Below are 262,412 nucleotides of genomic sequence, written 5' to 3' on the forward strand. Positions count from 1 at the left end.
CCGGCTAATAGTGTGTGGCTATGGGCTGTGTCCTTATTCACCTGGCAGTCAAAGGCTATAATAATAATAACCTTATGCTCCTGTACAGTTTAAAGGGGGACCTGCTCACATGTCCTCATCTGCATATTCAAAGTCATTCTAAGAAAAGTGGGGGGAAAATTATAAAACAAATATAAGGCAACAGGAAGTTTGAGGGGCTCACCGCCACTCTGATTGTGTGATAAAACAAGGTCAGCCAAACCACTCATTCAAGCCTTTGCATTGTCTTTACATCATTGTTAAGTCTAATTGTTGAATGTTGTCATTGTGGTTCTTAAATTTGTAAAGTCTTAGTTCAATCTATAGGATCAAGACATTCCTTTGTCTCTGACCATCTCTCCAGCCACTCTGTGCTGGGAGAGGTTTTATCACAGACACATCCCTTGTGAAGATTCTGTTTGATGTTTGGTAAGCTTCCTGCCCTTTGGATGTCTGTGAAGGTTCTCAGTCATCCAGGTCATCGTAGTCAAAGGAGCTTGCAAAGAAAAGCGTCTGGACTTCTTTAAGTTGCTTGAAGACGTTTCACCTCTCATCCGAGAAGCTTCTTCAGTTCTAAGGGTCAAATGGTGGAGAGTCCCAGATATAAACCTAGTGGGAGTGACCCCCCACAGAGGGACAAAAGGACCCCCTGATGATCCTCTAATCGCCTGAGCCAAGGTGTGAAACTGGGTGTGGGTCCCAATCAGCCAGAGTTTCGGGTGAGCTCATTGTGGATTGGGCTCAAAGATGGTCGCTCGTCGTTGAACAGAGGCGGTGGTTTACGACACCAACTGTCTGCCATCTATAATCCAGTTTTGAGTTCCCTCCCCAGACGCCTTAACGCCCACTCACATCTTGGGCCATCTGACTTCAGGAATTCGCATGATAAGGTGGGGCCAGGTTTCACAATGAGCTCACCCGAAACTATGGCTGATAAGATAAGATAAGATAAGATAAGATAAGATAACCTTTATTAGTCCCACACGTGGGAAATTTGTTTTGTCACAGCAGGAAGTGGACAGTGCAAAAGTTATGAGGCAAAAATTAGAATACAATAAGAATAAATACAGTACACAGCTGTACAGAATAGAATAAAATAATATACTATATACAGTAGAATAAAATAGAATAAAAATATACAATAAGATAAAAATAGAATACGAATGCTATATACAACTGAGTAAAAATACAACGATGCCAGAAAAGATTATTGCACTTAGTGTTATTGCACATGTGTGGATGTGTGTGTTTGTTCAGTTAAAGTCTTTGTTGTGGAGTCTGACAGCAGTGGGGAGGAAAGACCTGCGAAATCTCTCCGTCCCACACCGTGGGTGCCGCAGTCTCCCACTGAAGGAGCTGCTCAGTGCTTGGGTGGAGTGATTGGGACCCACACCCAGTTTCACACCTTGGCTCAGGAGATTAGAGGATCATCAGGGGGTCCTTTTGTCCCTCTGTGGAGGGATACTCCCACTAGGTTTAAATCTGGGACTCTCCACCATTTGACCTTAGAACTGAAGAAGCTTCTCGGATGAGAGGTGAAACGTCTTCAAGCAACTTAAAGAAGTCCAGACGCTTTTTTTGCAAGCTCCTTTGACCGCCCTTTCGATGGCTTCATTGTTTTGTGCATGGTGAAACATATATTGGGTGTGGGGGAGATTACCATTTTATGACTAAGGATGTTGTTAGAAACAGTTGGAAGTCACGCACACAGAGAGACACACATTCTCACACACTCACTCAAACACACACACACACACACACATTCTTGCACATGCATACACGTGCACACACACATACACACACATAGTGCCTTGCCTTTGTCACCAAGGGGGGTTTTACGGAGGGAGGTGCTTTTGCTGTGATGTGTACTGTAACAGTTTGTCAATAAAAAGGCTACGAGGACAGCTGCTCTTTGAAGGATTTGGGTTTGGAGTCAGGTGAGGAGCGTGAGCTCCAAGAGCTGGTTCTGACCCAAACTTCCCTCGTTAGCGAGTTAAAAAGCCGGTTGAAGATGTTCTGTCTTGTTTTCCGCTCTTCCTGAGGAATAAGTCTCTAAACTAGCGGGGCATGTGGAAACACAGACCCAACAATCATACATAGTCATAATGTTTCCACTATTAAACCTCTAATGTTGTTTCATAACTGTCACCAATAGTCCTTAATCATCACTTTCTGAGCCTTGCAGTGTGCAGGTTACAGTGATGGTCTGTGCGAGAATCATCAGGCAACGCATACAAGCATCTGCACACGAAATGTATTTTAAAAATATGTTTTTTATTACTAAGCAGTTTTTTGTACAGTAACATAATAACATTTCTGAGATGCATGGGGTTTGAGCAACAAAGGTATTCTAGGTCAAATTTGACACATACCGTATTTTTAATCAAATTTAAAGACATGAAGTGTAAAAATGTTATTCTTTTCCTTTTTTTGAGACCACAGTGATCTCGACCCCTAACCAAGAAACCACATCAAAGGATGGCCAGCCAGATGCCCACCCTGTGTCTGGTTGTCGGGGTTTATTCATGTTCACATAGCAGTATCATAATAAAATCCACCTCAAAATAAAAAAAAATTTCATCTTTAATTTATCTCTCTATTTGTTTAGCAGCAATTTATTTGCAATATGTAAAATGTCTATTTAACTTGTGTCTTCTTTCCTGCCCTTTTTGTGCAACACCTTTTTCCCATTACTCATTAATCTCTTTAGTCTGTCTTGTTATAGTTGCACTCCAGCATGCCTGTGATTCTCATGTTTGCAGTTATTATTCTGTGTATGGATATTTTACCTGATTTTTTACCTTACTTTTTTGTCAGGTCTTTGCTCTAATATTATCACCTGCTAATGTCTTGACCTGTGTCTTGGGTTAAAGATTTGGATTTTATTCTTTCTTGGTGTTTTATGTCCTGCATTTGGATTCTTTCTCTGTGGTTCATTATGCAAAGATGGTGGTTTTGATTCAAATAAACCCTTTGACAGTATTAACGTCTTAGAGGCTTCTTCTCCATTATCGGGGTCACTGGGGTGATGTGACCTGCTCCCCTGCTCTATATAATTTGATTTCCTGAAAGGAAGCAGCAGAAGAGCATAAAAGCCAACTTCACCTGCTGGTTTAGGAAATTTTCAAGTCAATGCATTTAAGTAAGATGGCTTGCTGAAGTTCAAACTGAGCATCGGAAAGTTCACTTTAAAAACTTTGAAAGTGGCCTGGTTGTTGGTGTCAGGCAGGTCTGAGTGTTTCAGACACTGCTGATCTGCTTTTTCCCACACAACCGTCTCTGTGGTTTACTGAGAATTCTCAGGAAAAATAAAATATTCAGTGAGCAGCAGTTTTGTGGGAGAATATGCTTTAATTGATCCCGAAGGTCAGAACAAAATGGTCAAACTGCTTCAACTAATAGGAAAGCAACAGTTACTCAAAGGACCACTTGTTACATCGTAGCCAATGTATGTAGAAGAGCATCTCTCGGTGCACCATATGTCAAAATAGATGAGTGAAAATTTGTTACCTGGTCTGATGAGTCTCAGTCTCTGCTGTGACAGTCAGATGGTAGGGTCAGAATTTGGTGTAAGCAGCATGAAAGCATGGCTCCATCCTGCCTGATATCAATGGTTCAGGCTGCTGCTGGGGTAACAGTGTGGGGAATATTTTCTTGGCACACTTTGGGCCCCACTTTGGCTACTAACTGCCCATCTTTTAAACACCACAGCCTCCCTGAACATGGGATGTGGTGGAACAAATGAGTCATGGATCAGCTGTACATCATGGATGTGCAGCTGATCAACTGTGTGATGCTCTGTTGTCAACACGGACCAAATTGTCTGAGAAACGTTTATTGCAGTTTCCTAAATATATGACAGGAAAAATCACAGAAACTCTGAGAGCAAAAGTTGGTCCGAGTAGCATATAACTAATGAATATTAGAAATATCCTGTCTCAGAGTGACGCTGAAAAACTACTTCATGCATTTATTACTTCTAGGCTGGACGACTGTAATTCTTTATTATCAGGAAGTCCTAAAAACTCCCTGAAAAGCCTTCAGTTAATCCAAAATGCTGCAGCAAGAGTCCTGACAGGGGCTAGAAAGAGAGAGCAGATTTCTCCTGTATTGGCTTCCCTTCACTCCCTGAGCCTGGGTCTGCTGTAGGTTTCTTCCTGTTAAAAGGGAATTTTTCCTTCCCACTGTTACACCTTGAGGAAACTCTTGTTGTGATTTGGTATTCTAACTAAAATGTAACTGATTTTTATCCATATTTTGTATATAGAACACCTTCTATTCATTTCCAGATTGATATTCCTAAAATCTGCTAGAGGACTTTGATTGAATCACGGTACAAAATGTCGTTTAGGAAGCATGAGCTTTTATTTCACAGAGACTACTTGTACACACACCTCGTTATCTGAAACCCTCTTCTTAAAAATGGTAAACACAGTCCCTTTATGTAGACTTTCAATATATATATGACAAATAAACCTTGTCTTACGTTACAAGTGTTATAAGCCGTTAACTGATTGAACTTTTTTAATTACGTAAGTGTAAAATTTTCTTCATCTTATAAGCGACCTAGATTGGGGTGGTGGGTGTTATTGTTGCCCAGCTGCTTGCAGTAAATTGTGTTTGAAGATTGAACCGATAATGCTGTGTGTTGCACTGCAGGTCTGCAGCCTGTGTTGATGCTATCAGTGAAGATTGAACTCTAGCCATCGCTGGGGGGTGGTCACACACACACACACAGACAACGGATGACTTAAGATAAGTACACGTTAACACAGAAACAAGCGCAAGAGCTAAAACCTCACAGATGTTATCACAACGACAGATCAGCTTGTGGTTTAACTACGTTCCGATAAATGCAGACTGGTGCAGGTCGTCTTTGTTCGTTTCAGATTAAATCCCCCTACATGCTTTCTAATGTGCTTACGAATGTCAGTGTACCCCAGAATTACACATGAGTCATGGCATACATGCCAGTAAAATGAGCTAATATAAATTTCCTAAAGGTGACTGCGAGGCCTGTGGCACACACCAGCAGTCACTGTTGGGTTCGTGATCTTTGTATCTTTCTTCAGCTGTTTTTAGTCCGTGGATTCAACGTAAAGATTTTACTTGGTGTCAAAACAAAAAAAATCCTCACAGGTGTAAAAATTACAGTTTCAGAAGCTGAAATGTACCGAAATAACTTCGAGTGCAATGTTTACAGTCGTGCCTAAAAAAATGGAGTAAACCTGATGAGGTTAGTAGATTTATATACTGTATATTGTATGGCATTATTAGACTAATACAGAAGCATTAATTGATTGATTCAACTGAATTTTGCTCCTTCAGGTGGAGCACGTTTTGATCATTTTGTATACAATTAAGGGATTTAGTCAGGTTGTGAGCAAAAATTTGGTCCCCGGTTGAATCAGCACATGCAACCATCTTTTCATAGAAGTTGCTCTCGCGTCTGCTGGTGAAACTACTCAAACCTGCTGAAACGTGGGCTTGTTTTAAAAATACACCAAGGCAGAAGTGGTGCTGCACCAACCTGTTTTAAAAGGTAATTCAGTTCTAGATTTTGCTGTTTCTCTGGTTATTATCTCTGAATATCTTTTACCATTTTTACAGATTCAAAGAGTTGTTCAAATGAAAACAAGAGACTGAGAAACACTGGATGACAGTTTTTTTAAGATCTGTATTTAATGAGATTATAAAGATCTTTTTACAGCTTTGAGCTTGAGGCAGCAGAGTAAAAAGCACTTTTGTATTATTATTTCTTTACAGTTCTTGCCCTGCACAAAACATACCTAACACACATCTGATCAGTCACATAAACGTCTAACAGGCTTTTCAGAGAACTTGCATAAATTTTTTTGTTTATTTTTAAGCCAGTTTTATGAAAATACAAATACAAAGCGAAGCCATAAGGCCTTAAAAAAGCAGTCAATTATTAACTAAAGCTGATAGCTGACGATCTTGGTGGCGGCTAGCTGCTGCCTTCAGTGTTGTGGAGCCGATACATGTCCTGAGCCCACTGGAAGCTCTGAGTGTAGCAGATCTTTTTTCCTCTGACAGTGTGGACTCTGCAAAACATGCACACAAAAATCGTTTTATTCACACTGCTTTGATTGAGTTCTTGCAGACGGCCTGTCTAAACTTCACATATCCCTTTTTATACTTTATTCATGACCAGTCCTGTTTGAAAATATCAAACTTACATGTACGCCTTCTTGGGACAGGAGCTGTGCGTCTGGGTGATGAAGGACACCAACTTCACCGGTATTGCATTTATTTTAAAGTTGAAGCAGCAGGTTCCAGGAGCTGTGCTGAACTTTACGCCTTTCGCTGAGAGCAAGGTAAAAGACTAAAGTCAGTATCAACATGTCAGCTGTAAATTTTCAAACAAATGCAAGGAGTCATAAAGATTAAACACTCACGGATGGCATCACAGCAGCAGGCTGCAAGCAGCAGCAGTCCCAGAGAGAAGCAGAGAGTCTTCATGATGCTGAGAGGAGGGATGAGGAGGATCTTCTTCGTCGTGTTTTATCTGATGTTGACCAGCCGTGCATCCAATATAAATCCTATGCCTTTTCTATCTCTGTGATGTCAACCTTTCCGCCCCAAACTCAGAAATCCCCGACACGAAAGCACACTCAAACCACCGCTCGTGCAACTGCGGAAGAAAGTTAGAGTAAGGGGACATTTGACAGATTAGAATCAGCGGAAGTGGGGGAGAGTGTAATCAGTGTTTATATCTGTACAGGTTACCTCTAGTTTTCAGGTTCTTTAACGGGGTTTTAGTAGACAAAGGAAACTGATCACAATCATGCCTGACATTTTGTGTGTGGTTTTCACAAAATTAGTTGTGTTTCCCCAAGCACATGGGGAATAGACTGACTCACAACCCAAATGAGTACCCATCACTAGGCCCGGCTGGAGGTCAAAAAACTCCTGCTGCTTCTACCACAAAGCTTAAAATTTGAGATGTTTTATGCTTACCATAATTAGTCAGCATGTACTGATCTCACTGAACCTGATAAAAACTTACTTAACTGTAGTTGTACCAAATTTAGAGCTACACAAGTGAAAGTGGGGCAACTGACTGTTCCACTGAAATTCTGAGGAAAAAGAAAGAAAGAAAATTATTTGATTGCCGGCTAAATTTGTAGGTTTGCTCACTTGAAATGAAAAGTCTCTGATTTTTATGATAGTTTCATCTTAATGGAGAGAGACAATTAACTGAAAATAAAAAAAACACACACATCACAAAAAAGTTCTAAACTGGTTTGCATGACACTGAGAGAAATGTGAGTATTTGATCCTTTACAGCCCAGCCACAATTCTGACTCCCACAGACTGGCTCTGTGCACACGTGGGAGAGGTCATGAGGTCAAGAGGTCTATATTAATGAATTTACTGGCTAATAGTGAGTGGCTATGGGCTGTGTCCTTATTCACCTCTGTACAGTTTAAAGGGGATAGTTATGTAAAAAATCCCTTCATGGACAGATTTTGTGAATTTTGTTACCAAGCTTTAAACTTTATAATTTCTGCTGTAAAGGTGGTTATTTCTATTTGCAAGTCTTTGGAGGCTGAATCATAGAAACAAGCTTATGTTATTACTCAGGGCAGTGCAGTCTGAATGAAGCATTGGCTTCATTTCCAGCTCCGGTGATTGTGCTGCTAGATACTGTTAACATTGCTGACATAGGGAGGGAAATATACGTTAAGGTTATGTACACAGAGCCTATAATATCGGCTAGAAATTAACTGCAGAACAAGAAACAGTAAATGAGGCTTCAGAGGTCAAATCTCTGTGTCATGGGAGCTGAATTTATTGTAATTGTGGATTAGACTGTCTCGGTCCTACAGGCAGAAATATTTGGTTTGGATTTCTACTTCAGTGATGTTGCCACAGAGAACTGGAAAAAACAACACTCGAGAGTTTTCTAAGAAACTGTGCTGTTTTTACTGTGCAGTTCCACCACATTTTCACTTTGTACTCTGTAGGCAGAGAGCTTTGAAGGTTTCATAACATGACTATTTTCAGATATAGAACCTCTTTTCTGTTGGGTAAACTAGCCCTCAAACCATTCTATCTCCTTGTGTAAAAAGTCAAAGTTCAGGGTTTCTTAGCTAAAAAATTTCATCCAAGCGCTTACAAACAAAGAATAGCAGCTAAAGTTTCTGCCTCCTCCAGGGTGAACTACGTTACAAGCACAACGTGACTCAGTTCTCCTCTCTATGCAAATGTTTCGTGGTGCAGACTGAAGTGATGGAGATTTCATGATGTTCCCAAGATCTTATCAGTGCTGCTTTTAGATGTGTACAAAACCCAGGTTACAGATGCACCCGTAACCTATTTAGATGCATTTCATGCACCTACTTTCAACCGTGCCAGTTTGCAAACCTCAATTTAAGAAACACGTGTTGCCATTAAACACATGCATGTGACACAAAAAACGTACTGTGAAAAAGAAAATGTATAGTGTTTTAATGACGTGTAGACAAAATACATACGCATCAACAGTTTGAAACCACTGTGTTCTATTTTCTTGTCCAGATATACAGCTAGCTGACGAACTTTGTTTGTTTTTTAAGATAAAAGAGTGACTTAAATGTCATTGCTTTCTGGTGCATCACTTGTACTTATTATAGAAAGGGCAAAGGATTCTTAGAGGGAACCCCACAACAGAAAAGCAGAGGATGGATGAGTAAAATTCATCCAGTGCAGTGACAGAAGAGACTTACAAAAATGCACCTGAGGGTGTTCCCTGTTATGAAAGGTGTTTTTTTGTATGTATGTATTATTCCTTTGAATGACAATGACTCCTCTGATTCCCTTATCAAATCTCATTGGCTCCGCTTTGATAGTCACCACCATCTCTTAGCAGCATATGAACCACATTACATTCATGCAACCTTTTGTGCAGATCAGAGAAGTTTCCCGCATTCAGATAATGCCTTTGTAAACGTCCTAATATGTCACATTGTGCACATTCACCTTCAACTGCTTTTATTGACACATTTTCATAACCAGCATACTTATAAATTCCAAAACAAAGGCCACAGCATGAAAACACCTTTACATTCACTGTCTGATGGAGTCGTTCAGCTTTGTGAAATGAAATTTTAATGAAGAATAAAGCAAAATAATACAAGGTGATACAAATGCTTATATAAATGGCATAGTGAAAGTAACTGATAAACCTGGATATATTGAAGCCAAACACACCTCAAAGCTTTGGAGAGCTGCTTAAAGAAAGCCTAAGAGTGCTAACTAAGATAAACTTTGCTCATCAAATGAGGCTCTTTGAGACACAGTCACATCAACCTGGCTCAACATGGCTTAAGGGGAGGTAGGCGGTGTGGAATACTATATGGCCAAACGTATGGGGTCACCTACACATTACACCTACAGGCCATGAAAACCCACAATTTTAATTCCAGAAGAGGAACTCTGGAGTTTCTTAGTCACCAAAACATTGGAGACTTTTTCAGCACTCTGTCTTTGCACTCACTAACCCTGCCATCTAACTTTATGTCGTCTGGCACTTCATGTGGTTCTTCAATGCTCCCATCTTACAGTAAGAGCACCTTCAGATGATTATGGGATATTAATGAGGGAAGACACTTTATCAACTGAGTTTTACATACTGGATTAACATAATTCCCAAATTATGAAGTTGATATTGTGATAATGTAAAAAAAAAAATTTGAAATCAGCATAAAATAAATGTTCTCTATATTCTGCAGCTGTAATTAAGCAGGTAAAGAATAAAGGGGTTAAAATTCCAGCAACAGTTTACAAAGTAACTTTAAATTGACACATTCCACAAAGTCACATTCCAATCTGCATATTTATTTATTTATTTAGGACAGTGCATGTTAATGAACATAAATGTAAAAAAAAATTACATGAATGTAAACATACCAGATTATAGCCAAGGGCTAATTTCCATCTGTTGTCCTTAAGCATAAAAATTGAAAAATATTGAAACCGGAACTTCACGGTCTCAAGATATCTGATAGAACAAGCCCAAACAATCAACTGTCTGTGTCTGTATGTTATTCATATTCCAATGTGTGATATGGCTCCTGCACTGTGTCCTGATAGAAAAAGCTACATTTCCTTTTCCCTCCCTCCAGGACGCCTACTGCACCCACCTCACCCAAAAAGCCCTCTGCATTACAGGTGACTCCACTCATACGTCCAACAACTTTTTCAGTTTGCTGCCATCGGGAAGGAGACTGAAGAGCCTCCGGGCTAGAACCAGCAGACTGAGAGACAGCTTCATACATCAGGCTGTCAGGATGCTGAATTGTCTCCCTGCTCTGTCCCTCTCAACTCTCATGAACTCCAGACCTGCATTCACCTCTTCCCCCTGAACCCCCCAGACATAAGAAACTCTGAACCTTCACCATCGCCCTTCACTGATTCCCTCACCACACTTGCACACAAATTCTTACCCACAAACACCCGGACTGTGTTGAACACTGTTGTTTATATAAGATTGTATTGATCTTTTTATCTTCCTGTTGTTTTAGTGTAACTCTGAGGGCCGTGGCTTGTGTATGATCTGTACATGTGGTTTTTGACAATAAAGCTGACTTTGACTTCTTCAGTACTTTAGTCTTGCTAGCTGAACAGAACTGGAGTGAGCAACAACAAAAAAGAGTAGTGCTTTTTTATGTTAAAAAAAAACGTTTTCAAAAAGTGGCAGGTAATTTCATATTTAACGTTTCAAAAAGCTCAACAAGTGACATTTTACATTTTACAGGTAATGAGCTAAAGTAGTGCATGATTCTAGTACATGATTAGAGAGTGTTGCATAACTTGAATAATTTTTCATTTTCATAGTTTGGGGTCTTTAATTCTTGGTGAATGTATTTGAGTTCAAAGTTCTGCTGAGGTTTCACTCTAAGTGAAGGGTCAACTTGTTTGTTTACTTTATAATCTGTTATATTGGTCTTCCTGTTAATCGTCATATTCAAGGCTCACCTTCAGGTAAAGTTGGCTTCCTGCATTTGGATCCTCATCCTTACTCTCCATCCGCCCTGAAAATTAACTGCTTAGGAATATTTCTGGTCAGAAGTAATTAGACAAACTAACTGTAAATATTAAGCTTCCCTTTAATCCTTTGAGGAAAATGTCTACCTGGACTCTAGAACCCATGCACATCAACAAATGCTGCGTTTCCTCCGTTCAGGTGCTCAGCTAGGCCATTACTGCAGCCACCTCCAGTTTCTACCTTAACCTCTCCTGAGTGTCCTTGTTAGACTTTCTATCACAAAGAAGATTTAAATTGAAAAATAAAACCTTTGATAGAATGAAAATGAAAAATAAAATACCTCAGTAGAGCTTCAAATTCATGATATTTTGCTTCTGAGCCCATTTCTGCTCCTCCTGACCTCACTGACTTCACACTCAAATTCAGTTCCCTGGGTTTATGCTGCAGACATCGGGGACAAGGAAGTGATATTTATAACACTGCAGTGCATTCATCATGGAGGAAAAGACACAGAAATTCAATTTAAATAAATGTAAGTAGCTTAAAAGGGTTATTTATTTTTTAAAACAAAGTCTGTGTACAGTCATATAAATTACTGGGTTATTTGTTTATAACCACGTACTGTATCAGATTAGTTTTTACAATAACAAATATCTAATTCCTTCATTATAATATGCTCGTGTATATTTCTCACTGTGTAAGAGATGGTCTGACTGGACCTACATGGAAAGGTCAACATTTGTCCGTCTGTGGTTTGGTTTTTCATTCCACAATCAGTTTCGAGGTGGGAGGAAATGAATGTAACTCACTGTTTGCGGTTGGAAACGTGCGCTGTGAGTGCACAGGAACTGTCTACAAAGTGTAAGTGTGGAAAAACATACATTTGAAGCATTGTCAGCAGAATCATTTCACACGTCACTGGTTTGCTGTCGGCTCTTGGAGCAAGTTACTTTACAAGGGAAAAAAAGAGCTTTTCACTATAGAGAAAAGCTTGAACTGACTATCACCAAAATAACTTCACCCAAGTACAACAATTCCCTTTTAAATCCAGTCATACTGAACTGCTGAGGAGAAATAATTTAGAAACTTCAACTAATTTGCATTATTATCAACTTTATAAGCTACATCTTCACCATTTGCTGATTCAACATATGGGTTAAAGTGGAATTTGGTAGTTAGAGTAGCAGAAATCCCAAGTTCTGGTGTAGCAGGGCAGGGTGGACCTAAGGCTCCGTTAGAAATAGGTCCCATGATTTCTATGGTCTGCTGCTCCGAGGGGTGCTGCGTTTTATGGATTTGAACCATCAGGGTGGAGTTTAGCAAACAGCATCTGACTTTGAAGCTCGCTTACTTTGCACACAAATATGATTCTACACGATTTCTCCTTTGCAAGTTATACTTTTACTGCCATCGTTTCAATTCAGAGTTCTTTGTCTCTGCCCATTTTAAATTTCACTACTGTCGTGCTGAGGTGAGATGTAACAAAGTACAAATACTCTGTTACTGTGCTTGAGTTCAATTTTCAGGTATCAGTACTTTACTAGAGCATTTATTTTTCTGGCAACTTCTCCCTACATATATAAACAAAGATCTGGACTTTCTCCTCCTTACATTTTTAAAACAGGCTTCTTGCTTTTGGTTTAACACATTTAAGGGGAGTTATTGTTTCATGTTGCTGCAGGCCTTCAAATATCAGAAGATTTGGGCCTAAACAGTTTCATGTCAAAGGCAATCATGTTCCTGTATTAATCACCATGGTCAGGAGATAACATGCACTGGTGTTTTTCGTATTTCTGGCATCACCAGAACCAGTGCAGTTGCCCATAAGTGACGGATGCGGTACTAACTTTACGCAGAGGTGGAAAAAGATACGAAAGACAGAACAGGAAAGGAGGAGGAGAGGCTACACTTAAAGGTAAGGACTGCTCAGTAGTATCTGATCAACTGAAATTTTACATATATGTCCTCATGTTTTTATATTTTCATGTTTTATTTGGTCTTTACATGTGACATTTTTGTATGTTGTGAATCATGCTGAAAAACAAACTGGGGTATGCTAACTTTGTGTTATTTAAAGGTTGCACAAATATACTTTAGTGCAGGATAAACAGGTTGGTTTGCTGTGCTGTCATGGGTTTACACTACACTACACTACACTACTGTGTGACTGGTGCACGGCAGCTGTGATGCTCATGGTCAGGTTACATCAAGTGTAGCACAGTTTCATTAGCTGATGATGCTGAGATTCATTCCATTCATTCCACCTTCATACCAGCTTTATACTGTGTCTAGTATGAAGTTTTCTGAAAGTTACAAAGATGCTCGCCAAGCCTTACCTTTGAAAGCAATCTGCGACACCTACTGGTCATTTTTGTAACTACTCGTTGCATGTATGTCATAGAGCTTTATAATATTTAACAACAGAGTTGGCTGTCTGCAGGACATCAAACAGAGAAATCACATAATAATTAAACGCTGTTCATATATATAGGTGTAGCTTAGATATTTTAAATGGAACCTCAACAATATCAATCAGACAACATACTAGAGACGAGCTCTGAGATCATATTAAGCTAAATATATACGACAGTTGTGTAACAGCAAAGATGTGGTACACTTCATAACTTCCAGGAAGGGAAAGCTTATTACAACCTTATTTACCAAAGTCAGCAACCGTCCGCGCGTTTACTCTGTTTTTACCGTAATATAAACACCTAATTTCCACAAAAGCCGTTTTTACATCAACTAGTAGGAAAACAAATATGTAGATAATCATCGGTGGGTATTTAACTAAAAGAGTTCATCTACTATTTCTGGAGAATGGACGCAGTATCAGATTTTAACGCCCCACAGGAGCCGCACGGCAAAGATCAGATCGGGGCTCTTTATGAATATTTACGGTACTGCAATCGCTCGTTCCTCTGACGTCAGAAGACCCGCTGAAATTCAAAGTTAGAAGAAGAGAGCAAACAACGAGAGGACTGTTTCGTGGTTTCTGTTAGTTAAGGTTGTCCCGTGTAACACCTGTACTTTCTTACGGATATCTTCTCAGGTAAAAAAAAAAAAAAAGGGGGGGAGCCATTTAGAAACAAAACATATAGAGACAAACTCGAGCTACCGGTCTAAGTTTCTGTTGATTAAGTTAACTAATTGGAAGCTAAACTAGCATTAACTTTAGATAGGTTAGCTTGAAAAGAGCTAGCCAAGCTGGCCCAGGGTGTGGATGCGTTCAGCGTGCTAATCTAGTATGTTTTAGCGTGACAGGTTGTTCGGAGACGAGAAGAAAAACTTGGCGTAGATAACTAAGTTGTCGCTGTGTTAAGTAAATGCTTCAGTTTTCGCTGAAGAGCGATGCCAATCAGCCAGCAGTGTTTTTGTTTTTAAAAACGAGCCAAGCTGAAACGGGGCGTTTTCACGTTTAGTTTTAGCTGCGGTAATCTGTGTCATTTAATAATAGAACATTTTTAATTTTGCAAATTTATTTAACTTTGTTGTAGGCAGATAAATGTCACTGAGTTTACTGACCTGATTTTCGAAGCAGGCCTGGTCGGGAGTGAAGCTTGATGGCCATAGACAGGATAAAACTTGGTTATATGGCGGCTATTTGGAAAATCGGTAAAGGCATTAGTCACTGTTGAAATTACAAAGCTAGATTCAATCTGGCATGCAGTTATTTCTTTGGATTTTGATCAGTTTTTTTTTCTGATGTGGCTTGTTTCTATTGAGAAAGTAACTATTGCTAGCTGATACCGCTTTACTCTTTAGTAAATCTGTTCATGGTCTTCGAGTTTTATCTTCAAATCAGTGAAACTGACCTCTTAAAAATACTTATTCAGTGCTTAATGTTTTTGAAGCTCGATATGGAAGCAGGTGAGGAAAATGGCAACAATATGGGCTTGAAGAGACAGAGAGCACCGCTGTCGGATTCAGAGGACAATAACTGCTCAGCACCAGGTTTGTTTGTGGCTTAAACCAATGTCAAGGTTCCTTCTTCTTTATATTTACAAAATATACATATATTTACAAGAAGGAGTCCCTTATGCCTGTCGCCTATGTCTTACTGTGTCAGAGACCAATGACAGTCAGAAGAGGCGCCGTCTGGAAGCGGCCGGTCAGGAGAACCACTGCCCTGAAGCATCTTCCTCTGGACGCCGAGCAGAGCTTGAAACCAAACCCGACACACCAATAGTTCCCTCAGTCCGGTCACGAGTTCAACAGCTCACCCAGAGAAGAGATGGTAAATGACTGTTTTCTGCATACAAGTTCATGCATGCTGAATATGTGACAAAATACTTGACTGATCTGTACAGTACAGTTGTGACAAAACCTTCACAAAGGTGGAATTTATTGCACTACTGGCTTTGTTTGGGTAGCTAACAAACTTCTCTGTTTTTTGGCAGCATTTCAGGTAATGCTTCAGATAGCAGATCAAAAGTCAACTAGATTATTTACAAGCAAGATAAGACCTGCTGTCAAGATGTTGAGTAATTTCTGTTGAGCCCGAGTGACTGTGTGGGAGTTGGATCATTCCTGTAGTTTGTAACAAAGTGTGTTGTATTTTAGGAGGAGCTCCTCCTGCACAGCGGTGCCTCTCGGATCCAGGCGGGGACAGCAAGGGCCACAAAGAGCCTCTCCTTGGTGAGATTACATATGAGCACACCTTCAAAAACCTCTCTATCAACATCACCTGTTATTAACTAACTACAAACAATTTCAGTCTTAAAGACTGAAGCCTAAATAGATTGCTTACTGTAATGACTCCATTAATTAGAGTGTATTACAGAGGGACACAGACTGAAGTTCAGTCCTGACATTGGCCTTACTGCCCGTCCCTGAGTTTGCAACACCCAGCTGCTAAGTTCTAATCTAAAATAACACAACATGTGCAGTGACTGTATGTCAGTAGTGAACATGACAGGTGTTTCTTTTTATGATACATCTGGCTAACATGAGTTATGGAATGATTTAACTCAGAGTTAAATAATTTGTTTTTGAGCAGTAGCTGATTTCCAATCATCTGCTGTCATTTCCATTCACAAATATTTTCTTTTGTTCTTTTGTTACTTTATATTTAAAGCATTACTGTTATTTGCATTATATCTATGCAGTGTTATGGGAGGATGTGCATGACAAGTGTCTATTTCTCATGCACTATTTCTATTAATTTAGCTCATTGGTTCAATTTGATAACCAACAAAAGCTTAAGGCCATCATTCCACCTTGTTAGAGTTATTTAAGGTAATTGGTCTTTAGTACCCCACCTTTGACTTAAACACTGTCTGAAATATTTTCCAGGTGAGGCAGAGTTCAATCAGCGGATGGAGCGATTCAAAATGGCCTCTTTCCAGAGTAGCCCCACCAACACCCCAAGCCCCGCCAACCAATACCCCCGGACACGCTCCAGCTTTGTATCAGTCATCCAACAAAAACTCCAGGGCTCAACTACACCCAGCTCAAAGCAGGTTTCTCGCATCCGCCAGGTTGGTTTAACAGCTTTAATCACTGAAATGCACATTCAACACTCCCATGTGCTGGTTCTTAAAGGGGGAAATTTGTCATTTCTGTTTGTTTATTTATTATTTAAATCTAATACTAAAAAAAACATAGAAAGAAATAATTTTTTTGTAATATTGAAATACTGGATAATTGATTATGCTTGTGATAAATGTCTAAAATCTGATATATTTTCACTGGTCAGGAGCGGGAGCATGAACTGAGTCAGGTGCCGTTTCAGCCCATCGCTGAGAACGCCTGGCTGAAACGGAGCAGCTCAGATTCCGCTTTAGCAGAGGTGAGTTTTCAGACCCTGACGTTCCACCTACAGAGCTCCGATAATAAACTGTCATAGTTTATTATCTGTTATTTTAAAATCGATGGGTAAATTAAAGCTTCGTGCTTGAATTGCCATCAAGTATAGCAGTGTGGATTAGTATCACAGCTGTGAAACAGTAAATAGTAATTGATGCACACAGTCAGTGTCAACAAGAATTCGGCACGTCCTGCTTTGACTAAAACTTTGTTCGGGTTTTAACTCGTTTTTGTGGATTATAGCTTTTGTAAACTGTACTTTTCATTTTTCACTGTTGGTTTTCATAGATTTTTTTTAACATGACAGTTTATATAAACAGGAGAGGACTCCTTGTGGCCCTTCAGGTCCCTCCTCCAGTGTTCCTAGATCAAAAAGGAGAGTGCAGTGGCCTCCCACATGCCTCTGGGATGTGAGTCAGTAGTGTAAAACCCTGCGTTGTCTAGTCACCTGGTATTATGGGCCACATAGACTTGGGCAGAGATCAGTTGATTAAATATGTCTTGAAGCACTGCTGGAGACAGAATTTCATTCCTTACTCTGCACCTTCTTTTCTCTTCTATGGTTTTGGGGATGTTGGCTTGTCACTGCGGTAACAAAGGTCATGTTTGGTGTGCAGTGGTGGATTCATGCACTTCTTGTACATTTGAAGATTGTACAGACTTGCACTGTTCAGCATTATTGCACCCTGTCAATATTTTCTTGGTTCACTTTGTTTAGGGGCTGTTTTTTCTTCCTGTGAATTTTATATTTCATGATTTTTAATTTTTAGAATTCTTTTACAATTTTACTGTCCCTTAATTAAATTAATTTGTTTTTATCTGAACTTTTATTTCCTTTTGTATGTAGTCATCAACATAGTATCATTATAGTCAATAAAACTCCTTCTTATTCTTTAATCCTGTTGTTCTTGATCTTCTGGCAGGATCAAGGTGTCGCTGATGTGAAAGACGGTAGTTTCACTGAACCTCCGACGACAAATGCAGACAGCGCATCTCTTAATATGACAGGTAAGGCTTTGGGTGTCATTTAGATTTAAAATTGAAGCATATATTTTTCTATAATGTGAAACAAAAACAATTCTAATTAGTATTGGACTTCATATGCAACATCTGTATTGGGGCAAACGCATTCGAACAGCACTTATGTACCAGGGATGTAATCTCAGGCCACTTGCCATTTGTTCAATTTGTTTTCGTCTGACCTCATTTTTAAGGAGAAAAGTTTTACATTTCAGAATATTTTGTAAACTCTTGTGTCTGTTATGTAACCAATAATTAGGAATAATGCGACTAATAGAGCACGTTTGATTACATCTTGCAAATTTAATTAATAAAAAAATTTAATTGCAAGTTCATTTCGCATCTAAAATGGTATTTCTTTTCAGTATCAGTACAGATTTTGTGCTCTTTATATAAATGACTCAGTATGTTCAGTAACTGCTCTGAAGGTTTAACAAGTATAAAGCTATAAAAGGTGTGTAGTGATGAGATGCGAGACTCCTGTTTCTCAACAGGTGAGATGACATCCGGTCACTCTGAAGCTCCTGCAGCTTATTCAGAGACTGGAATGCAGAAACGGTGTGTTCTCAGTGAAGAACCCAGACAGACGCAAGAGGCTCTGTCTGCTAATGAAGAAGAGCAGCCAGGTCCCCAACAACCAGAGGGCCAAACTGTGTTAAAGCTTTCTTTTAGCGAGGATCACAGTTTCTTCAAAGCCCCCTCTGGTGAGGATCAGAACATGTCTGACTTAACTGCATCTAATGAGCAAAGCTTCTCTGAATTAACTCTTCCACATGAGTCAAACGTTAAGGAAACATCACAGGAGTCCACAGTAAGTGAACAGGGTAGCTCTGACATGCTGGCCTTTGAAGACGATGAAAAGATGGATAGTTCGTGCTGTAGTGACGGGGAGATTGAACCATCGACAGATGAGGAGTTAAGGATGTGGCGATATCCTCAAAGCACAGTGTGTATGGAGGAAGAATCCGCCATAGATGAAGTACACGAAGCATGTGTGAAGGACGTGCAAGGGGAATCATCCCAAATGAACAAAGAGAAAACAGATGAAAATGAACCCACTGACATCCAGGATGATGGTCCACGTTCTGATGTCTCTACTAAGACCGCTGGCTGTTCTGAAATACAAAAAGATGACAAATCCAAACCAGAAAGCTGTTTAGAAAACTCAATGAGAGGGAAGTGTACTTTAGACCGAGACAAAGAGAGCATGGAGTCATGTAAAGAAGGTAGTCAGGGTCTACTTACAGCAGATAATGATGTTCTTACAATAAAACAAGAGCAGAAAGAAATGGAACTATGCAGTCACGATGATGATGCAGCTGAACAGTCAAAGGAAACCCAGACAGTCTGTATAAAAGAAGAGTCAGACAGCACATGCTCAGATGGAGGCAAACGAGCATTGCCTACTTCTTTTGAAAATGAACAAAATGAGCATGCGGGACTAGAGGGAAATCTAGAAGATGAGGCACAACCTGTGGTAAAGCCCAAGGGCGCATTAACAGAGGCTGATGGAGCTCAGACCTCAGCAGAGATCCAGCCATCTGATCACCTGGAGGTGGGGCAGGAATCTGTCGATGAAAGGGTGAATCTTGACGTTAGTCTGACAGAAGACACTCACAAGCGAGGAGAGAGCTCAAAGAAGGTTTCCTTTATTCTGGAGCCCGAGTTCATCAACAGCTCAGGGGTGTCTGACAACAATACCTCTACAGAAACCGCCCTGTCAGGTGAGGGCAGTGTGAGCACCTGAGGACACTTTAGGAGAGGTGGAAACTCACGGGTGAAAGAGTCTGTTGGACATGAGGTGCATGTTTTGAAAGATTATGGTATTGGTCCATGGTGCACAAATACACGGGTGGTTTTTGTCTAGATTGAACAATTACAATTATTTCATCAGAGCTGTGCTGAGAAGAACGTACGAAATGATTTGTTTGATGTCTAAAACACAGATTTGCTATTTGCACAGAAGCATTTGAAGTGTCAGAAAATGATTCAAAGTGATTTCATACATTTGTGATATTTTTCAGATACTGAAGTGAGCTTTCGTGAGGAGACCAACACTGGTGAAATTATCGATCAGATGTTCGAGGAGGTGCTCGAATATGCTGAAAGGATGGAAGGCCCTGAGGATCACGACAGTGGTATTGGGGCTTGCTCCGTCGAAAATGATAAGATGGAGACGGAGAAGGAAAAAAGTGAAGAAGAGGGAGAGGCCAAAGAGGAGAAGAGTGATGAGAGTGATAAGGTTGATGGCATCAGGGATGAGCTGCTCAACTTTCCTCCCACTGGCATCCTCTCTCCTCTCAGCAAGTCTGTAGAGGCTGTGGTCACCCCACTGGTAAGATTTATTCCAGTCTATAGAAGCTACACTCAGAAGCTGAAAGAGTTGGTGTCCTCCACTAGCAGACAGCATTAACGAGTGCCCTGTAAACAACACAACTTATGACATGTGTGCTAATGTTCCTACAACAGCGACTGGCCGCAAGCCAGGAGCCCATCCCTCCTTTGCTCCTGACGCCAGAGGAAACTAGCGCCCATCCTGCTGAATCTGCTCCCCTGTACAGGTAATCACAGCAGTTACATGGTCATACACAAATACAGGTTATAATAAATCCCAGCTGTTATCTTTTCACAGTCAAACTGTTGCCAAACGTAAAGAGTAATAGTAATACATCCATCCATCCATCCATTCGCTTCCGCTTATCCTTTTCAGGGTCGCGGGGGGCGCTGGAGCCTATCCCAGCTGTCATAGGGCGAAAGGCGGGGTACACCCTGGACAGGTCGCCAGTCTGTCGCAGGGCTAACACACAGGGACAGACAACCATTCACACTCACATTCACACCTAGTGACAATTTGTATTATCCAATTAACCTATCCCCACAAACTGCATGTCTTTGGACGGTGGGAGGAAGCCGGAGTACCCGGAGAGAACCCACGCAAACACGGGGAGAACATGCAAACTCCACACAGAAAGACCCCGGCCTGATGTTGGAATTGAACTCAGGACCTTCTTGCTGTGCGGCAACAGTGCTAACCACCGTGCCACCGTGCTGCACAAATGTAATAGTAATACATTTGTGTTCAAATTGTTTAAAAACCCAAATGTTCAGAGCTTTGAGATACTCCAAAAGATGCTTACAGAGTTGGCTCATAAAATATAAAGTGAGCTCTGAAGCTGTAAAGCAGGGGTGTCTAACTCCAGGCCTCGAGGGCCGGTGTCCTGCAGGTTTTAGATATCACCCTGGGTCAACACACCTGAATCACATGATTAAGGAAGTAATTTAGCCATTTAAATCAGCTGTGTTGGATCAAGGACACATCTAAAACCTGCAGGACACCGGCCCCCGAGGCCTGGAGTTTGACACCTGGGGTCCGTTCTTCGTACCTGGCTAAGTAAGTTAGCTGGATTTGATTGTTGACGATTTCGTGTGATCTTGGATCGTTCGGTTCCCCGAAGCTCATCCGGGACTTGCTGTCATAGCAACAAAGCGTAAACCTGCTCGGGAGCAGGCTCACTTTATGTAAACAAGATTAGATCGCGGCCACTCAGGTATGTCCGCTTCATTTATACGAAAGCAACAGCGATATTTTACCACTGTTTTACCATAAATAAATAACATCAATGTAACTAAAGTTAATGCAGCACTTGATCCTTTTATTGATTCCATACAGATACATACAGGTCATTTCCTAAAAAAAAAGGGAAATATACTATTAATCATTCTATTTCATGTATTTGATTATTTCAGATGTAATTCACAGTTCGGAGTAGTAATAGTAAATTACTTCATGTAAGCAAGATGACCACGGCTATAAAAGCGAAGGTGGATTTGGGAAGTCTGTCGCAGCCATGTCCTGTCCGTATACGCGAGCAGCCCATTGCGGAAGGTGCAAGATTGATAAGGAGAGTCCTCAGAATTCAGCATATATTGCGGGACAGACAGGATCCTTTAGCTCAGCGCGACAGTGTGCTCATTGAGAGATATCGATTTTCCCGTGAGGGTATTATTCACTTAACCAACTTGTTGACGAGGGGGTGCAGGACCACCACCTGTCTTTTTTTGCTCTGCCCTTTTCTTGGTTGCTGTTATAAACAAACAGATTATTTCAGGGTCTCTTTTCAAGAGACTAAAAGCAATATAAGTGATAAATATTACCATTCTGTAGAATTTTCTTATATTTCACTTTTACTTGTTCCCATGTTCTAGTGGGTCCTGTTGTGGCTCTAATGTGAAAGAGGATATAATGTAATATAATATAATAAATTTACCCTACCGCCTACTGGTGTTGGCCAGAGGGGCCGATGGCGCGATATGGCAGCCTGGCTTCTGTCAGTCTGCCCCAGGGCAGCTGTGGCTACAACCGTAGCTGCCTCCACCAGTGTGTGAATGTGAGAGTGACTGAATAGTGGCATTGTAAAGCGCTTTGGGTGCCTTGAAAAGCGCTATATAAATCCAATCCATTATTATTATTATTAAATTACTTACAAGTTTAATTTTTCAGCAACTTTCTGCCAGCCCTCTCTCCTTGCTTTTGCAGCCTTTGCAGTGTTCCCTTGCGTTTTAATTAAACTCTGAAACTCCTGAAATCCCTCAATCAAGAGTTCTTGCTCTGCTGCCGAAAAATACTGAGCGCGCTCCTTCGACATTTTCGCCGACCAATCAAAGGGTTGCCGATCAATGTTTCTACTATCGATGCGTAGCCCCTGTTAAGCCACCCAGTGATCTCACATTACTTCATCCAGCTATACTAATCGTCAACAACAGGTGTGTTCGGAGAACCGGAATAGCGAGTTCAAAGTTAGCGCGATGATTTGATCTTGGATGTAGTAAGCGAGGTACGAAGAACGGACCCCTGTGCTGTAAAGGATAGAAGTTTTTGTTTGTTTGTTTTTTTGGTACAGCCTTGGCAGTAGTCACTAATCTCCATACATTTACACCACTCTCTAGTTCCTCATAAAATGGGATAATTCCTCCAAGTTATTAAAACAGAAAAAAACTATCTGATCCAAATTCAGGATCATGAACATTTTATCAGTTTACAGCAGTTACACTGCAATAATGTCATTATCAGATCTCACAGTGGGCTCATTTGCACAGTCTGAGGTCTGTTAGTAAAAACGACTGAGTCAGTCTGCACCAACACATGAGATTGTGCTCTTCAGCAGTCTGGTGGGGTTGTTGGTGCCTAATGTGTAACGAATCAAATCTACATGTTGTGCATGTTCAGAAAGCTCCATGATGCTTTACCCACACTGTTCTGTGAACTCTTGAACTGTGCCAGCACTCACACATTGTTTCTCAAACATTGTTATCCTTATGTTAATGTTTGTTTGTTCTCTGGTTGTCAGCATCGATGCCTACCGCACACAAAGGCAGAGTAAGCTTCCCATCGTTCAGAGCGTCACTCCGGGGGTTCAGAGACGGGCTGAAGAGACACCCAAGCCTCAACCGCCTGTCAACATCAAGGAGAAAATAACGGTGTGTAGTTTGCTTTGACTAGTTTAGAAAAACACTGATATTACGGAAGGCTAAGCTCAATATTGTCCAACAACTTACCTGTCCTGAAGTTTACACAGGGAGTAACAGAAATTTGAAGTCTTTCTCCATTTCAACAAATGGAGCAGGACTAAATCAGTAGAGCAATGAATTTAAAAAGCTGAAATTATGTTTAACTCGACATTCATCTGGTCTAAATTTCAAGCATGTGGAATGTTTTAATGGAGACTTTTATGCAGAGGAACTTAATACTTTCGAACGTGATCGCCCCTCATAACACTCTTATGTTATTTGTATCTGGAACTGTAGTGCAACAAAATGTTTCTTAAAGAGTGAGAACCCCAAAAACTGTGGAACCTTTTGAATATATTACATGTATCAGTGATGCTCTGGGTTTGGTCGATTGTGTCCAGGCTCTTAATGAAGAAGCTGGGAAACTGCAGACTGTGATTAACCAGACGCTGCAGGCCCTGAACTGCTGTACGGATGAGGAGCACGGGCGAGGCTCACTGGAGGAGGCCGAAGCCGAGAAACTGCTGCTGGTCTCGTGTATGTAGACTGCAAGATTTTAAACCACCGCATCTTTGTTCAGCATAGAGTCAGGAATGCTTCTTCACATAAGCCACTTTCATTCCTGTCATCTAAGCTTCTTCTCTGCAGCCGTTATTGGTCATTCATTGGTCTTTAAGATTAGGAACCAGTCAAAACTGACAGTGTGATATCCACAACTGTCAATTCTTTGCTGATATGTTATAATATTTATCTATTTTGTCTTCCTTGCATTTATGATATATTTTCTGTTTCAGGTGAGAAGCGCTCTGCCCTGCTGGCTGAGGTGGCCAGACTGAAGGAGGAGAGGAGCTCAGAATCTGGAGAGGCAGCAGTGGAGGACAGTGAATCTATTTCCCAGCAGCCCTGCAGAGGCACTGTCAGCATCACAAACATCCAGCTGCCGCTCAAGGTGGAATATGTCTGCTCCTCACACAACCGTGCAGGTACCGCAGCTGAGAAGATTTCTGCCTTTGTTTGGTTTTTAATGGCTTCACTCTTAACATTCACGATGTTGTTTTTGTTTGTCATTTAGGTCGACCAAGTCACTACTTTTTTGTTCTTATCCGCTACGGACCCTGCAACATCGTCGCCACCCCTCTGGCCACAGCTGCAGATGCTCAGAACGGAGACACCATCTCCTTCCCCACATCTGTCACTATGTAAGCTGCATTTCATCAACTACTCTTAAACTGGAACAAATGTTTGTGGCCTTTGACCTTATGTGACGTTTCATGTTGCGGCTCTGAAACAGCATTTTGATTTCTCATTTTGTGACTCTGGTAATTGATATGCAAAGTATCCTAATGCATTGCATTGCTTCGTCTTAATGTTTCAGGAAGGATATTCGCTCATCCTTTGAAATTGATGTGGAAGTCTACAGCCTGGTCAGTCACAATCTATAGAGCTTCATTTTCTATGACTATTTACATTATACACGTTTTAAATCATTATAAACCTTTCATGTGCGTTAACTGTGAACTGGTGATGTTGCAGCCAGATGTGCTAATGTAATACACACATCTGTAGTGTATCTAATGGATTAGCTGAAGAGACTTGGTTGGATTGTTTGCTGCAGCATTGCAGGCATGTCTCTGTGGTATCTGATGGAAGGCTGTTGTAAGCTGGCGTGCTGTTAGTTGGCGATCCTGTAGGGAGAGGGGCCGTCCTGGAGTCCTCCCACCTAAATACAGAAGCCACTGTTTTTTCTTTATGTGACAGCTCATGAGATTTACTTCAGTTATAAGTTCTGAAGCCAGGGGAGACTAACTAATGCCTATCAGTAATCGGAGTGTAGTTGAACAGCTGTGGTCGTTCAGCATTAGCAGCAGGATTGTATAAGGCTCTGGTTAGGCTGCCCTTTGCTTGGGTGTGTGCTGGTTTTAAAGGCAGTTTAAGGTGTGCTGCATTAGGCCTAGTGATTTGTTTTTTAATGACCTTCTTACTGCTCAATATACCAAATGTGTAAAATATGTATTATTATTATTTTTGTGTTTGTGTTGATTTTAAATGTGGAGTGTTGTTGTCTAAAACTGAAATTACTTTATATTTTTATTATGTTGTTTTTCTGCCATCTAGTCCCAAACCTCAGCCAGTAACTGCACCATGGAGCGGGCCTCCACCAAGCCACGGGTAAGCTGGTCATTTCTGAGCTCACTGCATGTTTATATATACAATGTTTAAATTCATTAATGTTGCCTTCTCATGTGCAGGTCACTCCAAGAAAGCTTCTGAACACTCTCACGGTGAGGTTTCAGTTTTATTTTTCATCAAATCGTGGTTATACTTTGAGTTTTACTCTTATTTATTCATTTGTCTTATTTTCCAGCAGAGATCCAGCGTCAGTTCAACATGTAAGTTGTTTTATTTTGGTCACTAATTTATTTTATTTTGTCAGTGCATAAAGAGCAGCATGGTTACAGGTCTTCAAATGTCTTAAATGCATATTTATAACCAAAGGCCTTAAAATGTTTTATATTGGCTTCAGTTGGAGTATAGTTTCCATTTTCTTTAGTATTTCTTTAGCTGGATCCTAAATTTTATTTTCATGAAGTTCACTGTTAAGTCTTAGACTGAACTTGATTTTTAGCTGTAAGTGCATGCTTATTGGGGTGTATTATTATCTATGTTATTGTAGGGTCTTTATCTTACAATATAAAGTGCCTTATGTTTTGTTGTGATTTGGCGCAATATCAATAAACTTGACTTGAAGCATAAACACCCCGATGAGGCTTCAGTTCGTCCTGTTTCACTCTTTGAACAAACTGGCACAAAGATGGTTATAATGGTGGTTGGTGATATACTTCCAGCTCTAAGTGTTGCACATTAGTCATGTTTTTGCTTTTGCTCCTTCAGCTGCTGCTCCTCCTCTCATCACCCGTCGCTCCAGTAACTTTTGTCTGGTCGGCTCTCATAAGATCACGTTGGCCTCACTGGGACACAGCAAATTCCCCCTGGATAAGGTAAGATTGTGTCTGTTGCTGGGGTGAACACTGAGGAGGACTGTTGGTGAAAGCCTGTTCAACATTTTTACAAATATTTTATTATTCAGCAACTCTGGAACCTAGTGGAAATGTGAGTTTTGGTAAAGAGAAATAGGACTTGGCGATGGAAACTTGTCTTTGAAAGTTTGAGAAGTAAAAAATAAGATGAATACAAATGGAAGCTTCTTTTGTCTGTGTAGTTGTGTAAATGTGAATTTGCTGATTGAGTGATGCAGCTGAATAAAAGCACTGTCTTTGGGATTTGCCGCTGCCTGAGAGGAAGAAGCACAGTGCTGCAAACACTACCCCGCATGCTTTCCCCCTTTTGATTTGTTATTACTCCACACATGCACGGGCCCACTGGTGATGTAACGTGTCTGTGTCCCTCCCCCTCTTTTCTTGCTTCTTTCACTCAGATGAAACTGGATGGCAAAGTCAGGAGGCTGCTGGGAGATGAATTTCAGGAAAAGGTTTCACTTTTTCACAATTCTGTCACCCCTCCACCTCTCTGAAAACGCACCTATTTCATAATTCATAAAAACCTTCGAGGGTTATTTGTAAATAACTTTGCTGTCACTTTAGATAAGAAAGAACTTGAACGAATCTCAGAAATTAAAGGCTATCCATTATGTTGCCATTTTGAATGTGAAACTTGTTCTTAAGGACATAAAGTGATCTCAACTCGCTGATACATATTACTGCATGTGTAGTCAGTGTACATGTTCTTACATTTCTCTCCTATATTCTTGATTCCTGCAGATTGAAATTATCTTTACTCCGTGGAAAACGGCAGCATTCGCTGTCGAAGTGACCACTGCCGGTCATCTGTTAGATTATGTGTAGAAAAGCATGTTGGGATGTATTTGAAATGCTGTTTTCTGTTACCACCATTTAAAATCCTGCCAGTCTGACACTGTGTGCCCCTCCCTGTCCTTTTCTGGCTTTAGGTGCCCTTTCTTTCCCCTCTAGAGGGCAACATCTACCTGCAGCTGGAGAGCAAGAGCCACTCTGACGTCCAGCACCAAGGCTTCCTGGTCAGGAATTTTATATATTTTTATATTAAAGAAAAACCTGAGTATGTCACAGAGAGATTTATCTTAGCAGGATATTTTCTTGGGTGTTTTACTTTATTCTTCCATTCTCACTCACACTCCGTCTGCCGCTCTGTAGCAGATGCAGCTGGTTCAGTGTCACGATGCTGAGCTCACAGAGGCTGCAGACCAGAACAAAAACTCCTGTTTCCAGCTGGCAGCTATGATTCATGTTAGCATAGGTGGAGACTTCCTGAAACTGTGCTTAAGCGCTTTGTCTGAAAATGAAAAAATTCTCTCATGCCATTTAACAACTAGTTTCTAAGCCAGCCACGCAGATGAATCACGAGTGTGATCTGGAAGCTTGAAGCCTTCGTTGCGTGAGCATCAGATAATTTGGACCAGTGAGTCAAATCAAAGACAAAGTGCCAGGCACACATTAATGTTCCAGATATCAAAGGGGAAAAATTTTGAAATTGAAGTCATGTCTCAGTTTCTTAAAGTCACATTGCAGGGAGTGCAGATATCCTGCCTCAGCTAAATTTTATACTCATCAAATCATTTTCCTCTAAATTTAAACGCCTGTTTTCACTGCATTGTTGCTGTGTTTGTGTTCCCAGACGATGTTCGAGTTGATCAGTGGGTATGGGGTCTGGCATCGCTGCTTTTTTGTCCTGGAGGAATGCAACCTGTACTACTGGAACTATCCAAATGACAGAGAAACAAAGGTATGAACGAGCAGGTTTATTACATAGATGTGAAATATGGAAGTTCCAGCCCATAAAAATCAAAAAGCATATCTGATTTAAATTTTGCCATCTCTTCAGTGTCATCTTCTTGTGCATGTCTGAGTAGCGTCTGGGGGTGGGTGCTATTTTTAGGTTTCGCAGTGGAAGTTTATGACTGTGCTACTGCGATGCCTGCTTGCTGCAGTGTCAAAACTTTTAAACGGACTTTTCTGTTTTCAGCTCTAGCTCCAATCAGCAGTGGTTAGCACCCTGACATTTTAAATCTAAGAAACTGTTACATTAATAAAACGTGAATAATTAGTTTTAGGGACTGCTGTTTGTGGCTCTAACTAGCAAGGTAAGCAACTTAAATGTAAAAGTTGACCACCTGCACAGGCACTCATGAGAAGGCGACTCTGAAGGGCGTACCCTGTAACTGGCCAAGTTTAATTGTTGCCATCAGTGACCTTAAATCGGTCTTTTGTGTTCAACTTCTAAGGAGGCAGAAGGCAGCATCTCTCTCTCCAGCTCACAGAGTCAGTGCGTCAGGCCTGTCAAGAGGGAGTTGTGTGCTCGACCTTTCACCTTTGAGCTGGTAAGCAGCGTATCGCAGCAGGAGCAAGACCTCAGCCAGGATGCCGCAGCCAAGTAAGTAGGAATTTAACGACCCCGACTCCCTGAAAATGAGGTCTTTGCTTGCACAAACAGACAGAAACATTAGAGCGAAGTGTTTAATGTGTTGTTGTCAGCCTACTTTCAGTGTGAATCACAGCTGCAAACGGACTTTTTCACTTTTATCCAGCAGGAAAAGCTCAGGTTTAACTGTCAGGACCTCTGTTCTGTGCATGATGGCTCGTTTTGCTTGCTTGTTGGAAAAATTAAGAGAATTAAGGCTTTGCTCACAAAATTGAGCTCATCTACTTTTCTCACTGATTAATTTTGTTTGACTGGTTTACACATTTAAGCCAGTCTATTCCACATTTGTTTACAGTGAGCATGACGCATGACGTTGCTCTTCTGGCTGCACCCAGCTAGTGATGTCACAGTGGGTGTTGTGTTTTTGACAGCTGATGGGAAACACCTTTCGGTGACACCACTCACTGGGTGGAGGCTGGACACTAATAGCTGCACACAAACTGACGAAGGCCTTTCCTGTTTCAGGTGTTGGTTTTCGGCAGACACCAAGCAGGAGAGGTTGGACTGGATGGAGAAGCTCAACCAGGCTCTTTTGGACTTTCACACGTGGAATCGAACCCAAACAGAGAGTCAGCAGGCAAACACGTCCAGCAGTGGGAACCTGAGGGAGAGTATACTGTAACACATCACTAAGACACCTGCTGGGATGTGCTTCAGGGTTTACTCTTCATCTCAGAGTGTTTGCCTCGCTGACATGTGTCTCGTTGATTTATCTTTGGGAGATTTTTTTTTTTTCCTTGTATGTGTTTCTTTTTAACCTGAATCCAAACACTTTTGTTTGGTTCCCAAGTCACAGCTGTCTGAGTATTTACATTTTTTATATATATATATCTATGTTTTTGTGGCAATCAGCTGCTTCAGCCTCTGCTGGTAATAATAAAGGGCACTTTCAGTATCTGAGATGACTCTTGCCTTATACCCTCATATATGTTTCTGCTATAATTTGCATTTATTTGGATTCAGATTGTATTTTTTGTATCATTTAAATGGGAAGGCTAAAATTTATATAGAGACACTAATAAATATATACAGGTATAAATCTTTAACTGTAGTAATCTGGGATTTCGTGTTTGAAATGGACAGAAACACTAATAATTAAAACTGTAGAATTAATTTTGGCTGGTGTTGAATGGGAGTAAGTAATGTAAAATCTATTCTCGGCAGGCGTTCAGACCTCTCTACTGACAGATAATCATCTTGGGATTTTTCCAAAGAATTTGTGGAATTCTATGGAATATCTACAGGAGATGAAGTCTGTATATAATTAGTTTTAATATGATGTCGTGCTGAAAACCAGGGATGCACCAACATATATCATAATCAATCAAATACTGGTAAATCTGTAAGCATCTCTATTGGTCTTGTTCAAATATATCAGCCAATCTGCCTTTTAGTAAGAGCAGTAGCTGTTGTTTACCCTCCATATATCCATATGTTTGGATACAGTATGCATGCATTTCTCCTCCTGGCACACAAGAGGGAATAAATTAAATGAATCTAAATGATAAAATGTGTATAAATACCCTGAATGTCATCAGTTATCAGCCATGAAACTGCTAGTCAGTGCATCTGTTTTATTTCTAAAAGTGTCAGTCTTCTGCATTACAAGTGCAGATAAATAAAATCATATTTTACGTGTATTTCAGCTGGGGAGGCCCCTGACACGCTGTTGCAATGAATGCTGTCTGCCTGATGTTCTGCTATTGTCCATCTCTGTCACTTTATTCTAAATGTTGATGATGTGAACTCTCATTCTATGCACTTAATGGAAGCCAAACGGTAAAATAAATGAAGTATAACTGCTACAAAAGTGTTCTGACTGATGGGTTTAAATGATACAGACTGGGATTTTTAAACAAATGACCAATTATTAACAATAAACACCATTTTTCCTACTAATGCAAAAAATATTTGAAAGCCTGTGCACAGATCCCCAAAGGTTTTACTACAATTACTCGCCTGCTCATGTATTCATATAAAAGTAGCCGTTTCAGCCGTAAACCTGCTATACATGGGGCACTTAAGAGAATCTGGCAGGAAGGCTGCTCAGGTCAGGAATGTCATACAGGAAGTAGTCTAGAATTAGACTTCCTGTTCGTCCCACTGCTCCTCTGGGTGGAGGCGCCGCTGGGTGTTACGGTGCTCAAGGTGATGACAACAACAAGGGGCAGCGGGTCACGTGATTGAGCTTTCAGGACGGCCGTACGGCTGTGTCGGCAGCCTCATCCTCTGGGTGCAGGGCGGCGATGCATTATGCCTGCCAGAGCTTTGCTAGATTGTGGGGCAGGAATGTAGAACTGGTCTATTAGATCAGTACAGATGGAAGCCAGTTCATTATTCATTACAGCTATGTAAACATGCTCGAACGAAACCATTTCTGCTCGTTAAATTTGAAGTCTTACTAGAGAAATGTGAGTGCGTCAGAGGTTTGTTTTGCTTTTGTAGCCACAGTTTACACTTTGACCTTAAACACATCATAAAATATGCTCTTGAAGAAAGGACACCTATAAGGACAAACTCCCAGAATGTGTGTGATTGTGCCTGTTTAGCAGAGCCGGGTTTTAAACAATGTGTGTTGCAACTTTCTTGAGAACCACTCATCCAAACATGAATCAATTGAAGTAATTTCAGGCAGGAAGGTGTGATAGAAAATTTCTGTAAAGGCAAAGATGAATAAAATGAAATGAAAACATGCCCAGCTCTCTTTGTGGGCACCATCCCTTCAAAGGCCTGTTTGAGGGTTCAAGTCTGGGTTTTAGGATTAAAGTTAGAATTAGGTTTAGGTTAAACTTACAGGTAAAAGGCTCAGGAATTATTCAGTGTCAAGCAGTCAACAGTTACTGTAGAAGAAAACAGTAACAGAGCCTGATTTACCCAAAATCTAAGAATTGGTGTCCCGGACACCTCAAAGTGCTCCACTGCAACAAGCCTACTAAGTTTAAAGTTGATTGGACAAATGAAACACAGTGCAATATACTCTTATTTTTATCTGTCCCCTCACTACATTTTTGGACTTTTACCCATCTTTTAAACTCCCACACCGTCTCAGCTGGTTTTACTGGCTGTGGACCTGAGGTGATGTGAGGCAGCACTCCTCAGCAAATGCTGTTAGACTCATTATGCTGCTGAAAATTTAATGACGCTTAAACCAGATGGTGTGCTGTGCTGTATCCATGCTGGTTGCGCATCATATACACTGTTGACTATAACTATAACTGAAGCATGTTCAAGGCAGCAATGTATTGCTTTGCAACCACGAGATGGTGACATATTTTCCTCCAGCAGACCGGAAAGCCTGAGGTGTAAAGGTCTCAGTAGTAATATCTGATTTCATCCTGCAGGGCCGCTGTGAGTTCATATAAGACTCTGCAGCAGAAGGAGCGACCAAGCATACAGCGACACAGACGGAGGAAGAAACACTTGACTGCACTGAGCCCTGCTGTCAGTGTGACAGGAGCAGGGAACGTCAGGTCAGCGGCCCTGTTGTCCTTATCAGTGTCGTCCCACCCTGACAGGAATACATTCTGCACAACATCCTGGTGCGTCATCCTCAGCTCTGTTCCTTACATGGCTCTGGAGGAAACGGTGCCTGTGTGGTAAAGATACAAGAGCTGATGGTGCCCAGAGTTGTCTGGGTAGTGTGCTTAAAGTAAGAGACAAAATGAAGCTTATAATGATACCTGTAATTTATCACATAAACTTCAGTTATTTTTTTAAAGCACCTTCCAGCTTATTGATATGGTTCATCCTAATTTCTCACCAACACAATAATATAAGCTGCCCGTGGGTCCACAAACAAACCCAAAATGAACTTCCTTTAGTAGTTACTTGAGGCTGGTTCCAAAAGTGAATCAGTCTCATGTTAAAATCCTAAACTTGCCCAATATAGGTAGGTCTATGGTCTGTGAATAACTTAATACTGGGTGAATTTAATAATGGTATTAAAGGTATGTGGATGTACACAAGGAGCTGTGAGCTGCATGTTGTCCTTAGCACTTAGCTACTTAGCACTATTAGCAAGTGGCTATGTGTTGCACTTTCTTTTGGTGCAGCGTGCTAAATTATAAACAGGCTGGTTCTTATATAGTGCTTTCCTACAATTTTGCACTTTTATATGACATCTTATTCACATAAGCATTGTTTTATCTATGCCTAATAAGATTCACACTCCAGCGAGCGCATCGGAGAACAACCTGGAGTCCAGCATCTTCCTCAAGGATGCTTTGGCATGCAGACTGGCAGCCAGGGTTTAAACCGCCACCTTGCCAGTTAGTAGGTGACCTGCTCTACCTTCTCAGCTACTAATACCCCGAACTAGCTAGCATTAGCCAATATTTACTACTCCACCTTCTCATGCAACTATGGTCTGTTCTGGCTCCAAAGAAGTCAATATGCTGGCAGCCAAAACACTAATGTTAAAGCTTCAAAGTTCCAAAGTAGTGGACAATATTGCAGGGACTACTGCTATCTTTTATATACAGTCTAGTAGCTAATGCAAAGATCTATGCTAACAAAACTTGTGAAAAATAATATGAAACCTACGCAGGTAGTGTTTCTAGAGATCATGCAACAATGGGATGGTGTTTTTAAAGACAAACTCTCTTTTAAAGATCTGGAAGAGTTATTAGTTTGTGAAGGTTCATTTTGCATTTTTCTGATCTCAGTCTGTCGACACCAGATATCACAAGTGAGCTGATTCTGACTGAAGCATTTATTTTAAAAAAAAGTCTTTTTGGCTTGAAATGGAACCAGCTTTTACTAAATGAAGCTGATGTTTAATAAATAAGACTTTAAAGTAAGTAAAGTGGCCTTTTGTTTTCCTCATTGAGCTCTTTTTGCAATCAGAGTTTTGCCTTCTGCTGGGCATCAGAAGTAATCCATTTAAATTTCTTCCTCACTGACTTCAAGTTTCAGGCCTGGTAGCCTTTTCCATCTTCTATATACAGCTATATTCACAATACAGCTGATTTACATATATATCTCCCCTTTTTTGTCAGCCAGCTGCATAAGGAAGCATTAAAAAGTGATTTTAGTTGTAGCTCATAAACACTGCACACCAGCTATCACTCATCTCACATCTCACCAGAGATTCAAAAGAAATCCAGTCAGTTTTCTGGGTATGTGCGATTTCAGCGAACCATCAAAGAGAAAGTTACACCCACACTGCTCCGGACCCTCGATGGGCTGAGGTGGGTCAATGGAATATTTTCAAAAGCTGAGCGAACACTGAAATACCGACCCAGTGGTGACAGATTTGCACACTCTGGAGGCCATTTGTGGAAAACTTTTATTTCGAGTAAGGAAAAAGATGCTCTAAAAGGGAAGCTACTGCTTTTTTGTCTTATTGTCTTTTCTTCATCCGTGTGAACCAAAAGCTCAGACTTCAGCTTGTTCTACTTTTGACTCTGTGTGATGTCATAGAGAATAGATATATCTAATGCGATCGTTAGACCTCATTAAACTTCAGGAAAGCTACTCTAGTAGATTCAAAACATTTCTCAAGTCCACAAAGAAATGTGGCTAAAAAAAACTTCACCTGGTGCAATCCACGTCTGATTCTTTGTTTGGAGATGCAGCTCTCACACATTAAACAGGCCACATCAGTCATTCTCAGCCTTTCTCAAAGTCCGTTTCAGTTTGGTTTGTTATTCGATCTGCAGAGCACCCGTGCCGAAATGCTAAACTCGCTTGAGGAAATCAGTAATGCAGCACCAAAAGATGATGGGAGACTGTGTTTGTGCTGGCTCCGGCCACGGGGCCACTTGGCACGCTCCTCGCTGTGTTGTGAAGAGGTCCGGGAAGCTTGGAGGCGTAAACAGGGCGGCGGGGTCAGAGGACTCAACTGGTCCGCAAATAAACAAACTGTCCTCGGGGGCAGTAGCCGGTACTGGTGAGACAGCTGCAGAGGATCAGAGAGGGTCAATGACACGTGCTGTTTTTGTTGAGTGGAAATTTTCAACACATTTTGTTCCACAACAGTTTATCCAGAACTTGACTAAATCATCTGAGACACCTACAAAGTGCCTTCCAATACAACACTACTCATCAAGGACTCCATTACTTGTTGGCTCTGTTCTTTTCCACTGGGTTGTAAGATAATGACTTGTGCATTATACATTGTTTCTTCTGTTAAGTGGTTTCCCTTTGAGTCGAGGAGACTCTCAGACTCCTGGGGGGGGGGTCCTCTGGAACACCAGGTCCATTCGCTGTGCCCCCCCACCCCCACCCCATGTGCCACCATCTGGATTGTTTTCCTGCTCTCCTCCCCTCGTCATCTTTCCCTTGTGATGCTTTCGCGTCACATGGGACATTTTTAAGATGCCATAACAAACAATCGTTTCAGTGTTGTGACTGAAGTGTACCATGGGATACAGTGTTATTTGATAACACATGGGTTAAGCAGCGATGTGTTTATAGGTGCGACATATCACCAACAGCTGGGTGAAGCAAAAACTCTAAGTACTGAAGTTTCAGTTAAATTTGTGCATTTATTCTTGATCTTGTTGTCTTTTTTTGTAGCTCTTATCCATTTCACGCAGTACCTCTTGGTGCCTGTTAAATCTAGAATTTAAAATCCTTAATTAACACAACTCTTGAATGATTAAGCCCCATCATATCCTAAAGACCTCATAGTTTGATAGTTTCAGACTGTCCACTTCTTTGAGGTTCAAAAAGTAGAATGGGTGGCAGAGACTTTGGGTATCAGTTGCTCCCAGTTGGGTTGAGGAAACAGACAGCCTCTGTAGTTTTAAGATGACATATCAAACTTTTCTTTCTGCCAAAGTTTTTGGTTATCGCTGGTACTTGTGCTGTGATCCACTTGTTAACTGATGATCTAATGATATGTTTCCAGGTCCAAATGATGGATGTGGCCATGGTTGAGTATATCCTCCTCTTAATTTAGTTCACTGAATTTTATTTATACAGCACCAAACCACAACAACAGTCGCCTCAAGGTGTGACTCGATGTTTCATGCTTTGCTCTCTTTTTATTAGGATAGTTCATGTGATTTGGTAGTGATGGCAGCAGCATGGTGGTGCAGTGGTTAGTGCTTTTGCCGCCCAGAAAGAAGGTCCTTGATTCAAATCCATTATCTACCTGGGTTCTCTCCAGGTAATCCAGCTTTCTCCAACACTCCAAAGACATGCATGTTTGGCAAATTAATGATTCAGAATAACAGAGAGGAAATATCTGAAGCCCTCTCCTTTGTTCTTTGTCATGTAACGACATGATCAACAGTCCAGCTGATGTTTTGTTGTGAGCCACCGTGTTTCACCAAATGTTTTGAAATATTTTAAATTGTGCAAACATGGATTTGCCTCTATCATACTGCTCGCCATGAACTGCAGTCAGTTTAACTCATTAGATAAACTTCATAAGTCCTCCCAGTGTGCTTTGTGGGATCATACCACTCGACATAAGACATCCTCCACCTTCTTTTCACTCCACATGTGTTTATATGTTGTTATTACTACCACTTTTACCATTATGTCTCCTGTATTGTCTCCTCACCCTGAACTCCCTGAGTCGAGTTCTGTTCGACGTCACTTCCTTTTAAAGGGGAGTTTTTCCTCCCCACTATTGGCAAGTGCTGCTCACGGGGAATCTTCTAATTACTGGGGTTCTCTCTAACATCATGGGGTCTTTACCTTTAAAAAAGTAAAAAAGGTATGACGGACTGTTGTAAAAATGAAATTCAATTCCTCTAGTTGAAAGAAAACGCTAATAATCAACTATTTATTTGCAATTGTTTTGTTGGCTATAAAACTAGAAACAATCACCTCTAACAGCATTTACCATCTTCTGCACAGGCTCCTGAAAGCAGCACATCACCCTATACCCTCCCTTTCTCCCCCTCCCTCCCCTCTCTTTCCACCCTCAGGCATTATTCTCTTCCTTTAACTCCCCCTCCTTTCCTGCCGGCCTCTCAGCAGAGGATGTGTCTGGAGAGAGAGTGTATGTGTGTGAGAGAGAGGAAAAGAGGAAAGCCTTCAGTAGAATGGATATGTGCCTTCTCTCCTCCACCCTTTCTTCTCCTTCTCCTTCTTCTTCTGCTTCCTCCTCTCCTCTTCCTCATCAGTGTCTTCCTTCACTGTCTTCCATCAGATCTGCGCCCTGGGCACCTTCAGCACCGGCCCTCAGGGGAAAAGGAGACTCGTCGGGTGGATGGGCGGCTAAAAACTGAACTCCAATGTCAGCTGGGGATCAGAAGAATGGTGGTGACAAACCAGAAGGTAATGGGACACACACACACACACACACACACACACACACACACACACACACACACACACACACACACACACTGCTTGACTGTGGCCAACACCCACTTCTTCTAAAGCCTCTTAACAGCTAGAACCAAAACAAAGCTGTGCGTGAGGCTGCACTCTTACTTCTCTGTGAGAGAAATGAATGAACACACCAGAGGAGTTTGCCTCACACTGATGGATTGATTTGTAGTGACTGATGAAATATTGAAGAAGCCAGTGCTTGTGAGATACAGGATTCTCCCTGTGTCCAGTGTTTCTGCTGGGGGGCGAGAAAACTACAGACTCTCCAACTGTGTTTGGGTATAAAAGTTTAATTTTCTCATGACGCAATTTCAAACCTGTGAATGTTCAAATATCCATTTCACGAGGGCTTTAAAGATCTTGTATAACTGAAAGCTCCACTGCAGCTGCTGAAGTGACCGTGTGCTGTTGTGTTTAATGTCAGAAATCTCAGATATGCTGAGAACAATGACCCACAAATGTAGATGTATGCAGCCACCCGCTACATGAAGTCTACATTTTGGAGCTCTAAGTTAGCTCGGTTAGCAAGCTCCTGGCATAAACTGAATGAGTGCACAGACACAGATACCTGCTATTTAGTTATGTTATGCTAAGTAATATAAAAAACTGCAAAAAACACAAAATGCTAGATTGAACTAAAGCAAAAGCTTCTTGGACACACTGTGGGTCATATTCCTTGTCACATAATTCCATTAAAATGGTCCAAACAGCACAAACCTGGTTGAGAGTTCCAGCTCAGGAAATTAGAAGAGGTGAGGCCAACCTAACAGTATCCAGTCTGTTATTAAGGGGAAAGTGCCTCTTCAGATAGAGGATTGGAGTCGATGTGGATTGAAAACACTGTAGCTTCTGCATCAGCATGTTTTTGTTGTTTGTACCTTCTTGGTTTTCTTATCACACATATATGATAAGAAACAGCATCTTTAGTTGCAGCCATCTGAAAATGTCAGCTAAATTGATCTCACTCCTTTCCACTTATATTTGACTTTTAGACCAACTACTGAACATTAAGTAGCAGCTTTAAACTCATCAGGATCTTCTCATATAAAATCAGCAGTAAATCATTTTCTGCAATCTTTGCAAAATCGTTATGAATCAGGTCTGTCTAATCGCCGTCGGCAGTTAACGATCATATTGTCCATTGTGCTGCAGATCTGTAACCTTTCAACCTCCAGAGTGCCAGAAAGCCAGGCGACCCAGCGCAGCACATTGCTGTCTGCTGAGTCACTAACCAGTACATTATTCCATTAAGACCAATTATGTTGTGTAATTCCAATTGAGGCAGTCATGTGATTAACTGTGTTCTAGCTGACTCACAGATGAGATATGATATCCTGCTTACCTGACAGGCACAACACAAAGAGTCTGGGCTATAAAATAGTCCCTCCATTGGGACAGGGAGAATTGTTTGACTGCGCAGCACTTCCCATTCCCGAATTGTTGGGTAACTCGGGATATGCTGGAAGCTATGTACATTTTTAGGCATTGTCTCTTTTTACTATATACAAGGAAGACAAGAATCCTGATTCTTGTCACTTCACTGAAGTCTTGGAATCACCTGATCTTTCACCCAAGAGACAGGGGGTCATGTGTATGATGCCATTTTTAGACTCGATAGAAGAGATATATTTCACAGAGGATGATAAATGTGGCAGGAGGGAAAAAGGAAGACCTCAGACAAGCTTTGTGGAATTAGTGAAGGAGGACATGTAGAGGAGGATGTCAGGGACATTGTGAGATGCAGGCAGATGATCTGCTGTGGCCCGCTCAGTGTTGTATTTATGTCTTGATGCATGCTCAATCATCCAGTAAGGAAATCCGCCCCCCAAAAAAGTTGATTCTGTTTATCTGGACGTAGCGTTTTGTGGGAGAAAAGTTTTGTAACTCATCTAAGTGACTTCTTCAGTCTCAGCTGACTGCAGGTTTCCCCAATCTTTTAACAGTACATTTGCATAATGACTGAAACCAGTGCTACTAACGAACAGTGGGCTGTGAGGTCAGTTCCTTGATCATTAATATGCAAATTGTCATGACCAGTGATCAAAGCTCATTGATCAATGGCCATGAGTACCATTCACAGAGAGTTGGGGAATGGCTGCAATCACAGCATGTAAGATGGTGAAAGATGTATCCTTAGGCCCCCTCCTCGATTCAGAGATGGTCTTTCCCTTTTCACATAAATGGCCTCCTTGACTCTGCGCTCAAACCAGCGTTCCTCCCTGTCCAGGATGTGTACATCCTCATCCTTGAAAGAGTGTCCACTGGCCTGTAGGTGTAAACAGACTGCAGAGTCCTGGCCTGACGAGGTGGCTCTTCTGTGTTGTGCCATCCGCTTCGCCAGAGATTGTTTGGGTTCCTCAATGTACAAATCCTGGCAATCCTCCTGGCACTTAACAGCGCACACTATGTTACTCTGTTTGTGTCGAGGGATTCGATCCTTGGGGTGGACCAATGGTCTTTGATCAGTGGTCATGGCAATTTGCCTATTAATGAAGAAACTGACCTCACAGCCCATTGTTCCTTCAGTGGTGCTGGTTTCAGTCATTGTGCAAATGTACTCGTTATAAAGTTTGGGAAACCTGCAGAGAGCTGAGACTGAAGAAGTCATTTGGATGAGTGACGAAACGTTTCTCCTACTGAAAACGCTACGTCCAGATGAACAGAGTCAACCTTTTGGGGGATGTTTTATCTATAATTTCTGAGGGTTGATATGAAGGTTTATCTGCAAAGTGTATTGACGATAACTATATTCTAGGAAAGTGTAAATAGGGGTTAGGTTTCTCTGTGTTGGTACTCAGTTTGTTAAATTGTATCTATTATTTATATTATTTCCTCTGTCTTCATTACATTTTGATTAATAAGGCTTTAAAGTCAAAGCTGTGTTAATGGTATAATAAGCGAAAGTTCACCAGCTCTCCAAAATAAAAATCTCATAAGAAGTCTGTATTTTTCCTCACTGAATGTAATGTTCTGTGGTGGGTAGCTCAATACTGAACATTCAGAGAAAATTATGGGAGAATATTTGGGGGCAGCTTTGGGAGCCGTAACAAAATCAGAGTGTACTTTTCTTGTGCTGGTAAATGAGAAAGCGATTAAAAAAAACATTAAGTGAGGCAATCCATAATCGCTCTTGACAGGCTGCTTCCCAGCTGGGAACAAATCTCATCACTGCACATTTCTGCACGAGCATTTCTCTGAAGCAGAGCTGCTGTGACAGAAATAATGACGCTGCCGAGGGAGTGAAACTTCTCTTCTAGCACATAATCGAGCCAATTCAAGCTCCTCTGTCATGGGAAAGGTTGTGACCAGCTTTCAAAACTTCCTTCAAATGATTTTAAACTGTGACATTTAGAATCACTCGTTCACTTGGAGCCCAGTTTGTCTAAATATGATCAAATACTGTTCCCTGTAGTAACGCAGCTAATCTCATGATGGTAATAGCCCTGAACTATAGTCACACCCAGTGAGTATAAGGCGTTTAACATGTTGTCTCTGCATTTCCGCTTGCACTTTAAAGTTTTCTTGCATGTTTTGTGTGTTTATTCCTCTGTAAGAAACACACAAACAAACACACAGTTCTTTTGCTGTAAAGAACCGCGGGATACCAGAAGTATCTTGAGTGTTGCAGGGGAAAGTGTTTTTAAGTCAAACAGAAACCTTTGACGGTACACAGCTGCCTCTGTTGGTCTGATCAATATTAAAATGAGGACGTGAGCTCTGGTTTTCTGGGGGACAAAATATACTGTTTGATCCACTGTTTGATCCACTGCAAGCACAAGAAAGTTATCAGAGGTAAAAAATAAATAAATAAATAAAATAAATGTTAAAATATGTCAGATTCCTTTTCCCTCAATCGATGAAGTTAAATGTTTATACAAGTTGAATATTTTAACTTTATGCTGTATTATTTGATTCTCAGCTGTTATATGGAATCAAGCATTTTCGTTTTGTTACTGAGTTTATTGGACTCTTTAGATGATGGGTCCACTGGATTGCTTTGCCAGGTGTGAAAACTGCAGTGAAGTCACTGAGTAAGTCGTTACTCACATGAATTAAATGTCTCACTCTCCCTTTTGTTGTGGTGCTAGCGTTACTGCGTAGGAGTGAAGTTGCCTTAAATGTTAAATATTGTTTTAATCAAACATTTTGTTTGAATCAAGAAGAAATAAAGTACATATTTTTTTGCCTTTCCACTGTGATCTCTATATTGTAGATGATTCAATATGGAAAACCTGAGGGAGTGATGTTTTTCACTTGAGTTTACGGTTGTACGGCTTGTGGCTCATGGACAGTTTCTGAATATGTTTTTTTACACTTAAAGGAAGGGAAGTATTTATGTACAAAGAAGAGCACCAGGTAGCATTATTTTTTCATATAGGTACTGTCCTTGAGCTAATTAATAAACTGTGTTAAAATATTACTATCAAACGGACTTATTACAATTTTTAAGGAAGGTGTAAAGAAAGGGAGGACAAGAGAGGTCCTTTTCGATCAGATGGAGAGCAGCTTTCACTTGGTCCCCCTTGTTGCTTCCCCCCTTGCTCTGCTGTGTGTCCGCTCCCCTTGACTGTGCTGACCTCCCATCTTTAATACCATGTGACCGAGCAGACTTTTATCATTTCCTTGATTTGGAAGGTGTGGGTAGGAAGCGGTGGCATGCGGTGAGTTTTGCAGTAAGGCGAACAGAGACTTGAGTAGTATCTGTCATGGTTAACTCTCAATATTAAAATATGAATGTTGTGTCATGATCCTGGTTTTTTGACCCTGCCCGTTGGCTTTTGGAATTTTTTTAGTTGCGGACTTTTTAATCCTTTATTTAATGCCCCTCTTTGTATCCCTCTTTGTACACTCTTGACCTTTGACTTTAGTGTGGTGTATGGGTAGCAGTTAGTATTTTACTTAGAGATCAGATTATACAGGGTTTTCCTTTGTTTTTTCTTAGCGTTCCCATTAGTGACTAGTTTGTATATTAGTGTCATTGTTTGGATGTTTGTTACTTCCTGTTTTATTTTGCTAGTCTCTTATCTCATGTGCATTTTGTTTAGTTTTATTTCCCCTTGTCTCATTAGATTCTGTTTTCCAACTCCATCATGTCATGTGGAGTGTTGGCAAACCAGCTGGTTAAATTAAATACTGTCAGACATTCTCATAGATACTTATTTAAAAGCACTGTTGACACTGCACCTAGTCAACTTGCCTATTTTATGGTCAGAGCTGCCTTCCCCTCTCTACCGTCGTCACAGCTTTTCTTGCTAATGTAAGAAGTTATTAACAACTTTTTTACTCTACATGACTCATGCTGGCCAAGGTGGTTAGCAAGACCAAACTCATCACTGATGCTAAATCACTAAAGCTCATTTAGTTGCTATTGCTAGCTGTGTTTCCAAATGTAGTGCATGTCATAGCTGATCTCAGAGCAGTGAAGGCTGAGCCAGATTGTTTCACACACTCCCGTCCCGTCAGCGAAAAACCAGAGTTTATCCACCAGAAAAAAAGCTGCTGTCTTCCACTTGCCCAGCTCCTGCATTGTTAATGGGAGATGAGCACAAAATTAGCACAAATAGATGAGAAGCTTTAAGATCAAAGTGAAAGGAAAAATCACTGTTTTTCAATTTGCATCTATTTTTAGATTTGATGAGGAAAGCACTGCTTGCCTTGCTTGCCCTGACAGGATAACAGTGGTAGGAAGTAATATTTATTCAAAAATAAAAGTTTGCAAAAGAAAAACAATAATTGTAAATACTTAAAAAACACAGAATTAAATGTTAAAATTACTTGCACTGTATGCATAGATTTATTGCCGTTGTATCAATCAAGCATTACCGAGTGAAAGTCATGTCAATGCAGCAACACACCCGACGTGTTGTTTCTTAGCTTTGTTATTCCAACATAGAGGTAAAAAATAAAACAGAATCTCAGTGGCTGAACTGAGATGGAAATAAAATGGAACAAATGTAGAACATCTTATTATAATAAAACATACATAATAGTTTAACTAACATCCATAATTTACTACTGCAAAGCTAGAACTTCTCTGACATGTCTAATGCAGTATAAGTTGGCGCGTGCAGATTAAAACAGATCAACATAATATAATAAACGGTGAACTTAAACCTTTGTTTGTGTTTTCTTGTCCTCTTAGAGAAATGTGCAACGACAACTCAGAACAAAATTATTCCCTGTGATGAAACATTTCTGATAGTGGTCATTTCCAGGATTATAATGCCCCCCACTGATAGGACATAAGGGCTCAATGCTTTGATGAGGATGAAAATGATATGAGAAAATGAAAATGAGATTCACTAAACACCTAAGGGAGATTTTGGAACATCAAAATACCAAATGAGGGGATATGTTTTGGAAGAGTGGTGTTCCTTCCCTCCTGTGGAGTCCTGAGACTTTGAGCTTTGAAGCTGTTCTAGTGACACAGGATGGCTCAGCAGCTTACTAACACGGCTCAGAGTCTTTTATATATAAAAATAAAATGTAATTTTTATTCTTTACATTTTACCCAAACATGAACTTAGAACTTAGTATTTTTAATATATCTTGTGCTAGAAGCAAGTAGTGGATAAAACACGCCTCTTTGCGGTGTGTGTGACACTGACTGTATATAAAAGATGTTTGTAGCTTTGAGGGCTGAAGTTAATTAAACCTGCATTCTATCTAATGGCCAACAGGGGGTGTTTCAAACACAACAGACTGGAACAGAACAGAAAGGCCAGGAGGAATCAACCTGCTGCTCACTTCCTCTATGACTTCAGTAAAAGAGTTTATCGTCTCAGTCACAAGTTTCAACACTGTGATGTTCATGGTGTAAATTACAGCTTGAAAAGACAATAAAACAGAGTATGCTTAAGGGCAGGCCTGCCTCTTTATGGGCGAGTTGCTTCACTATATCTCCCTGCCTGATATTTTCTTCTCTTTGTCTCTCAGACATGGTGCCACAGCCTGAGGTGTGGCCTGAGGTGGAGAGGGCAGAGTGTTTGGCCCGCGGCGCTGCCCTGAAGTGGGCGTCGGGTGTTTTCTGTCGGCCTGAACATCTGGAGCGACTCAGTCAATACAGGAAGAGAGAAAGTCAGAGGACAGCGTCCGTTCACACCAGACTGAAGGTGACAACACAGTCCACAAGTACGCATCAATGCACAATAATGGAGCAGTAGTTTAAAGCAGTTTAAATTATCCCAATAAGGCACATAAAAGAAACCTAATCTACTCTTCCTTATTTTCTGTTGCATACAGTGCTGCAAAAAATATTTGCCCCCTTCTTGATTTCTTTCTTTTTTTCTTATTCGTCACACTTAAATGTTTCAGGTCATCAAATAAGTTGTAATTATAGTTATAACCCAGTTCAACAGAAAATGTGTTTTTAAAGTAATGATTTTATTTACTGAGGTGAAAAAAGCTATCCAAAGCTACCTGCCCCTCTTCTTAAATCATGAATTAACTTTGATTTTTTATCTTGGAAAGCTGAGTTCAAGTTCCGTTGCCACACCCTGGACTGATTACCACCAGACCTGCCGACTCAAGAAATCACTTGAGATTTCAATGAACAGCACATCATTCTGCAATCTAAAGAGACAAGTGAGAAACAAAGTCACTGATGTCTATTAGTCTGGAAAAGAAAGATATTTCTAAGACTTTGGGACTCCACTGAATCATTATCAACACCACTTGGAACAGTGGTGTTGATAATTACCCTAAAAGTTCGTCGATGACTCATCCACGAGGTCACAAAAGAACCCAGAACAACATCAAAGACCTGCAGGCCTCACTTGTCTCGGTAGAGGTCAGAGTTCATGATTCTTCAGTAAGAGACGAGGAAAAAAATGGCATCCATAGAAAAGTTCCAAGGAGAAAACCACTGCTGACCAAAAATCACGAAAACCTTCAGGAGGGTTTTTAGTCCCGTTACATCCAATCACAAGAAAGATGGCATGTAGGGAGGTGGAAGGACAGAGGAAAAGTTTTGCTGTTTTTCCGTTTTTGTAAATAGACCTAACATTAACACTGCAATCCCTTTCTTTCCAGTCCATGGTCCAGTCGTACCTGGAGGGAGTGGGCTGGGGTCTGGAGCAGCTCCGCGAGGCCCGGACTGAGCTGAGGGAAGTGTCACGTGATTTGAAGAAAGCTGGACTGGAGTCTGATCAAAACACAGAGGGGGGAAGATCTCTGGAGAGACTGAGAGAGGTGTCTGCAAACCACAGTCAGCTCCTCACTGCCGTTAGCAACCTGCCACGACTTTACTCCGGTGAGAAGCAGCTGTGTGGATGAAAGTAGGATCCCATGACGAAAGTGACTAACGTAGATGTCCCTGTCATCACGCTTTGCATACATACATGCATACATTTGCCTTAATCCTGTTATATGATGAGCAGATTATTATAACTGGTTTTAATTTGACATGAAAGGACTTTAAATCTAGAGATGACATCATTTTACACAGTTTTATGCTGGAACAGGATTTCAGGAAAACTATTTGAAAGCTGACACTAACACCATAAAACATTTACATTGATGCATTTTGGCAAATTTACTGTGACTTTGTTTGTTTCTGTGTGTTTTTGATTTGAAAACATATAAAAAAGGTGTCCCACTGCTCTAATGTGTATTTTAAGGATACTGAGTTTTCCATGCTGACGCCTTAAAAGCTTTAAAAGTGTGTGAATATGACATTTACGCTATTGCTGGTTGGAAAATCCCCTTATTTTTCTGCCTGATATTCAGAGGTATGTCTGCGTGCCTAAAAGAGGTGTTCTGATTGGCTGCCCTTTGCAGCCATGTTTAAATGGCAGGTGGGTGGGGCTTCTGATGTCACCGTCAGCTATGATGACCGTATTACGGGATATCCACTCATAATGACTTCATACAGAAACTATAGCGCAGTGTAAACCTTTTCAGGTTTAATAATTCTTTTGGTAATTCTTATAGTTCCATGTAAACCACCTCCACATACTCTCTATTGCCCAGTGCGTAGCATGGTGATGGAGACAGAGCGCCTGGTGGAGTCCCGGCGGCTGTTGGAGGCCCATGCCAAGCTGATGGATCTGGAGTACTTGCAGGATGATATTCTATGGCAGCTCAACAAGGCCGCAGGAGGTGCACTCAGCACTGAAGACCAGGAAGTGGTGGCCAAATATTTCTCTGGAGTCCGGCACCTGGTCGATGCACTGGGTGAGGAACTCATTAAGATATGGGAAAATCTGTTCAAGCTCAACCATCATTTTTTGTTAAAGTTCCTCTCCTAGCAGCCTAACAACACATCACTGTTAATCAGATTTACATGTTTCTGTAAAAAAAAAAAAAGACCATTCATTCATATAAGTTGCTTAAAGTTGTTGAGACATGGTTTTAAATAACTGACCTTCAGGCATTTGCAGCTGTAGCAACCAGTTTTGTTCTGGAAAGAAACCTTTAAAAAATCTTTATTGATAAAAGAAAACAAATGATAACATTCAGCGATATTTAGTATGCACCCAGGATATGCAATAAGCTTTACAGTTGACTTTTCTAAAGCAAGAATACATCAAAGAAGCGTGTAGAAAAAGCAGTGTCATGGAAAGAGTGCCATTGGGTATTAGCAGCTTTAATAAAATCTTTAATCCCAGCTTCTGTGGTCCTGATGATGAAAGCACAAAGTCTGCTGGTTGAAACCTGATATCTTCATACTCCACATTCATCCTGGCGCTGCAGGGAAGGAGCTGTGGGCGGTGGTGAGCAGTGCTCTGGCTCTGGCCCGACAAAACCCCACGCCGTTTGTATCCGCTGTGAGGATTGTGGAGCGGGAGGAGGCGCTGGACCAAACTCTGCTGGAGGAGAGGGGAGGCGGCGGAGGCAACAGCAGGCCCCTACCCCCTGGACGACCTCGCTGCTGGAGAGCGTGCTTCTTCAAGGTCAGCGGCACCTGATACAAACACTGTTACCAAGTTTCTGCTTTTGAATATACAAATGTATGTCTCAGTTCACTCATACTCCCAGGTACTAGAGGAGGCGGTGGCGGCGCGGTTTCGCAGTGTTTCCTATCTGCACACACGTGGTCCGGGTCTGGCAGGTCACCTCTCTGCACTGCAGCACGGCATCATGGCCGACCTGGCCACCGTACGCCACCTGCTGGAGCACTGCGTCCCGCAACAATACAAGCTGACTGGAGCCTACTTGAGGGCCAGCCACCGCTGTTTACATGCCCACCTGACACAGGTCGGTGAAATGAACAATGCCACCTCATCATGAATACTACAGATCTGTCTTCTTCTGTCCAGGTCAGTGTTTTTTTAAACACCGACCACCATCACTGTCTACATGTAAGTGATATTTGTGGCCTAGGTTAGCAGCTGGGACCTGGAGAGCGGTGAAATCTTCGCTGTGCTCAACTGGGTGCTGCACATCTACAACAGGTGAGGCTCGTGATCAGAATCTGTATTTTATCCTTTCTCTGTTACCATAAAGTTTTTTAGAGTTTTTCAGGATATTTCTAAGCAGCAGTTTGGAAGATTTTAATCTTGAGCTAATCACAAGATTGGAAGAAAGAAGAAACAAGAGATACAAAACTTTTCTTTCAAATCTCTGTTTTGTTATTACTGTGAAGTTATGGACTTTTATTAGCATGAAACGCCACCCTTTGGCTGAACTCTGCAAACCCACGTTCAGCCATTAATGTCACAAGAAGCCGCGAGTTCATTAATACTTCATTACAATGACTATTAAAGCCACTAAAATCTGAACGTGGCAGTCTTGTTTTGGCAGCCCGGACATGATGGGTCATCCTGAGCTGGTGACGGAGATGGAGAGAGAAGAGCTGAGGCCTCTAATCTCCACAGAGGGACTCGAGCAGCTGCAGAGCAAATACGTGCAGAGTGTTCGGGTGAGCACTGGATACAGTCTGCATATACAGAAGACAGATGTTTTATATATTGAAACTGTCTGTGTTGTTGCATTAAGTACACATAGTCTGTGTGTGTGTGTGTGTGTGTGTGTGTGTGTGTGTGTGTGTGTGTGTGTGTGTGTGTGTGTGTGTCATTGCTGCTGTAGAAGAGTGTATCTGAATGGATGCACAAAGCTCTGCAGGTGGAGCTGCAGGACTGGCAGAGGGACCAGGAGCCAGATACAGACCATGAGGGCTTCTACCAAACAAGCCTGCCCACAATCATCACACAGGTAACCAGTGCTATAAAAACATCAGATAAATACAATCACAGATCCATGACGTGGAGCAAATTTTACACATTTGAAAGTTTCTTTAATAAACCTTTAAATGAGCATCTCACAATCCTCGCATGCAGCATGACTGTGGATTCTGTCCTGGTTTTGGAGCTGGATAATGTAATCACGTGATAATGTAATCACAATGATGATCTTCATCCCTGTCCACACCCTGCAGATTCTGTATGTAATGAAATTATGTGCTTCTTGGAAATGCACTGGCAGAAACAAAGATCTCACATTCTCTGCTATTAAACTTAGTTCAAGTTCCCCACTGAATGTAGAGTTGGTGTGGACTTCTCGGAGTGTTTTATATAACTATGCTGTGTATTTTGTGTGGATTTGTGTGTCACGGTGGTAGATGCTGGAGGAGAACGCCCGGGTGGCTCTGATGATCGGCGAGTCCCTGCGAGATCAGACTATACAGATGGGACTGTATGAGATGGAGAACCTCCTGAACAGGTGTGTGCGCATGGACGTTGTGTGTCTGTGCTCCTGAACATACTGCACCCAGCTTTTGCTTAGTATTTGCTCTTTAGACCAGGTTACACTGTTTGTAGACTTCAAGTCAGATCAAGTTTTATCATTTCCTTATTGCTGCTTTGTACACTCACCAGTCATTTCAGTAGATGCTCCTGTTTAACTGCTTATTAACAAACAATCACGAAAACAACTCAGTGGATTTAGACATACAAACATGGTCAAGGCGACCTGCTAAGGTTCAAACTGCTCTGAGACTTTCAGTCACATCAAACATCAAACATCCATCTCTAGGGTTTAAAGAAAATGGTCCAAAAAGAGAAAATGTCCCAGTTTCTCTAGAAGAGAATGCCTCAAAGTCAAAGCAGAATAGCCAGTGTGGTAGAAGGTTCAGGTTAATGACTCCACTTAACAGAGGTGAGGCCTAGCAAGCATGGATCAGCTCATGCCACCTCTGTCAGGATACCTTTCAGTCAGCATGGATATGCCCCTAAATCCAGTATCCAGCTGGATTCATTAGTCTGTTGGGGTTGACTCTTTTTTTGGAGCATGCCTCTAGTGGGAAGTTAGAAGAACTACAGTTTATGCTCTCCCTGCTGCATTTTTCAGCTCCGGAGGTTTCCTTTTGCAATAATTTTGTGAATCATTACATCTACTTTAACCTCCAGGTTTCGTGAAGCTCTGGTGGAATTCGGAAAGGAGCATCGCAGGGATCTGAGCAACAGCAAAAATAAGTTCTACCTCCACTATCTGCTGGCCTCCATCAGCAACTGCATCATCCTCAAGTAAGTTTGTAGTGGAAGATCAGTGCAGGTGTGGAAGTAAGTAGTCACCACACACAGGAGCTTCTGATTGATAAATGCTCCAGGACGTGCACACTCTCAGTGCTCTCATGTTGAATCGATCCATCATTTGATGGTGTGGGGTCACTTATTATTTCTTAATATCACTTTGAAAAAACTTAAATAGAAATGGAAGAATTCCACTGGGAAGTTCTGAAGCAAAGACATCCCAGTGCCTCTACATGCAGTAGTGGTTCCTTTGCATATTTTTAGACTTTGGACATAATCCCGATGCACAGGTTGAGTCCTGATCTTTATTATGAGTTTAGCTATAAGTCACACAACAGTTAGCCATTAATAATTAACTGTCGTAATGTAATTTTCTGCACACTGGCTTGGCTCTAAAGCCATGACAAAAGAGGAAGATACAGGGTGAAGGCCACTAAATACTAATTTATCTTGGTATCAAATTAAAAATAGACAAAGAAAAACCTAACTGTGAGGTGAGAATCATCAGTAATGATGACGTGTGTATCTGGACATGTTGAGTGGCACAAAGCAAAGATCTGTGTGAAAGAAAAGCCGCTGATGGTCTGAGGAAGGGTGGAGTTTAATTGAGGAAACACTCCAGTTGAGCTGATGTTCTGCTCCACCCATCGGCATGGAAACGTTATAAGCAAGCAAGCAGACCATCACAACATGAGGGTGTATGTCATGTGAGACACAGTGAATAGCTGCGCCTGTGAAACGGTATTTGCTCTAAATGTGATTAATTTCAGGAGCCTCGAAGCACCGCCTTTCAGTTTTCCAGAGATGAAGATCATGGCACGGAATCTGAGTGTCCTAAAAACAGCTTGTTTAGTGCCGTATGAGACAGCTGTAGTGACCTGCCAGATCGGTGCAGTGAACAGTTAGATCGATTTGAGGAGCAAAGATGTGTGTGGTCTCAGAGAGGATTAATCGTTGTTCACTGTCGGTGCAGGAAGTCCACGGAGAGCCTGCAGCAGCAGCAGTCGTCCCAGTCGGCAGGCCAGTTCACTCGCACTCCTCCTAACCCTCTGGCAGCTCTGGACCGGGCGGTGCGGCGGGCGTGCCGGCTTGTCATGGATCAGCTCTTGCTGGATTTGAAGCCTTTCCTCCCAGGCCTGCTCACCCGACCCTGGCTGGCTCAGGGAGACCCGACCCCCAAACTTTGCCGCGTCCTGGAGCGTCACCTGGAGCTGTACTTGCGCGTTCGGCCTCCCTGCCGGCAGGTATCAGATTCAGAGAGCGGTTTAGAAATGTACTGTGTGTGTCGAGGGTAAAGGTGGTCTAAAGGTACAGAACCTAATAACCGAAGAAAGTGTAAATAACCTCCAAAGACAGGAATAAGTCTCATAGTGCATATTTATTTTATACATTCTGTGTGTACAGCGTCTGCAGGAAGAGGCCCAGTGGCTGATGGTGGTGGAGTACGTCAGGGCTCTGATGCAGAAGAGGCTGGTGTGTCGTAGTGGCGAGGAGAGGAGGCAGCTCGCTCAGCAGATGCTTCAGGACGACCAGCTGTTCAGAGAAATCTTCCACAGCCTGGTGGGTATAAAGTACTATTACACAATATTATTACACATGATTCAGAAAACTGTACCAGGTTATGTAACACTGAACAATATCAGTATGTTAAGGTTGAGACTTTGTAGAAATATGAGTACTACATTACTCATACTACAATAAAATGTATTTTATTTAGGCCCGTGCTGGTCAATATTCAATTAATTTAACAGATTAACAAAATACACATGACATGTAACATTATAAAATGAACAAGGACATAAAAATGAAATGAAATGGAACAAAATCAAGTGATAGTTTGAAATAAAAATGAAATAATTAAAATAAGATTAACATAAAAAAAGAGACCAAATCAAAGGATGTAAAAGTAGAAAAGTAATCATGTGAATCATGAAATTACAAATGCATAATTAGATAAACATTGACGTGCAATTTAACTAATTTTTGAACATTTAAACAATATATGATGAATTTTTTTTTTTAATTGAATAATCTAAAGTATAATAAAACTAAAATATGACATAACATAAAGAAATTGAGAAAAAAAATGGAAAAATGTAGAAATAAAAATATATAAATGAAATGAACAAAGTTAAAAAAAAGATGAAACGTGGGATTATAGCTTTATGAAATAAACACATTTTTAAAGCTATATTGTGAAATAGAAACGTAATATGAATTACTGCATGACAAAATTAAATACTTCTAATACTTTTATTGTTAACTACAAATTAATTAATAAATTCATTGGTAGAACAATTATTTTTAAAGAAGTGGTCAAATAAGTTTCTTTGATAATAACACGCTGAGTAGAAAAATCATACATAAGTATTTTATTTACTGATTTATTTATTTAACATTGAGCACTTTGGGGTATTCGTATACATATAGTTTGCCGTTGTACTGCATGAGAATCGTGTTTTCGTCTGCTGCGATGTCTTAACTGAATAATTTCCACAGAATATTCATACCTGTCTGTGCGCGATCACTCAAAGCCACACGTGCATCGATCTGTCTCAGCAGGAAGGTGAAGGGTCAGCACCTGAAGTGAACCCTTTGGCCTTACTCCCTGTCCTGGCCGAATTCATCCGCCTCAAAGACCCCAACATGCTCACACTGGAGGTGTCTGGACTTGCAGCCAAATATCCTGACATCAGGTAATCAGCACCTCCTCCACCCTAACTGCTGCTCATTCTGTAAGCTTGATGTGTAAAACAAATACTGCCAGTGTTGTTCAGAAGAAAGTTGTATTGTAGACGTCATACGTCAGCTTTCAGAAACACCGTCTTTAATAAAGCTGCCACAGCCCTGATTGTCTTTGGTTGTTCAGTGAGTGAAGAAACAACAAACAACAGAACAAATTCTTCCAAAGTGAGCAGACAAAACGGGATGTTTCAAGAAGTCTTTGGGTTGTTTCTGAGGTTTAATTCATCTCATAATCAGTCAGTCAGCACGTTTCAAAGGAGAAAAGCCTTTTTTATGATTGCACGCACCACAGGAGTAGGAAAATAACTTACCTGAACAAAGCTGCAAAACGAAAAACCCAGACTGAACAGAGCCATAACACGAACTCGCTGCCTGCTGACCAATCAGGCCTCTAGAAATTAGCATCACCGTTGGTGGAAGATCTCTCAGACCTCTGTGAGATGACAGCAGGAGGGTTTAAAGTTCTTTAAGCACATCTAAAGTCTTTAATCTTTTTTATTGTTTCTCACCACACAGGTTTGCACACGGACAAAGCCTGACATTTAGTTTTTATACTTAGTCTATACTCACTTTCAGGCTGTGAGACATGAGGCATGATATTAAACAAGGCATAAAGTGTGACATTTATGGAAAAAAGAGTATAATAAGGTGATGTGAATTAAATAAAAATTTGATTTTAGATAAAATGAAATGGTCTGAATTAAAGTAACGCTGTCAGGTGAAAAGGTGAGAAAAATCAATGCGAAATAAATAAACTCATATATAAAACAGAATGATCAAAAGCATAAACATTGTAGAAGGAAAAGCTAAAATCAAGTGACATTGTGAAAGAAAAGGTATCATCAAAGCGATGCCATACGATTTAAAATGATCTGGCTGTAACTCAGGAAGTAGAGCAGGTCATCTGCTAATCGCAAGGTTTGCGGGTCGATCCTTGCCCAAGCCAAATATCCTTGAGCAGGATACTTACCCCAAGCATCCATCGGCGCATGAATGTGTGTGAATGTTACATAGAAAGCACTTACATAGACCTAAGAGCTTGTGTGAATGAGGTGAGTTGTGTAAGGTGCTTTGAGTGCTGTGTAAGAACCAGTCCATTTCCTTTGGTGAATAATGTAGAAAAAGATTTTGTGTTTGTTCTCTCAGTGAGGAGCACGTGTCCGTGCTGCTGGAAATCCGAGGCGACGTCTCTCGGGACATCAAAGGGGCTGTACTGGATTTGCTGGAGCAGAGCGCTCCCCCTCTTCCCGTCGGATACCGACCCATCTTCACTGACATCCTGGTGCCTCCCTCCACCATGGCCTTCTGCCTGCCAACTGCCAAGTGTGCATAGCTGCAGGGGTTTCGTGTAAAAAGCAGGGAGCTCCTAAATAAACACTTAGAAACAGTGCTGAGCAGAGTCTCCAGCTCTCCTTATTTATTCAAGATCTCGGTGATGCACATGAATTTATTTCTCCTCCAGCTTACCAGGGGTTTGAGGTGGCGACTTGCTGGTCCAGGTCTAATATCAGCTGCGAGGCAGGGGTTGTTTTGTTTGCCTTAAGTCTTCTATACTTCCAGAAGTCACTGTCAGAGTTTTCTGCAGTTTATACAACAGAGTTAACAGGACGTGGATGATTTTTAAAGTCCGGTAACAGGACTATTGTGCACTTCATACACTCTCTGTAGCCCCATTTGGATGGAATTTATTTCTCTTTGGCAGGTTGGGTGATTTTATTATCAGTCCTCACCATATATGACTTATTTTTCTCTGGGGATTATATTATGATCAAAGTGAAAAAGTATTCAGCTTCAGGTAAGTAACCTGTTCTCTGAACTCTGTTTTCCACTTTCTCAAACTGTCACATTAACAGCGACCAGACGCCCTGTAGTTCTGTTATTTCTAAGCAAATGATAGAAGATAAATAAATGTGTTCATCTATTAACATTTATTTGTTTTTTATATTTTTCCTACCTGAATGTTCGTGTCCATTACAATGAGAGCGAATTACTAAAGGTAAAGAAATACAAACAGAGAAACTGAGCGACTGGGTAAAGCAAGAAGAAATCCTGAGATTAAAGTCATACAATTCTGAGAAACACACATGTATGATTTGTGGGGGGAAAATAATATCAACACAAGAAAGAAAAGGAAAACAGAATTTTTATGATGGGAAAAACATCAAATTTAACAATTTCCAAGTAAAATGTAGGTAAAATTTATATCTTTCAATTTGTTTAAATATCTTTAAAAGGAAATGTTAGAACACAAGCAACAGCTTTCCAGTCATTAAGAGAAACAACAAACTACGTTTCAAAAGGAGTTTAAATACTGTGATTTTCCCTTAACCTTCAATAGTCTCGATACGCTGTCATATTTTCACAGACTTTAAAAAGCTGTTGATGTTATTCGTGTCCAAATGGGACTTTTGGTTCAGGTTTAAAGTGACAAACAGCACAAACAGGCCTGCACGCTGCCTTCGTTCTTCTTCATTACCCACCATGTTACTGGTTAAACGTTATTTCTGCTTCCTGTCACTTTAAAGAGTCAGCGCTGAGCATTGCTTTGACCTGCATGAGTAAAATCTCACATCAGCATAAACGTTTCTATGTGAAACAAACAATCTGCCTGGATAAACTGCACCAAAGTTTTTTGATCATTTCTTTGTGAGAAAACATTTTTAAGACTCAAATTGCTGCATATTAGATATCTTTATATAAACTAAAAACTTCCTACTGAAAAAAAGACACTTTTAAACTTTTTTTGTGGAGATTTTCTTCTGATTTGAGGGAAGACAGAGGTTATGGGACAGATTTATGATATTGGTGGGCTTCAAACATAAAAATGCTTTGAGTTGAATTTAAATTAAATTGGCTGTGCAGCATGCGTATACACATTAATGCAGCGTGGGTGTTTGGCAGAGTTTGCTCCCCGCTGAGTCAAAGTTACTATGGTAAAATAGATAAAAGGTGTAGTAGAAATTCAGATAAAGCATAACTCTTATGTAATGTATATTGAAAACCAAAGCTTTCAAAATGAAAGAAAAAGACATGAAATAAAGAAATGATCATATAGAAAGTGGCATTATGAAAGAAAAGTGACAAAAAAATAAAAGATGAGAATGAAATTAAACTGAAAATAAGAAATATTAAATACGTGGTTGGATTATTAATAAAAATGAGACACTGATGAATCATTAAATATATAAGTGACATAAAATATAAAAATATGACATGAAACAATGGCATTATGCATTGAAATGTTAAAATTAAGGTGACATAAAAATGGATGATAAATTAGGAAAGTGCATACATTAAAAAAAAGAACAAATGAAAGTGTGCATAAGTTATAGTTTATTATTTAAAGATGAACGTGGTTTCTCTTTGAGATTTCCCAGCTGTGAACATCCCACCAGAGCAGCTGCTCTGTAATCACTCTGAAACTGTGTTTTCATTTTAAGCTTGCTGTTTGTACCAAATGTTGTTTATCTCATTTTTTTAGAAAGTATTTATTGTATTTATGTAACAAAGTCAACTGTTGTCTTTTGTTTGGTGTTTTGTTATTGGTTTTACATTTCTGGTTCAAAGCCTCTAAAGAGCATAAAGTCTGTTCCATAAGTGTTTTAATAAAGTCTTTATCAAGTAAACTTTGTATTTCTATTATTAAAAGCATAAGGCACATATTAAGTATGAAATCACTATCAATCAGCAGATGCAGTGTTATTTATTTATTATGTTCTTTACTTGGCATAAAGTATTTATTTATATCTTGAACTACTGCACTGTAAATGTGTTTGACTTTTATATATTTTGCTAGAGTGTCCTTTATCTTTCTTGCCTCTTAATTCTTCTTTACGGTGTGTGAGAGAAACAGCATTTCATTTTTGCTGGATGTCCTGTACACGCAGCAAACTGACAGTAAAAATCTTTGGATCTCGAGAGAATGATGAAACGTTATTTTGATAATGAAAGCAAGATTTAGGTGTGAATTTTAATTTTATTCATTCAGGTTTTTTTTATTTGCAAAGGCTGTTTCTAGTAACTAATATAGTCACTTTTGAAATCATTTATATTTTTATTTTATGAATTATTATACTGTTTCTTCTTAATATTTTTTTAGCTGTTTAAATTCCTGCTGTCTACTATTTACAGTCTGTTTGGAGCACCCACACTTTCGTTGTACACGTACAATGACAATAAAGGGCTATTCTTTTCTATTCTTTTCTATTCTGTTTTTTTCTTCTCATGTTTTTCTAATATTTTTATTGTCATTTTTATTTTCGTAATTTAGCTTTTCACAAGGCCGATTATCTTTTATAAATGTATTTAATAACCAACTCCTAAATTACAACTTCAATAACGACACAAATACCAAAAAAGAAAATATCAACGACGCAAAGCGTCACGTGACTCCGCCTACGTGACGTCACGTGGCAAGATGGCGGCTTCCTTTGGAGAAACGCTGCTGCTGTGATCGTGTTTACTTGCCTACTTGTAGAGAATATTCAGGTGAAACCAGCCGTCATTCAACCGCAGAGGGGTCCGAGTGTCGTGGCGGAGATGAAGACCTTCTGCGGGAGAGCCAACCCGACCACCGGGGCTTTAGACTGGGTGGAGGAGAGCGAGGAGTACGACTACCACCAGGAGATAGCCAGGTATGCTCAGGGCGTCCAGTGACCACAGATGTGGTTTACAGATGTCTTGCGTACCCTGAAAACAAAGATCCTTAGAAACACTGAAGATATTCGCCACTCTGTGATCCTGTATGGAAGTTCAGTAATGCCGGCAAAAGAAATTGTAACGTTTGTCATGAAAATTCTCAACTTAAACGTGTAAAAATGCACAATAAAGATAAGAATATGAGATATAAAAGCACAGATAATGATATGGAAACAAACTACAGATACAGTCTCACTCTACACTGCTGCTGATCAATAAAAGGTTTTGAAAAATCAACGTTAACTGAAGTGAAAAATATCATGGAAAAAATGGCCTAAAAAATGAGAATTGTAAAATAAAATTTAAAAAAAATTATATGTTTGTCTTTCTAAATCCAAATGTAAACAGAACATGAACATATTTTTTAAATTGTACATTCATTTTCTTATTTATCTTTTTCTTAACTTTCCTCTGTTTTAATTAAGCTCCTTTGACTGACTTTGTTATGGCACATGTTCTTTGTTGGTTATGTTTTCAAAAATGATGATTTTATACGTTTAAACTGCATTAGTGACTAATTTTTATCTTTTTCTTCTTTAATCAGTTTTTTAAAATTTACAATGATCCTTCATCGGTTTATCTTTCAGGTCCTCCTATGCAGACATGCTGCACGATCACGACAGGGTAAGACCTGGAGAAAAAGTCCCTCAGAACTCTCAGAAGTGCTTTTATTATTACTAATAATAAACCCAAATAGATGGATAACACATATAACAAGTGTCGTGTTTGACAGAAGAAATAAAAGAACAACACCGCTAACATGTCTTCCACTGCAGAATAAGAAATACTATGAGGGCATCCGGGCTGCTGTAGCCAGAGTGAAGGCTCGCAGCGAGAGGGTCATCGTGCTGGACATCGGCACCGGAACTGGCCTCCTGTCGATGATGGCCATCACGGCCGGGGCTGACTTCTGTTACGCCGTGGAGGTGAACATCACTGATCGCTCTCCTTCAGCATGGATTCATTTCCCCCTTGTGGTGTTTTAATATCAGTTAATAACTTTGTGATGCTTCCCTGCAGGTTTTTAAGCCGATGGCCGAGGCGGCGCAGTGCATCGTGGAGAAGAACGGCTTCTCCGACAAAATCAAGATTATTAACAAACACTCCACAGACGTCACTGTGGGACCAGGTCAGACACGGCAGTACTGCATCAGGCTGTGTGTTAATGAATCTCAACTTCACAGCTCACCCTAAATCAATTAAATCTTCTGTCCATATATTAACTTACTAACATCACTCTTTTCTCCCAAACTGTAACGATTCACTCCAAGCACAAAACCAAACAAGCAGAGGACATTTAAAAAAACAGCATTCATTACTTACACAGCAGTGCATCTGTTTTCATAACCAGAACCCTGTTTTCCAGATGGAGACATGCAGGTGAAGGCCAACGTCCTGATCACAGAGCTGTTCGATACTGAGCTGATCGGTGAAGGAGCTCTGCCCAGCTACGAGCACGCCCACCAAAACCTGATGCAGGTGTGTGCTGTCACACTTTTCCTGCATTCGTCAGCAGCTTCCTCACAGCTGAAGGTTTGGACTGTTTCCGGTAGTTTTACTTTCCTTTTGCTGCCCCGCAGGAGCGCTGCGAGGCCGTCCCTCACCGGGCCACCGTCTACGCCCAGCTGGTAGAGTCGGAGCTTCTGTGGAGCTGGGCTCAGCTGCAGCCAGTTGAGGTGGAGGGGGCCAGGCTGGTCCCTCCGCCCGCAGTGGGCCGGTGTGCTGGAGCTCACGCGGTGTGTGACATCCAGCTGAGCCAGGTGTCTCCTGCCAGCTTCACCCCGCTGGGTCCCGTCTGCACCATGTTCACGTAAGAAAGGAGACACTTGCTCGTATGCATCTGCAGTTATTCACATCCCTCTCTGACTGTCATCCTTTCCTTTCAGCGTGGATTTTAGCAAACCTGTAAGCAGCGCCTTCCAGGCCCACTCCTCCCAGTTTGTGGCTCAGTCAAGCGGCCGGGCTCAGGCGGTTTTGTCCTGGTGGGACCTGGACATGGACCCCACTGGGTCCATAGTGTGCACCTTGGCACCCAGCTGGACTTACCAAGAGCCAAAGATGGCCCCGGTGAGTTACTGCTCTGCTTGTGTTTAAGCAGCCAGTAGCATCAGACTACAGCAAGCTCTTTAACAGCTCAGGCAGCAGTGCCACAAATATTCTTAAATATCAGAGGGAACAACACTTCAGTGCACTCACTTTATATTCAGTGAAGATGCCAGCAAAAATCTGTGACATGATTCTTTGTGGTGTGTGCAGCATGGAGAAACAGTAGGAAAATGTGCCTGGCAGTCTTCATCTTTGCATGGATTTTGTACATAATAATGAAACTGCAGTAAAATCCACAACTGACAGGATAAAGAAGCCAGAACTGATATTTTTTAAAGCTAAAATATATGAAGGTATTTTCTTAGCTTTGCATAAACAGCTGAGGTTTGACTCACTGCGTTTAGTATGAGATAAGATAAACCTTCATTAGTCCCACACGTGGGACATTTTTTTTGGTCACGGCAAAAAGTAAGTCGATAAATCATCGGTCACTGTCGTGTCTTTCAGTGGCGCGACCACTGGATGCAGAGCGTGTACTTCCTGCCTGTGGAGAGCCAGGTGACAGAAGGAGAGGAGCTGAGCCTGATGGTCTGCCACGATGACTACAGTCTGTGGTACAGCCTGCAGCCTCGCAGGTACAGTTTGCTCAGACGCATGTATACGCTTTGAACAATTTATTTAAGAGACTTCTTGAATCTGTCTGCAGCTCAACAAGAAGACATCAGTGCGATTGTTCTCACTGAATATGAGTGAAAAGATTCATGTGAAAAGCTGCACCCTATGATTCAGCGGATGGTAGAACCACGTTTAACAGCAATAACTTGAATTATCAGACATTACTCACAAACATGTCCTCCTGGTTGGGAATTGTCACAAACTGGTCTGAATGTCGATCGTTTCAGCCAGCGGGGCTCACAGACTGAGGCTCCTCCCTCTCGGCCATGTTGCACCTGCCAGGCTCACCTGGTTTGGACTCGGCCGCGTTTCGGCGAACTTAACGACAGACGGCGTACGGAGAGCTACGTCAGCGCTCTGCGCAGCGTAAGTGGAGGCATCGAGGCCGCCTGTGTAAATTCATATATTCTCAAATACGACTGCGGTTTAACGAGCTGGGTGAACTTCAGGTGCTGAGAGAGGACAGCGTGTGTCTCAGCGTCAGTGACGGGAGTCTGCTTCCTCTGTTCGCTCACATGCTCGGAGCCAAGAAGGTACGCCGCTTTCACCTCACAGATACTGTCGCTCCGTGACATCATCAGCGTCACGCCTGTTTTCACTTCCCTGTGTTTCCTTTTCTACTCAGGTGTTCGGTTTGGAGAACTCCCAAATGTCTAAACAGGTTATTGATGAGGTAATCATTCAGATCATTCTCAGCGGTGATGCTTTGAAATGTTTCAGGCACTGTATGATTTTTATTCTTGTTTCATTTTGGTAAAAAGATGATAAAATGGTTTCATATAACCAAAACTGTGTCTTATCCTGCTTGTTACGTCCTGTATATCAACATGAAAGCATCTTTCTCTGCAGGTTTTGGAAGCCAACTCCATGAAAGGACGTGTTGAGCTGCTGGAGATCAGGCCGGAGCAGCTGACCAGTAATGATGTAGGAGGAGAACAGGTACCGTCGTCTTCCCGATGCAACCAGGAAGCATCTGAATGCAACACATTTAGACTCCTTTAGAAGGATGTACCTCAAAGCAGGATTAAAGGGTTGACAAGTTTAAAGTCTTGTGTTTTCTGTGTTGACCTGGCTAAATCACTGTGGTAACACATAACCTGGTCCAGTCCAGTCAAACTGGGAGCATCTATTAATCTGTTATGACAGAGAGGATTTTACGTCAGGAGTCCCACCCACATGAGTGCTAAGGAAACTGAAATGTGTGAGGTGATGTTGGCCTCTCCTGTGCAGATCTCCGTCCTGATGGGTGAACCGTACTTCAGCACCAGCCTCCTGCCGTGGCACTCCCTGTTCTTCTGGTACTGTCGCACCGCCCTGGCAGGTCTTCTGCGACCCGACGCCAGCATCCTGCCCCGCTCTGCCTCCCTTCACATGGTGGCTGTGGAGTTCCAGGTGAGGCTGTTATGATTGTTGTTATCATCTGTATACAGGGCGATCAAACGTTCCCAGAATGGGACCCATAAACCAAAAAATCTTCTCTTTGTGGAAATCAGCTTACACTTGTTTCTGCGATGATCCTTCAGACTTTACACTTTAACCAATCAAATAAATACTTAATCAATCTATCAGATGTTGGCTGCTTATGTGAATTCAGGTCATATTCAGTGGTTAATACTTATTAGTTTTAAGCATGAAGACTGTTCACAGATGAAGGCGCTGTTAAATGTTTCATCCAAATGGCAACAAACAAGTTGCTATTTTGTTTGTTTGTTTTTGTTTTGTTCACACCAGTGAGTGAAGGTGTTAAATACTCTGATCATTTTCTGCATCTCCATCTTTCAGTTCTACATGCTGTGAGATTCCTCTCACGTGGAGGGGAATGACTGTGATTTGAGATTCAGTTATTTTAGACGTATATCCAATTATTTAACCAAAAAAATAAACGCGTTGTTTCTGTCTTTGTCCGCCTGGTAGGATTTGTGGAGGATAAGAGCGCCGTGTGGAACCTGCGAGGGCTTCGATGTCACGCCCATGGATGAAATGGTCCAGGTAAAATGAGATGATTTCACTGGATGTTAAATGAGGTTTTGAATGAGTTATTTCTATTTTAATGGCAACACTGTAACATTTGGATCAGTAAAAAGCATTATCTTAAAAACTCATTAGAGATGATCTGTAGTCGTTTTTATTGAACTTTACCGTCAGGGTGCTCTGTGCTACTTCTATTTTGTGAGTTCTATTAGCTTTTGGGATTGAAGGTGTCAGGAATAAGACAAATACTCAAACAGAGACACCTCTAAATACTAGTTTGACCCTGAGAGAGGACTTTCATGTGCACAAGCTTGCTGAATCATTTCAAACTGCTGAACTTCAGCCTTCAAAAACTGAACAGAACAAACTGAACAGAACAAACTGAACAGAAAACATAATGAAAGCAAAGCAGTTAGTGACTAATGAGTGATTTGGGAGATTTCAATGCAGAATCAACAGTACAGTAAAATATTGTGTCATCTGCATATAAATGTAAATACCAATTTGTGACGATGAAATAATGTAATAAAAATATATTACAAAAAGAAGTGGATCTACAAATGAGCCGTGTGAAACACCTTTAATTAATTTTTGGTATAAATTCGAAGCTCATTGACTCCTGCTGATCACAACTGTAACTATCTGTGTCCAAATAAATCCTTATGTCCCCTCAGCGCTCTCTGGATTTCCGCGAGTCCCGTGAGGCGGAGCCACACCCCCTGTGGGAGTATCCTTGTCGGGCTCTCACCCAGTCCACCGCCACCATGACCTTTGACTTCACACAGTGCCTCCCTCAGCAGCCAATCAGCAGCCAGGGCTTGCTGTCTTTCATTAGGTACAGTTACTTTAATCAGTGCCAGAACTAATTTGAGACATACATGTCAGTCTAATATGTCAGTTTTCTATCATTGTGGCTGTTGTGTTATTTGTCTTTTGTTTTCTGTAGTTTGTTTTGTCTCTTCTCTTTCTCCTGAGTCCCAAATGGTTGAAGCAGCAACTCCCTGAGCCTGGTTCTTCCTGTCAAAAGGGAGTTTTTCCTTCCCACCATCCAAATACTTGCTCGCGGGGGACGTCTGATTTTCGGGGTTTTCTCTCACCCCGTAGAGCTCCTTTTATTGTTGTGTTTTGATGCTGTTAAAATACTACTGTGAGGTTTGACGTTCATCTTCTGCTTCATAGAGTTGAGTCAGTAGCATATTTTCTATGTTAAACATGCTTTTCAGGGAAGGTCGTTGCCATGGTGTTGCATTGTGGATGGAGTACCACCTGACAGATGACATCACTGTCAGCGCAGGTCTCAACGGACCAATCAATGAGCAGGTATCTGCCTCAGTTTAGAGCTTCATTTCGTTACTAAATGACTCTCTTTAGGCAAGGCAAGTTTATTTGTATAGCACAATTCAACAACAAGGTGATTCAAAGTGCTTTACAGAGACATTAGAAACAAGAACAAATAAAAAGCACGATTTAAAATTGATTAAAACAAGCAAACAAACTGACTCTGGGAACTGATAAAAAACCAGATCCAGATGACCTGAGGGATCTGGAAGGTTCATACTGGGTCAGGAGGTCATTGATGTATTTTGGTCCTAAACCATTCAGAGCTTTATAGACCAGCATCAGAACTTTAAAGTCTATCCTCTGACGGACAGGCAGCCAGTGTAAAGACCTCAGAGCTGGACTGATGTGGTCCACTTTTTGGTCTTAGTGAGGACTCGAGCAGCAGAGTTCTGAATGAGCTAACACTTAATTGCTAACACAGTGTTGAAAGAGCCGCCACCACAGGGTGAGAGGAGAGGTACACCCTGGACAGGCTGCAGGACTAACACAGAGAGACAAACAACCATTTACACTCACGTTCATACTTATGGTTAATTTAGAATCACCACTAACTGCATGTCTTTGGGCTGTGGGAGGAACCACAGGGAGAACCTCTTATCCAGGCATTCGCCAGCACTACCAACAGATGTGTAGTTGTTATACAATTTTAGTCTTCTTTTGTAGTTGCAGCAGTTTAGAAGGAGACCGGGTGGCTGCACCCTCTTAACCCTCATCGGCTGCTTGTCAGTACTCCTGGTTGTTTCTAATGTCAACAGATTTTACCTGCTATTATTTGGTAGGGCTGTTTTGTTTCAATGAGAAGAACAGTGATTATGAGTGCATATACAATACTGTAAATGAAAAACAATTAAAGCAAAATAAGTTTAAAGAATCACTAAAGATTACTAAAAGTGGTCCTCGGTGGAGCGTTTCACTGGGAGTGTGAAGTTTGGGGACACAGTGGACTTGTTGGGTTTTACAGCAGATGTTTCTCCTGCAGGGCGACTGCGAGTGGAGTCGACACAGGAAGCAGGGAGTGTACTTCTTCGGGTCGCCGTGGGAGATCTCAGGTGACGGCAGGGCCGCGGTGTCCTACAGCTTCACCTTTGAACCCAGTTTAGGAGACATTAGGATGGACTTCAGTGTCACATCTCAGTGACGTCGAGCAATCACCGACTGAACAGCTCACTTTTTGCCAAACCTGACATTTAACATGTTTTGTTCTGACTGAATCTCCATGATTAACCATAATTCAGAGTGTGGAACATGAGAAGCTTAGTGAGGATGTCACCAGTTCTATTTTTTACTTTCTGAGATGATACAGCTGCGGGATATTTTGTATCAGCTGGACATTAAAAGTCTGTTTGAAGTCGTTTTTTTAATTCTCATTACAATAAAGGTTTGTACACAAAAACTTAGAAGAGATGTAGCAGCTGTCAGTCAGCAGGTTACAGTCTAGTAAAGCCAAATGTTGTCTTGAGAGACTATTTATTTGATATTCAGGAAATTGTTTATAAAGTTGTTTTTTTAAATTGGCGTCAAGAGTTTTTGTGAAAGAAGTCATATTCTAAAACGAGTGTTTAAAGCTGCTGTTAAAGCAAGGGATTACATTTAGATCCTGGGCCACCTGCAGTCACAATACCAATAACCATTTCTTAAGTATTTAGTCACATGCAGTGAAATAAATGGGATATGTTTAAACATTGTAAGGCTGGTTTTAGTTTATTGCAATGAAACAAAGAGAGGCAACAACACTTCTTTGCCTTCCACATACATACAGACCCTTCATTTGAACGGTTTAAATGCGGTTTGGTTTCGATGTCAGCGTTCGTAAATCTTAAACAGCAATACGTTTCCACTCGGTTCTTCAGCTGTTAGCGATCAGGTGTAAATGGAAGTTAAATTCAAGGAATAAAGAAAGCATGTCAGCTTTTCAGAATGACCTAGAAAGCCTTCAGGTGAAGGCGCTCTCACTATAGACTTTGTAGTCAATGATGAATCATTTCTATTGAAGCTGCAATGATGGAAACTGCAATCCAGCTGACAGATTGAAAAAAACATTTCTGTATGGTGTAATTGCACTGATCATCTTGAGAGTTTACTTTATGTTTTAAATCTCATCACAGCAGGACTCAAACATTCTCAGTGCATATTTACTCCCGTGTGGATTATACACAAAATGGATCAGCGAGGTGCCTCACTGATTCTCGGGGTTTAATCAGAGGGAATCGTGTCTACAGGGTTGGAAAAGAGAGGAATGTCACGTGTTGAGGTTTGAGCAGTGCGCGTTGCTGAAGTTGTGTTTCAAGCATCCGTCAGTGTTTTGTTGTCCAGAACAATTTTCTCTCCCGGCTTGAACGCCGGCATCCCCGCGTACGGGCAGCTGGCACATCGGAAAGCATCGCCAAGGTAACACTGCCACAAACAGAACAAAGATAATTATTATTTCTTTATTAGAACCAGAGGAGGGATGAGGAACCAATGCAGGCTTTTGAAAGTATACACTCACACTTCCACAGGCTGATTTTGGCAGGTCAGTCTTCTGTTTTCCTTTACTCTCCTGCTCCAGTTCTTCAGCTAGCCCACACGTGCTACACAAAGATACAGTACAGCATCACGTCACATGATGTCCTTCATGCTCATGCAAAAGTTTCAGATCGCCGCAAACTTCAGATTGCTCATAACACTGGATCTGTATGCTGTCAGTGAGAGCAGACGTCCTTAATGCGGACATCTCAAACATAAATTTTATAAGTCATGAAGCTGAAAATGAGCATGAGCCCAAAGGTTGTGCATGGGTAAATCGTGTAATATCTGGTTAAAAGTGCACTGACATTTCTGAAAGCTCGGATCTTGGTCTTAAATCTCTCCAAAATATGTGAGATTTAAACAAAACCTCACCAGTTCTTGCAGGCTTTCTTCTTCTTGTCGGCTCCTTCTCCACAGGCCGGAGCTTTAAGAGAAGCTGGATCAGGTTTTTTCAAGTCATCTTCATCCAGCAGAGCATCCGAGTCCAGATCCTACACAGAACATAAACACGACGGACAAGAAAAACATCAGTGTGTCATTTATGTGTTGCATTACTCCAGGTTTGAGAAACTGCAGAAAAATCAGCAATTCCCCACAAACTACATCGTGCTGAAATACATATATTTTTCTTTAAAAGAGGATTTCAGCCTGCCTAATAAACGGTCACGTGTGCGTGGTTCAGCGCTTCAGTCGGTGTACAAACTCACCACATCATCGTCGTTCATGTCGTTGGCTGACAGCGTCCACATTTTCACCGTGTTGGGATCCAGAGCAGGTTTCTCTGCTGAAATCACACATTTTAACCAACATTAGCTTCACAGCACAGACAGTCTGAGGAGCTCACAGACTCACTCGTCACTTATAATGATGCAAATGCAGCATTGTTAAAAAAAAAAAATTAAAATTAAATGTTACTGTAGTGAGGACGACAGACAGCCCGAATAGGAAATGAAGTTTCGTCCTCCAAGTGGAAATTACATTATTCATAAAAAGAAAAAAGAAAAAATAAAAAAGAAGCGATCGCAGACAAACTGGATTATTGTGTCTGTATAAAGAGTCGAGAAAGTCACTCGTCTTCTGTTGATAGTCTTTAAAACGTGAAAACGTTTGGGTTTTTTTTTCCAAATTGGTCAGCAGATTCCTAACTTGATTGTTCTTGACTTCATAGTGGTACTTCTTGTTTCTTCAGTTGGATTTTCTTTCATTTTAAACTGAGCAGAACTCAGTTTATTAACATAAAGTATTCCTAATGCCCAGACAGTAACTTCTCCTTTGTTAGAGCCATAAACAAAGCCATAAATCTGTAATCTGTAAAATTACAGATTTATGTCCCTATCATCATCAACTCAAACCTCTCTACAAACTAAAGGGAATCTGGCATCTGTAGCCTATTATATTAGATCATAGTTGACAGAGACGGTGAGCTGTGGATTCAGAGACAACAGGAGAAAGAACAAAGCGTACTTATGAAGCCTACCTGGCTTGGCTGTCTTTTTCCCAAACGACAGTTTGATCTGGCTCGATGACCCCACCTCAAAGTCGGGTTTGGAGGCAGATACGCGGACTCGAGACAGGGAGTCTCCTTGGTAACCAGAGGCTGCCCTGAGGGAGCTCAGCGCTTCAGGACTGAGCTCTGCTTTGCTGATCTGAATGACGAGACAGCAAACTGATATAAGCATGGCACAAAATCAGGGGCTGGATCCAGCCTTGTGAATACGCCCAGCTGGGAGCATTTTTTTTTTCCCCACCCGTGACGTGAAGACCCACAGAAATAACGTGTAGCAGCTAAATTCGCTGCTTAACTGATGGACCCACAGTGAACTGAGGATTCCTCCATGTTCATACTAACACTCTGGGATGTGCAGCACACTCAGAGCAGCAGTTATACTGTGCCCTCCCTTATTAGTCAGCACTGGTTAAGGTAGGATGTGGCGTCATGTCGGTGTAGCACTTTCCCTGTCCCTATTACACCTGTCCCTATTACACCTGTCCCTATTACACCTGTCCCTATTACACCTGTCCCTATTACACCTGTCCCTATTACACCTGTCCCTATTACACCGTTATTGGGCTGGGAAGAAAGTGGCAGTGTAGCGTTTTGCCCAAAGTTCACGTTTTTTTAATCTCAGCAAATTTAAAAAAATTAAATAAAACTAAAAAGGTATGCAGGTTTTAGGGAAAACCCTTGTGACATGTGCAGAGGAGGGATGGTGGATATATTGGACAAAGGATGTTGAATATGGACATGACAGAGGAGGATGGCAGGGATAGGATGCGATGGAGGCAGATGATGCTCCGTGTGAATGAGGAAGCAAAAATGACCATCAGGTCAAACTATTAACAATAATTAGACCTCCTCAGTAAGGGGATTCTCAGAAGCCAGCAACTGAAAGACCCATACCAACTTCTTTCTTCCAATCATGTTCCTCACTGTTCAAGCAGCTGGAGACTCAAAATCTGTTTACAGAGACAATCTTCCAGGAATTTAAACCCAAAACTAACTTCACAACATGTCAACCGGTGCCTCAAGTGCTCCGATCAGCTGGTCTAAGTGGAATAATGTCCTGAATATGCATGTTGCTGGAGTACACAGTTGCAGATGTTGGGGAAAACATCCCTCTACTCCACAGTGTGAACTAGGGCTGTGCGATATGACCAAAATCTCATATCCCGATATAAGACATCTATCATCCCGATAACGATATAAATCACAACATTTAAAATTTTCTGTAAATTCCATGAATCTCGGGCAGCTCGACTTGCATGAAGTGTTTTCAGCTGGGCGTTGTGTACCTGGAGTTATGACTTTTAGCCAATGCATGAAACTATACATTTTTAGACATAAGTTGTAACGGCCGCCGTTTTCTTTGTGAATATTTATTACACGGCGTGCTGCGGGGAAAAGCCTGTTCTAACGTTTGACTCTAAGGTTTATTTTTTAGCACCTGACGGCTCTTTTTTTGCTTCTCATCCGTAAATACTGCATACTCTTTCACAGGATTTTGTTTATTTTGAAAAGCCTCAACAGGATCTTGAGCTTTATTGTGAAAGGTTAATATGCAAAACAAACAAGCAGACGGCGGAGCCACGCCATTGTTTTACCATCGTGGTTGCTAACAGCAACGCGTAAAAACAGTCGCTTGTCCATCCGTAGTGTGGTCATATTAAATATAAAAGAAAGAGAAATTTAACAAATTAATATAACCACTACAGTGACCATCAAACGATGAAAAAAATATTGCCGTAAACATTTTATTTTGCCACACTGCAAAACAAACGATAGCGTAAAATGAAACGACAGACGTTTTTATATCGTCACCCGATATATATCGTTATATCGAACAGCCCTAGTGTGAACTACTCACCTCTGTTACTGACATAAAGCCGGACAGCTTCAGAGCCGACACCAGCTTCTCAGCTGTCCTCACACTTTGTCCTTCTGATTCTGTAACACAGATATACTCAGCACATTAAAACACATCGACACCGAGGATAAATACACCTAAACTGCTGTCGATAATGCGTTTCCACTGTAACAGTGCACACTTAGGCCACTCTTGTATCACGTGTCAAACAACAGTGTCCTTCACTCTCATTCAAAGTCACGTCAGTCATGCTGCTGAAGTGAGATAAACTTGATACCTGACACTTTGCATTGCCAGTGGTTACTATTTCACCTGTCATCCTTACCAGTCACCTGCCGGGACCGAGTAGCAGGCTCCAGAGAGCGGTCAGAGTAATGGTTTGTTGTTAATGTTGATCAATGGTCATGAGAATTTGCATAATTAAGATTAAGGAACTGACCTCCCAGCCCATTGTTCCTTCAGTGGGCTGGTTTCAGTCATTATGCAAATGTACTGTTTATAAGATTGGGGAAACCTGCAGTCAGCTGAGAGTGAAGAAGTCACTTGGATGAGTGATGAAACATTTCTCCCACAAAACGCTACGTCCAGATGAACAGAATCAACTTTTGGAGAGGTTAGAGTAATGCTGGAGCTCCTTAAAATGCCCCAGTTCCAGGGGCACAGGAACCTTTTCACAGCTCTTATGACTGCAGGAATTAGGTACTAGAAGATTTCTTGGAACCCTGTTTTTTGGGGTCTCTTAGCTCCTACTTCAGGAGGTGTTTAACCTTTTAATAACTGAACAGTGAAATCCATGAAAGTAAAAAAACAAAAAAAACAATGACAAAATGAATAACAGTGAAGTCCCAGTGTTATTAGGATTAAATGTAACAGGTCAAAAGGATTCCATGCTGGCTCAACAAAGGGCAGCGAAGGAATTCAGAGCAAAAATCTAGAAGCTCAAACAGGTTTACACACTAGATCACAGGGTCAAGAACACTCTGATCCAGACTCTCATGAGACTCTGTAACATCTCACCATCCCTCAGGAGGAGCTGCTAAGTGGGACATCTGGAGTATCTTTTTTATCTTCCAGCAGCAAATGGATGAATGGACTACTGTCTCTTACCTGTAACTGGTTCATCAAGGACCAGCTGCCCTCCAGGTTTGAGCACTCTGGCTATCTCTGCTAGAGTCTCTGAAGTGTGGATGGAGGAGCTGTCAGCCAGAAGGCAAGAGAGCACCCAGTTGAAGGTGGAGGCCGCGTGAGAGGCTGAGGAGAGGACAGGAGGAGACAATTAATGTGAAATACGCTATGTTCTGAACTGCAAACTAAAGTATTTCACAATGGAGCAGGGGTTCAAAGTGAGACGTAGGAGGTGGGTTAACCATAAGACCCAGTGTGCAGGTGCACTGGAAGAAAATGGATATTCTTTGTGAATTCGAGTTTCCTTTGTCTTAAAGTTCTATCGATTCAGAAATATTCATTTGCAAGTTTCATCAATAACCTCTTACAGGCAGATCTGTGTTCACCAGGTACATGAAGTGCATTTTAAATTCCCGCCACCTCAGAAAGCACCTCTCTTTAACAGCTGTTCTCCCGAGTAGTTAAGTAGCAGTTACGATAAGTACTGTAATTGTGACTATTTTTAGACATTTGCACACATGAACTCATGACAGAGATGCAGGGGAATTTAACGCGTGTTGATTGTGGTGATGATGACAGTCTACAGCTGCTGTTTCAGCAGTTTTCCTTAAGAGGTTAAGTCAGAGCATGTGTTAAAAAGAAATTATCAGGTGAACTTACACAGCAGCAGCCTGTCCATGTTCTCCACCGCCACTCTACCATCCGGACCGACGACCGCTCCCAGCGCCTCTGCGTACTGCTTCAGGGCCGTAGGTGTTGAAGGCTGAGCCCACACCAGCACCACTTTGTCTCCTGCTCTGATGCCAAGGTCTGCCATGATTCCCTGGAGGAAGTGAACTCAAGTTTTTATACCTGAAAGTGCAGCATCAAAGTTTGTGTGTTTAAAGGTGTAGGTAATGACTACTGAAGCATTCCATCCTTTTGCTGCTGTGGCCTCCACCATGACAACATAAATCCCACATGTACTTGCACAAAAACAAAAAAGTAAATTTTGTTGTTCTGGGAAAATCAACAGCAAGTGAACTCTTTCTTCCTGCTATCGTGTAGACTCTCTGACTCTGTAAACAGCAGCCGGGTCAAAGCTAAGCTGTTCATTAGAAACAAGCAGCAGTGGAAAAAATAATGAAAAGAAACTGCAGTTTTGGTGACTGTGGAGGTTGTAAAATTTCAACCCAAGGTCTGTAACTTGATGAATCAGCCAGGCTGCAAGAAAGGCCAAACTGGCATGTCTGTAACATTAAGACACAACAGATTCATCCAGTGCTCAACTCCACTCCCACTTACAGAGTCTTGATTCTGTATTCTGCAGAAGCCTCTTTGGCAGCTGTTAAAGCTTCAAGTCTTTTGGAACATGGCTCCACTGGATTACAGTGGGGGGAAAAAGTATTTAGTCAGCCACCGATTGTGCAAGTTCCCCCCCAAAATGATGACAGAGGTCAGTAATTTGCACCAGAGGTACACTTCAACTGTGAGAGACAGAATGTGAAGAAAAAAATCCATGAATCCACATGGTAGGATTTGTAAAGAATTTATTCGTAAATCAGGGTGGCAAATAAGTATTTGGTCAATAACAAAAATACAACTCAATACTTTGTAACATAACCTTTGTTGGCAATAACAGAGGTCAAACGTTTACTATAGGTCTTTACCAGGTTTGCACACACAGTAGCTGGTATTTTGGCCCATTCCTCCATGCAGATCTTCTCGAGAGCAGTGATGTTTTGGGGCTGTTGCCGAGCAACACGGACTTTCAACTCCCGCCACAGATTTTCTATGGGGTTGAGGTCTGGAGACTGGCTAGGCCACTCCAGGACTTTCAAATGCTTCTTACGGAGCCACTCCTTTGTTGCCCGGGCGGTGTGTTTTGGATCATTGTCATGTTGGAAGACCCAGCCTCGTTTCATCTTCAAAGTTCTCACTGATGGAAGGAGGTTTTGGCTCAAAATCTCACGATACATGGCCCCATTCATTCTGTCCTTAACACGGATCAGTCGTCCTGTCCCCTTGGCAGAAAAACAGCCCCATAGCATGATGTTTCCAGCCCCATGCTTCACAGTTGGTATGGTGTTCTTGGGATGCAACTCTGTATTCTTCGTCCTCCAAACACGACGAGTTGAGTTTATACCAAAAAGTTCTACTTTGGTTTCATCTGACCACATGACATTCTCCCAATCCTCTGCTGTATCATCCATGTGCTCTCTGGCAAACTTCAGACGGGCCTGGACATGCACTGGCTTCAGCAGCGGAACACGTCTGGCACTGCGGGATTTGATTCCCTGCCGTTGTAGTGTGTTACTGACAGTGTTGGGACTAACGCGTTATTAAGTAACGCGTTACAGTAACTACGTTATTATTGTGGTAACGAGCACGGTAACTAGTTATTATGCCAAAATCAGGAACGCGTTAGCCGTTACTGGGATTTAGATAGGGTCGTTACTCGTTACTTCGTGTGGTGGCTATCGCGGAGCTTCCACAGATTCAGTAACATTAGCAAGTGGTGGAGGCCAGCAGGTGGATGAAGGAAAAGGGACGCAGAAGGAAAAGAGACCCGAGGCGGCCGCCGGTCCAAGTGTGAACTGAACTTCAGGTAAGAAGTTATGACCTGCAGTCTCTCTGGGTCAGATATAAACCAAGTTTAGGTAGAGTTTATTTTCGTTATTCTGACTTTTTCCTTACTGCGTGCTAGCTAGCATGACGGAGTTTCTATACAGCTGGGTGGGTGCTATGTTACTGATGTTGAACTTTATTTTGTTCATAAGTTATTAGAGTTGCCAACCGTCCCGTCTGGTATTCAGAGAAAATATTACGCGTTTCTTATTGAGGTGAAAAGGAACAGTTTGTCCCGTAATTCAGCTACAATGAAAAAGGCACAAAGCTGGAATTATTCTGTGTCTTTGCTGCACAGCTGCCTCTTCTTCTTACATTCTCCCCCCTCCCTCTCCTGTTTCTACTTCAATCATGAAAACTGATCAATGATCAGCTGATCGGCTCTCTTGTTTGTTTATCCCACTTTGCGCCGAAAGAGGAAACCAGCGGATGTCGCACTAAACAACAGCAGCACGTTTAAGCTTGATCAGCTGTTGTTAGAATTTATTTAATATTAATTTCTAGTATCAGCTGATGTTTGCTGGAGCCACAGCTGTAAAGCTGCTGGTCATGATATCGGTTTGTATATCTGGTGAGAGGGAAACATGAAGATGAAACCAGGAGATGTCCTTACTGGATCATCAGAGCTGTGATGGAGAAACAGGTTTACCTTTTAGGTGACATGAATGAGTTGAAGGGAAGTTATGAACTGTTTCTGAGAGACAAATAACACCAGGATCCTTTTTTTAGGTACAGTGGGGCAAAAAAGTATTTAGTCAGCCACCGATTGTGCAAGTTCCCCCCCAAAATGATGACAGAGGTCAGTAATTTGCACCAGAGGTACACGTCAACTGTGAGAGACAGAATGTGAAGAAAAAAATCCATGAATTCACATGGTAGGATTTGTAAAGAATTTATTCGTAAATCAGGGTGGAAAATAAGTATTTGGTCAATAACAAAAATACAACTCAATACTTTGTAACATAACCTTTGTTGGCAATAACAGAGGTCAAACGTTTACTATAGGTCTTTACCAGGTTTGCACACACAGTAGCTGGTATTTTGGCCCATTCCTCCATGCAGATCTTCTCGAGAGCAGTGATGTTTTGGGGCTGTTGCCGAGCAACACGGACTTTCAACTCCCGCCACAGATTTTCTATGGGGTTGAGGTCTGGAGACTGGCTAGGCCACTCCAGGACTTTCAAATGCTTCTTACGGAGCCACTCCTTTGTTGCCCGGGCGGTGTGTTTTGGATCATTGTCATGTTGGAAGACCCAGCCTCGTTTCATCTTCAAAGTTCTCACTGATGGAAGGAGGTTTTGGCTCAAAATCTCACGATACATGGCCCCATTCATTCTGTCCTTAACACGGATCAGTCGTCCTGTCCCCTTGGCAGAAAAACAGCCCCATAGCATGATGTTTCCACCCCCATGCTTCACAGTAGGTATGGTGTTCTTGGGATGCAACTCAGTATTCTTCTTCCTCCAAACACGACGAGTTGAGTTTATACCAAAAAGTTCTACTTTGGTTTCATCTGACCACATGACATTCTCCCAATCCTCTGCTGTATCATCCATGTGCTCTCTGGCAAACTTCAGACGGGCCTGGACATGCACTGGCTTCAGCAGCGGAACACGTCTGGCACTGCGGGATTTGATTCCCTGCCGTTGTAGTGTGTTACTGATGGTGACCTTTGTTACTTTGGTCCCAGCTCTCTGCAGGTCATTCACCAGGTCCCCCCGTGTGGTTCTGGGATCTTTGCTCACCGTTCTCATGATCATTTTGACCCCACGGGATGAGATCTTGCGTGGAGCCCCAGATCGAGGGAGATTATCAGTGGTCTTGTATGTCTTCCATTTTCTGATGATTGCTCCCACAGTTGATTTTTTCACACCAAGCTGCTTGCCTATTGTAGATTCACTCTTCCCAGTCTGGTGCAGGTCTACAATACTTTTCCTGGTGTCCTTCGAGAGCACTTTGGTCTTGGCCATGGCGGAGTTTGGAGTCTGACTGTTTGAGGCTGTGGACAGGTGTCTTTTATACAGATGATGAGTTCAAACAGGTGCCATTCATACAGGTAACGAGTGGGGGACAGAAAAGCGTCTTACAGAAGACGTTACAGGTCTGTGAGAGCCAGAGATTTTCCATGTTTGAGGTGACCAAATACTTATTTGCCACCCTGATTTACGGATAAATTCTTTACAAATCCTACCATGTGAATTCATGGATTTTTTTTTCACATTCTGTCTCTCACAGTTGAAGTGTACCTCTGGTGCAAATTACTGACCTCTGTCATCATTTTAAGTGGGGGAACTTGCACAATCGGTGGCTGACTAAATACTTTTTTGCCCCACTGTAGCTGACAGCTGGTAACTGTGCAGGTGCGGATCTAGCAAAGTTTTGCCAGGGGGCCAGGTAGGGCATTAACAGGGAGAGGGGGGCACAAAGAAATACTTTTCTTTCTTATTCTCATTTAAAATGTCTAGCTTTTAAAAAATAATTATCTGAATCTTACAACAAACGATTGATAGATTGATGCATATATACCATCAGAACAGTGTACATCACTGTCACAACAGTGTTTATTTTCATTCAAAGGCTTTATGATTTTTCCTATAATGGTGGGCCGGTCTCTAGTCAAAATGCCCGGGCCAATTTTCTGTCCCAGTCCAGCCCTGTATGCAGCTCATCTGCAGTCTGGTGTTGCCTACATCTTCCTATTCAGAAGGCAGAATTTCCGAGTTCTGAGTACAATCAAAGCACCACAACTGCAGTTTTTGTGTTGGATGTAAAAGGCGCACATGACGCCGTGACGTAGGCTAGAATCATGGCAGTAGTCAATGACGGTCCAGGCGTGGGACTTGTTTTGTGGAAATATGCACATTATCTTTTCCTTTCTATTGGTAGGTGGCACAGTGCACTTGTGGCAAGTAAGCAAGCTAGAAGACTGGCAAAGTTATGGAAGCAACACATTAACAAGAGAATTCTGAGTAAAACCAAAGTTACTTTCCCTAGTAACTAGTTACTTTGAAAGTAACGAGTAACTTGAAGTAACTGAGTTACTTTTGAGAGAACTAACTAGTAATGTAACTAAGTTACTATTTTAAAGTAACTTACCCAACACTGGTTACTGATGGTGACCTTTGTTACTTTGGTCCCAGCTCTCTGCAGGTCATTCACCAGGTCCCCCCGTGTGGTTCTGGGATCTTTGCTCACCGTTCTCATGATCATTTTGACCCCACGGGATGAGATCTTGCGTGGAGCCCCAGATCGAGGGAGATTATCAGTGGTCTTGTATGTCTTCCATTTTCTGATGATTGCTCCCACAGTTGATTTTTTCACACCAAGCTGCTTGCATATTGTAGATTCACTCTTCCCAGTCTGGTGCAGGTCTACAATACTTTTCCTGGTGTCCTTCGAGAGCTCTTTGGTCTTGGCCATGGCGGAGTTTGAAGTCTGACTGTTTGAGGCTGTGGACAGGTGTCTTTTATACAGATGATGAGTTCAAACAGGTGCCATTCATACAGGTAACGAGTGGGGGACAGAAAAGCGTCTTACAGAAGACATTACAGGTCTGTGAGAGCCAGAGATTTTCCATGTTTGAGGTGACCAAATACTTATTTGCCACCCTGATTTACGGATAAATTCTTTACAAATCCTACCATGTGAATTCATGGATTTTTTTTTCACATTCTGTCTCTCACAGTTGAAGTGTACCTCTGGTGCAAATTACTGACCTCTGTCATCATTTTAAGTGGGGGAACTTGCACAATCGGTGGCTGACTAAATACTTTTTTGCCCCACTGTATGTGGAAATAGTTTTAAACTGCCATCTCTGTCTTTCCACATGTTCTGTGAGCTTTAAAGGTGTATTTACCAAAAGCACAGGTACCTCATATTGTGTTCAAGCACTCATACATGACACACCATCCTCTCAGACATGTAATTACTCAGCGGTAGATGATGTTGAGGAAGCTTTAGGGGATCTGTCCTGGGCCGCATACCTGCACTGTGAAACATGTCTGAAATTTTTTGTATTGACTGTAACGTTTATTTTATTCATATCCTACAAAACATTTGAAGAACAGAAGCTGACCCAAAGTGCTTCAAAGATGGGCACAATATCATTCGAGATTTCCTAAAAACACAGTATCAATATACATGAAAGGCATGTTTTCTCACATTAACTAATTATTAGTTAAAGTAAAAATCACAGTAAAAATCAAATCAAAGGGGTATTTATACAAGTGTGAATCTTAATGTAAAGCTATTCTAATATAAACGTGGAAGTGCAAATGAGTGTAATAAAAAGCCTTTAAGATCCAATCAGAGCCAAATTACAAAATGTTATTCTAATGTTATCGTACAAAGGTCTAGAAGGTTCCCTGTCGCTCTGTAAGTGACAGTGAAGAGATGTGTTTAAAGTCTGCAAAACAGAAAAAACCGCTTACGTGACATACCAATAATTAGAGGTTTGTTCTTGACTCCGGTGTTTCAGGAGCTCCGAGGAGCAAACAACGTGACGCAGCACCGGCAGAGGCTCGTAATCAGCTCCTAACGACGGCGTGAACACCAAGCAGCTCCCGCTACACGGCTACCCGCAGTATCAAAGGCTTAACGTTTGTCTACTGCTCTCCTAAAAGGCCTCTGGTGGCAGAATTAACTAAAGAAACAAAACGTAAACCGAGCCTACACGAAGACTTGCCTGCTGTCCTGATGGCAGTTAAACTCAGCTACAGTTACGTCAGAACGTGTTTCCGGTTCCTATTTTCAAAGTAAAGTATTTGAGCCTGGCCCACAGGCTGTGTGAAGGTTCTTCATACATTATGTATACTTGACTTAATATAAATTAATTTAGACGCAATAGGTTTATGCTTACCTAATACAGGATGATCCAAAATATATTTTTCAAACCTTTTCATGGAAAAGTTTTTAACTATTAAATTTATTAAAATTACTTCTTTTTTTTGCACAATTCGATGGTCTTAGTTTTATTGTAATTTACAGGCGTGATTGAGTTTAAATGTATAAACACTGAAAAAGAGTGTTCGCGTTTGGGAAATTAAATGCTCTATATGTAAATTTTAGCTACAAGTTTATGATTACTGGGACACAGACGTGAAAAACGCACACACACAAACATACACACCTAATTCAGGCGTTTTATTTTGAAATGCTCTGACTGGATTTCCGCTGTGGGAGCGAGTCGCGCGGTGGTGACGCCGCTGTGAGCAGCTGATATGGCGGCGTTGCTAAGAGGTCTGCGGGCTGGAAGGGCACTCCGTGGCCTGAGCAGCGGTAAGAAGGGGTCACCGCTGGTTTTGTGATTATACCGGAGAGCCGGGGACACGTTTTCCAGAACGCTGTCTGTGTCTGCGTTATCAGCGCCTTTAGAACGAGCGTTTTATTAGCGTTAGCTGATCGCGCCAAAGGTGATCATGAAGGACGATATCAGCAACAGGGAACTGAGTGTAGCTCCAAAAACGGGGCTATTAGGAGGTTTGTAGTGTCCGGGTTGGCTCTGCCGGGCAGACCTCACAGGTGACTGCAGGGTAAACACGTAAACAGGTTCCTACACCGGGAGGGGGCGTGCTGTCTGCAGTTATACAAGCTGTCTGAGCGTTTCTAATGAAACCCCTAATTATAGCTCCCTTTTCCTCTTATCATTGCAAGTTCTGTGAAACACACATGTGCAGTCTCCTATTGAAGTGTATCTACGGTAAAGCTTCAGTATTTGTTGATTAGAGTTTGCAAAAAATGTACCAAACCGCACATTTTCCACTGAAATACACACTTAAACTATGAAAGCTATCAATCGTTTGATACCTAAACAGCCTAATTTATACTGAGTTAGTATAACAAATCAATTTTAAAATCCTCCCGTTGGAATACTGGGGTATTTTTTATAATTTGCCCACATTTTATTGGAATAATTTGATAGAAAATATATAGAATATATATATATATAATAGTTAATGAATAAACGAATAAAGCTAAGTCCATATGTCCTACACTGACAGGTCACTTTATTAGGTGCTAGCACTGTGCTAGACGCCCTTTCTCCTTCAGAGGTGCTTTAATTCTTCATGGCTCAGATTCAGCAAGGTGCTGGAAACTTTCCTCTGAGATTTTGGTCCATGTTGACATGAATGCATCACCCCGAGACTATAGATTTATCAGCTACACATATATGAATGTGTTCTACAACATCCCAAAGGACTGGTGACTGGAGGCCATTTGAGTACAGTGAACTCTTTTTATGTTCAAGAAACCAGTTTGAGATGATGTGACGTGTTCAACCTGCTGGAAGCAGCCATCGGAAGATGGTCATATGGAGATGGTCAGCAACAATACTCAGATAGGCTGTGGTGTTTGAATGGTGTTCAGCTGGTTTCAAGAAGCGTGCCAGGGAAATTCTCCCACCTTATTAAACCACCACCAGCCTGAACTGTTGAGACGAGGATCGACAGTCATCAGACCAGGCAACATTTTTCCAGTGTTGTGCGTTCAGAGATCTTCTTCTGCTTTTCACTGGATATTTTCTCTTTTCAGACCGTTCTCTGTAAACTAGAGATGGTTGTGTGGGGAAATTCCCAGCAGGTCATCAGTTTCTGAAATATTCTCTCACAACAACCATGGCGCTTTCAAAGTCATTTTTCCTCCCATTCTGATGCTCAGTGTAAACTTCAGCAGGTCATCTTGACCATGTCTATATGCCAGTATACACTGAATAGCTGACACATGATTGGCTGATTAGATATTTGCCTTAACAAGCAGCTGATGTAGTGACCAATGAGTGTAGTATAATAAGTATTTAGTGCAGCATTCTCACCAATATTTCTCTTAAGTGTAACAGATGGGGAAATAAAGTACTTCATACCATGTGATAAATTGTACAGGTTTCACTGAGCTTGAGTTTAATGTAAATGTGAGACTTTGTACTGTGGTTTGTCACATTTAATCCTTTTTCTAAAAGTTTGGTAAAAGTGTGAACAACAACAGCACACACTGGGAGGAAAGTGACAGGCGATAGAGATTCGATACAGCACGATTATTACGAGAAATAAACAAGTACACCGTATTAAAAATGAATCTGTGGAAGTAAATCCATATATTTGTATGCTCCAGTGGTGGCTGCACCAACAGCAACAAACCCTCAGTGCGGCAGTCTGAGACGAGGCTTCCGCTGTGCAGGGCTGAGGCTTCAGGATGAGTCCAAATCTGACAAGCCTCCCTCCTCAACCTCCTCATCCACCACCTACCATGAGCACTACCAGGCTCGCTCTGCTGAACAGGACACGGCGGCTTCTGCTTCCGATCCGGCAGCCGACCAGTCTACCGATCCAAACACCAGGTCAGTAATCGTTACATTAGTCACTTCTGTCATTCAACAGGGATTTTACAAGATGCTTTCTGATGTGGGAGAGCTACACTTGGTCTCACATTGCCGTTTGTCTTTGTGAAGTTACCAGGATCAGAGCGGGGAGCAAGATGAGGAGTATGAAACAGAGGAGCAGCTTCAGGCTCGAATCCTGACTGCCGCTCTGGAGTTTGTTCCTCTGCACGGCTGGTCGATGGAAGCTATCGCAGCTGGTGCTGAGGTGAGAGAGTAGTTCAAAGACTTTATCGTGTAGCCCTGTGTTCGTATGTAAGCTGCACCGTTAACGCTGTGGTTGTTGTGTCTGTACCAGAGTCTGGGTTTGTCTTCTGCTTCCACCGGTATGTTCGAGAAAGGATCCGGAGACCTGGTCCTACATTTCATCGCTCAGTGCAATGCGCAGCTGACGGAGATCCTGGCTGAACAGCACAATCAGGTCCAGCTGGGCCAGGCTGAGTATGTATACACAGCAGCTCACTTTGCAGTTCAGCTACACTATATTGTCACAAGTATTTGCTCTCTGCTTTCACAAACGTATGCACTTGATCATGACATTATCTAAAACCTTTTGGTGTGTTGAAGCATTAAGAGTTCCTTTCACTGGAACTAAGAGGCCGAGCCCAATTCCTGAAAAACATTCCCACACTATAATCCCTCCTACACCAAACTTTACACTTTGCCGGTTGCCAGGACAGCGGTACTTGTCAGTCTGCACTGTGCTAACCCAGACTCATCCATCCGATTGCTAGACATGTAATTCATCTCTCCAGAGAACACGTTTGAACTGCTCGAGAGTCCAGTGCCATTGTGCTTTACACTACTGCATCTGATGCTTTGCATTGTGCTTGGTGATCTAACGCTTGGATGCAGCTGCACGGCCATGGAAACATATTCAGTAATGCTCTCTGTGCACTGTTCTTGAGCTAATCTAAAGGCCACATGAAGTTTGGAGGTTTGCATTGACTGACAGCAGCCTACAGGCCTCTAGGGACTTGATTTTATTTATCTGTGGCCATGGAGGTGACTGGAACACCTGAATTCAATGATTTGGATGGATGAGTGAGTAGTTTAGGGAAAACTGTGCAGATTCAGCTTGAGCTCAGGTTTAATTCAGGTCGATTATTCACCTACGCTTTAGGCTGGAAAATAAAACACTCAGCGGGACAGGTAATATGAAAAAATGTGAGAGATGTAAAGACAGATTTCTCTTGCAGACCAAAGAAGACTGCAGATTTTATAAGAGACGCTGTAGAGACCAGACTGCGCATGTACATCCCCTACATCGAAACATGGCCACAGGTACAGCATGGAACACTGAGAATATGAGCTTCTGAGTGTGCTCACAGGTCAGGAAGCTTTACTTGATATTGTCTTCTCAGGCAATGAGCCTACTGCTGCTTCCCCACAACATCCCCGACAGCCTGAAGCACCTCTCCACGCTGATGGACGACATCTGGTACTACGCCGGAGACCGATCCACAGACGTGAGTGGATCCTGTCACCCTTCTTCTTCTTCTTCTTCTCCTCCTCATAGCTTCCTGTCCCCCTTTCATCACCACCCTCAAAATATCCGACCTGCCACCTCCCAGGTTACTGCCCCTATCGACACCTCACTTTGTCCTTGCTGGTACACTGAAAATACTTGTTTCTTATTAGCTGGCAGGTGCCACTTGAGCATTTATATAAAAACAGCGAATGATCGCTCCAGTCAGCAGATTATATCACAGATACTGTTTAACTAACAAAGAGAAAAAGAGGGCTAACGACCTTCTCATGAGTGATCGTTTTCCATTTTTTTATTGATACATTTGTAGTAATTGGTAATATTTGATTTGTTTCAGTAAAGGTGTAACCTCGGAAAACTATTGACACCTGCAGCCGTAACACAAACTCCAGTCGTGCTTAAATTTGCAGGCAATGCATGCTCTCACACTGTGTGCAAGGACAAAATCACCACTATCACATATGTATTGTCTAAGCTGTAGCTAACTAACCAGCCCCATGTTGGCTCTTGTTGTATTTACATTTAAGTTTGCATGTTGCGATAAATCGGTGCAATCATTTTCCTGGCAAAATCTAAAGAAATGAGTGGCAGTTCAAGGCTTTTGCACAGCACTGTTTTCTGGTGCAGTCTCCTGTGTGCTCTTCTTTAAAGCTGACCTTTTAGATTAGATTAGATAGAACTTTATTAATCCCTCGGGTGGGTTCCTCTGGGAAATTCGATTTCCAAAAAAGCACAGCACAGAAGTTACAGAGTTACAGAATATTATTTATATATATATATATATATATATATATATATATATATATATATATATATATATATATATATATATATATATATATATATATATACACACACACACACACACATATATATAAATACAGAGACAATATAAATAAAATATACGAAGGGGATAAATAGAATAAATAGGAATAAAAATAAAAATACAAGTGAATTGCACATTTCAAGTATTGAGTCTATTGCACCGTTGACTATTTACAAAAGTATTGCACAAAAGGTATTGCACAGTGAGGTGAAGAGGCACTACAGCTTAGTTGTTTTATGTGCCACTGCATCCGTTTTACTTACTTTACTTTTGAGTTTACCTTGAAATAAATGTGGACTAGGAGTAAAACTGCAGGACTCATTTCTGTTGTAGATGAATTGGTACACAAAGCGTGCGGCGCTGACGGGCATCTACAACACCACAGAGCTGGTGATGATTCAGGATTCCTCTCCAGACTACCAGGACACCTGGGCCTTCCTCGATAACCGCATCCAAGATGTAGTCAACATGGCCACCACAGCCAAACAGGTAGAGAGTGAAACATTGTTAAAGACTCACTCCTGACTTCTTTTGAATGTTTTTGCAGAAGCACATCTTTAATCGCTTTGCAGCATCACCCAGCAACGATAATAACAAATAAATGACCTGAGATTTAGCGTTTTAAGAGAAATCATGTAAAAATGATTCTTTATGTGACACCTGAACCTGTTCTTCAGCCATGTGTAAGCTGTATGTTCCACTTTGATGTGTAGGTGCAGTCAACAGGTGAAGCAGTGGTGCAGGGACTCATGGGAGCTGCTGTTACAGTGAGTCTTTTGTGTTATATTCACCATTTAAATTCACTCTTCTCATAACTTCTGCCACAGGATTAGCGGAGATACTTAAGTCTTCACCCTCTTCTTTGATCTGTGCTCTTAACTCTCACGTTCTTGAAGGAAACTGTGTTCATTAATGTCTGCACGCCTCTTTTTCACAGCTGAAGAACCTCACAGGATTGAACCAGAGAAGATGAAGCACCGATCCCGACCGTCCACATGATGAGCAGAACTCTGAAATATTGGACTATGGCTGTTAATAAACAATAGAAGGAGCAAATTTGTTTCTGATCACCTGCAGAAACTCTCACCCGCTGATCCTTTCACTCTCCTGCTCAGATCATTTTTTCCTTTGTACAGAAGGACACAGATCTGCAATTTAGTTGTTGAATCAAGTGAAAGTTCAATAAAATAGTAATTGTATATTTAACTTTTTTTTTTTTTTGGTTTGTCTTCAGTTGTGAAATCAGTTTCCCACTAAAGAACTACGTTTCAGGTCAAAGTCACTATATTTTACTAGAGCGAAAACCCTGTGCCACCAGAATGATTTGAAATGTTCTGCAGTTAAAGTTTTGTATATAGAGACTTTAAAGTGTCTGATTTGGGACGTTTGCATTAATTGTAATTGGTCTAACTGTATTACAATGAAAAAGCAATTTTGAAACGTCAATACATTGTCTGTTAATGTCTTGGTTTGCCCACCAATCTAAACGCTTGAAATATTTGTTTTAGATTAATGTGAGACAATAAAGTTCTTGCCTGAAAAGGAATATGCAGATAATGTTTGCAAGCAAGTCAAACTTGAGAGTTTGTGCTTTTGTTTTGAAAAGGGAGCTACCGTCGTCTGTAACCCGGTGGTTAAAAGAAGACCCGCCTTCGAGCCTCTTTTGACCCAATCACTGTACGCGTTTACATCTCGAGGCCAATCAGCGCCTCGTAAATATTTCCGTGGAGGTCTTCAAGCAGAAGCAGCGGTAGTGTGAAGTGTGTTGATAGTGAAACGTCTAGTTTAGCTTCATTTAGCTTCAGTAATGCCGTATGCTAACCAGCCAACGGTAAAGATCACAGAGCTGACAGATGAAAATGTCAAGTTTGTCATCGAAAACACGGATTTGGCGTAAGTACGAGTATATTTTCCCTTGTGCAGTGTGTGAGGAGGACGAGGGCGGCCATTATTCTCAGCACCAAAACACACGCCGAGTAACAGTGTAAAGCTGCTTTCGTTTAACTCGTATAACTAATATTTAATATACAATATAATTATTATTTAAGTGTATGTTAAGCTAGCTGAATGTGGAAGTAAACGCAGGTGCTTCACATTAGTTAGGTCATGTTTTTAAATGGGTCTTTAGTCTACTGTGAATGAATTACCATTTAGGACAAAGTTTCATATACAAATAACCAATAAGTAAATACATAGGCTGTAAAAATAAAGAAATATAAGTAGAAGTCAAATGGGCTAGTTTACTGCACAGTAACATTTATTCCATTAGTTTTTTATATTTTCCAGCGTTGATTAAAATGTACATTTTTCTCTAATCTTTTTTTTTTTTAAATAAGGAAATGAAAATTCCTAAAGATTAAAGTATTTTCCTGCCTTTCCTTTGTTAGATTACCAGGTTTAACTGGCAGTCTAACAACACACCAATTAAAGCTGAGGAAACTTCATTGGACACTATCTTAAAATTTAGTTTTCTTTGTCTTGCAATTCTGTAAAATGTGTTTTGTCTGATAATTAAAAGAAACATTTCATTGATTAGGCAATCAATCATAAAAAAAATCAGCTGTTTCTCGCTAGAAGAATATTTCCTTTCTTTAATTAGTCTCCTGATTATTTTCTCACTTCAGTGACTGTTTGGCCACAGCAGATCAGCTTTCCCTCTCTAACTTTGTCTCCATATTACTCAGTCTTCAATGTCCCTCATAATTCAAATCTAGCTATCCATCAATTCTAAGCTTGTCCATTATAGTCATTCCAGATAAAAATCTTAACGCCTCTGTGACATCACAACGTGAAAATGTGGAGTGCAATTTTTTTTAATGTCTGAACAGTCCAAAATCTGAAAATACAGAGTTTGCTGATGTTATGACTAAGGAATGCCTCTTTGATTAAAAACAAAAAACAAAACTTTGATCAGTAATCAGCATCAGTAATAGTTTGGTATTTTGCTAGTTGACTTATTAATCATCGTTCATCGTTCGTCACTGGAAGCCCTTTTAAATGTTTGTATAATTCAGCCCTCTCAGTTGCAGATTTCAGGTGATCTTGGACTATTAGAATTCGTTCTATGAAGCACACATAAAAACCTGAAAGCACAGTCTGGAGTTTAAGGGGGACTTTAACGGTGTGTTATTCATCTGAAACCATTTTTTTTCTTCTTCTCTTTTTCAGGGTTGCAAACTCCCTCCGCCGTGTCTTTATGTCGGAGGTTCCTACAATAGGTACAGTAGCTTTGTGTGTGTCGTTGCTTAACATCGCCAAGTTCTGGTGGGGTCCTCTGTACAGTTATATAAGTAAGCAGTCAAGTCTCAGCTGCTGTTATGATATGGAGAGCAAAACAAAACGGATATTGTGTTGGATAAAGTTGTGTAGCTTCACCAGAACTCTGGGGAAAGCGTTCAGTATCAAACCCACCTCTGCAAGCCTAAATGACTGACTTGCACTGCACTGCTTCATTTCCAGCCATCGACTGGATCCAGATCGACGCCAATTCGTCTGTACTGCACGATGAGTTTATCGCCCACAGAGTGGGTATGTATGAGAGCGTGTGTAATACCTGTGGTAGTGCGAGAGATCAAAGAAGGCTGCTGTAAAAACCTGAGTGTTTCCTGTATCTTCAGGGCTCATACCACTCACCAGCGACGACATCGTGGACAAAATGCAGTATTCCAGGGTAAGCAGACATTTGTAGCACAGCCAACCACAGTTTCAATTTATCCTTGTTTCTCCAACGTATTTTTAAAAGCTTATCTGTGTTGCCACGCTTGCTGTTCAGGGGACACCTCTCTCTTGTTTCCTGCAAAAACTCCTCCTGCCAGATTAGAGTGCCATTCCTGCTCGTGAGACTCAGAGATGCTGTTCCTAATTTTCAGACATTTGTGGTTTCTACACACGATTTGTCAGCTGCCTGTGACAACATAAACAGACTCAGACTGGTCATTAACCTGATGGTTCCCTGGTGTGAACGATACATGATATCAGATTGTGAACAAAGCCAAGAGCTTCCTAACTTTTGAATGCGGGCGCCGGCTTTAACACCACAACGTCAAATTCTCCTGCAGGACTGCACCTGTGAGGATTTCTGTCAGGAGTGCTCTGTGGAGCTCACCCTGGATGTTCGATGTAACGAGGACCAGACGCGTCACGTGACCTCGCGTGACCTGTTGTCTAACAACCCCCGAGTCATCCCGGTGAGGCTTTTCTCCTTTTTCTAGGATCGTTAGTTGACTGGAAGCAGAGGTGAAGTTGACTGTGGTGCATTGTGGTTTTCTAGGTGACTTCCAGGAGTCGAGACAACGATCCCAACGACTACGTCGAGCAAGATGGTAAAGCTGTATTCACGAGTACATACCGACTGCTGAGGTCTCTGCCTGGTGTCTGTTTTCACATCACTTCATAAATGTTTCTTGTGCTCTGATACCACGCAGACATTTTGCTGGTGAAGCTCCGTAAAGGTCAGGAACTTCGGCTCAGAGCTTACGCTAAGAAAGGTTTTGGGAAGGAACACGCCAAGTGGAACCCAACAGCGGGGGTCTCCTTCGAGTATGACCCCGACAATGCACTGAGACACACAGTTTATCCACGACCCGAGGAGTGGTAGGTTTTCCTCCCAGTTTGGCTCATCTAAAAACTACATTGTTAACGAATAATTATCATAAAAATACTGACACCCAATGCACTGATTCCCAGGCCGAAGAGCGAGTACTCAGAGATCGAAGAGGACGAGTTTCAGGCCCCTTACGACCCCAACGGGAAACCGGAACGGTTAGCAAAGAGCTTCATGATGTTTTCTCATCTTTATTATTCTGCCCACTGGGATTTGCATTACCTGACCTTAGCCAGAAGGATCTAGGTCTGTTTTGATCCCTGAAACCAAACAAGTTTCCTGAATTATTTGAATCGAACATTCACACTAGTGTTTCCCACTGCATGAAAATGTCCTGAGGCAAGCCTATGAGGAGTGTTGCATATTTCCACCCTAAATATTCACAAAGACATCAATACACAGGCTTTTGGAGATGGCCAGAATCTACTGTCAATAAAGAAGCATGAGATGGCTGTGATCGCTTACCTTCTCTTATTTTTGCTTGGTCTACCAAAACGAGCTTGAAATGAACTCCAGACACAAGCAAAGATTAGCACGTTCAGTACCGTGCATGTGTTTTAGGCTCTGAATGCAATCCAGGAAGTTTCAGACTAAATTCTGAAGTTGAATGACTTTGACTTTTATAAGGAAACTTTGCTCGGCTCACATTTCTCCCTGCACAGGTTCTATTACAACGTGGAGTCATGCGGCTCCCTGCGGCCAGAGACCATTGTCATGTCAGCGCTGGCTGTCCTGAAGAAGAAGCTGAGTGACCTCCAAACCCAGCTGAGCCACGAGATCCAGAACGACGTACTGATCATCAACTAAAGGACCTTCCTCCACACCAGCTTGATCTTCACATCCAGAAATGGCTTTGCTGTGTCCTCCCTGCAGGCTGGCAGGATCACTGAGATCTGATCCATTAAAATGTGGGTTGTGTTTTCTGGTCATAATAAATAAATTGAGTCTCAGTCACTAGAAATGTAAAATTCAATGAGTTTGCGAGATCATTGCTTAATTTGGAGTTTGAGCCAAATGCATATTGATCTTTTTTGCTGTCAGTGTAACACTTTAAACTGTTATTTTTCCTTAAATGTTCCTTTTTTTTAAAATAAATATTTTCTAAAGGAAATTATCTTTTTTCATGAAGTGTCCTTATTTCAGTTTTTCTGGGCTTGTGATAACTAACCTGCATCTGCAGCCTGTGAATAAATATGTGGTTTTAATACCAGATTTAGCTGTTTTTAAAATGATATATTTAATCAAGGTTAAATGTAATTAATTAGGTCTAAAGAGTCGGAATATATAAGTGAAGGCGTACAGTTCTTTGGGTGCTGAGTGGATGAAGGGAAAAACGTATAACTTTTTTCATATAAATTGCATCAATTATTTCCTCAGTAATGATCGAAATGAGCAGTTTCAGTATTAACAGTTACACATTTAGTTATCTGACTTAAAACATAGTAATGTTTGGTTGGCAGGAGTTTTCTTCAAGTCATTTGGGAGAAAACTCATTTGGGAACCCTGCTTTCTATTTCCCCGCTTTTTATTTTACACCTTTAAACTTAAATCAGTTGAAGGCTTTATTCCCAGACAACTCTTTGATTTTTATGCACAAAGTTAATCGTTTGTTTACAATCCCTTTATGGTACAAAAGAAATGAATGTTTTAAAGCGTAACAATTTCTGTAAACATTGTTTTATGTAAAATGTTTATCTTATGAATCTATTAATACTTTAAATCTGCTGTTGTGACATTTACTGTGTGCAAAATATGAATTGGATACTGGAGGAACAATAAATGACATATGTATATAAACCACGGGCTTCCGTATAAGGCACCAAAATGACAATTAATCAATCAGACTACAGGCCTTTATTTTGGCATCTCAGAAATTAAAGTCTTTTTTACTTTAAGTGGGCTTTTATTTTGAATGTTTCACAATAAAAGGATCTCGTGGCTTCACACCGAATAGCACCTCCTCAGTCCTCAGAGGGCTCAGAGGTCAGAGAAGCTCTGTGTCGGGCAGTCAGCTGACAGGCGGCGGATGCTCTGAGATGTGGACCTGGTTAGAAGGATGCTGCACGCGGAGGATGACGCGGTAGGACGTTTTTCTTTCGCTTCAGAAGGTCACACCGAGCTTCTTTAGGAAATGCGGAAATTAAAAGTTTGACTTGTTAGCACCCGGTGTTACAGTGGTTGTAAAACGAGTTGGTTAGACTGACTAATGTATTTCGGGCAGCTATTTCATTCGGCGTACATTTTATCGACAAGCAGCAACACAAAAATGTAACCTCTTGGCTTTTAAGCATAAGATGCCTGCGACAACGGGTCGTTTGAGGTAGAAAGGACATCTAAAGTCTAATTTCTCATGAACTAAATGGCTTAATAATAATTTGTATGCTTGCCGAATTTTCACAAATTGAACTTAAAGCTCGGGTAAAGGCTAAAACTTTATCTTACTTAATGTTCACCCGCGTATACAAGCGATAAAACACCAAAGTGGTAATCCACTACAGCGATTTGGTTGGAATTATTTTCTAAGATGCAGTTTGCATTTAAATGATCTGATGATGCGCTCGTATTTTCTGCACAACCTACAGCCTCATTGTCTCAACATGGCAAAGATTAGAAAGACAATAAATCATTGCAGAAAATCTTAACAAGTACAGTAAACAACTGTGCAAAATTCTGGAGTCAATCTTGTGTCAGAATTCAAAAACCTACAGGATGGGTAGGTGTTAAGGGACATCCTGTCTCAATGAAGGGAAACAGGAAATCTGAAATTTTTGTATATAGAAGAGTTCAAAATAGAAGCCCGACAGTGAGTGTGTACAGCCATCTGTAAAGCACGTGGAGGCTCTGTCGTGGTTTGAGCTCCATTTCAGCCAGTCGTGTTGGAGAAAACTGATGGAAATGCAGAAATGTACAATTACATTAAAATCCACCATGGAATACCATCTGGAAAACATCTGATTGGGAAAGGTTTTTATTTTTTAGCATGACAGTGATCCCAAACACACTGCAAATGCAGGAAAGCATAACTGGATATAAAAAGCACCCACTGGAACAATATCAGCTGACCTCCTCAGAGCCCAGTTTTAGGATAGAATAGAACAGAAACTTTGATATTATTTAAGCAGTGTACGTAAATAGGAATTTGCGGAGTTTGGTCTACACTTTATTTCTTGCATGAAATTCAGATAAAAATATGACACTATGTAATATTTATGTTTATTCTTTGATCATCTTAATATTTCAAATCAAATATCTAATAAGAGAATGTTATTTGTGAGAGTTAAATAAATCTGTTTTCTGACTCTTAAAGTGGACTCAAACATCTGTAACCTCCACCTCGGTGGACTGATCCTTGGAGTTAAAGATGGCTTCGATGAGGAAGAGGTTCTCCTCCTCCTCAGTCGAAGAAGACGGTATAAGCCTCTGTGATAGCACTTCCTTTTCTACATTTGATCTAACCAGTGAAGAAGAACACCCCTACGCATCTTTGCTCTGGTAAGCTCTCTGCTGCTTTCCTCGTGTCTCCATGTGGCAGATGTATGACCTCACCAGCAGATGAAATGTTCACATATTTTACTCAAATAATAAAAAGCACAAATAAAAAATTATGAATGCATTGATTTATATACGTGTAAGGCATCATATAATAAAAACTCACAGAACCCATCAGACCTGGCTGTCATTGTGCAGAAATAACTGTTCAGGAGGATAGCGTGAAGCGTAGATGAGGAATAATACTTGACATCTTGGTGAACAAGTAACGACACATGTTACAGCAGGCGCGGCCATCTAATTCTGAAGCTCTAATCTCACACACAGCTTCAAAAACCCTCTCCTACGTCTTAAAAGCTTCAAAAGAAGGTGATCGGTTGAACCATCTGTCTTCTTGGTCCAAAATGTGAACACTGGCATCCTTGAATCCTTGAACTTTGGTGGTGGATAACAACTACACCGACCTCTCTGACATTGTGTTTTCGTACCGTGTGGTCTTTGTGGCCCATTGTAGAGCCAAAACACCCTGTTTCATAACTACACAGAGATCATCCCGTTAAATACTTATTCAGCACCATCATTACAAAATTAACAGTTAATGAATAGTAAACCATCTTCAGACTCTTGAGTGTCACTTTTAATTTAAAATCCTCTGAATTTGGGCTAAAATATATTAAACACACAATCAGATGTAGACATGTTTAGTTTCTTTATATCCCAGGGCCTCGTATAACCAACAAAAAACCATCAGCTGAGTGGTTTTCCATTTGTTTACCACTGGAGGAGACCTGGAATGTTTTTGCGATGCAGTCATATTAGAGCTGACAGGATAATATTTACAGGAAAAAACAAAAAAAAATAAGCCTGATGAAGATGAAAATGTGTTTTTGTGCAGCTGCCACAGCATCCAAGACTCTCTGCTGAGCTCTAACAGCAGCTTTACCGGATACAGAGGCATCCTCAACTGGATCATCATCCTGCTGGTTAGTTTCTCAGCCCTGCCTTATCATTTGTGGAAATACATTTAAGATTTTGTTGAGTTATAAAAACGCTGTCATTCTGATTTTTAAGGTCCTGACTCATGCTCACCTGTTCTTGGAGAATTTCATACAGTGAGTATAAATGGCTTCTGTCCTTTTTTTGGTTTGAATTTTCAGATTTGGTGGACTTCACATCCATCTATAAAACAGACCCTTCACCTACAAACACACTTGCTTTTTTGTAAACCATTAAAGTTTCATGTTTAGTAAACCTCCCATGCTTTACTCCAGTGTAAAATCCATATGCTGGGACTCTGCGGGCACATTTAGTGGAAGAAAAGCACGAGCACTGCGCTTCACAACAGCACAACACACTCTGAATCCAGAAGACTTTTGGATGATAATTTGTGAGGAGAAACGCCACACTGAATGTGTCACATGAACATATTAAAACCTCTTGGTCTAAAAACCAAGAATTTCTATTCATTACAGTATTTTTTCCAGTTTAAATACATCCCTGCTCTCTGTTTACTGTTTACTAAAGCTTACTTTTTTCCTCTTCATAACAGACATGGATTTTTGATAGATGTCAAAAAGGTTTTGGGACATCTGATTGAGGACAACTGCAACTGGCCGTCAGTCATCCTCATTCTGGGTGAGAACCATTGGTATCCGTAGGACTGTGGCAGAGAAACAACACATCATGAATGATACAGGATTACTTTAGAGTAGAGAGAATAGGTGTCTCCAGCAGCACACTTGTTGTTGTGAATGAATAAATTTCTTATTTTCCCAGCTGCCAACACGTTTGCTCTGATAGCTTTGCTTCTGGAGAGGTCCCAGGAAAAGGTGAGAGCTTATTATTTTCTCTTTTAGATGTGAAAGGATGTATCTTTCCAGAGAGGGACTTTTTGACACAGAAAAAATAACAAATCTTTGTTTGTCAGGCAATGCTGTCTCTCTCCAACGCACATCGTTTACACCTTACTAATCTGGGGCTGCTGGTTCTATTTCCTCCTGCTGTCATCGTACACGAGCCTGCAATGTCAACAGGTAACTTCAAACCTGCATCATATTTACTGTAATCCAGACCGATAGATTTGAGTTCCCTTATAAAATACAGTCATTGGCCACTTCATTAAGTATACCAGGAAACAGATTCAGGTCAGATTTTGATCCATGTTGACATTCAGTTTAATCCAATTCAGTTTTATTTATATAGCACAAAATCAAAACAGTTGCCTCAAAGCACTTTATAAGCCACACAAAAATACAAATAAAACAGAGAAAACCCCAACAATCATTTGACCACTCTATGACCAAGTGCTTTGGCAACAGTGGGAAGGAAAACCTCCCTTTATTAGGAAGGAGACCTGTGGCAGAACCAAACCTGCCGTGACCGGTTTGGGTGAGGGGAGGGGATGACGTGACAGCATCGCACTGGTACTGCAGATTTGTTGGACTCCAGGACTTCCATGTGTATGTGTCTCATTGTCTGAAAAGCACGTTTATGCTTTGTCCACCAGGTGGAGCATTTTTCTCTCTCTTGTTCTTCACTATTCTGGGGATGAAGCTTTATTCCTACCAGGAAACAAATCGTTGGTATCGTCTGGCTCATTTAGGTATCTGTGCAACTCTAAACTTTTCATTGACCCCATCTCAGAAGAACAGCAGCTGCTGCAGCTTTTTGCTTCTGTTTTATTTTTAGAGAAAGATCAGAATGGACCTGCATCACAGAAACACCACAATGAGCATCTGACATTCAGAGGTAACAGCTGCTTCATTTCTTTATAGTGACTCAAAGTGATGTTTCAGCATTTTTAACTCTGTCTTTATTTTCTCAGAGCTCTATTATTTCCTCCTCGCCCCCACTCTCTGCTTCCAGAGGGGCTTCCCCTGCTGTCCTAACGTCCGCATTAATAAGCTGCTTCACAGACTGATAGAAATGGTGAGCTGAACACTGGTGTCATTATTTTTACACAGTATTGTTCTATGAGAGAGGAGAATAGAAAAAGTAAAAAGGATTAATAGCGCTGATATGGATGACTCAGTTTTCTCTTTACAAGTCTAGACTTGAGCGCTCCGTGGCGTTCTTCATCCTCTGTTGGCATGGTAACAAAACGAGCGCTAACAAACCTTTTTCTTGGATAGCTTCAGGCCCTTTAATCAGATTATCTTTGAACCTTTAACCAGAAGTATTGTATTTGTAATACTTTGACACTGCACAGGGGATTTTCTGTCCCCGCTAATGTCAGTGTGACTGCTCCTGATATAAATCCTTGTTGTTTCGTTATTTCTTTTTCATTTGATTGTATTGTAGTCTCTGCTGCTCCTTGTTCCTGTCTCCTCTGTCTTTTCTCCTGTTAAATTCTCTATTGTTGGAGAGAATTTGAAACGTAAGGACTTAGCTACTACATTTTAAAGTCCCGACATCTAAGATTTGTTTTGTATGCCACATTAAATCACATGTGTTGAATATTTGTCTTTTTTTTTAATGTATTTTTTTTTTTCAACAAAATGTAAAATTATTGTGCACACACTACATGGGATAATTAAACATAATTTTCTGTTTTTAGGTGGTGGTTGTCCAGATCATGGTTGGCATTGTGCAGCAGGTACAGCAGATCGCTGAAGTCCTTTTTTTTAGTATTAGTATTTATTTATTTATTGTCATTGTCAAGAACAATGAAATTGCGTTTGGGGCTTCCATACAACCCAAAAAAAAAGAAGAAAATAATAAATACCCCTTAAAACCCAAGTGTACATATTTAACCCAGTGTGACTCCAATGCAATAAGACAATCCTTAGCAATAATGTTCGTAGAAATTCAGACAAAGACCTGAGAAACATGACAAAATACAACAATGCAACCCATTCAATATTATTGTACTGTGAGATATGATATCAGATATGATAGTTATCTATTTAAGAAAGAGGAGGGGGGGGGGGGGGGGGCAGGAGGGGGAAGAGAATAAAGATATGATGCACCAATGCAGACCAGTTCATTGCTATTAAGAAGTTGGATATGGTTATTGTCCGTGAGAGGGGGGCAGAGAGTTCAGGAGCCTCACAGCCTGTGGATACAGGCTGTTGGCCAGTCTGGATGTTCTGGCCTGTATAGACCTGTACCTTCTCCCTGAGGGCAGCAGATGGAAAAGGTGGCGCGCAGGGTGATGTTGGTCCCGCAGGATACTGTGCACCCTCCTCAGACAGCGAGTGGGGAAGATATTACTGATCTCTGGCAGACTTGTTCCAATAATTCTGCCAGCTTCTTTCACCACCCGCTGGAGTGCTTGCTGATCGGCCTTGGTGCAGCTGGGGAACCACACTAGAAATCCATACGTCAGAACGCTGCTGATGGCACAGTTGTAGAAGTTCAACATCAGAGATCTGGGAATGTGTGCGCTCCGCAGTCTCCTCAGGTAGTAGAGGCGCTGTTGGGCCTTCCGTACAACTGAGGTGATATGGTTGCCCCAGGACAGGTCCTCGGTCACAGTTACCCCCAAGAATTTAAAACTGCTCACCCTCTCCACCGCCTCACTGCCAATGAAGAGAGGCAGATGGTTGTTATGGCCCCTCTTCCGGAAATCTACAATGATCTCCTTGGTCTTTTTGGTGTTTAAGACCAAGTTATTGTCGTGGCACCATGACTCTAGTTGTTGCACCTCTGTCCTATAGTTTGTCTCATCATTGTTGGATATAAGTCCGAGCACTGTAGTGTCATCTGCAAACTTAACAATGAGATTGGACGCGCAGGAGGAAATACAGTCATGAGTGAAGAGAGTGTATAGCAGAGGGCTCAGAACACACCCCTGAGGGGCACCGGTGTTGACCACAAGGGTGGAAGAGGTGTTCTTACCCACTCTGACACTCTGTCTACGGTTAGTGAGGAAGTCCACAATCCAGTTGCACAGAGAGGAGTTAAGTCCCAGTTGGTGGAGTTTGGGACGGAGTTTGTATGGCCGGATGGTATTAAAAGCCGAGCTGTAGTCTACAAAGAGGAGCCGTGCATAGGCTTTCTTTGTTATACAGTAGCTTAGTATCACTGCATTTATGTGCAGACCTTTCAGGGAGTCTGGCACTGCACGGCTGTGAGAGCATGTTTCACTCTGGAGGTTGATTTGGGGGGTATGTGTGAATTAGGAGCAGCACTGATGATGACAGATGCTATTGAATGTACTCTGCTGATACATGTTTTGTTATGTGTCCTAAAATGTGTCCTCATACTTTAATATAACACCAAGAAGTTATTTCCTGGCTATAACCTCTCAACACGTACATAAAAATGCACACATGAAGAGCATTGATCACTGTAGCATTTACAGTCCACTCGTTGGACCCACGAGCCTTTGTGCACAGGGCGTCAAGCAGGCACTGGGCTATGACCTCGGGAGTTTAGAAAACTGCGTCATGACTCTTTATCGTGTTCCTCAACCCGTTCCTCATTGGTGTGGTTGGACATGCTGTGCCATTATTGCAGCATTATTTGAATCAAAGTGACTTCAGTGCATTTGATTCACCTCTCAGTGATTTTAATGTCCTGTCTATAAATGGGTAAAATCTTCAGCTGGTATTTCATGGAGTAGGGAGTCATGGAAATCGATGACTATTATCTTCAAGAACCAAGTTGAATTTCATGATTCTAGAATCCTTTGTTTCATTCTAGTGGATTGAACCCATCTTCCAGAGATCAGAAATCTCATTCTCTGTAAGTGAAACATGATCTTCTGAAGTGTGCTCATTAAAACAAGGGCAGCTCCCACCCTTGCTGAATCCACCCTTCTTTCTATTTGTATACTTTTATCCAGAGCATGGCCATCACTACGAGGGTGGAGCACCTCGTGGGGCTGGTGGTTAGTGATTTCTTTTGTCCTTGGTCCATGATACTTAGAGATAAGAGTTTGTATGTGTGGCATATTGGCATTGCTAACACATACTTTCTTGTCAGGCACCGACCCACTTCCTGTGGCTCCTCTTCTTCTTTTTGACTCATGCATACCTGAACTTCTGTGCAGAACTGCTGCGCTTTGGTGATCGCCATTTTTATGGAGACTGGTGGTCAGTTGTACAGAACATTTACTGTAATTTGTGTTAATTTTGCATCTCAGAATTAATGCAGTTTATATTTTATCTACAGGAACGCTACAACTTTGATTGCTTTCTGGAAGAACTGGAATATTCCCTTTCAGAGGTGGTGTCACAGGTATTATCAACATTTTTTGGTCTGTGTGCTTGAATGTTTGACATGGGTTGTTTTTTTTGCTTACATGTTTTTCTTTTTATGCATAAAAAGACACATTTACACTCGTCTGGTGGAGAGGAATGTTTCCCCATCACATGCCGAGTTGCTGGTTTTCCTGATGTCTGCTGCGCTTTGTGAGGTACAGTCCACTCTTCTGGCATCTTTGGAAAGGAACTATCAATGCTTCCTTATCTCCTTTGGCACAGGATACATTGCACCCTTGCTTATGGCAGTATCTGATTCTTACCTTACTGGTCTACAGTATCATATTTAAGGTGCTAGAGGACCATCGTTGCAACTATAGAGTGTAAGACTTGAATGTCAGGGCCTTGGCTTTATTGAATTTAGTCCCACAAATCTAGCATTTAATAAACGGGGAATCCAGCATAAGTTACAGCAATCTAATAACGTTCAGACTAAGTTTGTGCAGAACTGGCCAGAGACACTGTAAAGGTGAATCAACATCCAAGGGCCAACCCTGCTGGTCATTAACCAGAATGCAGGTTTAAGGAACTTCTGCATTTCTTCCCATTTCAGACCCAGAAGTTACCTCTGAACGATCTCATATACTCCAAGATTGCAGGTGACCTTTCAAGGACCAAACATTGATCTTTAGCCCCAGAAACTTTGGTTTGTGTCCCATGTGAAGCTAAAAGTAAATGTGGAACTATTTTAGACTCTCTGAACTCGTGTTTTCAGATTTAAAAATATCTGTTTTCACACTTTGGTTAAGTTTTCGCTGTAAAACTATTTCTGGCCTTTAGGATTCTTATGAACTGACTTTACATCAGTGACAGACGCTGAAAGACTTTTTTTAAACGGGTGACATTTCTTAAGATTAATATCAATGTTATTTTATTCTCATTCAGATTGTGCAATATTACTTAACAGTATGTTATTGAATGTTTGTTTCATTCCCCCATCATACGCTGCTACTCTCTTTTTATTCATTGCACAATACTATGTCACTTTTTTTATAAGCACCTGCACTGATTGTTATGTTATTTATTTTACTGGAATAGTTATATCGTCACTTTGTTTGAATTGTATGATATTATATTTGCATTATGCTATTGTATACTACTGTAAATTACTGTATCCTACCATTCTTATTGTATATTATTATATATCTTTATTCCTCTGTTCCTCTGTCTGGTAATTAAGTGAGATTTATGACCTTGTTTATAACCTACAAGCTGCATGAAACAGAGCAGTCAGTGTGAGATGAGTCTTTGTAGTCCATCAGTGGGACATTGTAGTTTCACCACAGCTGACCCACGTCAGTGACATCCACCGTCGCTTTATTAGGTAGTTTGGTTTCTGGAGTTGAGTCAGACTTCACATTTTTTCTTGACTTCGTGATTTTTTTCTCCCACTGGGGAAAAGGAAAAGAGATTAGAGATTAGGATTGAATTGCAGCCCACTTCTATACAATAAAATTAAGCTGGTACCTCTGGATAAACACCAGTACTAATGAGCCGTGATGGTTCTCTTCTCTCTCCTACACAGTATATGATTGCTCTGCCACTGCATAGCTGCCGTCTGTGGATCTTTCTCATGATGGTGTTTGAGGTGAGATTATTGCACTGGTGGCAGCTGCTGCTGTATGGGGATCCAACTTTATCATTCATGGATGAATTTTATGCTCTTTTATTTAACAGTGTTAACAAATGCAAAAAGGCTTTAAATGGAGACATAGATTACACACTGAAATCTTAGTCCTAATAATTAAACCTGATCCACTTTATTGTTTTTGGCCTTCCACACCTAACACAATGCACTGTGTTATTATAATCGGGGCGTGCCTTGAGCTGACACTATGTCTTCTTCTTGCAGCTCTTGGTCGCAGTATTCCTCCGAAACTATTTCCAGGGAAACTATGGCAACGGTTTAGTGTGGCTGTTCCTGCTGCTGGGCCCTCCTCTAGCTGTGGCCACTTACTTTCACGACCACTACGTCAGCCTCCGCGTTAACCGTCAGCATTGCCCGTCACAGTCACCACCAACATCAGAGCGGAGAGTTTTCCTGCAGCTTCACTGACTGAGTGAAGGCAGTCTAGCAGATATTCCTACACTTTTGCATTTATGACTGGGCTGAGAATTCATCTGTGAGGCAAAGCTGCACATGCCTGATGTTTCACTTCAGCAATACATATTATTCTGTGTACACCAAACCTGAGTTATGCTACTATGCATATACATCATGCTGATATTATTGGAATAAATGACTGTTTAAGGTTTCTTTATTTAAATTTGTACATTCGTGCTTTCTGAATGTGGACAGCAAAGTGAGGTGGTGACTCAGCTGCAATTAATTTGTAAAGCTCTTCCTGATGTGACCATTCCTGCTGTAATCAAAGTTGCTGCTAGGACGCCGCCACGTCAACGTGTGATTAAGAGGCCTTCATTTATATAAGTTCACCGAATCACAAGAACCGCAGACTGCCTCTTCTTATGTGAGTGTGCACAGAATCTGAAGCAGAAAGCGAAGTTCAACAGAAAGTTGTTACTTGTTATCTCCGACTGAGGTTTTAGGTTTTGTCGAGGCAGCTAACACAAAGAAAGACTGGCGCTGTTGAATTTTGTTTGTAGTATACCCCTCTGATCGTTACTTGTTCAGGCTATTGTTTTCAAATAAAGCCATCTGAGTTACTTAGCCTCATCTCCTCTCCTTGTCGTAGATCCTAGATGCATATTCCAACATTCCCATCAGGTTCCTCTTCTCTGGAGGTTCTTTTGTGGATTAACATTTGCCATCTGATAGGAATACAGCCTGTTCAACACTAAAATCACCTGCTCACTTGCTGCCTGCTGCTGGAGGACACAGTTACAAATTCCCACTTGCGCAGATACGTACTGCTCCCGTTAGCTGGTTCTCAAGACCTTTCAAATGCACTTACCATCTGTCATGAATGCAAGTGAAAGCAGGTGGACTCAAAGTGCAAACTTAAACAGTACAGGTTTAAACAGTTTGTTAATCAATCAGGATATTTACAGTCGAAGGAGGAGAGTGGGAGTTGGGGTAATGTACAGAAAATAAAATTTTCAAACTTATAACTTTTCATGCACTTTCAAGATATTGTTTTCAATTTTGGGAGACGGTAGATGCCAAAAACAGCTGAAGCTGATTTAATTTTGTAAAAAACTGGGTCATGGTCAAGGTCCCACCAAATGTAGAAAGTACTAAAAGCTTTATATTACCCACAATTTGTTAAGAATCGTCTTCAAACTTCATAACAACATACTAGGCCGTGGGGGACATGAGTGCAAAGGTTGGCTAAGCATTTGACCTCGAACAAACTTCATACTTTTGCAGTAGGATCAGAGTTTTGTGTCTCCTCAAACCAGGGATCATTCAGAGCTTAGATAAAGATGTAAACTACATAGAGAAACACAGATTTAATAAAAAGTAGGGGCATGCTTTCCTCATTCCATATTTTAATATTTTTTCATGGTTTGCAAGAAAGCAAGAGGCCGTATATATATATATATATATATATATATATATATATATATGGTGATTTAAGGTAATTGTGTGGGCTGTTTATTATTGTTTACGACCCACAATCCTTTGTGCAATGAGACCGCTAGGTCACGTGATACTGTCACTGAGGCGGAAATGAAAGTTCACTAGCGACAGCGGCGGAGCACAGCTGAAAAAGGTACGTCCAGGATCACACATAAGCCTCAACTGTTATCGTGTCAATACGTGTACCATGGCATGAGGAGAGCCGTGAGGCTGTGGGTGAGGCTTTACTTGCTGTCAGGTGATTAGAACGGGTTTTATCCGCATGTCCTTTTATAAAATCCCACCAAGAAGCTCGCTGGCTAGCTATTAGCTTCTTTTAGGTAAGCTAGCTGAAGTTCGTTGAGTCAAAGCGGAAGTGTGTTGGCTTTTCTTTCGAAATAAATGCGACTAGAGCTTGACTGAAATATTCAGATTCTTAAAGATCAATGTATAAATTGTGAGTCTCTAATACATTTGTGTTTTTCAATAGAAGAAGCTCACCTTCGACAGTTTCTACTTGCTGATAAAAGGATTAATTTGCTGTTTTATTGTCTCCGCACTCTCAACGCAAACAAACCCAAACAAAACAAAACAGGAGATTTTATTTTGCAAACGTGACCAGAAGCGTTAGCGTTTTGGTCTGCTCTCGTTGACGGTGATGCATACAAACCTTGATCACCTTCCGCGTTTGTATTATGTGCGCAGCAGCCAAAGGTATTTTATACGGCAGCGATAAAATAGTTTGTCAGGATCATTTAAACCTCTCTTGGTTCTTGAGAAGTTCAGACAGCTCACAGCGGCCAAGAAACGCTGCGCAGCATCCAGCTTCTTTCACAAGGTTGACGGAGGATGCTGTGCGCTTTTTGTTTTGGTAGCTCTCGTCTGTTTATCTGCAGCCTTGAGACAGACCTCAGGTGGATATTCTGGCAATCCAACACCCGGTTAGTCACTCTGACTCGGACCAGGTCACCTCTGGCTGGGTTTTGTCTTGGTTTCGGTTGCAGTGCCTGCAGCATGTCACCTTCAAAACGAGGGTCCCCTTCGCAGAGCAGTGTTAGAATCGGGGTTTTATTTTTAATTTTAATTCCTTGATGCATATAGTACAGATCAGTATAAGCACACCTTCAGAGCAGAGTCCAGCCTTAATCTGCATTGTATTTGCGGTGCTTTAAATTCAGCAGGGTGCTCTGACTTTGCTCAAGGTGATGTTGATGGGGTTTGATGAAAGTCATAGCTTTTACTTAATATTACAGGGAGAACAACTTCACGCCTTTAATGTAAATTCATTAGGACAGGCTACTCAGTACACCTTTAATCAGCTTTATATACCTTGTACTCCAGTGTTGTGATAAGTAGTTAGTGTCTTACAGATCACACAGAGTGTACAAAATAGTTCAGACAAGCTCCAACTTGGGGTAGGTAATCTCGCCTATAAATAATATAGTGATTCACCCTTTAATTTCCTGAGTGTTGTTAAAGCCCTTGCAATCTGCATGTACATGAAAACAATCCGGTTTAGTTACAATAGTGGAACAAGGTTTGTAATCACACCAGGGTAAGTGAACATTATTACAGCATCCATGAATTGTGCAAACATGTGCCTGTATAAGCTGTTCATTCATGATAATGATATGAGAGGACTCCTTACTGGGTCTGTGGATCTTCCCTCCTGATGTCTGAGTTCATATATATATTTAAATACAGCTGAATTCCCAGTGAATGCGCTCTGATTTAGTGTTTCTGGCAGTGTGATCAGAGTGGAGAACAAGTATGCACACTCAACCAGCAAGAGTCTAGATGTCTCACTCTATATTATTTTTGCATGAGTGGCCCTTTTGTATAGTTTTAAAGTGTCTTGTGGCTTCTGCCAGAATATAGTGTCCTACTGATTTCTGTTTGTGGCATAGAGGGGAATCTGAGTGTGTACATGTGCTTACAAAAAGCAGTTTCCCTAATCCCTAAACAGAGTGATAAAATGGGCTGCCTCAATTGAGATTCACCTCCACTATCTTGGACTGGAGCTGGAGACGGCAGGCCCTGTTTGCTCTGTAGGCTTGGTGAGCTGTAGGGTGTAGCTTGTGGTTAAAGTGGCCCTTCAGCAGAACTACCTTTGCCAGGTGGAGTTCAGGAGAGAGCAGCAGACCTGTAGCGAGAGATCCTTTTTGTGGGAACAGCTGAATGGCAGTGAAGTCTGAGCCAGTTAGTGGGGGAAGCGTTATACTAGAAAATGCTGAAACAAGTCGGTGTGTATGCTTGGGTGGTCATTAACATATCTGAGCTGACTGCTGAGTTAAGTATGTGTAACGTCTGTTTTTAAGTGTTTTAATGTGACCATAAAAATAATATAATAATAAAATAACTAAAGCAATAAATAAGCTTTTTGCTGTGTTAAGAGAAGGTGGATATTTGGCTGTGGAAATCATTGAGTCCTGCTTTTGACTTGAATCTAACGCCACAGTTTTTAAAGTAAACATCGGTCGGGCTCATTGGCCTTAATGTTTGCACAGCTGCTTTGAAACAAACTCCATTTGGATGTTTTCTTCCAGATGTTTTGGCATAAATTGTCATGTCTTGAGGAAAAACACCCGTTACTATCACCACCTGGTACCTGTTGCTGTGGGTGGGGTAGCGCCACCTGTGTTCTGCTGCTTCTTTATCCTGTTCATCCCGTGTCTCACTCTGCTGCCGGTGAATGTAGTGATACGACCTCTCCAGTCATTTAAAAGACTCAGAATTCCCTTCTGCTTGTGGGAGTTTTGTAACTGTGCAGTTATAAGTGATGCGTGATTGCATGTCATGATGTTTTGCCCCGTTGAATTAGGTTATCCCAGCTAGCTTTCTCTCTAATGCTGCGAAATGTGCTTAGACAACGTCACTTATCACTCCCCTGGAGTGAGTGTTTAAGGACTGGAGGTGCAGTGTGGTGGGAGTTTTATGCTTTTCTGTCTGAAGGAGGGGTTATGTTCTGCTGGTGACGTTAAAATAATATGAGACAACTTGCGTTGCTTTCAAGATTGTCGTTCAAGACACTGCACATAAATCAAGCTATGTCATCCACCTCTTGCTCCAGATTTACCATCTAATGCAGTAAAATTCTGCCTCCACTAGGGCTGCCACAAACGATTATTTTGATAGTCGACTAGTCACCGATTATTTATGCGATTAGTCGACTAATCAGATCATCATCCACTGGACGTAAAACTACAGCTTATTGCACCAGCAGCATCTGCTCTTATATAACTATCATTAGCTTACAGCTTTAAGCTTTTAAGATGCTAACTAAAAATAAAGACAAGATGATAGTTTATTAAATTTTAATGAAATTTGCAGATTGTTTCGGTGAAGTTTAATAAACTCCTTGCTATCTAAAATATAACAGGACACCGGAGTATATTCTCCAGCGTCTCACACTTCTGATAATCAGCTGTCTGCTTGACGTTTATTCAGCTGTGTAAAAACTATAACTTTAATCTCAGACAAACTGATTTACTCAGGAACAAATAAAATACAAAAAAAAAAAAAGCCAAACAACAACATTTTTAATTTATCTAAGTGACTTATATATATATTTAACCTGAGTAGCGAAAGACGGTGGTGGGTTTGAAAACAATTTGCCGGAGTCCGGTGTTCTCACCGCGCTAGTGACCTAGCCCCCGGCTAGCTATCGAGCTAGTGGGTAACAGACGTCTCCGAAAACGTCGGAGCGCTTTTGAAAATATGTGGTGTCCTGATAAACTGATCCGATATTTGAGGTTTACACAGCTACATTCTCGCCTGAAAATATGTTAAACGTTTATTTTGTGACCCAGAAAGAATAATAAGAGTAATATTAAAACTAACTAGCTGCCACCATTGTTGGAAACTAAGCTGGGCCGTGCTATGAATTCTGGGACACAGCTGCTTCTTCTTCTTCTTCTTCGGGGTTTAACGGCAGCTGGCATCCTTGTACATGCAGTGCTGCCATCTTCTGTTTCAGTCCGTTATTACACTCTTAAATCCTGCTACTTATTCCTGCGTCTTTTGGGATCTTACAAAGCTTCAACCGACGCGTCGACTATTAAATCAGTCGTCGACGATTTTGATAGTTGACGTAATCGTGACTAGTCGACAAATCGTGCCAGCCCTAGCCTCCACCACAATATTTTTTGCATAGAAGAGCTATATCACCCAACACACACCTGATTGGAAGGCAGTGACAGTATACTGTAATATTTTGTGTGTTTGTGATTGTGTTACAGAGCTGTGATGTCATGGCAGCTGCCAGCGTGAGCAGACCTGGCAGTGCCCAGACCACTGAGAAGTCTCAGTTGACCTTGAAAGGTAATTTTTTTTTCTACTTTATTGCTCACACAGACAAAATGTTGATACCGCAAACAGAAGTGTGGTACAGGTACTTCTGTTTTTTTTTAATCTCTTTATCTGGCTATCCCTTCTCCAAGCATAAGACAATATGTTATTACCCATAAACATATTTCATAATGTGACTATGTCCTTTCTGTTTGAAGTAGTGCTGCTTTGGTTGTGAAACCATGAATGATGAGCTGCGACCAGCTTTGGAGGGGCCAGTTTAGTGACGCGGGGCTGTACTTGTTGTTGTGCAAACAAATATTTGGTTTTTTTTTAGCTTGCTGACTTGAGAAAAGCAGCGTTGGTCGCTACCTGACATAAACGTTGACTTATAAAGCGAGATAAAGGAGGATTTTCATTCTTAATGTAATGCAATATTATCTTCTTGCCAGGATTCAGTACAGAGATGAAGATCCAACTGCAAGATGGCAAAGTTAGGTCCAAAAAATCCCCAACTTCATGTCAGTCCAGGGTTCAGCACAATGTAAACACAAAAGGCAAAAATTTAAACAGAGAAACACTCAAACAAACCACAAAGAGGAAAAACTTTACCTGGAAAACCGGAGATGTGCCCAGAGGTGTTAACTGCCAGAAGTACAAAGGTGACCTGGCAAGAAAGAAAGGGAAACTGGGGGTTTTACCTGTAGGTGTGTAGGTGTGTAATTCGCTGTTGGAGAAGAGGCGGAAATAGAAATAACTAAAGGTGAAGACAAACAGCTGTTAGAAAATAAAACAGGAAATGAGGGGAACAATCCAGACACCCTCAGGTTTCTCTCCTTTTTAGTTTGTTTGACTGTTTGATAAAATGTAAAGACCAGGATCCGCAAAGTTTAAAGTTCACTTAGCTCACACCTTGGTTCGTTGGATGAATTTACCTTGCACTGCAGCATTTTCCCTCCGTGGTTTAAATAAATAATTTCAATCCATCCAGGCAGTTATGCAGTCTAACACCTCTCAGCTCATCAGCTGAACACCTACATCGCAGCTGGCGCATGCATCAATGTAAATGCCACATCTACTGATGGATTTTCATTTTCACAAATCCGATTTGCAATTGAAAATATCACATATTTAAAATCCTGATCTGTACTTGCGATAATCAAGGAAAATATAGATACGGTGCACTTTAACCTGCAGAATGACAGTGATCTCCCACAGATGGTGATGTTTTGTTAGTTTTATGCATTAACCCAGGAGAAACAGAGCCAAATGATGACCTGACACTAGCTTGGAGAATAGAGGAAGCCTTTTGCTTATAGATCATGTTCACTTGAGTGAATTTTATTAATTAATGGAGGAGTCAGGAAACAAAAAAGATTCACTATAGATGGCTGTGATAGACTTTTTATGTTCTTATCTCTAACGACTGAGGCAGCAGGAGGGCTCGCAGCTTCAGCAGAGCTGCAGGGGTTTTAATGCGACATTTAATGCGACTTTCAAATTGCACATAAAAGATTTTGATTTGAGGTTTTGGTGGTTTTTCACTGGAGGTTAAGGTGACCAGATGAGTGTGCTACCTACAACACAACCTTGTTTACGGCTCCAGACTTTCTGTTTCAGGCTCAGTGCTGAGAGATTTCATTGGTCATGTGTCCAGCATAAGTTACCATAGTAACTGTGTCAATGCAGAGATTTTTTTTCTAAAACAGTTTTTTTCTGTGTTAATTTTCAAAAGGTTTAGTTCATGTGTTTGAGACGTCATTCAATGTCGTTCCAAAAATCGATTTAGTTGAGAACAGTGTCGTACAGTGAGTCTAATCCAAGCCTGAGAGTCCTGCTTGGTTTAATCATCCAACACTTGAAATGGTCAAAAGGATGAAAACATCACAGTAACAGTATTTCTTACCTTTTAATATGAGTTTGCATCATAGACCTGATATAAGGATATATGACCTGAGCGTTTTGAAGTCTGCATGTTTAGGTTAGTTTGTTTTAGAGTCCGTCGTTTGGTGTTCAGGCATGCATTCATAAACTGTGTAATGCACAAACACAAGTGCCTGTTTGTGCCTGTTAATAAATATTGAACAAAAGACTGTGTCTCCACCACTGAGAAAAAGAAAACCCATCCGTAACTCGAACTTTCGAGTTAGCTTTGCTAATGAGAGCTGTTGTTTTGTCGTTACCTGTAAACAGATGGTACAAATGCAAACTTAGGTAGTGACAGCATCAGTATGAACAAACTGGCGCCAGGTGTGTGAGCTTTGAATGGCTTCAGTGATAACTGCATGGATATGGAGTCACTGTGTTCATGTTGAACTGCTGGATAGCCGACACCTTCTGCCTTCTCCTTCTGGATAATAAAGAAATGACGTACCTCTGTAGAGCTTCCTGATTGGCAGATCTGAATCAAAATTTCAAGTCAGGCATAGCTTAGCATTTTTGTTTCTTTTTTTTACTGATTGAAACTAGCGTCCATGCATCAGATAACTCCACCTCTATAAATCTTTCTTTGTACTATGCTGTAATATTTTAACATGAAGCTATAAGGTGATTGACTCACTTTTTGTTTTTGCATGAATCACTTGAGTCTGCCGGGAATAAAATGAATTTTCTTGCCCCTTATCTTTAAAGAGACGAAAAAAAGTTCATCAGAACTTTTTTCCTTAATTATGTCTTTGAACTGCACCAGAGTCATAACCATAGGTTTGATCATATGAACACTGACTCACCTTTTTATTTACCGATCTGCTCTCAAAGGCTGTCTACCACTCCTCCACCTCTCCCACCTCCTCCCACATCCTCCCACACTGTTGAAACTTACTTCAGTTCTTCCATTTCTGGCACACCTCCCACCTCCCCGTGTCACTTCCTCCCTGTTTCTAGAGAACTTCACATGAGTCATGTTCTATTATGCCAGATGTTCAGAAGATCTGAGGTCATCAACATGTTGCTGCCAGTGTGGATCTGCTAAGGTCTCACTGCAAAGGAAAAAGTACAGATGGAAACCCCTCTGTCTGTCTGTCTGTCTGTCTGTCTTTTTTTTTTTTTTTTTTTTTTTTTAAAATCTTAATCTGTCACATTTATTCTTTCAGTCGGTAGTCCTGATCAGAGGCCCTCTGCGACACGCTGCTAGTCAGCATGTTCTTCAGTTTGCAATCTTGTGATTTTGTGATTCAGTGTGAAGAAATCAGCTCCTCTGAGGACTGATACATGCGATAACAAGAGTCTCAGCAGGCCTGCAAGAATTCCAAGCCTCTGAGCTCGCCAATGTCCGGATGTACACTTTTACCCCACTCCAAATGAAAAAAAAAAAAAGAGAGAACAAAAAAGCTTGAAATCAGTGGATGCAAAAAGTTTCTTTACTTTCAAATATTCATTCTACCTTAAATGGAGCATAAGTAAACAGTGCAATGTTTTTTGTTTGTATTTTTTTTTTTTTAACATGAAGGCTTTATTGTGGTCAGTCAATTCTTTTTTCCCCCAAAATTAAATAAATTAAATACGTTTTATTAAATAAATAAAAATTAAATAAATGAAGGTGGTTTCCTTTCTTCCACTAGAGGGCAAAGTTTGTATTTGTCTGATACACTCCGTGTACTTCAAATCCATCCTGAACAGGCCGTGGCACACAGCGTGTAACAAAATACTCACAACAGCCAGTATACATGCAGGAGTACACACAGTCCAAGGAGTTTCTGTTAGGGTGTTGCAGTACGCTGTAACATTTGTCCAATTTACTGAACCACTTATTTAACTTTTAACTCCAGCACCACTGAGAACCGTTCCAGGTGACCTAAAATGAACGGTAGTGTACACCGCGCTGCTTCACATTATTACATAATAAATAGAAAACAATCTCATAAAAATCAGGATCCAGAATCCTATATGTACACATCGCCTCTTGGCAGCCATCTTAACACTCCTACAAAGACTTATTTGGCCAGTTATTTTGGAAGCATTGCTGCATTAGCTTTAGTTACCATGGTCACCTGGATGAAGAAACTGCATATATACAATCACCAGTCAGTCTGATTTAAAAAGAAGGGTGTTGCCTTGTATTACACAGTGACAATAAAAACGCCACTGCACTCTACAGGAAGGGTCAGAGCCGTCTGTATTGTCCGGGGCCTTTTCTCATCTGTTGGACACGCTCTGGATTTTACACGAGTCTGTTGTGGCTAGTGCCATCCTCTATGCTGTTGCATGCTGGGACAGCAGGCTGAGGGTCACGGATGCTAACAGGCTCAATGAACTGATCCACAAGGGCAGTAACATTGTGGAGACGGAGATGGACTCCCTTAAGGTGTTGTCGGAGAGGCGGATGTTGTCCAAGAAAAGGACAATGCTGGACAATCCCGCTCACCCACTGTTGGCGAGTCACAGGAGCTGTTCAGTGAGGCCCAGATGTATCACCGAACGACACAGGAAGTCATTCCTGTTGTTCAGTTCCTCCATCTAATGCACAGCATACAGTGCACACACCCTAACGATCTGAACATCCTTTACAGAGGATGTCGGTATAGTAAGAAGGCCGTCTCAGTGTCATATTTAGTTTTTTGTAATGTACTGGAATATTTGTTTATTAGAACTATTATTATAATATTAGAACTATTTGTAAGCTATTTTGTTACATCTTGTAACTTTGCAATATATTTTATTATTTAATATAATTCAGGTAGTTGCTGTTCTTGCTGTCTTGGAGTAACTGTGACCACATAATTTCCGCAGGGATTGATAAAGTGTTCTGATTCTGAACTAAAATTCTTTAGTGTGATTAGACTGTCGTTTTCCACGTGAGGATCTGATCAGCTCCGACTCTTTCTTACCAGAGCTGCAGTCAGTTAAACCTCAATGAAAAAAAGAAATGCTTCTCTTTTGTTAACATTTATTGTCCTTTGTTGCCATAAATGACAGCACTGCTGCACTGCTGGCAGAGGTTTTGTCACAACCACAGATGTGTTCTTCCACTACGATACATGCTTTATGCGTGTGTGTGTTTGCAGTGGTGTCGGCGAAGCCCCAGTCCCCAAAGCTGCCGAACCGGCACTCTCGGCTGAGCTCCTTCGTTGAGGTGACTGCAGACGGCCTCACCAGTGAAACCAAAAAAACAGGCAAACGTAGCGGGCACCTTGAGCTGCAGTGGAACGAAGACCTCACCCTGTGAGTGAGCACCACACACACTCGGGCTCTCATGAGAGCCAGGGTTTTATTGTTAAAACAATTCAATAGAACATTAAATTAACTGCATGCATCTGACAGTGTTTGGACTGTACTGCTGTCGTGGTAGCGCTCTAACACAGATAAAATTTAATCGAGATTTTGTACTTGTTTCCCGTCAGCTTATTTAAAGCATTTTGTCTGAGGTAGAACTTGCGTACCGTCGCTAAAGGCGATGAAGAGCAGGATGCAATAATAAAATGCAGCTGCTGTAAGCAGAAGCATTTGTAGCTGATGTATTTTTCATGCCGTTTTGCAGTAATGTGACGCCACAGAGTCGTCTGGATCTAAAGCTGTGGAGCTGCCACACCCTGAGAAAGGAGCTACTGGGCAGCGCAACCATAGACCTGCTGGACACGCTGCGCTCGCACGATGGCAAGAGTAAGAAAAAAACGCACACAAACACCCACACACAGTTTGGAGTCACCATGCATGTCGAGCACAATTTCGCTGTACGTGTTTCTCTACCTTACTTAACAGAGGTTTGTGCGTTTTTCCTCGTTGTTTTTTTCCTGGCTATTTGATGATAAAAAAAAAATTCTTTTTAATAAATTTTCTCTATATTACTTTGAGTAAATAAAATTACCTAAAAATTGCACTTGGGCATTTTTATTACAGTCCTGGTGAATTTCCAAAGCCTCTTTGGAACTGTCAGAATTACTCTGATGATATGCAGCATACCCAAACAGTGTTTGCTTTCGTGTAACCAAAATTATTAGCAGTATAAGGAATTTAAAGTCTGTATACAGGACATATACATTCATATACAGAAAGGTTCTGTGTCTTCCAGAGACTTCATCACATCATCATGTAAGCCACGACCAACCATCTATGAAGGAAATTCGAAAATATTGCTGTAAATACACGACAGACACGGTCAGAGAGAGGCTGCTGAGACTAAAATGCCGACTCCAAATCCATGTGCATTAGTTAGATTAGATCAAATAACCTTAAAAATTACACGCAGTGGCCGAGGCCTTGCAAGGAATATATAGAATTTAAATTTTTCTTACTTTTCTTTGTAGCATTGGAAGTTCTGATAGTTACTTGTCAGTTATTTTAATCAGGCTGTTGCAGCTTATCTTAACCCACTTTGACAGAAGCTCACTATACTAATAAAAAACTTTCTTTATCACCAGCAGATTTGGCAAAAAACTGAAAGTACTCAAGCTTACAGAATAAGTTGTTTCTTTTAAAGAACGATGTGCTAACTAACACCAAGGGTGCCAGAGCCTTGTTCACATGCTTGTGGTTTTCATCCACTCAGAGGCACTTAGTGAGGTAAGGCATGCAGATGTATAACTGGCGCAACACCTGAATTTTCTTTTTACTTTCAAAGTAAAAATGTGCATAACTGTTGTTAACAGTGCTGAGACAGAGAGTTTTATTTGATATTCACACTTAAACTGAACAGTAACACTGATTGGATGTCTCAAACCTTTTCAGTAGCCTCAGTGATGGTGGCACATTGCCAGCTAAGCTTAACTTAACTTTGTTATGAACTCCTCGGAAAAGATTTCAGTGTTCTGTAACTTTTGGCTTGATGGTTACTGCTAAATAACTCCTCTGTAAGCGTTTAATATTCTTTACCCTTGCATATTTGACTGAGTCAGACGAGTCTTAGAGTTATAAGACTGTAATGTAAGTATGTCTAAGATGGTGCCATACTGGATGGATCTTGCTTATCTTGATCTCTTATCCTGTATTGGGGTAGGTTGAGCACTAGGATGCAATGGCCTTAGGCGTCTCCTGCTTGAGCCTGCACATTCAAGCTGAAGAGAGTGAACTTCCCTTTGCTACTCATCTTAAAAGATGTACCCACTCTCTAACAAAAATATCAAAGGACACATTATTACAGACATTTTATATCTTATACATGGTCTTCTTAGATGTAATTGAACAAATGAAAATATTTATAAAAACATTTTTAGTTTAGGTGCTTTGTCGTGCTTTCATCTGTACAGAGAACTTTGTAGACAATTTTTAGGCAAAGTCTAATTTGGCATATGTGTTTGAGAGCCTGATAGACACTTGTTTACTGCCTACTTCCCATCCCGGTCTTTATCTTAAGTGTAGATGGTATTAAGCCTTCCTCCTGGAGAGTGTTGTGTGCTTGGCTACGTGTTCTGAAGACCTTTTACTGTAAAAAGGATCCTGTGATTATGCACCACGTTTCTCTTTTCTTTGGATGTCAGGGTCTTCATGTTGCCAAGCTCCTTATTGTGTCCACCGATGTTCCTGTTAAACTAGTGTTCCTGTTATATCCGATGGATTTATTTTTAAAGTCTGAGGATCAACGGTTTTTGAGTTGTACTTGAACTGCAGCTGTGTTTTGGATTCACAGCGACGGCTTCCAGATACGATGGAAGCTCTATTGACTATGTGTGCGTTAGCATATGCTACTTCTGGTGCGGAAACTCCTGTGGGGAGCTTTGTTTCCGGTGTCCTATTCGCGCCCTGTTTACGGTCCAAAGCAAGTTAAGCAAATGAATGAATCAAGCGGCGATTTACATTTGCCTGTTTAAATCATAAGACCAGTCACTATACAGAGATGTGCTTCTGAATGTGGACGATGTGTCTTCTGCTGCAGTGATGCAGTTCTGCTTGTGTTGAGTGATGTAAGCAACTGATCGATCTAAACGCTTTAAACGTCAAAATTGATCATTAGATTTTTTATGACACAACAGCGGTGAGTGTTCCCACCTTCTCCTCTTTGTAACTTAACGTGATCTTTCCGTTTTCGAGTTTTGGACATGATTTTGGAGTATATCTTCGCAGTAGCGATTGACCGCAAAGTAATGTACAACCCCACATCCGGTCTCAAACCAGGAAGTTAGCATTTTCTCGTGCACAGGGTCAATGATGAAGAAATGCCACACCTGTCCTTTAAAAAAGGGAGCGGTACATGCTCAAGAGCTTTAATTCTTAAAGCCTGAACCCTTCATCTAATTTAAAATGAAATAAAGCTGCAATATATAACTTTAACTTAAATATCTTAGAGAAACATTTAAAGCAGGATGTTTTTTTTCCTTCATCCCTAGCATCCTCCGCTGTCACACCAACCACTCTGCATGTCCTCCTTTCATACATCCATGAACTTCCTCTGAGATCTTTCTCTTTTTCTCCTCATGTCCAAACCATGTTAGTCTTACCTCTCTAACTGTGAAATGGTTTGAGCATTTAAAACCCCCCAAAACCAAAAACAAAGTGGATGTGAAAGCAAAGCCTCTGAGCCCAGCAGGAAGCTGTGGGCAGATTCAGTGCATACGTGCAGTGTGGAACTTAATCTGGCAGCTAGACGACTTACTTCATGTAAATACTGCAATTAAAAACAACTTTACACACTGGACGTGTGAGGGGATCAGTCAGACCTTCTGTATATCTGTTAACATGCAGAATATTTTCCAAGTGAAATGGGGGACGACATCTTTGGAAAACAATCCTTTTGGTATTCGGTGACTTCACGCTGTTTTCCTCTGTTAGAGCAATAACAGAGGATATCCATTTTCCTTTGTCCCTCTGCCTTCTCAGTCACTCATCCCCTCTTTCTCTGTTTGTCTGTCATTCTTCCACCCTCTAGTGGAGAACGTCCAGCTGAGTCTGGTGCTGCAGACGGAGAACAAAGGCTCGGTTGTAGCAGGAGGCGAGCTCAACGTCTGTCTGGACGGCATGGTTGTTGATCTGGGCTCGCTGCCCAACGGCAGCACGGCAGCAGACAGTGAGTCCTGCCTTTATCTCTCAAGCACGCGCACACATGCACAAGGGTAAAGGTAATTGCACAGAAATGACCTGAAAAGCACATCGCAAAGCAGTCACACCACAGATGTGAAGATTTGTCTCACAGCTGCACCGTGCACAATATAAAAATGAAATAACATGCAGCACATTGAAAGAAAGCTCTCAGTCAAACATGAAGCCTTGGAGAAGCACACAGAAGTGCATGGCAAAGCTTACACCGGTCAGACAAGCTATATTAAAGTGAACACACACACAGTTTCCCACAGAAGCCCAGACAGCTTATTAGTACAGAATACACCGCAGTATTAAAGTTTTTCTCCTCCTCTCCCTCTTTCCCCTTGCTCTTTCTCTTTAATATTTTGTAGCACTGCCAGAAAGCAAACACACACACAGATATATCTGTACAGTGAGATGCTTGTGTGTCTCGCCGCCCTGGTAATGAGTGCTGGAAAAAGCCAAAGGGTTCAAAATAGTCTAAATCGCTTCTTCTTGCCCTCTTTGCTCTCAGGTTAAATACAGTTGCTGTTGACATGTTCTGTAGTGGAGTTTTTTTCGTCATGGTGACATGACAGCTTGTTGGTACATTGCTTATGTGGTGACACCGGTGACAGCCGAATGCTGTTTTAATCTAATGTTGATTGTTGTCTTTCATTTGTATTAGTTTTTAGATGGTCAACTGAGAATCAACAAATAAGTCTAAAGATACCCACATCTGCAAAGTTATCCAGATGTGGGTGTCGACAGGAATCAGATGAAACGTTAGGCAGATGCTTAACAGTCTTACTTTATTAAAAGTACTTTAACCACTGTTTATTAAAAACAGTGGGACTGGAAGCCTTCTATGTTTTGCTGGCCTACTTTGCCTCCTGCTCTACGCTGTGGCTGTACAGTAGCATGCCTTAACATTTTACTGTGTTTAGTCTTACTAAAGACAGCCGAGTAAAAGCTGACATTGTTTTCAGCCTTAAAGCAAGATTATTTTTTTATTCTCTCTCCCTCTCTCTTTTTAAAAATGTAAGTGTCCAAAAAGCACCTTTAACCTCAGTTAATTTAACTCTAATTATTTTTAGGGAGGTGATTCAAATTTCAAAGCTTCATAAATACTCTGTTTCCCGAAACCTTGTCCCAGCAACCCGCAGTCACTGAGTTCTCTACGCGGCTGCCTAAACCTTTGGAAATTAAAATATTTGTTGGTTCCCACGCAGGAGAAGGCCTTAGGACAATAACAAACGTTTCCAGGGAGCCATAACCTCATTTCATAGTGCAATTAAAAATAGCAGGAATAGTGAAGGTGAGCCTTAAGGTTTGGTAGACTGATGCAACTTTGCATTTGATTTGTCTTTTTAATCCTAGAAACAGTTTAACTGCAAAAAGATTCAGCTTGAAATTTAAAGATTCAGCAGACTGTGGTGTGATGGTGGTGCAGTGTTCTGCTATGTAGCAACACTTTTACACCAAAAAAACAAGTAAACCTTTGCTGCAGGTTTGAAGCATGAATGTTGTGAATAACCTGAAAATAAATGCTTCAATAACTGAATTGCTTTAAATTATCGAATTGTTTTAAATTATTGTTGCTTTTTTTTTTATCGGAATTTGTTTAAGTATTGTAGACTTTAACCAGCAGACTCCATCCTTTGTCAGTAGGTGTGAGTAATCAATAACTAGTTGTTACTGATGTTTTGAACATCCTATACTGTGACATTTTTCACTTATTTCATTAGGAAATACCAGCGTGCATTAAATGGATGTTTGTTTTGTAGCGACAGCGAAGGCGTTTGCGCCCTCTTCACATTTTTGCAGTTTTATTAATTATATTAATGTTAGCAGTAATAGCACTGTACCTTTCCATGTCCTGTTATTTCCATGTAAACTATTTAACCGCTTGTGTTTGTCATGTCTGAAATGCCATAATGTTGTTTTTTATGTTTATATTGATTATATTGTTTATAGTATAATCACCATCAGTCATTCAAGCTGTAATTCCAAGTAACGTCTATCATAGAACCAGGATCATTTTGATAACCTTTTAATGTGTTGACCAGAGGTGTTACACTTATTTTATCTAACAGGCAACACACACGTTTGCTCATGTTCTTTAGTCTTTAAATCTAAAGTGCGTTGTCAAAAGCGGCCATATTGGCTTTGGCGTAAATTATGGAGAAAAAGTCAGATTTGATGGTAATTTCATGTACATTTATATGAATGAAGATTTCATTAGCTTGACAAGTAGTTTGGCCTCCTCCTGCCTCCTTTACATGCAGTAATGTGACCTGACCTGGTCTCCTTTGCAGCAGTCAAAGTAAGGTCAGCATTTTACCTGTGATCTTTGATGTTTTCTGAGAGTACAATGCTGCTTCAGATATTTCTAAATATCTAGATAATAGAATTTAATTAATCATTTTTTTCACTTATACAAGATATTTTTGCTTGAAATAAGTGAAAAAAAATCTGCCGATGGAACAAGTGATGTTTCTCCAGATCCAAGATGCACTAAAAACAAGTTCCCATATCTCACTGAAATGTCACTCTGTAGCTGATTGTGTCTTTTTTCCAGTGTGATGAGATATTTTGAATAGAAATTAGACAAATATACTTGGTAAGATTTTGAGTTTTTGCAGTGTAAACACCATAGCATTTCAGGATTCATCCTCACAACACATACGATGAACAGCTGGAGGTGTCTTAGTGTGCAAAGTCGTTTTTTTCCACTTAGAAAAAGAGCTGCTGTTGAAAGTCAGAGAAGCACTGACATGCCTCCGTGACTTTGACATGTTTTAACATCCTTCCAGTGGCACAGCAGGCCATGGGTAATGTCATGAAGGCTGTTAAATTGATGTTGTATCACACCTCTGCACCGGATTTTGACAGCTGCTGTCTTAATGTCTTGGAACACAATGCTTCCTGGTGCAAAACACAGTAAAAAGTCTAAAAATTGACCACCACCTCTGCCATTTTCACACTTTCCAAAGACAAGCAGAGGGCCTGGCCTCCAGGCCGTATATCTGACAAATGAAAGTGTCTGAAAAAGCAGCGGCAGAAGCGGCTACGCTCTTGTTAGTCTCAACAAATTTATTTTTATTGCCCTTGTGCCAGCTCGCTTCTGCCAAAAACATCTCCACGCTCTGTCCGCCTTCTGCCGTCACATTCCCGGTGACTCAGGCTTCTGCTCATTAGAAACTCTTATTTTTCACTGAGTGCACTTTGAGTTTTAGAAAGCGCTGGATCATCAGAAAATATTCTCTGTATTGCTTTTATCTGCTTTAACTGTATAAAGATAACAGTTTTGAAGAATTTGGATAAAGCATTTGTTATGCAGTGGCTAGCTTCAGGTGTATTGTGTCATACCTGATGACAGTTACTGTAAAGTTAGACTAGAGAGTATTTATTCATTTCACCAAAGTCGGTTGTTGTTTTTAGTAGAGAGTTTAGGTGATGTTTAAATAGTGTCCCAGTAGTCTGTCTGTCCGGCCAAGAATAACAAAACAAGAATATCGTTACACTTAAATCATGATATTAAAAGAATATATGACACTGTGTAACTGTGGCCTCAGTTGATATTTTATCTTCACATTCATGTATTGCTATTCCCAAACCAATATAAAATGATTCCATAGTTTGCCAGGAAGGATTTCAAACACTTCACACACTTATTGACTCTCAGTCAACAGAATTTTCCGCTCCCAAGCACTACACTAACATTTTGCCTTCCTTTATGGTTTGGAAGCAAAGACTGGGTCTATGTTTTTTTAAACAAATACGGTGTTCTTAATCTGCTCTTAAAGCCATAGCGAGGTTCCATGCATCCATCTCCTCTCTCTGTGCAACACACACACACAAGGCTTCATAGAGCGCCACACAGAGCCCGCAGTGTATCCTGCTGAATGAACACAGCCAGCAGTGAGGCCTGAGGCCTGCCACAGCATGGGCTGCGTAAATGTGTCTCTTTGTGACTGTTCAGATGTGAAGAGAGGTTAAGAGGAGGTGTGCGAGTGTGTGCATGCTGTTGTAACATATATCTCCCCGAGAGGGACAAGATGGAAAAACAAATCCTGTAAATGGGGCTTTTCTTTGATAATTAGATAATTGTTTGGATTTAAATGCACATAAGAATCATACACGTACATGTTTTTAAGTTGTAAGGACACAGTCGCCAAAGTCCCTGCTGTTTCTGCGGCAACTCTTTCCATATTTGCATGCCAGGACTTCATCACAGTTAGCACCAGATGAATAATTCCACTAAATCAGTGTGGACACAATGAATCTAATAGTTCACGAAAAAGGAAAAACATTGTCCGCTAATATTTTGTGGACTTATCTGTAATTTTCTGACTTTTAAAAGATAATTAAAATAAATTTCTGATGCATTATTTGTTCTTTACAGTGTTTTTCCAACATCAACCCAGTTTCCAAAAAGGTTGGTGCTCTGTGTAAAATGTGGATCAAAGCAGAATGCAATCATCTGCAAATTCTATAAACCCTGAGTTTAATTGAAAATGGTACAAAAACAGCAATGAAACAATTCATCCATCCTTTTTTTGTTTTCTAACTGCCTCTCCAGTTCAGGGTCGTGGGGTGGGCTGGACGCTCTCCCAGCATTGATTCGCTCAAAATGCAAACAGTGTGGTTTTTTTTCAGCACAGAAAAATAGATGCAGCGATATGTGTTGCAACAAAATGAACAAAAAATAAAACTAAAAAATCAAAGAGATGCAGAGAATCCTGAAGGGCGGTCAGCTTTGGTGTCCTCGCGTGGAAGTGAAAATCACTGCTCAGGGCTCTGGAAACTGAAAATCATTATCAGACCGCATTGCTTGTTGGCACTTTTTTTTTTTTTTTTTACTCGAAATATTTTTATTAAGATATACATACAGTTTACAAAAAAAAAATGGAAACATAAACACTGGTTGCATCGAAGGCAGAGCAGAACTCCTCATAGGTAAAGAAAGTTAACAGAACACCAAAACTCGGGAGGGCTGATTAATGTTGACAAAAACCTTTCCTTGCAAAGACTTCAAGACTAAGACATGACATGAGATCAGCAAGTCACTGAACATACTGTAGGTGGGCGGGGCAGCAGCCTTCCACCTCACCAAATTTTTGGTGAGGTGAGATTGGCATCATCAGACCCGCACCTATTACAGCGGGGGCCTAAGCCAGGATAAATCTTAGCTAATTTGGTTTTAGATAAGTGGACCAACGAAATACTTTAAATTGTAATAGGGAGCGCAGAGTGATGTGGAATTTACCAGAGAGGACTGAATCCCAAACTTCATCTGACACCCAACTCTTTTCCCCATGTGGATTTGAGGCCTTCAAAGGAAGCTGAAGTTTCACTGCAAAGTTTATTATAGCTTGTTGGCACTTTTGATACTACATGTGTATATGTAAGTTATGGAGCTGCTATCTAAAGCTAAAAGAAGGTCTTACTTTTTTCTGCAAAGTCTCACTTAAACACGTTCGGCACATTTTCCAACAGCATAACTCTGTAATAAAGCAGTTTACTAAACTGCTCTGCAGACCCGTCGTCGATCGAAAACACTTTGTGCATAAAGAACAAGGAGTCTGCAAACTATCCCATAATGCCTTTTTAAACTATCCGCCTGGTGGCAAGCCCATGCTACAAGCGTCCGTCCGTTCCCGTTTGTGCTACAGACAAAATTCAGATTGTTTCCAAAAGAAGAAAAGACAGGCTTTACAGAGATATGCTGTTTGTCACGACAGCACAAAAGCTTCACAAGGTACTGTTGGCTGAACACAGGCACAAGAATCAGCTCGGCCTAGATTTTATCATGCGTGCTTCACATGACTGTAACTCCTTAACCTGCAGAGAAAGTTCAAATGGTTCCTGAAAGGTGAGAATTATTATGTAATTTTACAGCCCAAACAACCTAAACAACCTAAATGCAGTGTTGTCATATTCAAAATAAACAGGAAAAAAAAATTGAATATCCAGATCTTTAACAGAGTACTTTGACTTTCTGGATAATCCTTTCATCCAGCAGCTAGAGCTGGCTGCAGAAAGGTTAGTGGGAACATCTCATTTTTACGCATAATTTTGTAAAGATTGAGTAGTTGTGATACAAAGCCAAGCTTGCATGCTGCTCTTTTGACTTTGATCTTCTCACCAAAGTCTTGGCGTGGAAGCGAGTGAGCGCGTTTATGGAAAAATGTGGAACCATGCTTTAAAGTAAGACCATTTTCTGGATATAAACGAATGAATGCAGTGAAAACGAGGCCCTCATAATGCAGTTAAACAAGCGTGCATCCGTAATTTGAGTGTGTGTGCAGGTCAAAGGTTGACGTACAACGAAAAGAGCCCTCCACCCCCCAGTTTTCTGTTATCTGCAGCCTCTCCACACACATAATCACCAACATCAGGAGCGCTTTTGTCTAATTTGTTGCAGAGAATTGCGTAATTGAGTCTCATTGCTTGCAGCTCAGTAGTACAATCGCCTTCTGTGATCCTGGAGCAGTGTGCATGGTAGCGAGAGTTGGGGGGGGTTTCCTCTTCAAGCTTGCAGGGGCAGCGATGACAAAGTTGAATGCAAGTGTGTGTGTGTGTGTGTGTGTGTGTGTGTGTTTCAGGGGGAGGAGAGGCCTGAAGTGTGCCCTCCAGATCCTGGGTTTCAAGCTGAGGCACTTGACTTTGTGTGCGTTTTTTATGTTGTCCTGAGTGTCGATGCAGATGTGTGGGGGTTTTGTTGTTTTGTTTTGGGTTTTTTGCACTTGTGTGTGAGCGCACATGTGTTTTACATTCTGCAGAGTGTGTGTGCTCAGCCGTATGTGAGCTGCTTGAATATACAAAGTGCATAAAGGTGGGAGTGTGTTACTTCTGGTGATGTCAAGGGGCTCTGTGTTCTCAGTCTGAACGCAGCTCTGTTAGTTTGGGGGTTTGCTCACTTCCCCTGGCAGCTTTTCTGACACACACACACGCACGCATGTGGTGGGCTTCATAAACAAACCCTTATATTTCAACTTTTGGCAAACTTTGTAACTGTCAGATTCGTACATACACACTCCACATACTCACAGCTTCCTATCCCACAGAAGCAGGAGCCACATGTAAACCGCAGCACAGACACCCTCAGATTATCCGACCCACTGACTAACACTGGTCAACACTGAGACGTCACGCTAGACTGTGTTAATTAACTGGCTAAATGTGCCAGAGTTGTGGAACTCATTAAGAGCGTGAGACAGAAATTCAGCCAAAAGTGTCACTGGCAGATGTATATATTGCGGTATAGCATGTATCCACAAGAAAATGTCCATGGATGAGACGTTACAGTCTGCAAAACGAGGGCAACTATGTGATGTGAAAATCCCAGTCACTGCCCAATGATGTCTATATATAGGGACTGATATTAAAGGGTGGTGTGGCCAACACTGAATAAACAGACTGGGAAAAAAATAAAGTGATTTCATAAATGCTTAGTTAAACACAAACTGCGCATTTTGGGCTGAGATAGATTTTGGTCGTCCGACCAGAGATATCGCTAGCCCCGGGACGTCGGGCCAGCGATTTTGCGAGCCCTGTTACTTGTTATGTAGAGTTTAGGCAGTGTAGGAATTTTAAGACCGATACCAGTACCGATATTTCATGGTTTTAAAAAGCCAATATTTGTTTTTGTAGTTACTCATAAATCCTAATATCACGATACAGGTTAAAAATAAGCTCCATTTGCAATGAAATTTTATGCAATGAAGACCTGTTACGATCATCATTACAAATAACAAATGGCCAGTTGATGACCGTCTCCCCGGTGCTTCATGTAGACCAGGGACATCAAACTTTGATAATTGGGCCTTGAAGCATGAAACTACATGATAAATGTGTAAAATTACAGAAAAGGTCCCTGTAGTCCTTTGCTAAAAACGTCCTTTAATTATATAATTAAACAAACATACATTTCTGTAGTAAATTGTGGAAAAACTGCAGCTTTTCTGTAATTTAATTGTTTATCTATTATTTAATTGCCTTGGAGTAGGATGTGTGGCAAATGAGGATATTAGGGTTGGTGTCTGTGTTTAAGTTCCACTCCTTCATATTTTTAAAGCTGTCCAGTGGGCGAAATTGGACCCGAACCTTATCTTTAATACCTCTGGTGTAGACCCTCATCTAAGTGTTGTCATAATCAGTTCATTTGTCGCCCTGGCTGCAAGTTGTGTGAATGTGTTCATTTTGTGTCGTTGTTAACATCAGTGAACACCTCTGGGCTCGGCCTCATCGACCTCTTTTATTGCAGTCTTAAATCAAAGGTGTTCTCTTTCACAGGGGCTAATCCGAGTGGACACTGAGGTTAAACAAGTAAGCCAAAGCTTCCAGTCTCTCCATAGCAGCTGTGTGACTGAAATGTGTGCCCTCTGTTATTTTCACTGAAGTTTAGATGTTGAGAAGGCATACCACCTCAGACAGACACACACCAGAGCAGTAATTGGACCATTACGCGGGATGGGGGATGATGAACTCAGTGAGCGGGCTATGACACAATGGTTTCTCCTCAAGACCACTGTTTATTTTTCTGTATGTCCACCAGGTCTGCTCACAAGAAGCTCTTTCATAGCTCTAAAATAGTGCTGTGTGTGTGTGTGTGTGTGTGTAAGTATGTGAGTCAGTGAGACTTTACCTGTTTTCTTTACCTTAGATAGCGGGATATGTAAATGTGTAAACATGGATGCCATTTGAGGCTGTCGTGCCCACGGCACGAAGGAAGGTGGTGTGTAAAGGAGAAAGTGAGTGTTAATGAAAAGCGCGTTACAGGCCTGTGGCTTTCAGTCACAGTTGGGACTGTATAGTCCCTCACACCGCCAAGACCGCATACCACTGCGCACACAAACCAGCACAGACTACTCGATACATACAAGCATGAATGGTCTCTATTAAACCGCCAACTGTGCTTCCACCACCACATGTGTCAGGTCTATATGTATGGTTTTCAGGGTTATTGTTTTATTTGTGCACACAAAGCCTCAGTATGAGCACTTTGTCATTTACTGTACAGTTCTGAGATGCAGGGACAGGTAACCACCGCAAATTTCATAGTGCGACGATAAATCTGTGTCTTAGAACAGCGGTCCCCAACCCCTGGTCCGTGAGTCGTTTGGTACCGGCCGCGAGAGTTGAGGCTCAGGTGTGAAATGTATGGTTTTCAGGGTTTTTATCGGTTTTCAGCGTTATTTTGTTATCGTTTTTATCGTTTACTCGGTTTTCCTGGGTCTTTTCACGTGTGTTATGAATAAATCTTCTTTTTTTCGGTAGGGGTACTAGTTTTATTTTGTTGTATTTATCCGCGACACCTTAAAGGCCGGTCCGTGAAAATAATGTCGGGCATAAACCGGTCCGTGGCGCAAAAAAGGTTGGGGACCGCTGTCTTAGAAGACACTGGGACTGATAATGATGATGTTAGGGAAGCTGAACTTATTGCTTAGTGAGTTTGCTTCGAGTTTTTTAGCCAGGATTGTCAATACTTGCTTCAAAGTGTGATTTTAAAAAGTTAATTTGTCTGAAAGTTTTTCGCCTGTTATCAGCGATGGTAACGAAGTGATAGGAAACATGGATTGTATTCGCAAGATGTATCTTCAGAGTCTGTAAAGCTAAGCTAATGTGAAGTCCCTTGATCTTGCATTCTTGATAATGGCCAGCAGGGGGCGACTCAAAGTCTTTCATTTGTGAACAGTGCTTGGCTCTTTTACTGTGTGGTGTAAGTGAACACATCCTGATGGGTTTACGGTTTTATTCACTAGTTTAAGTTTTTATTGAATGCAACTTGATGTTTATTCTGCAAACTTTGCTCATAAAGGAGAATCACCACGTGGAATCATTCGCTAGTTATATATAGTTTACTAGCAACTAGGGCTGCTCGATTATGGCAAAAATGATAATCACGATTATTTTCACTGAAATTGAGATCACGATTATTTGACGATATTTATTTAACCCTTTAAGACCTACTATAGAACCAAGTCCACCAGAGCTTATATTATTTTTTTACATGCTGTAGTGCCATTTGTGGGAGCATTTCAAGTTGCTATACATCAATACAACTGTTATAGCCCATATTTTAATAATATGTATGCATTAAGTCCATAGTAATTACATAAATTGCAAAAAAGTGCAATAAACTACAAAAAAAATTGAAAATCGCTTTTGTTTTGTTTACATATATTTCTACTTGGAGAAATTTAAGAGGTTTATCCCTCAAAACTTTAAATACAATAAAGTTGCAAAAAATAGTTTCCCACCACAGGAAATTTATTTTGAGTGTCTTCATAGTTTTATTTTGGAGATACAGCAATTTTTATATACTGCAGGAAAAACAAAAAACAATCCTATGATGCAAATTTGCAAAGAAAACAGCAGGTGCATCATTTCACTGTGGGAAGTGTTACGAACAGCTGATCGGATCGGCAAAGCGTGTTTCTGGAATATTATGTTTTTGTTCCTGCAAGCGCTTTTTATGCAATTTTTGCAAAGCTTTATGTGGAACGAAACCGTGACCGAGGACAAGCTGATGGCATAAGATGTAAGTACAACTCCTCCGGTTTCATATGCAAAACAAATTATTGCGCTAGCTTACACGGTTCAGGTTCTACAGGGATTTAACAATAGTTACGCAAAACGGAGCGTGCTGCTCTGACCGGCTTTAAAGGGTTAACAATGACTTTAAAAAAATAACATAAAATGGTGTGCAACACCACTGAAGTTTTTTTTTTTTTAAACTCTCTTTTCAACCAACGGCAGTCACTCTACAAATAACTTCTGCTTAGCTTTCCGAGCTTCCCTCAGGTCCTCTTAATCAGCGGTCTCCAACCTTTTTTGCGCCACGGACGGTTTATGCCCGACAATATTTTCACGGACCGGCCTTTAAGGTGTCGCGGATAAATGAGGGAGGGGCTAATAATCGGCTCAGTCATTTTTAATGATCGTTGAAAGCCCAGATCGTAATCGTGATTAAAATTCGATTAATTGAGCAGCCCTACTAGCAACTGAAGTTTTTTTTGAGCAGCAAATCAGTTGTGTATGTTGTATTTGTATAGTTTTATGATTATTGAGATAATTTCATCCAAAATCCATCCATCCATCCATCTTTTTTTTTTTTTTTTTTTTGTCCAGATCAAACATCTGAACCATTCAGAGGTTCATTTGAGTGATTTGCTGCCTGTTAGCACAACTGTCAGTCATAGGCTCCTATCCATGTGCAGCCGTTATAAAGAAGACAAACAATGTTTTAGTGCCAGGTTGTAAACCTCTTTATTTAATTGCTGAAAATGGACATTTTCTCATACGAGTCCATGGGGATTGTCTCAAATTTAGAGCCAGCCTCCAGTGGCCATTGGAGGAACTGCAGGTTTTGATGATTATAGTATGTGTTTGCTTCATTTGGGCCCGGCCCTGAGGATTGTCACTTGGTCCAGATTGACAGATGTGAGCCCAGTTCTCACTATAGTGTATTTATTATGGAAAATATAACATTTCTAATTGTATATTTGACATTTTATGTCTGTGAAGGTTCTCAGTCATCCAGGTCATCATAGTCTAAGAAGCTTGGAAAGAAAAGCATCTGGACTTCTTTAAGTTTCCTTGAAGATGTTTCACCTCTCATCCGAGATGTTCGTTCACAGTGGACTTCTTTTACTCCTCGTTCAAACCATCTGTCTTCTCTGTCCAAAATGTGAACATTGCGTCCTCGAAAGAGTGACCTCTGACCTTTAGATGCAGATGGACATTTTACACATTTTGGGAATTTTTTGTTTGCCCTAAAACCAAGTGTGACATTTCCTGCAGATAAACAGTGGTGTCTGAGGTTAAACCTTCTGTTTTACCTTGCAGAAATATTGCGTGAATTAAATAGTACACTAAATTAATTTCACACATCCTTATTTTTAGTTTCAGAAACCTTGCACGTGCACTTGTTTGGCCCTGTGACTGTTTAGTGAATTAAACCAAACCTGACTCTACATCCTCCTCTTTTATTTCTTTATTGGACTGCATTGGGTTGCTATAGTAACAGGGCTGTCTACTGCAGGAGACAGAAACAGCCCGAACTGTCACTGTTTTGTCACAAGCTAAAGGAGACTTGACTAATTTTTATCTAGTCAAGGATTCACTGCTGAACTGTTACTGTGCTGGTAGGAGCGTGATATGGATGTGTCCGTGTGTATGTCTGTCCACTAATGATGTAATCGGTCTTTGTTGCAGAGATACTTCAGTCGGATAGACCCAACCTGAGGAGGACACAGAGCGAGGAGACTCCCAGTACAGCGGGATCACAGGCCAGGTCAGAAAACGCACACAAAGACACACACACTGTGACTGTTTGGGATTTGGGTACAGTCCTCAACAATGCTTCAACAATATTTTAATGGAGTAAAACTATGGTTAACATCCAACTCATTGTGCCGTTACACATGTAACGGGGGATTCTGGGAAATAGCTCAGTTCAAGACTCTGAATCTTTTTCTACCAACATATGTGGTGGTTAGTTGTGGTTTTCTCCACACAAGAAAGGGGATCATTTATCCCCTTCCCAAAATTTTGCGTTTGCGTCACGGTGTAATAATTCCCACCATCTGGCATCTGCATAAAACGGACTTTGGGTTCCTGGATCTGCACAGCTTGCTGTCATCTAGGGGAAATTTGATATTTTATTTTATTATTTTATTAGAGCACGTCGTGGGATATTGTTGTTTTGCTCTCCAGCTCCTGAAGAGCTTGGGGTGACACAGCAGGACAGATGGCCCAAAAGTCTGGGATTTCTTAATTGTCATAACTCCATGGCTGTCATAATGAACAGTGACATTTAGGCTCATAAAATTTCTGAATTATAACATGAAATATAACAAGATATACAAAAGGAGGTGCATACACTGTAGCCAGCTTTCATTAGAGCTTCTTTATGAGTTATGTGGGGAATACTGTAGACTGTACTGGCATCTCCTGCGGGATATATTGCATTAGATAAGCTAAAGTTATAGCTTATGTCTAAAACATTAAATAAAAAAAAATAAAAATCAGCTCATTTTTTCTAATAGGCAATAAAACTCCAAAGAGATTCACTTTTCTGGCATATCAGGCGAGCAAAACATCAAATACAAGTCATGATTATCTCCTGTTGAATAGCTGAACACCAGAATAATAGAGTGTATTTATAAAAGCCATCATTTCAGCATTATTCTGTCTTAATGTTTATTTCCATAAGTCAGATTTTTAAAAGACTTTGTGATTCTTTATAGCCTAACAAACCAAAAATGCCTTTTCAAAGAAAAAGAGGCTTCTTTAATCCCACCGCTTTAGAAAGTCTGCAGACGTTGTGGTACAGTAAGAACAATAATAATAAATACAATGCTAAACTTTCCAAACCCGTTTCTAAAAAACTGTTTATGAAAGTCATAAACCCCAGGCGTAATTGTAATCAAAATAAATGCAGAAAAGAGAAGAAAAGGGTCGAGTGGAGGAAGCCACTCGACTGAAGCACTTATGCAGAGTGCCAGCATGTTATCCCCCCCCCCCCCCCCCAAGTGTGGTTTCAGACGCAGCTCTCACTGGCTAGAATGGTAGCGAGATAATAAATAGTGGAGCAGGCTGCATTTATTTCCAAGCTTTGCTGCGGGAGTGCATGGGGTCAGATGGTATTTCCCTCTAAACACTGTGGGGGGGCATTAAGCACAGTTCAGCCAAGAGCCTAAACCGCTGCTGTCATGGCGAGGCAGTCAACATCTCTATACTGCATATGAAGAGATGCCACCAACAGACAAGATGAGAGGCTTCTTATGCTGTTCTCAAGTGTTCTCATTGCATGAACATGGTCATAAAAACATGCAGACGTGCACACTGCACTGTTAGTTCTTCTCCTTATTGAGCTGCGTAAACAACTGAATCTAGAGATCGCCGTCCAAGCTCGGCCCCAGCATTCCTCAGTCCTGGGGGGGCAAGCCATCGTGCTTTTCTCTTTCTCGTCAGAAAAGCAAAGTTATATTTAGCGTTGGGGAAAATATGATAGTGTTCAGAGAGGAAAAGCAGCTGACACCTCTGCGTGTGTGGTTGAATTGTGAGTCGTCAAAACAAAGGATATAAAAGGACGAGGTGAATAAAGTAAGTGCAGATGTTGATATGTCTTCTTCTTTTCTTTCTCTGTTTTCAGGAGCAACAGGCACTCAGTGGGGGGTTCGCAGGGTGAGTCCTCGGGGGACTCCAGAGGGAGCTCTCTGACAAATGGGGATCTGAGTGAGGAGCAGATCCCCGGACCCGTTGCTCGCCGGCAGTCCTCTAAGAGTCACGGCAGCCCCGGAAACAGCGCAGGTAGGAAAGTCTGCTCACCTCGCCACGGTGTCACGCACAGTTTAAGAACACAGGCTTTTTACATTTACGTGGTTACACTGCTGAGGAAGCTTTTAAAAGGGAGCATCCAAGAAAATAACCACGTTACACCACGCTACAGCGAATGGTAGATGTGGCTAAGATAATATTTCAGCTGTTTATTTACAGAAATTTAATCAGCAGCTTTTATATATGCTTCGTATGGAAAATGGATTTTAAGCTTTACTTTGTCACAAATGAGAGAAATTTTGGACTTTAGGTCAGAAAAAGTAGAAACATAAAAGAGATAATGGGAATTCTTCACACTTTCTACCATTTTCTAGGTGATAAAAAAGAATTATGAGGAGATGAGCTGTAGTGAAAATAATCAAAAAGTTTTTATCCACTCCTAAATATGTCACATGACAATTTTAGATATGCGTAGTGTCACAGTTTTGAAAGACGTTCAACACACTAAACAAAATTAAACAAAATGATTCAATTAAGCAACTTATCGAGATGAGCAGGCTGAAAAATATGCTGAAAGGCTACTGCAGGGGCTTCAGTCAATAAAAACATTGTATGTGTGCATCCTTCGGTGATTTTCTCACAGGCAGATAGATTTTTGTTTATTTTGCAGCCTAAGGATCGCCCACTCATTTTGGGGAATTAGAAACACCTTCCAAGTGCAAATGCCAAACTTGAAGCTTGAAATTGTGTTACCGTCTAAAGATTGCCAAACTTAACATTTAATTTAAAGGTCATTGGAAGCGTTTAATGCCTTTATTTGACAGCACTGGTGGAGAGAAAGGAAATGTGGGAAAAGAGAGTAGCTGAGTAATATACAGCAGATGCTTCAGCTACTTGTAATCAACCAATCAAAAAAAACGTTTGTTTGTCTATCTTGGTCCCAAATCATCTCTCATGCAGCCATCAGTCCACTCACTCTTAAACCGTAATTTCTTAATTGACTGTAAGAACGCATCACATCATCTTCCCAGCTTTTCTTATGCTTCTTGTTGCCCGTGTCTTCTCTCAGATAAGGTTGAGCTGACGTCTAATGGACTGGAGAACAATCGCGGCGTGTCCCTACACACGCCTCCTCCATCTTCTCCTTCGGGCAGGTCTCCAGCTGCCAGCAGCAGCAGCAGTAGCCCCTCTCCTGGTCAGCAGGAAGCCCTGGGTCCAGCTGCCTCAGTGGAGCCCAGCTCCAACACCACCTCTAGCACAGAGCAGGCCAGCAACAGCACCACAGAGCCCACCACAGACTCACTCCCAGCAGGGTAAGAGCCAGTGTGTCACAGCATCTCATAGTCAGCCTGTAGTTTGAGCAGCAAACTATAAACGATACGAAAGACTGCCACAGAAACAACGAGAGGAATATTTATTGTTTAAGAAAATCTTAAACACACACTGCTGTATCTACATGTAAAAATGCTAGCACATTAAATGTTAAAAGTAAGCAGTGATTAATAATCTGTTATTGTGTATAGATAAACTTTGTATGGATGCTGGAGTAGGCCCGGATCTTTCGTGTAAACTGTGAATGCGTCATAAGTATTTAATTGTGAGAAAGTTGAGTCCTCCCATACTAAAACATTTAATTTCCTTTTCATTCCTCATCCTGTAATAAAATGAAGTCTGCCTTCTATATATATTTTTGCTTCTTGTAGCTTACTTCACCTATTTCAGTTTTATTCGTTTTATTACCAGCACCATATTTGCCTCTGAAACTCTGAACCCAGTCAAATCTTCCAATAGTTTTGTAAGAATCTGCGTAGTGTGTGTATATTTGCAGTTTCAACCTAAAAGTGGGGATTCATTAATAGTTATCAGATGAATAAGCACAGAATGAGATGACTGCCACCAATATGTCAGAAAAGAATATTTTACTGATAGACTAAAATGGTGTTTCCAGTGTGAGTCGTGTGTTTACAGAGGTCGAGGTGAATGATTTTTTTTTATAGAGGATAAAACTTCAGCAACACTTGTTGAGTCAGTGCCCCTAAAAAGCTTAAGTGTGTGGATGGCTGCAGGTGAGCGAGATGCATTTAGAGGTTTATTACATTAAGGGACACTCCCTGACTACTTTAAAAACAAAACAAAAAAACTTAAGATGTATTTGGCAGTCCAAGAAAATCTTGGATATCTCGTTGCTGGAATGTATTCGGTGTGATAGTAAATGAATATTTGTGCGTGCTTGTCTCTTCTCTCTTTGTGCAGCTGGGAGCAGAGGGTGTTGCCTCATGGCAGAGTGTACTACGTTGACCACAACACCAAAACCACAACGTGGGAGAGACCACTGCCACCGGGGTGCGCCCGTAGCACTTTTAAATGTGTTTTCTCCATCAGTGCACTGGTTGTTTAGGGTTACGTAAAGTTAGGCTAATGCATGTGTCAACATTCCTTTCTGTAAACTAAAGGGCATTCAGTCATCACCTGTCTGAAAATAACCGTTTCCTCTGATATCTGTGGCCACTTTTTTTAGCTTCACCATCTGACAGTAACGTAACTGGGGAAAAGCAGGATCTGTCCTTAAATAACCATTTATGCCAGATTCAGATTAATGGTCTGACATTTGTGTCTATTTGGCTACATAGAGAGGAGGATTATGGTAATTACAGAAGATACAGAGGCCCACTTGTGTGCCGTCCTTGCCCAGTGGTAATGACACTTTTCGTAGGTTGAGAGCTGATTGTGTAAAAAGTTGGCTTGTCCGGGAAAAGGAACAACAGCGGAGTTCAGCATCTAGACAAAAAAACCCCCACTGAAGATAAACAAGTGTTCTGTTCCAGGTTGAAATCATGACGTACTGTTTCTGTTCCAGGCTTGCACGTCAGCATAGGTAGACAATAAAGGCGCAGTTTGATCTCATTGCCCTGCACCGAACGGTTGAGGACATTAGGTTTAAACTGGACTAGGTTGAAATGCCCTGTGCCACAATGATTTAGGCCGACGCCTAAATCATTCCTGAAACATCAAAGTCAAAATGACAAAAAAAAAAGAATGTTTTATCAAAGAAAAAAGTAAAACTTAAAGCAAAACTGGCCAAAAGAGAATGGAGTTTATTATGACTAAACAGCAGTGGAGTGTGTGAGTCAGCAGTGTCGACGATGGAAAAGCAAGCAGAGGTGTTGTGGGACAGAAGGAAATGAGAGACGCTTTATTGTTCTGAGGCCCTTGTGAAGCACATCAGCTGACTGGCTGCTAAAGTTGACAGCGTTCTGTTGAAACGAGCCAAAACAGCCTCTGAGTTGGTGGGAGGGGCATCTGACCCCTGTGAGCTCTGATTGCAGCAATTCCATTGAAGTGAACTTGCCACAAGAATTTCAGTTCTGGGTGGACTGTGACTTTAAAATTAAAGCTGAACATATAAAGTTCCCTCCCAGTCTTGGTTTCTGCCCGATCAAAGCTTCTTGTTTTATTAAGAGCACGTTATATGTTCTCTGGCATAAACACACACATTGCACTGTAACTGTGCCTAACGCTGCAGCTTGATCGTAGTGTTTGTGTGCGGAGGCATCGTAACGAGAACACTGTTTCTCCCTCTTCTGGAGTACAGTGTTCTGCCAGAGTTCAGCCCATTTACCACATTTTTACTTGGAGTGAGTATTGATTGATTTTCAGAGCGTTTGACTGGGTGACAGAGAGAAAGAGAGGCTGTTTTTAGGAAACGGTTGCCCCCCCCAAACCTCCACCTCAGATTTTCCATACAAGGAACGAGAGCGTGGGGGCCCAGAGAACAAAAGTCCTTTCTTCATGCCACATGTACTTCCATCCACCACTGTGCTGGCGGATGGCCGTTGTGGCCCTTCAGAGGATCAATTAGCAAGCTAATACTGCGCTAACGCTCCAGATGTACACATCAGGAGCTGTTTAGAGGATGAAGGGGGTGGGGTTGGGGTAGTTAGGCAATAGTGTTTTTTTTAAAGAATGAAAGCAATCCAAAGCCAGACTGAGGAGAGCTTCTCACATTGTTCTTCATCATATCATTTGCAGGGTTTGTGAGCAGTAACACGTCACAAGCTCAAAAATTTCTTTAGACCAAACAGACTAAACTGAAAAGCTTTTGTTTATTTCCAGTATAGCATTTCAAAACATCAAATGATTACATCTTGACTAAAATGGTTAGAGTTAAGAAGAAGTACAGCATGCCAGACCAAAGTGTAGCCGTGATTTCCACTTAAAAAGTCAGTCTGAAAAACTTAACAAAGCCTTAAGCAGTAATCAGATCTGCGGCTGTGTTACTGAGCAACAGTATTTTTTCTTTGACGCTAAACAAACCAGAGTTCAGATTGAAGCTATCATGACCGAGCCCGGCCTGAAGCTTTAATCTCATTCTGCCCTCCACGGGAAACCCATGTGAGATTACCTTTTCTGTCTTGTTTTTTGACTATCCACTCTTTGTTGGTTAACGATACACCTAAAGGTATAAATTCTTGCATTTTAATTCTGTTCAGTTTACTTCTTTTGAATTAAATTGTATTTATAATGTACAAAATCACAACAACAGTCATCTTAAAGTGCTACATCCCCCTATAAGCAAGCACTTGGCGACAATGGGAAAGAAAAACTCTCTTTTAGAAGAAACCTCCAGCAGGGAGGGGCGGCCATCTGTTGTGACCGTTTGGGGGTGAGGTGAGGAAGAAGGAACGAAGCCACGCTGTGGGAGAGAGACAGAGATGATTAATAATAACTAATGATTCAATACAAAGAGGTATATAAACACATTGTGAGTGAAGAAGAAACACAGTGCATCATGGGAAGCCCCCAGTAGCTTAGATGTATTTTGGCATAACTAAGGGAGGATTCAGGGGTCACCTGGTCCAGCCCTAACTATATGCTTTATCAAAATGTAAACTTTGAAGCCTAATCTTAAAAGTAGAGAGGGTGTCTTTCTTCCAGATCTATACTGGAAGCTGGTTCTCCAGATGTCTGTTTTTAAATATCCTAAAAATCACAAGTAAGCCTGCAGTCTGAGAGCAAAGTGCTCTAATTGATTGATACAGTACTATAAGGTCTTTGAGATATGACGCAGCCTGATTAGTCATCACCTTAAGTGATGAAAAGGATTTTCAATTTGGTTCTGGATTTAACAGGGAGCCAATGAAGAGAATCTAATATGGGAGAAATAAGGTTCCAAAAGAGGATGCATCAAGGTGGCATCCCAGTCCCATCCCAATGCCTGAACCACCAGCTTTGGCCTTTTGATATAAGGAGCAGCGGCTCCAGGCTGTCTGCACTCCTCACACTAACTCTGAGTCCACTCTACAGAAGAAATCATCTCAGCCGCTTGAAGATGCAACTAACTCTTTCTGCTTGGAGTATAACCCAAAATGGAATCGACACTGAATGCTCATATTGTTCACCTAATGTTGTTTTTTTCATTATTACCTTTTTTTCCCACCAATAATTCAGCAGTTTAAGTAAGTCAAGCACAGACAGGAGACGGAGCTAATAAGTGTTGCTTTTGATTGACACGGTTATAAATAATGATTGAACTGTTCAAACGAAGCTCAACACTGCACTGTGTGATCTGAACATGGTGATGGGACTGTAGTCTACAAATTCCAGGAAATACGCAGAGTAGATGGTTAATGACATGGTACCATAACTGGTACAGAGCGTCAGAGACAGATAGCCCAACTGAGGAGAGACTCAGACGGGCCTCTGTGGGCTCTGGGATTTTCCTCGGCTCCAGTAAATAACAAGCCAGCGCTAATATCAGAGAGGGAGCAGAGTTTTCTTGTGCATTTTAAAGAAAGCTCAGAGGCATCGTGGTCAGACAGACTGTCCCTCCACCAAATAACTCGCTGTGTTTGCAGTCATCCGTGTTACTGAAGTGTCCTTGAGAAAGAGACTTCTTTGCCTGGGCTGTCACATGATCCTCCTGGTTTGTCTGTGTTTACATTCATGCACTGCGTCACCCATTAGTATCATATAAAATATCATATCAAGTTCTTAGAGAGCTCAGCAGTGTTTTTAAATATTATATATGTAATAGTAATTTATCTAATTAAACACCTTATTGGATCGCTTGCTTTCATTGTATTTGTTACCATTTTTTAGTTACTAACTTTTGAACATGGGGCTGCTGTCTGGTTATTAGAACCAAAAAGCCTGACTTAAAAAAGAATTTGAACTGTACTTTTTCCCCCATCATTAACAATTTAACAAGTAGATGAAAAATTATTATTGTGGGCCGGCATTAAAACTAATTATTTCCACTTACCTTGACCTAACTATGCATGTTACTTTTCAAGAAGATTGTTTGTCCTGAGAAATGCGTAATGTGTGTCTTTGTCCTAAGATGTAACCAAGTCCAGGATCTTCTGTTGCATGTCTTTTATTTTCTTCCATCTCACTGTGAGCTTGTTCTGCTGGGCACTAAAGGCTTAAATACCCAACAGATGAAAATTATTACCATTTTGTGTTATATAAATATGCAGGCATCCAATAAAACATGATGCAGCAAGTAAACTCTTAGCCTCGGTTGGTAAACTAAATCTTCCATGCAGTTCTCCTCCTGCAGCCTGAATGTGAGTTTGCATATATGCTTCAGTGCAACAAAACTGAGCCTGTTTAGAGACTCAGGTTTGCAGCGAGTGGTCCTGGACTTTAGACAAACTGAAAGGCAGCGGCTCCAGTCATACTGATTCTGTGTGAGCCAGCTACACTGCTTGTATTATGCTGATTTCAATCAGTCGTTAAGTAGCAGTTGTGCTGTTCTCCAAATATATGAAAGGTAAAAAGAAAAAATGTAGCAAGACAAGAGTGGAGGTGTGGTGCTGCTGTGCACGACTATTTATTTTCTATCTGAGGCTGTCTGTGTGCATTTGGATTTTTTTTAAGCTGGTCTGTATCTGCAGTGAGTGTTTTTAGCCTTCGGAAGTCGATGCTGTTTTCTCTTTACCAAATTCTGTTGAACTTAAGTCAGAGATACAAGAATAGCAGCAGAGCAGCAGTCGGTCCTGGTGAGCCTGGGGAGCTGGTTTGTGTGTGTTGGGGAGGGGGGCTTTGTTCATGCGTTCGTCCTCTGTGGGTCTATTCTTTGTGTGTTTGTCTTTAAGTAGACTGTCACTATCTCAGTCCAAGTCCAGACCTCCTGTCTCAGGGGAAGAATAGCATGTACATAAACAACTGAGCACTCACATGAAGGACATGGTTAGTCTCAGTCAGAAACCTGACATATTCCATTGTTTTTACTCATCATGCGTAACGCCAGGCGTCGGCTTAAGGAGAATAAACTACTTGATATTTCAGGCTAAGCTAAAGTGATAACGTACTAAAACAAAATTCAGCTAGCTTCAGTCTCTGTCTCTTACAGCTGATTTTTAGGTGATTTACTGGAGCACTAATCCAAAGCAAGATTGAGACTTTGGAATAATCTTAAAACATCCTTAAAAAGGAAGCATTAAACAGTTTTCCATCGGAAACATTCCTTATGCCTGCCTCTTTTCCTTTCCTGAATCCTACTCTCTATCTGCCTCCTCACTGTGTTTTCCTTCCTTTTCTCGTCTGTTTCTCTTTCCTCGTCTCCATAAATAAGTACCGTTGCTATCAGCAGCTTTTCGATGCAACCACCCACTCTTGAAGCGATTAATAAAATCTTGTTGAAAGGCACAGCGCCCGTTGCTGCCCCGACTAACCCTTTCTGCGTCCCCCCTTGCAGTTGGGAGAAACGAGTGGACCAGCGGGGCAGGTTCTACTATGTGGACCACAACACCAGAACCACCACGTGGCAGAGGCCTACAGCTGAGTCTGTGCGAAACTACCAGCAGTGGCAGAGCCAGCGCAGCCAGCTGCAGGGCGCCATGCACCAGTTCAGCCAGCGCTTCCTCTACCAGGTACCACAGGGTTTTAGTGGTTTCCAGCATGCAGTACACTGGCCTTTAAAGAGCTCAGTCAAAGATGTTTTTGAATACTTTAAAAATGTTGGAACAATTGGAAAGTAACCCCACTAGTAGCATATATCCATTTAAGCTACAGTGTTGCAAGTTGAGAACAAATAACCTTGGTGGTTAAAGCCCTTAAATGTTTACAACAGACTCTTGTTATCTCTCTGATGCATAAACCTATGTGGTGACAGCATTTCCAGATAACACCAAGCATCTACTTACATATTCTGGGTTATTTTTCTGGCAGTGTTGGTCAATGCTTTGAGCCAAACCATAAACGTGTGTCTGTCCATCCAACTCCTCATAAATCTATCTCAACAGCTGATCATCTGATCGCCTTTAAACTTGCTGGTTAAACTGTTTAGGACTTAAACGAAGTGCAGTGGTGAGCAGTTCTCATGTTTTGGCTAAAAGTTTTTTTTGAGTACTGCATGCGCCACTCTGTCCACAGGACAGGGTCCACACGCACACAGAGTTTACCGTATTCCCAGATTTCATAACCCTAAATTTACACAGTATTTAGGGCTTTGCAGGCATGTGTAGATACATATCCCCTTTTTAAACCTGGAAGTTTATTATTTCTTATTATGTGAATTGTTGCAACCAAAGATGCCCAGGGTTAAATTCTTTATGAACATGCACTACACTAGTGAGGTTGCAAAAATCTCTGGGTCTCTTCCACAGTGTGTTTTGCCCTCGCTGAGCCCGATTCTTCCTGTTAAAAGGGAGTTTTTCCTTCCCGCTGTTGCTGAGTGCAAAATCCAAGGAGGTCATTTGGTTATTAGAGTTTTCTCTGTTTCATTGTAGGGCCTTTACTTTACAGTATAAACCACCTTGAGGCAAATGCTGTTGTAAATTTGCATTACATAAATACAACTGAAATGAATTGAAAGGTGGCTATAAATTGGTCAAGTGCTGAGACGAGAGGGAACGCGGTAATGTATCTTGGTATGTCTGAATCAAGCTATAAGGAACATTAATGTAATAGCCACCTAGTCTCAGTAAAGCTGTCTCTTTGTGTCGTTTAGACACAGCTATCCTCCCCCATTCTGGCGGGTTTGAAATTGAGGAAAATAAAGTTGGTTAAAAACACCAGACTTTTGAGGCGGAAGATTCCATGTTTTGGAAAAGCCGTCCTTCATTTAGACTGAGGAGACGGTGAAATTCTTGAATTTGGCACAAAACGTTTGCTTTGTTTAGATTTGGACATGACTGTCACGCAGGCACCACGAGACTAATGTCTGTATGATTTGAGTAAGTCGAGCAGTCTGAAGGCGTCGTCTGCGGGGGGTTAGGGATGATATTTGAGACTTGTTTATAGTATTTTTCCAGCGCAGCCAGTTGATGTTTGGCCGCACTTCTGACAATCACAATCTTCTCCATGAAGCAGCCAAGGTCAGATTGCAGCCAGACAGTAAAAACTTATGGGGCTAAAACAACAGAGCCTTCTCAATGGACCATTAGTAAAAAAACGCCTTAAAACTCTTATAGGCTTCTATAAAAACACCCCGCCCTGCACTCCCCGTGCTGGTGTTTCAGTTTTTATGAAATCTGTGTGTTCGTCTCAGTCTTTCTGTTTTACTCTGTCTGCTTGTGGCGGCTTATTTTATATGCTTCCAGCTGTCTGATTCCTTTGTCGTGTTTGTCGTGTTTGAAACAACCTTCACTTGTTTTTTATCAGCTTGTCCTTTTTGCTCCAGTCATTTTTTAAATGCTCTCATCATCTTTCAGCTCTTTTATCCATCAGTGAGTCCCTCCCTTTTTACACTTGTTTCACTCATTGTTGATTTCACGATGGACAGTATCTGTTTGACATGATCTGAGTTTGAACTTGAAGGCAAAACATTTAATGGAAAACACTGTCAAAGTTAGCTTTGGTCTTCATTGTGGCTTGTATTTTTCCTGACTTCTTGTCTACACACGTTAATTACTTTGGACTGCTGCAGTTGTTAGGGATGCATTGATGTGTTATGTTGATCAGATCACTCTGAAATCTCCAAAAAGAATGGCACGATCTCCTCATTTGACTTTTATACATAGCACAGACGAAGCAACAGCAAACAGTAGGTAGGTTGGAGATACTTTCCAGCTGCTGCGTCAGCAGTTTTCCTTTGTTTCTATGTTTGCAGAAGTTTTCAACTAAACTGAAAACAGCAGCCAAGTGAACCTGCACAGTTAATCATCTCAAAAACGATCATTCATCTGTCGGCTTCTTACGATTACAAAGCATAATGTTGTTATCAGGTGTGCACTCGGAATGAGAGCAGAGAGAGGAGAAATTAGCATGATCATAAATTACAGCCTGTGTAGTAAAGGCTCTAATACTGAGCTGAAATGAGAGAAGTGCTTATAAAGAAGGCGAATTATTGTTTATTTGGTCCTGTTCTCAGGTGCTAATTTAATTTAAATTTAATTCATTTAACACTGATATTGGATTGATGTTCTCTATCAGCAGATATGCATAGACAGGGTGTCCGTATCAAATGGAAACAGTCCTCTTTTGATTACATCACCGGTCTTTCCTTTTATTTTACTTTTTTTCACATTCTCATATAAGATGAAAGCTGTATCAGTGTTTGTTATCTCGATCTGATACTGAATGCTGTCAGATTTATTCTCCACAATCCTGTTACAATGGTGGATGGCTGTATTATACATGGTCAAAGTCTATGTGAAAGTAATCCCTTTGGCTGAAAGCCGTGACTTTAGAACGAGGATATCCCTAAGACAGATGAGTCTTTTAATTTTTTTTTTTTTTAAACAGAGCAGTGGATTTTAACATACCGTTTCTAAATATCTTATTTTTCTTTAGAAAGCATAAATTATTTAAATTTGCACACAACAACAGAATTATTTTGGGAAAAAAATCAGGATTATTAGACATTTTTATTGAACCACAGCACAAATCACTGCTGTCCAATGATGTGCTTTGACTTTGTAATGCTCAAAGCTTGTAAAATCAAGTTAAAGCCTGACACCTATTTTACACACAGTATAAAAACCTTTGAGCTGTCACTCGAGCACATCCTGCCAAAAACAAAACAGGGGGCGTGTGTAAGACTACAACAAACAACTTCAAGCTGTTATCCAGCAAAGAGGATACACGTCTGACTATTTAGCATCAGGGAGGCTAATAATTTAGTTTAATTTGATTAATATAGTTTTTTTGATTTTGTGAAATAATTTTATTTTAATGTAAAATAAAGTAAAATAATGAAAGCAGTGTTTGGAAAAGCTACGTTAAAAATCCTTGCACTGTTTAACAGTACTTGGAAAATCAAATTTTCATACAGGGGGTAAGAGTTTTGTCATCTGTATCAGTTGTAGCTATGGGGACAGAAGCCCCACCCACCTGCTCTTCATACTTTTTAATTGCGAGGGACGGCCAATCAGAAGAAAGGGTTAAAGGGAGGAGGAAATGCAGCTAGAATAGTTTGAAGCTCCAGTGTACGATAAATGAACATTATCAAAGATTATTCTCTGCCCAGGTAGAGTTCAAGAATAAATATATAAAGGAGGAAATGAGCAGTGTTTTTCACGCAAACTAGTGAATTTAAAGGAGGATTCGTGGTCTGCTGATTATTTGATGGCGTCTGCGTCACCTGTTATCTTCAGCACAGACGTCCTCTTCGTCTTAGCTAATCAGTGCAACAGTGCAGTGTTTTGGCTTTTTAATTTGTGCACAAATTTTTGTATATTTTTTTTAATTAAATTTTTCTAATAAACCTCAAATTCACCTTTTCTCCCTGACCTTTGTCTTGTTGTGACATTTGAATTTCCCAGCAAAGCGTATGTCTGTGTCAACACGATCAGCATCTTCAATGAGGCATCGTCTGAGAACAGACCCCACTTCTTCACCCAAGCTTGGCCCCGATACTCGATGATGTGAAGAATATTTTCAATCAGGTCCTTGAGCAGACTAAGCAGAGGCTGACTAATGGCCAACTTAGCCCATATGTAAACATTTCCAGTGATGTCAGATTGTATAAGTAACGTAAAAATAGTTGAACAAACAAAAACAAAGTTATAAGCGGTGTCACTATTCATTCAGGTTTTTAATGTCCGCACAGAAAGGTTCAGTTCGAGCTGGAAACTTTTTCTTTCCTCGCCCCTCCCTTCCTCCCTCTCTCCTTCCAAGTGTGTGAGAAAACCCAAGAGTCAGGTCTGCCCTCCGTGTTGATAGTACACTGCTCTGTCTTGGAATGCCCACACTGCTGATAGCAGCGGCTATTTATGGTCCCAGTGTGTGTGAACAAGGAACACACACACAAACTCTTCATAGTTTTCCTGTGAACACAGCCACATGTTCTGCTGCCTGGCTCACACTCTCACCATGACTCCTCCAAAGCTTTCTTCCATTTTTCCCCCCCAATTACATTTTTTTTTGTTTGTGGTGGAACTTTACTGGTAAATGTCCCATTAGTCAAGTTTGCAATATTGGTGATGATATTGTGATATGGAGCTATATGATCTTGCCATGCAGTCATGTGCTCCTCCTCTGTGTGTGTTGGTGCAGATGTGTTCACAGGGCTGTAATGTTGAGGTCAGGTGCCACATTTCTCCTCTGAAGCACATGACAACTAAAGAGAGCCAAGGGGCCAGTCGCCCTCTTAAATGGACCATGCCGCTGCAATGAGACTGTGCACACACTCAAAAACATGGACTGTCTAAAGCTCCATAAACACAGGCACCAAAGTAATCATGCACTGGGTGTTGTAAAGGAGTTGGACACTCGAGTACTGAAACTTTTCAGCTGCTTACTGATGGTTTTGTGTGTCTGCCTTTTTTTTTAGAGTGGGAGGTGAGACGATTTTGTTGGTAGTGACTATAGGACACACTTTGAACAGAATGCTTGAGATTTTAAGGTTAGCTGCTTTTGTGGTATCTGCCACTTGGGCACTTTTTAACATCACATTACTGCACGGTATTGTGCAAAAGTGTTGAGAACATGGAAAATAGGTACAACGATTTAACATCTGCAAACATACATGGAGCTACAATATATATGTGTGAAAAATAAAGCCTGTACAACTGTAACAAGTTTCAAAGTCAATATTTGGTGTGACCCTCTTTATCCTTGAACAGTCTGACCTCTCTGAGGCAGCTTTCTTGTAATTTCTTGAAGTAGTCTTCAGGAATAGTGCTCCAAGGTTCTTGAAGGACATTGAAATTTCTTATTTGGATGTTGGCTGATTTTTTTTTTTTCTTAAATTCTCTGTGAGCATGATCCCACACTGCTTCAGTAACATTGAGGTCCGGGCTCTGGGGAGGCCAGCCCATGACTGAGTGTTCCACTGTGTGTCTTTCTACCGAGGTTTGCTTTAACAGCATTCACAGTGTGTTTAGGATTATTTTCATGCTATAAAATGAAAGTGATATTAATCTGAAGCTTTTCTAAATGATATAGCATGGCGGGTCAAAATCTGACTGTACCTTTCTGTGTTCACAATTCCACCAATTTTCACAACATCTCCAACACCGCTGGGTTAAACGCAGCCCCAATCCATGACAGAGCACCCACTGATCTTTACAGATGTTTTTGAACACACGGATGAAATCGGATGTCACTGTCCCCACATGCCAGGGCAGCGCAGTTCTGTAGTAGAAGAGTTGACGAGGAAGCGGTCCACCTTTGCCAGTTGGGTTGTAGAGGGCTGTCTTTTTCTAGCTCTCTTTACAGTGATGTGGAAAAAACAAACCGCTTTTAAACTTTCAGTTTTCAGTGAGATCTTAACATCGTTCAAACGGCAAAAAGTTTTGACTTGATGGTACAAGAGGATTCATCCCAACCAACCAAGAGTTTGCAACAAATGCAAAAAGATATTTTAAAAAATTGCTTTGTGAGTTTTTTAACTCGAATGTGAATATTTTGTGCACTTTTTATTATCGCATGACTGTAAAAAAAAAAGATTGTCTATCTCTTTGAGCAGATTTTACCTTCGTGATATTTTAGCCACAAAGCAGTTAGGAGGGAAAATAACTGTCACATTAATGTGGAATGAAAATAATGATTGCAGCTGCAGTCCTCGCAGTAATAGAAGTTCCAAATGTGTGTTTGGCGAGTAATTGCTGCTCGTTAGAAGCCCCAGTGAGAGTAGCTCGCAGTCATTAACTGCTGTTTTCCGGCCCTCCCCCATTTCTGCCTTTCCTTTTTATTTACCTCTACTCTTTCCTTTAACCCCTCCCCAATCTTTCTGTCGCCTCTCCAGAATCCCCCCAATCTCCCGTTTCCCTCTCCAAAATCCCCGTTTTCTGCTTCGCCTCAAAAATATCTGTAGTTTTATCTCTACTCGTTTCAGATAACCTCCCCCTTTCTTACCCTCTTCATTCTCAGCTCTCACATCACTCATTCACTCGCTCCCCCTCACCTTCCCTCAGAGGCCTTCCTCCCTCCCTCGTTTCCCCCTTGCCCTCTAACTTTTGGCCCTTTCTGGCTGCAACAAGGACTCCTTAACAGCTCTACCTGAATCAGCCCTGTGTTTTATCACTTGAACAGAAAACTCACACAGTCCACATGACTGGATGTGACGTCGACTTCTGTTTACACTCAGTTCGTCATAGAGCACTTTTATAACAGGAAAGGAACAATGAACAGAGCCTATAAAACTGCACTCATGCTGGTCTTTATATCATTGTGAATTTATTCATGGAAATTAGAAGATTTAAACCAATTAGGAACTTACTGTGTGCTGTCAAATCGAGTCTTTAAGCCCTCATGGCAGTTTTCATAAGAGCTAGTGCTGTATCCTTTCAATTTCCAAAGACATTTTGGCCAATAATCTCGTTCAGAAAAAGAAGTCTTCTCAGCTTGACAACATTGTTTAGAACTAGTAATAAAAAGTAATAAAGTAATGCACTTATTCACATCACTTATTCATCAGCAACAGTGTTTCACTTTCAAGCAGAAACGTTCTTGTTTTGCTGCTTTCCTTCATCGTTTGCGAAGTTAACGTGTGGTTGTAGACTTGACTAGACAACACAAATAGATGTGACATTATAGTAGGTTAGTGTGTAATATGCTTCATAATTTTTGGAATTTAAGTCAAGTTAAAAGTCAATTAATTGAGAAAATCATTCAAATATTTTTTGGGAAAATTGAAAATAATTAGTTTCCACACTATGTACACCATTTAAAATCACAGAGTGACAACAACGTGTTTGTATCTGTTACCTATAATAACGACAACACCTCAAGTCAGCCCTACATGTCTGCCATACATCACAGTATCAGTTTATTATTGTAGGGTCTTTACCATACAATATATAGTGCCTTGAGACAACTGGTGCTGTGATTTGGTGCGATAAGAATAGAGCTGAATTGAACTGAAGACTGTCCTTTAGAAGGAAAAGAGCAGCAAGTAAGTATAAATGTTTGTCCATTTCTGGCTGCTTCACGGGGCAGTAGCAGTTTAAGCTACCTAAACTACCAGACCTCCCAGACCTCCCTGTCCCTAGCCACCTTCTTCAGCTCTTCTTCAGGGGCACCACTGTCCGAAGCCTGGGTCCTGGCTCTACTCTGAGGTCTCCTTCTATTTGGTCATACCCAAAACACCTTAATTTGCTCTTTTCCATGTGGAGGAGTAGAACCTCTACTGTGAACCTCTGAGAATCCCTCCATGAATCATGCCTTTATTGTGTTAAAGGAGCTTTGGTGATGCCAGCAGGTGTCACTTTGCCCCTGGTAGAGTCTCCCAAGGCAGATTGGTCCCGGGTGAGGGGCTGGCCTAAGGTTGATTTAGAGTCAAAGTGACCTCTGAAACAATGGACCATGTTTATCAGGCCTACCCTGGATCCAGGCGTGGGGCAGGTGCTGGTTGGCGAGCCTCTGGGGCCCTCAGCCTGAATGAGCCACATAGGCCAGCCCTCCCGTGGATTGTTCAGCCGCAGTGTGGATCAGGAGGTAGTGAAAGGCAGAGGGCTTAAAACCGGCTCCCGGGACATGTTTCACATGTCTTTGTTTATTTGTTTGTTTATAATTCAGTTTTAATCAGTTATTAAGGTTTCCTGATGAGCTTTCCCTCGCTGTCTCCCAGTGAGTCTTTTCCTGTTTCAATACGGTAGGTTCTGTTCATTTGATTAACACCAAGAGTGATGGAGCAGTGAGTGTGGTCACAGTCATAGAGTCTGAAAAATATCAATATCCAGCAGTAGGTTATTGATAACATGGCAGTTTAGCCCCATTATTACACCTACCCATGGAAAGAATGACAAAAATATGTTCGAAAGTCAGTCAAGTTTAATGTGTTGCTCTTCAAATGTTGTAGTTCTTTTTTAGCATTTTAACTTCACTGTCAGATGTTCTTTGGCATATTGTTAATACATCACATAACACAGAAAATTACATTATAATCAATCCGAAAATCTTTCAGTACATCAAGAAAAAGAGTGGTTAATCATCACTTTTAGTTTAAGGTTGTAAAAGTATCTTTAAAAATCTCATATAGGTGTGCAGCTGTAAATTCACACAGCACCATAAACACTGGACAATTATGAGCCATTAATTTGTTTGAATGTGTTAGTTTCAAAGACCCACACAGATAAAGTGTCGACTGGCTCATGAACTCCCTGACCTCAGATTTTCCCGTCTCCAGCTGTGCACACACCATCCTCTCTGCTCTCTGCAGATGTGGAAAGCAAGCAACAAGTCCTCTTTGCAACCAAAATGTGACGAAGGATTTCACAGTGCAAAAGCATTTCAGTTTTGTTTTGTGTGTTTTTTTGTTTTTGTTTTTTTTTAACTTGCCTCTGAAGTGTTAAAAGCAACCAGCTGAAATTGCCATTTTCACCTGTGGTGCCTGGCCTTGAACGAGGCCTTTGTGGCGTATTTCTTCCAGGTCCATAATACCCAACCTTTATTTCACACATTTGTGCCAGCACGCCGCTTTTCCCTCGCTTCCTCTCCCCTCCCTTGTTTTCTCAGCCTCCTTTTCTTTTCTTCCCTCCAGCCTCACTGCGTCTGGAAGCTGCTGAAGAGCTGAATGGTCAGAGCCAAGATGAAGTCATCGTGTCTTTATATCATTATATTCTCCTTTTACCTTTTTTAGTCACAGAAAACCCATAAGGGTGGGGCGCCGGGGCATAGATTGGCTGTCGATGGGAACAACACACACACACACACACACACACACACACACACACACACACACACACCCTTTAACCCTGCTATGTGCCCACTCTTGCTCCTCCAGCAGGCCCAGTCCTTTCCATCCCAGTTCCCTCACTGTTTCCATGACACAGCTTCTTTAAATGGGCACAGTCACATTTTTTGGAGGGAGGGGGGGCGGGATGGTGTTTAAGGTGATGCTGACATTCGGTGGATAGTACTCCACTTTATGGTTACTCAGGAAATAATCATTGCTTGTGTGGTGCAATATGTCTATGTGGGAAAAAAATCTTTGAAGGTTCACCAGCTTTCATTTGGAAAATGCTGGTTTGCCACCTTCCCTTCATAGCCAACAGAAGACAACAAAGACTACCTGTGCTGTCTAAACCCGCCCCTTAATAAACCAGTGCTCAGCCTGTTTTCTAAGAGTGTAAATTAGGTTATTTATTGCAGCTACAACTGTCCAGTTGCAGGTTTTTGAGGAACTGCTCATCCAAACATGAATGAGTGATTTGAATCATTTGACACAGGAAACCAAAGACATAATGCAATATCATGTTTGAGTTGAGAGGTTTCGTGTTAGAAATAGGCTCGGGCTCCACATTTAATTCGGTTCAATTTGCACTTGGCGGCAGCAGGAAGAAAAAACTCCCTTTTAACAGGAAGAACCTCCGACAGGAGCAGACTCAGGGAGGGGCGGGGCATCTGCTGCGACTGGTTGAAGTTCAGGGAACTGAGAGAAAAGACACACTATTATAATCACTAAACTTAGGGGTAAGAGGTTGAATCCAAACAATCCAAATCATTGATAGTTTGTCCCCTTTATAACTATTGTGTGCTGGGATGATGTAAAGTTAATGGTGTGGCGGCTGTAATTAACTGGTGGGCTGCCCAACTGCAATAGTTGGAACTGGAGCATTTGTTTAGGTGGCTTGCTAGTTGGCACAGACCTTAAAGAGGTTTGTGCTTCTGTTTTTGTGGTAGTTCATTTATTAGCACCCACACAGTCAACTTAGAATCATGCAAATGCAACAACTTAGCAAAATGCTAACATTAAGGCTTCAACCTGTATAAAGTCGCCGCGTCCATCTTTTATATACAGTCCCTGGTTTGTGTGTCATCTCTCCACACATGTTGGAGCAGAAACACAAAGTGTTTTTACCCAAAATATGACAGTGGGCCTCATGGCACTGCACATACTCACTCACGTCCTCAGCAACACACCCAGCAAGTTTGGCAGAGTGTCGATCAGCTGTCCATCAGAAAGGTCGTGAATCCGCCTAAAAGTTTTTCTAATTGATTTCGGGGGGGTTTTCTCCCAAGCGGAGCTTTTTATGGCTAAATAGCAGCGTTTTTATTTACAGCAGCACCACAACATGTTGTCATGAGAATGAGGAGCACTCTGCTTGGTGGTGCAGGGAATGTTGTTGAAGCTGCTTGCGACACACCTAAATCGTCCCTTTTGATAAAAATCTTCTGCTAACTCCTAACAAGCATCTTTTCAGCTGCTTTTCCACTCATGCTAATATATTCCTGTATATGTGTGTGTGTGTGTGTGTGTGTGTGTGTGTGTGTGTGTGTTCCCCCATAAGAACATACACTGACTGACTGTTTGTCATGGACAAACTTTCCACACCATGGCGCACACATGTTCTTTTTTTTTTTTCATTTTCAGTGTGTATGTGTGTGTGAGTACAGGCTGAGTAAACCCCACAGTGGTTTCCAGGCCCAGGGTGAATAAAGGTGCCTTTTGTCAGGCGTGGGGTGGGTGGGGGCCAGGGAGGTGGGTGGTGTCCAGTCTGGAACAAGCATGAATGTTCCCTCAGTTCCCTCAGACATCGCACTTCCCTGCCTACTTTCACAGCAGCGCTAGAAGAGAGCGAGAGAAAGGAGGCGGTGGTGGAGGAGGAGGACCTCTGGGTGGGGTAGGGAGGAGGTGAGCGGGAAGCTGGTGGGGGGGTGGGGCTTGCATCCAGCCAGTGAGCTCATTGGAACAGCGTTGTTGTTTTATCCTCCTACCGAGCGTGTAGTTTTTGGAAGGCATACGAGCCGCCGGCCGGCCAGCTCTCTCAGTCGCCCCTCAGTGCTGAGGCAGAGAGGAGCTACCCCACTACCCCGTCCTCATCCACCTTTTCTCCCCATAACCCACACATACACCCTCACTTAGCCACAGATATCGCTGAGGGAGGGAGGTCGAGCAGAGACTTGGTCGCGACAGTTAGGAGCACCTGTATGAGTTTTTCTCAGTTTTTCTTCACCCACCTGAGCTCTGATTGGTTTATTCACAACATGTTGTGTGTTTTTGTTTTCCACAACTTTTTTGCGATGGTGGCGACGAGGACCGAGAGAAAACCGGAGCAAAAGCAAGCTATGAGAGGAGACACTTAAAGGTGTCCTAACCGGATTTGTTTTCTCTCTGTGTTCCCCCCCCCTCAGCCATCCGGTGCTCCGGTGGAAAATGACCCTCTGGGCCCGCTGCCTCCTGGATGGGGTGAGTTCATCTAACGCACGCACACATGCACACACTTCTGCGACTGTTAACAAACTCCAGGCAAAGACGAGAATATTCTAAAATCGTCTCCAGGTGTGCTAGATTTACAGCCTGTTTGAAAAGAGTGATTCTGCCTCCCTCACCGGTCCTGCAGGTAGGTTTGGCGACACTCAAACTACCTGACGTGAACCTTCGATTTAATGGTTCAAAATGCGCTTTCCTTATGTGCGTGCAGCTGTTAGGTGGAGGTGTTGGAAAACAGTTGCTGCACGGTGAAATTTTCCCTCCCTTTTACAGATCTCAAAGCACATTTTTGGAGATTTCAAACCTTTCTTCTGGTTCTGTGGCTATTACATTTGTCCTGAATCACTGACCTGTGAGCCAGCCAACTGTTAATTGATTGATAAATCCCTCCACTGATGGTGATTTTCATTCCCGTGTAGAAAAGCTGGATAAAGTGTCTCATGGTTTCTTTTCAGCGCTCTACTCATTTATCACTGTACGCTTTCCTTTTGCTCTGAAATCCACAAATTACAGAGGGCTGCGTTATTGATGGGGCTCTTCATCATCCACCGCTGCCCCAAAAGAGCAATGTAACCGGAGCCACGGCGAATTGTCCCCCGCACATTCATTCATAAACGAAAGCTGCTGGCGGCTCCCGGTCCGCCAACATTTTCACAGACTTCATCACAGCCGTGTTCTCTCCAAAAATAAAAAATAAAAACCCCCAGCTTTCTGCCCGTGATGCCTTTTCAACATGTTGCGGTACCTCAAAACCTCAATTACATCGCTGGCTCTGATTTGCTTCTCGGGTGCGCTTTTTTTTTTTTTTTTTTTCTCATCTGCGGTTGCTCCGATTTGAAAAAGAGAAAGATGGGAGATGGAGGAGAAAAGAAGGGAAAGTGGCAAGTGGGGTGGTTATAGTAAAGTGGGGGGTGGAGTGAGTAGGAGTTGCAATGCGAGCACTACTGTTTCTGAACCCTCCACACACTCCTGTTAATGAGAAAAAGATGTCAGACCAGCGGCGGGAGGAGGAGGATGGGGCACCAGTGTACACTCTCTGCTGTATGTCTGTGGTCACTCTGACACACACACACACACATATTTTGCTTTACCCCGGTGAGGTATTTGGATCACCCCACAGCGAAATGCCACAAAGACTCGCTGCTTTTCTCTCATAGCGGCGAGATTTTTTTCTTCTTCTCCTCTCGGTCAGGTGATCCCTCTGATCCCGTCGAGTGTGGAGTTTTCCAAGAACCTCTGAGCCCACTGAGCATGCTCCTTCTGCCCCATTTGTCTCCACAGAGAAGCGTCAGGACAATGGCAGGGTGTATTTCGTCAACCACAACACACGGACGACGCAGTGGGATGATCCTCGGACCCAAGGGTGAGACAGCGAGCTGGAAAATATCTCTGTGTGCGTGCATGTGTTGGCCTGCTTGTTAGGTGGCGTGCCGCTTTGGGTGTTTGCTCATACTCAAGACGTGGTAGTCATGCACAGTTTAGTATGACAACACAGTGACTCATCTACATTATGATATAAACACGAGTAGAGTATTATCCCCGAGAGGAACATTTATTTCACAGCCTGACATAAGTTAAAAAAAAGCAGCTTTACCTCACATTATGTTGGACACAGGTCTGATGCGCTGTTGGTCATCTCGCTCACTTTCCTGATTTTCCTCTCGTCTCACCCATACTAGTTGACCCGCTGACATTTCAGAGTTTGAGCCTTCTTTGCATCTTCTTCTGGAGATTCAGTTGCTCTCCTCGGTGTGTTAGATACACCTTTGTTGCCATTCTAGATCTTTTCTAGAATCCTAAAAGCATGATTTTCTTCTTGTAAATTATTCATTTTTTAGCATGCAGCCAACTGATTATTTTCCCCTTCCCCTTTTATAGAGTTTTTGATTCAAATTTTCAGGCTAGCCAAGCAAAGCAAAAACACGTTAAAAAGACAACGTTTACGAAAAGGTGAAAAGCTGTGTTGTTCTTCTTAATTTTCATCCAAATTGGTTTGAAAAGTGAAAAACGCTGTTCCCCCTCTGCATTTCTGCAAATTCCTCGGACAACAGACAGATTTAAAAGCAGGCACTTCTTAGTAAGTAAAGTTTATTTATGTAGCACTTTTTAAGACAGGAATCTATTACAAAGCTGTATTAGCATCGTCACCTCTTACTGTGAGGTGGTGATGCCACTGTGTTAGCCTAGCATCCGGGAACACGATAGAAAGGAAACAGATTCACAGGCAGATCAGGGCGACTGCTATGAAATTTATTGTGATTAAAAAATATAGAGCATGTAAGAAAAGAAAAAAAAAAGTGGCCATAATGCGTTGGAGTGCATGGATTTGGTGAGAGACTCAGTCAGAACTACACAAAAGCATACAAAAAGAACAATTACTCAGATTAATATCACACTGCTGACACCATTTATACATCCGTATTTAATTTTAAATGATCAGGTTTTCCGTCAGTATCGTTGCACTCCTTAATAAGTGTGTGTGTGTCTGTGTAAAGTTGAAACCATTTCACAACTAAATAAAAGATCAATCAAATATCGCATTGAACAAATAAAAAAATACACTTTGTATTTTTTAAACACGGGGTGCTAAACTTTAACCTAAACACAACCTTGACCGTGACAAAAGTTTAGAGTTTTAGACCTCGAATCAACACAGTAGGTTTAAATAGAGCGACTAAAGCATCAGGGAAAGAAAACTGCTTTTCACCTTAAAGCCAAACATGCTGCTTCTGTGTCCTCTAAGCGTTCTTGTGGTTTGAAGCCACCTGAATAATCAAACCTACCATTGCCATGCTCATAGGAGGTAAACTCCACTGTGGCACACCGGCGCAGGCTTTCTGGTTTTAGCACGAGTTGGCAGGGGAAGGTATGTCAGTTTCATCCCCCGAGACGGGGCCCCTCGAGCCGGGACCGCGCTCACTGCCCTCTCCCCTGTTGCAGGATGATCAAGGAGCACCCCCTGCCCCCGGGCTGGGAGATGAAGTACACCGCCGAGGGAGTCCGATATTTCGTGGACCACAACTCGCGCACCACCACCTTTAAAGACCCTCGACCTGGGTTTGAGTCAGGGTAAATATTCTCTCAGCCCTTTCCTCCCAAAGCTGTCACAGGCCGAGGCAAAGACTTCCTAATTAAATGATCATTCGACACTTTCTCCAAAATATTTAAGTGATTTTTGCCTCGGCCTGACATAACTGCATTGAAAATATTAAGTCACACAAGCCGCTCGTTTGGTGAAAACCTGAAAATAATCTTTTTTCTAAACTCCCATCATCTTTGCTGTTCCTTTTTATCCATTACCTTTCCTTTCTCTCCTGTTTTGAATATTTCTTTGAGTCAGAGAGAATCAGTGTCACAGAGGATCTCAGAAAACTCACACACACACACACACACACACACTGCTCTTCCCCTCAGCCTGTGAGTGTTTGCTTTGCCTTGAAGCAGTCTCAAATCCCAGAATGTGCAGATGTGCGACAACACATCCACTGCAGACTGCGCTGGCATCTGTGTGGGTGTTTGTGCTTTTCTGTTTCTGCATGCAAGTGTGTATTTGCTTGTGTGGTCAGTGCTGAAGACGTGTGTGTGTGTGTGTGTGCATCGGCGAGCTGCTTTTCATGCAGATATTTGCACGTATTTTTAGGCTGCTATTTCACAGAGGCCTCCTTCACTGTTTTCTTACACTGGATCCTGCAGGAGTGTGCGTCCGCGGCCAGCGCTCTGCTGCTGCGGTCGCCATTTCCTAACCCAAACCGAGATGTGCCTGGCAGCTCGGCAAGCACAGACCCGACGCATTAGAGGCCTCCTTCTTCTTCACTCCCCCCCAAATCATCTGTCTAACTCTACTTCTGCTTCTCAGCCTCTGTGCTGCTGACAAGGCAGATATCCACTGTGTGTGCGTGTGCGCATACAGTGGGTTGGTGGAGCTTATACTAACACAGCTGCGGGGCCAGGCTCACCTCTGTCTTTGCGACTCAGACACTCGAGGGCTGTAGAGCTGATGCAAATTAAGTATTCCTCAAAAGAGGACGCCAAATTTCTGTTGGTCAGCTGACCTTTAGAGTTCTGTTGAAACTTGTAAAATTGACCAACTTTCTCTGTTTTCTGTGTGTGTGTGTCTGTGTGTGTGCGCGTGCAGGTCACGGCAGGGCGGTTCACCAGGCGCTTACGACCGCAGCTTCAGGTGGAAATACCACCAGTTCCGTTTCCTGTGCCATGTAAGTGTTAAATAGAGTCTGTAGCCACAATAAAACTCCCCACTTTGCTCACCTTGATTATTGCAGTCTGGATCTGTTCACCCAGAGAAGGAAAAAAAAGCATAATTCACTCTAAGACTGGAAAAGTGTGGCCAAAAAATATATTTTCAGTTTTCTGGACGACTTGGTTTTCAGGCAGTTATTTCCTCTCTACATAAACTCAAGACAAAACATCACTTTCTTTATTAAAACTGCACACCTTTCCTCACGAGCTACAGCAGTATAGGGCCAAACTAGAGAGAAACTATCGTTTTACACATCACAAGCATTATTGCATAGACCGTTTAGACTGATTGGGAGTTGAAGGCTACATCTGCTTGTGCACATTCTAATACTGTAGAAAGAAAACCTGTGAGATCCTGATAATAAGGGAAAAATGTCAGTTTGTGGCGTTAGAGTGCTGCCACTTTCAGTCATTACCGTCATAGAAGCGCAGCTGTTTACTGGTGCAAGCCTTTGAACAGGAGAACAGAGTGCACGTTCAGAATTGGAGAGTATTTCAAAAACGGCAAGATTTTTTTGGTTTTAGCCTCATATAAAATCTTCGAGTCTTTGACATTCTTAACGCAAAGTTGGACTTTCAGGAGGCTTTTATTTTGTAGTAGACACGGCTTTAGGAGCATTCACATGTTAGCGGCATGTGAACCAAACCAAACTGATTGGCAAGCGCTTTATATCTGTCAAGTGACATTTCCACTGTGACTGAACTCAGACTGAGCTAAGCTAAGCCACATGATGTCATTGTGGTTACGGGGAGGTCTTAGAGGGGGAGGCATCCATGGATCCACAGACAGCTTCAGATACCGTCTCGAAAAAAGAGAAAATCTCAGGTTGCATATGTAGGCATCGTTACCAGTTTGTTTATACTTATGGTGTCTGGAAAAATCTTATTACTAGCTTCTATTTAAGCCCCCTGGATGAACTGGAGTTAGTTGGTATGCTCCAGCATCAAGCTCTTCCCATCTGTCCTGTCAGTCTTCATTTAATCTCAGTGTTCTGATTCATACTCAAGAAGATTTGATGAAGATGCCATAGCTTTATTTTAAATGTATTTGGCATTTTGTTAAGAATCTTTAAAAGTTGAACTATGTGTGTCTGTGAGCCATAGTGTTCTTCACTTTTTGCCGCTTTTTATCCTCCGTATACTTCACACCCAGCAGCCTGAGACTAAAAAGAGAAACATCAGTAATGAGATGGTACAGATCAAGCAGTGACGTGCTCTGTAAACGCTGTACCCGTTTTAAATGCTGACACATGTGAATTGTAGAAAGGGATTAGGATTGGGATTACAGAAATATCCCGAGGTTTTCTTCTCGCCTTGATGGTGGTGTTCTTTTTTTTCTTTTTGAAATGTGCAGTCTAATGCCTTACCCAGCCACGTGAAGATCTCTGTGTCCAGACAGACGCTGTTTGAAGACTCGTTTCAGCAGGTCAGAGACGGATGAAACACACTTGTTATTTTTTTTTGTTCTTCTAGTTTACATAATGGTAACATTTAATAACTACATCTTATCTTATCTCTGCTTTGCATTGGTGCTTTATGTTATATAGAAAAACACTGTGATAAGGAATAAAGGGTTTCTGTGTGGTGAATTTTTTGAGGGCTTTTAATTTGAAAGAGCTTCTTGTATCAGGAGAATCATTTAGTTACTTTAGAAGCGAGTCTAGGAATGGCTGAAAGTGAGGCCACTTCTTGGACACCATCAACGTCTAAATAACGTGCTTTGTCATCAGATCATGAACGTGAAGCCATACGATCTTCGTCGCCGGCTCTACATCATTATGAGAGGGGAGGAGGGGCTGGACTACGGTGGCATCGCCAGGTGAGAGCAGCCTAAAACTCTTTCCTGCAGCTTCTCTTTACATCTTCAAATTCTGTCATTTTATATGGGTTTGTTAAGCTTGTTATGTAATCCAGGGGTTTTTAACGTTGGTGATGGTGTATTTCGTCTGTTCCTGCTGCTTCTCAATCTTTGCACCAGCTTCCTGTTGGGTAAAAAAGCAACGGAAAAACCAGTGGTGTTTAAATGACTGCTTTTCAAAACTTGCGATTCTCTGAAAATCTTTGTTTTCTGCATTGTTCTTCCCCCAGCTTCATTGTTTTATTTTAAAAATTGTCCTCTACAATCTTTTTGTAAGTAAAGTGAGAAAGAAATTTTGTTTTTAAGGTCAATTTCCTGCAAGATAGGGCATCGTTACAGTTTCCATCCTGACCTGATGGTGGTAGCGTTGTCACCGTTATGATGCCTAAACCTAGACACAGTGATACCGATGTGTGTCTTTCCAGCCTGTAGATGCAGTAACACAATGGCGCAGATTTTAATCTGTTGTTTTTGTCTGAAATTGTTACAGCAACATCATTTTGATATAAAACTGCCTTTTCTGCCTTCTAGAAGTGCAGACGTGTGTGATAGTGTTGGGTTACTTGTTGCTCTCTCTCTCACCCTCTCACAACATTGCTGTCCTCCTCCATCTCTCCATCCGTCCATCACACGTGTCCATGCTGCCCGCTGCGTCTGCTGTCACTCAGGTCTTCCTCTCTGTACATGTTGTTATTTTTCCTCATTTTGTTCTCTTTGGTTTTGCATTGTGTCTCTGTCTCCGGTGTCACGTCAGTGGTTTTACCCTATGGTAGGTGACATCATGCTGTTCTACCACAGGGTAGAACCACGGACGGGATGTTGGGAGGTGTCTGCGTCCGTCAGTCCATACACCCTCCTCCCTAATATTCCCAAAGGGGAGAGGGCAGGGGCCTTGGGAGTGCTTGGTTCTGGTGCTGCAGCTGGTGGAGGGGGCCCTCATTCTCTCTAACGTGCATCCTTCCACAGTCTGTTTGTGTCTTTTTATTTAGTTCTACCTGGCTGTATTTATCCTAAATGTTATATGTTTTGTCTCCATGTAATTCATGTGTCAGATTTGGCTTGTAGGATGTGTTTATAACTATAAATGTACTTTCTATTCCCATCTAAACCACTTCAGAGTCATAAGAAAAATCTTCTTTTTCAGTTAAAAGAATTGATTTAGATTAATAACTGGTCAGCGAGATCCATTATCAGAAATGAACATCATCTTAAGGATCAGCAGAATAAAGAGAATTAAACCCAACCTTATTTGGTCTTCTATTTGATTTACACGAGGCATCGATGAGCTTAAAGAAATCATCGTGTCTACAGGACATCAGTATTAAGCCGTGCCAGTGGACTTTATGTTTGGCAGTAATTTTAGAGTTGAGCTTGGCAACACCTTGTAATTGGTTCCTGTCTTTTTGACAAGAAGATTAAAAGCAGCAAATGAGTGAAAAATGAAGACGCTGGAAGTTTAGGATGATAAATGTCGTAATTATATGCTGCCAATGAAAAAAAGCACCTCGTTCTCGTGTGGGAGAAATGCTTTTTCATTTTCCTGCTTTTCTTATAAACTCCCTGTGATCATGTGCTCTTCTGTTGACTGTACAGCTAGTATAGAATGTGTTTTGGGGTTTTTAAAATAAAATAATAGTTTTGAGGTGTTTAATTTCAGTGTTGTATGTTACTGTTAGGTCCCTGCAGGATGACAGCCTTGTGTCTTCCTCTCGTGCATTCACGTCCTCTTCTCCTCTTCCACAGGGAGTGGTTCTTCCTGCTGTCCCATGAAGTCCTGAATCCCATGTACTGCCTGTTTGAGTATGCTGGCAAGAACAACTACTGTCTGCAGATCAACCCAGCATCCTCCATAAACCCCGACCACCTCACGTACTTTCGCTTCATCGGTCGCTTCATCGCTATGGTGAGCTGTATTGAAATCGCACAAAAACACAGTTCTTTTGTTACATCTGAGCCATTTTTTTTCACTTGATCGCCACATACGGCAACATTGTATCCAGATGTGTTTAAAGTGAAACCTCAGTTTAATAAACTGAAGCGACGCTCACGTTGGGAAAGCCAAAATGCAGATGTGATGTAGTTGAGACATTCCTCTATCGTGTTGCGATCTTAGTAATATTGTTACTTTAGCAGCAAAAATGGATTTCACCGCACGTATGTAGGCTTTGTGTGTTTAACTAACCTTTGCGATTAGATGACTGCATTTCTAATCTTTGGTTAGCTAGTTTTGCTCACTGTTTAGAACAGATATCACATATTTTGGATTTTTCCTGAAAGTGCGTCACATAAAAGTCATTCCACAGGCTGTCAGCCGGGAAAGCTCTCGCTCAGAGCAGGTTTCGTTTTGAAGTAGTTTGAAGCATTCATGCACGGCATTCTGGGGTCAACTCAAAAAAATTTGTAGGTCCCAAAGCCATCACCCTCCACCTTCCCCTCCATCTGCTACCCCACCCCTCACCCACACCATGACTTCACTGCCGCACCCAGCCCACACCCGGCAGCAGCTGCCTATATTTAGCCCTAAACTGCACATTGCTGACTTTCCTCACAAAGATCGTTGTCTCTACCCACTCCCAGCTCCCAAAGCCTCTCTGACTTTATTTCTCGTGTCTTTTCCTTACCTGCTTTGCTCTCACTTCGGTCACCCTCTGCTCTGCTTCCACAGATGCGGTGGGTCAGCAGGACAGGATAGTCTGTGACTGAGTCAGTGAGCGTCTGTGTTGTTCTTGGCTCATCGTAGCTCTGAACTCTCACAGGGTTTTTAACATTAAACAGCTCCGTCTGACTGAGTGTGCTCTCTCTGAAAACACACACACACACACGAAGGAAAGATTAAGATGTGGTTTGGAGCCGTTTGTGGTCGCTGCACATGTTTATGTCCACGTCTGAGTCTTAATGATTTGCGTTGTTCTTGTGGCTGCAGTGATTTCAGAAATAAAAGCCCCATTCATTTTTTCTGCAAGTGTGATTGGCTGTTAAAGCGTTTCTAACACTTGAATGAGCTCAAAACGGCCCCCGTGTGAATCATCAGCATGGCGCGCGTCCGAGATGAAAATATGTGTAATTTGTCGGGCGTTAATTTGAAACATGTGCAACCAGAGTCCATAAAAAACCACTAATATCGCAGAATTACAGCAGGCCAAAAATAACCTCCCTCTGTCTCTGCTTTGTTACATCCAGGAACTCAAACTTGCGCTATCATCAGCCTAACCCAATTACATTTTATGAAATGTGAGCGGTGAACACCAGGTGGCGTCTCTTATTGTGGTTTCTAATGTAATAAATCCTCCCTGCAGGCTTTGTATCATGGAAAGTTCATCGACACCGGCTTCACGCTGCCTTTCTACAAGCGAATGCTGGACAAGAAACCCACTCTCAAAGACCTGGAGTCGATAGACCCGGAGTTTTATAACTCCATCATGTGGGTCAAGTAAGTAATGCAGTTATGATTCCTCTGAATCTGTGCGCTCTGGCCACCTTATGCTCACAAGGGTAGAGGTTGGCATGTGAGTTAGTTAGTTTTAACTAATAAAAGAAATGAACAGTAGGAGTCCAGGTGAATAGGTCATACTAAGCCAGTTATATCCAAACAACAGAAACCTGGATGCAGGAAGTCTGAAAGTCTTAAAATGCCTCCCAAACCACATTGATATATCAAGTAATTGTTAAATGACTTTTAGTTGACAAACCAGCTAAAAGCTTAGCTGATAAGACTCTGAGATGCTGCTCTGTTACATGTGCTGCTGACAGTGCTGATCACAAACAGTGGAGTAGGAGCGCCCTCAGCTGGACAGACTACAAAATTTATCAGACCACCACCTAATGTGAGGTTTTACTCTAAATTAGGGATGTCAAGGTCATTTTACATCGAGGGCCACATACAGCCCACTTTGATCTGAAGTTGACTGAACAAGTGAAACTCTGTCAGTGTAAAGAAGTTTCAGTACAAATTTAATCCCTGAGATGTCTTGTTATAAGATTAGGAAGTGCAATTTCAACAATACGCCTCAGTTTCTCTACACGATAAATGTGTAAAATTACAGAAAAGGTTCTGGCAGCTGCCCAGCCTGTCCCGTATCTGTAAAACATGAAGTTTTTGTTGATTCACAGCCACTTTTATTCAATTTTATTAAGATACATTTCTAAACATGGTGAACAGAAGCATGTTTATCTGTTGCTACTTTGAGTGATAATGACTCTCAGCAGGAAAATACAGGTAAAAAATTTATGCCCGCCTTTACATTTTCTAAAGGTATCCAGTGGGCCAAATTGCAGTTTTTGCCAGGCCAATTTTGGCCTCTGGGCCTTATGTTTGACACCCCTTCTCTAAATTAACAGTATTAGTAAATACATAAAAAAAAAATTTTATATTTCTGATATTTTTATATTTTATGTATGAACTGCCACATAAAGGAGTTGGTGTCGCAGTTTGTTCCAAGAAGGCTGCTGGATTTAGGTCAGTCTTGCAGGCGACACAGAGAGGACGAGGTGCTAATGTTTTTAGTTTCATTATGTGTGCGTCTGTGTTTTCAGAGAGAACAACCTGGAGGAGTGCGGTGTGGAGCTCTATTTTGCACAGGACATGGAGATCCTCGGGAAGGTTTCCACTCACCAGCTGAAGGACGACGGGGAGAACGAGCTGGTCACCGAGGAGAACAAGGAGGAGTACATCAGGTCAGTAAGCAGAAATGGGGACAGTTGGGCTGATGAAGACGGATGAGCGTAGGAGAAACAAGGTCTGTGGTGGAGAGCAAACCATAAAAAGCAGCCTCTTTGTTCACGCAGCCTGCTGACAGACTGGAGGTTCACCCGCGGGGTGGAGGAGCAAACCAAAGCCTTCCTGGACGGCTTCAACGAGGTGGTGCCTCTGGAGTGGCTTCGCTACTTTGACGAGAAGGAGCTGGAGGTGAGGAAGACTTGTATTTATTGGTGTTTAGGCTTAAAATGTCATGAATCCAGCTGTTAGCAGCTCGTTTTACTTGTGTGTGTCTCCCAGCAAAAATCACACCACGTGAAAACGATGCTTCGTGTTTTGCCTGATCGCACCATAATGCCACTCATTTGCGCCCCAGGGTTCCACTGAGGATTTAAAGTCACACGGATCAGGATCCGTGTGACACTGATATTTTGTGAATTCAGTGAAAGCCTGAGGCAGTTTAATCTCACACCATGTACTCAAATAAAGTTATTTGAGTGTAAATGTCTCAACCTTTTACACCATTAGCTTTTCTTTGAGGGATGGACCTCCCTGCACCCTTATTGAGCCGTTTTGACACCTCTTTAGAGATCAGTAAAGACGTGGTGTGACGACCATCAGAATAGTTTCCTGGGTTTTCCCCAATCATAGCTTTAGTGAGCTGTATAGGCACAGACCCTCGCTGACCTCATATGCAAACATTTTTTCTGGAAGCAGACCTAAAACAACAGAACTCAGAAAAGAGGAACAGAAGGGAAAGAGTTCATGAGCCAAGAGAAAAACCCCCAAAACAAGCTGGTGGGGGGTAAGCTTGGACTTCTTTTTCTTTCTTTTTTTTTTTTTGAAAAGTCTGAAATCTCATCCGACTTGAGCTGCAGGAGCCCCGTTTATCAGGAGGAAATGTGAGAATTTGGGCTGTAATCAGTAAAGTTTTATAAAGGACGTCAGGGTTCTGTACCCCCACATGCAAAAATGTCTCTGAGCACACAGAGTGAAGTCACATGTGAGTAGTTTAAACTCCAAATTTTAAAGTAACCCCCCCGTCTTTGTCCTTTTTGCAGCTGATGCTTTGTGGGATGCAGGAGATCGATTTGGCCGACTGGCAGAAGAACACCATCTACAGACATTACACCAAGAACAGCAAGCAGATCCACTGGTTCTGGCAGGTATGGGCCTGTAAACACACACACCTACCACGCTGATGCTCCTAGGAAAGCGCTGACCTGAGCGTTTTTTCTGCAGGTGGTGAAAGAGATGGACAATGAGAAGAGAATCCGTCTGCTTCAGTTTGTAACGGGAACCTGTCGGCTGCCCGTCGGAGGGTTCTCCGAGCTCATAGGTACTGACTGCGTTTACAGGGACAGGAGTGTCCTGGTTATGAGGATTCTCCTGGTTTTAATACTGTTGTAAATAGATCTCTGCCTTTGCATGGAGGGACCTGTGATGTTTACAGACACTAACAGGAAATTCTCAAGCAATTGTAAGGAAATTGAGCAGACATTTAGCTCCAAACCAAAGTGCTGAAACAAAAGCTTTTCCATGCTGCTCTGGGAGCTGGAAATCCCAGAGCATTTTCATAAGATATAATAAAATTACTCACTTTCTTAATCATCTTCAGTTTGAGTTTCTGCTATGCGAGTCGGCAGCATTCAGCTTCCTGTTCAGGGTTTGAGTTTTGTTTGTGTGTGTGTGTGTCCTGCAGGAAGTAATGGTCCCCAGAAGTTCTGCATAGACAAAGTGGGGAAGGAGACTTGGCTTCCAAGAAGCCACACATGGTAAGATGCTGCCTCATGTTCTGCTTCTCCGAATCATCCATTTATTCATCGTCTCCCGCTGATCTTATTTAGGGTCGAGGGGGCGGAGCCTGTTCAAGCTGTTATAGGGTAAAAAGCAAGGTGTTTATTGAAGCGCTCCTCTGAAAAACTTAAAAATAGCCTAAGACTAGCAAGGTTACAAACGAGAAGGACAGCTTTACAAACCTCACAGCGGATCACCTGCCTCCATCACCCTATCCCAACATCCTCCTCTGTCACATCAGTCCCTGCATGTCCTCTTTCCCTCCCACCTGGCAGCTCCCTCTTCCACATCCTGTCTTCAGTATATCCACTATCCATCCTCTGCACTCGTCTCTCTAACTTTGTCTCAGCCTGAGCTTTTCCTCTGATGTACTCGTTTCTAATCCCGCCCACTTAGCTCACTCCCAATGAAATTCTGAACATATTCAGCTCGGCCTCCTGTTATTTTGTCATCATAGCAGCTCTCGCAACAATCTTATGAACCTATCCTTCTGTCATAAATCACCCCTGACACCCATCTCCACCCTGCCTGCACTTTCTTCTTCACCTCTCTCTACTTAAATCACTTTCCTTAGATTACAGTCTTTTCACAGTACAGAGAGCTGCCGCTCTGAGGCTAAAATGAATGTACAAAAAGACATCTGATAGACAGATCAGCAGATTTAACTAAACGTCTTAAAGTGGACTCATTTCACTCAACTTCCAGCTCCAGGTTTTTATTCTGGGACTCTACTAGAGCAGCTTTGCATAATTTAGAATCCTTCTTCATGTTGTAGATGGTCTCTGTGCAGTCCCTCAGGTCATCGTCTGTCTGAAACGAGCAGCTATTCCTGATAAATTCACTTTTTTAAAGTCACATAGTATTCAGAACCTCCCTGACAAGAGTCACATTTTTTATGCATGTTTTACCATCTCAGGACCGCCCCTCTGTCACCTTCACTTCCTGGATTAGTATCAGGAGAAGACGCTTGTATCTTAGCTGTAACGCTTCTGCTACATTTCGAAGGGAATTCTCGTTTTAAAGGAGAAAGAAAAAGACAGTTGAAATTTAAGGACGTGGATTCGGACAGGATTTCAGCTACAAAAGTAATTTCAGCTAAAAATACACATGATCTAAAATGAATTAAAGCCACTGAGCAGGGCAGGTAGGATTTAAAACGGTTACTACAGGGGGGAAAAATAAAAATCAGGATTTCACTTCCTCTGTTTGAGCTGTGAGCAGCCTGGGAGCGTTTAAAAAAATAGATAAATGTCACCCTGAAGTTCCATCTGTAAATCCACGCTGAGGTGTAACTCTGTCTCCTCCTCCTCAGCTTCAATCGTCTGGATCTGCCTCCCTACCGAAGCCTGGAACAGCTCCGAGAGAAGCTCCTGTTCGCCATCGAGGAGACGGAGGGATTTGGACAGGAGTGAGACGAGGAGGCAGAGACGGACGACACTTAAATCGACGAATAGTTTTTTGTTATTGGTCTTATTTTGCGTTTGTTTGTTCATCACAGGGCTGAGGAGTCACCTGTCAGCTAAACAAGCCCTCCCTGGGCGAGGATCATGTTAGTGAGCTAGTGAGCTGAATCATGGGATCAGGCTTGAGGCACAGGAACACAGAAGAGTGAATGCTTACGTGTGTGTGTGTGGGTGTGTGTGTGGTTGCTCATGTTAATGCCATTGTGTATTTGCATATAAATGGTGTGTATGTGTGTGGATTAAACAGGATGACCACTCCCCCACCTCCTTACTCACTGCTTAGAACCGCACCAAAACCAGACGACATGATAGTTTTAATGTCAGCAGCGACTCACAGCGACAGCACAGCTACCCGCAAATGCAGTACAACATATCTACCAGAGAGACGTACATTTTAAGCATATTAAAGCAGCGAGACGGCAGCGTGTGAGCGGAAGCTGTTATCGTGAACTAGTGCGCCTCTGTTACAGAGGTCAGAGAGATGAGATGCGATTTTATTTTTTCTGTTGATTGTGAAATTCAGTCGATTTCTCCTGTATATAACTCAAATAAATGAGATTTCAGTCATAAGATGTTTGGGTGAGGCTTTCTTTTTAAAATGCTTAATCCAGTGTGAGTGACGTAGGTTCAGCATTAATTGGTTTACTGTGCCGTGCAAACAATTCGAGCCACCCTTTGTTTCTTTATTATCAGACTTTCTTTTTTAAAGTGCTCTTGAGCAATCGTTCTGCAGGCTTTCTGAAGGTTTTTCACAGCTTTTCTTTGGACACTGGCGGCTTTTTCACTTGAACCTGATCATTTCTTTTGTTTGTTAAGCTACTTGACACCAAACTCTGAGTCATTCAAGAATAAAAAGGCACCAAACTCAACCAGTACCAGACAACTTGGCAAAGAAACATTTTAAATGGTATCTTTAGGCACTTTGGTACTAGGAGCATTTCGCAAAGACACATAATTTGTTCCCATTTCTTTTGTTGAATTTATGAAAAATATCAACGATAACACAGTTTGACAAACACAAGCAAACACTATCAGTCATGGAGTGGCCTCTCCAGAGCTCGGATCTCAATATTATTGAAGCAGTGTGAGATCATTCTGATAGAGGACGGAACAAAAAGGCAGCCGGCTTTCAAACAGGAGCTTTAAATGTCCTTCAAGGAGCTCAGAGAGCTACTCCTGAAGAGTGCTTAAAGAAATGACATGAAAGCAGCCTCAGAGTTCAATCTATGGTGAAGTGTAAAGGTGGTCATCCCAAATATTGACTTTCAGGCCCCTTAGAATTGTACAGAATTGTACTGTTTTTGCCTTATATACTGTATTTCCAGTTGTAAATATGTTTGCACCCATGAGGGGCGGCTTGAGACTTTTGCACAGAAATTACATAATGACTTACAATCATTAAAGTGTATATAACTTCTTTACAGAGGAAAATTCAAATGATGATGGAGGTTAGCAATGTCCAGATGTCAGATTTGAACTTCACAATAACAATACTGTACTGTTGAAGAAAGATGAAATGATAACCTTACTCAAAATGTATTTTTATGTGTGGTTTATGATTAATTACCCAAAATAGAATATTTATAAAAACATGCTTTGCATAGAAAAATTCACCATGTCACAATTGCTGTCGTGATTGCCATCATTACTGTGTTTAAAAAATAATCAACGATATTATTGAAATGTTTAGGGAAAATTTAAAAAAACGAACCATCTCTGTAGCTTTGTTTGTGGTTTTTGTTTTAAAAAAATCAGATAATAAAAAATATTTTAAAGGTGTTTTACACTGATTATCAAGGGTAGCGGTGTCACCTTTTTACTGACAAGTTTCCTGAGACGGCTTGAGGAATGTTGACATATGTTATTTCAGTCTTTGTAGGGGGGATTACACTCTGCCTGGGCCCCCCAGTTAGAGCTCAGCCCGAAGCAGTTTGAGGTTTGGCCGACTGGGTCACAATAATTGAAAATGCATGTTTGGATGTAACCATGCACGCAAACTTTGAGTGAATCTTCACTCTCAGTCTCCCATTGGCCGTCCAGTTTGTGGCTCTGGGCACAACAGATTATGTCTACAGCGGTGGAAAGACAATAAATTTAGTGAGTACGCTGGAGAGGTTTACTTAATCAGCCCACTGGACACAGGCAAGAGGCAAGGATGAGGTGGTTTGGTGACGTACAGAAGAGGGTTGGTGGATGTTTTGACATAGGGTGCTGAAGAGAGGACTTTTATTGGGAAAGTACCTCTTCCTTTGCTGGGACCGGAAGTAACTTCTCGTTCTCATTTGCCGGAAGTGCACCGGAGTTAGTCGCAGTTCTAAATGAAAATGCCACCTTTGTAGTGTTCGGATGACACCGGGACATTAACGGTGAATTTAATCAGATCTGAAATGCCTACTGGTGCTCACATCCGCCTTCCCCGTCGCTTTAATGTGGTGAGCGCGGATGAAGTCGCCAAGTTGTGCTACGAGCGTTTCAGTCAGCTTCCCCGCAGAGGGAAGCCTGAGCCGGGCAGAGAGTGGACCCTGCTGGCCGCTGTGCTCCAGATCACCCGCGGAGCTGACTCTCATTCAGGTTGTTCGGCAGGATGGACCAGTCCACTGTTCTGAAACCCCGGTTTCATTCATTTTTTCCCCATTTCTATCAAACGTCAGTGCTAAAAAGACATTTAAAGTTTTCTGAAGATGGGGAAAAAGGCTTTAAATTGTTCTAAATTATGTCCATAATGTATATTTCAGCGGACCTGTAGACACTGATATGAGTGAGGTATAGTGATGCGATATTTTTCTTTTTCCATCACAGTTGCTATGGAGGTTGTTTCTCTGGGAACTGGGACCAAATGTATTGGACAGACCGCCATGAGTCCCACAGGTGTGTGCAGATGGACGTTTTGTGTCTCAGATGCTGAAGGTGTCGATTGTGCAAACCAAATTTTGCTTTCCTTTTTAATTCAGGTGATGTACTTAACGACAGCCACGCAGAGGTCATTGCCAGGAGGGGATGTATCAGGTGTGTGTATGAACCCACCTGTGTCACTGCAGGCTGTTTGACTGTGCTGATTGCTTTATGTATATGTATGCGTTTTTATTTGCAGGTACCTGATCCACGAGCTGCACGGGGCTGTGAGCGGTCGGGGCAGCTCTGTGTTTTGTGCAGCAGATGAGCGAGGAAAGTGGAAGCTTCGGCCCAGAGTTTCCTTCCTCCTTTTTACCAGCCACACTCCCTGTGAGTGTCAGCACACAGGACAGCGACAATAACGAATACAGTTACACACAGCAGAAAGTAGATGGAAAGAAATCAAACCAGATCTGTGTTGCTCACACAGAGAGTGGCTAGGTTATCAGCTGTAGTTACTGTGAGTTAATGTGAGGTAGTTTGGTAACTTACCCAGTTTAGATTTATTCTGTTTTTTGATTACATAACCCATTCTAGCAGAGTGTAATGAAGGTCTTTATAAATGATAACATGTAATAACTCCTGTTTGTGCCAGAGATGCAAACAAATAGCCTGAAAAGTCTTTCAGCTCTTGAGCTTTGATGCAGAGTTGATATGGCAACAGTTAAATATTCACCACTGATAACATTTAACATCCGCTTATTAAGCAGTAAACCTAAATATTAGTCAGCAGCGGCATTGTTAGCCCATAAATAATAAAGATGCATTTCTGATAAGGATTGTTAATGTTTAACTCTCCAACCTCTTTATGGTAAAATTAGTTCCATGAGATGATGAATAATTGAGGACTTGACATGATTATTCTTGTTTGTGAAGGAAGTCAGTCCAGCCTTTTCATGCAGAGAACAGGGATCATTTGTGATAAAGCACATTGCGCTATAACTGAGACCGGCACAGTTCTGTGGGAACAAAGAGAGAAAGTAATTCTCAAATCATCGTTGCTCACCTGCTTAATCATCTCTGATTTACACGAAACTTTTATGGTCCAAAGTTTGGACACCTGTAATGATTGCTGTGAAATTTCAGCTTTATATATCAAAAACTTCACAATATATATATAGTTTTTAAACAGCAGCACTATATACATATAAACAGTATTAACAGAAAAAAGGTACAATCTGGTGTAAGAAGAAAAAAGTAAATATGTATTGCACAATGGTTTATAGAGGAAAATGGGAAAAACGTTGCGGCGAAACGTTGAGAAAGCACCGAGTTTTTTAAATGGACTGACAATGAGGTGAAGTTGTTGCTGCGAGTAACGCAAAAGTACAAAGTTGCAAAAGCGAGTGAGAATTAAAGAATTTGAAGAAAAGCTCTCTGGAGCATGTACGGACTGATATTAAGCTTTAATAGGGCTGTCAAAAGTTTTCGCTGTCCACACTGCGACACATAAAGCACCGTTTTCAAATTACGCGTTTTCGAGAGCGTTTTCAAAACGCTGCATTTTCCATGAGCGAGAACGCCGTCTCAGTGTGGACGGGAGGCCAAAACGGAGAGAAAATGATGCGTTTTCAAACTAAAACGCATTAGTGTGGACGTAGCCTTACATTGTAGTATTTGTTATTAGCTGTGAGGCATTTGCAGGCGTTTTCTTTTTTGTTGTCTTTCAGACATATGCATTCTACCTTTAACCATACCTTTATCTATCTTGGCTTTAATCATGCAGAAGTGTGCCCTCATGCCATTTGTTTGTCCGATCTGAAACCAGGTGGCGACGCCTCCATCATCCCCATGACTGACAGCCAGCCTCAGCCCTGCCCTCCTGTCACATCAGTAAAGGGCCATGAACAGACTGATGGAGGAGGAGACCTGAAAAGGAAAGCAGAGGAATCCGGCGAGGAGCGAATCTCTAAGCAGCCTCATCTGGAGGAGACGGCAGAGACAAAGGAAGAGGACAGAGGAGACACAGAACAGCGTGGATCGCTGAACTTTAACAAAACATCGGAAACATCCTCACAAACCAGCAGCTCTGCAGTCTTGGCTCAAACTGATGGCACTGGCCTGCATCATCAGGTCTCAGACATTCACAGAACAGGGGCCAAGTGTGTACCGGGTGGCCCAGCTGACCCTCTGCAGCCTGGGGTGGGGTATCACAGTCCGGGCGTTCTCCGGGTAAAGCCCGGCAGAGGAGAGCCAACTCTCTCCCTCTCCTGCAGCGACAAGATGGCCCGCTGGGGGGTGCTGGGCTTCCAGGGTGCACTGCTGTCCCATTACCTACAGGAGGCGCTGTACTTCAGCACCATGGTGGTGGGAAAGTGTCCATATGACCAAGAAGTCATGCAGAGAGCTTTGGTCACAAGGTAATGCTGAACCGGCTGCTTTATATTTTTATTAGTCATGCGCTGTGAAAACTTCACCTAAACAGATACAGAGCCAGTAATCACAACTCGTGATAATAATAAACACCAAATAGAGATATTGAAGGTTTATGTAACAGTTCCAGTCATGACCAGCATGTCAAGGACCCTCCTTGATGTAAAACAACGTTAGGTTCAATTAGAGTAAGCTAAATGCAGCAGATATTAATGAAAGTGAAATGAGTGCAATGACTTCACAGTTCAGTTTGGTTTCTGCCAGAAAAACGACCTGTTTGCAAACAGTTGCCTTTCAATGAACGAAGACACGTCCTCTCCACCAACTCCTGAGAGAAAAAACTGCTAAATGGTGAACTTAATTCTTCAGCTATTTTGCCAACTATCTAAATCATTGAATTCAGGTGTTCTAGTCACTACATGTGGCCTTCAGATTAGCTCAAGAACAGTTTGCAGAGAGCTTCATGGAGTGGGTATCTATGGTGGAGTAGCTGCATCCAAGCCTTACGTCACCAAGTGCAATGCAAAGCATCGGTGCTGTAAAGCATGAGGCCACTGGACTCCAGAACAATGTTGCATGTTCATGCTACCCTGTCTGTAAATGCGACAGACAAGTCTGGGTTTGGCAGTTGCCAGGACAACGGTACCTGTCTGACTGAATTGTGCCATGTGTAAAGTTTGGTGGAGGGCGGCGGTTATGGTGTGGAGTTGTTCTGGAGGAATTGGGCTCGGCCCCTGAATGCCTCAGCACACCAAGACTGTTCCTGTTTGGGGATGGCCTCTTCCTTCTCCAACACGGCTGCGCACCAGTGCACAAAGCAAGGTGCATAGAGACATGGATGAGCTAGTTTGGTGTGGAAGAACTTGACTGGCCTGCACAGAATCCTAACCTCAGCCTGACAGAACCCCTTTGGAGCGAATTAGAGTGGAGACCGTGAGCGAAGCCTTGTTGTTTTAAGCAGAAGAGACGAGCTGTTCATCCTTTTGTCTCCTGGGAGACGAGCCTTACAGAAGATTGGATCAAAGAGTTCACATTTGGAAATTTTTTTTTGGGGTTTTCTCTACTCATTTTGTCATGTTTGATTATAAATTGAAGAGGATCTGGATTTCTGTTGTTTTCCTGCTAGATTACAGCTTCCAAAGAATTCCACTGATGTCCTGCAGCTGATAACTTTGAGCAGATTTGGATTTCCCCTGTATTCCTCTGGGATTATTTATGTCAACACGAAACAGAGATAAGTGCATCGTCTCACCTGGATGTGCTCATTATTTGGTCAATCTCTCTCAAAATCAAACAAAACCAGCACTAGCTTAGAGAAGTTTATTGGATACGTATGATTCAAGAGATTTTTTTGGCTCTAGTTCGCTCCTGCTAAATTGCTTTGGTAAAACATCCTGCATTCAAAAAGTCTAAAAGGTGGTGTTAGGTAATATATATATAATCTTAAATGCTTTTATGCTGATTATTATTGGTTTATATAAGAGAGGCCCAGACTTCAGTGTAAAACTAGGTTACAGGCTGACCAGAAACTGCATGTTTTTTGTAGAATATGAGGAACCGACAGAGTGAGACTAAGTCTAGACAGGTTGCCCTGGCAACAGACCTTAGAAAGGGGAAGTTATTGCAAGCTGCACAAGAAGTTTTAGTGCACAGGCATATTAATAAATCAGACACAGAAAAGAGGAACTGAATAGAAGAAGTTTTGTGTGTAATGAAACTAGGGCTGCCACGATTTGTCGACTAGTCACGATTACGTCGACTATCAAAATCGTCGACGACTGATTTAATAGTCGACGCGTCGTTTGAAGCTTTGTAAGATCACAAAAGACGCAGGAATAAGTGGCAGGATTTAAGAGTGTAATAACGGACTGAAACAGAAGATGGCAGCATTGCATGTACAAGGATGTCAGCTACCGCTAAACCCCGAAGAAGAAGAAGAAGGAGCAGCTGTGTCCCAGAATTCATAGCGCGGCCCAGCGCAGTTTCCAACAATGGCGGCAGCTAGTTAGTTTTAATGTTACTCTTATTATTCTTTCTGGGTCACAAAATAAACGTTTAACATATTTTCAGGCGAGAATGTAGCTGTGTAAACCTCAAATATCTGCTCAGTTTATCAGGACACCACATATTTTCAAAAGCGCTCCGACGTTTTCGGAGACATCTGTTACCCACTAGCTCGTTAGCGAGCCGGGGGCTAGGCTCACTAGCGCGGTGAGAACACCGGACTCCCCGCAAATCGTTTTCAAACCCACCGCCGTCTTTCGCTACTCAGGTTAAATATATATGAGTCACTTAGATAACTTAAAATGTTATTGTTTGGCTTTTTTTTTTGTATTTTATTTGTTCCTGAGTAAATCAGTTTGTCTGAGATTAAAGTTATAGTTTTTACACAGCTGAATAAACGTCAAGCAGACAACTGATTATCAGAAGTGTGAGATGCTCCAGAATATACTCCAGTGTCCTGTTATATTTTAGATAGCAAGGAGTTCATTAAACTTCACCGAAACAATCTGCAAATTTCATTAAAATTTAATAAACTATCATCTTGTCTTTATTTTTAGTTAGCACAGACCTTAAACACTTAAAGCTGACAGCTAATGATAGTTATATGAGAGCAGATGCTGCTGGTGCAATAAGCTGTAGTTTTACGTCCAATGGATGATTATCTGATTAGTCGACTAATCGCAAAAATAATCGGTGACTAGTCGACTATCAAAATAATCGTTTGTGGCAGCCCTAAATGAAACTGTATGTGATGTCGAGAGGTACATAAATAACCTGGCTTCCTGTTTTCTGCTTGAGACTGGCTGATGTGAGCAGGCGTTTCTGTGTGTGCTCAGTCTCCATATCCCGGGATATGTAAGATTAAAGATCATTTTTTAAAGTAAAAGACCACTTTTGAGCTGTGTCTTTTTGGCCCTAAGAATCAAAAGAACCGTTTTTAACAGTGGACACTTCCTTTTTAACCTTGTGTGAAACCTCAAAGGTAAAAATCTGCATTTAATTAGAACGTCACTCAGTGGGTTCTTACATGTTACTTTAACCTTAAAAATGAACAGATCCTTGGGGCTTAATTTTCCAAGATACTGCATTTAAACCAGTCAGTTACCAAGTACACAGATTTAGAGGAGAGCTGCTGGTAATGGGTGTGGCTGAAGAGGAAGCGGGCTTAGCCACCCTGGCAAGCACACCTTCAGGATCAGCATCCGGAGGGCTGAGTACCAGTTTGAGCTGGGTGAGTCTCCTCCCTGGCTCCATCTAAGCTGTGTTTGCCTACTGGGTAATGCTCATGGGATTCAGAGATTAGGGCTTTTAAACAGAGCCAGTTCCAGACCTTCCTGTATTTGGGATTCCTGGTCAAAAATTCCCACTAACACACTCCTACATTCCCAGAAATGTTGAAGCTGGTATAGTTGCAAAGGGTGGGCCAGCATCATATTAAGCCCCATGGATTAAGAATGGGATGTCACTCAAGTTCATATGCACGTGAAAGCAGACGAGCAAATACTTAAGACAGCATAGTGTTCTTGTTGCAGTGTGCATGTTGGACAGGCACCAACTGGTGCTGGTTTAAAAACCACTTCCTTGGGCCGTATAACCAGGATATCTTTCCTTTATCTGCCTTCTGACAGCCTAACATCTGTAATCGGGCTAAGTGGTTACATCAAGGTAGCTGTCAGTTTGTGTGATTATCACTTATTCACACAGACAATGAACTCTTTCACCCATGAAGATAATGCATTTTGACGCCTCAGTATGCAACAATAAAGAACTGCTTTGATATCACTTTAATCATGTGGGAATTTTCTAGCTGCTAAATTCTGTGGAATTTAGTGGAACACCTGCAGCACTGCAGGTGTTAGGCAGTGAATAGTCTTCATCAAATCAGACCACACTCAATTAAATGCAGTGCTTCTGTGCTGTCAGGTGCGCCTGTGTATCGGACCTCCCTGCCGGTTTCGCCGTACGTCCGCCCGAGCTGCTCCAGGCCACGTTGGAGTTTCCTTTCAGCCAAGCCCAAACTGAGCTCCAGCACCAGGCCGGCCAGGGCCGCATCTCCCCCTGCGGGGCAGGTAGGACTGTCCACGTATTCTGCAAATTATTTGTAAGTGCCAAAAAACTAGATGTCAACACTTGACATCAACCATGGACTATCCCTAATATAGTCATCTCAAAGAAGCCACACCCACCTGCAGCTTAGACCTTCTGTTTGTGAGGATCACCCAATCGGGAAATTGCTTTAGTTCCTCCACTTGCTTTAGTGGAGGAACTGAGCATGAGATGAGAAAGGATTTCAGATCAAGAGTATCTGCTAGACTCAGGGTGTCTGCCTCGCTGCAGGCCTCTCTCAGTTTAGGTCCAGTTTGCAGCTGTCTCTTTCTGTTAATGGTATCAGTTTTTTAATAATAATAATAATAATGTATACTTTATTGATCCCCGTGGGGAAATTCCTCTCTGCATTTAACCCATTCACTCAGTGAAGCAGTTTTTACGGTTTCAATTAAAGTTTTAATTGTGTTTAAACTGCTCCAGCACTGAGCTGCAATCTCGGCGTGTATCTGAGGTTTGCTCCCTGTGTTTCAGCCATCAGCTGGTGTAACGTAACAGAGCAGCCACTAGATGTCACCGCTAACGGCTACAAACACGGAGTCACCAAGAAGGCCCTGGGAACAGCAAAAGCCAGGTAGAACCAATCCACTGTCATCATACATGAGTACCATGTGAGTTTGCTGTGTTCTCAAACATCCCGGCGTGCTTCTCTGATTTCAGGTCTCTTCTGTGCAAATCAGAGCTTTTTCATTCCTTCTTGTCTTTGGTGTCGGCCACCGATCCCTCGGCTCTCCCCGACTCTCTCAGGTAACAAACAATTGGCTCTTTCAGAAACTCGCTGCAGCTTTTGAAAACGCTCCAACGAGAGCTGCAATATTTGAAGAACAGTGCAGCTTCTCTCAGTTTGTGCAACTCTCATTCACATAAAACTACGTGCACCAATCACTAAGGAAATGTTCACATCACTGTGAAATGTTCATTACTGGAAATCGTGTTATGCAATCTGACTGTTACGCTCGTATTAAACAGGTGGGGTTGGTTTGAATTCCTCAGTCTTAGATTTCCAGCCTGCTGTGGGATAAAATGTTGTGTGTGCACTTTTTCAGACTTGTGTGCTATGCTGCTGCTGATTGGCTTCATGTTTACTGATCACTTTATGAAGTTATCAGGTGATTTTTGATTTTTTTTGTATTAAGCTTTCGTATTAAGGCTTCATCAAGCAGTGACCTTTAGCTTGCACTGGAGCAAGTTGTAATCGAGTCTGAAGTGACTGAGCTCAGAGTTAGCAGCTTCTCCAAATCTAAGGCCATGTGGATCTCACATGCACCAGGTTAGGTGGAGAAGGGTGCTGTGTTCTGTTCCTTACCTCACTTTTGGCCATGAGTTCCGGGTAGCGGCTGGACTTCGGCAGGTTTCGGGCTCTCCTTTAGAGATGAGCTGAGGATGTGGTGTCCAGCTGTGAGGAGATTAAAGGGCCAATCCAGGACATGCTGGAGGTACTGTTTCTCTCGGCTGGTGCCTTTGTTCTGCTCTCATTTTGTTACCTGTTAAACTATGGATAAAACCACCACCGTGGTGCAGTCATGCCAGGCTGTTGCCAAATAAAGGACTGTCCAAGGCTGCTGCGGTTTCATGTTGCACTCGACAGGAATCTGTAAGGTTTTTTTCTGTGAAAATTGGTCCTTGCAGTTGAATCCCTGGCTGTGTACTTATATTAAGTCTGTCACACGGCTACTTTGTTTGCATCGTCTTTGTTTTTGGAGATCCTGTCACATAGTGTGCTGTGCTACATTTATGTGGAAGACTGGCTTCAGGATGACAGTAGGTCTCCTGAAAATGAATCTGAGAAAATGAAACTCTGATGACTAACAATGGAGGACAAAGGTCCTTGTGTTTGTCAGAATACCTGATACGGCCCACACACAAAAGACATATTGTAAACACTCACACTCAGCTCAGCACAATGACAGGACTTAATGACAAAGGTACGTCCGAGGAGGAGAAACGGCAGACGAAGGAGGAAGTTGCAGCTGAGGGAAATCAATCGTTAATCTGCCTTTTGAGAGCCAGTCCTGATCACTTTATCTACAAGATGTTCTTCTTTACTACAGTGGCTCAAGTAACCACGGTAACCAGCAGATATTTGAACAATCTGTTTCTCCTATCTAACACACAGTAATCCACTTTCTCCCTTTGAATGATGTATTTTGAATCTTTATTACAGAACTTAAACTTCAGCTCATTTTACGTGCTAACAGGTTGTAGCAGCAATCTGCACGAACAGTTTCAGCCAATGGGGTTTTTTTGTACTTCTGTAGTGGTTTAAAAGTAACTTAGAGTAATAATTTTTGCTTCTTGCTTTACATCGAGGATTTTCTTTTCTTACATGTGTCCAGGAAAGCAGAGCTGCAGACCTACTGGGACTACAAGCAGGCCTCCCAGTCGTACCAGCAGGCCTGGCAGCAGCTGCGCAGTCAGGCATTCCCTCTGTGGCCGCGCAGTGACAGAAACCTCCTCCTCTTCCACTGACAACTCACTCTCGACAGGCTTGATGACAAAGCAGCTTTGTTGTAGGAGAAACTCAGAGGTCAAGGGTCGCCCAAGGTTGACCTTGTGAAACTCGGATTTCAAACATGCTGCAGAGAACAGAAAGGATTGCGGCACCCTTTTAATGAAAGGACAAGCTTGGCTTCTTTAATTTGCGCTGTCTTTTTCCTCTCTTCCTGTGTGTGTGTTGGCTCAGCTGGTCTGCAGTGCAGGTTTGCCTCAGCAGGACGCTCTGCGCTGTCACGCTGTTTGAAACTGTTGGTAATGCAGCACACACGATGGCTTATTTTCACAGTGCATGTCGTGGCTCCAGCTGCCTGGTGTTCTTAAAAGCGCACAGCCATTTATACCTGCACAGGAAAACACAGCCTCCAGTCTCACTCCTAGTTTGAATGCGTCCTGCACTAAAAACATGAAGATACTCCTGAAGTCCCAGACTATGTCAAAATTTGGAATCAAAGGAATTGCTTTAGTTGGTTTATCAGGTTGAACTGGCAAATTCTGGGAAAAGCTTTCTAATTTCATCGTAAGGAAACGACCAGCAGTTACTTTCTGGCAGTGGTTTGAACCCTGCAAAAACGTTTTCGCACCAGTTTGTTAACTCGGCCTGTGTAGGACACATTGTTGTGAAGAAAAAGGTAAAGCTGCACATTTCTGCACAAACAGTTAGGTCGTTCATTCAGGACCACGGTGCAGGGACAGAGGATCAGTTCAGTTGGTGATGTGGCTCAGCTGATTCCTGCTATTTCCTCTCTGCTAATGACAAACAGCACATGGTGGCTTATGTCCAGGATGCCCTCAATTTTCTCATTCTCATTCTTCAGCGATTTTGAGCTGTTTTCGTCACATCCATCGTAGAGATGCAGAGAACTGGGCTGCAGACATCTGATTACATCAGTGCAAGCTCGTCTGTAGCTCAGGGGAAAAATAACCACAGGTCGTGGCATATGGCTGCCTCTCCCTGCACCTGGTTTCTTCCTGGTAAAAGAGAGTTTTTCCTTCCCACTGTCACCAAGTGCTTGCTCATAGAAAGCTGTGTGTTTTCTCTGTATTATTATAGAGTCTTTACCTTTCAATATAAAGCACCTCATTGTGTTTTGTGTGCTGTATTAATAAAATTGAATTAAATTCTTTATATTGTTTTTTTAAATATATGGATAGTTGCATAAATAAACCTGAGGTTAATGCAAGTTTTCGGTTGGATTTTTTTTCCCTTGGCATGAGGGGATTCATTGTAGTTCTTTTCCATTAGAGAGAAAGCTGATGTTTCCAGAACTGCACAATTCAATAATCAGATGAATAAAAGCACTACAAGCCAAGGGAAAACAATATCAATCATATTTTAGATTCAAGAGAATCTTTTAACAGCTTCATAATTTTAGTCTGTGAGCGTTGGACTAATACAGAAAAAGCAGAGTTTTATATTTGAAGTATTGATTCAGCCCATGAGGTCCGATTAAACAGACCTTACAGGAAAACTGAACCAGGGGCAAACGCTCACTTCTTTAGACACACCTTGACCCCTTTTGCCTTCAGAGGTGCCTTAATTCTGTGTGGCATTAATTCGACAAGGTGCTGGAAACATTTCCTGAAGAAAACCACCCACAGTCACTTAAATCACCCGTTCTGATGCCCAGATTAAACTTCAACGGGTCATCTTGACCCTAAATGCACAGTTTCTGCCACGTGAGTGGCTGATTAAGCCAGTAAATGTATCTGGCAGTAGTTAGACTTTAAAGGGTCCATGGCCACGGCCGACTTCGATATCACTGAACCTGAAGAACATGAATATCTGTCACAGATAATGTGGCACACAGTATTTGACAAATATTAGGATAATTTATTTATAAACTCTGACTCAGTAGATTAATGATCACTTCTGTGTATCTATGTGTGAATCTATTCCACTGTGATGTTTCCCAGTTGGAGCTTCGACTTCCAGAGATGCTCCAAATGATTTCAAGAGAATAACTCATGTTATCAGCAAAGACTATGGATTTATTAGAAAGACCAGGGGCTTGAGGGAAATAAATGAGGTGATGCATTTTAAGAGCAACAGTATTTAAAACTGTCCCCTTTAAAAAGAAGTGAGCTTGAACTCTGCTGTAAAGGCGTCGGATTGAAAACTTCATGCTTTTCCAGTAGATTAAGTCTGAAAGGTGAGGGCTAATGAAGTTAATCTACGTTGATGCATTATAAGAAATGTCAGCTTTTGCTGCATGGAGCATTTTTGTGTTACATCTTTTTACAAGCCTGTCAACACGATCAGTGCTCATCATTAAATCTCTAGGTTTTTATTAAAGTGGACGATTCTGCCTTTAATTGTGCGCCTCTTCCTCAGACCCCCTTACATCATCATGTAGTGTTTATGTGTATGAAGCATTAAAAATAGGGACACAGCTGTGAAACTCTACAGTGCAACCACCAAGTCAAAGACCACACCGTAAATTTTACATTAGTTTTTATTGGTCAGGTCTTCCAGCTACCTTCCCTTTATCAGATATCTAAAATTTATTTATGTCTTTAAGATATGTTTTATATTCATACAACACTGATGAAATAAGAATTACCAATGCATATTACACAACATCAGACAGTGAACCAGCTTTGTGGAGCGCAGACATGAAAACTGCAACGAGGTCAAATGATGGGTGGAAACCAGCACCAGAAACTACAGGTGCAACTAAAAGTTCAGCCTCAGAGTCATCCATAGACGCTCTGCAGTGGACGGACAGGTGTAACTTTCAGGTGTGCAAAATGAAGCCAGTGCGAGTCTTAAACCTGCCAGCAGGAGGCATCTCCTCCGGCCATAAGTCTGTGTGTATGAAACGTCATCCTTTGGCTCCATTGGTCTTTGAATTTGTTAAACTTTTTAAATACAAGTTTATTATCTCAGTTACAAGCTTGAAGTCATATTGAATGCAACGTGAGAGCTGAGAGATGAAAAGGCTGTGAATGCTTTGCAGACAAACAACACTTTACTTGAAGTTAATGACAAAGCACGGCGCGTCATTTCTAAACGCAGGTTTCGCTCCAGCCATGTTTGCAAGCCTATAAAGCCAAAAATAGAGTGGGACCTCCGTGTTTATTAACCCGATAGTTCTCCCGTTGTTTTAAAATTCATATTTAAATCTCATGACACATTCAGAAAAGATTCTGTTGAATTGTAAGTTTTTCAATCACTTTATGGTGATTGTTTTGTCACATTTTTAATTTTTTTAATGCTGTTTTTTTTTTAATCCTTGCCCCTATAAATATAGTTTTACTTACTTAATTACTTTTTTTAAGTAAAGACCTGAATACATCCTTCAGCCCTGGTTTTAAGTGTGTTTTCTGAGTAGCCAAGAAGTTTCCGTTTTAATGACGATTTCATCCTTTCGGCTCTTTACTGTCCATTTTTTGAGCTCCCTAAAGTGAAATGGTGCAATGCACTGAAGTGTAAATCCCAGTTATCACAGCTCATTAATAACACAAAAGACACAGCAGGACTCGCGCAAAACAACTTAATTACAGATCTGTGAATATTCAATTCCCAATCACATTTCATGAGGGATGAGGTTTCCCAGAAATAAAAATCGCAAATAAATAGCGAGCTCTTTATTATTGTGGTTAATGAGCCCATAATTAAATGTTAAACAGGATTTAAACATAAACGTTCACACGAGTTTAATACAATTCAAATAGCTTTACTTTTTAATTAAATGTCACATAAGGACTCGACTGCACCCCAAGACACAGGTAGTAAAAATAAAACACTGAATGCTAAAATTTAAATATTGGATTAGAAAAAGAAAAAAGAGAGAAGTTCACCCACAGCTGTGAACTGCAGTCACCTCCCGGCCGCTCACGCTTGCGCACGCTGGCTAAGACGGTAACGCGACACTCCGGTCATCCATGTTGCACGGTGACAGACCAGCACATGTGCAAATCTGAGTGTGCAGTGACAACAAAGTTGGCAGGAACATGAAACTCTCAGTGCTAAATATACACCGCAGCTGAGTGTGAGCAGCTTTAATTTCCCGCTCAACCATAAATCGATGGTTTTTCAACGTGATTGTTGTCACCTTGTCAACTATAAATAGATCAACAACCAACGATGACAGAACAACAGTGAATCAATGTTATTTCAATGTCAGTGTCAGGTTTCATCGGTATTTCAATGTTGTTTCAACATTGGTTTTGTGTTGACATTTCCATCCTGACGATTCTGATGGTTCAGATGGAAAATCAACATCTGTTCAATGTCTCCTTGCTATCTGGGTGCGGTCAATATGTTTGACTTGTACCATTACATCATTTATATTTAGCTAAACTCATTCACAGGTTATTATGAATCAGGGGGAATCAGAAGACTGTTGGAATATTTTATTAGTGCTGTCAGTGTAATATTCATAGAATAACTCCCACTGAACATTTCAGAACTTAATGGGTTTGAACAGAAATGTTACATTTTTAAAAGTTCAGTGAATTAATAATAATAAATAACGAGGCTTCGGTTGTTTGTGTCTCTAAATTGAGGAAATATTCATTAAGGTTTTATTAATTATAAGGTTGTTTTGTCATTAATTGTATTTTGTTTATATGTTGTTGTTTTTTCTGACGGTATTTTAAAACTTCAAGTAAAGTGTTGGATTTTTTGAAGCAGTTCAATGAATTCGTGTTTATCCAGCACAACATCCTGTGCCGAGAGACTACCGTCGGGCTGGGGCAGTCTCGGTAACATCCCGAGGAGTGGCGCCGGCTAACATTCACGTGCTTATGATCAACCTTCAAGCCTATCCTGGGCCTTCTAACGAGTATCTTTTGTCTTGTGGTGAACATTTCATACATGATATGATGAGCAATACAAAGAATGCGGGTAAGTATTCTAGTCACAGGATTACTGCGTCTCTTTCTCACTTCCACTGAACATAAATATCTGTGACAACAAATAAAATGGAGCATGACTGTGTCACATAATGATTGGTTTGTGCATGCGTGTGTGTGTGTGTGTTTATTAACAGTGCCAGGATGATGAATGGTATCTGAAGTGGCTTTAATGTACATGACTGTTATTCAGATTCGCGGCAGTGTTAAAGATAATTCTCTCAGTAACTGGCCTTGAAATGGAGATCATGATAAAGTTCAGCGTTTGTTTGTTTGTTTGTTTTTTACATCATCCAAGCATCTGGGGAAAAAAGTTTGTTTATTGTAGCAAACTCGCATCATAAATGAGCAGTTTTAAGTATCAAAAGCTGATCAGAAATGCGAGTGCCAAATGTGTAGGTGCGTTACCTGTGTAACACATGTAAAGGCCAATTTCTGAAGCACTATGCACCAGTATATGTTAAGCCCTAATGTGTCGGTGTGTTTGGGGTTTTGTGTGTGTGTGTGTGTGTGTGTGCAAGCGTGTGAGAGAGAAACTAGTAATCAGTTATGCATTAACCCTGTGCTGTATAAAAGGCCTTGTAACCAAAGGTGTTTTCTCCGCTGTAGGCCACGTACAGAAAGCCGTCCTCGTCCTTCTCCTTGTCGTACAGCTGGCCCATCGTCAGACTGAAACACAGTAAAAACCGAATAGTTAGATGATGCACAAAACAGAGTCAGTCATGTCTACAGGCTTTACCTAAAGACAGATTCGACACCATTGCATTACTGCGCCGAGTGTTTATGCCACCTTCATCTTTTTGTTTTGAGAGGTCATGAGTGTGAGCTTCTGAATAACATGCTGGAAGACGGCTATCGGATATCCTGGTTTCTGACTCATATCATGACCATAATTATTAAATTAAATTTAGGTTTTACTCAGTATCACTTCAAACTACTTTGAGTTAGCCCATTAAGTAATCAGGAACGTGAAGTCGCAGAGCAAAGAACCTCAGGAGTCGCCCCCTGCTGGCAATTAAAACAAATGCATATTGTGGAATAGATTCACTTTTAGGCCAACACCGTATAAAAAAAGGCCTGGGCAACAAACACATTACACCGACAGAAGCTCCTCGGCCTTGGAAACCCGTATCATTAAGCTCCTGGTGCACAGTTAATGTGCTGATGCCACAGGACTGAAATTCAATGAGACTGAAAACCGGATTCAGAAGCTGAGCCTGAGGTGTGGCCCAATACTAGCTATGTGCATTCTTTATATACAGTGCACAGATATATCAAAATCCTTCTTGAAGCAACTCTCACCACTCTATAGTGACCTTGGTAATTCCACCCAGCAGTTATTTGGGCAGCTCCACCCTTTAAATGGAGGAACAGATATAAAAGTAATTTGAAACTGTAATCTAAGTACCAGGATTTAACTGCATGTACTGAGATTTTGTAGACACAAGTTGATATGTGATGATAACTTGTCTGTGGTTTTGGGCATTTGACAATCATTCTAGCAAATGTTCCTCCTCAGGGTTCATGCGGGAGATCTGTGGATAGACCCACTGCCAACCCAAAAGGGCAAACCTGCTATGGGCTAGCCTAGTTTAACCCTCAAGGCCCAGATCGTGGTTTTCTGTGGGGAACCAATGATGGGTTTGCCTGCAGAAAACCTGCACTTTTCACACTGTTCAAAGTTAAACTGCAGAAGCAGAACTGCAGACCGTGTGCCTTTAAAAGTAAAAGTTAGCTGCAGCGTTTACTTTAAAGGTGGGAACTGCGTCGATTTTACAACAACAACAACTAGTAATTACTGAGAATTACCTGGGAAATCTGCCAACCAGTCTAGCATTGCACATTTCCTTAGCAACCAGTGGTTATGTCATGTCAAATATGACAAAGACCTGAGCAATGTTAAGCCCTACTGTGTCGGTGTGTCTAAATTTCATTAGACTCACTGTCAAATCTGATAAAAACTACAGGCCGTCTGTTTAATACCTTCAATGGGAGCGTGAGGTTGAGAGCTCAGCGATTACAGCCAGATGCATGTTTTTGTAACATGAACATGAACATTCCTCACAACAGCTGATTTACGTGTGGAATAAATTCCTCATAAAAAATGAATTTAAGTTTTAAAAATAAAAAAGAGCCGCTAGTGGTTCTTCCTTCTGGTTCCATTTATCAAAGCTGTGGACTGTAGGAGCTGTGCTTCTGAAACATCTTTGACATCCTCTTGCTAAACAACTACTTGGAGCAACCACATCAGTAGAGACGATGCCAAAAAACGTTGTCCCAGAGCCAGTCTTTTTTGTGGAACTGGTTCTAGATTTGGCTCCAGCATTATTGCTTTGTTAGTGAAGAGGTGGCATACGTGCTGTGGCTAGACTTTAATAAGGAGAGCAGTATCAGCGTGCTACAAAGCACTCAGAAGCAGATTCCTTTGATAAGCTGCCTCTCTCTGATCCCATCCCGTCCCGCCTCCACCAGTCAGAGCAGATGGCTGCACCTACTTGTTTCTGATGGACACTTCTTCCTGTTAACAGGGAGTTTGCCCTCCCCACTTTTGTCAACTGCTTCCTGATAGGGTCCCTTGTGATTGCTGGGGTTTCTTTCTAATAATGCAGGGTTTTAGCCTCACAATATGAAGCACAATGAAGTGACTTTTGTTAGAAATTGGTGCTATATAAGTAAAACCGGATTTAATTGAATAAACGACGAATAGATGAGAGACTTTCATGCTGCCTTATGAAAGAAAGTACAGGAGCATAAAGAGCATAAAACAGCTTCTTCCCATCGACCATCAGGCTACTCAACACTCACACCTAGAAAACTGCTGATCCCTGTGCAATATCTACCTTAAGTGCAAAGCACTATAGTAAAAATAATATATGGTGGAGAGTGATGTGTCATGATTTATAAGATGAATCATCATGAACATAATTCAATGACCACTAACAATTACGGTGGACAATAACACGTCCACGTTAAGTTGCGCTGATGAACTGAATTATTTAACATTAGCTTCACCACTACGTGAGCTACCTGGATATTCTTTGCCTCTCTGAAAGGACTGTGACAGCGAGCTCTGTCTGTCTGGGTCAATTTGAGGAATTTACATACACATTACCTCCTCTCTTCATTTCTTGAGCTTTTTCATGGTCTTTTATGGTTGATGGTGTAGCCACAGAACAGAATTTTCTTCGAATACATACAGTATCACTGTTTTTAGTATTTACAGCTGTTTAGTGCCGGTAGGACACGTGACCCAAGGGCAACTAAACACAGGACAGCAAAGTGTCCAAAGAGGAGCAGTGTTTACACAGACATGACTTCTTTCTGGTGAATGGGAGCAACGCACAGAACTTAGAGGAGAGAAACAAAGTATCGATGCTATCGCACTAATATTGCTCCAATACCAATACCAGCGCTAGTATCGATACTACCGATATTTGGATCGATCCACCCTTGACGCCCCCACCCCTTCTATAATATTCACCTACCTCTATTATTTCCATCTATTCCACTGTTTACCCATACCATTGATAAAGCTGCTAACATTAGGATTAGCCCCTATGTACTTGGTGTTTTAAATTATGATAATATATTACTCTTTTATTCTTGTTCATGTTTGTCTGTATACACCAAGTTCAGCTGTGCTTCCAGTTTCTTTGTTTACTTAACCTTACAACAACCATGAAGCTTATTCCATCTTAAAACTGGTGAAAGTTTTGATTGAGGTGAAAGTGTAGCTTCAGACTCAAATGGAGCTGGATAAGAAATACTTCTACATACGATCCTGCTCATCAGTTACACAAGATGAATGGTTAAACACATTTTAGGTAACACACAGTGCGCACATTACAGCTTTGATAACGTCAGGCTGTTGATCCAGGGTAAAATGTGGCTAACAGATTTTAAACATATTTATTTTTATGTATTTATTGCAGAAATTTTGCTGTAACTATGTAATGAATTCTGGCGATATGGCCAAAAACCACTAAACTCGAATCAGTTAATTCTTGGTTCCCAGGAGACATCTGAGTGAGGAGAACAGATGCTAAAAAAATCAACGTAACTCACATTTCTTTCTTAAGCTACAACTACAGAGTACAATTCATGCAATTCAAAGTAAATATTAACAATATACAGCATAAATATTTATTTCAAAGGTATTGTTAAACTCAAAAAAAGTTCAAATCATCTAACACATTTACATTCAATAAAATTATCGAGAAGAATGAGTTGGCACAAGGTTTTTTGGTCTCTGTGGTGCACACTCATGAGTTTGACCTTTAAATCTACTGACTTGCTGCAGAACGCAGCGCACTCTCACCTGGACTGGGGGACCGTTTTGTCAACGAAGAGGAAGATGGCTTTCTCTGAAGGCAGCTGGATGCGTTTCCTGATGATCCACATGAACTGGGCCACAGTGATGTCAGAGGGCACCAGGTACTTCCTCTTATCTATGTCCACTATCTGAGAGCCAGAAACCTTCTCCACTATCACCTGGAGTGCACACATTAACAGACAAATGCATTCTTACACACTGTGGTCATGCTGTGTGTGGGCCACAAATCTCCCAATACTGTAGCAAACACCTGCACTCCCTATCTGAAAGCTTCTGGCTGACCATTAAGCTTAGCCTTACAATAATGTCTGTGAGTGAAGTTGTAAGAACATATGTCACCAGTAAGCCCTCAGCAGCAAGGTACTTGTAAGGTTTTAAGGTGCGTCACAATCCATGGCTGATAGTCCTTCTTCTATCCACGCATGTTTTTATTGCATTTGCAATTTTCACTGGCTGAATGCAACACCAAACGTCACAGAGCCATAACTGTGGCCCATCCCAGCTGCCATAGTGCGAGAGGTAGAGTGTGCCCAGGTTGTCGCTGCGTCTGTGACGCACAACATCATTAAAGGATTCAGACAAAGGAGGGAAAATCCCACTGCACAAGGGACAAGGCTGAAAACTAATTTTAAATTTTGATCTCTGGGGTCCTCATGTTCTACTGCATTAGAGACAGACATTGCTCTCTATAGTAATCACTGCATGGGCTTAGGAATACATTAGTAAACCATGGTCAATGGAAAAAATAGACAAACTGAACAGACCTAGGCACTCTGCTGGGGCCTAACTTAATTAAGACAGACTGAGGAGAAATGGAAAGTTGTCCTGTGGTCATTTTCTGCCCGGATAGGCAGAAGAAAATGGATGGTGGTCTGGTCAATCAGAATCTCAAATTCTTTATGGAAACCGTGAATGTTGCATCCTCCAGGCTAAAGATGAGAAGGACCATCCTTCTTGCTACGGGCCTACAGCTCTGCTTATTTAAACAATGCCAGAGGACTGCACATTTACCCAATCCTGATGTGAATTTAGCAGGTTTTGGGTGACTGCCCTCCCCCACAACTCACCGGTACTCTGTCAGGATATTTGTTGCGTATTTTGGCTGACTCCACACATCGGTGCTCTGAAGGAGAGACAGGAAACAAACAGGAAGTCAGAGATTAAAGGGCTGAGCGAGGCCTCTTGGGATTCCTCTGGCCTTTCAAGCCAAGGCTAGTCAGATATATCGGCTCAAATGCACATTCAAGCACAGCATTAAGGTTGACTGCAGTTTACGCAGACAGAGCGGCGGATGCCTTCTAACATCAACTCACAGTGTGATCATGTGTGTTAAAGTGGACACTTAAAGGCATTACTGTCACAGATCAGTAGTAAGTCACATCAGCAGCTTTTATTAAGTGATTATTATATCAGGAGGAGGAAAGAGCATCTATTGGAGGAAAGACTGCATGCAGCAGGGAAAACAATGAACAGAGGTCAGAGAGGATGAGGTGATGGGTGAGAAGATGTGTGCTTCATTTAGGTGCACACTTTCATTAGCCCAGTTAAGAGGCCTACTTTTGCTGTGTGTTTCTTTAAAAAGGAACTTCGAGATTATCTGAAGAGAGTATGGAGACAAAGGCTGAGGAGCAAAGCCGTTCCAGCAATCTAAATTTGGAGAGAACTTTACACCAAACTCAGTTCCAAATTCTGGCACATTATTAATAAACATAATAACACTTACACTGTTTGTGTTAGGTGTTACCAGCTCTGAATCACTGAGGAAGCCCTCTTCAGTACCCATTTAAGTTATAAGGCCTAGTTAAATAGACCCTGGAGGGGGTTACCCAGCAGCATGAACCAACACAAAAAGTTGTAGCCCTACTGCATACAGCCGAATTTGCCACAACAGTCCCTGACAGCCCTTAATCATGTTATTACCACAGGGTTTTAAGTAGTGATTACATATAGGCAAAGCAACATTAAATTGTGGGATTTTTAAATGCATTTTGGTTAAGAACATGCATGCAGTGGAAAAACACATTTCGGGGTAGGATTGATTGGATGCATCAGGGATATGAAAGGTGAGCCGGATTTTGACAGCGGTCATAACACTTGCAAGAATAATCTTAGCATTAGTTGCTAGCCATGCAGCATCAGCCATCATGGATTTATATGCTGAGGCAAGCAATACATTTCTACACCTATATGGGATGAGATGGCAACAATGGATGCGGAGAAAAAGACAGAACGGAGGGTGCGTGACATGACAAGATCTCTCGTTTCATAACAATCCAAACCCCTTTACCGAGGGAATGGTCCTCTTTAAACATCCATTTCATCTTTGCTGGATCCCCGCACTGACGCGTGACGGCAGGGTCGAAAGGCGGGCTTCTGAATCTGCGGATAATGTCCAAAAATCCAGACAAAAGCGGTCAAAACAAAACGTCAACAACCCCGCTGAGCCAGGAGCTTTCAGCTGTCCGTCTATCAGGGAGGTGACGTCACTGTCTGACACAGGGGAGGTGCTGATGGTTTTGGTGCTGCCTTCAAGTGCTCTCAGTCCAGCTACGAATGCAAGGGTGTCAACCATAAGGTCCGGGGGCCATCTTCGGCCGGGCAAAGAGTGTAATCAGGCACATTGGGGGGTTTTGGAAAATGTGAAAGATGACAAATATTGGACTTTTAACTGTATTTTCATACCTTTTACAGCTTTTCCCACCTCATAGCCATTCATAACAAAGTAATTAAGTAACAAATAAGCAATTAAATGATGCTCTACTAGAGCAATTTATTGATTTGCAAAAAGTCCACAGACAAAAAATTAAAAAAAAAAAATTAACAACTAAAACTTTCTGTTATGTAATTACAGAACAGTCTGGGCAATGAGATAGCAGAATTGCTTCTCTAATTTTACACATGTATTTTTTTTTTACAATATAAGCCCAGAATCATTAAGGCTGGTGTTACTTTTTCACTAACTACAGTACAAAAACGTTAACATGTAGAAAAACCGATTTGGACTATAAATGTGCAGTTAAACCTCTGGTCAATGACAATAAGCAGAGTTTCACTCATCTGGCCCACTTAAGATCAAAGTGGTCTGCATGTGGGCCACAATGTAAAATGAATTTGACATCGGTGTTAATGCATAATGAACCCATCCAACCATCCATAATAATAATAATAATAATAATAATAATAATAATAATAATAATAATAATAATAATAATAATAACAAACACAAAATTATCTTTAATGATGATTTATTTTCTATTGTGTACAATTATATATTATGTAGCAATTAATATCTTATTTTAAGATGAAAACTACCACACAGAATTTCATTATGTGACTGCATAGTGAAAAATAAAGAATATTTAGATTGGCATGTAAAGGGAAAATGCAAAATGAACAGAAAGTGATAGAAAAAACCCAACAGACACGTGTTTGCAGACATACCCAACTGAAAACATAGGCAAATACAGGAAGTGGCCTGAAACGGGTGCAAATTGACGAGATGCAAAAAGACACAAAGTAAGAGACACAAAACCTCCTCAAAGAGAAACTAAAAAATAATCAGAGACCCCCCTATCCTCAAAAAGATTGAAAAAAAAACCCGCAAACAACTTGAAACAGACACAAAAAGGGCCGCAAAGCGAAGCAAACTGATGAAAACGGTGATGAAATTATTCAAAAGTCAAAATTACAAGAAATAAATGCACAATAACCACAAAAATATAGAATCCCTGCCTGTAATGCGTTTCTGCTTCTGTACACGTTTTGTGTGTGTGTGTGTGTGTGTGTGTGTGTGTGTGTGTGTGTGTGTGTGTGTGTGTGTGCTCCTCACCGTGCTGGTATCGCGTGAATGCAGCACAAACGCGAACACTGGCAGCCATGGTAACCGCCAGACGCTAAACTAGGAAGGAACATGGCGCGGTACTTGGTGCTAACATAAATAGCATGTTAATTCGCTGTGTTTTTGACCAGTGCCCTACTAGACTCACTTCATTACGGAAGCGGTTAGATGACTAAGGGATAATTTGTGGTTGCTTAGCATTTTATTGTCGGTTTGCCCACGCTGATCCTCCGAGGGCTTTCCGTCGGTTTAGCATCTTTGCTATCTGGAAGACTGAGCTGTTTATACCTCCAGCACACTTATGGCTTTCTATGAGGTGTACTCTCACCCGGCTTTGATTCGGTACAAAACGAGCGTGTGCACGAAAGCCACGCTGTTCCTGGTTGTGGTTCTGTGCCTCACCTACATCCCGCCTCTGCTGGTTGCTTACAGGAGCCAAGGTACATTTACGGTCCAGAAACTCTACATGCGCTCTAAAAACTACACCCTTTAACAGCAACACATGCCACGCTAATAGAAGCAAAATATTTGTTTGCACGTCACTCATGGAAAAACACCCGGGTTGCGCCACGCCATGGAATTTTCATAGATAGATTTTGCTGGTAAGGCAAAATCCAGTGGCACTTCCTCTATTCTCCCAAGTCTGCTAGGTATCAAAGCATGGGACAAGCCATGAAGTTTTAAATTACATTTATAAAACTCCCGATTGAAGCTTTTATACACCTATTAAGATTCATTTTGCACTATCAGACTTCATTTATCTCTGTCAGGAATCACAGGCTCCCTGTTTCTCTTATTGCTCTCGTATGACTGTGAAACATGTTAAAACGCTTAATTCATGTCTGCTTTAAACAGAAAACACATAGAAAGCATTGTACGTGGTTGTTTGATTGGCAGTAATTATTTTCACGTTTATTATTACAACTGATAAGCAAGTGGTTGGTGGTGTCCATGTGTAAAATGACAACAGAGTTGAAAACAGAAGCCTTCAGTGACATCATCAAGCTGCTTCTGTTTTCTAAATGAGGATAATTTAAGAAATGTATTTTAGTATTATTTTCACTGACTTTGAATACAGCATGGTTGTTGGAGCCAGACCAGCTGTTTTGGGTCTTTCAGAAACTGCTGATTTACCGGAATTTACTGGGATTTCCCCACACAAAAATCTCAACTCCAGTCTCTTGACCTCCAAGGAGTGGTCCAGCAATTCATTTATTTATTTATTTATTTATTTATTTCAAATGGGTGCTAGTCTGATTTATTTTGCATATGTCTGTAATTACACCAAGTAAGTAGTTGTAGAAAACTGAACAGTTTGAGTGGTACAAATACATGCTCCTTGTTCTCAAACTTGTTTTTAATTTTAGGTTTTTGGATAAAAAGGAGCACTTATGAGGAACAGCCAGTTGTGAGATTCCAGTATCAGACTCTGCTTGTTGCAGCAACCAGTACTAGGGGAGAATATGTCGCCTGGAGCACCTTCCCCCAACTTAACAACATGCTAGGAGCCAACCTCCGGATTCCTGCTGTCACTGTAAGAATGTGTTCACAACACGCCACTCAAATCAGCACGGTGCTTATGTTCTCTGGTAACAAACTACAGCAGAATCGATCCTGTTTTAATAGAAGACATGATATTTAAGTAATGAACTAAAGCACTGTGTTCACAGTTGAGTTTTTTGAGCAGATGACTGGATTGGATTAGATGAGATTAGACAGGTGATTAGAGTTTATGCTGAAATCAGAATTTAGAAGTAAGAAACTTGGCCGTGGTGTAAGCTTCATTTTCATGCTCATTCTGTGTATTTGTGAATGGTGCTTGTGACCAAAGTAGCTGTTAGTGAGTGCATCAGTGTTTTTCATCAGTAGGACCCAAGCAGCAACTTATGGGGCTGAGAAATGAACATGCAGTTCCCCTGATTCCCTTTTGGGGCCTTCTCAAAGAGTAAGGGAGTCTCCATAGACTCCCATTTAGTGCTGTGGGGAGTTTTTGTCAATGTCACAAGGTTGCTGTTGAATTTCGTTTATGTGGCTGAGCCGTTAGCTTGCTTTGAATTAGGAGGCAGCTTTGTTAAGGCGAGTGTGTCCAGTGAAGCAATGTTTTTCAGGTGGGCCAGTTAAATGTAAATTTTGCTCGTTTATCTCAGGATGGTGGTGCATGAGATGCAGCTTCTTGTTCTTGTTTTTAGTGATTATTAAATTTATTTAATACAATATCAATATTTGGTGTCCCCACGTTGATACAAAACTGCCTCACAAAATCAGTCAGTATAGAATAGCTGCAGATTTTGGCATTTATGTATTGGTTTAATATTTTTCAGCTCCAATACGAACTTGTAATAAATGTACAAAAACATTAGGTAAGTCTGCATTGTACCATCACAAAAGTACCAAAAGGCCTCACATGGCAATTACTTTAATTTTCTTATTTCATACAATAATTAATGATTTCACTGTGTGTAATACATTAGAAATGTCAATTATGTTATTTTTCCTCGTAGTCCAGTTGCTCAGTGAGCAGTTTGAGTTTACTGTCATTGAAAAGCTGGAAAACGTATTAAGTAGCGAGCCCTGGTTTAAAAAAGTGTCCGTTCCTGCATAATAAACATCATGTTTGTACTGAACAGTGGACAGATATGATTTTTTTTACTTTTAATAACAGTAGAGTCTGCTTTGTTCTTCTGTGACTGCACTTTGCAGGTGAGAGAAGAGGACCAGAACCAGGATGGGAAACTGGACCTCCTGGTCTTTCAGCTGCAGCTTCCTCTGAAACCCAATGAGCAGGTGTACAGCATTCAGCTGCTGCTCACCTTCAGCTACCAGCTCTTTGTATGTATCCCACAGCATTACCCACTCGCACAGACACTCCATGAATCTGTTAAGCTAGTTAGTGCAAATTAAAGGTTGCACATTGGGCCATAAATAACATGGTTCACCACTAAAGATGCTCCAAAAAGGCACCAACAGCAATAAGATGGCCAAGAGGTCCACGTTACTGACTTTAGATAGTTTAGGTTCGACCTTTCCTCCGTAGGAAACACCTTTTCATCAGACAAGGCTTTCTACTAACTTTAAACCTGAGAAGGAGCCATAAAAAGTTTATTTCTTTCACTTACGAAACTAATGTTATGAAACGTGATAAAACTTGTGAGGTAATGGTGGGGCTGGAGCTAAGAGGCACAGATCACCACGTGATTTTTATCAGTTTTAGTAGCTTTGGGGATTTTTTAAAAGCCTTTTAAGCAGTTTTAAATGTCAATATTTCTCTCACTCTGCCTGCTAAAAATAGAATTAAAGCTGCAAGCAGCGACGAGAGGGCCCCCGCACCCTGGCGTATATCCAGGTGCGCTGCGGGCATAGGTGTCCATGCTGGACACCTATGCCCACTAGGTGGCGATGGAGAATACCATCTAAAGATCTCTGAAGCATATCAGACGTTGAACCACAAGTGAAGACGGGAAATAACCTACTGTGTATTTCCTGTCTCCACTAGGTGGCGCCATAAGTGTGACCTAATATTGGCACACAGATGTCTCTAGACTCGCATCGAAGCTGTGAAGTTTGGGACATACTGGACGATGTTTAGCTGAGATTTGACAATGTCGTGTCCTGTGGCGAATGAGTGAAAATTAGCGTGCCGCCAGGACCACGCCTTTTCGTGAAAATTCAAAAGCTTTGCAATTTAACATCACCGAAGCCTTTAGATTGTACTCACCAAAGCTCATGTAGATCTGATAAAAACCCTAGGAGGAGTTAGCTAACGTACGAGGCCTGAAAATGGACGAAATTGCCGCAAAATTCCACTTTAAATTAAAAATGGCTGACTTCCTGTTAGGTTTAGGTCAATGGGCCCCGGGACTTTTTGTTTGTCTCATGTTATACATGTTTACCAAATTTGACTCATGTAGCTCAGCTATGTGTCTGTAGTACTTCTTAATAATCAGCATCGGTGGCGCTCTAGAGCCATTTTGAAACGCTAAATCGGTAAAATATGTAGATTTTATGTAAATTTTCAGCAGAACTGAGGCGTATGCACAATTTCACGAGTTTTTGAGCCTCAAATAGGCGATTCATTTGCCTGAATATTGATAAACAACAGAGCAGATACAATAACCTTCACACTTTTAGTGCTCGGGCCCCAATTATTACATGTGTAAACACATTTTTTCAGACAGGTAATAAATATTACCTGTTTAATAACAGGTATTTCAAAGTGCTGTAAATAATAAAATGTGGCCTTCAGTGTGACAGCACCAAAGCAGGGCCTTCAGGACCGTCTACGGCTGGTGGTTCAGCTAAAGCAGAGCGTAATATTTGTTGTTGTTGTTTTCCCAGCGGATGTCCACCGTGGTGATGCAGAGTCTGGCATACATGCAGCACTCCTCTTCTGTCCCCGGAGCTAAGCTGTTCATCAGCGGAGACCTGAGGCTGCAGCAGAGAACGCCTTTGCCTCACAGGGGGCTCTACAATATTTATAATGTAAGAGGACACGGGATCACCACCTTTTTCTCTCGCTACACCCTTTAGAGTAGATGAGTGCTTTGCTACCACATTCTGAGCCTGGAGCGGAGCAGAAAGGCACTTTTAAGATCTGATATCCAAAAGCTTCGTGCTTCAGTGGTTAGCGTCATTGTAGTATGCATGTGTTTGGTTTGCTAACAATGTTTGCTAATGTTAAATTAAACACACCAACCACATCCCAAGTGTCTTGCTTTACAAGAAGGGTCATTCACAGCAGAACAGTAGCTTCTTATCTTTTCTGTCTTCTGTAAAGGCGTGTATTTGTTAAGCACTCACTACCACTGTAACAGCCCACTAAACGCGCTTTTAAACTGGGTGTATGCATGATGGTGTCAGAGAGGCACCTGCCCAAATTTGTATCCATATGGTGTCATTTTTTAGAATATGTGTGACTTAGACATCCACAGCAAATGTAACTCCACATAAAACAAAACAAATCTGCATAAAATACTCCTGAAGTATTAATCTAAAGTTTACTTCAATATCAGAGTAATTCAGCTAGTGATTTTAGCCATCGCAATAACCCCGTATAAAAATATATTTGCAGTACACCATGCATCTTTGCTGTGTCAGTGTTAATACATGCTATGGGGGATGATTATACGTTAATGTGCTGTTTTCTCTTCCTCCGCGTTGATGCTAAGGTGTCGGTGATCGATGGCTCCAGCCCTTTTGCGAGCGCGTATGACCTCGAGAATATAATCAGGAGCTACCAGAACAGAAACTGTGAGTTGACAAAGGCGCTGCTCTTGTTTGGTTTAATGTAAATTTAGTCAAATTTTGCAAGTGTGTATTTTTTTTTTCCTGCCACAGTGACCACAGTGCTGTCCTGCCCAATCCCCGTGTGGACTATAGGACGAGCTGCTGCTGCTCCCTTTGAGTTTAAAGCTGAAATCCGCTACCCTGTGGAGGTAATCAGATATCCTTTTGATAAATACATTAAAATGGACATGTTTGTTTTCACATAGAGTAACCTTCAAATAAATATATCTTTGAATACTTTCTATGGATAAGGTTTATTTAAGGTGGGACGCTGCAGACAAAGCATGTTTTTTTCATGGACTGTTCAATTTTGAGCTTCCGAGGTATTTTATATAGTCTTGTCAGTCCTCTGACATGCTTTTGAGATGGTAATACAAAGGAAATGTCCAGAACAAACACTGAGGTGCTTGTTTTACACCTCTGGTAATGCACATGTATGTAAATTACTGTCATTTCCCAATACAAAACTTTAACAGTCATTTTCTTACACTCTGACATACTCTTCTACGTCATTTGCATACACCAGAGTTTCCTGTTTTATTCCTGCCTGTATCGTGATGCTTTGTATGGCCTTTTTGGCTATAGAATATGGATTTCATTGTGTATTTTCTGATTCATGAAGCGATAAAGAGAGATCTCAAACACTACCTCTATAAAAACCTTGAACTCATTTGGGGTGATCCTTCATTTGGACATTTGTGAAACCTCGTAATGTAAAAAATGATTATAAATAATTTAAGTAAACTTTCTGTCAGTATATGTTAGCTCCATGTCTCCAGAAGCCCAGAAACATTTCATAATAAAAAAGAGGTTTATGATAAATTTTATCTCATGTAAGTAGGCTTTTATTGGACATGTTTTCCACAGCAGTACTGTGCATGCATAAAACTAGGAAGGTAAAGGGAGGCTGTAGCAGCAAACCTCTGAATGTTTATTCTCTGAAAAATCAAATATTATTTCATCTTTACTCAATCAGGCGTCACATAGCTTTGTTGTTCAAAGCACTGTAAAATAATTCTGCAAAATCACTGCATCAGAAAAAGTAAGTAAAATGAATGTGGTGAGTTAGAATAACATGCAGTAGCTTAATTAACTAAGTGCTTTAATTTAGCTGGTAATTCAGCTCCGTTTGCATGATATTAACATTTTATGTCAGGAGACTGGGATGTCGTTTTCTTTGTCCCATTCAGTGCTTTACTTATTCACATGCTAAACTTTGCTATGAAGTTTTGGGTGAAAGAAAAGTCAGGTAAAATTAAGAAACTTGTAAAACATGAGTACAGAAAATTTAGAGCAGGGATGTTAAAATCATTAAAGTGACTTAAGTGACTTAAAGACTTGAAGAACTTTTTTGTCATTGTAGTTATACAACAAAATCTGTTTGGTAGCTCACAGAGGCCAGCAGCAATAAAACAAGAAACAGCATAGTAACATAATACAGTCACATTATACAGTGGGCCACATAATAATGGATTGGATTTTATATAGCGCTTTTCAAGGCACCCAAAGCGCTTTACAATACCACTATTCATTCACTCTCACATTCATACACTGGTGGAGGCAAGCTACAGTTGTAGCCACAGCTGCCCTGGGGCAGACTGACAGAAGCGAGGCTGCCATATCGTGCCATCGGCCCCTCTCCAACCCACGCTCAGCCCACGCTCCAACGTTAAGTGGGCCAGAGGTGTTAGACTCCCCTTTCTGTCACTGTACAGAGGTTTAACTGCACATTTAATCCTGGAGATGTCTTAATATAAGAATAAGAAGTGCAAATACAACATTACATTTACGTCATTTTTCTGCACAGTAGAGAAACAGATGTGTAAAAGTTAAAAGAAAAAGTTCTGGTAGTTCATTGTTCTAACATGTAATTATCCTGAAAAAAAACCTCTGTCATTTAATTGTTTGTGTATTTTATTTAATTCATTTGGTGTAGTGTGAATGACCTTAAAAAAGGTCATTAGTAGTAGCAGAAGCTGTAAACCGTGCCAAAATACAGTTAAAAATTAAAAATGTGTGCCGTTGCATTCACATCTGCCAAAGCAGTCCAGAGGCCCAGACTGGAGTCTTTGTTGGGCTGATTCTGATTCTAATGTTTGACACCCCTGATTTTGGGGTGTGGTGTCTAATTTTTGTCATTGTTTCTGCCTTGACTTCTCCCTCCACCTATCGCCCCGGCTTCTGGGAAACCATCAAATTTGCCTGGATTCAATATGTCAGCATCCTCCTCATCTTCCTCTGGGTCTTTGAACGCATCCAGAGATTTGTTTTCCAGAACCAGGTTCTGACAACTGTCCCAGTCCCAGTGGGAAAACCTCACATGTCATGATGGTAGTGCTTCAACCTCCTTATGCAGCCTGCCCACAATCTTCTTTTTCCTTGTTCTTCTTTGAACTTCTTTCTGCTGTTGCCTCTCGTGTGTTAACTCAGGTTTACAGTTAGCAGTAAGTGCTGCCCCATCATCGTCCAGAAAACCTGTTTTGGTGATCTGAAACACATTCACACATTAGGACCAGGCAGCATCCTCGCAACATCAGTACAACCAGCACCCATGCTGCACATTCAATTTTAAAACTGCTTTGATATTTGTTAGAAAGCAGAATCAGTCTGTCTTTTGTTGCACGCAGGAACTTAAAAAACAAAAAGTAGTGTCTGAAAGGTTAGACACGTTCGAGGTTCCTTCTTTTGTGCAGAGACAACAGTGCACGTAGCGCTGATTGACCTGTGCTGGCACAACTCAACAGCTGCCTCTATACGATAAAGCGCACTGAAGTTATACGACTCACAGGTGTCCTGTTATCTCGAACATCCATGGGCGTGGCAGTGTTGAAAACAAACTGTCTGCTGTAGTTAGGAATTTGTAGTTGGCAGTTTGGAGATATTTTTTGTGAGAAACAGGAGTTTCTGTATGAATGAAATCCCATGTAGCAAATCTTTAAGATTTTAAAATTTTATTGCTTTTTTCTTTACCACCTGAGGAGCAATGGAGCAACCTCCTCTAATAAAGCTGAATAGTTGTTTCTCTGAAAAGTGGATCTTTTTCTTTCTGCTGCTGTTTTCTAGCAACTGTTTAGGAAATATGAGAAGAGTTTGTGCTATTGTGTGAGTGTATGTGGCAGAATCAGTCTTTTGTGTTGTGGCATAATGGATAATAAATATTTTTTACAGTTTTAACTATGTGTGTCTGCTTTAACCATAACATGTGTGTGATGATTTCCTAAGAAATGAAAACTAAAACCTGTTTTTTTTTTTAAGTATTCAGACTTTTTCTGAAGCAACCTGTTGTTTTTTAATGTTTTGTGACTTTTTCACGAAGCCATAACCCCAACTCACAACAATATTTATCTTAAGACACTTTATATCATAGGGTTAATAACCAATGAGCTAATGATCTCCTGTGTGAAAGCACTTCAAAGGAGTTCACAACAACCGAGCTAATGGAGGGCTGCAAGTAACCGGAGATCATAAATGTGCAATCCTAGCATGTGAAATACCAGAAGGAACTAAGTGTGAGAAAATGAGATAATGTTAATCATGAGGTTCAAAAGAATTAATGGTTAACCGATCCTATCATCAGAATATTTAGACAGAGCAAATGGCCAACACAGCTCGAACTGGCTGAAGGATGATTCTCTCCCTGTCTTGGAGTTGTCACAGCCCTAATCCTCAAGATTAGGACAGAAGAATTTTTCTTTGTGTGTTAGGAAGCATTCCTGGTGGTGCAAAAACCAGTTTCTCATTAACATTTACTCTTGGAAATAAAAAGGTGACAAGCATTTCATGTTTTATTACACGTCCTTTAAGCTTTGGTGCTTGGAGGAGAAGCAGTGTGTGTGTTGCTGGTTGGCTTGACCGATGTTTTTGTAGCAGTCCAAGCTCCTCTGTGTCTCTCCCCTTTTGGCCATTCAGGGCTTTGCACAAACAGCAGATGTTTTTATTCAGTGTGCGTACAACATGGACAGCCAGCAGACTGTGAGCAGAGTGGTTTAGAATGGCCAACTTCACTTTCAAGCCTTTTAATATGTCACCAAGTTCTCACTGTTAATTGCAAAATTCATGAAACACCCCCCATTTTTTTATTTGTTGATAAGATAATGGGAAATTGGAGCAGCGATTTATTGATACATCTGCAAACATACATGGAAATACAGATTATAAGGCAAAAATAGAGTCTGTATAAATCTAAGTTTGAAAGTCAATATTTAGTATGACAACTTTTTAAACCAATTATATAGATAGTTTGGCTTCTTGACAGCATTGAGAGAATTCCTGATCAGGCTTCAGTAAACAGTAGATGAATTGGATCAATTGACCTCTGATTACCTCTGTCTCTGATGTCTGTTATCCCCATTTTTTTTAAGGACAACATTTTCAGATAACCCTTGTGCACTTGTCCGGGTTCCTTAAAACTTTTAATGATACAGGTGCAGAAACACTGTTGTTATTTTGGGCATTTTTCATAGATTTAACTAAATAAAAGGCAACAAATGATGTTTTCTGAGATACACTGCTAGTAACAAAATGCCTAAAGATACAATTTAAAATTGGTTCTTTGCTAAGTTGTCTGTTATGTGTAGTAACCACACTGGTTTCTACACACACTGATTTCTACACACTGGAAACCACACTGGTTTCCACACATCAAGAGACTGAGCTAGGAGCCTTTTGATGGTTGAATGATTTACAGATCGGTGTTCAGTGGATTTAAAAAAGTATTTCCTGAATGCTTAACTTAAGAACACTTTTACACATTACAGGAAAATCTGGCCCATTGGGAACAAAATATGCAGAAACAAAGGGTGGCTCGAGACATTTGCACAGTACTGTATCTTTCACACTATTAGCAGGCTCTGTAGTTACTTCATTTTGACTTTGGGCGTATAGGCTGCAGTACTGCACTCTCTTCCTCCCTGTGACTCATCCACCAGGGAGAAGTTTTTTAATGTGTCCATGTGTGTTTATGTGGTTCTGTGCCTGTACCAGAGCATTAGCTCATTTAAACCAATCAGTCAAAGTTTGTGCTGGACGAAACGATTTAGTAACACCCAAGCAGCTCAGCAACTTCATCTCAGAAAGATCATGTCTTAACCATTCTGTGGGTACTACCTTTTATTCGTTCTCAAGGTCAGATTATCTGAACATATAAGTCTTGGCTCACTTCCTGTTGATGTCATTATCTTTATCATAAACGTGCTGCATGCTCTTAAACAAGAAAAGAAAAGGTGTTTTATTATCAACTAAACTTTACCCAAGAGACACAGAAAGGACACGCTGCTGCTATATTTGGTTAATGTTTCATATTAGTCAATTAGATTCATTATTATAAGGATGTTTTTGCATCACCACAACAGCACAAACATAAAGTAGAATATGTGACTGGAATATTATACCTGACGATCCTAACTTAAAGCCTTAAAAAAATCAAATGGGTGCGTTTTTCTGACTAGGATGCCTGTTTAGCTTAAGAGAGGTGGACTGCTGTCCTCACAGCCTCACAATTTTTGCTCTTTATTATTTCATTCATTATGCTGATGATTTGTGACTTTCTATGCACTGACAAAGTACAGGAACATATTTAAAGGAAGACGTTAGCAAAGAAAAGTGGGATAGTCAAGGAGATGAAGAAAGTTGGCAGGAATGCTGAGAGGGTAGGTGTACGGCAAAGAGAGAGGGTGCCAAAGGATAAAGGCTTATGGGCATTGCATGTGAGGCTGGGCACTGAGGAAAGGACGAGGCAGCACAGACACTGAGCTGGAAAGGATGTGTACTGAGTTAGGGTGGTTTCGGATAGAGATCATAATGTACTAACAAATGAAGAGAGTGTGCTGAGAAGATGGAAGGAGTACTCTGAGGAGCTAATGAATGATGAAAATGAGAAAGAGAGGAGGATGGATGGAGGAAAGTGAGTCAGGAAGTGCAGATTTCACATATTACACTATGAAGAGTGGAAAGGTGGTTCAGATGGCATGTCTGTGAAATATGAAGATCTTTAGGAGAGATGGCTTCTTTTAAACAGATTGATTAACATAATTTTGGTCAGAGGATTCCTGAAGAATAGAGAAATCCAATTTCAAGTTCAAGGGTGACGTGCAGAGCTGCAGTAACTTTGGAGAGATAGGGGTAGAGTCCCAAGAGAGGAACTGCGGTGCTGCATGAGGAAGTCAAGACTGACAGAGAAGTCTGTAAGGACGGACCTGTAGGAAGAAAACGCACAAGTGTTGAGGCATGCAGTAGGAGTGACAGATGGATTCAAGGTCGGGGTGGAAGTACATCAGGGATCGGCTCTGAGCATCTTCTTGTTTGGAGTGGTGATGGACAAGGTAAATTTAAAATACCTGGGATCGACCAGCCAAAGCAACAGACAGTGCACGCAAGCGGTGATGAAGAGTGTTGGGTGATTTGTAACAGAAGAGGTGGTAGTGAGGCTGGTATGAGGTAGGGTTTGGAGACAGTGGTACTAACACAAAGACAGGAGTGGAGCTGAAGATGTTAAGATGGGAGTGATCAGGAGGGAGATTAGAAATGAGCACATCAGAAGGAAAGTTCAGGTTGAATGCTTTGGAGACAAAGTAAGTGAGGCTGGGATGGTTTGCACATGTGCAGAAGAGGAATAGCTGATTGGGCAAATGATGTTAAGTATGGAGCTGCCAGGTCAGACAAAAAACGGGAAAATCCAAAGCAGGTTAATGGATGCAATGAAGGAGGATGTGTAAGGGTTGGTATGAGAGAGGAGGATCGTAGCGCTAGATTGAGATAGAGGCAGATGGTCCAGAATGGCGACCCCTAAAGGGAGAAGCTGAAATTAAGAAGTTTTGTTTCTACCTTAACTTTAATTTAATCTGTAATTTCTGGCTTTGTGCTTCAATATTGCAATCTGTTATTTTGCTTTTTATAAAGAGTCAACATAAATAAAGTTAGTATTGTGATCTTATTAGTAACAGTAGCTTAGTGTTTCTACAACCCTGTTAAATGCAATCTGTTTCCATGGGCGTATATGCAGCATCTTGTGGGAATCTCACCAATAGATGTTGAAATTACTAAGGATGGGCCAACAGGTCCATTCACAAAACAGGGTCGTAGACCATTGTTTTTTGGGAATGCAGGGACAAAGTAACAAAGAGCCATATAACCAATAACAGTGTTGGCTCACTTCAAACTGGAAGTCTCCTGTTTGAATGAAAGAGCACTCTTTTTAACACCTTATTGCAACTGTTACAACTAATTCCACATCATTGCCCAAAGTCCCTCCTCCGCCTCCATCCAGCTCTTACTGGTCACCAAAAAGCTTTTCTTTCAGCTGCAGAGAGAAGGAAAACAGGATATGAGTCTGGGTCTTACAGGAAACAGGTGCATCCCTTGTTTGCATCTCTTTTTTCAGTGTTTCATTGCTTTTCCCAAGTTCCACTTTATTTTGCTCTAGAGACAGAGCATCAACATACAGATTTCTAATTCTTCATCCCAATGAAAACAATGCCAAAATAATCTCAAAGTTTTATGAAAACACTCCCAGCTATTAAAGTTTTATTATAATCAAGAAGAGAACATGTGGCAAATTTTGCTTATTTTTCACATTTTTGCTTTTTTTTTTAAATTATTTTTATGTTATTACCATTTTTGTCAGAGCAGCAAAGTAAGAACTTCTGCTTCACTAAATGCCACAAGAAAGGAAGACACTGTGACAGCTGGCATAGCGTGAGAGGCCTATGACCGGTTGCCAGTGTGCTGCAGGGCTTGCAAAGAGAAACAGACAACCATTCACTCCTAAGGCCAGTATAAAGCAGCCAACTGACCTAACCAACACACATGTCTCTGGGAGGAAGAATGAGAACCTGGAGAAAATTCATGCATGCACAGGGAGAATGTGCAGAGTCATAAAGGTCCCCAGCCTGGAAGTGCAGCCTGTGCAGTGAGGCAACATTGGTGCCATTAAGGTACCAAGCAAGTTATTTTCATTATCAAAAGGAGGAAGTGGGGAATTAAAAATCAAAATCATTTGAAATGTGCAAATTTGCTATGATTTTCACTTTCTGTCTAGGTGATTTTTGTCATTATTTATGCTGTTAAAGTGGTGGATGTTCATGTTAAACATAACCACCAGACTGCTTTAAACAATCAGTTTTAGACCGTTTTTGTTGAAAGGGAGTAATGAGCTGAAAATGTACTAAAGTACCAAATCTGAGGAATCTACCTGGTTGGTTGGCAACAGGCAGGGTTTGAAGGTAAGCTCAATTTAGAAAGCAAACAAACAAAAAAACAAAAATGCAGGCATATTTGTTTTGGGGTTTTTTTTTTTTAAATATTGTATTTCTGTTCACACATGTGTGCAGTGTTGGTTTAGCATAATGATTATGATCGACTCAGTGCTTTTATTTGGTTGACTTCCATTTGCAAACATTTCTGTCTTCTCAGGGTTTCTGAAAGGTTATGTAAGCATGAATCTTTTTAATGGATTCTTATTGCAATGGAAATATCGCTGCATTGTATACAGTGTTTGCTCTGTGCTGCAAAAAAGCACACCAGAGACCTGTATTTGCGGGCAGGATATGCACTTGGTGAGGTTAATTTAGGTTAAACCCTGGTTTTCAGTGTTCCAAAGGTACTTCACTCTCTGCCATGGTAACTTTGACCTAGATCTTGCCAATAATATTCTTTTCATATGAACATGCTCATAGCTCATAGGGTGACTGGAAAATTCTACTAGTAGTTCTACACAAGCCCAGGGGAAGAAGAGGTTGGTTTGTGAGTCTGGAGGTGTGGGACAATCCAGATAGTTTGCCCGAAAAAGAAAACACAGAATTTTCCATCATTTCATAAAAACGAATAAAAAATCTGGAACATGTTACTCATGACAATTAAAAAAAAAAAAAAAAATCCAAGAATGCATATCAAAATATAGGCTCACCAACAGTAGATTTCTTAAATATCAGCAAATGATGAACAGCATAGAGAAAAGATTTAATCCCTGGCAACCAGAGATGGGCAGTAACGCATTACTTGTAACGCGTTACTGTTATCCGATTACTTTTTCGAGTAACGAGTAAAGTAAGGGATTACTATTGCAAAAACGGTAATTAGATTACCGTTACTTTCCCGTAGGAACGCTGCATTACTGCGTTACTAAAACCGTGAATTTTTGCGAGAATGTCTCATGACAATGACGTAAGCGAGTGCGACGTTCGTGACAACAGCTGTGTGCAGATCAACAGTGAATAATATATGGAGTGCGGAGAGAGTATGAGCGTGCAGCGTTTAAAGCGTGGAAGTACTGACCTTACTTTGAGTTTGATTCCATATAAAGTGACAAAAACATTAGCGTCCGCTGTGCGTGGGAAGAAAACTTCTTTTTACAGCAAAAAAACCCTAAACCTCCGAGCAAGCACCAAGTGCGCAAAGACGTAATGGGAAACTCACAGAGAAACTCGCGGATTCTTCCACACCGCTGCAGCACACCTGCACCAGGGTAAACCTCCGCCTACCCCACTCCTGCTTTACAGGTGAAAATAGAGCAACAGGACCGCTGAGTCTTTGACTTTATTTATTTTCTGCTGTGTTTTACTTGCATCTATTTGAAAGACTGAGTGTAAACACAAAAAAAATTATTTTATGTGCTGGAATGTGCAGAAAATAGGTTTAAATGTTAAACTAATTTCTTCCAGTCAGAGAATGTTGCATATAATTTAATGTTTGCTTCATGCGTAAAGTTAAAAGATTAAAACTGATAAAACAAGTTTTAAAAAGAGACTTTTCCATTTGATTACATTTTGTATGATGGATTATGCAGAAAAAGTAGAATTGGGCTGAAAGATCTATCGCTTTATCACCTATTCAGGTTGTAAATCGTGTTTTTAAAAAGTAACTAAGTAACTAAGTAATTAATTACTTTTGAAAATAAGTAATCAGTAAAGTAATGGGATTACCTTTGGGGGGGAAGTAATCAGTAATTAGTTACTGGTTACTTTTTTCAAGTAACTTGACCAACACTGCTGGCAACTGAACTCAGAAATGCCCACACAGGTAACAGAATTTTTAAATTGTTGAACCCCTAAATTATTAGCAACTTAAAGAAAGTCTAGTCACCTTCATTCCAAACTCCTTAGGCTATTTATAGAAATAATGATGGACATGAATAAATAAACAGATAAAAGAAAAACACAAACAAGAGAAGCATATAGACAATTTATGGAGCTCATCTTGGAAAAGCAAATATGTTTGGCACAATAATGCAAACCAGACATCACAAACTGCCAGGGTTTAAAATAACCCCAGCCGGTTTCAGATTAGCTAATGACAAGTCAGCTACATTGCTGTAGTAAATATTAACATAGCTCTACATGTTGAATTACTATTATGTCCAAGTTAAGAGACATATATGTCATGTTAAGTTGTGTGCGGCAGGCAGAGTTGCAAACTTCTATGCAGACTCACAGCAAATTACTGTAAATTCCAGTTACAGCAACTTTCATGTAAATGCAAGTGAGGCAGGATATTTTTACTGCAAATGTATTTACAGTAATGTAAATACATTTTGTTGGCAATAACATACTGGCATTCATTTGCCAGCAACCTGTGTACTGTCCTCAGTGTTTTCCATGCTTCCAGAAAAACAATGCACAGTATTTTCTAGTATTCATTTGTTGTTTTACACGATATTATCACAATCTGGGCAATCAAAACAATATGTGAAACATAACTTTACCCCACCAAGTAGCAATGGTACAGTATACATTAAAAGTGATTCAGAAACTGTAGCTGAAGATAAAGCACAGAATCAGTGACTTCTTTACTGGTCCCTGAATGGGACACGCAAAGAATTCACAAAAGCTCAGTGATCCGAACCTGTAAAATCTATGTAGGCCTGCCTGCAAAACAAAAGGATGGTCAAACTTATAAGGTGCAACAAGCACAGATGCTGGACGAAACAGATGCTGCTTTACTGTGTGATGGTCCTGAGTCTGCCGACTCAGTGTTTTGTGTTTCTTTATGCTTTTGTTTATCCTGAGTATGTATTCTGTTATGATTTACCGTTTGTTAGGTTTCTGTTCTGTGCTTACCCTGGTCCCACTTCTGTGTTCTGTCTGTCTATGCTGTCACACTGTCTGTTTGTGAATCTGTCTGTTTAGTTAGTTCAGTGTCTTGTCTGCTTCTGTGTCTGAGTTTCCTGTTTTATTCTGAAGGTCCCTGTCTCGTGTGAGTGTGTTCAGTTTGCGTTTCCCCTGTCCCGTCAGCTCTGACTTCTTCCAGGTGTGTTGCCCTCCTGTCTCGTCCCCTGATTACTGCTGTGTGTATTTAAGCCCTGTGTGTTCTCCTGCCTGTTGTCGGTTCATCTGTGGGTTTCTGTTAGGTTTCTTTAGTTCCCTGTCATCCCTCACTGCTTGTTTGCCACTACACCACCCTGTAAATAAACATCAGTCATCGCCTGCATTTTGGGTCCTCCTTTCCTCCAACACCACACAGCTCGCCTCGGCAGCCGTGACATACTGGCTATTAAAATTGCTTTGGTTCTCCTATTATCGACTGATTAAACCAATGACTGTAGAAAATACATTTAGACAGTCGTTGGATTGAACTATATCAAAGTTTACTTTAAGGCACAATGCTCAACGACACCTTGGTTAAGTCCCTTATCAAAACGGAGGATGGACACTTGAAATTGTAGCCTGCTAGAAAAGTTATGATGAGGGGCCCTTGCAGACAGTGAGACATTGTAATGAAAACTTAAAACCCCCACATTAATGCAATGCGAGCTCAGCTGAATTATTCAGTAGTCTCCCACTGAAAACGCTACGTCCAGATGAACAGAATCAATGTTTGGAGATTCAGTAGAGTTCTGCAGCTTCGTGCTTCTGCAGCCATGATGATAACCAGCATAACTGGGGAGGACACTGAGCCGATGAGCCAGTGCAGAGGAGGAGCCCTCATTTATCTACCCGTCAGCTTGTGCAGCTAGTTTTAAAGCTTGACTGTACTGAAAATAGCAAAAACAAATAGGATGGAAATGTTCTGACGACAATGTCAACTTTCCTCACGCGTCCTTGAGTTTAGATCTAGTTTTGATCTAGTGTCTCTCCTGTTTGCAAAGTTATTTTTGAATAGGAAAGTGACTTGAAAGTGTGTATTTGCCAAAAACTGGACAAATGGACATCTGTTTTTGGTCTACATCTTTTGATTTATTCAAGCTACTGTAATAAGCCCTAAAGTGAGCTCAAACGGGGACATCTGTGCCTTTCCAATGATACCTCATGTTTTTGAGTCGCCTCTACGTTCAAATAGGCAGGGCATCACAAAAAACGTTAAACTGGAAGATACTTGTTTGCTGGTTCTCAGGAGGATATGTGAAATATATGTCAAATGTATCCCTCGTGAATGATATCAAAATCTCGTTCACATTAAAAATGTCTTTTTAAAGCGTAATCTGACCAAGAGGACAGCACAAATATAACAATATAAAACATAACAATAGTTCTGTAAACATGTTTTCAGTGGCCAAAAAAGATCGGATGGGTTAAAATGTAAGTACAATAAACACAGAGTTATAAAGGTAGTGGCTGCATTGCAGCTGGTAACGGAGATAAAACACTGGGACTGGACCACAGGGCAGTTCTGTAGCCTACTGCACCACACACACGAATAAATGTTGGGAAGGATGTCTGCCATCGATGCGCCGTAAATGTCGCCTTTATAACTGTTCCGTTACACACATCCACGCACCCACCCACCTTCCACCACTCTCCTATCTCTGTGACCAGCAGCCCCCGCCCAGCCCTCTGCCAGCCCGTCAGCCCTGCACTGCCACCGGCCACGTCTCAAAACTTCGCCTTGTGCACGGCCACTACAAGAAAGTTCTCCGAGCAGCTGGTGACCGAGGGCGGCGGAGGAGAGGAGAGTTCAGAGGGCTGTGGACCGGCTCCGTTGTCAGACAGCGCGACCGACAACAAAATAAAAGGTGAGACTTTTTTCTTTCTCTTTGGTGGAATAAGAGGTAAAAAAAAAAAAAGACGAATAAACTACAACCCGCTCGCTTCTCTACGGTTACGACCCTCTTTTCTGCCCATCTTGGCGATTCTTTTACAACCATGTCAATAAATTCGTCTTTAAGACCGAGCAACGCAACAATGTAACGAAACTCCAAAGATCAGAATCCGTGACCACCCAGGTAGGCGCAGGGGACTCCATTACCCCCCGTTTATCCCCTCAGAGTTAGTTTGGTCTGTGCCGTTACACAGTCTTCTGTAATGTGATTACAAGTGCCAGCTACAAGCCTCTTCGGCCGTTTTTATTCTGTACAATATTTACCAGATTCCACGGGGTTCATTTGAAGGCAGTGAATGAATGAAGTAATTAAAAGCTGCCAATATTCATGTCACGTTTGTGCTTCACAGACAGACATTATACGGGCCACACGCTGAGCAGCAGTCTAAAATGTGAGACTCTATCTGTCGTACAGATGAATATATAGCTATATTTTTTTTTTTTCAAAAACATCAGGTGTAAAGCTATTAAATTTGTCACACTGCCTTTCATTTAAAATTTTTCTCTTCCCCCCAATTTTGAAACAGAATTTGACATAATGTTTATATATATATAAAAGAAAGAATGGTGATGGGTACTCCTGAGGCTGAGTGTTTGAACTAACTGTAAACTTATAGAGGTAATATGAGGAAGCCTGCTCTGCTCAAGTGCCCGTGTCAATCATCCTTAAATGTGGGCTTTCCTCTATAGCGTTTCCAGTGGGTAGTTGATAAGATTACTTCAGCTGATCTGCAAACACACAAATCGCTATTCAATGGAAGAGATAACAATAATAATAGTAAGTGGATTAAGAGCACTTTGTGATAGTGACAGTGTAGAAATCCACAGCAAAAATATAAAGTTACCAAATAATGTCTGAAAAAAAAAAAGATGCATCCCAGCTGACTGGTGCATGGGTACCACTGACCATTACTTATGTGTGCTTTCGTATTAGTGTTAAACTGGTTAAATATTCAAAGGGAGTGGAGATAAAAGACAAAGCAGTATTGATAACACGAAAGGGGGAATCAGTAACGGCCAAGAACAAAGCAAACCAAGAACACTGGCTTTGTTATTACGTTGTTCGTACTCTAAAGGAAACTACAATTTAATTTTTGAGAAACACATCAAGGGACTGTGACATCAGAGGAAATACTGGATGTGTCTATGAGTGTTTCAGGTTATGAGAAGAAATATGAGTCATAATGTCAAAGGTGTTTCTGACGGAGGATAGCTGAGAGACTGTTTCTATATAAGCACATGCTTAAGGAACATTTACAGAAAATAAACAAATTTTATGAGCTGATTTATTTATGATTTAGTTCAGTTCATTTCATTTTTATTTCAAACGTGAATTCACAATCATTACAAAATATCATTCCATTCTTTTGTTTGAAACGGAGTAGGCAGAAGTATACACTTATTAGTCCCTACCGCCTCAAATTTTACCTCTCATTGATTTCATTTTGTTTTAGCCTTAAATTAAACAAACAACATATGAAGCAAAAGTAAATCAAAACAAACAAACAAACAAACAAACAAAACAAATAAACAAGCCCCACCACAGTATAGTTACTTTCATATAAATAAGGACTGAGTGGCAACGTTTGCAGATTCACAAATGATGAGACAAACAAACTAAAACACTATTACGAACAACATTACCGCCCTGGGTTTACCCCGTTTTCTTCATTCTTATATTTGTTAAAAATCAGTTTTTTATATTTCACTTTAAACTGGTTTATGTTGTTACTTTCTTTAATTTCTTCTGTTAGACTGTTCCATAATTTAACTCCTGCTATTGAGATAGACATTTTTAAAAGTTGTTCTAACACTTTGTATTTTAAAATTCCATTTCCCTCTTTTGCAAACACTTTATTTCTTTCTTTTCTATCTTATTTGCGCTGTTTTAAACGCCACCAAGTCTTGAAATTTAATAGCTTGCAAAAAATTGGTGGCTGGTGATTTGCTGAATATCAGCATTTATAACAGCTGATAAATGTAAATGCAAAAAGAAAGAAGAGGTGGAAAGAAAACACACATGAATCATGTTTTCAGTGTCAATGTTTGTTTCAGGTCTGCTTACAGAAGAAAACGACCAGGTCTTTACTGCACCCTGCTGTCAGAGCAGGGGAAGGAGACTGGTGTAATAGGAGGCAGGTGAAATGAGAGATTATTTTAATATTAACCAAGATTATCAACACTTTATGTTACAGTGAGTATAGTAAAAGCCTCCCAACATGTGTTAAAGTAAACAGAGCGAGAGAGAAACCAACAAAGAAAGCACTGTTGTTGGAGATTTTCAGTTGAGTCACCCCACTTGGCAACAGTTTGATAAGCAGTAAAAACCACTTCAAATATGTAAAGCTGTTGATGCAGTATGCTTGGAATACCTCCCGACTGTTGAACCTGTGCTGCCAGCTTCCTCCATGCTATATTAGCTGTGCTGCTGGTAACAGGAGCAACGCTTCTGCTATGTAGAGTTATAAATGCAGAGCAACAATGAACTGAATAGGACTGAACCTGTGTCCAGTATCAGATTGTGCATCCATAGAAGGTGAACGCAGAGTTTCATAGGAGAAAACCCCCATAAAATATCCAAATATACATTTTTGAAAGCACAGACAGGGACAACGGGCACTTTTCACGGTTTTTAACATTTGGCTTCATTTTAGCTGTTTGCACTTAAGAAGTTTACTCTTTTCCACGATTGGCTGATGGGCCAAGAGCACCCACAAACTCTCCTTCTCCTGGGAACAAACTAGGGATCTTTTGCTTGTTTGGCCAAAGTGTGAACAACTACGTCAAAACTGAGCAAATGTTTATTTTTACTTTTCAGAAACAAGTACGGTTCAGGTTCACAAAGACTACAGAGTATGTGATAGGCCAGCTTGAAAGGCTCATTGATTTTGTTTATACACATATCGGCTCAAATCTTTTGTCATATGTTTAAGAAGCTTTTTAGAGTTGGATCTGTACACTTACAAGATACAGAGTGGTCTAAAGAGCACTCTGCAGCTCTTATATGCATTCCATTACCAACTACAAACATCAGAAAGTACAATTAAAGAATGGCCACCTTCAGGCAGACTTCATGAACAAAGCGAGTGATTTAGTTTAAGTGGATTGTTGAGGAGGTTTGGCTGACTCTGTGGTTTATTTATCCACAGATCAAGCAGCTGCAAGAAACCCCGAAACAACCCTGAGAGCCTGTGTTCTTTCATGCACACAGAGCTGAGCAGGACGAGCAGCGAGTGTTTTCGAGTAGCCGCTTTCTCAGAAATGATAATCACAAGGAAAGGTTGCAGCTGGCGCAGCTCGCCATGCAGGTGCAATAATGTATGCTTCTTAGCAGACGAATATCTGGATCTCTTCGGTGTTGCAGCGCTGTAGTTCACGGTGCTGCTTGCCAGCACTGTTCTCCTCACAAAGACAGCAAAGTGTCTCCTGCACTTGGACTCACCACGTCTCTGCTGGCAAACAGAAAGAGACGCATCTGTTCCCAGACTCAGTCTCACTGCAAACAAACAGTGCACGAGCAGCTGCACGCAAGGCGTCGCACAATGTCTGCACACAAGACGCTGCAGATCCATGTTTACACAAGGTGCGTGTGTATAATATCACACAGTCATAAATTATATAAATCCAGATGAAGATTGGGGTATTAAAAGCATTTACCTTTTGTTTACTTCTCCATTGTTCAGTGTGCTGTCTAATCTGTTCAAGACATAAACAGGAGAGAAAGTCTTAACATGTCAGCACCTTCATGAGTAATTAAATCTAAGAGGCGGGGTAATACCTAATGTCAAGTATGTTCTTCATGCAGCCTGATCAGGGCACTGCATTCAGATCAATTTAAAGGCTGCGTGTGCAGGCTGCTGGGATTAGTTAGTGCTAGGGAACTGTGGCAACGTTTACAGTAATGAACTGTGCTGAACTTTTGCTCAACTGTGAGGTGCACATGGTTGAACCTCACAGTTGAGCATACATTTGAGACTGTCAAAAAAATGTCTGCTCAAAAATGTTTTAGCCACTTACTTTAGCACTTGTACTGAGCATGCATGTCTTTTACAAAGAACCAGAAGCAGTCAACCATCAAGCTCAGATTACACTGTCCCCGGTATCAGTTTTCCAACATTTTATTTGATCTTTTATCTTTTTCCACGCTCATCATTGACTTTGCCCAGGTTTGGGTGAACAAAAGTGCATCTTCAGTGACATTTTGCACTCGTTAGCTGATGTGATTTTAGCAAAATTCTCTGCTCTGTGATTCCAAAGTAAATTTTGGACAACCTGCACTAATGCTTCCCAGGCTACTGATTCACTTGGCTCCGGTTTCCATTCAAACTCATCGTCAAGTATCAGTTCACAGATTTTAGAACCAACAAAAAGACATTCATTAATTTTGGGCTTACTTTTCTGCAGAGCACACTTACTTTCTTTAATTTTATAATGAGTCGCTGTTTCTGTCCAGTCCAGCTGTCCAATACTTGGAACATAACTAAAAAAACGGGAACTTGCAAGACGAAAACAGATTTAAAATCAGTAAATGAAATTTGTCAAAGCACAGGTGAAAGAATCCCAGCAGCAAAATGCCAGTGTCATTTATCATCCTCTTGTATGGAATCATATTTATAAACTTCATTTGACTAGTGCCCTGGTCAGCTGATTCGTCTCCCTACAAACAAAACAGTTCTACTGAAGTCACAGTACAAAAGAATTTGACAATTTTGAGAATAATCTTTTTTTCCCACTGCGCCATCACACCTGATCTGCTCCACCAACACACTTGTAGCTTCATATGTGGTTTGTCCTGCTTTAGTTTCTGTGATCCCAAACTTAAGACAGATTGCCATCACTCCTTTAATTGTGGTTTGAGAAATTCATCTCCAGTATAAATGTTCTTTATATTTCTAACAGAAATGATGTTGATCTTGGGCGGCATTCTGCAGGCTTGTCCCTGTTTATCCACTGTGTCTGTGACACTGCAGGCTCATGTTAGCATTTCAAATTAAAGGGCAGATTACAGCCTCAGGCAGTTTTGCATGTGATGGATCCATGTCACCTTATGTCTGAGTGCACAGTGCTTGCTGTTTTCAGCAGTTAAATATCATTTAACAGCATCTTTGAAAGCCAATCGGGATTTTCGTTTTTTTGACGATTCAGCACTTCAGTCTTACAATGCTAAATTGTGCAGCATCACCTCGGGGAAAGTTTCCACTTTTTCAGCTGAGCAGCCTGTTGAAATTTAAGAGAGTACAAAGTGATCTGAAACTTGACATTACCTGGCATTATTGCCTCTACATCAGATCTGCGCCCACATGCAAGTATGTGGACGCGCATTACAGTTTAAGCAAGACATTCATCCAGATATTTTAGTATTTAGTGATAGCTCAGTTAGAAAATAATACAATAAAATCCTGCCTTTCAGTACAAGTGAGTAAATATGGTTTGAAAGATTTCTTTTGCCAGTTGTCACAAGTTGTTAATTTTAAGATTTTTTTTCTGCATTTATCTGAAAGTTTAAGAGGAAGGTTACTCAACAGGTAAGGGGTTCTTATAGGGAAAGGATCAGCAGCTAACAAGACTGTAACTTTCTCAGGTTTCATCTTCTGTTATTAGCTAAATGTCGAGCTTAGCGTGTGTTTTTCGGTGGATGAATAAGTGCTTGTCTGAAAATATTTGAGGATTGAATCTTTGACTGATACTTTCATGCACCAGGGGGGGCTGGAGCCTATCCCAGCTGTCATAGGGTTGAGAGGTAGGGCATACCCTGGAATCTGAAAGAGGGCTGACACAGAGAGACACACAGCAATTCATACCTATGGGAAATTTGGAATCACTAATTAATAATTAAATAATTAAATACTAATTCCCACGAACTTTGGACTGTGTGAGGAAGCCAGAGTACCCAGAGAAGACTCACACAAACATTGAGAAAATATGCAAACTCCACACAGAAAGGCCCCAGATACACGAGTCAAACTCAGGCCCTTCTATCTGTGAGTAGCAGGTGGCTAAATGCCCTGACACCTGATAGTTTCAATAAATGAAATAGATTTTTTAAATATATCACCAAATCCCAGCAACAATCACCTCGAGGCAATTTGTATGTAAGGTAATGACTCTACATTGATACAGAGGGAAATTCCCAACAGTCAGACGACCCAGAGAAACAGAGAGAGCAGGAATACAGTGGCGTGATTAATACCTGTGTAAAGTTTCAGTGGTTAATGTGTGAGAGTGAATGAATAGTGGCATTGTGAAGCGCTTTGGGTGCCTTGAAAAGCGCTAAATCCAATCCATTATTATTATTATTATTAATGTGTGATGTTTAGGTCTGATTTTTTTCACCATGTTCAAAATCAGCCCATGTGATTCAAAATGTTTAAGAAGGGTGGTTCACATCAGTTACCAACTAACTAGGTAGTTATTGCCACACTAGGATTTCACTATCACTGTTTCACTATCTCGAGGGTCAAAAGTTGATTAGCTCGTGTCCCAGCCTGTTCAGACATCTTATGACATACTACCATGATTTGCTTTATCATCAGGGATCTTGCTCTTCTTCCTTCTTCCTGCACTCGGCGAAAGAAGAATGCTGCCAGTATTTTCAACTGTCATCAGGTGACAGCATTCCTGTCATAAGCCGCCGGTGAGGTGACACGCCTCACATGTTAGCATGTTGCGTGACATTGGAACATTAGGGGAGAGATCAGAGTTTTGTATAGGGTTGGTTTAAAAGTATCTAAAAAGTATCAATAGAAAGTGTCGCATTTAAAAGTAGCCAAAAGTTATAACTTTACTAAAACCATCTCATATGCAATGAAGTAACAATAAAACTGGTCCCTTTATTTTCTATGAAAACACATTTAATGTAAATGAACTTTTTTTTTCTTCAATCCTTAAAAATGTACACTGAACAGCTACATAAAGGCCGCTTGCTACAGTGGCATGATGCAGGAAAAATCATTCAGTGAAGCCGTGCCAGTGTTTGCAGTTTTCTCTCTGCACTAACCCGAGCTCTCTCTGCATTCCAAACCAGCATGAAGTTCTCCTGCAGCAACGAGGGACACAAAGTCCAACAAATGTCTCAAAATCCACCAATTAAGATGCAATCATGCTTCTAACTTGTTCTCTGGATGACAGCTTTGCTTGTAAATGTCACTGAATTCTCAGCACAGTCTTTGTTTTTAACATGTTTAGTCCAGTGGAAATGCTTCAAAGATTTCAAGATAGGCAGGAAAAAGCACAAAAGTCATTTCCATATTCTGTCAGGTCTCTCATATATGAAAATTAATCTTGTATATGAGGATTGCCCTGCAAAATTGGTTAAATTGACAAATATTGTAGAACACATCATAAATAAATAATAATAATAAAAAGCAAGCAGAATGGGAGGTGGTTCTTTGGGATTCATGTGATTTTGTAATGGAAACTGAGTCACTTAAAATAGACTGTGACGATGGATGTATACTCGTGCGTATGTGTAGAAAGAATGAGGTAAAAATGCACTGAGCTAATTACAGACACAGAAGTACAACAGGAAAAATTTGCAAGAGCGTTTTGCAATCTTATCTGCTTATCTGTTTTATCTGCACTGAAAATGAAGGTGCGAACATGAATGGGTAAAAATAAACCTGAAAAGGTAATGAATGATTCAAATACCTTTTCACAGTTTTTGCTGAGATTGTGCCGGAAGGTCTGACTGTGCTGTGTGTAGCACGTGACTTTGTCAGGTACAGTCAGTGCATGATGTGTTCCAAGTGTGAGGAGTGTATCTATCAAATGAACCTATCTTTGGTTTATTAGCTGTCAGTACACTTAATAATATTAGCAACACATTATTTACAAAGTTAGATATAAACATTATATGGGCTATAACAGATATAAGCTAGTGACTTAGTCTGACTGGCTGAGTGTCATTTGAATCCTTTTAAATTGTTGAAACTTGCTCAGCTTGTAATTTGACGCACTGACATTAGCCATAATCTTTGCAGACATCTCTATAAAATGTCTAAGGTGAGACTTTAGATGAAAACAAAACTGTAATAGAATAAGAACGCAATGGATTTCTAAGTAGTGTTCTTAAAGGATATTGCTCCACTTCTTTGACCTGAGTTCACTCTGCACTAGTTTATTGTTAGGTTCTTCATCTATGTAAAATGTTTCTTTACTCAGGGATTATGGGCTTAAAGCTCATTAAATCATCATTTCAGTATCTCAGATTATGTTTTGTCAGACACATGATAAAAGTATTTAAAATTTACTTAAACCATATTTACAAACTCATTACTTGGTTGGGACTTATTTGCCAAGAATTTCAGCACGTGTGGTGTGGCAGGGAGGCGATCACATTGTTGCACTGCTGGGGTGCCAGGTCAGGCCAGTCACACACAGTAATGATGTTTTTGAGCTGTGAGCAGGTGCTATGTCATGTTGGAAAAGGGAAGCAGCATGTCCATAAAGCTTGTCAGGAGATATAAGCATGAAGTGTTCACACATCTCCTGGGAAATGCTGTGTTGGCTTTGGACTCGATGAAACACAGCAGACCAACCACCACCACCAACATAGAGGACATAGTATCTCAAACCATTCAAAAACCTGGACTCCTGTACCTAGGCGCTATGAGCCTGAAATGAAATACAAAAATCTTTGTACAGGATGTCGATGATCATTTGGTTAACCGTTGCATCGGCAGTTGTCCCCATGATTGTAGTTTTAGTGCTAAAATAGACTGAGAAATACACGCCATTCATATGCAAACTTTGAATTAAATATGCTAACACTTTGAGATAATAGATTTCTGATTTTCATGAGCCATAATCATCAAAATTAAAACAGTTTAAAATACTTCCACTATACATGTAATTTTTTTTAGCATTTAAAGCTGCACAAGGCCTCATTTACTGGAGCAAGTATAACTAGTCTCTAAGTAAAATTAATCTAATTTATTTATTATTTGAGCTTTTCATCAGGTAAAAAAACTGATAACAAAAGTCATATTTTCTTAATCAATGTTGTGTCACTATTAATGTCCCAAAGTCAGCTAATTTATAAGAGCGTATGGGCTCTCTCTTCTTGACACATGCTTGATAATAATTTGCAAGAGATTTTGAGTGCTGCATAAACATGATTGTCAAATCTTGAATATGAATTTCTCTCTCTCTGTCTGTCTTGCTTTTTCATGCAGCAAAGATAAACACCTCAACACAGGACCAAAGAGAGGATTCAAACAAAGGACGACTGTCTGACAGCAGCTCACAGCCACGATGCCGCGCTACAGAGTGAACTGCAGCACCATGATGTTTCTGGTGATTTTACAGGGGGCAGGAGTAGTGCTGTTCTTTAGCTGGTACACCCAACTCAGCCCCTGTGACCCACAACCCTCCAACGCCAAAGTCCATGTTCTGCTGCTGTCATCGTGGAGATCAGGCTCATCCTTCTTGGGCCAGGTGTTCAGTCAGCACCCGTCTGTCTTCTATCTTATGGAGCCTGGCTGGCATGTGTGGACCAAACTGCAGAAAAACGGTGCAAGGGCGCTTCGAATGGCAGTGAGGGATCTCTTACGGAGCGTGTTCCAGTGTGACTTCTCAGTGATGGAGTCCTACCTTCCAGAGTACCCCAATGTGTCGTCTTTGTTTATGTGGAGTCACAGTCGAGCTCTGTGCTCGCCACCAATCTGTTCTCTTACGCCACGTAATCAGTTCAGCAACCAGACTCTGTGCCTAGAGAAATGTGATGCTGAGGGATTGCAGGGGGTAGAGCAGGCGTGTGACTCTTACTCTCACGTGGTGTACAAAGATGTGCGGCTCTTTGAACTGGAATCACTTTATCCACTTTTGCAGGACTCGAACTTAAATCTCCGCATCATCCACCTGGTCCGAGACCCACGGGCAGTTGTGCGGTCTAGGGAAGAGTCAGCCAAGGCCTTTATGAGTGATAACGCAATCGTCTTGGAACAGAAACGCATTAAGGAAGCAGAGGTACAGTATCAGGTCATGCAGGAGATTTGTCGCAGCCATGTGCGTATCAACGAGAGGGCGGTCCTGAAGCCCCCTCCGTTTCTAAAAGGCCGCTACAAATTGGTTCGCTACGAGGACATGGCACGCAATCCACTCGAGGAGATCAATGCCATGTATCAGTTTGTAGGTCTGGAGATGACCACAGAGCTGGCCACATGGATCTACAAGGTGACCCACGGAAAAGGCAAAGGCTCTATTAAAGAGGCCTTCAAGATCACGTCGAGGAGCGCTACCAACGTCTCCCAGGCTTGGCGCACCATGCTGCCATACAACAAGGTCAGACGAATCCAGGAAGTGTGTAAAGGGGCCATGTCGTTGCTCGGGTACAGGACGGTGAACAGTGAAAAGGAACAGAAGAGGCTTGACATAGATCTCCTGGTGCCACGGGAACCCTATCAGTTCAGCTGGTTGCCTGATAAAACACAGCACCCTAACAACAATTAGAACTGGAATGACAAAGACTTGTTAAAACAGGAATAAAAACAGACTTTTTAAAGAATGGACTACTCAAAGGACCGGATAACGGTACCACCCTGCCCTGGTTCTCCTGGTTTGGAGGCCGAAGTGGGGACACCAATAATACCAAAACTGAAACCATTAACTCTGGGGTAAACCAAGGTCAAAAGCAAGAAATCAAACTAATCAAAACTAGGTCTGGTGTCAGCTGCTGTCAGGGGATGTATGGAGACACAGTTTTTGAAGTGGCCAGTTGACAGTGGGGGCCAATCAGCAGATGCCATTTTGAAGCCAGCCCAAAACAGCTCACCCAATCAGACAAGGGACATGTATAGTCTCTTAAAGGCACAGACCACACACAAAAACAGTCCACAGACTCACTGACAAAACAATTTATGACAAAACGATGTAACATAACCAAAATCCTGATTTATGATGTGCCACATTAAACACACAGAGCCGGCCATTGGCCGTTGCATGCCACATTGTTTTAAGCATATGCATCAAACCATTGTCTCCTGAAGGCTTGATTCATGATGATGATGATGCTATTTGATGCTTTCTAGTGGCTACTCTTGCTCTTCAAATCCCTTATGTGCACCTCAAGGACAACCAAGACGCATAGAACAAATAAATACAAATGTTTCCTATGCAAAGTCTTTAATGGTGCAACACGATGCATAAATACTGACCAGCCTCCAAGTATCACCAGCACCTGATGTGTTAACGCACTAACAGCACTTAGAACTGAAGGGCTACTCATTTGGCACCTCACATACTTTTCTCATGCTGATAGTGTGAGAAAAGTTAAGAAGCTGCAGAGAGCCGTGAGAAAATGCATTAGCACAATGAAACGCACCTACCCTCTCTTAGCAATGTGCATATTATTAATACGGTACAGCCAGGAAACTCACTAACTGGACTCAAGCTTAATTCATCCCGCAGTAAAAAGTAATGGGCGGAAATCACCAGACACCCTGCAGTATAAAAAAACAGGTATTGACAAAAAATCATGTTTTTTTTGCTCCAAAATGAGTCAAGCACGCCAACGCTGTTACTAAAACCTGCCATAAATGTTGCTTTAAGATGGAGTCAGTCTCCTGTTACTCTGCAAATGAATGTCTGACACATCAAAATATATTGATGTAACTGACAAAAGCCTCACAGCATGGGATAGATTATCTGTTCCTTCTCAGACCTGCTCTCAGCTCAGAACTAACAGCGTTATTTTGCATCCTGGCTCCATTTAAGTGCCTGAGAATTTAAACATTATTTTTTTTGCTCCCACTTGAAACTCCTCACTTCCACAGTGTATTGTAGCTATGAAGGTATACATTCATGAAGGAGTGGAATTAACATGTTTACTTAAACTGGATAAAAGTGCTCAGTGTCATTATTTACATTTGTTTACGGGATCTGTCTGTTTTATTGATTAATACTTGATTACACTGAAATGTCTTTTAATGAGTAGCAAATGTTAAATCACGTTGATTTATATCTTTACAGTAAGAGAAAAAGGATAAATGAACTACTGTTAATCGTGTTTAGGGTGCTTTGTAGTAAAAAATGTACATTAATTTTTTTTAATGCATAAAAAATTGTCATGGGTTTTTTTTTTTTTAAAGATGGACTTCAGCTATAACTTGGTGTGAGTTTTGTGTTTCATATATGACTTAGTGTTCTGATTGAAACAATATCTTCACTTGTACATTTTTGGAAACTTGCTATGAAGTACAGAAGTGTTTTACATCATGGAGTAAAATACATAACAAAATATTGTTTATTTGAGATGATATGTACTCTGATTTAAGGTTTATTTCATCAATGGGAACTTTAAATGGGTTATTCTACTCATTAAAACACTGGTTAGAATCTCTTTTGCACTGGTTTGGGTCTCTTTTCCATAAGCAAAGATAAAATCTTAAATACACAGACTCAAGATCTCAAAAGGAAACTAGTGCTCTCCAGTTTGAAGGGATGGGCGGTCCAGCAAGCTCAAAGCAGAGCAAAGAGTAGTGGAAAAATTAGAGGCATATTTTGACGTGAAACTGAACATGCGTTGGAGAATACCACCACTAATCATGTGACCATAGAGCCCTGTACTAGGAAGCATGTTCTCAGAAGAGTAAAGAATAAAAATAGTACCGTTCACAATACATAAACAACATAGTTAAAATAAAAGGTCACAGCCGGACACTGTCAGGGCCTAACATTTACTGTGAGATGCAAAAATTTACACATGGGTTACTCTGTTTCAAAACAGCCAACGTTCAGAACATTTGCTGTTCGACTGTCTCTGTTTTACGTTCATGGTAGAAAATGTGAAATGGCTGTTTAAAATATTAAAAACAATTTCAAGCTGTCCTGGAAAGTTGCATATTTGAGCACAAATAATTAAAATAACTTTCTTATTTATTTAATATTTCATTACAATACAAAATTAAGGATATAGAATACTTTTCAACAAGAAAATGGCATTTATTGTAAATAAAATGCCATTTTCATTCACTTGTTGATTCTAGTAACCATGGCAGGTTATCTTTGACAGTCTTTGAGATATTCATGTTCAATCATTGTAGAAGATTTCACTATGCAAAAAAGGCCTGAAAGCGGCTCAGAAGACCCTTGAAAAACATATGGATCTGAGAGTATTTGATTTTGCAAGATTGTGCAAGAGAATGTGAGAATGCTAGTTGAATAAATGTACATTTCACCATATTGTTGTTCACATAGGAATCTGGTTTAACACGAGAACAACTGACAGGAGTCAGCAAAAGGTCCCCTGTCACTGGTGGGTGTCTTTTTGGGTTTTTAACACTTTGCCTGGAAACAGGTGTAACAAGTATATTCTGGCATGGTGACGGATGTACGTACCTGCTAAAGAAAGTGGAGTTGCATACAGTCTCACAGAGAATGGTTTCCTGAAGTGTTCTGAAACATTCTATGGCAGCAGGGTTTAAGTCTGAGGAAGAAGGAGCTCTGCTACCTCGGTACTGTGGAGTGGAGCGAGTGCAATCGATTGTCCATCATTCAGTGGTGCTCATCGACTCAAACCTCCAGATTCTGGCAAAAGAATGGTTCCAGCTTCGTTGATCCTGCTGATGCTGTCCACGAACTATTGAATGGATTTTGAAATTTGTTTCCATACCCTACCATCAGGGCAACACTTCACACTTTCATTTCACAACTTGATAACACAATGTCCTTACAAAACAGTTTTCATTGTCCTATAGCCTGAAATCTTACATCAAGCATCCGTACCAGGGGCGTCAAACTTCTGGCCCGCAATACCATTAAGCTCCTTTTCCATTAGTACCTACTTGGATTGACCCACCACGACTTGACTCGGATCCATTTGTTTTCCATTACAATCGAGTGCTACCTAATGTGTGTGGTCTTCGTCATAGCAATGCTGACGAGGGTCCTGTGACATAATTAGTATGTGACATGAATGCTACAACAAAGGTGGATGTCGAGGCAACGATGTAACTGTTGCTCAGTCTGTGGTTTTTTGTGAGACTGGATGAACAGAGCATTGTTTTTGTAGCCATTTTCCTCGTTGCTGGATTTCAGAAATAGCAGCTTTGATTTTTGTGAATAACCCACTGAGTGATACCACTGACCAGCCAATTGGTGGCACGCACTCTGGGTATGATGTCATATTTTAGTACCTGCTTGAATTGCTTGGAACCCCAGCTGAGCAGTTACTATTCTGTTATATATAACTGGTCTGCAAGATAATTTCATATGTCAGCTATAAATGACCCTTTGGTATTTGCATGTAACTGGCCTGCATGATATGCCCATGGAAGTAAAGTCCCACATGGATTCTCAGCAGGGCTGAAGATTCGGCTCCCACATACAGTTCAGTATTGAATATTACATAAAATAAACTCTATAAAAAGTGTCTTTGAATGGCAGATATGCAGAAATGTGTGCACTTCGCAAAGAGCCATGGCTTAGTGTCCGAGAGTCTAAATGAGTCTCACGGGCCTGAAAGTGCACTAGAAGCTAATTATAATTACAATTTATAATTCTTAACTTTGATCTGATGCTCACCACAAACAGACACCAGCAGAAATTTTGGACTTTGGACAGCAAATTTCAGGACAATTATGACATAATCTTTCAGAAAACGAGCTTAACAATGCCAAGTCACTTAAAATATTAATTGACTCAGATGACTCTCTGATTCTGAGAATCAACTTTGCTGCCCTTTGAAATCATTGGAGGATAACAGCACTGTGGTTGCAGATAAGTATTTCTAATAATCGCCAAACTGCCTATAATTATTATTTTTTATTATTTTAATTATTTGGTCTTTTGCAGAATGATACCTAGACTACCTAGACCTTTGTCATATCAGACAAAGAAAAGCAGATGTTGATAAGTCAGCATATCTGCTTGTAAAATAGCTGAAATAATTAAGTGATTATCAAAACATGCATTGTCTTCCACCAATCATCCCTCTTGATAAAAGACAGCACATTAAATGTTGTTACAGAAAGTATAACCGGTATAATGGGAAGCTTCAGAAAGTCAGGGGTGTTGAGTGTTTAAGTGTGTGCGGGTTGCAAAAACAATGAAAAACCTGTCAAATCCTCTCTTACAGTGACACGCAGCTTGTTCTGCTACATGCTCTTGTTTGGTGACGTACCACAAACTTGGACAGTCTTTCCAGTTGTTTTGCAATTTCGATGTGAGCTCATGCTTTAACGGTAACTGCAAAACCTGATGAATGACTTCTTTGTAGCTGCACACACGTATGATGGATATTTCCCAAACTCTGATTTCGACAGACTTACGCGCTCTAAGAATCAGTGTCCCACTGTGTCATGCTATCACGACTGCTGCAGATGCACTAGATATTGTTAAATTAATAGTTAACCTGACCTTGGTTCTTACTGCAGTAAGCCTTGATGTGGGTATTTACGTTTTCGTGATCAGACTGTATGACAGAACTGTATGGCTGTTGTACTCACTGCTGTACCTTTCTCAACTTCCTCCATGCATATTGACAACTATTTCAATCAGAAATTTCACATTTGGATGCATCACTCCATCAGACCTGTTGTCACTGATTTTTGAGTCCAGTTCTTTTGGCATCCCTCAGCCTTTCGTCCCTGTTCCACACAGTGACCGTTCGAGTGAAATCATTTCTGATGATGCGTCAGTGAAAAGTAGATGAATCAACCGAAGGGCCAGACACATCACTCAGGTCTGGCATCTAGATTTCTTCCCCCTGTGTCTTAAGGACTTAAAGACTACTAGGTGTCTTCTGTAGACAGGTTTTCTGCTATTAGCTCTTACTTGTTCAGTGTGTTTAAGAAAGCCAGTACTTGTCCTTAACTGTAAAATCAATAAAAAGTAGTAAGGTGTCCAAAGCAGCGGTTTCCAGCATATGTCGGATACATTTACATCCGTAAATGTTTGGAAAGTGACATGAAGTTGTGACTTTACTTCGTACACCATCACTGTGAATTTGAAATCAAACGATATGTTATTGAAGTCAGTTTCCACTCAAAAGTAATCGTACAAACTATGATTTAAGGCACAACAAAGAAGGGAAAAAAGTGTTTGTACATATGTTATGTGCTCCTGTTACGTGGGGTGGCTTTAGCTCAGGAGGTAGAGAAGGTAATCTACTGACTGGAACGTTGGCAGTTTGATCCGTTAGCTGCTTTGATCTATATGCCAAATATCATTGAGCAAGATCCTTTTAAGAGTAAAACAATTGAACACAAACAGACAATTCCTGGAAGTAGAAACACTGGCATAGAATAAATGTGTCATTCACTGTAATGACACACTGTGAGAGAATGAAGTGTGCTAGCTACTATTGCTACTACTATTTCACTTTGTAAAATGAGTCAATCAAAAATTGTATAGGCCTAATGACAGCAATAAATATTGAAATGGATCCCTGTCTGTTTTTAAGAACCTTGACAGCGTCACACTGTAAGAGGATGATGAGGTTTTCTTAACAGAGGATATCACTGGGATGCCATGGTTTGCTTGAGTCACTAATAAACATATCGTATTCTTATTTTCATGCTTTCTCTGAATATCCAGTCTACAAAGCTGTATCCACTAAGAGAGAACCTGGAATATGTGTTTCGTTTTGCAATATAATAAAAGAATTTCCCTAATACCCACATTCATGGGACTATATGTTTCTGTGCAATTTACTGATGTTCCCTATGCAGTCAATCATGAAGTTACTGTATGGAAAGCAAGACAGTAAATACATTCAATGACTGCATGTGAGTGTGTTTTAGTGTGTCTGTGTGTGCGAGATGTTGCTCTGAAAACATGAAGGAGTGAAGCCATTCGTCACAGGTTCCCAAAGACGAGCAAAAGTTTCAATGATAAAACATTTGGATTTGGTAGACAGACAGCCGCTCTACTTTTAAGATTAGGCTTAAAACTTCTCTTTTAATAAAGCTTAGAGTTAAGGCTGGATCAGGTGGCCCTCAATCCTTCCTTGGCATCATGGGCTGTCCTGTCCCCTCCCTGATGGACAGTTGTTCAAGTTCAAGTTCAAGTTCAAGTTCAACTTTATTGTCACTTCAACCATATACAGTTTAAAAATACACAGTGAGGCGAAACAACGTTCCTCCAGGAACCAAGGTGCTACAAGACAAGTTAGTGCAAAAAAAAAATAATAATATATAATATATCTAGTAATAATATTGTGCAAAAGAGCATTTACAGGTTGGTGTGTGCGATGGTTTGGTGGTGTAGGTCAGTGTGTTTGCGCTTTGTGTTGGTTAGTCAGTCCAGTCTCAATGTTTTGAGGTATTTGAGTTAAGCTGAGTGATAATGTTAGTGTATGTGTGTGTGTGCGTGTTTATCAGTCAGTCCCTTTTTGCTGAGGAGACGGATGGCTTGTGGAAAAAAGCTGTTGCACAGTCTGGATGTGCGTGCCCGAATGCTTCGGTACCTTTTTCCAGATGGCAGGAGTGTAAAGAGTGTGTGAGAGGGGTGTGTCCGATCACAATGCTGGTGGCTTTGCGAATGCAGCGTGTGGTGTAGATGTCCTCAATAGAGGGTAGAGAGACCCCGATGATCTTCTCTGCTGTTCCCAATATCCGCTGTAGGGTCTTGCGGTCTGATATGGCACAGCTCCCAAACCAGACAGTGATGCAGCCGCTCAGGATGCTCTCAATAGTTCCTCTATAGAAGGTGGTCAGGATCGGTGGTGGAAGCCGAGCCTTTCTCAGTCTTCTCAGAAAGAAGAGACGCTGTTGGGCTTTCTTGTGCAGGGAGCTGGTGTTGAGGGACCAGCCGAGGTCCTTCTCCAGGTGTACGCCCAGGAATTTGGTGCTGTCAACGATCTCCACAGAGGAGCCGTTGATGCTCAGCGGTGAGTGGTCGCCTCGTGTCCTCCTAAAGTCAACAACCATCTCTTTTGTCTTGTCAACATTCAGAGACAGGTTGTTGTCCTTACACCAGTCCGTTAGTCTCTGCACTTCCTCTCTGTACGCTGACTCGTCGTTCTTGCTAATGAGACCCACCACGGTAGTGTCATCAGCGAATTTAATGATGTGATTTGAACTGTGTGTTGCTACACAGTCATGAGTCAGCAGTGTGAACAGCAGAGGACTGAGCACACAGCCTTGTGGGGCCCCAGTGCTCAGTGTGGTGGTGCTGGAGGTGCAGTTCCCGATCCGTACTGACTGAGGCCTTCCGGTCAGAAAGTCCAGGATCCAGTTGCAGAGGGAGGTGTTCAGGCCTAACAGGCTCAGCTTTCCGATCAGTTGTTGGGGGATGATCGTGTTAAATGCTGACCTGAAATCTATGTACAGCATTCGGACGTGTGAGTCCTTCTTGTCCAAGTGTGTCAGGGCAAGATGGAGTGCAGTGGAGATGGCGTCGTCCGTTGAGCGGTTATGGCGGTATGCAAATTGCATTGGGTCCAGTGAGGGGGGCAGCAGGGTCTTGATGTGTCTCATGACGAGCCGTTCGAAGCACTTCATGATGGTGGGTGTAAGTGCGATAGGGCGGTAGTCATTGAGACAGGACACAGAAGACTTCTTGGGCACGGGGACGATGGTGGTGGCCTTGAAGCACGTGGGGACAACGGCACTGCTCAGAGAGATGTTGAAGATGTCGGTGAGAACATTTGCCAGCTGATCAGCACATTCTCTGAGCACTCTGCCTGGGATGTTGTCTGGTCCAGCAGCTTTACGTGTTAATCCTGCTGCCTCAGCAGAGCAACAAACACTATCAAGGACAGCTCCCACCCTGGTGTTGACCTGTTCAACCTGCTTCACCCAATCCAAGGACCTCCCTCTATACACACACTAAACTACCATAACTACTGTGCAATACTTAATTAATGGTAAATATATAACACTTTTTTCCCGATGTTTGAATATTTGTTATTTTTGAATACTGTTCATCTGTATATAGTGCTGCATAACTATGGACTTCACTCTTCTTTCTTTCTAACATGTCTGCGGTACGGGTATACCACGTTTACAGGTACGGGTATACCATTGTATATGTTTATAGTGACAATAAAAAGCATTCTATTCTATTCTATTTACTCTGCAATGCTGGGGGATTTCCATGACGCATTGTTTCTTCACTCACCTTTTTCACTCGCTGCGTGTTTTTACGCCTCTCTTTACGCATTTAATCATTGGTTATTCACCTCTGCCTCTCTTTCACCGTATCTTTGTCCTGTTTTCATCCACTCACCCCCAACGGCAGTAAGTGGCATTTTTGCTGGTCTAGTTCATAAGATCTGCTGCAGACCTCGGAGAAAATAATAATCATCGCTTATAAGAACTCACAAATGTCACCGAGTTCCTTAAGGGAAATTGCCAGAATTCTCGGAATGGACGTGAAAGTACAAAGAAATGGGGGGGGGGGGGGGGGGGGGAGGAAAATATAAATATATATATATATATATATATATATATATATATATATATATATATATATATATATATATATATATATATATTTGTTTTTTTGTGTTATCGTGGCTGCTACGTTTGCATGTCCAATGTCTTGTTTTGCGTGCGTGTGTGTGTGTGTGTGTGTGTGTGTAATGTCTTACTCATATTGTTAAATAACGAACAGGATTCACAAGGTTATATATAAATTAAAGACATTACCTGTTCTTTATCTTTATGACTTGTAGGCTATCTTTATGATATTGTACCTACAATTTAATCAATCCAGCCCTTTAGGCCAGTTAAAATATCTTTTTAACTCTTGAGCATATATAAAAGTTGCATTGTTAAAAACTGATGCAGCCAGAATGTTGTTTGTAGCTCAAGATGAATTGATACCATTCGTGAGTGAGGCATTAGACACTTTTCATATATTATAATTCAACAAATAAGTATTTTACAGGTACGGGCAATCGCTTTTTGGGAACATCCGAAATTACTGTTTGGCAGATGATCATATTTTGGCACACCAGAAGATATAAAACACAGACAGAACCACAAGATAATTAACACATAAAGAGCAAATGTCTTAAACGATGTCGGCAGTTGGGTAAATGTAAATTACGGCTTTTTAACAGTTCTGTTCCAGCTTTCGAACATCCCCCAGCTGACCTGTTATGCCGGAAGGTGACGATAGCATCGGCTGTGGCAGTCCCCTGCCACACCGTCAACTCTGTGCATGCAAGACTCCGCCCAAAATCTCCGCTTTTTACACGCCCGGGGACTAAAGAAAATAATTATCCGAGCAGCAGCATTTGACAGAGGAAGCGGAGAAGGAGAGGAGAGCTCCCCTGGGATACTCAAAGGACTGTGGACACGCTCTGTTCTGCGATGCTACGGTAGATTCTACAGCCCAGAATACTGGATAACCTTTAATTCCAACTGGGTACTGGGTAGCAGACCTTTGTGGTAAAACCGCACACACACACACACACACACACACACACACACACACACACACACACACACACACACAGTGAGAGACAAACAAGGGAAACAGAAGGAGTATGCAAGATTTTTTAAGCTAAAATTCTGTGCTGATGAAATGACCCTTACAAAAAGTATCACTGGTTAATGTTTGCCGTTTCGGTTTAGTTTCTCCACCATATACAAAATTGTATCATGTGATTTAAAATGTTTAAGAAGGTGGTTCACAACCAGTGGCATGCCAGGTTTTCCAGCAAAGACAGGATTTGCAAACAAATTGGTATTTTATAAAAAATAATTAATATTATTTGTGTATTTTTTATGCAGCAAAAGAGACACGGCTTAAGACAAGATTGAAGAGAGAAGAATTCGCACAAAGCACCACTGACTGGACAGCAGCTCACAGCCATAATGTTGCACTACAGAGTGAACCACAACACCATGAAGTTCCAAGTGATCCTATGTGGGGCAGCATTGTTGCTGGTCAGCGGCTGGTACATGCAGCTCAGCCTCTATGACCCACAACCCTCCAATGACAAAGTCCACGTTCTATTGTTGTCATCATGGAGATCAGGCTCATCCTTCCTGGGCCAGGTATTCAGTCAGCACCCGTCTGTCTTCTATCTTATGGAGCCTGGCTGGCATGTGTGGACCCAGCTGAGGCAAAATGGTGCACGGGCACTTCGAATGGCCTTGAGGGATCTCTTACGGAGCCTGTTCCAGTGTGACTTCTCAGTGATGGAGTCCTACCTTCCAGAGAACCAGAAAGAGTTGTTTATGTGGAGTCACAGTCGAGCTCTGTGCTCACCCCCGGTCTGTCCTCTCATGCCACGTAATCAGCTCAGCAACAAGACACACTGCCAACAGAATTGTAAACCTCGGGACCTGAAGATTGTAGAGCAGGTGTGTGGCTTTTACTCTCATGTGGTGTACAAGGAAGTGCGCATCTTTGAGCTAGAATCCCTCTACCCACTATTGCTGGACCCAAACTTAAATCTCCGCATCATCCACCTGGTCCGAGACCCACGGGGAGTGATGCGGTCTAAGGAAAAGGTAGCTGAATACTTAGCGAGTGATAACGCGATCGTCTTGGAGCAGAAACCCATCAATGAAGCAGAGGTACAGTATCAGGTCATGCAGGAGATCTGTCGAAGCCACTTGCGTATCAATAAGAGGGCGGTCCTGAAGCCTCCTCCGTTTCTAAAAGGCCGCTACAAACTGGTTCGCTACGAGGATGTGACGCGCAACCCAGTCAAGGAGATCAAATCCTTGTATCAGTTTGTAGGTCTGGAGATGACCACACAGCTGGCCACATGGATCTACCAGGTGACCCACGGAAAAGGCAAAGGCTCCATTAAAGAGGCTTTTGACATCACATCGCGAAGCGCCACTGACATCTCTCAGGCTTGGCGCACCATGCTGCCACACAACACGGTCAAACGAGTACAGGAAGTGTGTGAAGAGGCCATGTCTTATCTCGGGTACACGATGGTAAACAGTGAAATAGAGCAGAAGAATCTCTACGTAGATCTGCTGGTACCACAAGAACAGCTCAGCTGGTCACCTGATAAAACACAGCACATGGACAACAGTTACAACAAGAATGACAAAGACTTTCTGACAGATGGACCGCACAAAAAACTACATTAGGGTACGACTATTAAAAACAGAGAACACTGTCATAATGTCCATTTTTAAAGCACGGACACTGTAAGAAGACTGAAATGTGAAAAGGCAGCACAGTATTCTGTTAATGTACATTTAGTGTTTGCGTGCCACGATCACATGACTTTTCCTGAAGTGTCTCTATAAGTAGACAAAACTTATAGTTATTTATTTATTCATTGCTGCAAAAAGAGATTGTAAAGTACACCAACCAACCTGCCATAAATGTTGCTCATCTGATATCAGTCTGAAAACAAATGAGTCAAGTTCACAGTTATACATCTTTTAATACAGCAACCAACTCTGAGAAATTAATGAAAATCAAATATCTCTTGCTGTCTGCACAGACAGAATAACATCACATATAAACATCATAGAACATTTAATCTGTGATGGTACATTTAGGCTTGACGTTGAAATGACTTGAATGAGTAGCAAATGTTAAATCATGTTGATTTATCTCTTCAGAGTAAGAGAAAGTGGGTAAATTAACTACTATTAATTGTGTTTAGGGTGATATCTGGGAAAATGTTGATAGTGATTTTTTTGAGCACATGAAAAATTGCCAAACACTTACACTAAAGATGGACTTCAGTCACAACTTTGTGAGAGTTTTGGTTTTCCTAAATGACTGAGTGTTCTGAATAAAACAATATCTTCACTTGTACATTTTTGGAAATTTGCTATATTTTGCAATATTTTACATGATAAGCACTCAAATTTGAGGTTTATTCAATCAATGGAAACTTTAAATGGCTTATTCTACTCATTAAAACACTGGTTTTGAATCTCTTTTGCACTGGTTTGGGTCTCTTTTGTATCAGCAGAGTTGAGGTTTTAAATACACACACATAAGATCACAGCACTCTCCATTTCAGAGAGACTTAAATGGACAGGTAGTTCATGAAGCTCACAGTACACTGAAAAAAAGGCCATGTTGGATTGCCTTGATTCAATAGTGGACATTGGTTGCACACAAATGTTTTGCTTTGGGAGAAACTTAAACAACTGAGTTAAATCAACACAACTTTTTCATATTCAATAAACCTGTGCATTTTGTGTTCATAAAACGCGATTGAAACATGTTTAGATGAAGTAAGTTGAGCTCTTGGAATATTTTAATCCTTCACAATTTTGTCATTTTATTTCAACAGTATTCAATAACTTTTACCCCAATACTACTTGGTCACTTAAATACTACATGTTGTCTTCATATTACATAATGTTCAACAAAGTGTAGATCCTGGTTACCATAAAAATTGAATGGGTCTTCAACAACTATCCTTCTATCTTTATCCTGGTTGCAGGGGGGCTGGGAAATAACCCTGAAGCGATAGGTTACAAGGCAGGGTACACCCTGGATAGCTCACCAGTCTATCACATAGAAACAAACAACCATTTGCACTTACATTCACAGGTAATTTAGAATCACCAGTTAACCCTAATAACTGCATGACTTTTAATTGTGGGAGGAAACCAGAATACCCAGAGAGAAACCACTGCAAACTAGCCAGAATGTAGATTTGAACCCAGGACCTTCTTACTGTGAAGCAACAGCACTAACCACCATGCCAACAATCTAGGAAACACAGGAAAGCTATGATTTCCTGTATTTGATGCAGATTTTTTTTTGTTTTTGTCCTTGACAGGTTAATCCACAATAAATAGCAATAGCATACGCCTGGTGTGTGTGTAGTTGTCTGCCTCTTTTAACTCCAGTGATTTTCCTGCAGTTTGAGATCTCGTTCGATCTTGTGAATTTTATGAGTTCAGCAACTAACCACTCTTACTAGACTGTATCATGTCATCTCAACAAGAACAAATTAAGTTGTTGAATTTCGTACAGATCCTTCATGATTTAATTACGTTCATAGAAACACGAAATTATTGCGTTCAAATTACAAGTTAGACTTTTTTAATGTAACAACCACCCAATTTACTTTTTCGGTATACCAGAAAAAGTAGAGGTGGCTGCTCGACTTGACTGACATGGATGCCTACCTGCTCTAATTAAATGGGTTGAAGAAAATAGTCATGCTGTGAGTGAGACAATGCAACGACGACAAAGGGCTACGCACTATATTGCGCGAAAACATTTTGAATGACCGTCCCATTACATTAATTGATGATCGCAACAAATATCCCACTTACGCCAAATCATTCTTTTACTGAAAGGAAAACCAGTTCTCCCACCAGGAGTTTTCAAAAGGATTGAGCAATATCTAAGAAGATGGAAACAAATTCAATAATTGGGCCATCTCTTCTGGAAAAGATGGACTTGAGAATATTTGCCATTGTTGCAAGAAAGGCAAGAATGGAACAAAGAAAGAAAAAGCCTTTCATCTGGAGACGATGTTGCGTAGTTCATCCCAAAGCACCACGTTGTCCCCACATTCCTTTGAAAAGTGCTTGAGGTGTATCCTGACAAAGGAGGACTCGTTTGATCTGGGGTCTAAAAAACTAAGACAAGGATCGTTGAAAGGCTCTTGACCAAAATTCGCCACCTTTTTGAAGTCAATACAAATTACGATGATTAATTTGCAAAAGGTTTCGTTCTTTCTTCGTTAAGTATTTGATGCCTTTGTAATTATTGAAGTAATGGCTCTGTTATTTTTGTGAAATGTGAAATTGTTATGTGCTCTGCCAAAGAACAATTAGGGGCCGGTGTGTTAGAGCCATTTCATGTTTTTGGTGTTATTGCAACTTGTCAGCACAAGAGGGAGTAGTAACGCTACTTGCCACTTTATCATGACAGACTTTGCTGTAGACAGGTTTGCTGCTTTTGGCGTCACTTGTCATGTTTCCTCATATGTATCACACACTACAGCAAAATATGGCTCATCTATTAATCCTTACCGTGAAAAAAGAAAAACAAATTTAATGGAGTTACAGGAATATGCATGCTTGTCTTAGAAAGCCAGTACTTGTCATATACTGTAAAATCTATGTATATCTGTAGTAAGTTGTCCAAAGTGGGTGTTTCTAACATATGTAGGATACAGTTACATGCACAAGTGTTTAGACAGTGACATAATTATTGTAATTTTACTTCTGTACGCCATCACTATGGATTTTAAACTAAAGAATCCACTTGTGATTGAAACACAGACTTTCAGATAAAGGTGTTTAACAAAAGTATTGCATTAACTGATTCTGAATTTCAGCAACTTTTAACCTACATTCTCAGAGTCTCAAAAGTAATGATACAAAGTATCACTCAAGACAAAACAAAGAAGGTTTGGATTGAATAAATATGTTTCTATTATCAGGGGTGGCTGAAGCGCTGTAGCTCAGGACTAGGGTTGCCAACTCCCTGAAAAATAAATAAGGGACACCTCGTGGCCAGGGCCGGGCAACCCAGTTCACCCTTCCCAGTGTGGTGAATTTTGTAGCTCTTTTTTTTGTGTGTGAAATTATTTTTTAACCATTTGACTTGAATTTGATTTAAGCAGATGCATATTAAATGCCCGTGGTTAACAAAAGGATTACACAAGGCCTGTAAGAAGAAAAATTCTTTAGAACTGAAGAAGCAGAGTATAGATATAAAAAATATAAAAATAAACTAACGGAAATATTAAGAACTAGTAAGAAATTATACTATACTAATTTAATACATAAAAATAAAAACAACACTAAAGAGATATGGGGAATACTTAACACTATTATTAAAGGTAACACAAAAAAGTGCTCATATCCAGATTATTTCACTAATAATAACAGTGACAATTACAATCTAAACGAGATGGTGGAGTGCTTTAACAGCTTTTTTGTAAATGTGGGACCGGAGCTGGCTACAACAATTCCAAAAAGTAATCACAGCGAAATGTCACTGATAGAAATAAATTCAAAGACTATGTTCTTGTCGGGAGTTACTGAATTAGATATTTTAGATGTAGTTAACAACTGTAAGAACAAGACCTCTACTGATTGTTTTGGTATAGATATGACATTAGTTAAACGAATCATACATAGCATTGCCAGACCTCTAGCTTATATATGTAATTTATCATTTCAAACGGGGAAATGCCCAAAGAAAATGAAAATAGCTAAAGTTATACCCATATATAAAAGTGGAAACAAACACATCTTCACTAACTATCGACCAGTGTCCCTGCTCCCACAGTTTTCTAAAATATTAGAAAAACTTTATAATAATAGACTAGGTAAATTTATTGACAAACATAAACTAATCAATGAAAGTCAGTACGGATTTAGGACAGGAAGGTCAACTTCAATGGCTATCATTGATGCAATAGAAGAGATAACCAACAGTCTGGATAGAAAAAGACATGCAGCAGGGATATTTATTGACTTGAAGAAAGCATTTGATACGATTAATCATAGCAGATTATTTAAAAAATTAGACAGATATGGTATTAGGGGAGTGGCCTTGAAATGGATCCAAAGTTATTTGACTGAGAGACAGCAGTATGTGAAGATGGGCGAATTTGAATCGGGGTATTTGGGCATTAGCTGTGGAGTGCCACAAGGATCAGTTCTGGGACCAACTCTATTTAATCTTTATATAAACGACATATTTAATGTATCAAAGTTATTAAAATTAGTTATATTTGCTGACGACACCAATATTTTTTATTCTAACGACGACCATAGTGACCTAGTACTTAACATTAACAATGAGTTAAGGAAATTAAAAATATGGATGGATGTTAACAAATTATCTATAAATTTGAGCAAAACCAAGGTAATGTTCTTTGGGAATTACAATGTAAATGAAGATACTGTGATAAAAATAGATGGTGTAGTCATAGATGTAGTATCAGAAATAAAATTCTTGGGAGTAATGATTGATAGCAAATTATGCTGGAAATCACACATCAGACATATACAAAATAAAGTGTCCAAAAGTATCTCAATCATAAATAGAGCCAAGTTCTTCTTAAACTGCCATGCAATGTTTTTGTTATACTGTGTACTAGCCCTACCATACTTGACTTATTGTGTAGAGGTGTGGGGCAATAATTACAAAAGTTCTCTGCATCACCTGGCTATACTACAAAAATGTGCTATAAGAATAATGTATAAGGTAGGATATTATAGTCACACTAATATTTTGTTTTTGCAGTCAAAACTATTAAAATTGATTGATCTAGTTGAATTCTCAACTGCTCAACTCCTATATAAGGCAAATAAGGGTATACTGCCAGAAAATATCCCAAAGCTCTTTACACATAAAGAAGGAGGTTACAATTTGAGGGGATGTAGTAACTTTAAAAGGCAGATAGTTAGAACTACCAGGAAAGGTTTGTGTGTGTCTGTGTGTGGAGTGAAACTTTAAAACAGAATGGATGTAGAGCTCAAGCAATGTCCAAATATTCATCTGTTTAAATCGAGGTACAAAAAATGTATATTGTCAAGGTACAATAAGGAATCGAGTGTGTGATTGTTTATCCATGATAGTAAATAATAATATATTCTTTGTATTATTTCTTTCTTTTTTCTTTGTTTATATATAGAATGTTAACAACAAATACTTATATAAACAATTATTTTGTAGAGTTGAAATGGACACTGTTGATATTGTCTTACGCTGTTGTTATTACTGTTATCTCCATTATTAGGAAACAGTAGACCAGAATTAATTCTTAAAAGTAAAATTGATGAAGTTACAACTATACAATGGAAGCAAACTTCATTGATATTTTCATAGCTAAAATATAAATAATATACGGAGAGGATGTAATGACCATGATGGTGATGACTGTGATATTCAGCGGTGGTAATAAAGACTGTATTATTGATGCTAAATATTTACACTACTGTATGTTGTAATTATGACAATGCGATAATTTTATAACCGTAATTGTATGTCACAAATATTTAAATGTACTGCGCAACTACAAAATTTAAAACTCAGATAAGATTGTAGGGGTGGGAGTTAAAAAGCTTGTCTTCATCCCACTCCTTTTCGAGCTAAACTTGTTTTTTCTTTTTTTGTGTAATTGTACATTACAATAACTTTATTATTTGGTTGCTCGAATAAAAGACATTCATTCATTCATTCATATTCTTTGTGATATGACCATATGGGAAACAAATGATCATTTAGCCATTTATTTTTAGCTCAAAATGACAACATTAACACAATAAAACAGGTCTCTTTCTTAAACAGAAGCCTGTCATGCTTAACTTTTGAGAATATAAGTAAACCTTTCTTTAAAAGAACTCTGTCCTGCTTAACTTAAAATTATATAAATTAATAGAAAACAATAGAACGAAAAATATTCTTGTGACTGTGCACATATAGTGCATTTAGTACAATTGGCTTCAGTTGAGGTATTATTTCAGCTTTTCTAATGCTAATCAGCTGCTCCTGTTTGTAAACCCGCTTGTTCCCATGATTACGCATCATTACTCATCAATGTATTACTTTTATGTAATAGTGATCTATTTGTTGTAATCATCTATCCTTGCAGTTGTTTATTACACAAAATAAATTATATTATTACACTTCTGGCCACATAGAGCTGATGTTCACCGCACATGCCCATATTAACCTTAACCAGAGGATTTAAAAACAAACAAACCAGTGTTTACATACCATATCTGCTTCTGCCGTGGCCTGGTGGACAAAAAATTGGTTAAGGGTTCCCCGAGCTTTCACGCCCCTCATGTTCTTCATGTGCCCACCACTAGAAGCATGCCTATGGTTAAAGTGCGCCGGCACACAGTGCAGTGCGCTTTAAAGGTGTTATCGTGCATTTTCCCAGCCAGGTGTTTTCCTTTTCCCATTCCTCCCTGTACTTTTGCAGCCTTGTTTTTTTTTTCTTTCTCTGAGCGAACAAACATTGCTGCTCTAATGCTGGGCTTACACTGTGCTATTTTTGGCCCATTTTGAGACGATTTTTGAGTCATGCGACCGATTTGGTGATCGGCCCGATTTTGGCCTTCATCATGCGTCGTGTAGTATACGTGGGGTAACGAGAAGCGATTAACACCTCACGACCAGCTCCCGATCATCAATCGCTCGTGAGGGTGTCACCACAGCCGCTCACACTGCTCGCGCGCAAACACGTAAACGTCGGTGAAAAAGACGGAGCAGCACGGCTGTGCAGCCTGTGATCTGGACACAAGCGATGGAGGCACAACTTGTAGAACTTTGGAAAGCTCATCCGAGCCTTTTCGATGTGGCATCACAAATTTATCACGACCACAACAACCGTGAAAATAGTTGGATTTACATCGCTGCTCAATCACAGCTGCCTGATCAATGTTTTTCATTAGCAATTTAGCAAAGTTGATGGTGGTGTGTCTGTGTGAGTGAAAGACAGGGAGAGCGACAGATTTTCTGTTATAACCTTCATTTTATGGAGGCACAGTGTGAGCACTCAGGTCGCATCAGAGCATCGGGCGGTATAGTGTGAGACCTGCATCGTGACTTATGAACTTCTAACCCCTGCGAGTCAACCGTACAGTTTGAGCAGGAGCTGAATAACGTGACTGAAAAAATCGCACAGTGTCTGCCCAGCTTTAGGTGTACTGTCGTCCGAGACTTGCACCGCAGTGTCGGCGTTTGTTTCCCTGTTGGCCATGCTTCTTGTTGTGGTCATCTGTTGTCTTCCGGTATTTTCTCCGTAAGCGACCTTTCCTCGACCAATAAGTGTGCTGTCAGCTCATTGGTCACAAAGCAGAAGAGGGGCTGGGAATTATGTTTTCAAACAAAGCGTTAATTCCATAAACATTTATAGACTACTTTTGATTCTCACTGTATTACGGGACAAAGTGCGTCCCTTATTAGCTCAATACGGGACGTGTACTTTTGTTTCTAAACACGGGACGATTCCGTTTTTTAAGGGACGGTTGGCAACCCTACTCAGGACATAGCGCATGTTATCTACTGATTAGAACGTTGGCGGTTTGTTTGCTGGCTGCCCTTGGGCATGATGCTTCCCATACTGAAGAGTGAAACAACTGAACACAAGGCAGTTATTAGTATAGAATAAATGTCAGCGACTCACTGTGAGAGAATGAGGTTTACTGTAGAGTAATGTGTGCTATTATTAGTTATCTGGGAAGGTTTTTCCACTGCAGTAAAATATCTTTCTATACTGTGTGAAAGACTTGTCTGTGATTCTATATCTGAGCTTTTTGTTTCTATTTCACTTTGTAAGATGAATCAGTCAGAAACTGTTCCTGACTATTGGCAGCAATAAATAATGACAAGTACTCCTGTGTATTTTAGTCTATTGTTAGGAACCTTGTTGACTTCACATTTTAAGGGGGTGATAAGCAGCTTTTCTCATCAAAGGATAATTTGCATTGTAGTACCATCCACTGGCTGAGTCACTAATAAGTATCATCTTGTCATCCTTCCTCATCTTTGTTAGCTCGATATTCAGTGAAACTAAGGAAGAACCTGGAATAGTTGTTTAGTTTTGGAATACAATAAAACTACTTTTTTAATACTCATTGGACTGTAAATGCAACAGAAATAATCTTTCCTAACACACAGCAAAAAAAAACTAAACAAACAAACTTGGAAATACCATGCAAGGGATTTCCTTTCTGTCTTTTCTTTTACCCATTTTTTCTGTTTGAGCAGTTTACTGATGTTCCCTTAATATAGCATATGCATAATTTATTGGGTATTTTATTCACACCAGTTTAAGATTTGAGTAAAAAATGTTGTAAGATTTAGAGCTTTAATTTTACTCATGGTCTAGGGCTAAGGTTTTACGGTTCACGTTGGAATTAGGGGGGTAAGAAGAGAAAAATAGAAACACAGAAAGAAAGGAAGAAGAAACACAAGGGTAAAAAAAAAAGATTTATGAAGTGGGGCAAATTCTTGCAACACCACAGTCGCTGGATGATCTGCTAAGAATATGCTTTAATGCAGGAACAAATAACAAGCTTATGTTTCAACTAGGGTGCCTTCCTCTCTTTTGTGCTCGCGTTTATTAACATTTTTGCCAACCTAGGACTGTCTTGTCAAGGAGGGGGCCACTGGGGTGGTCAGCAAACTTGGTAGCGCCCCTGTGCAGAAGAACAACACAAGACATTATTTAGAATCAGAATCAGAATCAGAATGGGTTTTATTGCCAAATGTTGAGCAGGTTTACAACATTAGGATATTGCTGCATGAGATCATGAGCCTTCCCAGTAACTATGTTAATGTGCCATGTGTGTAAATCTGTTCTTTTTTTAAATGGCGCATTGCAACATTCAGGCATTAATCTAACACACTAACATGGATTTATCAACGGCTGTATTTTCAGACATTTCAAGTTTCAAGACGTGAGTCTAACCATTGTATGGTCATCTTGATGCATGCTCTATCATCCAGGTAAGTAAATCTCTGAAAGTTGATTCTGTTCATCTGGATGTAGCGTTTTCTGTGGGAGAAACGTTTTTCCTGTGCAAGGCTCCAGATGCCTTCATTGTGAAGCAACTCCAGTCCGCCGACAGGTCTCGCACGCAACAGCTGCTGCTCCGACGTGCTAAGGTCACTAGCTGGGTTACGCCATGTCGGACGTTCTGTGAGGCGCTTTTGTGATATTTAATTGATTTTTTATTTCTCGCCGATATCTGATCCAGTAATTTAGGTCAGGATCGGACCGATACTGGATACTGTATATAGGATCAGCCCATCTTTCACCCAGACTGCAGGAAAGGCCCCCCAATCACTAGATCATACCAGAATGAAGACAGGTCTGAATTTGCTCATTGTGTTTCTGAAAGACGTTTTTGACTTTTATAAAATCATTGAAATGCACGACAGAAACAATCCCATTTTTAACAAAAGTACTGCATTAACTGCTTTATGATCAGATGTTTTGAGGCCTCAGACATAATGATCATGTCTGGAGAGATGTTTTTACAATGTACTGTGGGAACTTTAGCCGTTTACCCAGGTCAGCCTGTAGCTGCCAATCAGAGGCTGTGTTGAGGAGGCCAATTGTACAGACTAGGATTCAAGAATACGCTGAACCAGCACACTGAAGACAGCATAGATGGTTTGCACTAGATCTTCATATGTATTTTTTGTAAGTACGACAGAGAGAGTATGACAGAGATATGCTAATTGTTGGATGAATAATGATCCACACAGTCGATGTTCCCCATGATTTTAGATAACAAATGGTTGTCTGTCTCTGTGTTAGCCCTCCGACAGACCTGTACTCCGCTTTTCACCCTGTGACAGGCTTCAGCCTCCCACCTGTGACCTTGAATTGGATAAGCGGAAGAAGATGGATGGATGCCATGTTTTTTGTACTACAAATCAAACATTAAATAACAGTCATCTCATGATTTTCTTCAATATAGATACACCATAAATAATAGTAATAATAATAACACACACAAAGTTAAAAAGTAGCACTTTTTGAAGGAAAATTCCACAAGAGACTCGTGTCTAAATAATGTACCAAATTACTGTAATCATAAACCACCTACACAGAAAAATAGTACACCCACCACAGCACAGCAAACTAACCTGTTTATTCAGCACTGAACCGGTTTTCCTGCAACCTCGGAATATCACAAGCAACTATAAAGCTCAGTTTGTTTTGCAGGGTGTTTAACAAAAGGGAAAAAAAACATAACTGCATATCATACAGATCAAATATCTGATTTACAAAATGAGCAACTGATGTGTAATATTTAACTTTACAGTTTATTTAATGCTCTTGAGCAGTCCTTACCTTTAAATACAACCTGTCTTGTTCCTCTCCTGTTACATGGAGTAGAAGGTAGCCGAGAGATATTTGTGCAGAAATGTGGGAAGTAAAAAGTTGCCAGAAAAAGAAATGCTCAAGTAAAGTATAGATACCTGGAAATTCTGCTTAAGTACAGTAATGGAGTATTTGCCCTTTGTTACTTCCCACCTCTGGCTTTGGCATCTCTACGGGCGGTATTCCGGCACGGACAGTGAGAAATACATGTTGATTTGTTTTACTTGAGCTTGTTGGTCTGTATGTATGAATTTGCTGGAAAGTGTTGCAAAGGCTTTTTAAAATTGTATTTTATTTTCACGAGTTCATCAAAAGCTTATTGACAAAGAATGTTTCATTTGAGTGGAGGGAAAACATTTGAGTGAAGGACATTTTCCTTCAAAAAATATTGTGGATTGTTTTATAAAGTTTAATAAAATATGAATTATTTTCATCAAACTCTTGAATTTGGATATCATTTCCAAAAATTCACTAATTCAGATATTTCCCACCAGAAGTGACGCATCAAAACTTCTAGATGTGATCGACTAAAGTCTCCCAACATGGGTTAGTTTACCTGCCCTTTCTTAGACCAGCACTAAGCTCTTAATTGCATTGCATCCTGGCTCCATTTAAGTGTCTGAGGCTCTTAAATTGCTCTTAAAGTGCCCTTTGTGCAACACAAACATGTAATTTCTGTCTGTCAAGACACCAGCATTAATGAAATGTGTCAGTCAGTGTAATGATTCATTATGACAGAATAACAAGTACAGAATAACTCATTATTACATGTTTGCATTCTGTTTCTATTTCACTCTGTAAGACAAGTCAGTCAGAAACTGTATAGGAATAAGAAGGAAGATAAGATTAATTGATAGCTGTATTTACAGACATTTCACTTTTATTTGTTACACATTCAATAGAGCAAAGTCCCTCACTCTGTGCACACTTCTGTGAAAAAGAAGCTCGGTTCAGTTCATTTGTGCTCTGTTTTATGAAAATCCCAGTATTATTCTGGGACCTGAAGCACACAGTGTTGCAGACACGTGAATTCTATAATTTGTTTGAATATAGTCCAGACATTCATTTTCCTCCCTTTGTTAGTACTTTTTTTCTTTTTTGAGGTGACAGGGATTAGATATGGCACTTCTTACAGGTGACTCTTATTACCGGTTAAGATGTTATTTTTAAAGTTGAACTTCTTTTGTTATAAGTAAAAAACAGCGTTAATTCTGCAACAGTGTGAACAAAGCCAATTAATAATGCTGTCAATAAATATGCAGTAAAACATCCATCTATCCATTCGCTTCCGCTTATCCTTTTCAGGGTCGCGGGGGGCGCTGGAGCCTATCCCAGCTGTAAGAGGTGGGGTTCACCCTGGACAGAGGCAGGGCTAACACATAGACATAGACAACCATTCGCGCTCACATTCACTCCCGCATTCACACCTATGGGCAATTTAGAGTTTCCAGTTAACCTATCTCCACTAAGTGGATGTCTTTGGACTGTGGGAGGAAGCCAGAGTTCCTGGAGAGAACCCACACAAACACGGGGAGAACATGCAAACTCCACACAGAAAAACCTCTGCCTGCAGTAAAACATAATAGTATAAATGAAAATACAATCAGAGAATCAGAAAGGGTTTTATTGCCAAATGTTGAGCAGGTTTACAACATTAGGAAATTGCTGCGGTGCTTCAGTGCAAACATACTGTCATAAATTACGCTTAAATAGACATGAAAAAATAAAAATAAGAATAAGAATTAAAAGTGCTACGTAGAAAGATATATACATGAGTGCAGGTGGTGATCAGTGCCAAACATGGAATGATGCAGTGAACACAGCGTAGGGTCATGTGTTAGTGGTGGGAACAGTCGTACGTTTATTGTTCATGTGTCCAACAGCAGAGGGGAAGAAACTGTTCTTATGGCGAGAGGTTCTGGTGCGAATGGACCGGAGCCTCCTGCCTGAGGGGAGCAGGTCAAACAGACTGTGTCCAGGGTGAGAAGGGTCAGCTGAGATCCGAGCTGCACGCCGCAGTGTCCTGGAGGTGTACAGGTCCTGCAGAGATGGGAGTCTGCAGCCAATCACCTTCTCAGCAGAGCGCACAACACGCTGCAGTCTCTGTTTGTCACTGATAGTGGCTCCAGCGTACCAAACGGTGATGGAGGAGGTGAGGATGGACTCGATGATTGCAGTGTAGAATGGACTACTTGCACTAGGGCATGTGACGTATTTCCGTTTCCAAATACTACCGCTTGGGCGTTTCCGGTATGTTTGTTTATCTGTCGGTAGCTATGCTAATGTCCCTTCAGAATGAGTATAAAAAGGAAAGTATTTAAAACAGAACATTTTCAAAAACAGGAGAAGAAATACTCCGAGCATTGCTGTGTCTTATTTTGTTCGGCTTCAGCCAAATTTAACGGCATACTAAGTTTTCATGGCTTTCCGACCCATTCCGACTTGAGAAGACAATGGCTGGTAAACATACGCCGGGATCATTTCACGATTACCTCTCACACCAGGCTCTGCTGCAGACACTTTGCCAGTGATCAACTCATAGAGCCAACAACCCTCGATGGTCGAAGGCGGCTTATTAAAGGTGCTGTACCAACACTTTTTGAGTGGAATGGCTATAAAGTTGAACCACCGCGGCGTAGTGTTTGGGAGAGAACGGAGCGACGCCCTGAACTAGTTCGTCTTACAAGAGATCATGACTACTGCTCAGTCCCCGAGCCGTCTGCATTGGACATATCTGCATCAGCTGCAGAAGACCTGTTCAAAGACGTGGAGACTCTGCGGAAGGAAATACAGGAGATACGTGTCCAGCGAGAATTTGGGTTACAGCGTTTTGCTGGCTCCAACACTGACATCCGATTCTATACCAGGTACACCTAAGTTCTATTCAAGCTAACTGTTTAAAATATACCAAGGTCACCATCAGTTAAATTTCAAGTGTTTCCAGTCTGTTACGTTTCGGTGTTGTCAGTGTGTTGTTTTTGGCGTGACTGTTATGCGTTTCCTGTTTTACTTTGAAAGTCTGTGTTATCTTAGTGTTTTCAGTTTACGTTTCCCTGTCTCGTCAGTTCTGAGTTGCCCCAGCTGTGTTTCCCTCTTGTTGTCCATTTTCCTGATTGCTCCCTCTAGGTATTTAAACCCTGTGTTTCAGTGTGTCATGGTTGCGATCTCCCCCGTGTTGTAAATAGTTTGGTGTTTTGTTGTAAATAAATAGTTTGTTTTAAATAGCTGTAAATAGATTTGTCGATACTTTCGTTTTGGGATTTTGGTGGTGAGCTTTAGTGGGGGGTTTTTTTGTGTGTTTTTTTTTTCTTTATTTTTACTTTTTTCGTGTTGCACTCCGGTTGCCTAGGCCGGGGTGTAACAAGTCTTAATGAAACACAATAGAAATTTACTTTTTCTCTGCTGACTGTATGTTTCATGTAGATGCTTTAGTATTTAAACGATATCCTAATGCTACAGATAAAATACAACACCAAATAGACTCTTAATCAGACTATTTTATACAGCATACCATTAGCATATTTGTCACAGTTTATTTTATGCCAATGTTGGATGTTAATTAATGATTGACACGATGTATGTCTCTCTCGTGAATAGATTTCCAAGCTATGCTCATTTGATGGCATTTTGGTTTTTGATTGAGCCTTGCAGCTATAAAATGATCCGGGTTTCAAGAGCCAAGTCAGCTGCCAATCGGAACGAAGAAGTGTTGACACCTGCACGCACATCAACGGTAGGTTATGGGTTTGTTGGTAGTTAGAACTAGAGGTGTAATGTTATTGTATTTATGTACAATAACATTACATAATGTACAATAGCATACATACACAGGTGTATGTATGCTAGACTCAGTATCCTACATACATACACCTGTGTACTACAGCACCTCATTGTTTACCCCATGGTACAGTATGGTATGCATAACCATTACAAAACATTTAGCCAAGAAAAGCATAATTTTACTAGTTCATAGCTTAAGGAGTAACATTTTCCCTTTTGTTTTCACCTTCCAGAGGCAGCTGTTACAGCCAATTGACGAGTTTTTTCCTTTTCCTGGTTTTCCTGTCAGTTGGTTTGAAGGAGCGGGACCTGGCACACCGATTTAACATACACCAGTCCACAGTTAGCCGCATTATTGCAACATGGATTTCTTAGCTGACAATACTTAATTACAGAACTGGTACTTGAGTGCTGATAGTTGAGTTTAAGTTACTGATAATTCAAATTCATTGCAAATGTTAAATGTTAATACTTTTTAATTATACTACTATATTACTATTCAGATTCAACAAAATTGTTTATCAAAATTATAAAGTAAATCACTAAATCGTTTTAAAATCATAAGTGACTTTGTGCTTTTGTAACATCAAAAATACCATTTGTCATTTTCTTCATTCAGTTGTGTTATTGTCTAAATGTATATCAGTATGCTAGGCATGGAGTTTTAAATACCATGTAAATAAGTTCTACACAAATTCAATGTTTTGTGTGTTTTTAAAAAATGAAATTGATGCCATTGCTTAAATAACAGTTTATTGATTTCACATAAAAGTAACATGTAACAACAAAATAATTCATGAAATACATTGCAAATAAAACATCAGTTATTTTGTTCCAGCAAGCCTGAAGGATCTGTTTTTCTTTTTGCTATGTTTTCACTGTTCATTTTTCCAAACACAGGTTGGCATATATATGTAAAAAAAGAAATAGTCTGCCTTTCCTCTGGTTGCATTGTGCACATCTGTATCCATGTATATTGTTTGCACTAGGTAGTCCTCTTGTGCCCACACAACAAAGTCACACCACTACATCCCACTGATGAGCAGTTGAACAACAACTAAACTAAAAACTAAAAGGTGTAAAACAGTGGTGCATAAGTTAGAGACTGGGATATATATGTACATGACTGAGTTAGCCGTCTTCAGAAAGTGTAATGTTGTATGTAAATTAATACCTATTGTGACTAGAGCTGGGCGATAGAACGATAACGATATGTATCGCGATATAACTTTTACTCGATAGAGAAATTAAGCTATCGCGATAGACCTCGCCGCTCTTGTCCTCTTAAAAAAAAAAAAGGTCAGGCAATCTAAATTAAGTAGCGCAGAGCCGAACCAATCACAGCCGCAGCGTCACGTCGCGTGACTTGTTACGTACAGCACAAGTGCCAAGCCGCACGTGTGTTTGTTTGGGAAGCAGCCAGCGGGTAATGGAGCCAGCGCGTAATGGAGGAAATGAGTGTGCCGACTAGAAAAATCAACCGAGCGTGACCGAAGAGAAAACAGATGATGGTTCCAATGCCGGAGAGATTGTCGAACGGAAGAGCCATAGAAGTTCCGTAGTGTGAAGGTATTTCGGCTATTTCAAGTCTGACAAAAAACAGAGTAGCGTGCACTGTAAATTGTGCCGAAAGCAAGTCTGGAAATACAATAAACTGGTGCATGAGTCACACTGTGCGCCACGTTATTGTTTCGGTGAAATGAATTTCTACAATACTGTTACTGTTAATTCTACTCTCTGCAGTGTTTAAATGCTTACATATACACACAGTTACTGTCCCTCCACACATACGACTCGGTTCTGCTTCTATGCCCCAGCTTTGTTTACTTTTTCCCACCGAGGCTTCTAGACTTCTGATTGGCCAACATTTCTGCACGGTTAGGAATCTAGCGCCACCTGCTGCTTTGGCATGTTCATAGCAGCGTTTTCCTTCATTTCTGCCTTTATGTGTGGACGGGATTATTTTTTAAAACGAAAACGGAAAATCTCCGTTTTCAAAAATACCCGTGTACGTGTGGACGTAGCCTCAGTCTCTGACTGGAAGCGCTAATTCGTCATTCGGCTTTTGTCAGACTAAAGTAACTGTTAAAACTGTTTGAAAAGCTAAGCTATACAACAAGGAGAGATTGAGAATTTCCTTTTAGTTCTCAGTTTATTTGATATTGACAAAAGTTAGTCAGTTTTGTCTGTTCTTCTGTAAAACAAACTAAGATTTATTTTTAGAATTAATATTTTGTTTCTAAGTGGAATTGACAATTTAGTCCGTTTCGTTTGTTCTGTTTTGAAACTTAAACGCTTTAGCGGCTGCCTTTTGTGTAGTTTGCAATATTTGCCTTTATTTATCTGAAAAAGTCTCATGTTCCTTGTCATGTTCGGAGGCAATAAGACGCAGGGTTCTCAAGCACGAACCACCTTTTATTGAGTTGTAGCAGCAGTGTCTGTCGCTACATCAATTTCTGGAAAAAACACATATACACCAGTCTTCTAGCGACCTCTAGTGGCTTACCTCATGGTAGCCTTACTAGGACAACATAAACAGATTTCACAACATCTCCCCTTTTAACAAAGGTACTTTAACATAAAACAGTGTTGTCAGAACGCAGGACATCACAGGGGTAGACTACCCTCAGTCCTGATAAGGGATTATTCTGCCCTTAGAACATAGAAAGGAGATTGTCCTCAGTCTCTGAATCTGAGAGGTACTTTAATTTCCCGCCCCCTGGAAGTCACTCTCACAGGTGTGGTAGGGTGGAGAGGAGACCCCGGGACAGGGATTGGCAATGTCTGCCTTACTGGTGGTTCTTGGGAAGCGGCTGCCCCTTTAGTTGGAGTAGTCGGTGTAGCTGGAACAGTGCTTTGCTGCTGCTCCTCAGGATCAGCGGTGCCTGGGACAGGCTGAAGGTGTCGTCTGTTGCGGCGAGTCACGTTCCCATTCGCCATCTCCACCAAGTAGGATCTCGGCTCCTTAGACTTACTGATGACCTTAGCTGGAGTCGTCCACCCCTTTTCCCCGTCAAGCTTCACTACAACATCCTGGCCTGGGAGAAGCTCAGGAAGTGGACGAGCTGAATGTCTGCGGTTGTAGAAGAATCTGTAAGAGTCCTTAGCTGCAGCATCTCTTTGGCACACTGTGTCCCTATTGACTGGACTGGGCAGCAATGTCTTTTCGAGTACTGGGACGGTGGTGCGGATTTGACGTCCTGTCATAAGTTGAGCTGGGCTTGCACCGGTTGCTGCAATTGGTGTAGAGCGGTAACTCATTAAGGCTAAGCAGGGGTCAGGCTGTTTGAGAATGTACTTGGCCGTTTGGACAGCTCTTTCAGCAGCTCCATTTGACTGGGGGTAATGAGGGCTCGACGTAGTGTGGGTGAAGCCATAACTCAGTTTGAAGTCTTGGAACTCTGATGATGTGAACTGCGTCCCATTATCACTGACCAGTTCTAACGGGATGCCCCATCTAACGAACATGTGTTTAAGCTTGTTAATGACCTGTCTGCTGGTTGTTGTAGTGAGGGAAGCAATCTCAATGTCTCTTGAAAAATAGTCAACAACGACAAGAAAGTTCTTACCCTCAAGCTCGCAAAGATCAGCTGCAATCTTTTGCCAGGGGCCATTGGGCAGAGGAGTAGTCACGAGAGGTTCCCGTCGCTGTGTAGGCTTGTGCTCTCTGCAAAAGTTGCATGACCTCACCTTATGTGTTATTTGAAGTCCAATGTTGGGCCACCACACTGTTGATCTTGCGCGCTCTCTACATTTAGTTAGTCCTTGGTGGCCTTCATGTAATTGGTCAAGGACACTGGGTCTAAGTGCTGTGGGAATTACGATGCGATCGTGGTAGAGCACTAGACCATCTGATTCTGAAAGGTGGCTTCTGGCTGCATAAAAGCCTTGCAGTGGTGAGCTCTTTGCCATTCTCCGAGGCCACCCTTGTCTGATGAAGATGATTGCTTTTTGAAGCTCTGGGTCCCTCTGTGTAGCTCTACGAATTTCCTCCAACTTATGTGACTTGATAGGTTTGCTTGTCACTACGTTGCTCACATATGCCTTGACATGGCTGTCTGTCTCGGACGGGTAGCATCCGTGCAGTGGATGTCTGGAGAGTGCGTCCGCCACCACTAACTGTTTACCGGGAACATGCTCAGCAGTGACATTGAATCGCATCAGTCGCATCAGCAATCTCTGACATCTCAGCGGCGTTTTATCAAGGTCGTATGAGTTGATCAAAGGCACCAAGGGCTTATGGTCAGTTTGTAGACGTACATGACCCATGCCTTGGATGTAGCGGGTAAAACGTTCGCAGGCCCAGACAGATGCTAAACACTCTTTTTCGATCTGCGAATATCTTTTCTCTGCGTCTGTGAGCGTGCGAGAACAAAAGGCAACAGGCCGTAACTCCCCGTCATTGTCCTGTAACAGTGCAGCACCCAGGCCATAGCTGCTGGCATCCGCACTGACAACTGTTGGTCGGCCTGCATCATAATAACAAAGTGCTGGTGCAGCCACGAGCATTGCTTTTGCTTTGTTGAATGCTTGCTCCTGAGGCTCGCCCCACACCCATACAGTCTCTTTTTTGAGTAGATTGGAGAGGGGGTGCAGCACCGTGGACAGGCCTGGCAGGAATTTTCCAACATAGTTTATTAATCCCAGTACCTGCCTGAGTTGTTCTACATTGGTGGGGCTGGGCATCCTGGCAATAGCCTCCACCTTGCCATCATCAGGTTTCACACCATCCGCACTGATGATGTGACCGAAGAACTGTAGTTCATTCTTTCCAAAGTGGCACTTGGACCTGTTGAGCTTAAGTCCTGATGCTTTGATTGTCTGTAATACTGCACCTAAGCGTTTGTCGTGTTCCTCTTTGTTAGCCCCGAAAACCAATATGTCGTCCATCACGACGACAGTCCCCTCTAGGCCCTTGAGCAAGGTGCTCATGAGCCGCTGGAAGATCTCGGGTGCTGAAGTTATGCCAAATGGCAGGCGTCTGAAGCAAAACCTGCCCATGGGAGTTATGAACGTGGTTAGTTTTTGGCAGCTGGGATCCAGTGGTATTTGCCAGAACCCACTGGAGGCATCCAAAGTGGAGAAAACTTTAGCCCCTGCTAACTTAGGAGTTATGTCATCCAATGTGGGCAAGATGTACCGTTCACGCTTTACTCCCTTATTCAGACGTTTTAAGTCCACACACACCCTGACCTCATCCTTGTTGCGCTTTGGAGCAGGCACCATTGGTGCACACCAGTCTGTTGGCTCGGTGACTTCCTCAATGATGCCAAGTTTGAGCATGCGCTTTATTTCCTTTTCCACTTTTGGGAGGAGAGGAAAAGGCACCCGGCGTGGGGTGGTTACACTGTACGGCACTGCATCTTCGGTCAGCTCGATTTTTACAGGTTCACAGTTCAGCAGGCCAATTTCTCCGAACACATCCTCTTTTAAGTCACTACTGATTTTGTTAACTCTAGTGACTAATCCCATGCGCTTTGCTACTGTCTTCCCCAGTAGGTTACTTGCATATTGCCCTTTTATAACTGTAATCCAGTACTGGTACTTTTGGCCTTTGTACTCTGTAGTAGCAAGGAATTTACCCATGCACTTGACTTTTCCACCAGGGCTGTACACAGTTGGCTTACACTGGATAAGTTTGGGTCTCTGCTGTAGCTTATTAAGGGTCGTTTCTGTCATAACAGTGGTGTCTGCGCCTGTATCAATTTTGAAATCAACTGGACTGCCATTTACCAATAGCTCAATGTCCCAGTCGGCATCTGAGCCTGACTCCTCAATGACTGTTGTTTTTGGCTCAATTACTGCTCCTAGGAAAAGCTCCCCTATGAAGAATGAATCCTCATCTGAGTCCTCTACAGCCTCAGCCCTGACCTCTTTTAGCATTTTGGTTTTGCATACAACTTCAAAGTGTCCCAACTTATTGCACTTTCTGCATCTTTTATTGCGGGCTGGGCAGTTTTCTCTTTTGTCATGCACCCTGTTGCATCTTTGGCATTTTGGTTTACTCTCACCATGTTGTTGCTCACGTACCTGATGAGGTTGGTAGTAACTCCTTCTCATGCTGTTATAATGCCTCTGTTTCACCTCATTCACCGTGCTTTCCACTCGGTCTGCACTTTGCTGTTTGACTTGTTCACTCTGGCGTGCTAGTTGAATGGCTTTATCCAAAGTTAAGTCCGCCTCGAGCTGGAGTTTTTGTGAAACATCTTTGTCAATTAATCCAATGACGATACGATCCCGGATCTGCTCGTCTTTACTGCCGCCGAACTCGCAGTGCTGCGCGAGCTCGTACAGGCCCCGCACGAAAGCCTCGACCGTCTCCCCGGCCCTCTGGCTCCGTTTGTGAAAACAGGCGCGGTCATGGATAACGTTTCTCTTTGGGACAAAGTGCTCATCGAACTTTTGTATAACCAGATCATACTCAAACTGCGGACTTGGCCTGGCCTCCGTAGCAGCAGGAAACACAAATGAGCCATATATTGGTTCGGCATCTCTCCCCATGGAGTAAAGAAGCGAGTTCACCTGCACTTCGCCGCTCTCCATCCCTAGCTTGGACGCCACTCGAAAACGGGAGAATCTCTGCCGCCATATCGGCCACTCTGCCGGCTGTGTAAAGTCGAACGGCTCCGGAGGTCCAAATTTAGCCATTTCTTCGTGTAACTCGGCGTGAAGTCCTCAATTCTGACACCATGTCATGTTCGGAGGCAATAAGACGCAGGGTTCTCAAGCACGAACCACCTTTTATTGAGTTGTAGCAGCAGTGTCTGTCGCTACATCAATTTCTGGAAAAAACACATATACACCAGTCTTCTAGCGACCTCTAGTGGCTTACCTCATGGTAGCCTTACTAGGACAACATAAACAGATTTCACAACATTCCTTAAGTACATCTACCCTGTTGAACTTATTATGGGAAATAAATATTTAAATAAAAACAAGCTGCTGATTATTTCACATTTTACTTGTGAGCAACAGCACATTTAAATCTTACAAATATAGTTATTTGGCTTATATCGTGATAGATATCGTTATCGCCTGAAATGAAAAAAACATATCGTGATATGAAAAAATCTCATATCGCCCAGCTCTAATTGTGACACATGTATGTATGAACAAATAGCAACATGAAACCAAATTTTACAAATCTAATTACCGTACTCCAGTCTGGGCCATCCTATTTGGTACCGGCTTAGTGAAGATCATGGAGTTGATGGGTCCTGGCTTCACACCCTAACAGAAGACACATTTACTATGGATGGTGTTGCTGTTCATATGCAAACATGGACTAATTCAAAAACTTTAACCTCATTTAAATTATCACTGTCCGTGGCTTGTGCCATTGCTTTTCAGATTCCGTGCAGCTATGCACAGGGGGGGACAACCGGCACGCTGAGTTGTGAGTAGTGTGCTGTTTGGAAGAGCAGTGCCACTGTGTGATTGCACATAACAGCGCCTGCCACACAGGAGCACTGACTATGTGTCAGTATCACCAGCGATGAATCCAGAAGCTTAATCTAAGAAGAAAGAACAAAAATTTAAAAATGTAACATCTTCATGGAAGAGCTGAACAGGAACATAGTTCAGTGTTATGGTTACTGACCCCTACAGGCTTACCCTCCTGAATGCTTAGTGTTTCCTTCTCTCCCTATTAAAACAACTTAACCATCCTTGATAACTGTAATAACTTTGATTGTGTATATTTGCAGTATTAACTTGGTGTCAAATGTTTCTGATCACCCAAACACATGATTTAACTATCTGACTAGTCAAATTAGGAGTGATAAAGCAGGGAGACAAGGAAAACATTCAAGCTGATGGGCCTTTAGGAATGAACTTAACTAATGCTTGTGAAGAAGAACTAATGCAGAAGGGCTGATGGCGCAGGGCAGCTTGTAGCTTGAATGTGGTGGATGACTGGGTATGTAAAGTGCTTTGGGGTCCCTAGGGGGGACTTAGTAAAAGCGCTATACAAATACAGGCTATTTACCACAGGCATCCAGTATCCGTAGTTTCAGGTGCTGCTCATCTTGTATAGACAATTGCCAAAGATAAAAGTCTAAGGGGGTCAGATCGGGAGACCTTGGGGCCCATTCAACTGGCCCACGACGACCAATCCACTTTCCAAGAAACTGTTCATCTAGGAATGCTCGGACCTGGCACCCATAATGTGGTGGTGCACCAGCTTGCTGGAAAAACTCAGGGAACGTGCCAGCTTCAGTGCATAAAGAGGGAAACACATCATCATGTAGATGAAGCATGGACCCACTATCGTTGTACCCCATATACCACACCAAACCATCACTTTTTTGTTCCAACAGTCTTGGAGGGATCCATCCAGTGTGGGTTAGTGTCAGACCAATAGCGGGAGTTTTGTTTGTTAACTTCACCATTCACATAAAAGTTCGCCTCATCACTGAACAAAATCTTCTGCATGAACTGAGGGTCCTGTTCCAGTTTTTGTTTTGCCCATTCTGCAAATTCTGTGTGCTGATCTGGGTCATCCTCGTTGAGATGCTGCAGTAGCTGGAGTTTGTAAGGGTGCCATTTGTGAGTAACTAATATCCACCGAAGGGATGTTCGACTAATGCCACTCTCCAGTGACATGCGGCGAGTGCTACGCTGAGGGCTCTTGCTGAATGAAGCTAGGACAGCCACTGATGTTTCTTCATTAGTGACAGTTTTCTTGCGTCCACATTTTGGCAAATCCAACACTGAACCAGTTTAACGAAACTTAGCAAGCAGTTTGCTAACTGTAGCATGGGAGATGGGTGGTCTCGTAGGCTGTCTTGCATTGAAATCTGCTGCAATGACCCGGTTACTGCGTTCACCAGATATCAACACAATTTCGATCCGCTCCTCACGTGTTAACCTCTTCGACATGTCAATAGCTGTCAACAAAGAGAAACTTGTAAATAACTCATGAAAGAATAAAGTTACGTTGAAACCGAGCACACCATTGTTTTTCTTGTGACATTACCAATAAGTTTGATGTGTCACATGGCCCTCTTCCTATTGAAAAAAACAGAAGTTGTATCCAAGATGGCCGACTTCTAAATGGCCACCATGGTCACCACCCATCTTGAGGAGTTTGCTCCCTCACATATACTAATGTGTCACAAACAGGACTTTAATATCACCAACCATTCCCGTGTTATTACGGTGTATCCATATAAATGGCCCACCCTGTACAGTTTCCCTATACAGATATAATTCTGACTAAATTAAAGCTCATAAATTGTTTACTCTCTTTTCAGACGTAAGAGTTGAATGCATCATAGCTGGAGTTCATTTCTTATCTAGCTTTTTCATTTCAATATTTTTTACTGTCCTTATTGTTAGTAGCAGTAGTAATAGTGGTACTATTAGTATTTTCCATTCAATTCACCTTCTTCAGACAGTCTTGGAGTTGTGACCAAAGAAAACCAGGATCAATCTATTTCTACAGGTCATGTGAGGAATTAAAAACAAAATCTTTTTATTCACTGATTCTTTTCTTTCTTTTCCTGTGTGACAAATTTAGGCCTTCCTTCTTTACCCTTTAGTACTTCCCTCATCAGCCCCTTTCCTCATTCTTCACCTGGTTAGAGGTTGATAAGCAATTCCTGGCTAACGTCAGGGGCTTTCCTGTTCCATAATAATTGGTGTTGGCCCTGTATACTTCAGTGGCCTTTGTTTGTTGTCCTTTTGGTTGAGCCCTTGTGGCTGTGGGTTTTTCTTGTGTGCCGTGGTTTGTGATCACTTTGGTAATCACTTGCTGTGTGGTGGGTGAGTCCTGGGATTGGGGAAAGACCTGTAAATTATAGATTGCTTACTAAAGACTAGGTTGGAATGTATATAAGTACATTTAATGACAACTTATAATAAACCTGCTTTCAAATAAAGATTTTGTGTTTTAAAGTATCTGGTTGTTTGACCATTGTTGTCCTCTGAACACCGGACCAAACCAGTTTGACAGAGATCTTTTTGGAATATCTTATCAATGCGGATCTTCACCAAACTTTATGGCTTTTTCACTTGGACCAACCTCCACTAATTACAGGAACCAATCACAGCTGAGCATCTACCCACAAAAGTAATTGTACAAATATGATTCATGGCACAGGAGGACCGGGTGCGGGGGGGTGCACATATTTTGTGGTTGTCATTGTGAAGAGTCAAACATCTGAGCACAAGCAGGAATGATCAAGTATTAAAAACACCAGGACAGATTACGTCACTGTTTTATTTTTTAGTGTCCTGACTCGTTTTGAGATAAAGTGTGGAACAATGTGTGTTATTCATTACATGTTAGTGAAAACTTGCTGTGTTTTCTGTTTTTATTTTACTTTGTAAGACGAGTCAGTCAGAAACTAAATGAGACTAATGACAGCAATAAATGTTGCCATACACTCCTGTGTGTTTGAGTCTGTTACTAAGAAGTTTGATGGCTTCACACTGTGAGAGGATGATAAGGGTGTCTCATTAGCCTTTAACGTACATTGCAGCGCCATCTGCTGGCTGAGTCACTAATAAATATAATTTTTATTTTGTATTCTTTTTCTGAATATCCAGTTAGCAAAGCTATATTCATTTAGAAAGAACCTGAAATATGTGCACAGATGTGCAATAAAATAAAACAACTTTCTTGATACCCACATGTAGTGACTTCCACAGTCGCTAGAGGCCGGGGATGAAGCCTGCCTATTTGCCTGACGCGCTGTCAACTTTACGCAATAATGCGAGAGGTGGAATTGTTTGCTTGTTTATTAAAGTGCTTTGAGAGTTTACAGAGTAATGTCATCGGATCCCAATCCAGACTCTTACAACGTCACAGGCTCTAATATAACGAAGCGAAACATGTTGTGCAGCGGTCAACAAAAACTACGGCTACCCAGCCCTCCTCTCTGTCAAAATCAAAACCAGTGAATGACAGACTGACAACACCCATTTATGTCACCGCTAGCACCCAGGTGACTCCCATAACAACCAAACAAATAAAAACCCAGTGATCATCAGAATTCAATACATTCAATTATGGCTCCTACACACCAGCCCCTAATTATTAGGATCCCTTCTAATAATTACCCATAATTAACCAAGTAGAAGACATAAAACATGCAGAGAAAAGTCAAGCATTTACTGTATTTCAATATTACCCGCAGGAATCCTATAGGTAATCTTAAAGTCTAGCTTTAAAGAAAAATGAGAGACATTTTATGTCCAAATACAATCAAAGTCTGATAATTGGACCCAGAAGTCTTTAACTGTGATCTGCCTCCAGCAGTAGACACAGTTTGGTAATAGGTCGATCCAGGCAACTAGTCTGAGTTTTAATCCGAACTTGACGAACGAATCCTCTTCGGTCAGGAAGAGTCTTTATCACACGTCCCATTGGCCAAGAGTTTCGAGGTGCCGAACTGTCCATGATGAGAACCAGATCTCCCACGATGAGGTTCCTTTTTACTCCAATCCATCGCTGACGTTCCTGTAGTAGGTATTCCTTCACCCATCTTTTCCAAAACAAGTCAGACATGTATTGGACTTGTTTCCATCTTCTGTGTGTGTACATATCAGTGGAATGGAATACTCCTGGTGGTAATATCGGTGAGGTCTTTAACAGAAGAAGATGATTAGGGGTCAAAGCTTCCAGGTCGTTAGGATCCATTGAGGCTTTGGGCGGCTGTTAATGATGGCTTCAACCTCACAAAGTACAGTATGAAGACCTTCTTCATCCAAGTTTTGTACTTTCATTATGGAATTAAGTACTTTGCGAACCAGTCTTATCAGTCGCTCCCAGGTTCCTCCGTGATGTGAACCTCCAGGTGGATTAAAGGTCCATTTAACTCCCTTTTGCAGAAAGACGTCATTGATTTTTACCTGGTTCCAATGTTCAATGGCAGTTCTAAGTTCACGTTCAGCACCTACAAAATTGGTTCCGTTGTCAGAACGCAGTTCTCGAACCTGACCTCTTCTTGCATTGAAACGTCTGAACGCATTAATGAAAGAGTCAGTATCCAGTGATGGGGCAACCTCAATGTGAACAGCACGGATAGCAAGGCAGGTGAATATAACACCGTGTCTCTTCACCACGCTCCTCCTACTTTTTACACTGAAGGGTCCGAAGTAATCCACTCCCACCCGCGTGAATGGAGGTTCATCTGGAATGATTCTTTCATTGGGCAAATCCGCCATCTGTTGAGTCACTGGTGGAGCATTAAGACGTCGACAGATGACACATTTAGATAACACTTTTCTTATTGCTGTACTAGCTCCAATCAACCAGTACTTTTCTCTTAGCTTAGACAGCATGTGGTTACGACCACCATGTCCAACTTCCTGATGTATGTGTCTAAGCAAGAGCTCGGAAATGTGTTGATCCTTTGCTAGTATTATGGGATGTTTCACCTCAACCGGCATCGATGATCTACTGAGTCTCCCACCCACTCTGAGAATTCCATCTTGCAGCTGTGGGCAGAGTCTTCTTAGAGGACTTGATTTTATAATGGGTTGTCCCTTCTCCAGACTCACAAGCTCCAAGGAAAATCTCCTCCTCTGACAGAACTTGATAATGACAACCTCAGCTTTGTCCAGATCTTCCAGATATCCAGATATCTGCTGGATTACTGGCAGTGTCCACATATCTCCATTGCGAGGAAGATGAAACTCTTAAGATTTGTGAAACTCTGTTGGCCACAAAAACCTTGAATCTTGAAGTCTCACTCCTGATGTATTTAAGAACAGAAGCACTGTCTGTCCAAAACACAGAATCCAGAAGTTCCATCTGCAGCTCTTTCCTCCAGAGTACATCCAATCGACTGGCCATGGTTGCTGCAATGAGCTCCATTCTCGGGATGGTAAAGGATTTAAGAGGAGCAACACGAGCCTTTCCCATAACAAACGCACAGTGTTGTTCTGAACAGATGTTTTCAATCAGCAGATAGGTCACTGTTCCATACCCATCCTCACTGGCATCACAGAAATGGTGCAACTGAGCACTCGTGATTTCTCCAAATCCATCAGGTTTCAGACAACGACTCACTTCAAACTTGCTCAATAGCTGGAGCTGCTGGAGCCATGTTAACCATCTTTTGGAAAACAGCTCTGGTACATTATCGTCCCAGCCAATTCCTTCCTGGCATAGATCTCTTAGGATTTTCTTAGCAGTTAAGACCACAGGACTTAGCATTCCAAGAGGATCATAGATAGAACTGACAATTGAAAGGATTCCTCTTCTGGTGAGCGGTCTGTCCTTGAGCACAATCTTGAACTTAAAAGAGTCTGATTTTATGCACCACTCCACGCCCAAAACTCGCTCGATCATTGAGGAATCCAATTCCACGTTCAACTCTTTCATTCCTGTGGCTCTGTGACTTTCAGGAATTGATTCCAGCACTGCAGGCTTGTTGGTTGGTGATCCACTTTTTGAGCAGAAATCCTCCTTTGGCACACAAAGAAACCAACTCGTGGTACATTAACACTGCTTCCTCATCAGTTTCAACGGACACAAGACAATCGTCCACATAAAAACAGTGCAACAACTTCTTCACAGCTTCCTCACAGTAGAGATGTCCAAAGTCATCCGCACACTTTCTGAGTGCAAAGTTGGCACAACTTGGTGACGAAGTTGCCCCGAAGAGATGTACATTCATCCTGTATTCAGATGTTGGTTGTTCCAGATCACCTTTAGGCCACCAGAGAAATCTCAATAGATCTTTATCTTCAGCTGGAACCATGACTTGATGGAACATGGATTCAATATCTCCCATAATTACAACTGGCTCCTTCCTGAATCTTGTGATCACTCCTATTAAAGAGCTTGTAAGATCAGGTCCTTGTAAGAGTTGTGAGTTTAAAGATGTTCCATGATAACTCACTCCACAGTCAAACACAACTCTGAGTTTCTTCTTGGTCGGATGGTAAACACCATGGTGTGGTATATACCACAGCTTGTCATCATTGCGATTGATCTCTTCCGGGACCTTTTCAGCATAACCTTTAGCCAGAAGCTCATTCATGAAGACTTTGTACTCAGTATGAAACACTGTGTCTCTCTCAAATCTCTTTTGTAGAAAGCGCAGACGTTGTTGAACAACTTTCTTATTGTTTGGCATACTGATACTGGCATTCCGAAAAGGTAATGCTATCTGGATATGACCACCCACATATTTGGCAGAGTTAGTAACTATTTCCAGAAATCTCTGATCCTCTCTTGACAATCCAACCTGCTCATCAACTTTGCTCTCAGGAAAGTCATTCTTGAACTGTTGCTGCCAAAGCTCCTCCAGCGTGACAACAGAAATTCTGTTGACTGTAACTTGTGGATGCTTCTGATCACTTGTAGCTTCACAGTTTCCTGAAAGTGGTCCATTGATGGTCCAGCCAAGCCTTGTCCTTACGGCATACGGTCCTCCATCAACACTACACACCACTTCCAGAGGTTCCAAGGCTTTGGGAATGTTTGTTCCAATCAGAAGTTCAATTCCTGCATTTACACTCAACAAAAATATAAACGCAACACCTTTGTTACTGCTCCCATTCCCCATGGGATGGACGTAGAGACCTAAAATTCATTCCAGATACACAATATAACCATCCCTCCCAAACAGTGGTCACAAATCAGTCCAAATGTGTGGTAGTGGGCACATCTGCTATATTGAGATAATCCATCCCACCTCACAGGTGTGCCACATCAGGATGCTGATCTGACATCATGAGTAGTGCACAGGTGTACCTCAGACTGCCCACAACAAAAGGCCACCCTGGAATGTGCAGTTTTTTGCGCTATTGGGGGTCTGGGGACCCAGAACCGGTCAGTATCTGGTGTGACCACCATTTGCCTCATGCAGTGCAACACATCGTCGCATGGAGTCTATCAGATTGTCAATTGTGGCCTGTGGAATGTTGGTCCACTCCACTTCAATGGCTGTGCGAGGTTGTTGGATATTCGTGGGAACTGGTACACGCTGTTGTATACGCCGGTCAAGCACATCCCGAACATGCTCAATGGGTGACATGTCCGGTGAGTATGCTGGCCATGCAAGAACTGGGACATTCTCAGCTGCCATCTGCCCTGAACAATGTGAACCATGACTCATCCGTGAAGCGCACACCTCTCCAACGTGCCAGACGCCATCGAATGTGAGCATTTGCCCACACAAGTCTGTTACGGCGACGAGCTGGAGTCAGGTCAAGACCCCGATGAGGACGACGGGCATGCAGTTGAGCGTCCCTGAGACGGTTTCTGACAGTTTGTGCAGAAATTGTTTGGTTGTGCAAACCAATTGTTCCAGCAGCTGTCTGGGTGGCTGGTCTCAGACGATCTTGGAGGTGAACCTGCTGGATGTGGAGGTCCTGGGCTGGTGTGGTTACACGAGGTCTGCGGTTGTGAGGCCGGTTGGATGTGCTGCCATATTCTCTGAAACGCCTGTGGAGACGGCTTATGGTTGAGAAATGAACATTCAATGCACGGGCGACAGATCTGGTTGACATTCCTGCTGTCAGCATGCCAATTGCACGCTCCCTCATTGCTTGTGGCATCTGTGGCATTTTGCTGTGAGACAAAACTGCACATTCCAGGGTGGCCTTTTGTTGTGGGCAGTCTGAGGTACACCTGTGCACTACTCATGATGTCAGATCAGCATCCTGATGTGGCACACCTGTGAGGTGGGATGGATTATCTCAATATAGCAGATGTGCCCACTACCACACATTTGGACTGATTTGTGACCACTGTTTGGGAGGGATGGTTATATTGTGTATTTGGAATGAATTTTAGGTCTCTACGTCCATCCCATGGGGAATGGGAGCAAAAACAAAAGTGTTGCGTTTATATTTTTGTTCAGTGTATTTGAGGCAGGGTTATGGGTTTTAAATGTGCCCATCCTTCAATATCTCCTGGTGTTGTAATATTTCCTTTATGTACAGGCATGGACTCCTGTGTGTACACTTTTGGCAGTTCCAGAAATTCGTCACCACAAAGAGCAGCAACCTCCAGTCCTGATAAAGTGTTGCTTCTCACAACTCTTTCCTGGCCCATGGTTCTGAGGAGGATGTTTCCTTTCCTTCCCTCAAGGTGAAGTCTGCGCATCAGACTCTCAGTGCAGAAAACTGCTGTGCTCCCTTGGTCCAAAAAAGCATATGTTGTAATAATGTTGCTTCCTTTCTTTGACTTTACTTGGACAGGCACAATGGGCAGTTTACAGTCCTGGTCTCCAGCCCCTGTAAGACCACTCGACACCAGTGTGCTCACATGCGGCTGCATGTTCCTGTCAGTCTTTTCAGAAGGTGAACTTTCTTTGTGCAGGATGGTGGGATGTTTCCGGCTGCATTTGGAACAGGAAATCCTCTTACGGCAATCTTTACTGATGTGTCCTATACACAAGCAGCCAAAACAGATGCCATTTTCCTTTAAGAAGGTTATCTTCTTCTCATGAGCCATTTTTCCCAACTGTGCACAGACGTCCAACATGTGTCTTCCTCCACAACAAATACAGACGTTCCTTCCAACCTGATTATTTTTCATTTCCGCAGGCTTAGGTGTACTCTCCACAACTTGCATAGTGGTGGCAAAGCTTGTTCCTTTATTTCCAGGTCTGGCTTGATACTTGGCTTTACTCATTCCTTTTGTTGGTAAAGAAAGCGGAGAATCTTGAATATCACCGAATACAGGATCAGTTAATATTCTTATTTGCTTCTCCAAAAAGTCTGCAATATCCATAAATTTGGCTCTTCTTTTATGCCTTTCTTGCAGGTCACAAACATGGCTTCTCCATTTGTCCCTAAATTTATACGGCAATTTTTTAATAATGTTCACCATATTAGAAGGCATGTCCAAATCACTCAGATGCTGCACCACCTCCATTGCATTACAGCATCCCCCGAGGAACAAACTGTAGTTCTGAAGAGCTTTTACTTCCTCTGTTTTAATTGATGGCCATGAAAGTGCCTTGTCCAGATATGCAGCTGCGACCTTCTGTTCATCGCCATAGTGCTCCTTTAACAGTGATTTTGCCTTGCGATAACCACGATCTGAGTTCATTTGTTGACAGCTTCTCACCAATTCCTTTGCATGGCCTCTTGTGTACTGTTCCAAAAAATATAAACGATCGCTGTTATTTTTCGTATTGCACTCAACTGCATTCTCAAATGCTTTAATAAATGAATAATATTGAAGTGGATCTCCATCAAAATGAGGTATTTCTCTCTTTGGTAAAGAAAAGAGGCTTTGTTGTTGGATTAAGAGTGTTGTTATTTCATTTTGTTTAGTCATTATTCCAATAACATTTTGTGGTTCCAGTTCCACCATACCATTTGTATGACAGTCATTTTGTCCATTTGCATCAGATGGGTTTGAAGGAATAACTGAATATTGTCGAGGATGCTTATTTTGAGAAGATTCAGTCAGCACGGCTTGTTGCATGACACATTCCTGGGTTTTATCTTTTCTCCTGTTTTAAGTTTCAGCATTAGTCAATGAATTTTGTTTTGCAGAAGATAAGATAAGATAGAACTTTATTAATCCCTCGGGTGGGTTCCTCTGGGAAATTCGACTTCCAAAAAAAAGCACAGCAACGACCGAAGTTACAGTTACAGAATTGTTAGTTTTATATATATACACATATATATACACACACACACACATATATATATATGTGTATATATGTGTATATATGTATATATATATACACACACACACACACATTATATATATACACACACTATATATATATATATATATATATATATATATATATATATATATATATATATATATATATATATATATATATATATATATATATATATATATATATATATATATACACAGCTGGATAGCGTAGTGGTTAGACTACACGCCTTTGGAACAGAGGATCGCAAGTTCGATTCCTGCCTGGGGCGTCTGTATCCAGTAAGGGTCCTAAGGCTAGACCCCCTATGCTAAGCAAGCCTACCGCAGACATGAGCGAGACAGATAAATATGAAGGCATGCCGGCTCGGACGTCGCCCGGATCAACAAGGTCCGCGTCAGGTGTTGAGGAACCAGGGCACCCTGACGAAAAGTGGGCTACTGGAACAAGAAGGCATCGGTGGGCAAGAGACGAAAACAGGGCGTTGTTGGAATGCTACTATGCAAGTAACCCCGGCGGAAGGGGCTACATGAATAGGATGAGGGACCTATGGATTCTTCGATACCCAACATCCACAATGACGGCGAAACAACTAGTAGCTCAGTGTTCCAACATTCGAAAGAAGGGACTGCTCTCACAGCTAGAGATTGACGAGGTACAACACAAATGCTACGGCAAGGAGGAGTCAGGACGCCAGGTCAGGGGGGAGATATCATCACCCCCACCCGAGATTGGGTACATAGCCCCAAGTGCGATAGGAGAAGGATCGTTGAGTGTGAGAGGAACTGACCTGAAAAATAGGATCATGGCCAAGCTTGAAACCTGGATCCCCCGTAGCCGGTTACCAAGATTACGTGAAGTTCCCTCAGAAGGTCTGCTAGATGATGTTAATGCAGCACTACGGGCAATACCTACAACCACGATTACCGACACTAACAAGCTGATCTACAATACGGCAACAGTGATCAGTGAGATGCTTGGCTACAAGTTGAACAGCGACAAGGGGCAGTACCCTCCATGGAGAAGGAGGCTAGAGGGCAAGATCAAAGTAGCACGGAGGGAGGTTAGCCAACTAACGGAGTTGCAGAAAGGTGCGACAAATAAGGTGCCTAAGAAATACAGCAAGCTGTCCATACCTGAGGCCTTGGAAACTGCCAAGCAAAGACTCACAGCCTTGGCCAGCCGCTTGAGGAGGTACACCAGAGAGATAGAAGGCAGGAGAATAAACCAGCTGTTCTCCACAGAACCAGCAAAGGTGTACTCTCAGTGGCAAGGGAACAATAAGAGAACAGCACCACCAAGGCTGGAGACGGAGCAATACTGGAAGAGCATATGGGAGAAGGACGCAACCCATAACGGCAATGCTCAGTGGCTAGAGGATCTGAGGGCAGACCACAGCGACCTCCCTGAACAGGGTCCAGTAACCATCACAGTGGCAGATATCCAAGAAAGGGTCTCCAGTATGAAGAGTTGGACAGCACCAGGGCCCGACATGGTTCACGCCTACTGGCTGAAGAAGCTGACTGCACTCCACGAGCGTCTGGCAGCACAAATGAACCAGCTGCTAGTTAACGAGAGACACCCGGAATGGCTAACTGAAGGCCGGACGGTCCTGATCCCCAAGGACCCCAAGAAGGGACCGGTCCCCTCCAACTACCGACCAATAACCTGCCTCAGTACTACATGGAAGCTCCTGTCAGGCATCATATCGGCTAAGATGAACAGGCACATGGGTCAATACATGAGCGGGACACAGAAAGGAATTGGCAAGAATACCAGAGGCGCAAAACACCAGCTACTGGTAGACAGAACAATCAGCCGAGACTGCAAGACCAGACTGACCAGACTGACCAACCTGTGCACTGCCTGGATTGATTACAAGAAGGCCTATGACTCAATGCCCCACAGCTGGATACTGGAATGCCTAGAATTGTACAAGATCAATGGGACCCTAAGAGCCTTCATCAGGAACTCAATGGGGATGTGGCGTACAACACTAGAGGCCAACTCCAAGCCCATAGCACAAGTCACCATCAAGTGCGGGATCTACCAAGGAGATGCTCTGTCCCCACTGCTGTTCTGCATAGGCCTGAACCCCCTCAGTGAGATCATTAACAAGACTGGCTACGGATACCGACTACGGAACGGAGCAGTTGTCAGCCACCTCCTGTACATGGATGACATCAAGCTGTATGCCAAGAGTGAACGAGACATCGATTCACTGATCCACACTACCAGGCTATACAGCAATGACATTGGAATGTCGTTCGGACTGGAGAAGTGTAGTCGGATGGTATCAAAGAGAGGGAAGGTAGTCAGAACGGAGGGGATTGAACTACCAGAAGGCAACATTGCAGACATAGAGGACAGTTACAAGTACTTGGGGATCCCACAGGCGAATGGGAACCATGAAGAGGCCGCTAGAAAAACTGCAACCACCAAGTACCTGCAGAGGGTCAGGCAAGTCCTGAGGAGTCAGCTGAATGGTAAGAACAAGATCCGGGCCATCAACACGTACGCCCTGCCCGTGATCAGGTACCCTGCTGGGGTAATAGGCTGGCCAAAGGAGGAGATAGAAGCCACTGACATAAAGACAAGAAAGCTCCTTACCATGCATGGAGGGTTTCACCCCAAATCCAGCACCCTGAGGCTGTACGCTAAGCGGAAGGAAGGGGGCCGGGGACTGGTGAGTGTCAGCACCACAGTCCAGGATGAGACAACGAACATCCAAGAATACATTAGGAAGATGGCCCCAACTGACCGAGTGCTCAGTGAATACCTCAGGCAGCAGAAACCCAAGAAAGAGGAGGGAGACGAGGAACCATCATGGAAGGACAGGCCCCTGCACGGTATGTACCACCGGCAGATAGAGGAGGTGGCTGATATCCAGAAATCCTACCAGTGGCTGGACAAAGCTGGACTGAAAGACAGCACAGAGGCACTAATCATGGCAGCACAAGAACAAGCTCTGAGCACAAGATCCATAGAGGCTGGGGTCTATCACACCAGGCAAGACCCCAGGTGCAGGCTGTGTAAAGATGCCCCAGAGACAATCCAGCACATAACAGCAGGGTGCAAGATGCTAGCAGGCAAGGCATACAGGGAACGCCATAACCAAGTGGCCGGCATAGTGTACAGGAACATCTGTGCTGAGTATAACCTGGAAGTCCCGAGGTCAAAATGGGAGATGCCCCCAAGGGTGGTGGAGAATGACCGAGCTAAGATCCTGTGGGACTTCCAGATACAGACGGACAAAATGGTGGTGGCTAACCAACCGGACATAGTGGTGGTAGACAAACAGAAGAAGATGGCCGTAGTGATCGATGTAGCGGTTCCGAATGACAGCAATATCAGGAAGAAGGAACACGAGAAGCTGGAGAAATACCAAGGGCTCAGAGAAGAGCTCGAGAGGATGTGGAGGGTGAAGGTAACGGTGGTCCCCGTGGTAATCGGAGCACTAGGTGCGGTGACTCCCAAGCTAGGCGAGTGGCTCCAGCAGATCCCGGGAATAACATCGGAGATCTCTGTCCAGAAGAGCGCAGTCCTGGGAACAGCTAAGATACTGCGCAGGACCCTCAAGCTCCCAGGCCTCTGGTAGAGGACCCGAGCTTGAAGGATAAACCGCCCGCAGGGGCGTGCTGGGTGTTTTGTTTTTTTTAATATATATATATATATATATATATATATATATATATACACATATACACACACACACACACACACACACACACACTAGGGGTGCAACGATACACAAAATTCACGGTTCGGTTCGATACTTTGGTGTCACGGTTCGATATTTTTTCGATAC

At 41.4% G+C, this 262,412-nt stretch overlaps 14 protein-coding genes and 1 long non-coding RNA gene across 36 annotated transcripts; 12 read left to right on the forward strand and 3 right to left on the reverse strand.

The window, feature by feature from the left end:
- Positions 1-5,675: 5,675 nt before the first annotated feature.
- Positions 5,676-6,673, reverse strand: LOC309710528 (monocyte chemotactic protein 1B-like). The gene is made up of 3 exons (XM_082540087.1): positions 6,438-6,673; positions 6,219-6,345; positions 5,676-6,083 (listed from the first exon to the last, which is right to left on the reverse strand). Exons 1-3 carry the CDS (start codon positions 6,499-6,501, stop codon positions 5,987-5,989), a joined length of 288 nt encoding a protein of 95 aa, XP_082396213.1. The 5' UTR covers positions 6,502-6,673; the 3' UTR covers positions 5,676-5,986.
- A 7,011-nt stretch (positions 6,674-13,684) lies between these two features.
- On the forward strand, positions 13,685-29,652 carry anln2 (anillin, actin binding protein 2). Of its 10 annotated transcripts, XM_082540073.1 has the most exons (26): positions 14,340-14,444; positions 14,553-14,626; positions 14,866-14,965; positions 15,081-15,248; positions 15,575-15,649; positions 16,307-16,491; positions 16,710-16,802; positions 17,140-17,229; positions 17,743-17,827; positions 18,334-19,563; positions 19,864-20,174; positions 20,309-20,400; positions 23,188-23,317; positions 23,749-23,884; positions 24,142-24,330; positions 24,420-24,546; positions 24,723-24,771; positions 25,463-25,516; positions 25,597-25,629; positions 25,713-25,737; positions 26,240-26,346; positions 26,784-26,837; positions 27,315-27,401; positions 28,019-28,126; positions 28,626-28,774; positions 29,288-29,652. In XM_082540073.1, exons 3-26 carry the CDS (start codon positions 14,872-14,874, stop codon positions 29,442-29,444), a joined length of 3,828 nt encoding a protein of 1,275 aa, XP_082396199.1. In that variant the 5' UTR covers positions 14,340-14,444; positions 14,553-14,626; positions 14,866-14,871; the 3' UTR covers positions 29,445-29,652. The 10 variants fall into 10 exon arrangements, with proteins under 10 accessions (XP_082396203.1, XP_082396197.1, XP_082396202.1 ...); XM_082540071.1 differs by lacking the exons at positions 14,340-14,444; positions 14,553-14,626 and adding an exon at positions 13,686-14,063; XM_082540076.1 differs by lacking the exons at positions 14,340-14,444; positions 14,553-14,626 and adding an exon at positions 13,687-14,063 and having other exon boundaries at positions 25,716-25,737.
- A 1,267-nt stretch (positions 29,653-30,919) lies between these two features.
- On the forward strand, positions 30,920-55,955 carry exoc3l1 (exocyst complex component 3-like 1). Of its 6 annotated transcripts, XM_082542685.1 has the most exons (17): positions 30,920-30,970; positions 32,164-32,292; positions 36,930-37,057; positions 44,051-44,226; positions 45,146-45,365; positions 46,085-46,288; positions 46,808-47,007; positions 47,093-47,311; positions 47,438-47,508; positions 47,858-47,975; positions 48,143-48,268; positions 48,675-48,775; positions 49,462-49,578; positions 50,558-50,828; positions 50,989-51,144; positions 52,144-52,280; positions 53,476-55,955. In XM_082542685.1, exons 3-17 carry the CDS (start codon positions 37,015-37,017, stop codon positions 53,660-53,662), a joined length of 2,346 nt encoding a protein of 781 aa, XP_082398811.1. In that variant the 5' UTR covers positions 30,920-30,970; positions 32,164-32,292; positions 36,930-37,014; the 3' UTR covers positions 53,663-55,955. The 6 variants fall into 6 exon arrangements, with proteins under 6 accessions (XP_082398811.1, XP_082398813.1, XP_082398812.1 ...); XM_082542687.1 differs by lacking the exons at positions 30,920-30,970; positions 32,164-32,292 and adding an exon at positions 32,457-32,471; XM_082542686.1 differs by lacking the exons at positions 30,920-30,970; positions 32,164-32,292 and adding an exon at positions 32,993-33,094.
- Positions 55,956-56,735: 780 nt separating this feature from the next.
- Positions 56,736-64,408, forward strand: prmt7 (protein arginine methyltransferase 7). The gene is made up of 17 exons (XM_082538124.1): positions 56,736-56,963; positions 57,615-57,651; positions 57,804-57,953; positions 58,048-58,156; positions 58,394-58,506; positions 58,608-58,837; positions 58,914-59,094; positions 59,581-59,708; positions 59,976-60,114; positions 60,198-60,281; positions 60,374-60,421; positions 60,598-60,687; positions 60,979-61,140; positions 61,663-61,737; positions 62,394-62,554; positions 62,943-63,039; positions 64,040-64,408. Exons 1-17 carry the CDS (start codon positions 56,869-56,871, stop codon positions 64,196-64,198), a joined length of 2,058 nt encoding a protein of 685 aa, XP_082394250.1. The 5' UTR covers positions 56,736-56,868; the 3' UTR covers positions 64,199-64,408.
- Positions 64,409-64,742: 334 nt separating this feature from the next.
- Positions 64,743-77,412, reverse strand: ciapin1 (cytokine induced apoptosis inhibitor 1). The gene is made up of 10 exons (XM_082538132.1): positions 77,105-77,412; positions 75,762-76,114; positions 70,719-70,881; positions 70,041-70,184; positions 68,934-69,013; positions 67,046-67,214; positions 66,276-66,352; positions 65,941-66,059; positions 65,549-65,630; positions 64,743-65,454 (listed from the first exon to the last, which is right to left on the reverse strand). The coding sequence occupies exons 2-10, from the start codon at positions 76,083-76,085 to the stop codon at positions 65,344-65,346; spliced, it is 1,269 nt and encodes a 422-aa protein (XP_082394258.1). The 5' UTR covers positions 76,086-76,114; positions 77,105-77,412; the 3' UTR covers positions 64,743-65,343.
- A 416-nt stretch (positions 77,413-77,828) lies between these two features.
- On the forward strand, positions 77,829-83,898 carry coq9 (coenzyme Q9 homolog). Its single transcript, XM_082538691.1, has 9 exons — positions 77,829-77,942; positions 79,773-79,998; positions 80,110-80,245; positions 80,336-80,478; positions 81,237-81,321; positions 81,402-81,506; positions 82,686-82,841; positions 83,066-83,119; positions 83,290-83,898. The coding sequence occupies exons 1-9, from the start codon at positions 77,885-77,887 to the stop codon at positions 83,323-83,325; spliced, it is 999 nt and encodes a 332-aa protein (XP_082394817.1). The 5' UTR covers positions 77,829-77,884; the 3' UTR covers positions 83,326-83,898.
- A 151-nt stretch (positions 83,899-84,049) lies between these two features.
- polr2c (RNA polymerase II subunit C) lies at positions 84,050-88,066 on the forward strand. Its single transcript, XM_082538692.1, has 9 exons — positions 84,050-84,245; positions 85,521-85,570; positions 85,812-85,880; positions 85,970-86,022; positions 86,411-86,539; positions 86,623-86,674; positions 86,777-86,945; positions 87,039-87,113; positions 87,618-88,066. Exons 1-9 carry the CDS (start codon positions 84,160-84,162, stop codon positions 87,760-87,762), a joined length of 828 nt encoding a protein of 275 aa, XP_082394818.1. The 5' UTR covers positions 84,050-84,159; the 3' UTR covers positions 87,763-88,066.
- Positions 88,067-88,895: 829 nt separating this feature from the next.
- On the forward strand, positions 88,896-99,317 carry LOC309710289 (diacylglycerol O-acyltransferase 1-like). Its single transcript, XM_082539610.1, has 18 exons — positions 88,896-89,035; positions 90,263-90,447; positions 91,340-91,427; positions 91,516-91,556; positions 91,994-92,079; positions 92,221-92,273; positions 92,372-92,477; positions 92,951-93,046; positions 93,133-93,192; positions 93,269-93,372; positions 94,001-94,039; positions 96,091-96,132; positions 96,233-96,277; positions 96,373-96,482; positions 96,562-96,627; positions 96,718-96,805; positions 98,176-98,238; positions 98,503-99,317. The coding sequence occupies exons 2-18, from the start codon at positions 90,317-90,319 to the stop codon at positions 98,704-98,706; spliced, it is 1,422 nt and encodes a 473-aa protein (XP_082395736.1). The 5' UTR covers positions 88,896-89,035; positions 90,263-90,316; the 3' UTR covers positions 98,707-99,317.
- Positions 99,318-100,252: 935 nt separating this feature from the next.
- wwp2 (WW domain containing E3 ubiquitin protein ligase 2) lies at positions 100,253-161,867 on the forward strand. Of its 3 annotated transcripts, XM_082542296.1 has the most exons (24): positions 100,253-100,327; positions 104,412-104,493; positions 109,464-109,620; positions 109,937-110,058; positions 113,258-113,395; positions 125,614-125,692; positions 127,556-127,713; positions 128,750-128,993; positions 129,934-130,023; positions 135,383-135,557; positions 147,148-147,202; positions 148,508-148,589; positions 150,167-150,295; positions 151,362-151,440; positions 152,838-152,909; positions 153,214-153,302; positions 155,085-155,244; positions 156,638-156,771; positions 157,875-158,015; positions 158,127-158,247; positions 159,099-159,203; positions 159,280-159,376; positions 159,740-159,812; positions 161,147-161,867. In XM_082542296.1, exons 2-24 carry the CDS (start codon positions 104,424-104,426, stop codon positions 161,244-161,246), a joined length of 2,670 nt encoding a protein of 889 aa, XP_082398422.1. In that variant the 5' UTR covers positions 100,253-100,327; positions 104,412-104,423; the 3' UTR covers positions 161,247-161,867. The 3 variants fall into 3 exon arrangements, with proteins under 3 accessions (XP_082398422.1, XP_082398424.1, XP_082398423.1); XM_082542298.1 differs by lacking the exon at positions 150,167-150,295; XM_082542297.1 differs by lacking the exon at positions 129,934-130,023.
- A 1,707-nt stretch (positions 161,868-163,574) lies between these two features.
- On the forward strand, positions 163,575-174,294 carry adat1 (adenosine deaminase tRNA specific 1). Of its 2 annotated transcripts, none has more exons than XM_082542683.1 (9): positions 163,575-163,868; positions 164,097-164,165; positions 164,249-164,303; positions 164,389-164,519; positions 165,958-166,549; positions 170,490-170,635; positions 171,147-171,246; positions 171,333-171,419; positions 173,009-174,294. In XM_082542683.1, exons 1-9 carry the CDS (start codon positions 163,685-163,687, stop codon positions 173,139-173,141), a joined length of 1,497 nt encoding a protein of 498 aa, XP_082398809.1. In that variant the 5' UTR covers positions 163,575-163,684; the 3' UTR covers positions 173,142-174,294. The 2 variants fall into 2 exon arrangements, with proteins under 2 accessions (XP_082398809.1, XP_082398810.1); XM_082542684.1 differs by having other exon boundaries at positions 163,855-163,943.
- A 1,309-nt stretch (positions 174,295-175,603) lies between these two features.
- On the reverse strand, positions 175,604-184,867 carry gabarapl2 (GABA(A) receptor-associated protein like 2). Its single transcript, XM_082541990.1, has 4 exons — positions 184,646-184,867; positions 183,426-183,481; positions 182,344-182,516; positions 175,604-178,694 (listed from the first exon to the last, which is right to left on the reverse strand). The coding sequence occupies exons 1-4, from the start codon at positions 184,677-184,679 to the stop codon at positions 178,580-178,582; spliced, it is 378 nt and encodes a 125-aa protein (XP_082398116.1). The 5' UTR covers positions 184,680-184,867; the 3' UTR covers positions 175,604-178,579.
- Positions 184,868-185,752: 885 nt separating this feature from the next.
- On the forward strand, positions 185,753-194,653 carry tmem231 (transmembrane protein 231). Of its 2 annotated transcripts, none has more exons than XM_082538173.1 (7): positions 185,753-186,636; positions 187,564-187,730; positions 188,897-189,025; positions 190,532-190,675; positions 191,362-191,443; positions 191,531-191,628; positions 193,700-194,653. In XM_082538173.1, exons 1-7 carry the CDS (start codon positions 186,498-186,500, stop codon positions 193,727-193,729), a joined length of 789 nt encoding a protein of 262 aa, XP_082394299.1. In that variant the 5' UTR covers positions 185,753-186,497; the 3' UTR covers positions 193,730-194,653. The 2 variants fall into 2 exon arrangements, with proteins under 2 accessions (XP_082394299.1, XP_082394298.1); XM_082538172.1 differs by having other exon boundaries at positions 185,754-186,636; positions 191,531-191,636; positions 193,646-194,653.
- A 2,969-nt stretch (positions 194,654-197,622) lies between these two features.
- Positions 197,623-216,841, forward strand: chst6 (carbohydrate sulfotransferase 6). 2 transcript variants are annotated; one of them, XM_082540339.1, is made up of 3 exons: positions 197,623-197,799; positions 204,229-204,422; positions 213,682-216,841. In XM_082540339.1, exon 3 carries the CDS (start codon positions 213,761-213,763, stop codon positions 214,955-214,957), a length of 1,197 nt encoding a protein of 398 aa, XP_082396465.1. In that variant the 5' UTR covers positions 197,623-197,799; positions 204,229-204,422; positions 213,682-213,760; the 3' UTR covers positions 214,958-216,841. The 2 variants fall into 2 exon arrangements, with proteins under 2 accessions (XP_082396465.1, XP_082396464.1); XM_082540338.1 differs by having other exon boundaries at positions 197,624-197,799; positions 204,226-204,422.
- A 7,794-nt stretch (positions 216,842-224,635) lies between these two features.
- Positions 224,636-227,299, forward strand: LOC309711762 (carbohydrate sulfotransferase 6-like). 3 transcript variants are annotated; one of them, XM_082542221.1, is made up of 2 exons: positions 224,636-224,844; positions 225,190-227,299. In XM_082542221.1, the coding sequence occupies exon 2, from the start codon at positions 225,274-225,276 to the stop codon at positions 226,510-226,512; it is 1,239 nt and encodes a 412-aa protein (XP_082398347.1). In that variant the 5' UTR covers positions 224,636-224,844; positions 225,190-225,273; the 3' UTR covers positions 226,513-227,299. The 3 variants fall into 3 exon arrangements, with proteins under 3 accessions (XP_082398347.1, XP_082398348.1, XP_082398349.1); XM_082542222.1 differs by having other exon boundaries at positions 224,636-224,821; XM_082542223.1 differs by having other exon boundaries at positions 224,636-224,774.
- Positions 227,300-240,121: 12,822 nt separating this feature from the next.
- On the forward strand, positions 240,122-241,754 carry LOC309711737. The gene is made up of 3 exons (XR_014278085.1): positions 240,122-240,486; positions 240,816-240,951; positions 241,232-241,754. It is a non-coding gene; the product is annotated as an uncharacterized lncRNA (long non-coding RNA).
- Positions 241,755-262,412: the final 20,658 nt, after the last annotated feature.

This window comes from Aulonocara stuartgranti (genome assembly GCF_965226115.1).
Source record: "Aulonocara stuartgranti genome assembly, chromosome: 7".
In the NCBI taxonomy this organism is placed as follows: Eukaryota; Metazoa; Chordata; class Actinopteri; order Cichliformes; family Cichlidae; genus Aulonocara; species Aulonocara stuartgranti.

Coding starts and splice junctions, on each gene's coding strand:
- LOC309710528 (XM_082540087.1), bottom strand. CDS start 6,501: ATGAAGACTCTCTGCTTCTCTCTGGGACTGCTGCTGCTTGCAGCCTGC. Junction 6,346..6,437: donor CTGCTGCTGTGATGCCATCC/GTGAGTGTTTAA, acceptor CCTTGCTCTCAG/CGAAAGGCGTAAAGTTCAGC. Junction 6,084..6,218: donor TGTCCCAAGAAGGCGTACAT/GTAAGTTTGATA, acceptor CATGTTTTGCAG/AGTCCACACTGTCAGAGGAA.
- anln2 (XM_082540071.1), top strand. CDS start 14,872: ATGGAAGCAGGTGAGGAAAATGGCAACAATATGGGCTTGAAGAGACAG. Junction 20,175..20,308: donor AGGCTGTGGTCACCCCACTG/GTAAGATTTATT, acceptor TTCCTACAACAG/CGACTGGCCGCAAGCCAGGA. Junction 25,738..26,239: donor ATCCAGCGTCAGTTCAACAT/GTAAGTTGTTTT, acceptor TTGCTCCTTCAG/CTGCTGCTCCTCCTCTCATC.
- gabarapl2 (XM_082541990.1), bottom strand. CDS start 184,679: ATGAAATGGATGTTTAAAGAGGACCATTCCCTCG. Junction 183,482..184,645: donor TAAAGAGGACCATTCCCTCG/GTAAAGGGGTTT, acceptor TCTCTCCTTCAG/AGCACCGATGTGTGGAGTCA. Junction 182,517..183,425: donor AATATCCTGACAGAGTACCG/GTGAGTTGTGGG, acceptor TGTGCACTCCAG/GTGATAGTGGAGAAGGTTTC.
- adat1 (XM_082542683.1), top strand. CDS start 163,685: ATGCCTACTGGTGCTCACATCCGCCTTCCCCGTCGCTTTAATGTGGTG. Junction 170,636..171,146: donor CATCTCCCCCTGCGGGGCAG/GTAGGACTGTCC, acceptor CCTGTGTTTCAG/CCATCAGCTGGTGTAACGTA. Junction 171,247..171,332: donor CTGGGAACAGCAAAAGCCAG/GTAGAACCAATC, acceptor CTCTGATTTCAG/GTCTCTTCTGTGCAAATCAG.
- tmem231 (XM_082538172.1), top strand. CDS start 186,498: ATGGCTTTCTATGAGGTGTACTCTCACCCGGCTTTGATTCGGTACAAA. Junction 189,026..190,531: donor CCTTCAGCTACCAGCTCTTT/GTATGTATCCCA, acceptor TTGTTTTCCCAG/CGGATGTCCACCGTGGTGAT. Junction 191,637..193,645: donor TACCCTGTGGAGGTAATCAG/ATATCCTTTTGA, acceptor TTCTCCCTCCAC/CTATCGCCCCGGCTTCTGGG.
- chst6 (XM_082540339.1), top strand. CDS start 213,761: ATGCCGCGCTACAGAGTGAACTGCAGCACCATGATGTTTCTGGTGATT.
- coq9 (XM_082538691.1), top strand. CDS start 77,885: ATGGCGGCGTTGCTAAGAGGTCTGCGGGCTGGAAGGGCACTCCGTGGC. Junction 81,322..81,401: donor ACATCGAAACATGGCCACAG/GTACAGCATGGA, acceptor TTGTCTTCTCAG/GCAATGAGCCTACTGCTGCT. Junction 81,507..82,685: donor CCGGAGACCGATCCACAGAC/GTGAGTGGATCC, acceptor TTTCTGTTGTAG/ATGAATTGGTACACAAAGCG.
- prmt7 (XM_082538124.1), top strand. CDS start 56,869: ATGAAGACCTTCTGCGGGAGAGCCAACCCGACCACCGGGGCTTTAGAC. Junction 60,688..60,978: donor ATGATGTAGGAGGAGAACAG/GTACCGTCGTCT, acceptor TCTCCTGTGCAG/ATCTCCGTCCTGATGGGTGA. Junction 63,040..64,039: donor ACGGACCAATCAATGAGCAG/GTATCTGCCTCA, acceptor TTTCTCCTGCAG/GGCGACTGCGAGTGGAGTCG.
- wwp2 (XM_082542296.1), top strand. CDS start 104,424: ATGGCAGCTGCCAGCGTGAGCAGACCTGGCAGTGCCCAGACCACTGAG. Junction 130,024..135,382: donor GAGAGACCACTGCCACCGGG/GTGCGCCCGTAG, acceptor CCCCCCTTGCAG/TTGGGAGAAACGAGTGGACC. Junction 148,590..150,166: donor GATGATCCTCGGACCCAAGG/GTGAGACAGCGA, acceptor CCCCTGTTGCAG/GATGATCAAGGAGCACCCCC.
- LOC309710289 (XM_082539610.1), top strand. CDS start 90,317: ATGGCTTCGATGAGGAAGAGGTTCTCCTCCTCCTCAGTCGAAGAAGAC. Junction 92,478..92,950: donor CGAGCCTGCAATGTCAACAG/GTAACTTCAAAC, acceptor TTTGTCCACCAG/GTGGAGCATTTTTCTCTCTC. Junction 96,133..96,232: donor GATCAGAAATCTCATTCTCT/GTAAGTGAAACA, acceptor ACTTTTATCCAG/AGCATGGCCATCACTACGAG.
- exoc3l1 (XM_082542685.1), top strand. CDS start 37,015: ATGTCAGCTGGGGATCAGAAGAATGGTGGTGACAAACCAGAAG. Junction 47,509..47,857: donor GTGCTGCACATCTACAACAG/GTGAGGCTCGTG, acceptor TTGTTTTGGCAG/CCCGGACATGATGGGTCATC. Junction 48,776..49,461: donor ATGGAGAACCTCCTGAACAG/GTGTGTGCGCAT, acceptor TTTAACCTCCAG/GTTTCGTGAAGCTCTGGTGG.
- polr2c (XM_082538692.1), top strand. CDS start 84,160: ATGCCGTATGCTAACCAGCCAACGGTAAAGATCACAGAGCTGACAGAT. Junction 85,571..85,811: donor GTCGGAGGTTCCTACAATAG/GTACAGTAGCTT, acceptor CTTCATTTCCAG/CCATCGACTGGATCCAGATC. Junction 86,946..87,038: donor TATCCACGACCCGAGGAGTG/GTAGGTTTTCCT, acceptor ACTGATTCCCAG/GCCGAAGAGCGAGTACTCAG.
- LOC309711762 (XM_082542221.1), top strand. CDS start 225,274: ATGTTGCACTACAGAGTGAACCACAACACCATGAAGTTCCAAGTGATC.
- ciapin1 (XM_082538132.1), bottom strand. CDS start 76,085: ATGGCCAAGACCAAAGAGCTCTCGAAGGACACCAGGAAAAGTATTGTA. Junction 65,631..65,940: donor AAGAAAGCCTGCAAGAACTG/GTGAGGTTTTGT, acceptor ATCTTTGTGTAG/CACGTGTGGGCTAGCTGAAG. Junction 65,455..65,548: donor CAAAATCAGCCTGTGGAAGT/GTGAGTGTATAC, acceptor TGTTTGTGGCAG/TGTTACCTTGGCGATGCTTT.